Genomic DNA, 244,233 nt, shown 5'->3' with positions numbered 1-244,233 from the left:
TATTTTATATTTTTATACATACATATTTTATACATACATGTAACTTCCTTTAACGTGCAACATATGTATAAAAGAACATAAAAGTTCTTTTTCTGTTTCAAAATGGACAGCATCAGACCTTGCACTCCCAACACATCTATAGCCTGTGTGTAGAGCAGTTACCCTCTCTGAGAGCATTTTGAAAGACAAGCAGCTGGTCAACAAAAGCCCATTCTTCTAATCACTCCCCTTTCTAACTTACCTGGTTTTGCACTATCTCAACAAGAATTTCCTTCTAGCATCAGGAGACTAGCACAGTGTAAGGAGTAAAAAATGTGCTGCCATTTAACATGTCTAATCTAAACTAAAGACTGAGATTTAAAGATGCTTTGACATTCTGAACACTCCAAGACGCAAATTCAACACAGCTGGCTCAGCAGTCAACCAATAATTGCTTTACAGTGACAGACTGTCCTGTATCCCAGGACTCATGATTGGATTCTATATACAGCTTTACAAAGCAAACCACATTTGTGTATTCTTAGCATTGTATCAGCTTCATTACTCCTGATTTGAATGCCAGCCTTCTAAACAAATTTTAATGTTCACTGATCTCCACATTCAAAATACTTTAGGCCAAGGGATTTCAAAATATCCAACACTTTTAAAAGGCTTTTTTTTTTTTCCAAAGGATTTTAGAAAAAGCTAATTTAAAAATGGCCATTCTTGCTGTCCATGGGAAACGAGAATCAATAGACAGTTTTCTAGCTGAGCAACTTGTACAGCAAGATGTAGCATGAGGAAAGTGAAGAAAAATACATTTGTTTAACCCTTTGGATACGTGTTGCTCCTTGACTCTTCGCAGTAGTTCTTTTCCCAGTATCTGTTCTCTCTGTCTCCATTTCAAAGGTAACTAAGGGTTATAGGGTTTATACTTCCTTTCAAGTTGACGCCTTAGGACGTGTTGTCCAGGACATCCTTGCAGGCTTTTTGTTTAATAAGACCTTAGTAAAAATAGTATTACGTATAATATAATCTACAATGTCCACCTAAAGAGTTTTAGCAATTGATACCATATTTGGAAAAAAAAATTACAATTTTTTGAAGGCTTTCTTCAAAATGATGGACAGAGAAGAACAGGACCCCAGAAAAAAACAGAGTTATGCAGCATGCCACGGTCCTTAGATGAGCACTGTGAACATTGACTTGCATTTTGGTGTATGATGGAAAAATATGATTCTTTCAGCTTTAAAGGTCCAATTTTGCCATAGGTCAAAGCTCAGCGAGATTAATGTCCTTTCATTGCTCATAGCAAGGATTTGGTTGGGCTCTTTCAAGAGTTTTCATGTGCCCCATTTAATTTTATTAAAAATTCAAGCATTTTTTGAGAGCTTTCAAAAAGAGCTTTCAAAAGCTCTTCTTCCTTTAGGATTTTACTCTGCCTTTTCTATATGGACTCTGCCCCTGTTCCTTTCCTCAGCTGAACTCAGGCTACTAGTCCCAGAGGGGTTACCTTAATTTAGCTGATTTAATTACAAACCCCGTTCACTCCAATACTCTGAGATATATTACCTAGTACAATCTTCAAAAGATGCCACACATCATTTGCTTCATCAAGCTTGTCTTCTTCGTAGTGTCAGTTAACAAACAAAATATAAAGAAGTACTTCCAAGATGTTTACAGCCTTTGAGCTGTTTATTTTTCTTGAACAAACATCAGAACCAGACCACTTCTCTGAATGTGTATGTTCACACTCAAAAGGCATTCAGGTAATATTTTGTTCTGTTTTTTTCAGCACTACATTCATATTGCAGATTATTCTTTATTTCATGCCTGAAAATGCAAGTACTCTAGCTCAAGGATTTTGTTTTAAGGAACTTGAGATAAAGGATGAAGAGAAAAATATCAATATATTATATAGATCTATTTTTCAGATTGCCAGTCACAAATATATTTAGTTAAATTAGCTGGAGGAGAATTTACTCTGTAACTCAGAAAGGTCAATAATCAAAAGAACTTGTCTGAGCTACCCAAAACAATAAGGACAAAAAAGTGTTCTTAAGACTGTTTCCTTTCGGGGCAAATATCAAATGCCTTTGCCATGTAAGGAAAGATCACCTTTATCATCACAGCAACAAATCCATATGCATCTTTCACATATCTGGAACAAAAGGTTTTCTTCCCTTTCCAAGACTTCTAAGGGCTAGAAAGGTTTATGATATTAATCTCTATATGGATTTGTCCTGTGCATGGATCTGCCCTGTGCTGTGTCCTCCACCTAGCAATGTCTGCAGCTATCAGGAAATGCTTAAAGCAGAGAATAACATGACTGGTGGTTTATCTAAGGCTCCAGAAGTAGGGAATAATTTTTGCTGCCATTTGGTAGCCACCTGGCCCTCTAGAGCATGCTCGTCGTCTCCCAGCACAAGGGGCTGTTGTGGTGTGGTACACACCAGCCAAAGAGCCCTAAATGGAGTTAGAGATGATTCATTTTTGAGTGTTGCTGGGGACCAGCTAGGGATTAACAAAGAAAGAATTGCCATGCCAGTTTATTCGTTCCTGTCAAGAAGGCAAACTGTTATTTTGAAAGGAGCTAGCGACACGATGGCAAAAACCACATAAGCTGAACAGAAACTTCCCCTGCATCCTCCAGCCAACTGTAAAGTCAGCCAGCAGAAATCCTGGAAATGGTACAAGCCTTGCTGCATTGAGAGCACTTGGGTTTGGGTGCCAAGAATAAATCTCACTCTGAGGGAAACCTCTGAAGTAACTGCTGTTGACTGAGCTGTTACTGGCTGTGAAGGCAGAGCTGAGTGTGGCAGACAGTGTCATGCCATACCAGATGCTGCATCCCCACCCTGGCCCCATTTACACCACGTTTGGCCTTGTCAGTGTGGGAAGAGGAGGTTGTGCACCAAGTCCCCCTTCCTTTGCCTCAGACTGGCAACGCTGGGCCTCTCCTTTGGTTCATGCCAGCTACTCTGCTGTCTCAGAAAGCTGAAACAGCCATAACACTATTTAACTGGTTAATTAAGTCAGTTCACAGCTGCATTTCATCACCAGAATTTTGCAAAGCAACTATTTGGTCTAAGCCATTATTTTAAGTCCCTTCAAACAAAGCACTAAGTTGCACAAAGACATCTTCAAGACTTTGGCATCCCAAAGAAGGACATAGCACTGGTAAGGTTAATGCAATAACCAGGAAAGCTCTGATTTGTAAATAATGCTTTGTAGTGACCTCTTTCAGCTGTAAGATGGGAGAATAGTTTTTGTAATGCTTTCTGCATGCTGCACACCTGTATTTCACTAAACAAGACACTCCTTAAGGTACTTCACACCTTGAACTTGAAATTTAGCTACTGAAAAAGAGCAGGAAAGTATAATTCACAAAAGAATTAGAATTCAAGTCAAAGCTGCTCATGCTAAAATGCCCTGACTCTTGTGCAATGTCATAAGGTTCTTGGCTAACACACGCATCATCTAGCAATTCCCATCCCCAGATCCTAGGAAAGATCCAGCAAGTACTTCCTTGAAGACATATTAAAGTGCAGCCCAGTCCAATGTACTCCCTTTCTCAGTTCCTTAAGCCAGGTTCCTAGTGAAAACTCCTACTGGTGTTAGTTACTCAGCTTGGATGAATGAGGGCTGAATGAAGCCTGTGGGAATTGCCTTTCAAGGAATCATGCTCAGCCTCCTTTTCCCTCTGTCCAGGGTCTTTTGAGTTTGAAATCTTTCTCACTACCTGATCGTGAGTGCTCTATATCCCCTCTTCATAAGTTCATTCCAAGTCACTGAGAAGAGCACTTATTTTCTATGATGTTATTTATTTTAGGTTACTATGGCTATAGTAACCATATACAAACTCAGGATATTCTGAGTATACGATATTCTCATAGTAATGAGAAATTATTCAACTGATATATTTAAAAAAATAAAAAAAAAGAGAAAAATAGGCTTAGATGTGTTAAGAAAAAAATCAAAACCAAAATCAAAATTAAATAATCCCCTACAGATTCTTGTATTATGTAGTAAAAGAGAAATTAAAATGCACCCCACTGTTGATTTTATTTGCTAAATCTCTGTCACAACTGTGACAATTTTATTCATTTCCATACCCCAAAACACTCAGATCCCCAAATAACCAGTTTATTTCCTCCACACTGAGTAACAAGATAACTAAATAGTTTCTCCACTGGAGGTTCTCTCTAGTGGGAAGAACAAGGTTTTTCTTCATGAGTGGATGCAGCCCTGAACCAAGCTGGGAGGCACACACGAGTTTGCAGGGCCGGCTGTCCTGTAACCCTGCTGATTAGTCCAACAACTGTACCAACACCATTAACTGCCAGTTTGATGAATTGTGAAGTCAGGGCCTGTTTGCTGACTTGAAGTTGCCTTTGAAGTTGGCTAGGTGGTGCTAGAACATGCTCCTGCATTACGTTAACGAGCATACGGATCATATTCTCCTTACTGCTGGTCAGAGAGTACTTAAAACTTGTTGTTACAGCATGCCTCCATGCTTAAAAACTATAAAGTGAGCCAGTTCTACAATCCAGCCCTGGACCACAAATTATTCACAGTGCCCATTAACTACATATTGATTTTAAGGGCAGAAACTAAAATAATAATAATAATTAAATGCCTTCCATTACTATAGTGTACAGCTGCTTGGCAACGTACCGGTGCTTTCTATCTCTGAAGGTTATTTTGTCTTCCTCGCTAGCGGAAGTTGTACCAGTTCTGCGTTTTAATTTTCCTTGCCACTACAAATCTTGACCTTGTTCTCCCTGGCTGTCTTTGCAGGGTGGTTCTATGTTATTGTTTGCTGTTTTGTAACTCACTTGGGTCTCCCAGCTGAAGAAACATGTGATGTAATTAATATGGGAGAGCTGCAGACATGTTTGAGCACAGCCTGAATTTATATTTTCATTTGGCTGTTCAGAAAATTGGTTACGATTCAAAATGAATGTGTCATCCCAGATCGCACACTCCGTTCTGTGGACAGCTACACATGCACAGGAACAGCTAAAATGAAAATGTAAGTCTCAGAGGATATTTAACCTCCAATACATTCAACTTCTCTTATCACCACTGACTCCACACTGCATACTGGCCTTTCCACAAAGAGAATTAAAAAAAGGGTTTGAACTGCTAAAAATGAATTATAGCAAATAAACGCAATGTGTACCAATACAGTCCTGGTATTCTGCTTGTAAGCAAACAGTTGCTGGCATTTTATAACTAGTCCTGGGAAGAGGATTTGGACCTTTCCTGATACATGCTAGCTGACTGCTGTAAAGCCTGCAGGAGCAGCATGCCCACCACTGCACAGCGACTTCCAGCCACACAAGAAAGCTGATCACAGCTCACCCATTGCAGTGAACGTGGTTGCATGTTTGCAAAATAGCAGGACGTTCCCTTTTCCCTCCAATCTGAAAACTGGAGAAACAAAGAGATTTGTTTTTTTTTTTTTCTGGAGAAAATGCAGAAAAGAAGAGAACTGAAAGAGAGAAAACACTTTTAAGATAAATATTGGTGCAGCTGTTTATTGCATATTTACTGAGGAAAACAATACCTCTGAGAGATCAAAGGGCTTTCAAACAAACATTAACACACTTTCTGGAGGAGTAAGTTTCAAATTATTGCAGAAGGAGCTGTGTTGTGAATGCAGAACTTGTTGATTCATTCATGTAGGCTTTGCTGTTGTCAGTCCTCCCTCTTGAGCAAGACAGATGAGCAAGACTCAGGATTCAGCATTGGGCTGCTCCATGTAGTAGGCTCTGGGTTGGATTTTCAGTGCAATCTGTACAAAAGGGAGGTTTCAATACTCAAAGAGAGCAGTGTGCTGGTTTCTCTGCCAAGTGACCGTCCTGAGCACTGTGTTATCGAAGGTTGTAAGATTTCTTTTACCTTTCTTCTCTTTTCCTTGCAAAGCCAAACATCCTTAGTGAGAGAGATTTAGATCCCCCCCTGTCAAGATGCAGTGAGGGAGCTAGCCTCAAGTTGGTGGAGAGAAGCAGCTTAAAATCTCTTCTGGTTGGGGAGAAATTGGCATTTGAGTTAGGCCCACGACCTAACTGCAAAGGGGGGAGGAGGATAGGAGTCTGTGACTGCAAAGGGAGGAGGCGAGGAGTCCTTCTCTTGATTTGCTTAACTGGGGTTGCACATAGTCTGAGAAGAGCTACAGGCTCATGTTTTGTAATTGGAATAATATCTTCTATGGAAATCCTCAAAAATCCCAAAAGCTTAGGTAATAGGTGTGTTCACATGTGGGCAAATGAAGCTTAGCTTCAAGAAGTGCCACTTAGGTCAGTAGGAGTTTTGATTTAAGCATCCAGAACCAGATGCAACATATTGAAGAGGCAGTTCTTCTGAAGCTAGATCCCTTGGCACACATACCAAAATAAAAATCAGAACCTCCCCTGTAGTGCTGGGCAACCCTAAGCACACCAAATATTGTAAGGGGAAGCATTCATATGAGCTACTTCTTTTAATTTCTTGGTCAAAGAGTTAGAAATAAGCCTTTGTTATTTGTGGCATATCTCAAGCCTTAAGTTTTGAGGAATCATGACTCACAAGTACCTTTTTTTGCTCATTAACTATAAAGAGGGTGTAATATGCTGGTATTATAACCATACATAATCTCTGGTAATATAATGCATGTAATACTAGCTGAGATAAGCCTCAGCATATCTGGCTCCTGGGATGACTGAAGAGTCAAGCACTAGAATGGAGGAAGAGCAGTAACACCAACAACATGGACCAGCCAAAAGTCTTCATATGTACCAGCTCACTCAGGGGCATGCACTGGGACATGTGTACAGTGAGTGCCCTGGGCTCATTCCTCTTTTCCCTCAGCTTTGTGTGAAAGGCAGCATACTCTGCAGAGTATGTACCTCCTGCACATTGCACTGCAACAGTGCTTAGAGGCTCCAGGTCAGAGCAGTGGTCTTTTGCTCTTGGCCCTCTTCAGATACATTAATAGTTCAGCAAGGAAGAAAAGAGGCAAAAGGAGTCACAGGGCAGGATAGCTGAAAGGCTGTGGTGAGACTGAGTGATACTGGTGGATATACCTGGATGTTCATTGAACTCTCTGTGCTGCCAGTTGCTCCCAGGAACTGTCTCCTCCATCTTTTCCAGCTTCCAACCACCACAAGCAGATGGGAGGTACAACTTTAATGTTCTTTCTGAGAGAGCAATTCAGACTGCCCAGCACACCTCTATGACCACAGCAGCCCACCTGATCCAACTTGATTTTAAATTATCTCATTTAATTGCAGGAAATGGCCTCTGGCCTTATGCCTTTGCTTTTAAAAGGATTGCTTCAGCTCCAGTCATTATGCATGAACCACCCACTTTGATATGGAAATTGCTGCAGCCCAAGGGGATTTCATTAAGTAATTAGGGAGGAGGGCATATAATGTCATTCGCTGTAACTGGATCTGCAGAGCCAATCAATAAGTGACCATATGTGCATGAATTGGGAGCATTTTGATACCCTTAGTACCCCTGTGAAAAAAAAAAAAAACAATGCAAGAGGTATCTCCTTCATCTTTGACACAATCTTGTGGTCTCAGGCATATTTTCATTGCTTAAAAGAATCGCACAAGCCATGCTGTCATACCAAACTGCACAAAGCAGGCAGATTTATTGTCTGCCTGGAAAAGCGTGGCAACCAGAAAGCTTTGTGGTTCCAAGTCGAGGGCTTGACAAGCACTGCAAGAATAAAACCTGCTTTATATCAGAGATTTCATAATCAGGCCATGTTTTGCATTTATATTCCAAGTTTGCTACTCTTAAAGGTCAGTTTTGTTCTGAGTCTGAAAGAAATTTGTGGTATTAAGTGCTAATGCAGCTGTAAATACTGCTTTCTAGCTTTTTTCTTTTTCTTTTATTTTTTTCCTCCTGTTCTGTTGGCTAAAACCCTGAACAGCTGGTGTTTGCTAGATTGCATTCTTAGGGTGAAGAGTTTGTCCTACATACACAGAATGTGTTCATTCCTCAGGAATCAAGTGACCACACCAGAGCTAAACAATATGTATAGCATACGACTTATTTTGCACTGTTATTTCTCCAGATGCTGAAAGCTGGTACATTTATTAACTTTTGACTACAAACCACTGATTTTTCAGTAGAAAAATGTATACAATAAATAGCAAAACCTTTTTCCGGGAGGTGTTATTTGGAACTTCACTCAATGCTTGATGCTTTTACACCTTCTTTTTTGCAACACTCAATCTCTAAACATAGGAATTACATAAATGAGTTTTTATTTGCAAGAAACCTTTCATTAAGGCAGTGTCTTGAACCAACACTGACTGCAATAATGGAAAGATTTCCACCTATTTGAAGGCAGACCAGGTCACCATTTGCAATAGCTCATGCGTGGTTTGCAAACCAAACTTGTGCTATTTAAATGGCATGCATAATAGTCTAGCTTTGAGTTATATTTATCAGCTGCTCTTTTGGGTAGGTGAGTGTCAGTAGGCTCCATGATCGATCAGCCTGCAGTCAAATTTTCAGGGCTTTTTACAACCAAGGCAACATGACCTTTGGGCACAAGCTCCAGAGGTAGCTGACTGTTATTTAATGCCCACTAAAATTAATAGGAGTCATAGGTGTAAGCAGTACTCCAGTTTTGAATGCCTTATGTGTGAAAATTTAAGAGCTGTAAGACAGGACTGCTGTCTAAGGGAAGTGCAGGTCCACCTGCGACCACCAAGATCTGGGATCGTGGTATGGAAAATGAGTAAAGGACTTTTATCCTTTGATATCACAGTTACAGAATGCCTCAATCCTTGCAAGGAATATGTGACTCTTTTCAAATCTTTTTCCTAATCCTGTAAAGCTCAGAAATTGATGGCATCAGAAAACACCTGTGCCCTTTCCTAGGAGAAAGCCAGGTCCCATGAGGCTGTCAGCCATGGAGGCTGCCTGGCCTCAGGTTCTTTAACAACATGTTGCCCCATGCTCTGACCCAACTGTTCACATACACAGAGTAGATCATTAATATACCATGTGGGAAAGCTCAGGACACGCATTTTTTGCATTGAAACATAGAATTCTTCAAGCAAAGGAGCTAGATGGTATTTAGAGACATTATCAGATTGAATACATCCAAGACATATTTGCACATCTTTTTCCCTATTGCCTTCACTTTCATTTTGTTGAGCTGTGATGGTAAAGTTGGTCAAGAGGGTGGGGCTGCACCCATTTGAAGGACCATGGTATGTATAATCTTCTCCAATGAGCTTCTGTTGACTCACTGCCAGTTATCTGACTTTAGTACTCTGAATAGTTGGGGATTTCAGGTACATTTGTGAACAGAGTTGGAAAACAGTCATTATCAAAGCAATAGGTGGTTATCAAGGAAGAACTGTGTGAGGAGGGTGTGATGCAGTATACAACAATATCTTGGTATGTTTGCAGATGATGTAATGGAGAGTCCCAGCCTTATCAAGTGATACCATTTTGCTTTTTGTTCTTATCTATGTGCTTATGTTATAACCATGTCATGCAGCAACTGACTGCTTCACAATAGGGCTTTTTGCACGTTTGTTAGTTGTCCTTGCCCGCCTGGAGGAGCCACCAAAAGCCACTGCTGGGATGGGAGGAAGCAGACCGATAGGGACAGGAGCAGGGAAAAGAGTGTTTTATATGTCAGCAACTGTGTGTGCTCCCTGGTGAGTCAGCAGCTGGAGATGAATTCATGCAATGGCAGCTGGCTATGAAATCTTCTTTGGCAAAGCCAGTAATGAACAAAGTTTAATACACATTGCATATTTGTCATTTTAACATGCTTCTACCACCTACTCAGACCTGGAAATGCTCTCCCTGCCCTTCAGGCACTCAGCATGAACGCTTTATCTTGACAAGGGATACCAAGCTACCATGCACAGAGCTTCAATCCAGCCAGACGTGCTGCAAAGCTCATTTGCAGAGCTAATTCAGATAATGGATACAAGTCTCTAAATCATTTAAGACACAAGGACACGACACAAAAGCCTTCGCTATTGTACCAGCTCCCCAAAGGATCACTTCTGTGCCAAGCTCAGTTTGTATGGGTAAAGGTATTGAAAATTCGTTTTTCTTCAGCAAAAGGCAGGTGCGCCAAAAAGCAATTTCAGTCAGTAGTCAAATGTAGAAGATTTCTTGTTTAAAATATATGAAAGGACCAATTATGTAATTATACGTATAAAAAGGCTATTTGAGAAATTTTATACTAAATTACTGTAAAATTTACGATGAAATCCTCATCCTAAAATTGCTACGAGAAACTTCCATAACATAGACAACTGGACACACATTCAGTATCTCCTCATACTGGATGTAGGCCAGTCAGCTGAAACTGTATCTTCAGGACATCCACACATGCATATTGCAAATACAAACAGAGAAGGAAACCTGAAGAGGACCAGCTATTTGGCACTTTATCTGCTTAGCAACAGAGCTAATTTTTGATGTAACATCTTAGTCCTTATTTCTCTGAGAAAAACTTACAGTTTTAACTCTCTGACCATATAATGTTTGATTTTGAAAAATTAACTGACCGTCCATCATTGTGAAGGGTTTCTTGAGTGTTACAGGAAGTGCTTTCACCTAGGTATTAGGATGCCCTGGTGAGACCGCATCTGGAGTATTGTGTCCAGTTCTGGGCCCCTCAGTTCAAGAAGGACAGGGAGCTGCTGGAGAGAGTCCAGCGCAGGGCAACGAAGATGATTAAGGGAGTGGAACATCTCCCTTATGAGGAAAGACTGAGGGAGCTGGGTCTCTATAGTTTGGAGAAGAGGAGACTGAGGGGTGACCTTATCAGTGTCTATAAATATATAAAGGGGGAGTGTCACGAGGACGGAGCCAGGCTCTACTCAGTGGCAAACAATGATAGGACAAGGGGTAATGGGTACAAACTGGAACACAAGAGGTTCCACTTAAACTTGAGAAGAAACTTCTTCTCAGTGAGGGTGACGGAACACTGGAACAGGCTGCCCAGGGAGGTTGTGGAGTCTCCTTCCCTGGAGACATTCAAAACCCGCCTGGACGCATTCCTGTGTAACATTATCTAGGTGTTCCTGCTCCGGCAGGGGGATTGGACTAGATGATCTTTCGAGGTCCCTTCCAATCTCTAACATACTGTGTGTGTGTGTGTGTGTGTGTGTCATCTTACTGGGATGAGAGATCATAACCCACAGCTTCTCAGGCACAGACTTCAGCATTTCTTTTTTGGTGATTATTTTGGTGATTATTTTGATTATATATAAAAAACATACATACATATATGCTTATCATCCATCCCACACATCCACAAATAATCAGTGCTGGGAATCAAGGTGGTCGAACCCAACAAAGTATTATTGATGATATCTTCAATTTTAATGTGATTGAATTTCAGGGGGGATTCAAATATTTCTTATCTCTTCCCTGAAGTATATCAATATAAAAAAAAAAAAAATACATTCTTTTGACAAAAACCTGCTTTTGAGAAATCGTTTCAATAACCTTTTCAAAGACCTTTTATATTTTAATTGTTTTTTAGCTTTAAAAACCTGATCACATAAAGAAAAACATATAACATGGGGGTTTTTACTAAGTTTGATTTTCTAAATAAAAAAGAAGCTGCTATCCAATCTTCCTAACTCCAGGAAGCACACTTATGTTATACTTAAAGACAATAAATACATGCAGAAGAATACATACTTTATTTCCAGAAATAATAGACAAAGGTGAATAGTTATCTGCCCATAATTTCAGCTAGACCTTACCAGCTTGCTGAGGTGCTGGTTCTCAGCAGGGTTTGCATATTAGCTTATCAATGGGGATCAGAAATGGTTCATATTCTGCACACTCAGAAAACCCTACAGAACACCTTGCAGACACATTTTTGAAGGTAGGCTACAAAGTCAGATTTGCAGTTTACATGATTTATTTAGTTCCTGTCATTAGGGGCTACTATCATGGGCACCCGATTAATTGGATTTTGTTATTATTGGTGCAAATATGTTATCTCAACCTATAACTGTCTATCCAGTCAATTTCATTGCTATGTATGTGTTGTACCTGGACACAAAAAATAGAAAGATAACCTCCTTTCTCTACAACCAAAGCTCATCCTTCAGTGAAGTCAGTATATCTAATGGCTAGAGCCTGGTTTTAAAACAGAAAATCTGGGATGGATGGTGTAACCATATGTAGGCAAATATTTTAAATACAAAATTACACAAATAGATACAGAGCCATTTCTGAACATGTCAGCAGTCTAAGTAAAACTGAGCTCAAATGCTCAAGCAGGAGGTCATAGTCATATGTCCTTACATCACAGGAAGCAGAAAGAATCAGAGAAGGTAGGGTTTCTGGATGGACAATGGGGATCTTAAAGAGGATGATTCTTGAAACATGGGAGCTGTTGCTCTGACGGTATGCTAAGGGGCAGCAATTGGGTTTGCTGAGCATGAAGGTCTTGCATACTTTCTCAAGTTCTTCACCAGAGGTGGCATGCCTGGCTCTCTTGAGCAGGCACTGCAGCATCTGCCAAATGGCAAGCTGAGCACCTTTCCATAGTTCACAGGCCTAAGAGTATGTGATTTCTTCAAGTTCAAATATTTCACCATTTCTTTATAAGCTGAAATGCAGGTTATTTTAGAAAAAGAGACATCCTCTGTAACAGCTATTTCGTTGTGGAAGCCATACTCACATAAAAATGTGCATACACAGACGTATGCATATCATCCATCCCACTCACATATGTGAATGAATTAGCTAACTGTTGCAGCACCACCAAGCTGTGTGAGGCGGTGACCCAACGCTTATATTATGCTTTGGATTAATGCGAAAAAAAGGGCCTCAGCTGAAGTCTCTCCGCGCCAAGTGCATCCACCCAAACCCCGGTGAAGGGCGAGCCGCTCCTGGCAGGGCGTTTGGAGAATTTGGGACCATCAGCCTAGATATTGCATTGCCATCTAGTGCGCATCGCCGAAACTGCACGGCGAGGTTGCGAGCGCCAAACGTGAGTAAAAGCAAAGAGGATTGTCAGAAATGTTCTGTTAGAGGGTTATGAAGTAATACATACAGCAGGAAACCCTTAAGAGAAATGTCCAGCTTCCTTCTTTGTTTCCTAAAGAAGCAAAAATCAAAGTTTTGAGAGAACAGAAAGAGAGATTTTAAACTCTCAGCCCTTCCATTTTCCTTTTCTGGATGTAGAAGAACCAAGGGAAGTCCCCTGTGTGCTCCCTCCCTGTAAATACAGAAAGGACAAGCCGCAGTTAAGCCTTGCAGTGTTTCCTCTTTTAGCTCAGTATTTACTTGCAAATAAAATGTAAATATGTAACTCATTTCTCATTCAAAATTATTCACTGTTTACATCTGGGATTGCTCCATGGTTTGCACATTACTCCTACACTGTGAATGGTGACTCAGTGGGTTGTAAAGCATTGACCCTCTGCCACTTCTGGAACTGCTGCATTCCCAAGTTTTGCTGCATGGGTGCATGTGTACCAAAAGAATAGATATTGTCATAAGTGTAAGAATGCATTTTTATATCTAAACATGCAATTCAGGGATTCAGGCAGTAAGAAAGTATTTGTTCCTAAACACTGTCTGTAAAAAAACGTATAAGAGCTTAGCAAGAGAACTAAATAGCAGTATGTTCCTGAACTATTTAGCTGGGTATTCTTTTCATTCATTTCTCTCTTCTCCCTACAAAAAGGTGTAGGGAGGTTCCATAAAAAGACTCAGGTGGGAAGCAAAAATAGCAAAGGATGTAAGTTTTAAGTACCTCATCCCTTTTCTATGAATAAGGTAACTTGTCTGCTCAGCAAAGGAGGATTGAGTACCTGAGATGGGGATATGCAAACACTAGCTGTTTCAGAGGGAGTCTACCAAAGCTGGCCAGAAAGTCCTGGCAATTAGCCTCCTACAAGACTTCATGGCCTCCTGTACTCATGACCTCTCTTTTTGCCTTATTTTCAACCCAGGAACTTTGTTAAAGAGCCCAGTCCTGAAAAATGCAGCTATGGAAAGAGATTATAAAATGATATAGCAGAACTTCCCCTATGACACACTCTGGGATATTTGAGATATCTATGAGGGACGAGTAGTATGATACGAACTTTATGGGAGATCAAGGCCTTCCTAAACTAGCTGCTAATAAAAATCATAAGTATCCTGAGATAGTCTGCATTTATATAGTTAGGCAATTGAGACTTCCTACTAGGAATTGACAGCATTCCTACTGTTCCTGTTTTGCTTGCACACTTGTATGGCACAAGCCCACACTGGTGGGGTGTCAGCAGTGAACTGTTTAGGGACTGGTGGACAACAAACACCCTAGTGATACATTATTTCTCACGCCCCAACCTGTGCAATGCTGAGGAACTGCTGTGTTCAGCCATTTACTCCTTCTTGTGGAGCACTGCAGCCTGTCTTTCACTTTATAGCCATCTGCCTGCACACCACCACCTGCATCTGCAGCTCTTCTCCCTGTCCTCATCTTCCAGAGTGCTCTTATCCTCATTGTCTTGCACAGAGGTACACAAATATTGCTGTTATGGATGTTCATTGGGGTTTTGCTGAAAGTCATTATGTAAGTTGCCCTTCCTTCCTCCCTTTACATTTCGTTCCCCAGTTCATAATTCATCTTTTAAAGCCATATATTAGGGAGCAAGCACAGCATAGTAGATAAGAGCTGTTCAGATACTGTTAACATTTCCCAATTATGTACACCCAAGACCCAGCAGCCAATTAGAGCTGCAAAATCTGATCCAGATTGAAGCATGTGTCAGCCAACTCTATTAGCACAATGAGGGAGCAAAAGCAATGGGAAGATCAAGACAAAGCTGCAGTTACTTTGAAAATGGTATCTGCAGGCATTGCTTCACTGGAAAGGGTGCCCTAAAGAGGATAGTAATCAGGAAGGACCTCTGTAAGTTCTCATTTGGGTTGGCCGCTTTGAGGAGTGTTCCCTTTCTTTTTCCTTTCTCTATTTTGCCTTTCCTTCCCTCGTATATTGGTTTGGGTTTTGTTTTGCTTACTTCTGGGTTTAACTCATTAAGAACTAAAACCGACATAAGAGGTGTCCTCTGTATCTCAACCAGTATCCAAAGTAGACCCAAGATTCGCTTCATCTTTGTGGGTTTACAGTCACCTTCCTTTAGCACTTTATCTTTATTTGGAGGAATAACCTGAGTATCTTATTTCTGGTGATGTACACCCGCAGAAGAAGCAACGATGAATTTTAGCCAGTATTACTTTTTGACTGCCTCTGCTGAAATGGAGCACGAGAACTTGTGAAAATCTGTATGCCCTTTGGGTGGCGCTTGCTGCAAAGCATTTGGTTTCTCTCATTACACATTAGAACAGAGAAAAGCCACAGTCCGTTGGCTGGGGTTGGTTTTAAGTCCCTGGCTCTTTTGGGTAATGCTGGGAGAGGGTCAGAGGTATCCGGTATGCAAAGAGAAAACTGGGAATAGAAAATGAATAGCATCTATTTGTAAATGCAGTTTGCATTTGGTGAGTGTGAGCCATTTGCCTTTCTGATTTTGGGGTTAATATGGCTACTTAAAAAAATAAATCCAAAAACCAAAGGAAAAGCTGTAAACATATTTTATTCATTTACTATTTAATTTAATCATAATGTAAAATTTATACATTTAATAGTTCATAATTATTATATTTTTATAATTATTATTTATAAATGTATTCACTTTTAAAATACTGTGCACCCATGAATAAAACAAGTCCTTGCCTAGCTTCACAGTTAGAAAAATAGGGAAAACATCCATTTTCTTTCTTTTGCAGGGTGTAGTAGCGTGTTTAACAGACAGTGGAAGGATAGGTGGGAAGAACAGGTGTTAAGAAAGAATTTGAAAGCATAATCAATTAGAGATCAAGAGCTGGCACACCTGCTCTGGGGTGTACGTGGGCTATTAGATCTTGGGTCAGATCTGATTTTCAGTGGTGATTTTCACCCACTAGGAGCTGGGGAGGGTGCGGAACATGAAGTGAGAGGGTGGGGAACATAAGGTGTTAGCGTAGCCAGGCTGGCCTCCCACCCAACCTGCTGAGCCAGCAGAGCAAGTAAAGGATGTTGTAATGTGCTGCTGGATGTGCTAAAGCCATGCTACCAACACCTCCAGCTCAAGGGAGTTGAAAGCAGGTCTGTCTCTGAGCTTGGTTTCTTTGTGTTGTTTTAGAATTGCTTCAGTTTAGACATACTGGTGCTCAACTCAGCCCACATGGTCGCCTCCTTGTTGTAATTGTCGTGGTTTAACCCCAGCCAGCAATTAAGTACCACAAAGCAGCTCGCTCACACTCTCCCTCCCTGATGGGATGAGGAGTAGAATTCGAAAAAAATAAAACCTGTGGGTTGAGATAAGAACAGTTTAATAATTGAAATAAAGTAAAATATAATAATATTGAAAAAAGGAGATAAAAAGAGGGAAAGTAATGAAACCCAAGAAAGACAAGCAATATACAATACAATTGCTCACAACCTGCTGACTGCCCAGCCGGTCCCTGAGCAGTGACCAGTCCCTCCTGGCCAACTCCCCCCAGTTTATAAACTGGTCATGACATGCTGTATTATGGAATATCCCTTTAGCTAGTTTGGGTCAGGTGTCCTGTCTCTGCTTCCTTTTGGCTTCTTGCACCCATTCTCACTGGCAGAGCATGAGAAACTGAAAAGTCCCTGATCAGGGTAAGTGCTACCAAGCAACACTAAAACATCAGTGTGTTATCAGCATTGTTCTCAGACTGAAGCCAAAACACAGCACTGCAACAGTTACTAGGGAGAAAATTAACTCTATCCCAGACAAAACCAGGACAGTAATTTAGAGCATAAATGTTGTATGTCGCTGGTATTTATAAAATACTATGTGAAAGCTGATACGCACTTCAAAGCAGCTGTGATATGCCAGAGCACAATGACATAACAAGGTTAGCCATAAGCTTGCTTATTCAACAATACATAAAATCAACCCCTAGGAAAAAAAACAAAACAAACCTAAAATACCAAGAAAAGAAACAGTGACTTCGTTACTCAACACAGAAAGTTTTATTTACAATTAGACATAAAGGATCTCAGAAAGAAGAGTTTGAACTTTATTTGTATTGAGTTTATTAACATTTCTAATAAATGTTTATCCTGCACTGTTTGAACAAATGTAAATACTTAACATTAACCTTAACAACATGAATTAACAATAACTGTAGCCGATGCTTTGGACAAAATAATTATAATTCAAGTGTAGTCTAGGTGCTGACCATAGTTTAAAAGTCTAAACCTGCACTGAGATCAATGAGATTATACATATGAACAAACTTTGTACGCATGCAAATTTGAGCCTTAAGACATTTAAAATCATGGCCTGATTTCCTTGAGCACTGCTGTTGGAGCATCACATAGCACTAGACAATACAAGTAGAGCAAAATAACTTGCCAACAATGGACTTGAAGCCAAAGAAAATGAAGTTGAAATGCTAGTGTATCAATAGCAACAGGAGCATTGCTGTTCCTTTCATGGAAGCATCTCACTGTTAGATTCTGGCAGAAAAGACTAGTTCTATTATAAAATCTTAGTTTCAGATCTTGAACCACAGCAGAATTGTGCTTATTTTCGGGGAGAAGGTGACCCTGTCTTTAGCTATCCTCATAGTTTTTTGATCAGTCCATAGGACTGTAGGGATGCTTTTAGTTGTGTCAAACTCTCCCCAGACTATTATGGGAACAAAGCATCACATGTGATACCAGCAATAATGTAGAGATGAGAGAAAAGTCTCATTTTTCATTGACTAGCAAGCACCATGAGCAAGAAAATGCATGGGCTTTCTAAGGAGAGCTGAGCTTCCCTTGAGTGTCATGACATCTTCACATCTCCTGCCCAGTTTGCATTTCCAGCTCACAGCTGGAAAAGAGAGTGTAGGCATGTACCACATAGAGATTGCCTTCAAGAATAATCTCCTGGGATTTCTGTGACTCACCAGCTCTATTGATTGCTACACAACTTTGTCTACAAAGAATATCAGATTAAAACAACAGCATTTTATTCTGTTGGGTTTTCCTCTTCATTTCTAAAGGGCAAAAACACCTTCCTAAAGATGCTTGGCCAAAGATACTGTCCTTTACTAGCACAACAAAACTTTTGGTTTAAAGTTCATTGTTGCATTATTTCCAGGCTGTGAGAGGCTGGCCATGTTTGATTTTCCTTTTTCTGTGCGGCTCCTGTTTAAGGGCACAAAAGATCCAAAAAGAAACCTTAGAAAGTGCTGAACTTAGGCACTCATTCTGAGTTCACGTGAAGGGACCCCACAACACTAAGTATCTGCCCTATTGACTCCCATTTCTAAGATGTGGCATTCAGATTAAATGAAAAAGTAAACTATTTATGTGGGTGGCAGTGTTTACCACCTGTCTACAGGTTGATGCACCTCATTAAACAAACGGTTGCACAAATTATCTTGTGGCAGATGGTTTATCAGAAAGAAGTGGGGCTACCTGTTTTCATTAATGTTCTCCTACAGCACGGAAATGGAACCCTTTGATGTTTGATCCAAATCATTATCTCAGTCCTTCCTGTGTCTGGAGCATTCTGGAATATTTTGTCTTGACCTTAAAGGCGGTACATCAGATCATTCCCTGAGGGAGGCCTTGGGCAAAGTGGGTTAGAGTAGAGCAGAGGTGGGTGTTCAAGCAAAAGCCAGAAAGAAGAGCACAGAGGAGGCAACAGAAAAAACAGTGGAGCAGGTTGGGAGTTAGGGAGTGATTCAGATTACTAGACAGCTGTGGAGCCAAGTGTCTATGAGCTCCATCAACAAATGAATGACTGTGGTGTGCCTATGAGCCATGTCCATATAAAATGTATAAACCACATATTTTAGTAAGTCTTTTATTAACTTCATGTATTACAGTTAGTAACTTTACATAATAAACTTCACATTCAACGCAATTTGCGTCCCTGAATAGAGGACAGAGAGCAGTTCTATTGCAGCAGCTTCCACTCCTTGAAGGAACAGAAAGAAATATTGTAATGAGAGCATCTAGAGCACAGCATGAGCTCAAGGGTGTTGTCATTCCCAGCCTGTGCTCAGAAGATCAGCAAACAGCTTTCATTTGTCTTGCAATCCCAGAAGATAAAAAGTAGCAAATTGCATAAATGGCAAAAGGTGGACTAAAATCCAAATGCGCCTCAACTTCAGTCTACTTGAATGTCATTTAAAATGTGTAACAAGGTTCAAATAATCAAAGTTATTTGAAAGCATAGTTTCCATGGTGACCTCTTTAGTGATATCAGAAGTGTGGACCTTTGGTAACTTCAGCTCATTTGCGCTGGTGAGTTGGTCTTCTCAAAATGGAAAAGCATGTTGAATTCCGCAGCATGTAGGACTGGCTGTGCCTTGAATCATACCTTTTGTCTTTGAATTTTAACATGCTGCTTGGCTGAAATTTCAATTAAACTCTGACTATTTCTGAAGTCTTTTGTTACCTGTAGTGAAATAAAATCAGAATTCAGCATGTGATGAGGTAAATCTTCATCTTAAAAAGCATACTTTTCACCATAACATTAATGTCTTGGAACTTCTTTTTCAATTACTTCCAAAATTTGTTTTTTCCATTAATCAATCAGTGCATTAATCAACAACTTAGATATTCTACCCATAAGGGGAGTACATTCAGTCTTAGTGGACTATGCATTTGGGAGATGTTTAAACTAACATGATGGTGATGCACAACTGACAGAAAGAATTGAGAAACCCTATCCAACACTCAATAAAAAGTGTCATTTATACTGGGTTCTCTGAATCTCAAACAGGGGTATGTCATGGAAGAGCACAGGAATCTGCAGCTGTGTGGCCTGTGTCCCAGAGAAGAACTAGAGGGCACTGCTGAACAGTCAATTTTCATAAATCACAAAGAGCATGTTTTACTTTGGAATAAAAAAAGATGTTGGTCTCCTGATATAGTTCTCAATACCCTTTCCTCAGTGCATTAATTGCGTCCTGAAAGATTAAACCTAGGAAGAGAATTTGAAATTCTGGATGAACGACTGCTGAATTTACTAGTACTTAAAAAGTAAAAACAGATAAATAGGTAATGATTCTGAGCTTCTTGAAACCCTGAGAAAAACCTACTACTGAGGACTGAGCTGTTAGCACTTACTTACTTATTTTAATTTCTTTGATCTGCATATGAAGTAGGACCCCATGAATGCGACGAACAGCACAGCACCTGCAATCATTAACACCATCTGCAGCATATTCAGCATCTGGACACGACCGGTGACTTTAGTTCTGAACATTTCTGCTTTCTCATCCCCAATAACAGCAGACTGAAACAGTGCAAGAAAAATGTCAGTGAAAGATGAGTATGCAAGCCCTCACTTGCTGAATATATTCTTGGTGTGTGCAAATCACAGAGTGAGGTAAATTTCAGGACACCAAGACTGGAAAAGCTAGCTCATTTTTTTGCTTCATTTGTCTGGTTTTTTTTAAACAGTGAAAATTAACGGACAGTGAATATACTAACCTCATTTAGCCAAAGAAGAGGAAAAATATAAGGTTTTTGAACTTTTGATAAAGCTCTGAAATGAGAAAATAAGTACAGCATGTTACCTTTAGTTTGGTGCATAAGCCCAGCCTCTACTTAAACATTTTTGTTCTCCTCTAACTACGTTTCTAAATTCCAGATGTACCTTTTTAGTATAGTCTTGGACTGAAAAAGAAATAAATTAGCTTACAATTAATTACATCCGATTTATATATATCAGGCAACCATCTCTTTCTGTTTAGTCTTCCATATGTGGGTAGTCACAAAGAAGAAAGTCTGGACACAGCTAGGTGTTGGTGGGAGGGTCTTAACACCTGTGTCACGTTCACCTGCCAGAGGTGCAGGATAATGAAAAGCACATCTGTGCATGTACATTTGGGCCAGTGAAGGGAAAAGAAACAGCAAGAGACCCATCAACCCTTGTGATAAAATCCATATAGTGACAGAGCACACAAATTCTCTCACTGGATTTATTTCAGAGGATGCATTTTGCCTTCTATCCTCATGACTCCCATTTGGGTTTTGTAAGAATGTTGTTTTTAAGAACATTTTGCCTTGTAAGTTTCTGTGGGGAAAATCAGATGTGTGTTAAAATGCTTGGGCAGTCGCTTGCTCAAGAAACCTTGCTGTTTCGCTGAAATTCATGTTCTCTGAAAAGTCAGGACTAAAATATTTGCAAGAAAGACAAAAACAGTTTGGGAAAGTATTTTTATTCCTTCTTTCCCCAGCCATTTCTACCGATACTTTCCTAGACCAATTGCCTCTCTCACAAAACCACTTTAGAGTAAAATAATGAATTAGTACTTACTCGATTTTTGCTGCAGGTTTCACAAGGAGGTTTACTTGCAATCGTTTTGCAAATTGTAGTGTGAAACCGGTGATCTAAAATCAGAAAAGAAAAAACCCAACCACATTAATTTTAATTTTTGAATTGGATGCTGAAGCCTAGAACACGGACTGCGCCTAAAAGAACTTTGCTGTCATTTTATCCTTGTGCTTTGAAGGATTTAATTTTATGAAATTTTCATGTTTCTGAGGGTCTTGCATTTCTCTTAGAAGTTCAGATTTTGTGGCTTTACCACAGTTACTTTTGTAATTTGCAATTGAAACTGAAGGCAAGAAATAGATTAAAAATACTAAATCAGTCATGAACTGGTTTAGGGTGGGGCTTTTTTTCCCACCAGAAATCAGCTAAATTTCCCTTTTCAAAAAGAAGAATGTTTAACTTGCACAGAGCCAAAAAAAAATACAAATGAGATCATTACATATCAGAAAGCACATATCAAAACAAATGTAAGATTTTTCCTTCATCTCCTTCTTTTCTCCTTTATCCTCCACAGAGGTAAAACAGGGTGTAATTCTTGAAAATTTCATATCAGATTTAGGAAATTCTGGTTGATTTCTCTATTACAAATAAGGTGAAACAAAGATTTAATTTTAGATGTCTTCACTGAAGTTACACAGCTTAACTGTTAAACTATATGACTAAAATAGTTGAGTGAAAATCCTGAATTTTCTCTTGTTGTACAGATTCAAAGACAGCAAAATAAAATCTTGGAAACATAGAATTCACCAGATAGATAGTTCAGAAAACTTTGCTAAATACATTTAAACTTAAGATTTTGGATCACTGGAACAGAAGTAGCTGTAAAATTGGATGAAATCAAAATCAGAGCTGAATCATAAATTCATGCAGTTTGGAAGATCTCTTGGACAATCCAAGGCACAAAGATGATATTAGATCTCTTCTAGGCTAGTCTGTTTAGACTTCTAGCAATTTGCTTGGAAATAAACTGGTTTATATTTATGTCATTTCAATTGAGATATAATTATACAAATATGGGTAGCTGTAGAAAATAAAAAAGTGAGTATAGAGGGAACAGAAGAACTTTCTTAGGAAATACTTTTCTCTAAAGCCCTTGCAGGTCATAGAAAACATATAGCATACTTCAAAGTTTGAGGAGGCTCTTTAATCCTAAATTTTCGGTAAGAAAAAAATCAAAACTTATTTTCCAGACTTTAAAGGTCAGAATGAGGCACAGTTCTGCTCTAAATTTCCCCTGCTAAAACGTAGCACTAAAGAGATCTTGCAGAATCAAGCATGAAAATCTTGTATCTTCTGCTCATCCCTCTGGTAAAAGGCCTGTTCTTTTGCAATTAAATTTAAACATTGCAAGTTCACTCAGTTACAATTACAATTACAGTTACAATATTTGGACTTACAGGCTCTACATCTAGAAATGTCTCATGCTCCTGCTCATCTGGGTTCAGGCCTTCAACATCATGCAATATAGACTCACTTGCATGAAGAAAATGCGGGAGAGAGATAAATACTGGTCTTCCTATTTAAAAACAAAACAAACTCACTTGAATCATTAAGCCTTGTTTCAGTGTTCATCTTCTCAAGTTAAAAACACAGTGTTTTACATAGACAGATAATCCTGATTAAAATTTTAATAGTCCCACCCCCCAAAAGAAGTTTAAGCATTTCTGTTATTCTACTGCCATGAGGGAAATTTGCACAGTGAAATAAACTGTAGTTACAAATCTGCTTGTCTGTGGGATAGGTATTGCTCCCAGTTTCACATGGAGGTGAGGACCTGAGTTTCACTGTTTTCCCTCACCCTCATGATCTTGATTTAGCAGAAAGCAAGCTTGAAGGGAACTCCTGCTGTCCACTCTGCACCAAATGCAAACTCTCTGTATATTCATTACATTGCACTGATGCTAAACTAAGCCAGTAGTGTCTCTCAGTCTCTGCATGTGTGTATGCAATGCACATCTGCATGCGAGTTGTGTACACACACTCTCACACCCCATGTGTGTGAATTATCACAAAAACAAGGACTGTGACTATCCTGGCTTTTATAGTGTAGCCGGCTTTCCTTTCTATAGATGCATTACTGCAATCTCTGTATATGAGCTGTAGCATCATGATTTTGCAGAGCATTATGAAAAATACAGAAATATTATAGTCCTCATTTTGTGAAATGTGGCAGGTCTCACAGCAATCTGTAGAAGTATTCACAAACACAAATGTCCTGTATCTTAAAGTAGCATATCCGCTACAGGACACCTGCTTTCTCCCCGGTTAAATGGCTTGTTTGGCAGTACTGTATCACTACTATACCTGCTTTGCAGGCGCTGATGTCTAGGACTCCAGCTATTGTGCAGTTCTTTGATATGATTTGATCTGTACAGAAGCAATAATTATCGCTGACTTCAGCAGGCGATGCAAATGCTTCGCGAGGAACTGCAAAACGGTACAGTGAGATTCCCTTCACATTCTGCTCACCCTGGAAAACTCCATAGATCGATCTAAATATAGAAAAGGAGAAACTGGCTTCAGTCATTTGGGTTACTAGTGTGAGTGCATGACAACACTCCTTAAGGATCCTCTGTCACCTTCTTAAAAGAATTACTCCAGAGAGCCAATGTCCAGGCTCACTGCACACTATTCAGCAGTTTGCAGGGGTGTTCCTCTGTAATGGAGAGTATTCCACAACTTTAAAAAAGGATGTACAAGCTTAGAAGTGAGCACAACAGTACACAAAAAAACCAGACACAAATACTAACGCTGCTAATAAACAATATAAACAAAACTATCGTATTAACTATGAGCTCTTTTCCCTACATGCTTCTACACCCACTGTTATTATGAAAGTTTTGAAAGTTTTGGACTACAGTAGAGATACTTAGCAATATAAATCAGCTCTGGTATAGAGTTTTGCTGACCTAATAGATAATACTAATCTGAGCTTTATGAGGCAGGCAATATTCTGCGTCCATTACATGTGAATCAGAATACCACTTAAGCTTCTTTTTGCTCATACATTATCAACTGATAGGGACACGTGGTTGTTACACGGTAAAGTAACCAGGGCAGCAACGTTTCTTATTGCAGCAAAGAAAAAAAATAGAAGGGTTCTGGCATTTGCAACATGGACAGAACCCTTTTACATGACCCTATTCAGTGTAACCTTTGAGTGACCGTTACTGTCCTTCCTCATTGTTCACTAATTGTGAGATTCAATAGCAAGAGGGATCTCTTAAACTGCATGCAACCGATCCAAAGAATTTTGTCATTTCTCCTCTGCATAGAATTCCCTTTTCCATGACTTGTGAAATGTTTTCCAGTTTGGGGATAAAATTACTTCATAAAAAAGAAAAAGAACTTGAACATCATGTAAAAACACTGATCTTCAAAACCAGCCTGCACAGCAAATGACCCACTTTAAACCCTGTTAAAGGGAAGAAGCTGTTTCCAGGCAGCAAAACAAATAAGGGGGTTGAAACTCCCAAAGTAAATACACTGTGATGCACTTTAAATCTTATAACATAGCTTTCAGCAATCCCACTGGAGAACTCAGGGACACTGGATATCCACAGCAGAAAAAGCAGGCTGAAAAGCCATCAGTATGGGATGTAGTAAGCAGGTTTGTTTGTTTGTAAATACTCAAAAATAAAATATGTAAAAATATCCTGTGAGAAAACAATTTTGAGTATCTAATGTATGACAGTAAATCCTGCTCTTCATAGTGATCTGCGGAAATGCCAAAGACAGGCCGAACAAACCCAAGCTGTACCTATTGCCTTCTCAGACCAAACAAGGCAGGTTAATGGGTTCTGATTTTAAAAGAAGTTCACGGCTTTGAACGCTGTCTCAATGTCTTTCACAGAACTGTAGCAGCTCACAGCAGTGTCAGATAGCCTTAAATTATACATCTGTAACTGGCTGATATACACCATAAATACTTTACTATGTGACATAAGGTGGTAGAATCAGGTTCTGAATCATGGGCGTAGCTCATGAATTTACTTGTGTTTAGGTGAAATGCTTCTATTGAACTGCCTTGGTGACCTAGGCCCAAGCACAGCCACTGCAGCCACCCTCTGAAATGAAAAAGCATTCAGATGGGACACACAGGTATGTACACACACCAGGAAGGGACCAGCCTACCTGCAAATATCAGAGGAGAAGAAGCGCAGTACCTGATCCTTCTTAACAAAGGGTGGGAATGATGCCCCATCTGTGAATAAAGTAAAATAAGAACGTGAAATCAGTTCCACTTAGAAAACACAATTTAGTTTCTGGCTCAATACTCAGCTGTCACTTTCTATAAAGCTGTGAAAAACATAAACAAAATGAGTCACTTCTGGGGAAAATATTTATGTAAGTTATTGCTCAGTGAGAGGCACTCCACAGATAAGATTGTATTGCTTTTGAAAGTGAATTATGGCGGGTTGGTTTTTTTTTTCTCCCACTGATTTGAAACTATATGATCAAGTCCATTAAAAACAGGATACAAAAAACAACTGTGCTAAAGCTAAAGCTAAATGCTAAACCTTTTTCAACAAAGTTTGCTCAAGTGGACCTCTTCTTTGTAAGCTGAGAACCTCTCTATAGCTAAGGGAGAGAAGGGAGCACTTCTAGGGTACAGTCCATCTCACCCCATGGTAGACATGCAAAATAGGTGAGACTACTAGCACTTTAGTGGTGTCTTTCTCTCCACTCACTATAAAAAGAACACAACCAGTTCAGATGCCTATTTCTGCATTGCAAGCATCCAGGATTAAGTAAGAAGTGTCTGCCGTTTTCGCAAACAAGGTGTTGTAACAAGCCTTTAACCAACACATTTGTTAGTTCTTGCTACAATTTCTGTTTAGTTTCTTAGTCAGCAGCCATAACCCAGGGATTGAAAACATCTGTGATATCTTTGAATCTAGTTGGCAAGAGCGAGACAGCTGAATTACAAACTGCCACTTGCCCACTGTTGACAGAAACATTTTTTTTGTTAAAGAAGATCCAAGGTCATCCTAGACATACACACTCTATTTCTATTTGAAAGGTTGGCAAATACAGAATCATTCCAATCCCTATACAAGAATACTGCTTAATATTTTTATCTAGACATTTGTTTATACTATGCATGTCGTGCTTTGGTGTGAAACCTTACAAAAAGGAATTGTCATTCTTACTTACAAGACTTTGCAAACTTACAAGCCTGCTTCTCTAAACACATCGTCTCTCCTGAGCAGTTACATTTAATGCTCTTGTAAACTGTGATAACAAGGTAACCTTTGATAACAAGGAAAAGCTTCATATTTTCACTGCGCTGGAGCACTTTGTCTAGACAGCTGAGTATGTTTATTCCATCAAATGTGGAAGAACAACAGAAAACTGACCCTGGGCAAAAAGGCTTCAGGCTCCATAAGAAAAACAGAGTTCTAAACCTAAGAAAATACTGCCTCTCATAAATTTAATCCCAGAGTTTAAAAAGGAGCTAATCCCTCCAGATTCATAGACTTTTGGAAAGTCAGATTACTAATAGGTACACACATATCCACATATAATAGTAGTGGTATGTATACATTCATTATATAGACATTTTGTATACAGAATACAGATCTGTCAAAACCCAGGGTTATTAACTTAAATATTGTATTTATTATGTTGTGTTTATTGTAGCATTATTCCCTTGCAATATCAAGAAATGTATTGAAGTTTTAAAAAGCTTTAATACTCACCTGTGCCATTAACCAAATCGCAGTGACCTTCCCAGTATGAAAGATTCCTTTAAGATGAAAAAAAAATCACGCTGCATGTAGTATATCATATTGTGTAATCAATTTCATTACCTGTTTAATTGCTAAATAGTGCTGCTAAATTATATTGCTAAATAAAGCTGCTCCTGTATAAGCCTGGTTCATTAAAAAAGTCAGAAAACAGATACGTTCATTCATTTTTTCAGATCCACTTGATGATGCACTAGAACTAGATGAAAGGGATCTAGCTACTTAAGTATGAAAACCAGAAGTAGCTATTTGTACCAAAGAACCAATAACTGATATAAATTCAAGCTCTTAATGGAATTAAGAGCTAAAAGGGAAAGGTGTTTTTGCTAAGTCCAGGGCTTGATCCAGCTTCCTTTGAATTGCTGAAGATTTTCCATTTATCTATAGTTCTCAGCCAATCAAGCCTTAAGAGCCACATCTTGAAAATAAGTATGCATTTTAATTATACAAAGCTATGGTACCTTTTGTTTTTATAGCTTTCAATTATTGCTGTTTGTTTAATATCGTTTTGCCCGGTATTCACTTTGTAAAGTCCATCAAACGTCCCATTATACTGTAACAGACACAAGAAGTAGGAACAACAGTTAGAAGTACTGAACCAGATTGTAACATTGTCAGGTTTTAGTTCCTCACAGCAGTTATCATTCACAGAATGGTAACTGAAGGTTTTGCCTCCTCATTGGTTTCACTTACCGGGTAGAAGACTCCCAGAACTGGGTCCAAGGGGAAGGGGACCTTGTTTAAGAAGGGATCTTTGTACCCCCACAGTATTTCTTTCACTGTTCTGTTCTGAAGCATGGATGACTTCGAAGCTTTAATCCAAGTGTTTAATAGTAGTTGTATAAAAGTGTTTGTATACAAGGCAGGTGCAGCCTACAACAGCAATAAAAATTAATGTTTAGCATACAATTCTGCATGCACAGTTCTCTTTTCTATGCCATCTCCATATGTCACATACTTTAGATTCACTCATGCTATAAACATGTAAGCAAAGGATACAAGACTTGTTAGTTATTGGCTTAGATAAGTTGTTTAAGTTTGCTGTTAAGCTAATGGCAGTGCAGCTGTACCCTACATGCAACTGACCAAGTGCTTCATCTCCATTATTTCTTTGCTTAGAAAGAACACACATTTGTAACAAACAAGTATCTTCTGAACAGCTTTAATTCTAAATAATAGATAACTTTTCCTAATTCAACGGAGAATATTGTAAGTTTGCCAGCAGTAATTGTAATGAACATTCCCAGACGTATAAACACAAAGTCAAGCCCCTAAACACACTGAGCAGTGTTTGGAAAGCAAACAAATGATCTATGTTGGCCTGTATCAAAACAGTTTTGATAAGTAGATCTGTGTAAACTGGTCTTTTACTGGTTCTTTTAGAGTAAATTCTCTCAGCATAGGCCAATTAGTGGGCCACCTTTTTGTACGTAGTGCTGTGAGTGTAACAGTCTCCTTTGTTCTCAATTCCTACCCTTTTCATCCCCATGAATCTTTCAGTGTTGTCTGAAATTGAAACAAGTAGGCAGAAAGCATGGATATTACAAGACTATGAGATAGAGATGTGGGCTCAATCCCCTAAAGGTTAAAAAAGTATGAAAAACATCCCTCTAAAATCCTTTTAAGGACAAATTTATGATATAAAAGGTGAGCTCTACTTGATTAAAGTCAGTGCTTTCAAATGAGATAGACAGACCCTCTGTGGGAATTTAGGCTTACACCAGTTTGTTTCTGAACACCAAAATGGAGCTTGGATCCTCTGATGCTGTCTCCCTTGACAGAGATTCTTCAATGCACGAGTTTACGCCTAGAGCCATAAAGAGCTACGTGGTTCAAAGTGTGGGAGCTGAGCAGTATTAGTTAATTCTGTGGCATGAAGGAATCTGAGCATAGGAAACAAGAAAAGTTTTTCAAAAGATAAGTGCTGGCCTAAATTAGGACAGAGCCAGAATATATCCAGTCAGAATAAGGTCATTCACCTTTATTTATTAGTTTTTTTTTCTCCCTAGAGAAAAGAAAGCTCAAGGGGACCTCATCACAATATTCCAGTACTTAAAGGGCATCTACGAAGAGGATGGAAGCTCTTTCTTACACAGGAGTGACATGAAGAAGACAAGGGGCAATGGGTATGAGTTGCACAAGGAAAAATTTCATCTTGATAGAAGAAATATATTTTTTTAACAGTGAGGACAGTAAATCACTGCAATGTCATAGAGTCCCCATCACTAGAGGTTTTTGAGGTGCAATTGGACAGGGTGCTAGAAAATTCAATATAGACTCCCTTTCTCAGAACAGGTTGGGTCAAATGATCTTTTAAGGTCTCTTCCAACATGGAATTTTATATGATTCTGTGATTGTTGGTGTAAATCTATTTTGGTTTACACCAAGCACCTCTTTACTCTCCCCCTATCAGGCACCCTCTCACAGTAATCCTGAGCAATCAGACACCCCCAGAGTTAGTGCAAGACAATCAGGCAGCACAACCAGGGCTGATTATGAACATGAAAACTGCAAGCAGTAGTCAAGGGTAAAACAGTCTCAGCCTGTGATGACACAGAAACATCTGGACTTAAAAGACGCTAGCACTGCTCTAGGTGGGTACTCCTGTGTCTTTCTTTGAAGGACTAAGTAGGGCTCAGGGGATGCCATTGCAGTGGTGCTGAGGGGCACCATGGGAGGCAAGCAGCTGCACTGGTGAGGCCATGCAATACACAGAGTGTGGTATTACAGCCTCCCCTGCAAAGCAGGACTGAGGATATTACGGAAAGAATATGGGAAATCTGCCTTGTACTGTTCATGCTGTACCTCAGAGAGATAATCCACTCACAAACTCTAGATTTGTTCCCACACTAAAATTTGCTAGAAGGATATTTTTTGTTATATTCCACCCAAACACTTCTATTAACAAGTTCATTTTCATTTACTGATGAGATTACCCTGGGAATATAAGGAATCCTTTAAGTATATGCAGTATATCTTCAGTGTAGCTGACATTCATGTCACCTGAGTCATAGAGAGGAAACCTATCCAGTGGCAGTTTCAGTGTTGCTAATGCTAACTTCTCCATTTCTTCCAGTCTATTAACATCTGAATGTGGACATTATGGTTTTGTTTCTTTACTTACAACAACAGCAAGGTTGAGGCAGGTGATGGTATCATTTTCTGTCCCAACAGACATATCAGGTTCAAAACGAGCAATGTTGGGCAGCATGTAGGATATTGTGCCATCAGAGTTTTCTGTGATATTTTCTTTGGGTAAATATCTCACCCTTGAAAGACAAAATTAAAACAGAATGGTTTTAATATTTGATTTTTGAGACAATACAGCCCTGCCTGACTGAAGATTTTTGATATGTTAATGAACATTTTTGTTGACGAATGTTAAATACTTTATAACTATTGAAAGAATTCTAAACTTTTCATATGAATATGTGCAAAAATCCAATTTTCTGTAAAAAATATTGTTTTGGAAATATTTCCTTAGTGCCTAATGGACCATTTTTTTCTTGATACTAAAATGAAAACAAATATTTCCTTTTTATTTTCATTTCAATAAATGGACCTTGTATCTTTTTATATTTTGTTTTAAATTAATTGTGTTTTGCCCTGTTTTTTTTTCTAAGCTTTCTCATGGTTGAATGTAATTAGAAGGGAGTGACTCAGAATAGCTGATAAGCACTTTTAAGGACTGATCTGATAGGCTTGTGTTGCAATGAAGCAGGTTACAGGTTAAATCCATAATTGGAGTCACATTGATAACATTTCATATGCATGTGGAGATTTATAAGCAGCCTTTCAGCTCCACTGAGATTCTCATAAGCCTCTCAATCAAGCCCTGTCAGCAGATCTCTAAGGTACAAAACTCTACTGCAATTCTAGCTTTAGCTCAGCTCTACAAACCCCCATCCTCCTGCTGACCCTTCTGTGGGGGCAGCATCCAGGAGGCATCACAGGACTTGGTCTATGCCATGGGATCTTAAGGGTACTTCATCAGATCTTCCAGCATGGACCAAAAAGTTCAGAGAATTGTTTCACCATGGTGCAGATGTAGCCAGTGCATCACCTTACCCCAAAAGCAGCTGGATCCTGGCTTCTCAAGATTGGTTTGTGTGCATGTCATTTTGATTAATAGCCTAATATGTAGAGCATCTACCTGAATATTGGGAGATCTTTTTTCTTTTTCCCAACTGATGTTCCTTCTAACTGGAAATAAAAGATCTAAACCAAGATTTTCCAGCAGAATCACAAGACAGTTGGATTTTCAAAGCCACATATTGAAGGGAATATTGAGAGAGAGACTGTTACAGCGATTCAGGTAGACCCAATATCCCAGGTAAGAAATACTGCAATGGTGAGAAGAACTATAGCTATCATTTCTTACACAGTCTTCTCTAAGTTTCTGGCAGAGATTTGTCCCTGATACTAAAGGCACTATCACCACCACCAGAGTAAAACATTCCTGTTTGTTGGGAATTAACCTTCATAAGTATTTCTTAACTGGTTAGTTTCCCAGTTCCTGTGTACCCATTTCCAATGTCTTCCCAGGTACTTTCTGAACCAAGAGTTCTCTACTTCCAATGAGAAATAATCTTTTAGTCAGCAAAGTAACTCATCTGTAGATGCTTCAATGCATAACCGTCTTGCAAATGTAACATACACCCCCAAAGATCTCAGGGAAGAGGTACCCTTTTGTTTTAGGAAAGCAATCTCATAGCAAGGGTCCTGGTGACAGCTAGATATTGGGATTAATGACTCAGGAAGCATCAACTACTCCTATGCCCATATCACATTCAAAATTAAAGGAGTTTATTAAAAGTTTCCCTGAATGGGGATGGACTGCTGCCTCTAGGCCCCAGCTAGTACATTCAGAAAAAAGGAATAATTTTCAGAGGAAAAAATAAAAAAGTAAAAGCTATAGTTTAAAAATAAGTCATAAAGGAGCAAATAAGCAAAACACATTATGTAAAATAAATATGAGTGATATATGGGTGACAAGATAACCTCTTGGGTTTAGGGCATCTAATATATATTCTCCTATGTAAAAATTTGGCAAAAACTGAAAAACAACAAACACAACATCGTGTTGTTATGCCAACATCTTGATAAGGAGTAATAGTTTTTCACAAGAGCAAACAACTTTACACCTAATCACTAATTTGTATTTTCGCTGTCACAGTGCAAGGCTTTGTACAGAAAGCGTTTGTGATTGCTGTGTGGAGTTGCAGTTTACAGATTTTTGTCAAGTCTGACTAAAATACGATGCTGGAATTTCAAAAGTAAATTGTAACTCAGCAGAACTTTTTCTGACTTGAGTAAAACATGTCATATGACATGTCACACATTCAGGGGCCTTTGCTTACCTGTATGTGTAAGGTCCTCTTTGTTCAAGTTTTGGACGTGCTCCGGTCTCTAATACCTCTGAAGGATTTAGTACATGGAAAATCCAAAATTGCCTGTAAACTGAACTTCCTGGCACAAGCCAATTTTGAAAAGCAATGGTACCATTGGCAATGACAGCTTCCTAAAAGAACAAAAACAAAAGATAAAATTAACCACAAAAAGTGATTAACAAGCTGAATTTACTTTCCAGATAATCATAGAAGATTCACAAGCAAACAGGAAGAAAAGCTATCATTGATGTGAGGCATGCAGCACACGTTTCTGCCCAACATTTGAAGGTAGCCTGACATTCCTGCTGAGTGAGAGCAAAACCAAGGCCCCCTAAAATAAGTAACCACAAAGTTGATATGATTGCTACTCTAGCCTATAGAAACACTCTCCTACTGCTGTGGTTGGGCATTGCCCAAGTTCCTAAATACTTGAGAAATCCACTGATGATTTGCAATGAGAAAATTATTAAATAGAATATAAAAATAGAATGACTGAATGATACCGAGCAGTTTTTAGAATCCATAAACTACTTCTCATACATTTGGAAATAGTCCAAGGGAAGAAAGGAGAGTTATCTCTAAGCATTACTCAGTTAATAAGTAATTTTGCGCCCAGAGAAAGCAAATAGTGTTTTTGCAGGATTGTTTTTTGTCAGAAATCTTTTGTTACTAACACTGGGACTGTCTAAGAAATCTTTCTATTTTTGATAAAGATTTGTTAGAAAAGTTTCACAGTTCTAGGGAATGAGGGCAAAATATGGCTCAGGACATAGACAGGGTATCAAGAACCACTCTAGAATAGCCAGCAGATTTATGTCTGTGGCACTCAGCTATATGTTAAATGTCTATTCAGTCCTTAGGACTGTTGAGAAGGAGAGTTTATAGAGATGTTTCCTGTATTGTCAGGGGAATGCCTGCTCTCCCTGGTGTACCTCAGGCTTCTTTCTATATGATTTTCCCAAAACCCTGGGATTCTGTGTTTCTCCTTAATTGTAAAAATTCAGAATTTTTTCAGTAAGAAGAAAAATCTAGGCTGCCTGGCTCTAACACGAAATAATCTTTTATTAGAGCGGTGCAATATTGATTAGTTAATTTGCACAGCTCATAAAGTCCCATGAATTAAAAGGCTGGAATCCCTCCAGAGAACAAGAAACGACATTTTATATTGCAAGTTGCTAGATATTCTTTCTAAGGCTGCCTCTAGAGTTTGCTTAGCAGGCACCATCAAAAATACAGGATCTTACCAATTAAGAACCACTGCAGTTGGAAACAAATACCATGTTTTGGAGAGCTCATCACGTAGTCAGGGCTTTGTCTGTGGAAAGCTGTTTGTATGGTGCAGTTGCAAATGCCTTGCTCATGGTGTAAAGAACTGGGCTTGCTGTCTGAATAACTCCTATAATTAATGCACAATTGTATGAGAGGGGAAGGAAATCTTGCAGCAGAAACACGTTATCAACTTGAGGTCTTGTGCTCAGAGCAGACAGCTGAAGTTCTCTTCAGCCTTGTTTTGCAAACCTTCAGAGGTCAAAGACTATCACAGATGTGATCCAGCACAGGGCAGACCATCTCCTTGATGAAGAGAGAATAGTTTACATGACTCTGAAATCACCTTTTCAGTTTCCACAGAGAACTTCTCTAAGGATCTGAGAGAAGCAGAGTGCTAAAAAGAAAGGCTGAACTCGGTCTGCTCAGAGTCCGCCTGTGATCCGTACTCAGCAGGGTCATGGGATGGGGAGAGGCACCAGGATTTGACATCCTGCCTCTGTGTAACTGAATTAGGGAAATGGTTAAGGATTCCTGGCAGCAACACGTTCAAAAGGACAAACTAAACTCTCTAGAGGTCAACAACACACAGGCACAGAGGTGAATAGAGAAGTGTCAACCTTGTAGCAACAGATTTTAGAGTAGTGTTACTTTCTTCTTAAAAGAAGTTTCCCCCTCCTTTCATTCCTCCTTACCCTCATAATCCTTTGCTAAGGATTATAATAGCACAGAATTATATGTTAACTTCTCTTCCACTGCAGAGTTTGCTCGGGGTGCCTGAGCCATAAGACCTGTCTTTCCATCCTGTATAGACACAGAAATACTCCCCAACCTGCCTCCAGCTCTAGGCATTCTGAGCACTTTGAAAAATGTTTATTCTACAATAATGACATCCTACAACTTTATGTTGACTTGGAAGGATATAAGGAGCATGCTTCCTCACATGTAAATTATTTTTTTTTCAAAGGGTGGATCTTTGCTGTAATCTTCTTTCTGCTATTGCAAGGAAAACCAAAAGTGTGCATCACTTTATGCTGACACTTTAGTACAAACAGGACATCTTTCCATCTAAGCTGAGACTACAGGCTATGTGACAAGCCTTTTTATATACTTTCTGTACTGCCCCTTGCTGCACTTCACTATAACGCGTACTTCTTTATCAATCTAAATTAAAGAGGTGTTGTGGCCCTCCTTTATTTTTCATTCAAGAATAACTACTATGTCCATATTATACCCTTAGGAAATGCCAACAGAGAAAAATTACTTTGGGCACTGTATGAAGAGATCCCTGGGACCTGAGTACATGGGACAAGCAGGTCATAAAGAGTTACTGTGTGGCTTTACAGCTCACCATTTACTATGTGCTAATGCCACCATGGACAATGCAGGGGGATGCTTCAATGGTCCAGCTGATACAAACTGATAGTGCTGCAGTCAAAGGGGCAAGCTGGCTCCCACAGCCTCCAGTTGCTGATTCATGTGCCTCCCCATTCCCTTGTGCCAGCTCTCATTCCCCAGGAAGCTGTTTCTGCCTGCTTTACTGGGGAAAGATTATTTTATTATTTGCCTCTGGTTTGTTGTTTTTTTTTCTTCTTTCTTTGTTTTTTTGGGGGGTTACCTTTCTACCAGTGAGCAACTTGGCTCAGTGGTCTGTGTAGGGGGAAAGATCAGATGAGAACATGAGTTAAAATAAAGGAAGCAGCAGGACAATAGAGCAAGACCATTGTTTTCAGTGGCATCCAGCCATTACCGTTAGTAACATTTCTCCCACAAAGGAGGTGTGTATGTTTCTCTGTTATATGGTTCAAGAGTGCAAACCGTGGGTTAAAGCAGAAGAAAATGTAGAGCTCTGTCATTATCCATGTCTTCATTTGATAAAACTAATATCCACCACACCAGCAAGCCCTTGGGTTTTGGCTGTTTGATCACCAGTGAGGTCAGCCCTAAACATTACCCTGTCTGTGGCTGGTCACTTGTATACTCCCCTAGTGACACTGCCATGCTTTGCAATACTATGAAAGGTGGGGCAATTCGGAAAACTACTAATCTGCAATTGATAATACAAAACACTTCTCAGCTAGTCGTCAGCTCTAATACCTTATGCAATAGTTAACTATTGTTGGCAACTCTAGCTATACAGTATCTAATTGCTACACAGCCAAGTCCATTTCATGATCTAACTGCGCAACAAAGTGAAATCAATAGGAACTTTAACCCCTTTGGTTTCTGACACATTTTTTCCCCCATTTATGCTGGTTCAGCTGGCAATACATAAATTCAAGAAATGCCAAGCAGTCAGCAATTGAAGCTTGCTGTATTTTGCTGCTTTGTGCTGAATTCAGCCAGCATGATTGCTGATGAAGAAATACAAAATGCAGGACAAAGTTGCTATCTCAACAAAAGATCTGCCCACATGGAAAAAAAAAGATGCCATTTTCTGGGAATTGGGAAATGCCATGAGTACCTTAGGAGGTAATAAAATTGTTACTAGTTTATTCCTGTGTTGTATGTGTTGGGCTGTGTATGTAAGCTGTAGGAAAGAACTGATACAACTCCCTAAAAATGGATAAATTAAGTTCCAGGAAAGCAAATAAAATTTTGTAGCTGAAAGTGTGAATAGCCATTTATTACTTTTTAAGTAATGATTATAAGCTTAGTGTTAGCCTTTCTATTCAGGCTTTGTTGGACCAAAACTTTTAGTCCTTTTTCAGTCCTTTACAATAAAAAATTATGGAAGCCAATCTAGTTTATCATTGGTAATGCTGGAATACATGTGATCACATAGATCACTTATGTTCTGCTGAGAGCCAGCAGTTATTTTAGCTTCATTAATTTTGATAAAGAAGCTGCATGGGAATGTCATAAGCACTATTTTAAATTAGAAGTGTTTTCTATGCCTCCAGTAGCTGAGGAGATATAATCTGGACAATTATAGATAACATATATAGACAGACAGATGCATAAACATAATGATTGCTAAAACTGACAGCCTTATTTCTAAAAACAAAAGAGACTAACCCTGAGAACTCTACAGGAAGAGTTCAGCACTGAGGTAATGTGACAAATCGTACGCCATTCTGTGCCATCAATTCATCAGGAATTCAGCACATTAAGTACCATTTTGTGGCTTCTGTTAATCTCCTGAGCTCAGGGGCTCAGTAGAAAGTAAAAGCTACTAGAGAAATGGAGATAAAGATTTTTTGGCAAATAAACCAGCTGGGGAAAAAACAAAACAAAACAAAACAAAACAAAACAAAACAAAAAACAACCAAAACTCAAAACAACCTGGATGAGCTGAAAAAAAAAAAAAGTTTTATCATAACTGAAATGATAGGAAATTTTCCTAAATAAATGGTATTTTTTTAAGGGAGGGAAAAGCAAAAAAACAGTAATTGAACCATCTCAAAATTTTTCCTTTCCACAATATCAGATGCAAGATTTCTTGAATTTTTTTTAATTCCCCTTTCTTTTTGATTTTTTAATTTTTAAAAATGATGATGTCTAATAATAATGATAACAGACATTATAACATACAACCGAAATGTGTGGAGTTGGCTAAAGAGGAACATTCTCATAGCCTCAAAATAATCTTTTTTTGCTAAGAACATGGAAAATTTCGTGTTTCACTCCTGACTGTGCCTAGGACAGTTTTCAACCCCCCATAAACCTTCATGGAAAGGCACCTCTACACTCTGGGTAAATTCAGTCTAGGAAACTAAGCCCTTTGGTACTGAAATCAGAGACACCTCTTAAGGGGGAAGCCTCCTTTCCCTAAATAGTAACAGTGCTGAAATATCTTAGCACTAATCTCATTAAGTGGATCTCTGCCAAGATGCTGGTGGCAGTGGTGTCGTTTTGAGCGTGGTCTTCAAGTGACCATTTCTTTAAAGAGACACTAAAATGTTCAGAAAATACATATAACATTGACTTTCTTTAAAACCCTGCCCCATACTGGAGGCCGGCCTGGAAACAGCTTATTTAAAAAACAGATCTGAGGTTAGAAAACATAGCAACGCTTTTTGTGTTGAAGCACACGTCTGTTAAACTAGAACACATGAGGAAATGACATGTTCCATGCTACATGGACTTTGAATTGTCCACCCATGGACTGTTTGTGGGTAGTGAACAGTACCTGCCTTCTAGGAAATAACAGCCTATACCCTGAGAGTCTCTATCAAATTTGTGAAGGGACCTGAGATTGTCTATGAACTTGCAGTTGCTTTCTCTTTGCTGCAACAACAGTATACAACCTTCCCAGAAAACATGTCCTTCAGTGTTTATTCAACCTAATGACTGCAGTAAAGAAGAAATGACTGTGGTAGAGTCTGATAAGCTGCAAAGATGTGCTCTTAAGGGAAACATGCTCAGGCTTCCCACAGCTAGCAGAACAAGAATGGTAAGAACTATTGATTGCATTGATTTTTTGAATTACAGTTATCCCTATTTATTGGCAGATGCTAAGAAGTTCGGATGGTGAATAAATTGATTGTAATGCAATTTGAAGAAATCTTGATAACAAGTTAGTTTATGACAATTTGACTAATTATAATATGAAGTGTCTTAAAACTATTCAAGAGAAAAAAAATCAACATTTCTTTCTCTAATCCAGCAATAAGCTTTTACAACAACATTCATTTCCCCTACAAATATAGATTAGGTCTTACTGCATTGCTGCTAACTTGTGCAAAGAACTGGGATTTGCACCGAAGTAGGATAGACAGAGGAACAAATATGAGTCTTTTTGCAAGCTTTGGACTGTGCAGATTTCAAAGCATAATTTTGCTTACAGTGGTGATACCTGAAACAATTACTCCTTTTTATTAAAAATACCGCATTTTGATATTTGTTTTCACTCAGTGGGTGAGGAGCTAAGTTCAGGCTTTGCCTCGTATAAATCCAAATAGAAATAAAAATGCTTACAGGCCATCTCTAAGATAACATCTTGTTCATTATTTTTTTCCTGTCCTAGAACCTCTGTTCTTAAGAAATTCCAAACAAAATAGTCATTGGAACTGATCTATTTCTAACAAAAATTTGTTTAGAAAATAACATTTTCAAAGGTAAAAATTTCAGAAAAACATATTTTCAGTATGCTCTGCTCAGCTGACCTGTTTCTTTTGCAGTCAGCTCTACATTTATCATAACTTGAATAACAAATATTTGTTTTTATTACTAGCTGTTTCATCAACACAAAGAAATGAGAATTAGTTAGATCAAAATCCCTCTTGAGCATCTGCTGAGCTGATCACATATTTCAACTGCTGTACCTTGGCGTATATTTTCTGAAAAGGAATTGTCTAAAGAGTCTCGTGGTCTCACTAAATAGTCAGCATGCTAAACAGGAAGAAAATAACCTAGACTTGTCCTTAGGAAAAAAAACATCTGTTCACTTAAATAAATAAAGCCTCTACAAATTTACTCTTCCATGTTTCATACAAATATTGGTTCAAATTTTCCTTTTTATATACATCAAACAAGCTGCCTTGAAATAGGCACAAGAATCTGAAGCACCATCACAATGTAGAAAATTATAAAGAGGTTGAAGAAAATATTGCTCCATATAATATTTTACCACTAAGAAATCATACAGGTATAATTTAGTATGTAGACACTTGCAAACTATGCTGTATAACTGGTTCATTATTATAAGCAAACAGATGAACCCATAACATCACTAATATATGTAATTTGCTTTGGAAATATTTACTGGCATAAGGCAACACTGGATAAATTCAAAGCGAATATTTAATGTAAGGAGATGCACATTTTTAAATTCTGCGCTTCTAAAAAACTTATTTCCTCAATACATCAATCAATTGAAAAAATTTACAGAGCATGACTCTGTAAAGTGTTGCAAGGTGGGTGAGACACTCTAGTGAGAAATACTTTATTGTTCTCTATAAATTTGAAAATTTCATGAAAAAGTAGGTTTTCATTGGATTTGCTGCAAATTTTAAATGTTATATAGAGCCCTTTAGGGTTTTTTTAAGTTTTTTTAAAAAGTAGTACCAGAATCTAGGCAGGGCCTTGACAGTTTAACATCTCCTGACAATTCTTGTATCTACCTCCTCAACTGACTTCCAAAGCTGTTAGTGGCAGTATTCCAGAAGGCTCTTAGAATAAGGATGTCCAAGGTCTCCACAGTCTGTCTTCAGTGTCACAGCAGACTCCTCATTAGGAGAACCTTCAGCCAAAGACCTTAAAGTTTCTATATTTTAATCTGTAGGAGACCCCATGTTGGCTGCAGTGACCCCACAGAGACTCCATGACTCTATGTCTCCATGGTGGACACAGCTGGGCTTCCGTGGTCTTCATTCAATACTATTACATGACATAGACCATCAGTTTTACACCCTTCCCACCAGAGAGTTAACAAATTAAGTTTTCATTTTATTTTAAAGACAAAACTAGATTTTAAAGATATAAAATCATCAAAGAAGGTAATCCTGCCCCTCTCGTCTCCTCTTGTGAGACCTCACTTGGAGTACTGTGTGTAGTTCTGGTGTCCTCAACATAAAAAAGACATGGAACTGTTGGAACAAGTCCAGAGGAGGGCCATGAGGATGATCAGGGGACTGGAGCAACTCCCATATGAAGACAGACTGTTGGGGCTGTTCAGCCTGGGGAAGAGAAGGCTGCATGGAGACCTTAGAGTAGCCTTCCAGTAGCTGAGGAGGGATGCTGGGGAGGGACCCTTCATTAGGGACTGTAGTGATAGGACAAGGAGTAATGGGTTAAAACTTAAACAGGGGAAGTTTAGATTGGATAGAAGGAAGAAATTCTTCCCTGTGAGGGTGGTGAGGCACTGGAATAGGTTGCCCAGGGAAGCTGTGAATGCTCCATCCCTGGCGGTGTTCAAGGCCAGGTTGGACGAAGCCTTGGGTGAGATGGTTTAGTGTGAGGTGTCCCTGCCCATGGCAGGGGGGTTGGAACTAGATGATCTTAAGGTCCTTTCCAACCCTAACTATTCTATGATTCTATAATTCTATGATCTGAAAAAACAGGAAAAAAAAAGAGGCTACAACACTCTACATCATCTATTCTTCACATTCCTTGAATCAAGGAGATTTATATGATCAGATCCTGCAGTTTTGTGTAGCACATTGACTTGGATCATCTCATCACAGAATGTGAGTTGAATGTATTTAAGTGTAGGATTAGATTCTGCATCAGAAGTTTGCGAAGTATGTAAATATAATTGTATGGAATAAGTACCAAAATAAGACAAAAATGCAGAAAAATAAAGAAGTGGATCATCATGAAAGAAAAATAAAGAAACTACAAACAATCATAATTAAAATAAATACAAAAATGCATAATTCAAAACTACATTACTGAAAACACTTCTTGAAAACAATATTTTGACGTCTCATGTGAAGCATGAAATAGAACAAGCAAGTAAACATGGCAATATAATGAATATATTGAAAAAACATTGCTGCAGCATCTTTTCTCAGGGAAGTTTAGATTGCACATGTTGCAAAAACTGGGTTTAATATAGAAAATAGAGAAAAAAGCAGAAGCAGAACAAAAGTTTTAAAAATAATGACCTTTCAATATCCAAAAACCATCCAGGCTGAAAAAAAAAAGTGAAAAAAAGGAAAATATGTACCTTTTTTATTGCTTTGCCTATGAGGTTATCTCCAACTGGTATCAGAACGCCTCCAAAGATAGCCAACACAGCACCGAAGATAGCCCCAGTGAGGAGCCCACAGTTTCTGTTACAGCCCATTCCTCTCCTTTGTCAGGTTACAGGCAGACAATGAACAAATATCTTGCTGTAAGACTTGATGGTGTTTTTCTCACTTCTTGGTCCCAATAGACTCACTGGTCTTCCTGAGAGAAGCTGCTAATGTAAGGAGAGAGTGAACAAAAATCACATTCCAAAGATCAAAGTGCAAAGGGCATGAGGTGAAGCAGGTAGAAAGATAACATTTCAAAAACAACCGGTGGCAGCCAGTGCCAAAAAGAAAAAATAATAAAGTTGTAAGCGATTTTGGCAAGTTAGCCACTTGTTCCATAACATTATCTTTTTTTTCCAGTCCAATTCTCCCTAAAAGACTGATAAGTTCTTTTATTAGACTTTTATTAGGCTTTTGGGGGGGGCTCTGTTGCATTAGGCATTGACATTATTATTTGCTGACACTTTTCCTGACACAAGCGCCCTCTCTAAAATCTCTCTATGCCAAAGAAAGAGGCTGTAGCCCTCTGCTTTTATCGAATCCTGCAATGCCCACAGATTCAGCTTCAGGAAAACCCATGAGTTCACACCACCAGTATGAACTACCCAGGGTGTTTCTGCATTAAGGCAATAAGGAAGCCCTCAAGGTCCATCAGCACCCTGTTAGGAATGGCAGCCTGTAATGAAAGGCACATAGGAGAAGTCTGTCTTTCCAAATCTGTCACTCCACAGTCCAATATTGAAGGGATAAAACTTTGTTTCATCAACTTCATGCAAAAGCATAACTGGATTTTCCTTTTAGACCTACATTCTTACCATCACCTGGTTTCACTAATCCCAATTGCCTTGGTCAGCAGACTGATGATGTGTCCTCCAATGTCCCACCAAAGCTAAATCATGTCTAAACCTGAGCCCAGACTACTTTGTCTGCACTGGAAACCCACTTTTTGCCTGCTCTTGCACTGACAGCAGTTTATGGCTCCCTTGCCATTAACAAGGACTATTTCTGTATATTTAAGCTCACTTGGTATTTTAATAATTTCTGCTTAGATACTTGCAAGCAGCGTGGTCAAAATATTACTTGCAAGCTCTGAAAAATACCCCTCCTATAAAAGTCAACCAGCCCATCCACGTGGAGGTACACCTTAATGTAACTGCAGGTTCACTTAGTTGCTTATCTCTCTACCAGCTGTTGCCATGTGTCTTTATGCAAAACAGCAATAGAACATCAATTTATTAAAGATTCTTTGATGTAGTGGATGAATGTGTAATGCAGCTAATGGCAAACTTCAAAGCAAACTCAAGTTAGAAATATATTAGACCTGAAAAACCTTTGAGTTCTCATTGGTTAGGTGATGTGGGGATTTAAAAATCTGATTGCTGTTACACATTGTAAGAAATCTAAGGAGAAGCAGAAGTTCTCAATATAATCAAATTCTGAAAATTAAGTATTTCAAGTTGATCTTTTTCCCCAATGTTATCTATTCTAACAGAATTTTTTTTTTTAAATGTGGAAATACACATTTGAAAATTTATAATTAAAATTATCACTTCCATAATGTTTAAAGAGGTCTTTCAAATATATATATATATATATATACACATACTTTTTTTGGCTTAAAAACTGAAGCTTTTCAAATTCAACAGAAGTACACCTTCGTCAAAATACATTTCCATCTAGGTTTCTACAACCTGTTCCAATGGATTAATTTTGTCTTAGTCAGACTAGGTATCTCTCATGAGCACTAGCAATAAGCAGCTAGAAAACAACTGGCTGCTAATAACTTGTGTCTATTCCAAGCTTTTGTAAACTGTAATATATTCACCCTTCTCCCATCAAACACAATGAAATAGCAGTCTAGACATATCTCAATTTATGCAATTCAAGTTATCAATTACACAACTGCAGTGAAGAGGACTCACAACATAACACTCAATTTCACATGGAAGTCAAGCTATTCTCATTTATTACAACTCAATGTAGAATATGAAGATGAAAGTAGAAATTTCCAATAAGAATGCAGTTGTGTCTGGGAATACAAGTGGACATTATTTACCTTGAGCAGAACAGAAAGTTCCATACTAAAATTAGATATTATCTATGAGACTACGGTATCATTTAAAATTAGATTTGACTACAAGATTAATATGAATATTCACCCTATTCTAAAGTGTTTGGTATGTACTTTTAATATTGTTTTAAATGTACTTAAGAGAATATTGACAATGGGAATGGTCCATGCAAATCTCTGAAAAGAAAATTTATAAACTGAATAGGAGAAAAAGTGCAAAATGTATTAAACATTTTATTCCCTATATAACTTATACTTCTGTAATGTAAGTTTAAATCAAGACTTAATAAAAATAAAACAGCATCATCTTTATTTTCTTAATGATTTCTCCATCTTTAACAGTAATTTTAAAATGTTGCTTGACGTGGCATTCCTTCAATCTTGCAGAGAATCAGACTTATTACCCCAAAAGAGACAAACTGTATGGAGAACAAAAGTGTGTTTAGCAAAAATTAAAATGGAGTTTGAAAATACTTATTAAGAGTTTCAACCCAAACCCATGGTGTTTATTTAAACATAATTCCAGTTTCTCCAAGGTCAAATGGTGAGATTAAAAATCCTGAAATTACTGACAGATAAACTTGCAGGAAAGACAATTTTTCTGCTTTTAAAAGCATGAAAATCACCAAACCCAAAACTAATTTGACCTGTGTTGAAATTATAGTTTTGACCTTTTCATCTGCAATAGTAAATGCTACAAATACAACTTTAAGAGGATGCATTTCTTATAAACTCACATGACTTCAGAACTGTAGGTTCAAGAATATTAAATAGCAAAAGACAGAATAAATTGGGAAAGCCAGCAGTACTGAACATAAAATACCACTGCTAACAATAATGAAGCATTTTATTAGGAAATGTAAAACTTCACTGTTCCTTGGAAACAGCTTTACAAAATCCTCCACTTTTTTTTTGTTAATTGCAAATAAATATTTTCAAGATTTTTCCCCAAAATTATTTTAAAAGTATTTCTGAGGAAAACCCTCTGATTTTAAACAATGTATTATATGACTCACCTTGAAAAAAGGCAACTGACTTTTCAGCTGAGCATACAAGCACTTAACACATGACTTGCATCAAGTTACGAGTAGACAAGCAGCTAAATCTCCACACCAAGCACATAGCCTCTATACTCCGAGGGAGTGTTTATATATTCCAAGAGATGTCATTTCCCTCTTTATCTTTCTGCCAGAAGAAGTTAAGTTGTATTGGTGTTGGGGAGGGGGGGGTTATTTTTGCAGTCTGACTAAAAGCCACTACCTACATCTCGTGGTAATATACTTAGCAGCTGCAATCTTTGTCAAATTTTGATCCAAGTGAGTCAAAGGTCAAGGAGACAAAAGGGTAACTTACTTATTTGGTTCCCAGTCACTTCTCTGATAGCCATTTGGTTTAAAATTGCTCATATTAGCAAGTTATGACTAACCAGTTCCTGGCAGCTTCTTTAAGATACAGAATATTTGCAAATATTTTTTGCTATATAGCATGCTCTGCTGTGTTAATAAAGCTTTACTACTTCAGTCATTCTCTGTCAGAATAAAGGCTAAACATCTCTGCAGCTCAATCATTGTTAGAGTATAATTTCAAGCAACAAAAATCAGGAAATGTTAGAATATTTTTGAAGGGATTTTTTTTTTTCACAGGTTGGATTACATTTCCTCAGCAAGTGCTAAAGCTCTTCCTCTTTTACTGCAAGTTCAATGAAGATCCCAGAAGCTTTGTTTTCTTAATGTATCTAAAAATGTTATTATTTTCACTGATACTTCTGTAGACCAAAGTGTCTCCCAAGCACAGGGTCTACTAATAATTAACAATAACCAGTTTGGCAAGCTTTCTCACAAATAACTTTTAAATAACTCCCCATCTCCTGTGAATTAAATGAATAGATTTTTTTAAAAGATTCTTCTGGCAGCAGCAAGAGGACATGATTGATATTTGGCTTATTTCATCATAAGAGAGAAAATATTCCCAAAGAAAAGTTTTATGTCCAGACTTTCAGGGTACAACACTGAATATTTTATGTTTAGCATTTACTGCATGTTTTCACTGATAGTTTACTATTCTGTTTTTTATATTGCCATGTTTGAAAGTTAAGCTTCGGTAGCATGATTTTAATTCCCATGTTTCTATAGTCATGGCACTCACAGAGTTCTTCTTTACCTGCCTATTATGAAACGTGTAAGAATTAATCTTGACATTAATCTCTTGTCTGATGTGGAGATGTTAGCAGATGTTAGCTGAGGTTAACAAGCAAATTGGAAAACTCCAAGAAACTCCTGTCTGTACCTTTGTACACTCTGAATTTGTCAGATGACACTAACCTTAAAATAAACCAAAACAAAACAAAAATAACCTTCTGGTTGTTAAGTAAATGCCAAGCTCTTGGACAGAAGTTGAGGTTAATGTTCTCATCACTCAAAACATGATTTTCTATAATCTTTTGGGTACTCTCCCTATTTTGATATAAAGGATTTATCTGGGTTATTAGCATAATCTGATATGGCTTCTACACTCCCTATCCAAAATCCTGTTGCCACCACTCAGTGGTCATCTGGTTCCTCCAGTTATTAGGTTGCACAAAAGGGGCAGTATCTGATTGAGCAGTGCAAGATTTAAAGCATGCAGGAACTCCACAAAAACCCAGAACATGTGGCTCCTGTCCTCAGATAAGCTTTTTCTGACTCAACACACTCATATTCACTCATGGGCATTTAATTCAGGAGAAGAATGACAAAGATGAATAATCTACAGAAGAAAATATGCAATATGCCAGCAGCTGGATGAGACTTCTGCCCCTCCACATGTAGTGGAGATACTAGGAGGTCTTCTTTTATAAGGAGTGAAATACTGTGTGTAAGAAAGGTAGTTTGATTTCCTATAGAAATTAAAATCTTCTGTGCATCACATCACACAATACAGAGGAAGCAGCACATAAGCTATTCACCCCAGACCAACAAGTGCTTTATTTCTATTGCACTAGAGCATACCCAAGAGTGATCACAGACTATCTTCAAGTGCTGCCTATAAAGAACTTAAAGATATAAACCATAAATTATAAAAATAATAACATAGAACTGACATTTCTTAAATTATACATTCACTGTCTTTGTCTCAGGTAATCTTTCTGTAACTGCTGTTTTGAACCACCTCATTTTCCAATAGAATAGAACAGAGTTAAATGGCAGGAATACTCACCTCACCTTTATGAAGGAGGTATAAAGATATTTCAGTTGTTTCAGTTTTGCTTTTAATATCTTATCTCCAATGTCCTGTCAGAAAAGGGAGCCTCAGTTTTGTAGCAATAATTCTTTTTTTTTGTTTAAAGTTAATTACAAATATTTGTTAAAAATAACTTATCCAGGTAAAATTAAGCATCTGGACTAAGGAAGCTGAATTGGTTTCCTCTCAGTGGATAAGTATGAGCACATCCATGTACTCATACCATCTACCTTAAACACTTATCTTAGGCAATATGGATGTACCATATTCTTTGGAGGTCCTGATGACTCTTCTTTAACTGCAGACCATCTAAACAATCACTTAGATTAGACATCTAACTTTCAGAAGGTTAATGTTAGAACAATTCTACATGAACTTCCTAAAAAGGTGTTCCAGTTCCTCTCCTCATTGGTGCACTGTACCATCAATACCAGGACAGCTATGCAAAGTTCTCTTAAATGCAAACAAATTGTGAAGCAAGAAGAAAATGCAATAGGAAAACTTCAAACACCTGACATTAATGGAAAGTATAGCCAAAAACTGCAGACCCGGTGTAGCATTCTTTTGCCCACCTCTCATCACAGACTTTTACTGCAGATGTGTTGGCTTTCAAGACTTTCCAGTGTATGCCCTGAGGCGTATTCCAAACATTCATATCAAGCAGTCTTCAGCCCCCTCCCCCCCCCAAACATCCTCCAAAACATGTATTAATATCTGATTTGTCATCCAAAGAGCTTGAAAGACTCATTCCAAATTGCTATGTACTCCTTCAATATCCACTAAAGACTCCAAGCTGTAGTTTTCCCAGCTCTGTGAACTGTTAGGACCTAAGGTGCTGTCCCTTGTGATCCTTAGTGTGTCCTGATGATATGGAAAACCTCCTAAAATACTATTGGCCCAAGCCAACTTGGCAGCACTATAGTGGAAACAGCATGATATATTTGGCTCCTGCCAGTGATGAGCTTCTCTCTCAAACTGTAACTAGGTTCTGTAAGGGAAAAAGGGGTGATGAAAGACCCAGTAGCTGCTTCAGTTCCTTTTACCTAGAAATACTGATTCTGACTTTTCTTCACTGACTGTGGCATGCATAAACTGCTTCCTTCCTCAGACCTCAAATTCACTTTTAAAGTGTATTTTCAAGTTATTTTAGTAGGGGAATCAGGTGAAGAAAGCACGAAAGAGGCAAGGGTGGAAAGGACCTTGATTCTTCCACTCACGTGAGAGTCAGAACATAGATAGGAAGGAACTTCGTCAACTGAACCCAATACAGAAGCTGTAATATAATAAGTTAGGCTTTTGGGTAAGTCTGAAGCAACAAAGAGCTATAAAAATCTGTTACCTAAAGGGCTGGCTCAGTCTGTTACTGATAGAGATGTTTCTTACTGAAAACTAAGGAGGGCACTGAGAGGAGGCCTTAGTGGTAGAGGAGAACAATTTTAAAAGCAGACATCTTTTGAAAGTCAAGAGAAATTCGATAAGTCTTGTCCCTACCTGGGTATACTTCACTTCTTGCAAAACTCTTCGTGTTGGTTCGGAAGTCTCAGAATAATGAAGTAGTTCAGAACTCCTTCACTAGTGCAACACCTAGTTGAGAAATAGTCACCATAATGAATCATCCCAATGGCAGTGACTTACATGAGTGACTGAGTAGTCCTTATGTTAGCCTTTGCCTACCAGCTACACTGTAATTTTGTCTGCATGATAATTAAGAGCAACATATGTGCAGGGGATTTTTCTAATTAATGAAGAAGTAAATTTCAGGTTACTTTTTTGATGACTTCTCAAGAATTAAAGCCCAGTCAAATAACTTGACATCGTTTTCTTTCAGCTCACATGTCCCAGACCTGGAGGCATGTCCTTGGTCAGAGCAACATGCAGATCTTCCCTGGGATTTCAGGTCAGTCTCAAAAGGTATTAAAGCCAAACCATGAGCCTACTGCCAGAAAAAATCAAACTGCTTTTCATCAGGCCACCGCAAGAAGAAAGCTTTAACCAACCTCATGTCTTGGGACAGTTGCCTAGCCCCGCTTTGAGGATCAGAATCTGTAGTTGGGATGGTATCAGGGGATCTATGTCTCTGCTAGTAAGGTATATATATTTTCTACCAAAAGAAAGTGAGACATAGAAAATCATCTGCAGAGTAAATACAGGCCAAAGACCTTGATAAAGCTGTCTCTCTTGCGGGGGGAATCTCAGAGACAACAGCAGTGGCACCATGATGCTGGAAACACCCATAAAAGCATATTTTCCCTTCCAGCTGGCAGCAGAGGTACAGACCATGTGGGTCTTGCCTACTGGTCTAGGGAATGAAGCAACTCTCAGGAAGTTGCAAGAAAACATGAAGACATGCACTGACTGCCATGGAGTTTTTCAACTTTTATAGTCTTTCCCTGTGGATCTGTTGAGACACCTTTATTTAAATTTCTTTATTATACAGAAACTTTATTATACAAATTTTCTCATACCGTCATACTATCATTTATTCTAAGTGCTAATCATAGAATCATAGAACCGTTAGGGTTGGAAAGGACCTTAAGATTATCAAGTTCCAACCCCCCTGCTATGGCCAGGGACACCTCACACTAAACCATCTCACCCAAGGCTTTGTCCAGCCTGGCCTTGAACACTGCCAGGGATGGAACATTCACAGCTTCCCTGGGCAGCCCATTCCAGTGCCTCACCACCCTCACAGGAAAGAATTTCCTCCTTATATCCAATCTAAACTTCCCCTGTTTAAGTTTTAACCCATTACCCCTTGTCCTATCACTACAGTCCCTAATGAAGGGTCCCTCCCCAACATCCTTATAGGCCCCCTTCAGATACTGTGCTACTCTTGCATGACAAAAAAGGATTTTTTTTCCTTTTTTTTCATATTCTTTTGAGATTATATTAAATTATTGCAATGAAAATATGAAACAGACAACACACACACAGAAACCCAACTAAAACTGCAAAATAAAATCACTCTTGACGCAAGAACTACATTGGCAGCAGCTGAAGTTCTAAAGACATTAGGAAAATTTGTGTGCTATTACTGCATATTAAGAAACATTAACAACTATGAAGAACAGAGCAGTAGAAAAAGTACTAGTGGTGATTTCTGTGCACTAACAGTGAATGAAGTAGGCAACTAATAGATACCCTGAACTTCTCAGATCACGCAATTTCCTGATGTTAAGTTATGGTATTATTCTTTCATTAAATGAAACCATGATACAGAAATATTCATATAACTATCAGTTACACAAAAAGAATTTCCAAACACAATAATTTAACTGAGAAAACCCTACAATTCTGATCATTTTCCTGGTTCTGCCAATTATATAAATGCTTTCAAAGTCTCACTTGAGGATAGAAAAAAATCCCCAGAACTAGACGACTCCAGAGTTCACATTCTTTTATGAATAGAACAGTTTTTCAAGTTAAAAAAAAAAAAAAGGAAATCGCTGGGTTAATAACATAGTTATTGTACCAGTTGTCAGAGAGAATCAGGTCTCTAAAACAGCACAAGTCATTAGCATCTATATGACTATGCTATATTTATTGAGTTGATCCCAGGACTTCCATACCAATATTCATTTTAGGTGTGTTACATGAGCATTTTGCTGAACATGAATTATAACTTTAGATCTGCACAGAAATGAACTTATATACCTTTTCCTACAACTAGTAATTACTACAGTATTTTCAGATGATAATTTATAACACACTTCTAAAATATGTGCATGTTTTGATCAGCCATATGCTTTATATTTCTCTTCATATTATTTTTTATAAATGTATATAATCCTTTATATAATAGACTTTTATATATAAAAGAATAATTCACAAATTAATTACACTTGTTACACCTTACGATATGAATACATTAATTTTTAATTACAATGTAGAGTTTAATACTAGTAACATATTGAATATACTCAAGATATTCATATGCAAGTGAAATAATTTGATTATCAGTATATTTGCTTTTTATAAACTTTAGTGAATAGTGAACTTTATAAACAGTCAAGAAATAGAGACTGAATGGCATCTGTCTTTGCCTTTAATAATCCCTGGCTGTTAAGAGCATTTTGCTAGCAATAAATTGCAATAGTATGCTCACGCAAAATTAATATGATGTCCATCTACCTGTTAAGAAGCTGCATTTAGTCCAGAGGCAGGATCACATACCTGTAGGGAGGGAGAGCTGCTCTCACTACTCTCGCCACCAGGAACTGGAAAGCTTCAGAAGAGCCTGCTAAGTTGGCTCCTTATTCACAGAAAAATCAAGTTGCTGTAGCAACCCTCTAGCAACCCTGGCTGCCCAGACTCCTATGAGTCAGTTGATCTTTCACCAGCCACAAAGAGAAAGTTGCACAGACCTTTTAAATGCCTTGGTAGCTAAGCTGTCTTGAGTTATAAGGAATTATAAGACCTCTGAGCCAAAGATAACACCTTTTTGTACTTATGCTTTCAAGAAAGACCAGTTTTAAGAAATCCTTTCAGTGCCAGCCTCTTCCTCTGGTCTGTTTACCCTCTGCAATAGCCCAGCAATAGTCCCACACAGGCAATGTAACAGATCCCTACTACCAATCCAGAGCAAGCCTAATTGACTTTACTTTTTGCAATAACTCTGAAAACACAGTCTAATCCAAGTTAATCCTCACCATATACTGGAAGCCAGGTAAGGAGTTTCATACTAGAGATAACTCTTCAGATCTGGGCTTATTAACACATATTTATACAAAGCACAGACAGAGGTCAGAATGAGGGATGGCAGCTATGAATACAGCTGTTCAAATTCATGGGACTCTTTCTAATGATTTCTACAGGCTTTGGTTCAGAAGTTTGTTGTCAAAATGAACATCTGAGGCAAGTGCTAGTACTATTGCTTCCTCTGGCTGTCCTTTTGGATCTTTACGAGATCCTTTTATCATAACGATGAGCTGTTCAAAATCTTTATAAAAACTATTAATACATTAAAAGTTCTGTTTGGACAGTGGATTGAGGCACCTCCTTCCAGACAGTCGCAGCAAATAGCAACAGTGAGCAGTCTGTCTGCTAAGGTCTTTCACAATTAAGATAAAAGCTGTCCCAGAGGGTTAACATGACCCCAAGGTGAGTCAGTATAACAGGAGCTGTAAAGCTGTGTCCCACTGACTTAAGAGGCATCCTGCACCTGGCTTTATATGAAGTTTCTTCTTCTCTAACATTACTGAGAGAAAGAAAATGAAGGGGAGGAAGCAAAAATACTCTTAAAATTTCCATTAATCTGGATATTTTCTGACCTATCTTCTTATGTAAATGCTGTTGTTCTACCTTTGTTCTTCTTGGAGTCCTGTTGATTTCTTCCTGTGTAGCTTTTGCAGCTGCAGCATCCAGTTTGTTGCCAGACTTCCCTTCTGCCTTCTTTTCTACATGTGCTTACTTTTACTCCTGTTTTCTTCCTCAAGAATCTCCTCCCTCCTCCAGCTCTCAGTCTATCTTTCCCACTTCCCACCCTATCATCTCAGCAGTCACTCCTCCGCCAAGCTCTCCTCTAGTCTGTCTCCTCCCCCACTGGATTACCCCCTAGTTTATTTCCCCACATCCAGAATTCACAGCTTTCTCTCAATTCTGTCTTTCTACCCTGCCATTAATATTTATGTTTCCCAAAATCTCCTGTGATCCCTTTTTCTTTATTCTCCTACTTCCCTTATTCTCCTTCTGCCTGAAGTCCTGGCAGAGATTTCTTCTTCTCATACTATCAGTTAATCAAAAAGCTGATTGCAACTGAAAGTCAGATTTATCAGTGCCCTTTGGTAAACAAATGAATCTTACTGGAAAAGGTTAATTATAAATAATAATTTAAATTTGGTAACTTAATCCTGTAATGTGTTATTGTTTGTGTTCCTTCCTTAAGCCTCACAACAGTAAAGCCCATGGCATTCCTGCCCATTACCTCTTCCTTGCCCAGCTGTCATTCAGCTATTTGAAGTCCTCCAACTCCTAAGAAAATGGATATTAAACAGGTTCATCCACACACAAAGAAACAGATGTGCCAGATGAGGAAAAGTAAACTTCATCCAGAATGGAGAGAGGACCTGAGATGAGGCTGGGAACAGCTCACACTTCTCTGAATGCCTGGTCAGATAGGTCCAGTGGTGAAGCAGGCATATTGGGCTACCAAAACCAGGGCTATGCCTATCCTTCCAACCCACAACAGCTAGAAAGTAAATGGGATGTATCACAGAATCAGAAGCACAGGATTAAGAAATCACAGAATGGTTTGGGTTGGAAGGGACCTTAAAGGTCATCTAGTTCCAACCCCCCTGCCATGGGGAGGAACACCTTTGATACTCAACTTTCTTGGACCATAAACGTTAATGGACTTTATGGACTGGGCTAAGCCAGGCAGAAAATTAATTGAGCTGTCTTCTATACATTCTGTGGTGAGCAATTTAGGTAACAGGAAATGTTTAACTAGGAGTATACTAGGTGTCTGTGAAAACAAGATAGAACTAAGGGCATTGGCCTAGGCCCTGTTGAAGCAAACTCTGGTAAAACACTGATAAAAGAGAAACTTTATTCATGACTTTCAGTATATATAGCTTTTCTGGGAAATGTCTTAAATATCATAGAATCATAGAATGGTTTGGGTTGGAAAGGCCTTAGGATCACCAAGTTCCAACCCCCCTGCCATGGCCAGGAACTCCTTACACTAAACCATTCCACCCAAGGCTCTGTCCAACCTGGCCTTGAACACCGACAGGGATGGAGCATTCACAACTTCCCTGGGCAACCCATTCCAGTGCCTCACCACCCTCACAGTAAAGAACTTCTTCCTTATATCCAATCTAAACTTCCCCTGTTGAAGTTTTAACCCATTACCCCTTGTCCTATCACTACAGTCCCTAATGAAGGGTCCCTCCCCAACATCCTTATAGGCCCCCTTCAGATACTGGAAGGCTGCTATGAGGTCTCCACGCAGCCTTCTCTTCTCCAGGATGAACAGCCCCAACTTTCTCAGCCTGTCTTCATACAGGAGGTGCTCCAGTCCCCTGATCATCCTCGTGGCCCTCCTCTGGACTTGTTCCAACAGTTCCATGTCCTTTTTATGTTGAGGACACCAGAACTGTACACAACACTCAAAGTGAGGTCTCACGAGAGCAGAGTAGAAGGGCAGGATCACCTCTTTCGACCTGCTGGTCACGCTCCTTTTGATGCAGCCCAGGATACGGTTGGCTTTCTGGGCTGCAAGCACACACTAAAGCCAGCTCATGTTCATTTTCTCATCAACCAACACCCCCAAGTCCTTCTCCGCAGGGCTGCTCTGAATCTCTTCTCTGCACAACCTGTAGCTGTTCCTGGGATTGCTGACACAAATGTTGAACAGGATCAGTCCCTGAGGAACACCACTCGTTACTGGTCTCCTGCTGGACATTGAGCCATTTACCGTAACACTGCATGCAGCTGTCCAGCTAATTCCTTATCCACCAAGTGGTCCATCCATCAAATTTATGTCCCTTCAATTTAGACAAGGATGCCGTGCAGAACAGTGTTGAACACTTCACACAAGTCCAAGTAGATGACATCAGCTGCTCTGCCCCTGTCCATCAGTTCTATAGCCCCATCACAGAAGGACACCAAATTCATCAGGTGTGATTTGTCTTTCACCTTCTTCTTATGCTTTGAGAAGTCAAGGTACTAGTTAGTGTTTAGCTTTTAAAAACAATCCTTAAAATTACATAGGATGAAGATTACAGAATCGCAAACATGCCGTCACAACATGAAACACCCCAGGCCTGTTTGTGGCAAAGTGCACACCCTCTGTATAATTATACTCAGGCTTCTCTGTTCCAGGCAAAAAGAAACAATAGTCACTTATCAGATTCCCAAAATGGTATTGGAGAGGATTCAGCAGGACACTCCCTATACTTTCTGGGTATTAAGAGCCACAGAATTACAGTCATATGAATGCTCAGTCTCTCCAATTTTTGGCAACCATTTATTCTATGTTGCACTCTGCTCTGTTAGTGGTTTTCTAGTTAGTATTTTTCCAGTCTTTCTTTCACAATTCCTTTTCTCAGGTGCCAAATTTTAACACAGTCTTCTCATCCTTTCCCTAAGCCTTGTTATAAGACTGTCTGCCCAGCTCCTCTCAGAGGATAGATCTTAACCATACCAGAACAGTACCTCTAAAAGTCTTTGATGTGCAGACTGAAATGCTCATCTCAGCACTGTGCCATGCCTCTGCCTATAGTTTCAATGTGCCTGTGATTCTAACGTATATACACCTAGGTCGTGTCTAGGTGCACATTCAAGTAATGGGTATGAATCTCCTCATGACAGGAAGAGCCCCAGCGGTCAAGATTTGACAGCTTTCACTCATTGCGCTTATATAAAAACCTAGTAAAAGACAACTTCTTTGCCATTTGGAGACTGCAGATCTCAGTATTCTGATATTCATCTGCATATAATGAGAAGAATCTGCATCTTGGCATGACCTGCATATGCTGCTTCATGAGCTGGTGAGGCTTGTGAGAGTGTTTCACTTTTTCTTGGGTATTAAACATGAGAATGTATTTTTCTGTCCCCAAGTCAAATGAAAAAACCCTCTTCTCTAAGGGCAATTATATTCCATTTTTGACACAAGAAATTCTTAGGCATTTATAAATTCTTGCATGTACACATGAACATGCATGCAAGTGACTTGCTTCAATTTACAGACTATCTCCCGAAACTTAGGGTATAGCTGAGCTCTTTTGCCTCTTGCGATCTTGCTTATTGCCATTTTACACTTTGCAAAGACCCTGAATTCCACCTTTCCTTCAGTGTCCCTCACTGAAATGTATGTAGCTGAGAGGATTTGTGCCTACATAGGCCTTTGAAATTGTTATGAATCCCCACACAGCTTTAACCAAGCCATATTTTTCATACCATTCAGGTTCCTCACCTGAGCAATGGGGCAGTAATACAGACCTATTTCTTTGGCATGTTGCCACACTTACTTAGTGTATTGCTTAAACTGAGGAGCTTTCTGAGGTGCTACAGCCCTCTTTAATGTGGCTACTGCATTTATACATAGCCTTCCTTTCCTTATGATGAAATTAATCCATAAATACATTCCCACCTTTAGAACTACGCCTCATCTAAATACCATTTTGATACTTCATGTTAATTTATATTATGCATCGGCATGTACCCAGTGCACATTCTATAGATGGGTCAAGACCAACTTCCGAAGTATAGACCCAATGCAAATGTGTTGACTCAACACATCACCTGATTTCACTTCCAGATCTCTCTAGGTCACCTGAAAACATATCTTGTTTGGATTTTGCAACTTTAAGGATCAAAATCCAAAGTAAATCTGTCTTTAAAATTGTCTTTAACCAAAACACTTTAAACTTGTCTTTAAACTGTGACATCTTCCACGTTACTGCAGGAAACTTTCACGCTATTGTTGGTCCCTGCTGTGAGTCCTTGAGTCCTCTCAACCTTACTATATGATAAATTAAAAGTAGCTCTCATGAGCTACCCACCATGCATATCTATTGCTCTGCAAAAATTTAGTTCAGAATATTTCCCTCTATGAGATGAAATATTTCCTTTTTCTGTAATCAAAAAAAGCGTATTATTCAATATAGTATGCACAAGAAGGCATGAAAAAATATACTCCAAGGATCTTGAAGGATTTTCAGGATTTAGAAATAACCTTTATTCAACTTCATGAAGCATTAAAAGGGAGCAGAAACAAAATTGCTTTATAAGTTTGATCTGACCTGGTTTCATCCTCATTTTGTAATTTGGACTTATTTAATGCTGGGCACAGTTTTGTCGTGAAAAAGTGGCTGTAGTTAGCGAGACCTGATAAATTCACATAACCTGAATTTAAACAGCCTATGGGCATTATTTCTGCATTTTGCTCAGAGTGAATTTCATCACAGTTCAAAGAGCTCATATGACTATTAAATGATCACAACATGAAATTGGCTCATACTATCTGATTCATTAAGGTTTTTATTCTCATTTGCTCCTGTATTCTTCATTCCACCATATTGTAATTAGTCAAATTAATTTAATACACAGTTAAGTAACAATTAAAACTCGTCAGACACTCTGTCCTTGCAATGCATGAAGCCTAAGCTTCATGAAATGATGGAATCGCAACCAGTCGTTTTCTTCAAGCAGTTTTAGAGGCACATAAAGAAGCCATCATATGAATTATATAATTATGGCTCTTAATTAATTAGATATTAAGAAATAAATTATTTCAAAAGTAAGATTTGGCAAGGAGCATGCTAATATAGACACACCATGCAGTGGTGAGAGACAGTAATGAAAAATTATTACATTGACAGATATTTGACACCTATGTCTTTCTGTACAGCATCGCTAATAACATGAAAAGATGGGAGATATTGCAGTATGTTCAGAAAGTACAACAGCACTGAGGCTGTTTTTGTTGTACATTGCACTTCAAGTAAAACAACAGGATAGCAAGATTGTATTTTTAAAATAAAAAAACAGCTTCTGAAGTGTTCAGTGGCTCAGTGTGGCATGAGAAATGGACTTAGAGAGTTTGTGAAGATTCAAAGCCCCTGAAAGTAGCGTTCTACCTGCTTTTTTTGCTACTAGAGAGAATAATAGTCTCTCAAGTCATGAATAAAAATGTGACGGAAATTTATACAGTGTTAGGACTTTCTATGCATGCTCAAGAGTTAAAAGTTAGTCTGAATTTAGAAAAGACAAAGCAGTGTAGCTCCTTGTTTAATGACAACCCGTCCTGCCAGACTTACTCAGGTAATAGCAGGTAATGGCAGAATTCCCACAGGGGATTCCCCCGTAAGGGGAAGCTGGAACAGCTGGCATCAGTAGCGAGTCTAGGCGGTGAAACTGGAAAATCCCATGTCTCAAAGCAAAATGTTAGAGTAGAAATTTTTCCTAGGCCAGTTGCCTAGGCCTGCTGCCTACATGCCCAGACCTGGTGGTAGCAATTGTCCTCTTCTCCAACTAAGCCTGGATGTATTCAGAGCCATCCAGAATTAGAAACCAGATCAAGTGACAGATCACAGGAATTTACATCAGCAAAGTAATGAAGCTACGTAAATATAAGGCAATGGAAAATCAGAAGTTCAGTGGCATTATTCAGTTTTTCAGAAATGAATCTTATTTATTTATCTGTATTTTCTTAAAGTCTCCACATGGCTAAAACCAGCATGTCTGCTTTATTTCTGTAAACCAAGCACTGCGATATCCTAATGTACAGAATCCTAAGATTGTTATTCTCCCAAATCAGACATTACACAGAAATTCAAATTTATGTAGCTGATTTATGAAAACTGATATTTGCTCTTTGAAAAATCAGATCTCTTTTAGCTGAAATTGCAGTTTCCTAAAACATTAGAGATCAGCATTGCCAAAATTTTTTTAAATAAAAAAAAATCCTTTTTACTTAAAAAATGAAAGTGGTGTTTGTACAGTGTTCACTGTGAAAAATAAAGCTGCTGGTTTAGATTATTCCAATCTTGCTAAATAGCAATTGGTTTTAATAATCAAAAAATACAAATCTCAGATCTAGATTGCTCAGGTGAATAGTTCTCTGCTATCTCTTAAAACAGAAGTGAAAAAACTTTCTGTAGTCTTTTACACAGATAGATAACCCAGAATTTTGCCCACCAGAGTCAGCTCTCCCAGCAGGTCACTCAGAGTACTTTGCTCCTCTCTTACTGAAAAGATCCTTATCATTTATTTTTCATCTCAGCAGACTCTAATTATTTTCAATTTCTTTGGCCTCTCAGTTGCCTTTTCCTAATACAAGTACCATATCTGTAAAACACCTTCTGATGAAAATCTAAGGTTGAGCTTGCCTTATGTCTTTTGAACAAGCACTGACTTCCCATATAACCCTTGTGTAACATGGGTTCCTTCTTGGAACATCTTTGTCTGAAAGTTTTTGATTTACATAATATATGTTCAAAGGCATAAAAAGGTGCAGCAAGCAAAGCCATAGGCTTTAGAAAGAACTAACAAACAGTTCCTTCCTACTTTACCAAGCACAAATCATGTACTACCTTACCTTTCTGTCAAATTCAAGAACAGTGAATTTTTCATAGTAATCTTATGGAAGTGCCTGTGCCCAGTTACCCAGCTTTTGTATCAGAAGCTAAACTCAGTAGAAGACATACTTTAAGCAAATAAAGCCACTCAAAATACGTTCTTTTAAAAATCAGCCCACCTGAGGATACCATGAACATTTACATCTTAATATGTGAATTTATTATTTACAAGTTTTATCTTTTAAACTTTTATATACAAGCTGTAAGCTTCACCAATCTGGCCATTACCTTTCTGAAATAAAGGCTAATTTACCAAGGCACATGAATGCCTGGAGTGTTCTTGCTTCCTTGAGGCAGCATTTCCCTATGAATCTACCAGCATTAAGAATTTGATCTATTTATACCTTAAGTAAACCTTCTAAAAGAAGCATTTGCAAACTTTCACAGTTAAGTGAAATTTTCCTTTATGAAATGTACAGACTTTTTACTTAATGAGAAACCCAAATCACAACTTGTTTTCAAAACTCTGTGATATTCATGTTATTATCAGGGTCAGAATGCAGAAGAATGGAAAAGCCTGTGTCTTGTGCTCAAAGCCTATCTGCCCTACTGGGCAGCTGTAATGAATGCTGATCCTTGTTAATTTAGGAAGATACTGAACAAAATGTTACAAGAATGTTTCTTGCACTTTGTGAGGACTTGGAATCACACATGCACTTTGGGTCTCTAATGGCTCTGGCAGGAATTGTGGGAAGCATAGCAGTGATGCTGGAAAGTAAAAAGTCAAGAGTAAGAAACATACTGGGATTGAGACAGATCTTGACATTGCGCAAGTCATACTTAAGTAAGTGCCAAGAATGACTATTCAGAGCCCAAAGATCCTTGGCTTCTCTTGTGATTTTTAATCATTTTGTTCCAGACACGTATAAACAATACCTTATCGTAGGAAAGCTGAGAGGCAGTTTTCAACTCCAAAGAGTATGTGAAAGGGTAAAGGAAACTGATGCTAATAACAGAGAACCAGACTTAAGGAGCACTATGTGAACAGCCTCAAGGGACTTGACAGAGAATAGACTGAGTCTTCAAGCACAACTATGTTGTAGGAGGAAATTAGGAGAAAAGTAAAGATTCAAAAGAGATACTAAAAATAACAAAGAAAATAAAAAAGTAATCAAGCATGGGGAGTTAACCTTGGCTGGCTGCCAGGTGCCCACCAAGCTGCTCTATCACTTCCTTCCCTCAACTGAACAAGAGAAGAAAATACAGGTAAATGCTCATGGGTTAACATAAGGAATGGAAATCAATTACTTTTCATTTATTGTCATGGGCAAAGCAGATTCATCTTAGGGGAAATAAGTTAACATTGTCAATTAGGCAGAGTAGAATAATAAGAAAAAAAGAACAAATCTAAAACATACTCCCCCCTCTTCTTCCCAGGCTCAAATTCATTTCCAAATATTCTACATCCTCCTTCTGAGCGGTGCAGGGGGATCAGGAATGGGGGTGGTGGTGCATTCATAGCACTTCACCTCTACCACTCCTTCCTTCTCACACTCTTCTCTGCTTCACTGCATGGTCCCTCCTCACAGTCCCTTGTGAACTTTTCCAACATGAGTCCTTACCATGGGCTTCAGTTCTTCATGAGCTGCCTGAGCATGGGTCCTTTCTATGGGGCGCAGTTCTTCAGGAAGAGATTTCCCCAGTGTGGGTCCCCCACAGGACCAGAGGCCCTGCTACAAAATCTGCTCCAACATGGGCTCCTGTCCCTGGGGCTGTTACCATAAAAGTCAGTTGGAGACTGTCTAAGACTCGAAGTTCCAGAAAGCAGGCATTCTTCATTGCAGCATTGGGAGCAAACTCAGTTTCACAAAGGTGAGCACACCTGTTACTTGCTGTTTTCAGCTATATATTTAGCATACTCATATATTTACAGCTTTTCCAGGAAATTGTTTACATATTCATGAGATTTCCAGGAACTAATTATAATATCTTCATTCTAATTACACAAGTGTTTTCTTGCTGAGTGGAGTTCTGATGGTTGCTGATAGTCTTCCTCACTGTGTTTGCTGACTGGCCTCAGTGCTTGCACATGCTTGCAAGGTCCTAATGCTGAGTTAGCACAGGTATGTCCTTGCTTCTGTTCTGTTCCAGTCTCTGTTATCTTGAACGTAAACATCCTTGGTTATCAGTTCCATGATGTTCCTTCCCCTGTCAGCCTGACATTCCTTACTTCCTACATGCCAGCAAGTTAGAACAGCTGTTAAAGTCATACATATTATTGTTAGTTTAAACCTATAATTTAAGACTACAGGGCCATGGATCCCGACATGACCCTGCATGGGCTGCCCACAGGGTCAAACCCCCTTGGACATTCCCCTGCTCCAGCCCCCCTGGGCTGCAAGAGGAATCTGCTCCACCATGGACCTCCATGGGCTGCAGGAGTACAGCCTGCCTCAACATGGGCTGCATCATGGGCTGCAGGGGAATCTCTGTTCCAGTGCCAGAAGCACCTTCTGTCCTCCTTTTGCACTGACCTCGGGATCTGCAGGGCTGTTTCTCTCACATATTCTCATTCCTCTTTCTCACAGCTGTTGCACCACCTTTTTTTCACCTTTTCCTTTTCTTATATTATCCTAGATATGCTACCAGTGTCATTGATGGGCTCAGATTTGGCCAGTGACTGGTCCACCTTGGAGCCATCTGCAACTGTGCCTGTTGGACATGGAGACAGCTTCTGGCATCTTCTCCCAGAAACCACCCTTGCTGCCTCCACTCCATAGCTACAAAAATCTTGCCACCTAAACCAAAGAAAAAAAAAAAGGAAAAAAAAAATGATGTTGTGGGCATGTGAAACTGTAAACAAGCAGAAATACTTCAGGTAACTTTGACTTCTATGAAATCAGCTTATTGCAACCAGCTCATAATTTTACTGTAGATCTTACAATGTTTGGTGTGGTTAGGCCCCTAGTTGTAGAGTCAAGCACTAGTATGATTATCTTGGCTTTCACATCTGAAAAAAGTTTCTAGCTATTAGAGCTATAGTAAAAAAAAATGAAGGAAAAAAAATTGCAGTGAAACCGATTTCCTAATTCTAGAGATGTTAACTCTTACTGTTCCTTCTGTGTGGTGGGCTTGTGTGTGTTGAAAATTTCCAATCTATCTTTCACAAAATTTTATTATAACTATGTTTTAAATCTTGGGATATAATATTAATGAGTAATTCATGAGAGCAAATAAAAATTTTAAACTACATGTTCTCTTTTCTGCATCTCTAGCTGCAACCTAGACAGTGCATTTGTAAAGAAATCTGAAAGAAATTACTGTAAAGAAATCAATGCTGTTTTAGGAGTTCTTAAATAAGGCATATATATTACTTAAAATACATTATTACAGACTACCATAAAGTGCCTGAAGAGACAACTTCCCCCCTTTGTTTTCACAGCAGATCTGTTACATTTCAGTGGGAGGTTCTGTGTTTCAAGTTGTTTTTTTTCTTTTTATTCAGAACATATTTGGACACCACTTCTAAATGTCCTTGAAAATGAACTCCTTTTCCTATGGATTTCTAATCACATAAATGCAGAAAATTGTTATAATTAATGGTCTATAAACATCCTTGTTTTCATGGATTAGCATTTTGATTCTTCTAATCCTGCACTGATTTTCTGGCAATAATCTACCTGAAAATGTAAGAAGTGGCTCTGGAATTTGAAGCTTTTTCAATATCATTTCAGGAACCAGTTAGTCTTTTTAAATGTTCTGATTAAAAGAAAGTGAATCAAACGAAATTTAAAACCATTGCTTAGGAAATTGTCCTGTTGGTGATTCCCCAGTGTCACATGGTTTCTCTGCACAGAGAAGTACATGAACAAAATGAGGAAGACAGCACTTAATCGTGAATCAGACAGGCCTGACCTTGTCTCAGGCTTTAAGATTAGCGCAAGTGTGAGGGAAGATTTCCCAACTGTTTTTTTGTGCATTGCCTATTTCTAGCGTATTGTCATCCATTTAGTGATTAGAAATTTTGTCACTTACCATTGCTACCTAAATAAGTAATTACTTCAGACCAAGCAAGTGATTTAACATAGTCTTGTTTCAAAAGAAGAGTTCAACAACAGCTGAAGCCTTGATGGAAAAACAAACCTATAAACACAGTAGCTGAATTCCAACATCTTCAGTGTAGGCTGGGCTTGTATGTGGAAAAAGCCCTTCTAATAGCAATAAAAATCCTTTCAAGAAGTATTTACTTACACTTTAATTAAGCAAGTGTATTCATAGATGTACTATCACAAGGCAGTTCATACTAATTTTGATAATAATACAACTGTTTGCAACTGTCTTGAAAAGTTAGTTTGCATCCATATGTGTTAAATAGATAGGTGCACGTTTTCATTGTAAATCCTGGTGCTTTGCTAAGGGACAAGGGAACCAACAGGATCTTGAAGTTAAATTCATTTTGTCATGTCATGAGATCTTCCAGGAGTATCTGTTTTTCTTGATATGCCACTGTCATCACTACTTTTTCTCGAAATATCCTATTCTGATTGTTTAATTAGCATAAGGGTTATCCAAATGGCTCAACGGCACTAAAGATGTTATTATGCTCCAAGGTTTTCATATTGTGTAAACTATTTCTCCTCATATCCCAAGTCATCCTTCAACTAAACAGAAGAGTTGGGCTAAACTGACAGCTCTGACTGCAAATCCCATCCTTCCTTCCTTCTCTCCCACTTTAACACACCTGTTTTAAATGATTGCTTTCCCAATAACTGTGAAGAAGAAACCACTGGAATAAGTGAGGCTGAGCAGATATGAACAAAACTTGACTTCATAGATCCTTTCCCTCTCATAGTGTGAAGAGTTAATGCTAATCAGGAGTTCCAGCATAGTCTGAACACCGGATGTGTTTTGTTTGCCTGCAGCTAGGGTCACCTCTGAATACACGAGTCAGGGAGATCAGAGATGAAGGTGAAAAGTGGTATTTTGCTGTTCTCTGTACTTTATTGTTTGAAGAAAGCTGACAGCTCAATTACATGACCTATAGTGGAAGAGTTTCTTCTGTATTCAGGTGTGATCGGTAAAGAGAAGCTAGGTGCTTTTTTAATTCAGTGAGAGCTGGGGGCAATTGCTGAAATTAAAACTTTTATTTGGGGTGTCCATGTTGCAATTTCTATTCTAAATTATACAAGCCAAAATCCAAGTAAGTCCATAAACCCTGTTTGTATAGACCAACATTGGTGCAATAAATGCCATCACCTTTGGAGGTATATGTCAATATGCCCCTTGGCTGCAGGGAAATAATTTGTTTTTGTTAGAGCAGAATCTTCAATCCACAATAGTAAGTCCAGAACCTAGTGTAGTTAGAAATGGATTGGGATTTCTCCAATTCAGTTAGCATATCAAATTAATATGCTTAAATAAATTCTCACTTTATTTATTTAAAAGATCAATTGTAAGGAAAACCCTGAAATTCTTTCTGATAACAGGAGTTCATCTGGAAAAAGATACAATAAAAGGTGTCCCAAAGTCTCCTAGAATTGAAATGTAGTCTGGAAAAACACATTCACAAATGATTAACAGAAAAATTCCCTATCTGAATCTAGGTGTTCTCCTACAGTATTCCATGCCATTTTATAGAGCTTTTAGCTTTTTCTGCTTTACATGGAGTGGAAGGTGTTAAAAATGCAGTATAGAAAAGCTCTGGAACATTCATTTTTTATAGCTCCAGTCTTAGAAATAAATCGAAACAGTAGAGGATTAATCCGTTGTTAATAATTCGGTGTTAATTATATAGGCAGAGGATTAAGATGATATTGTTCTATTTTAAATCATTGAGATCTGATGATTATAGTAATTTAACTAACTGCTGAAAGCACGCAGAAGAAACAAATCATAGCTTTAGAGCTGCAGTTAGACTTGCTAAGCAGAATTGTTCTGGTTTGTGGTGTCTGCCACCAGACACAACATCTTCCTGCTGAGGATGAGTAATATTCTGGGGAAGCATACCACCACCACTGGCAATCCATGGCACCTTTCAACCGTAGCAAGTGCTGCTGCCACCAGTCCAGGCAGGCATGTAGAAGGGAGAAAAGAAAGAGGAAAAGGTGCAAAGGAGAGGCCCAGATACAAAGGAAGGTACAACTAACACAACTGTGGTTTACCACTATTAGAGTAACACAGACACACCAGCATGGACCTTAATAAAACTTTCACTGAGAAAATACAAAAATCCTCAGCCTTTGCATGTACGCACAGTAGGTTTACAGCCAAAGAAGACAGCTGCTATGAACTGAAATCTGAAAGGGAAGAGCTGCACAGAAAACTTAAGAAGGAAGGAAACTCACAGCAATGCGAAACTGAGCAGGTTTGATAAGGCGGTAAAAATAGGCAGTCATCTCCTGTTAGTAGATATGTGTTCTTCTGCCAAGGTGAGCTTCTTCACAGCTATTCTAAAGTCTTGGATTCTTCTCTTCAGAGTATTTTTACTTTGCAGTATGACAGTTAAGTCCTGGTGTTTTAGACAGCAAAGCAGTGAAATGGGACAGGCTGAGAAAGAATCTGGACTTTGATCCCCAGTCTCTAACATTACACCCTTAACCACCAGGTTCCTACACAAAAGGAAAGGATTTTTGCCAAGAGCACAACAACCTGGCACTGGAGCTTAGGCTCATCCCATGCACTAAGGAGTGTATGCTAGTGTAATGAATCAAGCTATACAGGCTGTTCTGGAGCCTGAAATCTCAAAATATAATTTATAATCTGGGTGTATGTCAGAATATGAAGAACTGTCTCTAGGACTATTTATGTTTCTTGTTCTTAGCTTCTTACCTAAAATTTAAGTAGCTGAAGTTGAGAGGACCTTTATTTCAGTTGTTAAATTGCTTGAATTTATTTTAGAAGGCTGACCATGTTTTTTAATTCCAGTCTTCCAGGTCCATACGCAAATATCTAACCTAGTAGTCTGATACCAAACTCACTTAGTACTCAGAAAATTTGCTGCTTTGAAGCTGTGAAATCAACATTGGAGTGCCAAGCAGCAAGCCACAATTGGAACATCTGCATGCAAGATATATCCTGCCAAATATTTGTATCTCATAATTTTCTTAGTCAAACTACTCTTCAGACTGCCCCAAAGTGAAACGAGTTGAAATGACAGGAAGATATCTGCAGAAGAATTTTTGTTTTATTTTGGACACAACAGGCACTTCTATGAGAATGTCCTCTGAATAACAGTAAACATAATGTTTGGAACTGTATTGAATTCTTAATCCTGCAAGAGAGGCTGCTGAGGTAAGATATGACAGTGTTCTGTAAGCAACAGATAAAAGTGAATTGCTCTTTCTTCCAATAGAGAAATGAAATCTATTATCCCTTAGAGTGGAATAAAAAAAATCCAAAATAAAACAAAAATTCTTCTGCAGATATCTCACGGTCACTACTGTACAAACTGTTATCTACAACCACATTTATCACTGGGGTTTTGTGAACAGAAATTCAAATAGACATCACAAAAAATTTTACAACTGGCCCATGACAACTGAGGAGAATCAGGACACAAAGTACAGAATTACAAGAGTAATTCTTTATTCCTGTGCATGAGGTGTCCCATTCAAATTGAGGCACACCAAGTGCAGTTTTAGACATGGTTCTCACCCTTTTCAAGGGTTCAGTTACAACATGATTTGACCATTTACTTCTTAACACATATATATTATATTTTAAAGCTCAAGAAAGCTAATACAATTTCATATTATTAATAAAGTTCATAACATTTCAAACTATAAAGACTAATTGGTACAATTGTTAGCGAATGAGATTTTCCTGACATAGACCTGTCAGGCTTCTATAACTTTTATACTAGAAAATTTTCACCAACAGGATCTGAAGGCTTCTTGGACTGTTTGCACAGAATTATCTTACCCTCTCACCAACAACCTCACACAGGGACGTAAGTTTGCAGTCAGGACTTCTTTACTAATTTTGATGACATCTGCTCATATTTCAATTCAGACTTTTTTCACACCAGTTTTGTCCAGAGAGACTCTTAACATGGTCTGAATCACTACAGAGAGAGGGAGGAACAAAACTACTTATACAATCACATATAGGAGGAAATTTAGCAACCTACTGCACCGCTGAAATACATTGGAATTCCAGAATCTAAATTTCCTTATTTGCTTAAAAGCACAGATGCCTTGCCCATGATGAATATGCACCTGTCTGTCGTACACTGAGATCCTGAAAAGTCTTGGATTTGTGTGAACCTCTGTAGATCATCCAAAGTTAATACATCACTAATCTGTTATAAGTACTTTTCCTCATAAATATGCATGTAGGTTTCTCTATATAAGCAACCTGAGTATGCATGCAGGATGTGGTGATTGTAGATTTAATTATCTCCTCAAGAAGAGTATAAATTCTTCTCACCAAGAAAGCCTTAACTATCGGCTTGAAACCAAAGTCTCAAGCATGATCATGCTTATGTCACTGTTTGCTCTAGCCCCGTTATTTAAGAGGTCCCAGTGTAGGTATACTGCTCTTTTACTGTGATTCTTATCTCTTTTTAAGTGGTGTGTTATCATGCCTTTAAGACTGTAATTTGGTAATTAATAGTTCTTCTATTATGCTATGCTGTAAGATTAAATCCAGCCGTTTCCTGAGTTGGTAGAAAATAGAGTTTTACAGTCTTCAATTTATATTCTGCTATTCCAAATTCTTTCACAAGTCAGGGATCTAAATTGTCTTGCCTATTGTTTTTAAGCTCTTGAAGCAACAAAATAACAATAAGGCAATGACCTTGCTGAGTAAGCAGTAAACTGTTTTGAGAAGTTGTTATGGTAATAAAATTTTATCTCTGTTCCCAGGGAGAACAGATTTCAACAGAAGTAAATGATACTGTCACTTGCTCATCTATTTGAAAGAAAAACATTCCTAACACACTCCAGCAACTTGCTGAGCTATGTCATGGTCTGTTATTTTCAGTTTTGTGACTAATTAAGTTTCCCTCCGGTTCTACCCTTGAAGAAGGCCATTATAGATATAGATATATAGTGTCATTCCAGCAATGACTAGAGAGAGTCTAGAGAGAAAATAATGTGTTAGTATGGAAAGATGTATCTTTCTATGCAGATATTCTAGCTTTGTGTTTTTTTTTTTAATGAAGTATCTTAATGCTTCAGTGAAATCATAAATTTGACATTCAAACTTTAATTCCTTCCCACCTTTCTACATGGTCTTGGTACGTGAAACTAACTAGACATCTTAGATTCTCAGCATGAGTAGGTTCTAGTCAGCCTAATAAATAGATGTAAACTTAGGCATACGGTCCCTTTTGGGTCACCTTCACTTCTCACGGGCACCTGTAAAGGACTGTTATCAGCAGCTGCTTAAAAGCAGGTGCAGTGCAAGTGCTGAAGCTGAGATTAGACTACACGTTTTGCAACTCTCTTAACTTGTTGCCACTTCCAAGGCCGTGGCTGAGATTAGACTACACCTTTTGTGACCTTGTTAACTTGTTGCCGCTTCCAAGGCTGTGCTCTGTCTTCCAGATTTCATGCCAATTTTGTTCTTTGGGATCAGTCCAAACTCAGTGTAAATTCTCCTCATTTTCTGACAAGTTGTTATTGTTTGATGCTCTTCCTCATCATGCTCAGGACAGCAGCCCATGACTGCACAATACAAATTCTTCTTAACAGTATTTTCTACTCCATCATCAATATCCCTCCTGTATTCAGTTCTTCCTTCCTGTTTTTTTTTTATGTTTGCTAAGGACTAATAAAGAATCATTCCTGTTCTGTGGAAACCTTAGTTTTTTTTCCTTAGTGTCTTGCAAAACCAATGAATTATAGTAGCCTGACATGCTCTTTTTTCTTGCGTGTACTTTTTATTATTTACAAGTAAAGGGTTTTTTAAAAGATAACAATTTGTAAACTAGCATGAATACTAATTTTTTTTCCACTTCTATCTTCATTTTTCTATGCATTTTCTGTATATCAGTTACATTTTTATTGGAAATTGCCATTTTTTTAAACAGAAATGCATCATCAGATGTTATGGCAAAATCTACCCTGAATCTCCTTTGCTAATAATTAGATTCATTTGTTTTTCTCTCCTCCAGTTGACATGGAGAAAAACTGATCATCATCCTTTTACTACATTACACAGTAACATCCTTTTACATCTTTCTTAGTTTTCTTGACCAAATAAAGTGCATTCAACCATTCCATAGTGATCATGCATTCTTGTATTTGTCTTGGTCTCTCCTCTGGACTTTCTCCAGTTTGTCTGCATTCTTCTTATCCTGCTTACAGTGTTCCTGTAAAAAGGAAGACTGTAACAGCTTCCTGTAACAGCTTCATTAATACCACATAAAAAGTATATAACTTTCATTGCAATACAACCTTGTTCTTAAAATATCCCAGATGAAGGGTGGTTTGGGGTTTGTTTAGTTGTGGAGGTTTTTACTTCTGTACAAAAGTCTTAGATTATTGAGCCATATTGAGATACTTAAATTTTTCATAAATATTACACTTTGCTGACTTTAAAATTTCAAATAATTTCTGTAGTTTAGTAGGATTTTGCACTGCAATCTTCTTTTCTATAGTCCTCTAGAAGGTGAAGTGCAGTTATTCTGTTGGATAAGATAGATAAAATTTTGATATTTGTTTGCTGTCATCTGAAGTTTACAACCCTTCTTTATCTAGTGAACTGATCAAACATACTCCACTACTTATTTCTCCTTTACTGCTCCTTCCAGATCTTAAAATACACACATATCACTGCCCACCGTATTGAACTTAGCACCATGGTCTTTCATATCTGAGCCTTGGCTGGGTGAAATAGTGGTTAAGTAGAGGGCAACAGGGCCCCATCACCTTACCTTAATGTCTCCTCTTTTCCTCAGTTGTTCAGACTGCTCAGGGTTCTTTCTTAACCAAACACTTGCTCTGCTCAATGTTCTTGTTCAACCAGAGAAAAGTCTTCTCTCTTCAGGAGTCATTAAACTGTTTGCAAGTCTGGAGAGGTTGTTGTACAGTACATTCCTGACTGTAGACAGCAGAAGTCAAACCTTTCTAAATCCTTAAACTCGTAAGTGCAGGTCACCTTACAGTCAATATCTCCTCATGAGGAACATGTTCCTTCCGCCTCTACTGTTACAAACTCACTTAAAACTCACCTGGATTCAGTTTGGTGGAACAACCACCCCAAGAAAAGATTATCTTTGCTGCTGCTTCCTTTACACAATCCTACAACTTTGTGCATTACACAATTCTACAGCTATCTGTACCAAGACTATAGCCCACAGAGAAAGACTTGAATGTATTTTCCCAGTCTAGAGTTCTAGGTTTTCTATGCTATGGTCAAATTATGAAGTCAGAAAAATATTTTTCTATTGATGCATACACCTAATGTTTAAACTCAGTGTTTCTGATGGAGCTTCAAGTCTGTACTCAGAGTTTTTTTCTGGACCTAGGACAAGGGATTTATTTTATAAATCTAATACTTTTAATCAATTAAAAAAAAAAAAAAGTAATGCCTTCCTCCAAACCATGTTGATGTTCTAAGGACAAATTTCATAAAAGCTTTTGTAACCTTCTGTGAGATCTTTAGAAAGAGCATGTTTAATTAATTAATTAATATCATCATATATTTACCTGAAGGTTGAGTGAAGAAATAAGTGTTTTTAAAAACCAGTTTCTTTGAAGGGAATAAATTGAGAATGGTGTCTTCTAAATACAAAGTCTAAGCAATCATAGATGTAAAGAGCTCACAGCACAAAGGATTTGTCTCTAAGAAGCAAGTTGTTAAATGCGTTGCAGCTGTGTGTTACAAGCATTTAGATTATGATGGCTGCACATTGCTTAATTAAATGGTAAGACAACTTACATCAGATGGTGAGCCTGAACACCATTTCTGGGTGATGAAAGTGTCCCACTGGCGGATGGACAGCTTAATGACTGCTGCAGTTCAAAACTGAAAAATGAGCTTCTCCTGGGCAGCAAAGGGTTTCTGAACAGGGAGAAGGATACTGAAGTTTCTGTTCTGTGACAGAAGATCTCCTAGAAAACTAGTTCAGCACATACATAACAGAAAAAAGACTTGAGTGTTCATTTCTTCATTGGCTGTGTTATTTTAAGCATTCCTCATCTGTCACCGGATAGTTGCTCTCAACCCTTGATCTGTCCCTTCCTCTTGGTCATTACAACCAAAACCTTTTTATCCTGGGTTAGTTTCCAGCTAGATATGTTCTCTAATGCAGTGCACTCAAAGCAGTGCAAATACAGAGAACACATCGAATGGTAAGCATGTAAGAGCTGCTTAATTAGTTTAAATGCATATCTAATATTTATGCCTAATATCTAACCATGGCCTCCAACAGCTGGTTAGGCAAGTTAACCCCATTCTCATAGTTAGGTTTGTAACATAATATAAAATAATTGTAGAGCTTCTTCAGAGTCAAACAGAATCAATAAGGAACTACTAAGCATCTCCTGGAAGGATACCCATGTTCTGACAATCGGTTTCAAATATGACTTCATCATTCACTATTGATTAAACTGCAGTTTTATCACAGCTCAGATAAATAGCAACATTTTTTGTAGAGCTAAGGATCAGATCTAGAAAGAGATCTGGATCCAGAGTATCACCATCTGTTTCCTATCTCTACCCAGGGAACAAAAAAAAGCCATACCTGTAAATGTAGGAGATTGTCTAAAGGATCATTTTCACACGGCCATACTGCTGCTTATGCTGATATGCTGCATCTACCAGCTCAGATTGCTCATCCCAAGTATGTTGGAATTCAGGATTGAACTGATTTAGCAATAATTTCTGTCAGCTGGAATACAGCTGCATGACCCAGAGTCTGTTTCAAATAGTAAAAATTAAAGTCCCCAAAACTGTTATCTGCACAGCAAAAGTATTAATAGTTATATATAAATAAACAAATTAAATCAAATTAATTAAATATAAGTATAAATCAGAGGAATTTACAAGAGTGCTCAAAATAACAAAGACTAGAAGATAAGATTGAGTTGCTAATAGTATATTAGCAGGTCGAGAAAGCTAATTCTCCCCCTTTATTCTACCCTCCTCTCATGAGACCCCACTAGTAGTACTGCATTTAGTTCCGGAGTCTTCAGCACAAGAATGTGATCTGCTCAAGCACATCTAGAGAAGGGCTACAGAGATTACCAGAAGGCTGGAGCATCTCTCTCACAGGCTGCGAGAGATGGGATTGTTCAGCCTGGAGAAGGCTCAGGGGAGACCTTATAACAGTCTTCCAATACCTAAAGAAGGGACTACAAGAAATCTGGAGAGTGACTTTTTACAAGGACATGTAGATGTCCATGGAGTTGTTTTTTTCTTCTTTCACTCATCCATGACACCAATAATGGGAGGGTTTCACAGAGGCATTGAAGGGGCTGGTGTTATTTAGACTGGTTTTAAGATTCCAGGAAATACAGGTCCTTATCTTCAGCATGAAGGCTGCTCTCCTCCTTGCAATGAGCTGGGGCCCTTTAGTTATGCTGACTTAATCATAACTACACAGTATTCAGTGTAAATAATATATCTCTCAAGAAAAATAATACAATTTCATATTGTTAAGAAAGTTCATAAAATTTCAAACTAGAAAGACTAATTGGTACAATTATTAGGGAATGAGATTTTCCTGACGTAGATCTGTCTGGCTTCTATAACTTTTATACACCAATGGAATCTAAAGATTTCTTGTATTGTTTGCACAGAGCTATCTTCCTCTCCCACGGAGGGCCTCCCATGGGGACATGAGTTTGTGATGAGGACTTCTGTACTAATTTTCATGACATTTTACCCACATTTCAATTCAGACTTTGAAGCCTATGGGGACTTTCAGTTTAGGTACATCTGATTCTGTCAGGACTGTGTTAGGAATTATGCTGACAGGCTAAAAAATTGCAACCTGATGTTTCCCCAACAGAGGCTCTTGATGGCAAGCACCCAGTGTACCCAGTCAGTGCTACTGTCCATGACAAAAGTCATGAAAACAGTCAGAGGTCTGTGGAATCAGATTTCCTGTTTCTAATACTCTTCCTTTTTCTCAGGGATTCAAGAAGAGTGCCACTGTTTTACAACATATTCTCCACTCCGTGGGTAGTGCAGTACAGCACAGCTGCACATTTAGTTCATCTGAGTGGCATATAGTTGCTAGCTAAATTTGCCTCCATATGTTTTCATAATTTCACTGTCAATCATTCCTCTCTGCTTAATGTGCATGCCTTGTATAATGTATCACCTCAGTCTTTAGCTGTAAACCAAGCCCTATCTCAAAGCCAATCCTCAGCTAAAAAGCTGGCTATCCTTCACTGGTGCCCTTGCACTGGATCGCTTCAAAGTTGGCTTCTAGCCAAAAACATGTCTATTCCACATACCACTGGATTTTCACTTCTGCTCTAATCTGGCAACCCGCATTTAAAGATATATACATAGAATCACAGAATCATAGAATCGTTAGGGTTGGAAAGGACCTTAAGATCATCTAGTTCCAACCCCTCTACCACGGGCAGGGACACCTCACACTAAACCATATCACCCAAGGCCTCGTCCAACCTGGTCTTGAACACTGCCAGGGATGGAGCATTCACAATCTCCCAGGGCAACCTAATCCAGTGCCTCACCACCCTAACAGGAAAGAATTTCCTCCTTATATCCAACCTAAACTTCCCCTGTTTAAGTTTTAACCCATTACCCCTTGTCCTGTCACTACAGTCTCTAATGAAGAGTCCCTCTCCAGCATCCCTATAGGCCCCCTTCAGATACTGGAATTTTAGTGAAAACCAAATATGTTCTAGTGAAGCCCAAATTACTCTGCTGACTTCAAGAGTAATCACATTAAATTCTGCAGCTTGCAATGAGAAAGGGGTCCGTTGGTTGGCTAATCACACCTCAGGCTCACCAGATTCAGCCAGGACCTCTTTCTTGGTCCAAAGACCAAACAGCTGCTACCAGAATTGAAAGCAAATCTGCAAACGCCTTCCCTTTGCCATGACACTGGTGCACCCCCATCTTTTTGACTGATTAAATGTATTGCTACATAAGGAAAAACAGGTAGCTTTAAATCTTACAGTGGCACAGAGAACACGACAGTTGTCCCTGTGTTTTATCTCATTTCAGAAAAAATAATCTAGCAAGGAGAGTTTCAAGTGAAACTTTTTTAATATTTAACTAAACTTATCAGAAATAGGGGAACTGACAAACAATAAGGTGCACTTTGAATATTGCTTGTTATTTTTACATGACCTTTGTTACTTAATCATATAAATGACATTTCAGTCTTGGGTAAGAAAAGATATGTGAGACCTTTTATGTGGAAAATGGTTATTACATTCTATTATTAATTATTTTATGGCAGTCTTATATATATATGTGTGTGTATCTCTTATGTAACAGATGTGAATTATGGTTTATGTTCTCCAAGAACAAAAAAGAAATATAATTGGTTTATTATTGTTTGTCAACAACTGCATATATGATACGGAATTCTGAGATTTGTTTGACAAGATACTCTAAAGAGTGTGTATGCAATACTTCTGAGCAAAATCATATATTTAGAAGTACAAACTTATAAGACATTTTCATTATTGAAGTTAACGATTAAATATATGCATAATTCAACCATATGTATAGTAAATTTCTGACAAATATACTGTGGAAGAAATTGTGCTGCAAGAAAAAGTTGGGCTGAGAACAAGGCAGCCAGCAAGCCAGGCAGTCTGAAAGCAATCCCAGATGCTCACCTACTTGATAGGTAACTGGAGAGCATTTCATTCTATAACAGCAGCATTTTCCCAGCATTCTGTTACAGGAGAAAATTATCAGCTGCTATGAACAGTTCCTTTAAATTATTAATCCAGTGCACTGTTTGCTTTGCAAAGTGACATGTATAGATTACTCAAAAGTTACCTTTAGATATTGTTTGTGGTAGCAGAACATGGCCAGAAAGATCCCTTTGCATTGAAAAAGACAGAGTTGATTATGTGCTACTACATGGACTGAAGTACTCTAAATCAAAGTTTCCTAAGTGAATTATTTAATACCCAATGTGTGAGGATAAAGAACTCTTTTTTTTTTTTTCAGTTCCCCAAGCATGGTAATCTTCTTCTGTGACTTTCTGCAATTAGCAAAGACTGTTCACAGACCCAGTGATTTGCTCATGAATTGCCCACTGGCTGTGGTAGTTCATAGCCAGTAAGAACTATTTGCATGAGGAACTGCAGAGAATGTAACATGAACTTACTGTGATCGAGAGGTTTCAAAATGTGTAATCCAGCAGTTGCATAAGTGGCCTTTATTATATAGTAGGAACTATTTCAAAGAAACTCTGGACTGAAATTCTGTTCACAAAATGGGACTATTCTTACTACCTTTAAAGAAAACATGATAGGTGGCTGCTGTGGCCATTAAAGCAGCTTGCTTTCTCTAATGCTTGGTAGAATCAGGTTGTCATTGTTAAGCCTCCAGCTGTGCCTCTGGGAGCAGCACGGAACTGCCAGCTGCATTTCATGTAGTGCTGTCCAGAGCAGTGTGCCAATATCTGGGTAAACAGTTTGTCCCTGTTGTTTTGCTGGGGGAAAAAGAAGAAAAAGTCATGCTGTTTCCAACTGTATCTAAATTTGAGCTTTCCTGCATCTTGAAGGATAATCACATTTTTGAGTTAAGTAAGCAGGAAGTAGAATCTAATCACAGAGCAATCAGGGGGGAAGGAACTGTGCTCTACTAACATGCCTGAGTTTTGCTGAGCTATAGTTGTGGGAAATGCAGGGATACCAGAATAACTGCTGCTCTGAAACACTATCTGTGAGACCACGTGACAGCAAGAATTTTCTACAAAAAACTATCTGCTCACCATGCTGTAGTAAAGTAATTACTACCCAAGCTTACACCCTCTTGTACCCACCTATAGGATATTAAATTTCTTGGATTCACTCTTACAGTTTCAAAGCATGAGGGAGAAAATAGAAACAACCAAGTATTCTATGACTGTGTTCATTACATACAAGTAGACATGTTAAGGTTAATTAAACAACCTATGTTGCTCTTGCAGCTTTGATACCGCAGACCCCTGACAACCCCACTGATGTTCTTGTTCCATAACAGTTAACTACACAGAAGGATATCCTACACTGATGCAGAGCAGATTTAGAATAAATTCCCTAGAGCCAGTAGAATAACACCATTATAACAGTAATTCAGGGGTCAGGACCAGGGTCCCATTTTTCACATTTATGAAAGCACTGCTAAGTTTTCCTTATGTATCTTTTCTGAATTTGCTTTCCTGACTTCACAGATACAGCAATGAATATTCATTCAGTTAAGCTTGGCAAATTGATGGATAAAAATCATAGCCTTACACCCTCCAGTATCTGTTACTGCAGTAAGGGAGGTTTCAGAACTTCAGCCTAGGAAGCATTAAAAGATTAAATTCAGGAATTGTGACATGATACAGCAAAATGAAAATGTTCCTAAACAATTTGTTCAGAAGAAGACATTATAACGACTCTGGTTTTGCCTGACATCAAAGTTTCGAAATTGTTTTGTAGACAAGCACCCATCTACATTGTTTATTTAAAAAAGCTCCTAAAGTCAGATTGCTAAGAAATGAGATTCTTACACAAAGTATGTAAGGTCTACAAGAAGAAATTACTTCACTGTTTTTTACAGTACAAATCTATTCAAATAAATCAAAGATGAACAAACACTAATTACCCTTTACTAGTTTATATCCAGTTGCTATACAACTAGAACATTAAAGGTTACTAAAAATCATACATATATGTCATTTCAGCATAGTTAATGATATATTTTTTTGTAATTTTTATACTCTTTATACGAAATATAAAACAGATGTAAAATAAGAAATTTATTTATATGAAAAATGAAGTAACAAAATATAGAACTTACTCAAACTAAAAGCACCAGAGAAATGGTGTTTGTCTAAGTAAAATCCCTTTGCCTTCTTTCAAAAGAGGTTAAATATGCCACCATGAAATTGCACTACTAATAAACACAGCCACTGCTCAGGTGAAAGAGTTGAATGGTGGCTTCAGACAAGCAGCATTTCAAATTACTACTTTCACAAAGCATGTCAGGAAATACCTAAAGTTATTCATTATGTCAACAAGAAAATCCTAACGAGAAGGAGCAGCCAGAGAGATTCAGTCCATTACAGGGAATTCCCCATACACTTTCCTTCGAGAAAGCAATATCCAGCAGTTGTTCAGAACATGCAAGAAAATTTCAGAAGCAGCATTCACTGTTTGAGAGGATAACAAGAAAGGCAACAGAAAATCATCGCTGAGAAGTGGAAGCCCTTGACCCTGTTTACAGCCTCCAAGAACCAAGGCACAGTATGTAAAGCGTATTCAATATGAGGAAATGTACTATTAAAAGAGGTTGCTAAGCATTCCTGGATGAATGCCAGCCATGAATGGGTGCCTATGGATGCCAGCTGTGCCTATGACAATAGCCATGACTACATTACCCAGTCTTACTAAAATCCATTTAAGTTTTAAAAGAGCAGGGGAAAGGTACATTCTGGTTTTAAAAAATGTGCAGTGGTGTGTTATCTCAGTGACAGCAATGAGCTGTCAACACAGGACATAAATTTATCTACTTCTACTAGGAAAGGGAAAGAGGGACCTTCTGACCATTCCAGGGTAACAGCTACTCCCGTTAGTGGCATGTCCCTATGCTGATGAGCAAATTTCAATAAACCTTATATGTTAACTCTGTGAACCCTTAGAGCCCTTTCTTATAATACACTCAAATCTCAAACTCCTGAGCTTGAACCTGAAGGCCAGAAGAAGAGCACTTGTGAATCCAAACAAGGAAGAAAGGTATCTTGGCATTTTGGGAGACAGTTGTTGAAAAGAGGTGTAGCAGGAACAGGTTCTAGACATGGACTCCACAGTACTAAATGTTCCAAATGAAGCAGCACAATGGTTTGCAGTTTTTATGGAAATACATGATGAATTTCCCAAAAGGAAACTCTCATCAGATTGGACTAATACCAATAAACATGTTACTGAATTAAAGAAAGGTAAATTGGGTCATGATGATCTTTGCCTTTCCAGAAATAGATTGTGCTTAAGATGTATCAGTGATAGCTTGAGTAGCTGCCCACAGCCATTTCTGTCAACACTGCTCTGAGAAACTAGATTGACATATTGCTCCCTCCAACAGAAAGACTTAGCAATCACAGTTGAGGAGCAAAGCAATATTAACTCGTTCCTATAGATGGTTGATTTAGTCATAGACAGTTACTTTGGAAAGCAGATATAGAATAGAAAACAGCTTTCCTTCTCTCCTACCCTGGTTTTATGATGCTAGAGCCTTACAAAGATGGTCTGTTTTTCTATGGTGTGTGGGCTGGTGTGTAGTGCTGCAGAAAGGAGGAAGAGGAGCTCCTCCCAGGCACCAGGCACCATCCTCTTTTTCCCCTGGGAGGTAGCAGAATCAGCAAGCCCAGCTCCACACGTTTTCCCGCCAGCTTCCTCTTCCCTCCTTGTAGTGGGAGTTTCTAAGCTCCAGCAAACCTCCACAATCCCCACTCTTACCCCAGTCTATTTCTTGGATTAGCAAAAGTCAGTGTTAGCTCCAAGGTTTGACCTGTCCCTGTTGCCTATATGCACAGTGGCAAACCACTGTAGTAGGTAAGACCGGGGTCCAGGAAGTCACTGTGAGAAAACCCTAAGGAAAAATATACAATAAGGAAAGATGGATCTTGTGATTCAAAGTTTAATGCCAGAACTCTTCCTATGAAATGCTTTGCATAACATGTAAAAGGGAAGATACAGCATAGCATGAAGTGAAGGACAATGTAACCTGCCCTTCTCTGAAATCTCCCCTAGGTTACATTACCCTTATCTATCTAAGAGTAACTTTAGGCTTTTCATTTAATTTCATGTTTCCATTACAGGACATAGCTCTTCTCTTCCTTAGAACATTAGTTCTAAAACTGACCCTAACAGAAAACTTTCTTTATAAATATATTCAATATAGATGTGCTTGTATGGCTGGTCCAGTATTTTTCCAAACAAATGAAGCAACTAGGTTTGGGCATTTCAAAGCAGCCTTCTCAGTCTGCATACAGAAATTTCTTTCCCATCTCTTTCTTACTGTGAAGTGTGTGGTTTTATTTGAACAGTGTTTTTACTTTCTAACAATGATGTATTTGTTTTTTCCTTTTAAAAAAAAAAATGATTTCAGGTTTAAAACAAAAAAAAAGTTTTTGTTTCTAAACTCATGTCTAAGCAAAACCTTCAGAGGCAAAATGAGAGAATAAAAAGGTTTTTCAGAGGAGAGGAAAAGAGACGGAACACATTTATCAGTTTGGGCCTCGGGGTATGGTGGTGGCCTGTGGCTTGAGGTATGGGCATAGATGCTCTTCATGTTATTCAAACATAAAACTGGAAGGTCTTTGGAGGACCTGCACAGTGTATCTTGCTAAGAGTTTTGTCATATATAACCTTTGTCTTCTTCACTGTCCCTGACTGAGAGGGCCCCATACTGAGTTCACTTGAACAAGCTACTAAGGAGCATGTGGAGAGCTCATAACCAAGGTGACAGTAGCATCCCAAATTCTGCTGCTGCATTGGAGCTCTCTAGTGGAATACTTGATGCAGGGCAGCTTAGTCCTATTTTGGCTGCCTGAAAAACTACACCAAAATATTGGGCTTGATTGTTATTCTGAGCTCTTGTGAACATATGTGATGTACAAAGAAAGCTGGCATGTTCTACAGCACTCTCTTTTCAATCCCTATTATTAGTTTAACCTAACTGTCCTGAAACACTCAACGGCATAATCTGGCAGAAGAGCAAGGGGAAAGTTTTCTGTTGGGATTGAAGGTAGGGCTTCTAGAAGACCAGCACATCATGTAATGTGACTTACACTTTTAGAATTTGGTCCAGCTGGGCACAGACAACCCATAGGATCAGTCTGAACTTGAAGAAGATTCAGAATTTTCTGTTTATCACATATTTTTGCTGGTTACTTCAGTGTTAAAATCACTTAAATGGGCACCACTAACAGTCCAGACAGAAATGAGATGGTGCTGCTGTGTTTTGGAGATAAACTGTAGGTGGTTAATACTCTGTCAGACATGGAAGGGTACTGTAGGCTGAAACTCTTCTACCTTTCCTGCTGTACCTTCTTCATAATAAGAGAAACACATTTTAAAGGGATTAGTGGCAGAAGGATTCAAAGGGTAGACTGTCGCATTTTCCATCTTACTCCCTTTTTCTACTTTCTACTTTTTTTTCATCCAGTGTTACCTGGATGCTCATAAGCACCAAGTCCCCATTTCAGACACAGCACCAGTACAGGGCTTCAGGAAGCCCCCTGTCCAGTGGGGGTGGTTTAGCTTTGGACCCCTCCACTTCCTGGGTAATGCCATGAAATGAAGGAAGAGAAGCTGAGGAAAAGATACAGGAAAAGAAGGAAAACATTAAAAATTAGAACAAAATGGTATGTGCATTTCTACTGCATGTATATGCTTGAGAAGAAACAAGACGGCAAAAGTTCTGTTAAAAAAGTTCAAAATTTCAAAAAAATTCTGATTCATGAGATCATGCGAGGCTGGATATATGAGATGTACAGCAATATGCTTCATAAGCACTCTCAACAGCACTTCTGAAAGCTTTTTTGGAAGCAAAGCATGTATTTAATGCTTATAGTTTTTCCTGGTTAGTTAGTTGCCATCAATATAAGAAACCAGCTTCTACTTTCCATGAGCTGCTAGGAATCTTGACATACATCACTAACGCTGCTTTTGGACCTGCTGCTACCATACGTAGCTCTTAAATGCACCAAGTGGGCATCAGGTCATTTTCTGTTTAGAGCTGAGCAGAAATGCAATAAAACCAGCCCAAAACTGACAAAGTTAGTGCTATTCTGTGATTATGTTTTCTGACTCTCTGCATAACACGAGACATAAAACTTCCCTGAAATCTCATTTGAACAGCTCCACTCATGCAAAACTCTCTCCAAGCTCTTAGAAATTGTCATCAGTTAATGAAACAATTGGAGATGGGATGGAAGGAAGAACAGGAACAATAGAGTGGATACAATGCCATAAATACAAGGAGGTTTAAGCCCAATCAACCTTCATTTTTTTATTAAAGGCTCAACAAAAGAAGGAAGCAGGCAGAAAGCAGCTAAACAATTTCCTTACCTTAATAACTGTTTTGCAGCTTGGAGACATAATTAAAAAGCAAAACAGCCTGGGAATTTCTGAAGTAAAGCTGCATTCATAGGTAATAAGGCTCACCCAAATTTATTTGCTCTTTTTGTGAAAAACACACAGGATAAGATTCAGATTCACCTACTTTGGTGAACCTGAACAGCAATTAAGAAGCTTGAGGTGAGTAAAGAGAATTTTAACATTCACTCCCCAGCATGATACAAACCTGAATGCAGTCAGGTTTAAATGATATTTGTATTTTATGCCATAACGTCTTTTAATTATCTTGACCAGAGCAGCCATGGAAGTTCCCATGTAACTCTCATCCCAATTCAGACCTGAAAAGGCAAGCATAACTTTCAAAAAGGAAGGGGAAAAATCCTTCTTCTGCTGTTTTTACTAGGTGGTAAGTACTAGATATAAAGAAAAATATATATAAATTCTTGAGTGCCTATTCACTACTGAGTACTGAACCTTACAGTGCTTACAGAGCCATCTTACTTTATGATCTCCTTGTTACCATCTTCTGGTGGAAAATTCTAAGCTAGATTTCACACTGCGCACCTCTTTGGAAAGTTCAGCATCTCTCACGGAGGTGATGGCCTCCTACCATTGATTGTACCATGAAAATTGAAGCCCAGCTTCAGAGCTCTGACTCATCTCACAGGTCCAGGCAAGCCCTTCTACACACTAAGGTGGCTAATTCAGATGGCTGGAGTCTACATTTTGAATCTGGATCAGATCGACTACTGCATACTGAGGTAACTGGGCACTCCTCTGCTGTTCTGGATTAATTTCATACACATCTTTCTATTTCTTCGATACTGTTCTGTTCACCCTGAACTCTCCTTTGAGCCCTGGAGTCCTGTTTAAAGCAATGCATGACCACATGATTGGAGGCTGTAGGAAAAACCCTCAACCTAAAATAAGTTTCTGAAATCCTTGTAATTTTCTTTAAAGGCGGTAAAGAGCTATGTTTTTAGTTTGGCATACATCATTATGGCGTGTGGTATATTTCAGTGTAACATTCAGAAAGAAAATGGAAACTATCGTTAGCATGCTTGCAAGTAGCCAAAAAGACTTTGAGGAAAGAGGTCACTGAGCAAGCTAAATATGCGTAAAGGCACACTAGGAGTCACTTGAATAAGGAGCGAAATCATGATGTTGAAACAAAATCTTCAGATTTCCCCTTGTTCTTCTAAAGACACTAAAAGTCATGAAATGCAGGAGTACAGGGGTCATCAAAATCAGTTCCACTCTTTCTCCCTGGGTTAAATATGGCTGTATTTAGCGTGCCATAACAGTCCTAATTGAAGATAATCCCATTTGTTACTATAAAACAAAGGGATTTCCATAATCTTGCCCCAGTATTTAACCACCAGTACACTTAAAAGGCTTTCATAAGATCTGATAGAAAAATTCTTTGTTATAAATTATGGTGATCATTTTTTTACTGACTTGAGCATCTGATCTCCATTCTTCTCAAAATGCGTATTTGTTATTCTTAGGCTACCATGACCCCTTCCATACTTCATTTGCTTAGTGGTCTATTTTCCAAATTTAAAAAGAAATCTGACTTTTTTTCCCCTGTGACCACTTATTTCCATAACCTCATTGTTTTCTCTAATGCTTAATACAACTTATCCTTGCTTTGTTAGTTAAACACCGTAAGTCCCTTATATATTACCTATTAATTAATAGTGGAAAAATGCATGCAAGCTGTCAGAACTATTATAAAGAAAATAATTTTCACATTTGATATTAGATAAATACATCAAAACAATTTTGCTGTGTATTTCTTGTAAAACTTGGAGCATAGTAAAGTTTTGTTGCCCATTACGTATACATGGTATTTACTTGCAAAGTGGGAAGGGGAATGCATACAACATTTTTCTCTAGAATGCCCCTGACATTTTCAATGAGAAAATGTGCAACAAGGAGAAAAAAAGCTATTTCTAGAATTTTGGTTTCCCAATGATCTTCTGTACTTGGCTCTAAGAGGCTTCTCTAAGGAGACAATGGAACTGAGCAGTCTCATGTAAAACTCCTCTTGTATTTCAACAGTGTAAAGTTATCTTCAGGAAAAACTCTCCTTGATTATGTTGACTTAGATATTATCAGCTACAATTCATTTTGGGTAGGCCTGTTATGACAAATCTGCAACTCTAAGACAGGCATCATATTCATAAGACTGCATATATCCACTTTCTTCTTTCCCTTACTATTTATTCAGAACTGAGGCTTTCAGAACTTTCCTGCCCCTAGAACTATGCTTTTATTTTTTTTTCCCATATGATTTCCATCTAAACTCACACAGACTAAAAACAATTCAAAACTTGGCCTGTAGAAAAATGTTTTTCTATAGTAGACTCTAAGTCACTGTAGAAATCAGTCACACAGTAGCCTATTTTGTTTGCCTGTAAAGTTCATTTCTGTTTCTTCCTCTGCTCGAGAATACAGTTCTGTATTATTTATGGTAGCTTTGTTTGAGTTTTTTCCATTTTGAACGTTGTGAGTTCTGAAAAAATATTTTAATATTCAGACTACAGCCAGTGAAGCATGCAGAAATTACTCCAGAGATGGATTTCATTCTTAGCTATTAATTAGATTTAACCTCTGACATTAAAATGTTCTTTCAAAAGTGAGACTTAGATGGATGTTTAGACTATACAATTAACCTGGTAAAGTAAAATGAAATGTGGTATATTGCATGCAGAACAGGAAAAAAAACCCAAACATCCTACCCCCTCCCTCCCCCCCCTCCCCCCCAAGAGCTCTTATCAACACAAAGATGCATGTTGATCTCATCACAAAGACACTGTCTCCCGTTGTTCTTGATCACTATTTCTTCATTTTGTGTTCATAAACCACTGGACTATACCAATGAAATAAGTGTTTCTACCAGCAGAATTGTTTCATCTTGTCACTCCTATTCCAGTGTGTTGGAAATTATCACTAGTTTTGGCCATTTTCCAAATTTCTGTCAGTTTTCCAAATGTTTTTGGAGCCACTCAGGAGATCTACATGGACTTTTCGCTCAGCAGGTCTTGGAGTCTCTCAGGATTTCTCCAAAGTTATTGCCACTAACCTCTGCAAGTAAACTCCAGTAACAAGTCAAACATGTTCATGCACTGAAGTCTAGAAGGGGTCTTTACACAGTGTTTTCCAAAATGAGAAACTGAACTTGGAGACTCTCTGGATAGTGATGACATTGTGATTAGTCCAATGACTGAGAAAAACAGTTCATCCTTAGATTCTGTAGTTAAGAAAGAAATCTGTCACCAGATACATGCATGGGAGAAGAACATGGTTCAAATTCTCCCTGGAGAATTGCTGAATTTGGAGCAATGAAAAAATGCATGACAGTTATGAGTAAAGTTATGTACTTCTAACGAGAGCCATGCTTGGAAGAACTTTTGTGAGAATAAAAGTGAGAGCACTGCAGATGGAGATGAAAAAGATTTTAGCATTCTTGCTGAACATTTTTAACAGCAAAAGATAAGACCTATATACTATATACTGCAAGTGTGAGAGGAAACTGAAGTCTGGAAATGCTTATTATTTTTCATTGTCAATAAAAAAGACAGAAGGTGACTAGTCCAGATATACACCTATACCTTGTAGGCATCAGCAGGCAGTTGCAACTAATGTCAACAAATACGTATCAACATTGTAACAGCAGTAACAGATTGTAGTTTGACTAAACTTTAATGATTCTATTCAATTATCAATAAAGAATACACAACATAAAAGTGAACAATAAATTATTACTTGTATATAATCATATTTATTTTTGTTGCCTGTAGGCAAATGTGCACTCTGAAAAGAACATTGTTTTGCTTTCATAGATACAAACTTGTGCAAACAGGATGCTCAGAATGGCATCTTGGGCTATCAAATAGTGATAAAGTAAAGGGAACTTTTAGTTCTTTTTCACATAGTGTCACATAATTATAAATGCCCCTGGAGAACATGATGAGCATTTCCCAAAGTACACAAATGTCAGGGAAATTGTCTTTTCTGTCTTTGGGTATGTCTTTGGGGAATCTTTCAAAATCATAGAACCATACAATCATTTATGTTGGAAAATACTTTTAAGATCAACCATGGTTTGAGTTCAACCATTAACCCAGCACTGTACAATCCACCACTGAAACAAGTCCTTAAGTGCCACATCTACATGTCTTTTAAACACCCCCAGAGGTAGTGACTCAACCAGTGACTTCCTTGGGCAGTCTGTTCCAGTGCTTGACAACCCTTGCAGTGAAGAAATTTTTCCCGATACTCAACCTAAACCTTCCCTGGTGCAGCTGGAGGCCAGTTTCTCTTGTCCTATCACTTGTTACTTGGGAGAAGAGACCAATCCCCCCCTCACTACAACCTCCTTTCAGGTAGTTTTAGACCCTCATGTCCCTCAGCCATTCCTCATCACACTTGTGCTGCAGACCATTCATCACTTTGCTGCCCTTCTTAGGACAAATGAGAAGTTACATCCCTTCCTCCTACTCTTGCAGTTCTCATAGAACTCATGACATTTTTAGCTTTGAGCACTGTAACAATTCTCATACCAAAAAAAAAAAAAAAGGGAAAGGACAGTATTGGCCACACTGTAGGTGTCTTCACAACTATTTATCATCTCTTTTCCCTTAGTGTTCTTTTCCCAGAAACTCTCTATAGGATGTGGAAGTGTCAAGACATTTTCACAGTTTTACCCTTTCCATATAGGATTGTATGTTCCAAGAGGATGATACAGGGAGGATGTCGGCCGTGATCAGCTGATTGCTGATCAGCACCTTGACCAGAAAATGCTAGTTGTTGATTCTGATGCAATCACAGACCAGAGGCAGACTAATAATTTCAACAGAGTAGCAGGGACCTTGTCACTGCTTGCTCACTTCTGAAGGCAGCACTTTTCCAGATGTTAAACTTGAGTATTCCCCAAAAATCAGAGAAGAATATAGTGAAATAAACTGGTGGTCAAATTGGAAAATAGGATGCTCTGCTTCTCACTTAATAGTGCTTAGGGTTGCAGTAGGAGTGTAAGGGAGCTGCAAGGTACCTGGACAGCACTGAAAGGATTGCTTTATTCAATAGTCTCTGTGTTCCTATGGGACACAGACACTGGCAGCTTCATGCACACAAATCAGCATAGATTGTGCTGTACAATAAGTAGGGTGCTGCAGCCATCTGAAAAGAAGTGCATTCTTGAAAGTGCTTGTCTGCCGTTGATTGATTTCCTCTAACAGTTGAAGGTATTAATGAAGCCACAAGACAAATAATAGAATCAATCACAGAATACTGAGGGTTGGAAAGGACCTTAAGATCATCTAGTTCCAACCACCTGCCATGGGCAGGGACACCTCATGGTAAACCATACCACCCAAGGCTTCGTCCAACCCTGCCTTGAACACTGCCAGGGATGGAACGTTCACAACTTCCTTGGGCAACACTTTTTCCAGTCTTTGGGAACTTCACCTGACTGCTGTGATTTTTCAAATATGATGGATAGTGGCTTAGCAACTTCATTCACCAGCTCCTTCAGGACCTGCAGATGGATTTCATCAGGTCCCATGCACTTGGGTACATTCAGGCTCTTAAGACGGTCTCAAACCAGATCCTCTCCTACAGGGGGCCCAAGGTCTTCATTCTCACAGTCCCTGTGTCTGTCTTCCAAGACTTGGGTGGTGTGGTCAGAGCATTTCCCAGAAGACCCAGAAAGTCTTATCATGGGACAGCTTGACTTTGTCCTTTACATCATGTCAGCTTCAGAATGTATGGCTTATACCTACAGTAACCGAGACCAATTACCACAGTCTGCCTCAAGTCTATGAATAAACTTTCACAGCCTTCAAACCAAACAGGTTGTAAGTAATCTGTCTTTAGCTGTGCCAGTATCCTTTGGCAAGCCATGTCATAAACACACCAGATTCTTTACCAGGACTGTCCTAAGCACAGACAATCCAATTCCAGGATAATTGCCAGGCATTCTTGAATTTACTAACACAGATGCTGCCTATAAATTCAACAGATAACTGAGGTTAGGGAGCAAATATTGAGTTAGAACACCTTTTTCTTTCTGTCACATGCCACGAGGTAATTCAGGAGAGCTGGTCATCTGGAAAAGTAGCCTGCATTGCTAAGCCTCAAGGGTTTAAATATGAAATGGAAATCAGAACAAATTATGTGTGTATATATATATATATATAAGGAGTTTGATCACAGATGCTGGAGTCCAGCCGTGCAGTGTCTGTGGTTCAGAGGAACTTAAAAACTGAGCAAGCACAAATGAAATGTAAGACTTCAGCAGAGTACTACTCTGAAGCATGAGGGCTGACTGCTCAGCCAGCAGGACCATGTCAGGTATGTGAGCCCTGCTCCACGCAGCTGGAATCACATGGAGTGATGGCATCCAGCCAACACTTCAACCCAGACACGACTTTCCATCAGGGGGACTCTGGAGCAGCAGAGGGCACACAGATAAATAAAGAAGAGCCTGACAGAGTTGTGTGATATATCAGTAACACAGCTTGCCGGTTACACAACGTTTACAAATAAGGGATGGGCACTACAGTGACTTCTGGAGGAAATCTCACCCTGAACCTCACAAATGTACTGCCACAGGAGGTTTAATTATAAATATAAAACAACAAAATCAATTACCAGAACAAACAAATCATTTTTGACACAGGACACTATAATGTGGGATAACTCAAGATATCTCACAGAGTATCTCAAATAGCTACAGCCCTGCCTTGCAAAATCAATAACGAGAAAAATACTCAATTAGCAAATGGGAAAATTCAGTCACTGTTTAAAAAACTGTTCTGCGCTTCACTTAGTGGCAGACTAAGATAAAGGCAACCTTAAGACATGACAAATGCTGGAAAGAGAAGAAACAAATCATCTGTAGATGCCGAGAGAACAAGACCTCAGGAGACTAGAAAGTAATACTACACAATGTTACAGCTTTGAGACTAAAACTGGAAGGATATTTAATTCTGGAAATTATCATGTGGTTTTGAAGAACAAACACAACACTCTTAAAGGCATAAAATAATGTGCTGAAGGTACAGAGGAGTTCCCCATCTCAACATGCTGTTCTATAGTTACCAAATGAGGTTCATGCTTCTTTTTAGGAGTTGAAGTTAAACACCTTCGAAGATGGAGACACACTCCCAGCTGTGATCTGTTATAGAACAATACTTGACACTCTTGGCATTCAGAAAATGTCTGGCTAGTCTTGTAGGCTCTTCCATTTCCTTTGCACCTAAGTCCTGACTTCATTTCTTATGAGATCTGAAGTTTCAGAGGTTTACTTTTTTTCCCATCAACTTATTGTATGTGGGCGGAGTTCTTAACATATGTGCTTAGGATCTCCTCTCCCAAATACCCAGGGAGTCTGATCTATGGTCACTGCATTCAGGAGTAGTAAAAACACTTTGTTTTTGGTTTTCCTTCCCTTTCTAAGAACAGAACACTTTTGGGGTGGGGGTCAGCCTAGCTCAGGAAGAAATGCTCAGCTTCTAAGTTCCTCTTTATAGAGAATGGGAGCTGAGAAGAATGAGATAATTTCCATTTTCCAAAATACCCAGGGAGCCTGATCTATGCTCACTGCATTCAGGAGTAGTAAAAACATTTTTTTTTGGTTTTCCTTCCCTTTCTAAGAACAGAACATCTTGGGGGTGAAGGCTAACTTAGTTCAGGAAGAAATGCTCATCTTTTCAGTTCCTCTTTATGTAGTATGGGAGCTGAGAAGAATGAGAGAATTTCAATTTTCCCTTGAATTCTTGCAAGGACAATGTATATTTTTCTAATGGAAGTGTCAGCTAGAGTTGTATTAATCAGAACACTATAAGCAGCATGGAAGAATCCTAAAAAAATCGTTAATTCATACAATCCCAGAAGAGTGAAAATCCAGTATCTTCCCCACATGCTGCATGAATCAGGGTTAGACATGTCATGATGCTATCTCACAGTATTTCAGGATACCATCAAGCCTGAAAGCTCTTAGGTAACTTGGTTGAAGACATTTGAATATTAAGCAGATCTAACAGCAGAAGAAGACAATGTATAAGGCTCAATCAGAAGCTAAAATAATTACCTCAATCAGAAGCTAAAAAAATTACAAGACACAAATATAATGAAAGACTATTTTGCTCCTCTGGAAAAATAGCTTGCCTTCCAGAAGTTATATTGAGCAGAAGACAAATTTCTCCCAGATTAATGTCAGTATCATTGTCGTGGTTTAAACCCAGCCAGACAGCTCATTCATTCACTTCCCCCCCTCTTCTTTCCCTCCCCCTACTCCCAGAGGGATGGAGAGGAGAATCGAAAAGAATGCAACTCCCATGGGTTGAGATAAGAACAGTTTAGTAACTAAAGTATAACACAAATCACTGCTGCTACCACCAACAATAATAATGATAAAGGAAATAACAAGGGAAGAGAATACAACACCTCACCACCTGCTGACCAATAACTCGCCCCCCCCCCCCCCCCAGCCTCACCAAGCACCCACCAATACCTCCTCCAACCACACAGTCTACCAGCCCTTCCGGGTAACTCTCAATTACATCCTGGGCACGATGTGCTGTGGTATGGAATACCTCTTTGGCTAGATTGGGTCAGGTGTCCTGTCTCTGCTTCCTCCCGGCTCCCCCTCCTCCCTGGCAGAGCATGAGGCTCACAAAGTCCTTGGCCAAACCAAAACATCAGTGTTATCAGCTCTGTTCCCAGGCCGAAAGTCAAAACACATCACTGCACCAGCTACCAAGAAGGAGAAAAATGACTGCTACTGCTGAACCCAGGACAATCATAGACATATTTCTCAAGGAAAGTTCTCTTTTGCCTTGACATTTTTTACTGCCAAGCTTTGTTCAAATCCATCATATTTGAAAAATCATGGCAGTCAGGTGAAGTTCCCAACAACTGGAAAAAGGGAAATATAAGCCCCATTTCAAGAAGGGGAAAGTAGAAGACCCAGGGAACTACAGACCAGTCAGTCTCACCTCTGTGTCTTGCAAAATCTTGGAGCAGATTCTCCTGGAAGGCATGCTAAGGCACATGAAAATCAACAAGGTGTTTGGTGACAGCCAGCATGGCTTCACTAAGGGGAAGTCCTGCCTCACCAATTTGGTGGCCTTCTATGATGGGGCTACAGAACTGATGGACAGGGGTAGAGCAGTTGATGTCATCTACCTGGACTTGTGCAAAGCGTTTGACACTGTCCCACACGACATCCTTGTCTCTAAATTGGAGAGACATCAATTTGATGGATGGACCACTCGGTGGATAAAGAACTGTCTGGATGGCCGCACACAAAGAGTTGTGGTCAATGGCTCAATGTCCGACTGGAGACCAGTAACGAGTGGTGTCCCTCAGGGATTGGTGTTGGGACCGGTCTTGTTCAATATCTTTGTCACTGACATGGACAGTGGGATTGAGTGTGCCCTCAGCAAGTTTGCTGATGACACCAAGCTGCGTGGTTCGGTTGATACGCTGAAGGGAAGGAATGCCATCCAGAGGGACCTTGACACACTTGTGAGGTGGGCTGATGCCAACCTCATGAAGTTTAACCATGCCAAGTGCAAGGTCCTACAGCTGGGTGGGAGCAATCCCAGGCACAGCTACAGATTGGGTAGAGAAAAGATTCAGAGCAGCCCTGGGGACAAAGACTTGGGGGTGTTGGTTGATGAGAAAATGAACATGAGCTGGCTTCAGTGTGGGCTCACAAACCAGAAAGCCAACTGTATCCTGGGCTGCATCAAAAGGAGCATGACCAGCAGGTCGAAGGAGGTGATCCTGCCCCTCTACTCTGCTCTCGTGAGACCTCACTCTGAGTATTGTGTGCAGTTCTGGTGTCCTCAACATAAAAAGGACATGGAACTGTTGGAACAAGTCCAGAAAAGGGCCATGAGGATGATCAGGGGACTGGAGCACCTCCTGTATGAAGACAGGCTGAGAAAGTTGGGGCTGTTGAGCCTGGAGAACAGAAGGCTGTGTGGAGACCTCATAGCAGCCCTTCAGTATCTGAAGGGGGCTTATAAGGATGCTGAGGAGGGACTTTTTATTAGGGACTGTAGTGAAAGGACAAGGGGTAACGGGTTAAAACTTAAACAGGGGAAGCTTAGATTGGATATAAGAAAGAAGTTCTCTACTGTGAGGGTGGTGAGACACTGGAATGGGTTGCCCAAGGGAGATGTGAATGTTCCATCCCTGTCGGTGTTAAAGGCCAGGTTGGACAGAGCCTTAGGTGACATGGTTTAGTGTGAGGAGTCCCTGTGCAAGGCAGGGGGGGTGGAATTTGATGATCTTAAGGTCCTTTCCAACACTAAATATTCTTTGATTTTATGATTCTGTGATTATTGTAATTAACCAGGTATAACAGAGTTACAGTGAAACATATCACTAAAAAACTAGCCCCACCATCCTATTTAAAAACCTACCAAAATAAGGATTGTGTTTAGTTATTATTATGGCCTGGAGTGTGAATGAAAGAAGAAATATCATGCAGCAGATGTTAGCCAGCTTCCTTTAGAAGCTTTCTTTAGATATGGTGTATTATCTCAGCAGCGCAACAATCTCTTCTACAGTCTTTTCTATAGGGATTATTACAATACAGCAACAGCTCTTATGGAAAATAAATTTTGTGGACACACTCCACTTGGAAATCGCTCCAAGCTCTGAAGCTACCTACTTACACCCTCTTCAGCATTCAGAAATCAGATTTTACCCAGCCACTGCACAGCTGTGCTACTCTTCAGAGTTGCTCATATTCCCATGCTGGCTTAGCTGGAACAAGTCTGCCAGATAAAAGGGGAGGAAAGTTGGTCTGCTGGGAAAAACATCTTTTTGTCCTTCACATATTTTTCCCTGCATTTTAGTTTCAGACCAAAATGAATGTTTAAAATACTTGTTATTCAAGGAGTTCTACAAGTCAAATTAGAATTGTGTTTGCTTTTACTCTATGTTCATTTCTGGCTTTGCAAGGCTCTATGGGACTCAGCAACTATAAATGCATGGGTCTACTGGGAATTGGAAATAGGATGTTGACAAAATATTTCCCCATTGTTTTAAGCTTTTTTTTTAAGCTTTTTTTTTATGTACTACGTTGACTGTTCTCCTTGTACTAGAAGCTAAATCCTTTTAGCAGAGATAGCAGGTATCGCTCATTTTCTTGCTAAGATACCCTTTTTCTTTCCTCCCCCCTCAAAAAAAAAAACCCACACGATGCACCTTTTGCAGGAGTCAACAGGAGAGAATGTCAGGCACTTCAATGAGAAACAGATGCAAATCAGTTCAAAGACCTCAAAACATTTACTCATTACAGTGCACTGCATTCTGACTGTTCTTTAATGAGCAACAAACTAAAAGAAAATTTAAACCCACAACGGCAGAGAGAGCATTTTTTAATCTTTGTGGAAAGGTCAGACCCTGATATATTTGCTGTCTGCATGTGAGAAATCAGTGGAAACCAGCAGTGCTCAGTGCAGTTCATATATATATTACAGATGTCCCATAAACATGGAGTCAGTGTTGGTTCAGGAGAGACTCAGGGGTTTGGGCTTCTTCTATAGTTTTGCACTAGATGTTGCTTTTTTCACTGGTAAATTTCAGACTTTTGGAGTGACCAGTTCTTAATCTGAACATAGTAGCTCAGCCACACATCTACTGTCACAACATTGGCACAGGATCACTGAGAACACAGCCTGTGTTCAGCTGCAGTACTGGTAAACTTGCCAGAATTATGTGAGTCTTATCTGGACCTATACTCAGCCAGCAAGCCCCCACCCAAAGCTGAGTGTCACATATTCCATTGCATCAGCATGTGTTGTAATTATAGAACCAAGGATAATGAGTGTACTCAAGTTAGGACAGTTCACATATCTCATAGCAGGTCTAAGATTTTCACAAAAAGGGAAACAAATTATTGCATATGTCAGTATTTTTAAGGGGAAAAAAAATCTGTTTGACAGGATTAAAAATGTAACAACTCTTTATTATTTTTAAAATATTCCCTCTTGACATTCGTAGCATTGTTTCTTCCCTTCTATTTCCTTTTAACCTCTGTTAGCAGGAGAAATTAATGACTACACCATACCTTTTCTCTTATATAACTACATGGCTTTGCAAATGTTACAGTATCATCACAGAGATACTACTATAGAGCTAAAAGACAAGAGTTCCTTTTTATTTCTACTATCTAGCAATGTTTCCTGAGAGGAGATGACAAACGGAGGAGGGGAGACACACCCTAAAAATCTTAGATTTCACTCACTTGTTTATATCCAGTGAAGAAAAAGGAAACAGAAAGATTAGGAAGGAGAAAAGCAAATAAAAAGAATCCAAATTTTATATTTTTTCATTATTTCGGAAAAAAAAAAAGGAAAAAAGCTATCAGTGTATTCTTTGCTTTTGAATGTTTGTCATAGAAACAGTATTTTCTTCCCCATGAAAAACTTGAATGCATTTTTTTGTTTTCAGTTTCAGGAACTTGATGTTTAGGAATAATACTACTCGTAAAGGAAGACACAGAGATGAAGACCCCACAATCATACAGATTTTTCACAAGAATACAGATATTAAATCTGCAAAACACTCTTCTTCTGTCAAAATGTGGTGGTACTATCAAAAAAGCAGAAAAATGTAAAGTATTGATAAACAGGCATAGAAGTGTCTCAGCTGATACTAACCACATTTTTTTTTCTTACCAGTTATCAGCATACTAGTTATTCTTACTTTAATATGGCTTTTTTTCCATAGCATGGAAAATACAGATGAGAGTTCACCACACAAGCATCCAGGGCAATATCTAGAACACTAAGTTCAGTTATGTGACCTTTCTGAACCAGCTATGTTGGAGTTATTTTCATTTCTGAAAAATCATGAGGATAAACAGCAGGGTTCATCAGTAAATGGGATTTGAAGTAAACACAGATGATTACAGGCACCAGAACTACAAGAAGCTTACATTTCATATAACATAATATTTAAATCACTATGGAAACATGCAGTGCATTCAGAAAAGTCTTCACAATGGGTGCATAAGAGGAATAATAGTAAGGAATTACTAGGTCACATAGTTGAGGTGCTCTGAGTTAAATCCATGTCTTTAAATGAGGATATGCTTTCAACAGTGCTTGGAAAGCCTAAAGCAACTTAACTTTTTCCAGTAGCAAATAGTGCTATTGCCCAAACACAGAATATCAAGTCTGCTTGCATACTGCTCTTGAGTCATTTTTTTACAATTAACTTTGAACAGTGCTTATTAATGATTGGTAAGCTACAGGGCAGGGCAGTCTTTCACAGTGATCTTGGTAAGCTAGAGGAATGGGCCAACCTGAACCTCATGAAGCTCAAGGGCAAATGCAAACTCATGCATCAGGAACAAGTAACTCCATGAAACAGTATGGGCTGGGAGCTGCCTAGAGAGAAAAGTGGCTTTGCAGAAAAGGATCTGAATTGTGGACAGTAAGTTGAGTATGAATAGCAAAATGTCTTCACACAAGGCCAGCCACATACTAGGCTGCCTTAAGAATACAGCCATCATGTCAAGCGAATGCCTCCACTGAGCTCTTGAGAGCACATCCACAGAAATATTTCTAGGCTTTTGACCACTAATAAAAAAAAAAGAACCAACAGATGGTAATGTATCAATGAAGAAGATTTGAAGGCTGAATCATATGGGAAATATGGTGCTGGGTTTGCTCAGCCTAGCTAAGGAGGGGATCTAACTGTAGTCTTCCATTAAGAAAAATGGGAGTTGACAGAGCCAAACCCTCCTGAGAGAAGAGGCAACAGGCATGTGCTCCAGCAAAGGAGATTTCAGCCAGAGAAATTCTCCACACTGAGCGTTTAAGTGCTGGAACAGACTACCTGAGAGGCTAGGAAATTTTTGTGTTTGGATACTTCATAATTTAACAAGGCAAAGCCCTGAGAACCTTTCTCTTTGAACTAGCCTCTGCTCTGAGCTGAGGTTTGGACTGGAGACCTCTGGAGATCCCTTTCAACATGAATTGTTCTATTAATTTATTAGAGAAATCTCAACCCATTTTACCATAACTTTAAGTTAAGAAACTGGTCTATGAGCTTCTAAGGCTTTAAGGAGTTTGACATAAATTCTGCAATGCCTCTTTCTTAAGGAACCTCTTTATTTTAATATAAAATAATTTCAGCAAAAGGCCACTTACCTGTGTGTCTGGAGAAAGAGGGATTAGGAAAAGATGAGACATCCTTGCTGGTGAATGATATCTCAGGTATCACCTGGCTTTCATGTCAGTGTATTCTGTTTTGACTCCTCCAGCACAGGTATCTGAAGTATAAAAGGATGTCTATCCATAACATATCAACCTTCTCTGCCAATAAACTCAACAAACCCCACTTTTTAATTGTGCACATTCACAAATAGACATGCTCATCCAGAACAGAACACAGAGAACCAACCCGTGAACTTGATCTATAACCATGAATTTCAATGTATTCCCCTGAAGAGGGGACAGACAGTCCAGAGAAGATTTTCTGGTTATGTCACCTTATCTCTTATACATGTAAGATAACTCAACAGAGGGTAGTAGCATAATAAGATCTAAACACTCATCTCTCCACTGGATCTTGTGGCCAAATTCTTAAAGGTAGTATGCCAAAGAAGTGTCTGTATTCCCCAGAAGCAAATGGTAGAAGCTCAAGCTCTGACTACCCTTGAGTCAAAAAGGTTGAGAATGTCATATATGTGCACTGGCAGAAAGGTACTACAGGCAACCTCAGAACAGAGAACCTGGAGAACCTCTCACCCGAAATGCTGGAACATCTGCTTCTATGATGGAGTCAGAATTATGAAACCAGAAGTAATTCAGTCTCCTATTGTCATTTCTATAAACATTTACGTTTACAGTAGTATGAAGCTGGCTGATAACACCAGTTTGATGATTGTCACGTTTTCTTGGTCTATGTCAGATATCTCGGTGCAGTAGTACAGTTGGTGTTGAGATTCATACGTTTTCTTTTTGGCTTGAGATGTCCAGATATGATTCTTGAGAGGAGATACATACTTATGTAGACATTCTTTTCTGGGTTTCAAGTCACATTCAAGCTTCAACAGTTTCAGTTTTGTGACAGAGTCACAATATCTTGGAAGATCATCAGAGCGGCAAGAGGAGATGATAGGTTGAGAAGCCTTCCATTGCCAATCTACTACCCAAAGATTCTCCACCTATTATACTTCACTGCTAGGCTAGCTGGCAAATTCTGAAGTCAACCCTACCAGCTTCTTCCAGATCCGTCTTACATACTTGCAAGTTTAAGACATGAAAAACTCACAGAAGGATTAACATCCATCTGGTATATGACTTCTAGCAGTCAAACAATATTGGTAGGTTTACACTGTATGAGGCAGATGGCAATCCAAACAGTAAACATCGCATAGTGAAACATAGGCCTATGTGAAGGTACTACCTCAGATTCACAAACATTTCAGCCCCATGATTGTGGCTGAGTGCCAGAGGTCATAAACCTTGAATCTTAACAGATTTCAAAAGCTCTGTCTCTGTCCCATGTTAATGCAACTTGCCATGGATCCAAGCTAATACCAGTGCTGACTGGGAGCCTATAAGAGGTCTCTGTACCTGCTTTGTTATGTGTTTAGGATATTTGCCATTCAGTAGTTATCTCCGCACATCAGTAGTTACAGAAGTCTAGATGGGCTTGTCAATGTTCAGGGTGCAAGGGAAACTTTCCCCACTAAAATGTTGCCAATGCCCAACAGAGTAATTCCAAGAAGTTTTGTTTCTTCCTGTGTATTGGAAGAAATTCAATAGCCAACTGATAAAGCTGAAGGGTTTCCTTTGGTTTTAACAGTCATTGTATTGAAGATATTTCACACTTCCTTTATTTAGGAGCTTACTGAAGGAATTGAATTGAAAGTTCCTAAATTTAGAGAATTCTATTCTTACTAAAACTTCCTCCATTTTCATCAATGTCATTCCTCCAGATTTTATCAGGGAAAGAGGAAAACATTACTTACGATGAAACACGGAGAAGATTAATAGACTCCAGTCTGATTAGTTTGTAAATGCAAAGGTCTAGAAAGAAAATAAGGGAAAAAAACTCAGAAGGTGTGAATTTCCTAAGCTATCCCTCTGATGGGGAAGAGCGCAGTACTTTCAGAAGAAACTGAAGCGGAAAACCTAAATTAATCGGAAGACTCTATTAACAGAACAATCTATGTAATTTGCCAAAAAAATACCCCAGACCAGTACACTTTCAAGTTCCAAAATAAAAATTTGTAGTTGGAATCCAGGATCCCAAATCCGTGACTTCTGAACAGACCACTGGAAACAGCCTGTCAGAAAGTCTCTTGGAACTGAAGTACAGAATGCCTTCAGTGCACACTCTACATTATCAGCGCCACCTTGAGTGCATCACTAGAAACAACTCCAGCAGCGTAAAACTAATCCTCTCTACAGCACGATTGCATTTCAGAGAAGCATTTTCCAGACTTATTCTCTTTCAAAGATTTCCATCTCAAATACACATGGATGATGCAACAGAAGAGAGGCAGGGAGAGACCTGCCTTTCACTTGTATTGCACCTAGAAGAGGTGGAGAAAAGGTATCACAAAACAATTTAGATTCAGCTGAATCCTGCAAGGCAGTGCCTACCACTTCTGGCTTAATCATAAGCAGAAATTTCCTCAATCAAAATATAGTTAGGGGTGATGATGATGATGATGTCCAAAGCAAAACAGAATCCTGTTCAGTCTCCAGAGAAATAGAAGCAGGTTGCTATGCTTTTTCCATAAACTCTTTAGTTAAGAATTTGAAGGCAGAAGTGAGCAAATCAAATGTATAAGATGTCATAGATATTGCATGTTGATTAAATAATTGGTTTTATCTCTATTTCTATACACATTCTGTTTACAGCCTGCTTGTATCAGACCCCTACACATTTAAAGCAAATTCCTGTATGTAGTCTTAATAGCAACAGATAATGTCAGGAAATTTGTTATGGGATTTGCTCCTGATTTTCCATTGCTTTCCATCTAGGAAGAATTGATTTATTTACTCTAATTTTCTTCTGGTAGAGCTGAATAGGACCTAACTTACCATTACACTGTTTCAGTTCAATACTGTAAAAATTAAATGCAAACCAATAGAGTTATACTAGTATATGCCTGGAAAAAAAAATCAGTAGTGAATTAGGCCTTTAATCTGGAGATGATGCTCCTCGTCATGATTTGTGTCTGTATCAGTAAATTTGTAAATGCTGTTAGTGTTCAGAGCTGCTCAGACGTACTTTTCAAACCCACTGACATCCATAGGAACACTGACTTGTCTATGGTTCTGATAAAGAGACACCTGGCATTGATACCACACTTCTAAAGCTGCTTATTTCCATTTTTTAAACAAACCAGTTGTCACTGTTGTTGCATGTTTTTTTTATTATGACCTATTTTAAAGAATAAACAAAGTAGGAATATAGGCTTAACAAAACAGCATTTTCTTGCATTGTAAATGTATATGCAAAAATTCAGCTGTTAACAAGCACTGGTTACTCCTTTCTGGCAAAGCAGTGCAAAGAGGCTGAAAACAGGGCATCCTGCTCTGCTGACTGAGAAGCATAAGCTGAAAAAGCAAAGCTTGAGATCCTTATTACTGTATGTGGTCTTAATTTTAAGTCTGAGAAGACACTCACTATTGAATGGGACAATCACAGCACCTGTCTTTTATCAGAAGACAGCTCTCTCCACCTCTAATGGCACAGAACTCGTTACCACCACTGGTGATCTTTGTTCCTTTCACTCCCATCTTCCACATCCAGTACCATCTGCCTTTCTGTTACATCTGGGGTCCACCTGCTTCTGCTGTGGGAAAGTTTCTTTTCAGTAGCACATAATAAATTGAATGCTTTGCCTCTGGGCCTCTTCCTTATTTATCTTCTGTCTTAAATATGTGTCTAATGTTACCCAAACTGACCTGCATGCTTATATATCCCTTAAACATTGAACACTATTTCCAGGCTAAGCATTGTAAGCTTCTAGACTGTAAAGTCAGAGTGTCATTGACTACTGTTAGTCAGTAATTGTAGAATTGTAGAATAATTTCATATTTGTATGTTTTATATAATTGAAATACTTTATTAGGTGAATAAGTATAATATTAAAATAAATATAGTGTTGCACACTAGTGAGATTTACAAATGGCAGTAAAGTATCCATTACCATTACAAGAAAATAAACGTACTTGTCATAATGTGAAAATGTAGCAAACATTCTGCATGTTAACTCAAAATGTGCCTTAGCTATACAAATACAAATTCTGTCATTTTAAAACAAAGATTGTACATATTTAGAGCCATGACCACTAAGAATGATAAAAAATAATTTATGCAAATTCTTCAAAGATAATTTTCTTTCCTTGAGCAGTTATTCCCAATTTTATTGCTTCAAGACATTCTGCACAGTTCTTTGATGCATGTGAAGCTGGAACCCGTCCAGACAAGGACAGAGATCTATCCATACCTTGGTTTTGCTATTGAATGGATCATTTTAATTATATGACGTCATAACAATACGTTTCTATGTCCTTATATAAAGCCTTGAGTATAGCATCTCCAGATGATGAGAGAGATGAAAACGGACCGTTTTATTTGAAGGCTGAACACAGAGTTTGAACGGGATATTTAGATTTCTTTAAACATAGACTGTTGTTCTTCTTCTGAATTAAAGCAACGCGCCTGACAAGAAGTAAATCAGCTGGACAAACAGAGGACCTTTAACGTCTGAAGATGGGCAGTGGAGCCAGTTCTGAGAGCAAGGAGCTGGCCAGGAGATCCAGAGAACTAGAAAAGAAACTCCAGGCAGATGCAGAGAGGGAAGCCAGGACTGTCAAACTGCTACTGCTGGGTAAATAGAATAAGAATTGCTTATAATGCTTTTCCATTGGTTATTTTGCTCTGGAATTACATTTCAATACAGTGAATTTCTCACCTCTCACTGTTTTATTTGAAGATAGCCCTGTAATGCACAAAATGTCTTCTCTGTTTTTTCCTGCATTGTAACTGCAATGCTTACAAGGGTTTTTAAACTGATGTTTATTCAGACTCAGTGACATCCTTTAGATAAAGCAAATCAGTTTAACTCTGTTAGCTGCATCTTATGCAAAAGGTCTATTTATACCTGTTGAGAATCTAACTACTATTATTAATGAAGAAATAAGAGAAAAACAAAACCATGTTGACCTCTCAAATAATAATGGGAAAGCAGCAGTTTGATTCACTTTATGTACCATCAACATTCAGATTGCGGTTTACAAAGCTTTTCATTCCAGTGGAGAATATAAAGATCTTCTCTGCCACATTAAAACAAAATATTTCTCCTACTGAGGCAAGCTTGGGTTGGTCAAACAACAGAATCATACTTGCATTTAAACTTTCATAAAGTTTTGATATTTTCAACCTATTCTTATGAAAAGGAATTGGCATACCAAATCAGAACCAGGGTCCATCTACCTCAGCATCTTTTCTCTGGCCTTATCGAACACTGATCCATGAGGAAGATGTAAGAATTCCTTTAAGAGGAATTTATAGGATAAAGAGAACTTTATAAGATGAATATATTTATAAGGAAGAATTTTAATGATATATTTTTGTCTTCAAGATTTCATGCCTTGGCAATAACACTGGAGGTTGTCTTCCACCAGGACACAGACTAAATTACCCCTCCTAGAACTTGTGTATGTATTTAGTATTAAGGATTTTAATTTTAAATGTTTCCTAATGTATATAACTAGTCTGCTTCTGACACTATTCATATCAGTCTCAACATACCTTTAGTAAAATACTGGGAGATAAATAGCAAGGTATGTGAAAAACACTTCTACTTCATTCATTTCAAATCTGAACATATTCCAGTTTCATCACCTATACAAGCACTTTTCATGAGACAAGATGACTATTAGAATCTGAAATACCTTCACTGAAGTTTTCTTCATAGAATGTATTTCTGCAGTATCTTCTTTTACTTATGTCACACATGACAAAAATTCAAATTTCTCAGTAGTTAACAGTTCAAAAAGGTTTTTCTCCTGGAAAAATGTTACAACAGATCATAAGGATTTAGTAAAAAATATGTTGAACAGAGAGAGAAAAAAAGATTACATACTTGACAGCTTGAATTTTCTTGTTCTTAAAAATTAAAAGGGTGGATAAAATGTGAGTGTTTTGAGCCAATTGAACATCTAGAGTGAAAGTGTCTCTTGAACCTGGAATCACAGCTGCTGAAGCAATGTGTATAAAGGGCACCATATAACCTCTTACAGCCAACCAGTGAAGAGGCCAGTTAGGAGAGGATTAAATCTGCTGTGTTCAGATCTGTACCTTTCCAAACCTCTGAGGTGATTTCAGAAATAATTAAAATTTTACACTTCTTAAATCAAGGTCAGCTCTATTCTGAGCCAATCAGTCTTCTCTTAGATTACTGATCATTCAGACTATATGTCAACTCTGTATTTCAGGCGAGATGTCACCAGTATTTCTCTTGCAGTAGGCAGATATTGGTAGAAAATACTCAGAAGAAAAATCAGTGTGATCATTATGCTCTTACCTTTTTGAATATAAAAAACACGTATTCTGACCTGAGAGGTTTATTTAATATATAGTCTGGTCTCTCTGCATTCTTCAATAGGTCATTTTGCAAAGAAGAAATTTTATGCAGAAAAATAAGACACCGTGTTTATTTACGTTAAGTCCCGTGACCTGGGCAAACACATTGAACTTATATCTGTTTTGAGGAGGTAATTTACAGTTTATATGGCATGCAATAAAAGCTCTCATGTAAACTGGGGAGGGGTAAAATTATGCCACTTTCTGAGGTTCCTTACAAGTTGCCCAAGAGCCAGGAGAGTTAAGAAGTCCTCTGAGGTAGGTGTTCTATGCTGTCGAGGCCATCCCCATGCCCACACCTTGTCCACAAATCTGGCCTTAGACTTAAAAAAAAATGAGATTGCTTTATGAGTCTGGAAAAAGCTTCAGGGTGAAAGTTTAATTTCCTCTGAATCAGGGCCATATCTTGCTTACCACATCACCCGCAATTTACGTTCTTCATAGGAGGGCAGCTTGTGATTTGTTTGTGTGCAAAGTACAGCACACATTCCAGACATGGCCAGAACAGCCTGATGCTCACAGTGATGTCTCACAGAAACAGGAACATAGCTTCATCTTACATAATCATTAATACTTTGAACTTATTTATTTTCAAAGCATTACTCCATGGCCTCATTTTCTACAGTTTTCAGTGGCAGGACAAAACTCACCCTCATTTAAGCTGTCCATCTTCAGCTCACTTTACGGAGAAATACTCATTTTTGGGGCACAACTTACCCATTTTAATTTAAATATCTGCTTCAGGGTGAGAAAAAAAATGAAGCTGTTTTTTCATTTGTTTTAGTAGCAAATATTCTTCTCCACTGACTATAAGAGGTCTCTGATAAGTCGTCTGGATGTAGAAGTTTATAGTATAGGTATTTAAAATCAGTTAAATGAATCAGTTACTGAAGTCAGGTTAAGTTCCTGTTATTAATACCTGCACTGGAAACAAAGACTGAGCACTAAGATGGTCCAATAGTCCTATTGATTGGAATACATATTTTCCTTTTTTGGGGGGAGTATGAGGCAGCATTTAAGGAACTTATTCCCTCAAGAGAGCTAGACCTTAGATCTTTTATCTAGTGCTTTTCTCTCGTGGGGAAAATTTGTTGAGTTTGGTAAGAGGACCAGGAAGATACAATTTCCAGTCTAGTTCAGTTTCCAGAACTTTGAATGGCATAGACAAAGCTCAGCAGGTGGTTTGGAACCTTTTCTTATTTCAGCTTGAAGATTTTATTTTCCTGCCTTTTGCTGTTTTATGTCATTGACAGCACCTTTTGTGACAGGTTTCAAACAAAATATTCAGGCAGTAGGTTTTGGGGTTTTTTCTTACCTTTACTTCTGGAAACATTTCTAAACCAAAGCTATACTTCCACATAAATAACAACTGTAAGAAGACAATAGCTTTTGATCTGAGACACAAAAGCAGCTTAATATAAAAGAAAACCCTACTTCAATGGCTCAACAGATGCTAATCTTGAAACGGGCTTAAACCCTCCCCAGTTTCCACAACTATTCAAACAAATTCTTAGAAAAACTGTAACATCAAGTTACAGCTGAGGCCCTGGGCTCTGTTCTTTGAATTTGAGAGAGTCTCAGCAGCTTTCAGGCACCTCCAGCTTTTTGTCTATTTCTGCTCTGTCTATATATCTTGGTGGCCTGCAGGAAAGAGGTTAGGCACTCCCAGAGCAACGAGGCAATTAATGTTAGACTGTTGGGTAAGGTTCCCTTGCAGCTCGGTTCCTGCTGCCACACTTCATGGTTCTTCTTGAGTCTCCTCTGGAGCTCCAGTTTACCCTGAGATATAGCGGGCTTGGGACATGATGAGGTGAAGTCTGAAATATCCAAAGCAAGAAGAGAGACAAGTTATAGCTTGCTGGAGCACTGCCTGTGCAGAACCTCACTGAAGATGGATGTGACATGTCCTGGGGCACGGTGAATGTGATCTCTGGGAGAAAGTGTGGGAGCAAACACCCATTGACCTTACTGGAGTCGGGACATCTTTCAATTCCCAGGAGTGGTGCCAGAGTTTCAGGCATTGACTGAGATTTCTATGCCTTCATTTTCTGTGCTTTTATCCTGGCATCCACACAGAGACAGAGAAATCAGAAGTAAATTAGAAAAAGCTAGAAGATCTTAAATATGTGAAATGCAAAATATTGGCTGTGGCATTTTATTGCTGGTTTCTATCAGGCTGAGCTATAAATCTTCACAGCAATAGAGTTTTTCAAAAGCCAGTTAAATTTTCCAAGCTCCAGGACAGGATGGAATTTGGCCTAAGTTCTTGTTTTTTCTTCAGAAAATCTGGACTTGATTATAATTGCCCTTTTTACTGCCTACCAAAGAGAAGCTGCCTTCAGTTCTCCACACAGTCATGTAAGAGCTGTCATGATGCACTTTTGCCACTGTTTCTGCAAGAGGATGGCTACCGTGGGGGGTGGAAACACCCTTGTCCCTGCTGTCTCACCATGAAGGCCTGTCTCGAAGAGCAGGATGCACAGGATGGGGAAGGAAGAAAGGAAGCAGGTGCAAAGTAAATTGTTTCTGACCTATTTCCTGGCATGCAAATGCTGCTGCAACTAACACGACACTCCGGAGTGATGCCAGTGTGTAGATAAAGACATTACTGGATCATAAATTAAAGAAGATCAGAGGTAGAGAACTGTAGCCAAAACATATAAATTATGCCTCCTGCTCTATTTTAATTTTTCCTTTCAGATCTGGAAGAGAACTTTATTTCTATATTAGGTTTCCTGGCATCTTCCTGTGGGGTGAATGCATTCATTCTCAGCACAGCCTGCTCTCTTTCCTACAAAAACTGTAGCAAATGCCACCTTGCTGACAGGGCTGTACAAAGTTCTTCAGATGGGCATTGAAGGGATAATAAATGATCTACATCAAATTTGCATTTTTTCCAAACTGTGGCAGATGGCAGCATCATCCCATTTTACATAGGCTCGTTTTTCTCTCGTACTTTCTGCTGCTCACATCAGAAAATGCTTTGCTTATGGTTTGCTCTCTGCTGTGATTCATTTGGGTAAATTAATCCCTGTCATATAAATTATATTAGTTTTTCAAAATCTGTTTATGACGTCTGTAATCAGTTTGTTCCATTCACTGAGAAGCCCTCAGTTAAAATACCTATGCTTCAGATTTCCTTTTTTTGTCAAAAGTATCTGACACCATCCAGAGAGGTAAATCATAGAATGCAAAGAAAAAAGCAGAGCAGTGATGAATGTTGTCCAATGGTTTCATAGCTAAAACTAAATCCTCTCTTCAGGTGCTTTCAAAATCCAGTTCTTCTCTGGCTGCTTTTGCTAAGACTCAACTCTGACTGACATATGATGATAGTCACTCGCACTGATTTCCAATGAAGGCTTTTGTTATGATTATTCACATTCCATGAGATAAGAAGGACAAATAAACCATACATAACCTGACCAGACTTACGCACTAGTTTTGCAACTGGCTGATAAAGCAAATGCCTGTGCCTCCCTGCCCATTCTGGAGACTTCCTGTAGAACCATTCCCAAGCAGGATCTACTGCACTGTTCTATAGGTTTCCCACTTCCAGCCACATTACTTCCTACCATACCAGTGTCAAGACATTTGCTCATTTGCTGCATCTGCATCATGAGATAGTCCACACGCAAGTCTCCATACTCTTGTTTTTCCAGTTGCTCATAAAGGCTGGATAGAGAGCTTGGACCTGTTTGGTTTGGCTTCCAAAAGGTCATGATACATATTAAATGAGCAGCTACAAATCACCTAATGTCAGAAGCTGTAGTTTATTCATGCTTTTATGATGCCTATCTGGCAGAGATGAAATCAAAATATGACCCATATTTTATTTCCTTGCTAATTAAAGAATCTGTATTTTTACCTTATTGACTGAAGTTCCTTTCTTTTCAGACATCTCTTTCCTTTTTAGAATTAACATTTTTACCAAGATTTCAGTAAGTCTGAGTAGACACTAACAAGGGTTCTAATTAGTACAATGGGGATCTAAAACATCCACGTTTCTTCCTAGATACAAAATCTGTTTCAGAGAGTTATTTTTAATACTTGCTACTTAACTATCAATCACATCTTCTCAACATTCCCCTCCTGCAGGTGCTGGAGAGTCAGGAAAGAGCACTATTGTAAAGCAAATGAAGTAAGTACATGAATATTCATGACAGTTTTCGAATTTCGCATTTGTAGTATAAGCTATGTAGCTAATGTTTATTACAATATTTATGATCATTTGAATAAAATGCAAAGAAACATCATTCAAATCAAGTTCTCATTCAACCACATAAAGAAAAACACAAAGTGACTATGAGACGTGGCAGGACTGGCAATCAGATCTGTCTGACCAAATCATGCACTGGTCCAACTTCTTGCTGAAGATCAGGGAAGCTTCCTTCTTGGCTTTGGTATGAGTTACAGTACCGTAGTGAGAACATGAATGCATGAGACAACCAGGCGCAGCAGATCCACCTTAGCCTAGTGTCCTGTCTCTTGCAGTAGCTAATGAAGGGTGCTTACAGAAGATCATCAGACCAGACAAGCAAACACACAGTAATACTTGCATTGGATAATCTGATAGTATCTGCTGATCTGTGGCTCAGGTACCACCCTGAACCAGACAGCATCATTGTGCTCTGTAGCCCTCAGCCTCAGCACTCATGACTACATTTCTCCTGAATCTTTTCTGAACTAGTGTAAACTAATAACATCCACAATATTCTACGGCAGGTAGCTCCACAATTTAATTACATATGATGTGATTCATCTTTCTTTGTTAAATTTTAATTTGTTCCTTATTAATTTCATTTGATTTCACTGTATTGCAAGAGAAAATACTGAATCATTCACATTTTATTATAGGGCAAATTCTGTTTGTTGAGGGTTTTTTTTTCAAACTGGTCTCTGTAGATCATTCTTGGTCACAACAGTCTTATTCCAGCTCCTGCCAGAGGTTACAAAGATTATTCTCAGGTCTCCCATAGGCAACGTGTGAACATATTTAGCTACCAGCCTACACAGTGAGCAGCTGTTACCCACCATCTAGCATGAGAAGCGACAGTCATGAGAACTGCTTTTAGCAAGGAAAGCACCACCCTGAAAACTTTTCATGCAATCATCAATCAGGGGAAAACCAGGTTGTACAAGCTGAAATGCAGAAATCCCTGTTCAAATTCGGACTGAGTACCTGGTTACAAAGAGCTTTTGACTGCACCATAAACCTACTGCAAGAATACTTGTAGATGTTCGCCCAAAGTGCACACAGTGCCACACAGATTGAAGCTAGTAGCTTTATTTGCCTGGCTTCTAAGGGAGGTCAAATATGCCTTTTTACAATTGTCTTTTTACAATTTACTATCACAACATTTTCACATATAGTCAAACAGGCTAAAACTAAATTAATTCATGTTATTCTTTCAAGGGTAGACGAAATACTACTCATGTACCTGGTTTAAGCAGGTAATCCACCTGAGTTCAAGAGATTATACTTAGGCAGCAAAGATCCTCTCCTCCTTTACTGTGTAACCTGCTGAAATATTGCTGTTGTATCTAGCCCTGTTTTCATATACAGTGTCCAGGTCTGTTTCCTATACCTGTCCAAGTAGACTGTTTTATGAAATCAGTAATACTATTCCAAATTTAAGCTCTCTTAACTTTCTTATGTCTTCACCAATGCATTTTAAAGAGTAAAGTAAAAGATGTTATAAGACCAATTTTTTATATAAGCAGTTCAATTTGTAATAAGACAGATTCAGAAACATCCATCAAATTCTTTACTAACATCTGTTCCAGTTCAATGGTGTGTTATTTTGTCTCTGATTGTGTTCCAATCAGGAGACATTCCCTATTCAGACAACCATTGAAATGCATTGTGTTCAAAGCTTCCTCACGCGGGAGAAGATTAAAGATGTTCCTCTGAATTATACACTCTAAGAAGGCTTATAATGTTAACAGCAGTGAGGGAGGGGCAGAAAACTGCAAAGCTGAGTGTTCTTTAAATCTCTGTACATTTAAGAGCTGTCAACCTGATCACAAATATGAATTATTTTACTGGAAAACTCTTAAAGAAAATTAAAGTTTTTCATATAAAATGTCATCTGTCACAACCAGGGACTTTTTTTCAAAAAAAAAAAAGGAGATTTTCAATTAAAAAAACAATTTCAGTTATTAATTTTTCATTAAAATATAACATTTTCTAGAGAAGACTGATAGCTGCTTACAGAAGCAATAATTTTGCTGAAAATAAACTTAACTTTCTGCCAAAATCAGGATAATTTTACTCCTATTAATATAATTTTCTAATTCATAAACCTCATTCTTTCCACACTGAAGACTTCAATCAAAGTTAAATCCTTCCACTTAGCTTTGCACACTATTTTCTGATGCTCAAAATATAGACATGCTGAAAGGCCCTAAAAAAGTTTGGATGGCTACGAGACATACCTGAAAGGGAAAAAAAGAAAAGCTTCTCTGGAGCTTTGTGCCTCTGACTAGATAATTTCCAGTGTGCTATCTAACTGTTTTGAAGCCAAGTTGAGTATTTCTATGCTATGCTCTAAGATAGCACCTCAAACCTACCACAAATAATTCAGCTAATGAAGAGTAGGACCCAAAATATATGACAACTCATCATGCCTGTTGTGACTGAATCATCTCTACCTATCTGGTGAGAAGTCCTCCCTTCATGAAAGACAAGACAAAACAAAATAGGAGGTTACTGTCCAGTAGAAACACAATTTAGCTATTATGACCTGTAGCCTATCACCTCATGCCTTCAGCATCCTGCATTAACTTTTTTAAGTTGTTCATTTTTTCAAGGAGCATCCAGGAACAAAATTTTCCATCTGCTAAAATGCTCCTTCTGGCCTTAAAAGGTGTCAGCCTGCTTTACAATCCTTCCTTAAGAATGACAGATCTTTAATAAAAGCAGTAAAATTCTTAAAAGGCTGGTGAGCATATCTTCCTCCAGAAGACGTAAATACAATATTTAAAAGAAATACTTAAAAGCAAAAAGCCCCTACCATACAAAACAAAAACAACATGAAAATACTCAAGCAAAACCAAGTTTTCTGTCTGCAATTACCAAATCTAGCTTTATTTCGGGATCTTATATTTTCTTCCTTTGTTCTTCACAGGGAAAGCATGAAGATATAAAACAGCCATTTGTGTACTCTTTCAGGGCCTTTCCTTCTCTTGCATTCCAGATTTTTGCAGCCAAAGGCAAAAAACCCGTCTTCCCCAGAAATCATTTTATGGCCACCAGCGTGAGACACACAAAGTAGTTAAAACAAGTTCAAATAATTCCTGGGGTTTGAGTTTCTATATATTTCATTCCATTATTTATAGAAAAACTGCTTCATTTACAGGTAGTAAGGGGAAGAGTGACAGAATATGCTGAAGTACCAGTGCAAAGGTACCAGACTGCATAACATGGGTCCCCTTTTTCTTTCTGTCAAGTTCAATCGAATTCCTTTGAATCTTGCCATTTCATTTGAAATTGTGCTGAAAACAACATTCAAAGAATCAAAGCTTCAAAGCAGAGTTTATAGATATGCCTGGTCTAAAAGTGAATGGGGAAACATGAAGGGAACCCTTTTTTCCTACAGATGCTATTCCTACAGACACAAGAATGAAACTTTTGGGTTTTCTGACATTCATAAGTTATAAAGATGTTAAGACACACTGAGTTTGATCGGGGTTTTAGATATGTGCGTGGGAACAACTTCTTTTCTGACAGGACTGACTTCTCCCCCTGAAGGGAAAGTCTCCCCAAGAGACACACCTATACTTATTCTGGGCTAACCTGTTAGATCCTTTCACATCAACCTTTTATGCTTGTATAGCTCTGTCCAGACTCTATCCCTGGCAAGAGACAGGGAAAAAACCCAAACTCCAAACCCCAGAAATTATTTATGCAATTACCTGGCCTTCATCTCTGAATAACTGAAGTGAGGAAGAACAGACCCATGGTTCCAGCAGCAGCCAAAGCACTTCAAGTGTATGTTCATTCATAGAATCATAGGATGGTTTGGGTTGGAAAGGACCTTAAGATCATCTGTTTCAACCCCCCCCTGCCATGGGCAGGGACACCACACACACAAAACATGTAACCAATTTGTCACTGAGAGTATGCTTCTCCAAAATGGGTAAAGTTTTCACCCTTTTTCACAAGTTAAGGAAAAAGATATCTTTCAGTCATGGTATATTCTGCACACAGACCTTGGAGAACTTTAACCACATACCCTTTTCCAGTCAAGGAGGATTATGAAATTATAATTCCTCTGTCAGATGAATTTGCTATGACTGCTAAGGCTCTTTGTCCTCTGGAATACAGGCTATACCCTCTGAGTAACATGCATGTCCCCAAAGCCTGTAGATAACAGTAACACCTTTCAGTAACTAGAAATAGTAGCCCATATACAAAGAAATATTAAAGATTTTTTTGTTTGTTTTCTTGAGGAACTACCTCACAGTTCTTTGTAATAAGATTTTACTCTATGTAAGATTCTGGATAAAAAGGACTAAATAAGCAATGTGACAGCCCATGACTAATATTGTAGATTCCAATAACAACCTCATGAATTTAACCTGACATAACTGCAGAAACTGCTGTTTACCTGTTCCAGCAAAATAGGCAGATCAGCCATTGATAAAAGCTTTTTCAAAGGCCAGACAGATTCAGTTCTTTCTCATGCTGACCACAAAAGCAATTGAACCAAGTTTTCATTATTGTTTTTAATACATCTCTTAAACCTCATGTTTTCTATTTTGCACCAGGATCATCCATAAACATGGTTTCACCCATGAGGAACGCATGGAGTTCAGACCTGTCGTTTACAGTAACACAGTGCAGTCTATCCTGACTATTGTGAAAGCAATGACCAAGTTAGGAATCAGTTATGAAAACCCAGCTAGACTTGTGAGTATGACACCCTTTCTCTTGAAATTGGCATTAGAATGCAGTTTCTGTAATATAATAGTAGAGACTATAGAGCAAAGAGGGTTCATATTTGCTTTATGACAGCAGAAACTAAGTATTGTTTGAATTATATGTGACAAGAGGCCCTAACTGATTTTTATTCTCTCAAGGCTGATGCCTGAGGTCAAACCTTTGCATGAACTGCCATTTTGTTTGCTATAAAAGAAATATTCAACTTGCAAAGACATAAGAAAGAAAAAAAAAGAACCTTTTCTTAGCTCCTTAGTCACTTATTTATTGCTATTGGGAAATATAATAAATATTTCCCTTTTATGAACAAGCCTTGGGGCTCAGCCATGTAAGGAAGGGTCATCCAGACATGTTGGGAATATTTCAGTTTGGCATTGCTCCTGGAGCAGATACCTCCCTGTTATATGGATGCAGCACTAGCCCATTGCAATAATGTGGAGTCTGACCTTCCTAATAGAGTTAGCAAGTCTATGCACAAGCACATAGAGGAAAAGCCATAGTCAGAAGACCTGCTATTCTCTGACAATCACACTGAATTTTCAGGGACAGAAGTAAAGGAAAAGCACATATTTCTCAGTGTAACGGTTTAATCTATTACTTGTAATTCAAACCTTGCTGAGAATTTCTCAGAATATCAGCCGGTTCCAGTTTTGGTAAATTCTGCCTGTTCCCTAGAGGTTTACCTTAGAGGGAATTATATCTGCTTAACCGAAAGAGATTTTTCTGTTCCAGAAATCTACATTTCATTACAATGACATGTGGTACTTTGACCTAAACAATTATAAAGGAATGTTTCAGACGTTACTAAAGCTCTTACAGTCATTCCACAAAATAGAAACTGAGTATTTTCTCCCTGTATTCTCTTAAGTGTCCATGAATGCAAGTCATTCAAACAAGTGTAACAGTGGTCAAAAGCAGCATACAGAAAATATGCCCATGTGAATGTACTGCACCTTGGCCCCTCTCCTCAATTGTGGTAGACTGATATATTGCACAAGGTCCCATCCGCCAGTCTACACGGCCTAAGGCAGCTGAACCTTGAAGCACCTAGCTGCAGCTCTTGGCTCATCCTCTAATATCCACTGTGTAGTCTAGACTGTTTGCCATCTGTAACTGAGATATTCTGCCTGTGCTCCAGTACTTCAGCCTCTTTTCTCAGCCCTGCTAAACTTTCTAAGAGGCTTATACATGTTCACACACTATCCTCTACACCTGTTTCATAGACATTATTTTCAAGGGATTTCACAGCCTGAGGAACTGGGAATTGGAATTGTTTGGGTTTTTTTTTGTTAAATAGCTCAGTTCATTTCTTAGCATAAGAAATACATAAGCACCGAAATTACATAAGCACCAGAATCCACGCTTGTTGCCTTTTGCACAGCGATCAATGAACATTTTCTGTGTACCTGGAGGCTCTGAGCTCAAGGTTTCTTGTTGTAGGCTATTCAACCAACAAATCTAACATTGTAGGACAATAGCTATAATCATTAAGTGATATGCGATATCTAGAAGGAGAGAATGTTCCAACCCTTATCTTCAAGAAGCATGTGCCATTGCGAGCAGCCCTTGAGACAGATGTGGGGTGCACAGGAGAAACCATGACTCAGTTCTGCTGATCTTGCCTCTCAGTGAGCTGATAGGGCGTAAACACAGCCAGTGTTGTTTAATGTAGAAGGGCAACTGTATGCTTGATCGCCTTCCTTTTTCAAGTAAAGGCAACGCCTTAGTGATTATTGCCCTCCCCCTTTTTCTTTTTATCCATGACGACTCAATTTCCCCAATATTTTAGAAAACCTGAAGCATTTCAGTTTTGATCAGTCTCTGGGTTTTACAAAGTTTCCATAAACTGCAATTTCCACTGAAAGATACAGAACATTCCCAAAATAAATTCGTTACAAATTATTTTGAAGATGTTGCCTATTTTTGTATAAAACATACTCTGTGCCAAAACAGTGCCTGTCAGAATCCATTTATACTTTTGCAGCTATTGACTGCAAGTCACTTCAGTTGTCTACTTATACGGCTAGGAAGGAATTACATTCTATAATTATCCACTGCTGTGACAGTGTATCAAATGACCTTATTTTAATAGTGCTTTTAATTTACAGTACATTCTTAAACTATTAACCACCGAAAGACGTATTTTAATGTAATAGGTTGCTTGAAGTCTTTTTGGATTACTGCAAAAGGAAAAAAAATACAGAAAAAAAAAACATTAATATTATTTGGGATTTTATACAGTTAGGTGTTTCTTCAATCCCAAATAAAAGAACATATGGAAAATGCATTCATTATTTATAGTCACTTTGCAACATTTTTCACTGTGGCCAGAAGCTATAAATTTTATCTTCTAAATATATTAATTAGCTATATTTAATTATATATTTCTGCTTTGATGTACTTATAACAGGTTTAACTTTTAAATATCCTTTTTAATTTAGTTTTTGATATCCATCTGCTTTCTCTCACAACAAATGCATTCCATCCAAGTTGGACTTTCTGTGAGCTCATGGGAAGGTAAAACTAATCCCTTGTATGAACAAAAACAAGAGCTAAACTCTGTGTATCACAATTTAAGTGTAATCCTGACACTAACTAAAAGGAAGTGAGCTTGTAAAAGGATGTTTATACTCACAGGCAAGTACAGGTACCTAGAAGAATTAGCGAAAACAAGAAATTTTGCCCCTGCAACTCATTGTAAACCATGCACATCTTCAAGGAGGTGGAGGAGCACAGTCTGCTTACATGATACTTACTGAAATTTCCCTTTAGGAAGATGAAAGGAAGCTGTGTACCATGGCAACAACTCTGGAGGATGGTGACATGTCTTCTGAGTTGGTTGAACTCATCAGACAACTGTGGAGTGATGGTGGGATCCAGGCCTGCTTCGCAAGGGCAGCGGAGTACCAGCTCAATGACTCGGCAGCCTAGTAGGTGACAACAGCTGAGGTGGCCACTACCGTGACAACATAGGAAGCTTGTGATGTTCCTCACATGCAGAATAGCCTACGGAAATTATCGTTCATTAACCTGAAAAAGAATGAGTTTTTTTTTGGCTAATGTTTATAATAGAAATGTTTAACTGAAGGAAACCAGTTGAAAAAAGGAATTTTTTTTTCAGTGAGTTTGCTTAAACTGTAAAAAAGAAAAAAAACCAACCCAAAACCCTGTTATTATAAGTTTGACAAAAGGAGGCAAAAAAGTGAATTAAAACAGCTTAGGTTTTACCTAGAGTTGTCCTGTGAATGTATGAATTTCAAGCTGCTAAACATGCATCTGGAGAAAACTAAAAACTTTCTTCTAAACTAATTTGGTTGCATGGGTGGGTATCCCCTGGGCTGTTACCATCTCAGTATTCAGCTGGTGTTGGCCAGCCATGCTGCAGCCTCTCTCCAACCTGACAGCCTTCTTTCTGCAGCCTGGGAGGTGGCAGGCAGACAAACAAGGGGACTAAGGCTGCTCAGCTTTGGCTTCACTAAAGGTCACCATTCAGCTGGGGTACATATCCTAGTTTACGTGGAGTCAGTTAGACTTTTCAGGATTTCCTGGTTTGGTTTCTTCTACAGCTGTTCTTGCAGGCTACAGCAGTCCTGCTCTGGTGTTCTCTCCCTCAGCTCATACAGGACAGAACAGGGAGGTGTCACCTACATCAGAGTTTTCCTTGAGTACCCAACAGTGAGTCAACCTGGGGCAGAAGTTGTTCCAGCCCAGGACCATATTTCAAGGTCTGCAGTTGGAGTTTTCCCTGCTCCTGCAGCTCCTCCTACAGGCTGAGGGCACCACACCAGATGCTGGGTGTCCTGTTCAGCAGTGAAAGGCATAGTCGAAGGCTGGGCCAGGAGCCCCGGGTGCTGAAGGCAGCAATAGGTCACTAACAGCAGATACTAGAAGAGCTTCCATTAAAAAATGGGCTATATTATTATTATATGGGCTATTATATTAATATTATATATTAATATTATACAGGCTATATGAAAATATGAGCTACATAGCTAGAAGGGCTATACCATGAAAATATTAAAAATTTGACATCTCTTTATATCTTCAAACCAAGAATGGAGACCTTTACGCAAGATAGCTGAACAAAGGAAATTGACTGTGTTGACTTGTGCCTGACTTGGCTGTATTTCTATAGGAATGGCACAGAGCAATCTTTTGTTTCCATTCTGACAGGCCACACTGCTGCTCCCAGCACTAAAATCCTCCAACAAGACAATCATCATAACTAAAAGGAAAAATACTTATTGAAATAAAAAAAAAAACCTAACACAAACAACAACAAAAAACCCTAATATAGCAAAAAAAATATATTACCTGCATATATATACATCTCTATATACATATGTGAATATATATATACATTCTAGTACACTATGCCTTGCAGATTAGGTTTTGTTGCCTAAGAAAGAAAATAAGATAGTTTAAGGTAATTCCTTCTCAGTGTTATGGGCCATGTCTTTTAACCTGCAGTGGTTTTCAGAACTTAAGGGAGCTCATATAGACTGCAAAGTTGACAATAATCATTATTTTTTGCTGGTCACATTAGAAACAACAGTGATATGTTTTTCATCTGCCTGAACTCTTCCAAAAATCCTGCTAATCCTTTGTCTTCATTTCATAGCCAATGCTTCTGAAAATCTTGCCTTGGGTTCTGAACCATTAAAATCAACTTAATTTATGCTCTTGCTGCTACGCTTCTAATGATCAGTGCAAAACCAGCTACAGTCAGTCAAGAATCCAGTGCTATGTTTCCATTTCTTTTAAAACCAGACTCCTGTTTCTCAGTCCTGTGAATCAGCTCCTACACAGAGTACTGAATTATACTGTATAAACTCTGATTTTCTGAGATTATCTTCTCTGAGTCTTTTCATTATTAATTCATGCTAATGAAGTTGTATCATTGCCTTTCGTCTGGGTGTTTTAATTGAAAATAATGAGATCTTCTGAATAGAAAATCCCCTTTATGTCAACTTTAGTTGGGATTTCTTCCTTAGACTCACATAGAATTAATCATCTTCTAAAATGGAGTGATGGGTAAGGAAGGGGAAAAATCAGGATTATAAACCATGTCATTGTATAGTTACCAGTAGTACTTCTGCTGTCTTGCTTTCTGTCTTCTTGCTTGCTCAGCCATTTGCCTCTCTCAGAGCAAGAGTCTTATCACCTGAATCAAACCAAGGAAACCATTTAAAGTAACCCACTAGTTTGTGTTCCCTCTTTTGTCAGTGGAGAGCCAGATTGCAGATCATTCCCTTAGAGCTGCCCACAGCTCTAAGAGGAATCTGAAGACAACTCTCTTGCTCCATCAACTAGAAAATTAACTTGGTCTAATTTTTTTTATACTATTACAATTGGCTGCGTTGAACTGAGCTCAGGTATTTGTGACTAAGAACTATCAGATCTTTATGGTGAATTTTATATTCCAGTGTTTATTTTAGTGCTTACATGTTTTATAACTTGCAAAATTACTTTTGTGACTTCCCACAAAGGTGACATGAGTTTGCCTTAGACCCCATTCTCAGAATCAGAGATATATTGCATTTTTAAAATAAACCAGATTGTTTCCTGGCCTTAAATAATGGGCAAACATTGGATTACTCAGATCAGCTGCAGCACTCCTTGCTCCAGTCTATTCAAATTAAAATGGAAGAAAATCCCATTTCCAGGTATTACTCAGAAATCTCCATATGGAAGAGTCTATTTTAAAAAAGAAAAAAAAAATTATTCTACTCTTTTTTTTTTTTTTAACCTAAAATCTATTAAATATTACAGACAAAGATGATGAGCTCTGAGGCTTGTTTTGGTAGTTGTCTGGTTAAACTGAACAGCAGAAACTTCATGCTGGGCAGACATTGTGTTAGAGAATTAAGAAAAAAAGGTGTGAAGCCTAATAAACATTAGCAAGACTGTGTTTTGCTTGTCAAATGGGAAGGTGTCAACTGGGACACCAAAAGCTTGTAAATGCTTCAGCCATTGTATGTGGATTCTTGCTTTTGGCTTTGTTCTTTGTTTGAATATTAATAGTTAAAAGGTAGGAAGCCACCCAGACAACACCTCTTCTTTTCCTTTTATCAATTCATAACCTCTTGATGCTGATTCCTAGACCAGTTAGTAGGATTCGTAGGCTCTCTCCAGCCATTTTGAGAGAGCTGAATGGCCCTGGAAGAGACAGGAGAAATGTCTCTTGACAGGACGATAGGTTTTAAAGATCTGGTCTGGATTCTCATTTCAGGCAGACTTTATCTCTGTATGCCAGACAAGGAAACCTCATAATCTACTCTTTTCCAGGGTGTTGTGAGAGTGCTAAGGGGGTCCTCAGCTTCATTGAAGCTTCTGGTTTTGATTGAAAAATATACATTTTTTAACTATCACTTACCTTCCTCTTGTAAACTGATAGATCTGCAGAGAAAACATCCCTCTAATGTGAATTCCTTCAAAATATTATGCCCTCCCTTTCACTTAGGAAGGAAGATACTGTTACAACAGGTCTGATAGCAGGCTGTGACTGCTTCTGGTCAATCTACTTCTGAAAAGTGTTTGTGGTTCTTCCCCTATGATGGCAGTTCCTGCTTGCTGAAAGCAAATGGACAAAAGCTCATTCTGACAAGGTAGTTTTTCAGCATCCCTGGGAAAATAAGGATTTTCCTGAACTGAAATTCTCAGAAAGATGTTTATTATAAACAACTAAATTACACTTCTATATAAAAGGAAAAAAAAAAAAAAAAGCAAAGAAAGGCTCTGAATTGTGGATCTCGGTTGTATAAAAAACAATATACTGTATTTAAATGTGTAATTTACATAAATACTTAAAAGCAGCTCAATATTAAGTGATTTTTCTGATCTTCATTTCACCTTTTGAATTCAGCAATCACAATTTCTTTTCTCCTTAGTTACCTCAACGACTTGGACAGGTTAGCAATGCCAGACTATGTGCCTAGTGAGCAAGATGTTTTGCACTCCCGAGTGAAAACAACTGGGATTATAGAGACTCAGTTTTCTTTCAAGGATTTGAACTTCAGGTATGAAAGCCATATTTGACAGTTTTCTGTGATTTTATCTTTCTTGTGTATTTGCAAATGTATTGACCTATATTGGTAATCCCATTGTGACAGCTTTGAATCCACTCTGAATATCTTGCAATAGCCAAAAAAGCAAGCTATTTTAGTACCAGTACCAGTACTCCGAACTTAATTATATAATGGACTGTTATAAAATATCTCAGAATATCAGGTCCTAAGAGGACATTTTTGCATATGTATGTGTCTAAAAAGCATTATTTGTATCCTGCCATTTGAATAATTGTTTGTGACATTTAGGAAATTTGCCTACCTAAATGCCCTTGCCAGCATGCAAAACATTTGATGACTACTAATTTGCATGCACTCTCCACCTTTCACTCTCTTCTTTTGAGAGGGAAATAACTGCTCTTAACACCGGAATGCATTACATTTGGCAAAAAAATTAACAATTTCTGTCCCATGGGAAATTTCAGTATTAGCATTAGAAAAAAAATCTTTAAAGTGATGTCTATGAGAAATCTGACTGAAAGTAATTGACACTTTGAGATACTCAAGATTTTGTTATGCTTGGTGAACCAATTAAAAACATCTAATTCCACATGAAAATGTATTTGAATAAATTATGACGGTTTAGCGTTCTGTAATGGTTTTCTTTACGGACTGAGTTCTTAATTTAAAGTCTTAGGTACATGTTACTGGAATGCTGTCTAGACAAGATAACTGTAGCGATAGACACATGTATAAAGCACCAGGATTATAACTTTTACATTTTTCATTTAGCTTGTTTTTTTTTCCCTCATGTGGCAATTAAACATTTCCTAAACCATCTACGGTACCACACAAATGTTTGACACAATGCAGTTTACATATACAAAATAAGAAATGAATTCGTGTCACCTCAAGACACCGATCACTCTGAAAATTCAGCACTTACCCACAAGCACTACTGTGCAATGTCATAGACATCATCTTCTTACTCTCTGATTAACGTATTTCCAGACAGCTTTGTGCAATGGAAATCTGAGCACCTTCAGTTACAATCATAGTTTATGTAAGAACTAAAATCAGGATGCAGAAAGAAATCATTGGAGTCATGTCAGGCCTCTGACATGAACACTGTGAGTCCTGAGGTTAGATCAGTATTAGAGTCTAGGTCCAACTGAAACACAGCACAACTGAGACTTGAGTTACCCAGGTGTCTTTAAACAAGAGGAAAGCTCTTAATGCCACCACAAACACAAAAAACCCTAGTGTGTTTAGACCCTCTGCTATGTGTCACAGTAGTGTTATATGAGTAAATCCATTGGTGGTTTTAGGCACTTTAGTAATATGAGGTAGAATCACTACAAAAGTCTGAGGGGTTTTAGCTGCTGTAGAAATGTAGAGTGGCTATAAATCCATCCTAACCAGACAGTTACTGCTACTTTGCTTTGCCAGAGCAATACAAAACAGCTGGCAGTCCTGATGACTCTGCACTTAGTTTGATAAGTACCATAGAAACATTCATAAAGAGAGGAACACTTCCACATTCAGAGTGAGTTTTGGTTGATGTGCTCAACTGAGGCTTTGGGTCACAAGCTGTCCATGGATAAAAGGAAAACATGAACAGATGCCTCATTCACTAAACACTTGTCCTCTTCTGAACTGAATGAGGCAGAAAACGTTTTGTATCTGTGCAATAAAAGTCTAAATCCCAATACTGTAATTCAGGGAACTGAATTACTGTTGCACAGATAACGTCTCTTGTTATTTGCTGTCTTCTTAGTGGTTACTTTGCTGGTTTAGTGTAATTTAGCTTTCATGTGCTCTTTAATTTATTTCACTAATGTTGGCTTTGATTTACAGATCTCAAAACATACTTAGATAATTTTAAAAGAAAATCTGATCTTCATAGGTCATCTCCTGCTGTCATTTCCGTTTACGTGCTAGGAACAGTTTGAAATCTGGCAAGCTTTATTTTAGTCTTTAGGTCTCACTACATGTACCATTAGGACAAATGAATATACAGCTATTCCCAGGTCTGTAGCTAAGTTTTCCAAGAACAGTGCTAGGAAAATATAGAGACTGTTTTAGTTAAAGAAGAAGATCATCTCAGATAAACATCTTCTACTACTCACAGAGGCACTTCAACTTTACAAGCGCTTATGTTAAACTCTGAGCTGACAGGAGCAAACTAAGGTTAGTATAACAGAAAATGCCCATCAACATTGCCTCTGGACTTGACTTGATCTTCTCCTATTTTAACTGACTTATCATGAATATTCACAGGGCCATATGCTAAAAGCTTGCAGGAATGAATACAGATTCATACAATTCTGTATGCTTGTGAAACTGTACTGCAGACTAACTTTTGAAGGTTTTTTCCCCCATAATCTGTATTTCAGAGTTACATGCCACAAATCAAGGACAGCTCCACTTCAGTTGAGCCGTAACTAACTAGGTCCCAGCTAGGTGCACTCAGTTGGCTTTGGACCCCATAGAAAGAGTCCATAAAAAGCTCATATGACTCTACACGAAGATAGTAATTTCTGGCAGATACTGAAGGAATAATGCAGAGGAGGACAGACATATATTTTCCTCTCTATACACAAAGGGATTCACTCCTGTGAATTGCTGCTTAAACAGCAACTAATGAGATTGACAGAACAGAGATCCCCACACTGCAGGTTATACAGCTAGCTAAGTGACTATGCTAGGGCAATGAGTAGGTGACTTAATATTGATCTAGACCAGGGGCAACCTGTGACCAGCTTCCAGATATATGTTTTATTGATCAATGTGCCAGTTCACTGCAAGTAAAAGAATGAACAAATAACTGAGGATTTCAGGGTTTTTTGTCAATGTTTGATGCATGAATTCTGTCCTGAATAAATCCTTGCTTGAATGGCTAGGTCTTTCACCGAGCTCTTATGCAGAGCCCCACTTCCTCAGCGTGGAGTGTTACCTGAAAGTATTTCTTATATGCAGGTATTTAAGCCATTATGTTTCATTTTATGTCCACTACAAAGCTGTACATTTTATATAGTACTGCTTGACCTTTTGGAATAGAAACGGACAATAAACTGGGTGTTTGGTTGCAGTTCATCTCTAGTTGCACTCTGCATATTAACAGCATGACTATGTCCTTACAAGTTAGTGCTTTACATTGTACACATGCTATTTTTCTGCAAAGGATGTTTGATGTGGGTGGACAACGATCGGAGAGAAAAAAGTGGATTCATTGCTTTGAGGGAGTTACTTGCATCATATTCTGCGCTGCACTCAGTGCCTATGACATGGTTCTGGTGGAAGATAAAGAAGTGGTGAGTCAGAAGATACAAGTAACCATTTTTGCTGCTAAGTTTTAATGTACTCTCTGATGGCATATCAGAACTATTCCTGTTCCCTCATAACCATTTAAAGGCTATTATGCTATATTGGTTCTTATCTGTAAAGAACATTACAGTAAAACCTGACATATGGGGATGAGATTCGTCAGTCTCTCATGTTTACCTTTTACATCTCAACAGAACAGAATGCATGAGAGTCTTCAGCTGTTCAACAGCATCTGCAACCACAAGTGCTTTGCAGCCACTTCCATTGTGCTGTTTCTAAACAAAAAAGACCTCTTTCAAGAGAAAATAGCGAAAGTTCATCTGAGTATCTGCTTTCCTGAGTATGATGGTAAGTTTGGAATTTTCAGAAGAAAATACATTCAGATGATGAGTGTAGGCCACTCATTAAAGGTTTAGACTTCGATTCAGGTCACCTATATTAAACCATTTAAATACTAAGCATCTTACCTAAGCACCTGGCCTTTCTCTCAAAAGAATGGTAGGTGTCACATGCAGAGAATCCAATTCATCTCACCCACCCATCATGCTTATCCTAGGAAGGGGTCATCTGTCTCTTTGGAGATGCTTATTTCTCTCCATTGGCAGTAGAGAAAACTGAAAGAACTAGAAGTTTCAGATAACTGAAGCTAGCCCACATTTCAGCACAAGTCGGTGCTTATGACTCTCAAACCATAACTGAATCCAAGTTTTTTGCTCCTTTTCTGAAAACCTATTCCATAAAGGAAGTCTGCCTCTTTCTGTATATCACAGTAGTGTCTACTGGAAACAAAATCCAGCAGCTGTTCCCAGATTATGTAAGAGAATATATGAAGCCATGTCAATAAGTGCCAGAGAAAATCCAAAACCTGTCAGTATTTTAGTACTGACCTAATGTGTTTGGGACAGGGAGTGTCCAGAATGAAGCATACTTAAAGCAATATTATTAGAAGATGGATTCTGCTCACTTCCCAGAAACCAGCTCCCTCACTCCCTTTCTCAGGACGTATCAGCACAGCAGCCTAAATTCCTCAGTGCTTCACTGAGGCATTCAAACATTACGTCCTAAACTCAGTGGAGCTCACCATTTTGCACTGCCTGAGGCTTCAGGCAGGATGGGATCCAACAAGGGCTTTCAGCAGCAGCCTGCCACCAGGAGTAAAAGCCTGCTCCAGCCCTGCAGTGATACCAGTGTCCATACCTGCTACTGTTGTAAAGCAGGGCTACCAACAAGCAGAAAAACTGCATGAGGGAATTGGGACTGAATATACAAACATGATTTTTTTCCCTCTCTCCTTCATTTATCTCTTCATTTTTGTACCTCCACCAATTTTGTCTGCTATCTGATTCCCTTTGAATTTATGCTCTTTCCTTTTTATTTCTTTTTCTCTCACTTTCTCTTCTCTCTCTAAGGTCTTCAACTGTTTCACACTGAATGACTCAGGAGCATTTCACTTCAGAAATAAGGACTTCTGGTTAGGCATTGATATTTAAATTTAGGTGGCCAGTTTAAATACTAAATTTTTATAGTTACTGTATGAAGTTAATTCTCTTTAGGAAAAAATAATAAAGAAAAGAGAGGGAAAGAAAAAAGAAAAACATCAGAAAAAAGAATTCTTGTTTCCTAGCAGCTGTGAGGAAATTCCAATGAAAATGTGTTTTCTCTTTCTTTTACTATTCTCTCCACTAGGACTAAATACATTTGAAGATGCTGGAAATTACATCAAGAAACAATTTCTAGACCTGAACATAAGGAAAGAAGATAAAGAGATATATTCTCACATGACATGTGCCACGGACACCCAAAATGTCAAGTTTGTGTTTGATGCAGTCACAGACATAATAATCAAAGAAAATCTGAAAGACTGTGGGCTTTACTAGCCATTAATTCCCTTGCTTATAGCCTACCTTCATCTCAGTCCACTTTCCTTTCTTCATCCTGTGTGCTGACTGAAATAAAACATTCTAGGGAGGAAACAATATCAATTAAGCTTTTGTTAGCTGTCAGTTGAAGCCTTGGGTATAGCCTGATCATTGCAATCAACACTGACTTTCTGTATCTCAGAAAATTGAAAAAATGTTTCTGCTCCACAGAGGTCCCAGCCACTGATAAATCCTGCCGGCATCAAAGGGAAATTTGTATGTTAACCAATATGATCTTTAAGTAATCAGCACTTCTCAGGAAATGGTAGACACTTCAGTATCCTGTATTTTCTAGTGATGGGAGAAGAAAGATAATATATAAAAGAAACATTACTAGAAACATTACTTTTATTTACGTTTGAAACCTTAAGAGAGCTATAGCATTAAACAGTATCAATGCATCATTTCCATTCAGTACTCTTTTGTTTTCACGTTACATACACAACTAAAAATTAAATACCATTAATTCAACAAAGGCATCCCCCCCCCGACTTAACTGGTGTACAACAAAAAGCAGTGCAAATCTGAATGTTTAATCATACTGTTTTGTTAGAAGAGCTGAGGAACATGTACATAAAATCTGCGCATGGGTAAAGCTGTCAAAGGGTGTTACCCAGTTTGGAGAAAACACAGTAAGATGTAGGCAAGTTACCTTGAATCCCTAAGGGAAAAACATGTCATAATAACTGTCATTTCCTGCACAGGCCATAAAGGCAAGTTGAAACATTATTTTTTAACAAATAAATATAATACTTTTTTTTTATTTTGGCAATAATTAGCAGCCTTCTTACTGGACAGCTTCTCCAGTGCCCTATGACTGCAACAGTGATTTCTACCAGGCAGAGCAGGTATAAACCCACCAGTCCTCATGGCAAAAACACTTTGTTGGGCCCAAATGGCTCCTAGAGAAAGGGGGAAGCAGCCATCAACAGCAACATCATGATCCTCCCAGCAAAGAGGAGACTAAAACCCTACCATGAATGTTATATTTCTCCCACCAAGTATCTCAGGAGGACAACTTGCTGTCACATCTCTCTCTAAGACAAAAACCATCAGCATTAACAGCTGGAGGAGCAGTGGAGAGGTAAAAGTAGCACCAGAGAAAATGCATTAGAGACTTGGAGGGAGGTTTTATTACAACTTTTAATTATAATATTGTTGATTATATATATTTTTTTTATCTGGTATTTAAACTGCATTTAAACTAACTAACATCAACTGTTTTCTGTATTTTGGTTATACAGTCAAATCTTTAAATTACATAAACAGTAAAATTTTGGCTTCTTGTACAAGAAGTGGTCCCTCTTTTACCTGTAACAAGATGCTTAAGAACAGTATGTGTGGCATATATAAATACTCTGGTGTAGTAGTGGTATCAAAATGGCAATCTCATTGCTGCCCTTCTACTCCAGAAATGTACACATTCCAGTGGGATAAGATGACAAAAGATTTGCTATGTTTGATATCACACCTCTTTGTAACTCTCTGAGCTTCTCATTTCAAGAACTACAATTCCGATTCTGTAAATTGCATTTCACAAGGTTTTTTCTGGCATTTATTGTGGGTATGGATTCTTCCAGGAAGCACAAGAGAAAGGAACAGATTTATCACAAAGACCACTATTGCTTTTGCTTACTTTGCAAACTCTTCAACAGGAAGGAATGTTCAAAAGCTGGCAGCTGCCAACTGCAATTAAGTTGGTTTTAGTTTGCACATCGTTACAACATTGTACATGTGGTTTTGATAGTCCATGAATGTTTGAATGACCCATCTTTATTTTGAAACTGGCATCCAAAACCTTGCAGAGTGCTGGCTTTACTTCCTATAGCACTGCAAATCCAGTTCAATGGGCTGTGTGAGATCATTCTGTTCATGCGTTGAGCTTGTACTGATGGTGTGTCCCTCTGTTAGATAGAGGGCATGAAACACTGTGTATCAACCTGAAACACTGCTAAGAGGGCTTCTATATAGGCAAGAACACTAAGGCTTTTTTTTTTTATGTCTGATTGATTACTAATATTATGATACCTGCAATTTCAAGAAATAGGGTAGACCTTGACTACTTTCACCTTTCCTGAAATTCAGATGTTACAAGTGAAAGATTCATGAGGTCTTATATGGGATGGAATGCTTCAGCATTTAGATATCTCTATAAGCATTCTAGAGTTCCCTTTTCTAGATTTCTTTCAGCTACTTCCTCTTCTCTTTTCACTAAATGTTTTCTTTTAATGCATTCCTATACGTTTTCCTGCATCTATACCAGGAAGCATTCAGAGACATTAAGGATCATAGAGTCATAGAATGGTTTGGGTTGGAAGGGACCTTTAAAGATCAGCTAATTCAACCCTTCCTGATATGGGCAGGGACACCTTCCACTTGGTCAGATTGTTCAGAGCTCCATCCAACCTGGCCTTGAATCCTGGTCTCAGAGTTCGGGTATCCACAACTTCTCTGAGCAACTTGCTTCAGCATTTGATTCCTTTTATCATAAGAGGGGCAAAACATGCCTTAACTCTACCCTCGAGAACTGACGATAAGCAAAGTCTTAGGGAAGGAAACAAGTAATCCTGCAACGTACTTACTTTTGCGCTGCTTTATCTTTGAAGATGAAACATTTCCCAAGGGCCTGATTTAGAAAAACATCATGCATTGGAAAGAACCATTTAAGCAACTGAAACTGCTTAAACTGTGCTGTAAAGCCTCTGCACTGGGGCCAAAATGGCTAGAAAGGCCACTCAAGAAACACCCAAGGAATATTTCTCTCCCTGGTGAGTACAAGGAGTTTTTCTACATTGGTGCTCAGAGCAAACGACTGATGTGGAAGGGTCATGCTCCTTCTCAACTCTGAGTCAGCCACTCATTCTAATAAATTAAATTAAAGACTCTGCAGTCCATTATTTCACCCACTGGGACATGTAAATCTTATTAGTGTCAATGAAGGTCACAAGACACTCAGAAAAGGTAATATACCCTCCTTATGATGTCTACCTGTAAGATACATTGCATGTCCTAAACCCACTTTCTATAACATTGTAGAAAACCTGCCATAAATATAGCCCCTTTCTGTAACATTTTAAAAACATAGGATGACATATAAATCACAGCATGATGAGCATTGTGAAAGCCTCTTATCTTTGGTACAGTCCATTAAAAACAAAATATAAATCCTGAAGAAGCACATAGGAGGATCCCCTGAGACCTAAGATTCAAGGGCATTTATGTGCTGAACATGCATTGACCAAATCCACTAACTGCGTTTATCCATGGGTGTAAATCCTGTCTGTGTAGGAGCAAGCAGCTGTGAAATGACATTATATAGCCAGGAGATGCATTCCTATGGGATCTTGCTCAAAAGACACAAAACTACAAATTGCTACCTAGCAGCACTGTTCAGTGGCTGGTTTTGTGATAGCAGGCTGTCACAGAGAGGAATGAGATGGACTGATAACTCTGTTCGATTTATGAGGGAAAGAACATAGTAGAGCTGATGATACTTTTACAAGTTCTGTGCATTGATTGAAGCTGTGCTAAAGAGCTGCAGCTTAAAGGGACATGATGCTCATTCACATTACAAATAAAGATTTATAGAAAGGAAACCTTAATGTCTCCCTTAAGCGTTTCTTTTCCCCTGTAAAATAGATTGTTACGTAGTTTGTGAGCTATACTGTCTGTACGTACAGGTGTATCGCGTCATGCCACTGAGTTTTGATCAGAGCTCACCATGAATTAGAAGCTACTGGATTGTTCTGCTTAACATCAATAACATGATGTACTACAGGAGATATTTCTTCCCTGTGTTTACTTTGATATGACAACTTTTTTTTTCCCTTATTGTGCTATTACCAAAAAGCCAATACAAACCTTGTTTAGGAGTTCTGCTTAAAATTGATGCTCACTTTATTTTGTATTGGCGATAGAACAGCAATTAGCAATTAGCTTGTAGATTGGCTTGGTGAGAATTTCCACTAAATTTTTATGCATTTGTGAGTGTCACATTTTCTTCTCTCTTTTTTTGTCTTTATTTTACGTGGGATCAATAATGATGCTTTTGGATAATGTCTTGTTTAGTCTAAGGTGCTTTAATTCAGTGCTTAGAATAAAGAAGCTAGAAAAAAACAGGGTTTCTTCCATTAAGAAAAAAAAAAGAAAACATTAGTTAAAGACCATAAGTAGATCTCACATGAAACTAAAATGACAGGTAGGTCTTAATAAACTACCATTGCACCTCTTCTTTGGAATAAACAATCATTTACTTTAAAGCTCATTTACAGCCAGTGTTTTTCAAATTAGAATTAATCTGACATTCTAAATAAGTCTCTCTCTGAAAAGCCGGATGGGGCACAGAAAACACTTGTTTAACAATTTTGGAGCTTCACAGAAAAGGAGTTAGAGAAACAAGGTGAAGGTGTCCATGCCCAAAGAAAAGGGAATTAAATGAAGGACAGGAGCATTTTCAGACAAAATAACACCCATTTTTACATGTTATAAATGAAAATCTTCAAGGCTGAGCCTAAACAGTTTTGTTGAAATAAAATATTTTGATAGGTCCCAACTATTTCTCTCTTCTTGTGTGAAGAACGACCAGTATCTGTTAAAAACAAAACGACAGACAAATGTTGAAATTCTCAGATTCTTCCCTGATGGTGAATGCCCATTCTCTGAGTAGCTCTAGTCAGCAATATTCATTTTCCCATAGTTGACGTGCTTTCAAGCAACGTCTGACTGCACCAGCAGAGAGCAGTAGTCCCCCCATCATGAAGGGTTAGACCCTGCAGGGGCTTTGTGGCTTTAGATTATGTATGCGATAGGGCCTATGGTCAGGGTCTGCGCAGGTGATAGTGCTCAGTATTTCACTGTTCTTGTCTATATATTTCTTAGGTTGACAGGAACAGTGAGGAATTCTGCCCACAATATTAGTTTAGGCTTATCATCTCTGAGCTCATGAGTATAAAAGGGCTGCTGCTTTCCCCTTTCAGTATTTTATATGTTGCTTTTAACTTCTGTTTACTGAATTTAAGTAAGTTTATTAAATTTGCTTCCATAAAACGATGTTTATATACATATACCTCAATGTTTATATTGTAACAAGGTTTTTACCTCTCAAAAAGTTCATGCAAGCAGAAACCTTCTGCTTCCACCAGGCCCTAGCAAATGCTTGTTTACATTATCCCTATCTGTAACAACCAAGCACCCAACTGAGCCCCTGCAGATTTACAAGTCCAATGAATCCCTGATGTTGAGATATCAAACATCCACTTGCTAATTGTGACATTAATCTCACACTGTCTGCTGCTGAGATGTTAATGCTGTACTAGTGCCACGTTGCCATTTAAAGTCATTTCATCCTGTAGTGCAAGTCATGTGGTTCTGACTGCTGGTACAGATCCAACAGATGGATGGTGAAGCAGTAGGAGGCAGAAAGCAAAATGCAAACAGACTTGCTGCTTTTAAAGTACAGCATATTCAAAGGTTGCCTTTGCTTTTAGATTTCTCTGTTCTTAAGCACCTGAAATAAGGTGGCAGCTCTCACTGCAGCATAGTCAGGTAACTCAGACACACACCCAGACCTGGGTGCTGAGGAAATGCTTCTGCCCTGCAGTTTACACAGGGCAAAGGGATTTAGACACAAACAAGCAGCTCTTGAAGCAAAATTAACTCCCCTGAGTACAGTGGTGAAGTTCCTTACAAAGTGAGATGGGAGCGTTCAGCAAGTCAGGGTGAGGTAGCAAGAGCCAGCATGCTGCAGGAGCTCAGTGTGGTCAATAGGAAATCCTGCAGAGGAGGTTTTGCTGCAGGGACATTGACTTTTCTAAACATAAGTAAGTGGGAACACAGACACCTCTTTGAAGGAGAATCTAAGGCCAAATTCAACCTTGCTACCTAGGTGACTTTGTGAAGGGACTTGAGCACTTTGCTAGAAGTACTCAGAACTTGGTAGAATAGGGCCCTGATAGGATACTTGCTTCATAAATGGGTTCTGCAATGAGAACAGTGTATAGGATTTGTGAAAATAAGCAAAATTGCCAAAAGTTTAAACGTGCCTCAGTATTTCCATTTACTTTATGTTAATTGGATGCTAAAACCAAATAACAGTCATCTAATGACAAAGAATAGCAACATATCATGGAATTTACTTATACAATCAAAATTAGTTAAAAAGCCACACACTGAGTAGCTACAAACCTGAATAAAGGTATTATAGAGAACACATTTCTGAGGCAATGGAACATGCGGTAGCTTTAAAGATTATTGCAAGAATATTTTCATAACCAAAAAGAAAAAAAATGGCTCACATATACTTTTTAGTGAGAGTTTGTATAGCAAATTCTGACAGACATGATGGCAAGAGGGAGAAGTCAGGAAAGCTGCAGCCCATACTAGGGAAAGAGCTGCTTTCATCTGGAATTGACTGAGAGCTGTCATGACTCAAAAAAGGCTAGCCAAGAAAACACTTGCTCTTCGCATCTTGTAAAAGGTTCAGACTGTTCTGCCTTTCTTTCTCCCTGTCTCTGAATAGTTTATTAGGAGGTGGATCTTTCCTGCTCAAGTTGCAGGCAGCCACAGGTCAGACTTTTTTGGCTTGTGGAGTAATGGATTCTTCTTGTTAGCCTCACTCTTCAGCTTCTGTCTCCTCGAGGTTTCAGCATTATATAGTATTTTACAATACAAAAGAATAATGTTAATGTAATCAGTGCTGTGAGATGAGATTAATAATGACTGTTCCATCTGGCAGGCTGAAACTGAGAGTTTCTCGTGCATAGGAGGGACTCTGTATTGCTAACATTGGCTTTTCCTTTCCCAGGTTCATTAGCTTTGCTTTCTTCCTTTGAGGAAAGGGATTTGCAGTGAAACATTCTGCACTTCGGCAACACTGTTTGATGAAAGGAAAAACATGCAGCGTAACAAAGGCAGATCTTGCCTTCAGTTTCTCCCAGGCAAGCCTGCAGCCTTCAGCAGGACTGTATGAAATCTCCATTTCATGTTTCCAAAGCCCTGTACAAGCATTTGCCAGGTAACTTTGTGTTGTCTGAGGAGTGCTCCAGGTCAGCAGCACCAGTTGACCACCAACAAAAAGAAGCTCAAGCAGAGCATTAAAATAGTGTTTTCCTGCAAGCCTTGTAACAAGCAATCCAAAGGCTTTTGAACCTTCTGGAAAGGATGGGTTTTAGTTTGTTTGGGTTTTTTTTTTGCCTTTTCCAAATTTCCTGGGTGCAAGATGACCTGGAAAATTTTGCTGAAGGTAACTATACTTTGGCACTGATTATACAGACAGTCTCTGCAAACTATACTTCTAACTTTGACCTCTCCACAGGCTATCTGAATACAAGAGAGGTGAAGATGTTAGGCCAGCTCTGTCTGGAAAAGAAATGGCTAAAGCCAACTTGGCCCCCCAAGATGAAGTGCTGTCACTAGGCATAAGTCAGAGCAAAGCAGTGTGCCAAAATGTGCATGTGTGCATACATGCAAGCATCTTTATGAGAATATGAAAATTTTATGGGTTGCTTTTGATATATTCCATTTCACAGAGCCCTCCTGGGGGTAAAAAATCCTAACCCCTCCATCTGTATGCAATAGATATTTTCTCCCAAATAGTTCTGAATTGTAACGTGCCATTTTCTGCAGCTACAGAAATTACAGCACAGTCAGGAGGCTGCTAACCCAGCAGTGTGCGCAACACGAAGCTTTAAACTCATAATGATTTGAAGGCTTTTCTTAGCTGTAGCAAGGTGTTTCTTGTGCCTCTAGTAACCTATAATAAAGACTCAAAGTTTATCCCCTAGAATTGTGGGACAGGCATTTAAAGAGACAAAGCCATCATTTGCTGTAGAACTTTCTATTTAAGGCTCTGCCCTTCAGCATTTGCAAAGAACTGCACAGATTAACGTTTATCCTCCAGCTCCCTGAAGACCAGGGTTTTGTATGAACTTGGGCTGTTATGAGAGGTATTGTTTATGAGTTTCTCTAGCAGCCATTATAAACACAGACCTGCCTTTGTGCACATCACATCTTTATGCAAAGACTATGAAGAATGTGGGGCTCTCCTTTCCACAGCATCTCCCTCATGGTAGATGGGTCTGGGAAGGTGAGACATGATGGTGGATGTGGAAAGAGGAAGAGTAATCTTTATTCCTTGAAATCAATAGGCTTTTGAGACATCAAGATGACATTGTCTTCCCTCCCTCCTCCCTTCTAGGCCCATCAAAGTTTTCCTGTCATTACACTGGCTGTCCACAGAAACTTCCACTGTGATACTTGGGCAACATGGTCTAGTGTGAGGCATCCCTGCCCATGAGAACTAGATAGAGAACTAGATGATCTTAAGGTCTTTTCCAACCCAAACCATTCTATGATTCTATGATTCAGCTTCCTTTTGGCTTCCAAGAAACAGCTCATGGCTCAGGAGCATGGGGGAGTTGTAAAGGTGGTGATTGAAGAAATAGCTCCCTTCAAAAGAAAAGGCAAAGAGCTAGGAAAGACGTTTCTCCTCCCTACCAGTTCTCCTGAGCACACACACGTGCTGTAAGAGACAGTGGAAGCAGCACAGTGCCTCAGGGCCACTGTTACATACTGTCTCTTAAAAAATCCATCAAAGAAGGGGTGCCAGGAATTGAGCCTGTGGGGGTCACAGAAGCCATCAGAGGATGGCCGCTCGTGGGAGCTATGGATTGCAGAACAGTCCCTTAACTGATCTTTACAGCGTGGCCCAGAAGAAGGCTTCTGTCCTGAGTTCAGCAGTAGCAGTCATTTTTCTCCTTCTTAGTAGCTGGTGCAGTGCTGTGTTTTTGACTTTCGTCCTGGGAACAGCGCTGATAATACCGATGTTTTCAGTTGTTGCTAAGTCATGTTTACTCTGACCAAGGACTTTGTGAGTCTCATGCTCTGCCAGGGAGGAGGGGAAGCTGGGAGGAAGCAGAGACAGGACACCTGACCCAAACTGACCAAAGAGGTATTCCATACCACAGCACGTCATGCCCGGGTTGTAGAACTGGGGGCACTTATTCAGAAGGGCTAGATCACTGCTTGGGTCTGGGTGGGTATCGGTCGGTGGGTGGTAAGCAGTTCTATTCTCTTCCCTTGTTATTTCCCTTATCATTATTATCATTGGTGGTAGCAGCAGTGGTTTGTGTTATACCTTAGTTACTGGACTGTTCTTATCTCAACACCTTGGGAGTTACATTCTTTTGATTCTCCCCCCCATCCCTCTGGGAGCTGGGGGGGGAGGAAGGGGGGGAGTGAGCGAGCAGGCCATGGCTGAATTACCAGCTGGGCTTAAACCACAACAGCTTCCCACAGAATGGCTCCTCCACATCAGCCTCTGGCCGCTAACTTTAAATGACTGATTCAGGTATGTTTATTCTTATCAGGGTTCCATAAAGCAACAGCAGTAGATAGAAGTTTTTACAGGGCTCCCCTTAGGTCTAGCACTGGGAAAAGGTTAGCCATGTTGAGAAATCCTTAGGAAATTTCCGTGACATAGAGTAGACTGTTGACAAAAGAAGAGAGAGGCATCCCCTGCTCACTCTCTCTCTGTGAAGCCCCGTAACTTTTACCATCGCTACATTGAAGAACGGGAGACTGAGTTCACTGAGGTGTCTTTCTTTTAGTGACTGCTTTTTAGCCTGCAGTGCTGGACTCAATGCCTCTCAGTGACACAAGGTTTTATTTTTAGACTTCAAGAACTACATTGGAGTTATGTCTTGGGTAACCTTCGTTCTGCCAGTTGGTGTGACCCCTTATCACAGAGCACTGGCCAGTGTCTGTACTTCTGCTGCAATAACCATCACCGCTGAATCTCATCTCTTCAATACAAGCAGAATTAACACTTCACATGTGGTTTTAGAGAAAGCACAGCACCTTTCATCTTCCCTGACAGTTGAGTCCAAAAATATTTGGTGCTCTGTGTGTGAGTCCAGATGGAAAAGAATCAACAGCAGTACATCTATGACACTGCTCTGTAGCTCTGTGGAGCTGAGAGAAAATTATTTTTACAGCAAAACACTGGTACATCATTTGTCCAAAGGCAAGATTAAGTAATTCTGTGTTTTCACTTGAGCCTGGGGGGTTAAGATGCAGTGGATGAAGTTTTAACAGTGCACAATGATCCTGCCTGCTCATGGGAGGCTGGTGATAAACAACTCCTTCTGAAAAATAGCTTCCCTGAACCTACTTACAATTCCCTTAAGATCAGCATCCGATATGAGGAAGAAGTGAAAGTCCAGGTTAGTACATATGCCAGTAACCACGAACCCTGCTACAGATCCCAGCAGTTCTGGAGGCACTACATAAAATATCAAGGGTATATAAGCTGGCTCTGAATGATAGACAGTCTGAGCTGGAAGTGCTTTTCACTGATACCAGTAAATCAGTGCTATTCGTGTCAGTGATTATAGCCAGTGCTGCCATTACCAAATGCAGCATCTATAAAAAATATTTTTAAATTCCTGATTTAGACTATTGCAGCTGGAAACATTTTAAGCAACCAATGCATTCCCTCTACAGATGACCTGTGAGAATGGAAGTTGCATTTCAAAAGAATTTCAAGATTTCAGTGTTTGGCTTCATCCTGATAGGGATCAGTATTCCAGATTTTTCCTTGAAGATAAGTCTCAAAAGACACAAGCAAAAAAAGTTGGAGCTATTCTTGATGTTTACTTTTGTCAAAACTGAAATATTTTCACACTGACTTTTAAGAGATGATATTTGGGTAGTTAGAAGTATAAAAAGAAAATCCTTAGGAACCAAGCAGGAATCAGTGTCTTGCTCAGAATCTGTCCAAATAAAGTGTCTAAACACTACTGGAATCTTTCATTGGAGAACCTCTGGAGAGATCAATCTGATTTTACAATGTACTTTACATCCAATTGAAAGCATATTCAAATGCAAAATCAGTCCATCAAAATTGCTCTCAGCAGTTCTACTTGAGATACAAAAGTTCATCTAATTGGCATCCCCCAGAATGGTTATTTCCTCATTCAAGATGAGAGACCAGTTTTCAAAGCAAAATTACATCCTCTTAATGGAATAGGAACCCTGACATGAGACTCAGCTTTTCAATAAGTATTTTCAATGCAAATAAGGTTTCAAAGGACTGTTCTGAGGAAAAAGAAAAAAAAGGAGAAATAAAGCCCCAACAACACACAAAGAAGTGAACGAGCTCCTTCCTGTCTCATTCTTGGAGTATACTGTATGATACTTTGAATTATTTATATGAAGGTAAAATAAATGTTCATATAAGGACCTTTGCACATTACTTCCTTGTCTATCCTCTATACAATGAACACGCAAACAAAGCACTGTCAGTAGGTTCATTCATTTTGAAATGTGAATGGACATAAGAGGCCTCTACTCTGTTTCCTGGTCAGCAGCAGAACAGGAGCTGAGTGAATTGAAACTTTAATTAAAGCCTTATCAAGACAGCATAACTTACTGTAAGCATCTTTTTATGAGTTTTGCATCATATAAACCACAACTAACACATCTGTTACACAGTGACTTGTGATTGCTTTGTGACTTATAGTAGGTCTCTGTCTACAGACTGTGTGAAACAAAACCACGTAGAAGGCAGACCTAGTACAGCAAGTGAAATGGCTAAGTATCTCACATTTAAGTGCCCTTTGTAATATAAATAAAGCAGATGATACCCTTCTGGGAGGAGTTACTCAGTTTATCAAAAGTACTTCTTGAGTAACTACATCACACTTAATCTTGTAGCTATAAGAACTATTCCTTACATAAATATCATATAAATACCGCAGACATCAGCTTGTTTTCATTGTCACAGAGAGACCCAATGCAATGAATAAACAGAACAGAAAGCAGACTGGAGAATGAGGTGTTGCATCTATGATAAATCTCCATGCTCTCCATCTTGGCACACTGACATTTTTAGAAGACTCCATGCTAGCTGAGATAAAGTCCATATTTTGCTGATGGGGAGAAAAAAGAGGTAGTATTTCTTCTTGCTTGGAAGGCATTCAGATGCTGTGCTGACAGACATAATAGAAATGCCCACACAGATTAGAGCAAGAGAAAGAGAAAAAGACTGCAGAGCCAGAGCTCTGCAGATAATCACAGCATAATAGGAATATTAGATCACTGCAAATTTTTCCCTCTGTTACTGTCTGCTGGACTCTTTCTCAGAGCAGAATATTTTAGGATGTGATCCTGGTTTTCTTTTCTTCGATCACAGAATGTGGTCTGAATCACTGGGATGATGACTTGGACAGGAAGATACCTGTCGTACCCTGGGGATCTTGTTTGTACCACACATACTGCACTGCCTTAGGGGAGTGCTCTGGACATGGTGACAAATGTACAGCTATACAGGCTGACCTGATTGCTGATGTCATTTCATAGCCAAACAGTAGAAAAAATAATGTGAAAACAGCCTTGCACCAAAATATTTCAAGTCTCTCCATGGTAGGATTTTCATGCAGTTTAGAGGGGGATTTTGCTGTTATTTTCCTTAATCAGAAGATGCTGTGTGCAGAGCCTGCTGCCTTTTCTCATCATGAGCAACCTGTGGGGTTGTGCTGAAGGCACAAAACTCATCCCAGGGACTTGCCACCTGGCTGACTGCCCATGCTTGCTCCTGTCTTTTCCCTGTGCTCATCGCAGTGCTGCATGTAGGCTCCTCCTGCCATAGCTGCTAGTGAAGTGCTGCCATTCCCTGTACCCTCTGGTGTAAATCCTCTATGATTCCTGTGGATTTAGGAGATTTGTTTTCTATTGACACTAAATTTGCTGGCAGCAGGGTGCTTTCCTTAGCCTCTAGCATAAAAGAAGTGGTAAAGCAGGTAGATTTCTGAAGTTCAAACAGGTGACAAACTTGACATATTCAGGAACTTTGCCATTGATTTTAATGTGATGACCCCCATATACAAACACGGATGAATATGAATTTAAAGGCATAAACCATGATGTCTTAGCAACATAGCAGCATAGAGGTTATACTGCATAACTTTACGTTTGCAAGTTAGAAAGCAGCTGAGAATTTCATTTCCAATCAATAAAAGCAGGGCATGTAATAAAAAATATGTGTGTAAATGAAGAAAATATTTCATCTTAAATTCCATGAAACTCTTGCATATTATTTTTATATATTGAATTTAAAAATATATGGCTTCCTAGCAACCAAATTCCTCCCAAGCTTCTGCAGATCTCAAGGTCTGGCCTTTGTCTTTCCACTTCAATTATCATAGTTTCAGTCATCTGCAGTCCCAAAGGCCTCTATGTTTTTGGAGGAATCAAGGACTTTTTATAAATTATTTCCCACTTTCCTCAAGAAATTCAAAATCTTTTTTGGTGATAGAAGGAACTTTTCCTGTGTTCCTCTGTTTTGTTTAAATGTATTTGATATGTGAGAAAATAACAGTGAAAACAGAAAAAGTGACCCAACTTTACTTTTGTTCAGTGCACTTAAAAAGATACATCCTCTGTTAGGTGATTATTGCTGTCCTTAACACGTAAAAGTGTCAGAATTCGGGGAAAGTATTATTTCCAAAATAACTTGTGTATAAAGGGTGGTATATTGGCTACTGAAGGAACACAATGAATAAGAGAAAGTACATCATAACAGAATTTTTTCAGATTCAATTTTCCATGACCTCCAATCTGCACACACAAAATATGCACACAGAAAAGTACAGGTTGTTGAGAGTAAAGAACAAACTTCTGCTCTGCCTATTTTATAAGGGGAAAGCAATCAGTTCTCAGAAGCACCCTTCAAACTAACAAGACATTAATCATACATAAAAGGCGGAACATTGAGTACTGTGCTCAGTACTCCAACATAAGAAGGACGTGGACCTGTTGGAGCAAGTTCAGAGGAGGCCACAAAGATAATCCAAGAGCTAGAGCTCCTCTGCTATGAAAAGAAGCTGAGAGAGCTGGGCTTGTTTAGCCTGGATTAAAAAAAAAGGCTCAGGGGAGACTTTAGAGCAGTTTCTGGTGCCTAAAGGGGACAAAAAGAAATCTGGAGAGGGGCTTTTTACAAGTCATGTAGTGGCAGCATAAGGGATAATGGCCTTACACTGAAAGGGGAAATTTAGATTAGATATCAGCAAGAAGTTCTTCACTATGAGGACAGTGAGACACTGACACATTGCCCAAAGAAGCTGCTGCTGCCCCATCCCTGTCAGTGGACCTGTCACCTGGCCAGTGTTCAAGGCCAGGTTGGACAGGGCTTGGAACAACCTAGTGTAGTGGAAGGTGTTGAAACTGGATGATCTTTAAGGTCCTTTCCAACATAAACCATTCTACAGTTCTCTGATTCAAATGATGTAAATGAAGTAAAGACATACAGGGTGTTTCAGAGATCAGAAGTCACATAGCAGATATCTCTGTGGTTGGGTGCAGACAGGTGCAGCAAGAGAGAAGTGGGTCATCTGTATTCTGGTCTGTCATAATAAACACCATTCCTCAACTGGTAAAATTGCCCTTTAGCACAGCTAATTAGGTCACGCTCTTCAGCAAATGAACTGCATTCACACAGCCTCCAGATCTCAAATTGCCTTTTGCTTGTTGTACGGATGTGGGGAGGACAGACAACTCAACTACATATAAGAATGCACCTAACAAGTCAAAACATTTATATGATTTTGTGAAAAACAATATCCTTAGATACAATTTTAAAAACACTTCAAAACAATCTCAGAGAAGATCCAGTCTGTTAGGTGAGCTGCTTCAGTAGAAGAGCACTCCACCTCCAAGTATGAAATATTGGAAAAAATCATGCTGTGGGCTATATCAATCCTTCTTTGTCTTCTGTAGCTCTTCTTTGAGCTTGTCTCAAGGTTAAAATCACAATATTGGAGAAAAGATTCTAGTTTAGATACAGGCTCCTCTGACCCAGAATAGCCATTCTGCTTCCCAATGTGAAGCCTGGTAAAAATTGAACCAATCTTAAGTTCAGCCCTTCTCAGAGCAGATGCTCCACAGGAATCCGTGTCTACTGCCCTATCTACCAGCCAAAAATCAATGAATGGGACTTTGGCTGTTAATTTCAAGCACTGAAATGTTCAATGCCCGAGGATCTTCTGCTGTGCTGGTGGAGCCTCTGCTGCTTGATGTTGGTGCTGTTCTGTCATTCCCCTCCTTACCAGTATGAGACATGATGTTTCTGGACAAGGAACTGACCTAACGGCAAGTCAAAAAAGTCTTAGGAAAGGAGTCTAATGCAAAGTGATATCTGCCATATTTTCCAGTTGGTTCTATTATGCTTTTCATTAACTTTTGCACCTATATGCACACATTAAACTTTTCATATGTATCAATGTATATACATTAAACACTAATTACTTTATCTGAAAAGATATAAAATATGTTTTCAGACCTAGGCATCTGCTTGTCACATAGTTTTATAAGATAAACAACAGCTTTATGGAGTCTGTTTTCTGTTGTGACGCATTTCCTAGAATCCAGTGCTCTTTTCTGACTCATTTGTGGAGTGCATCATAATGAATTTTTTTTATCTTTTCCATGACCTCCAAACTACAAAAATAAAAATAGCAAAAATAAAAACACTAACAAGGGGTAGTGTGAATATTCAGTTAATTTCCAAACTGGTTTCTGATGGCAAAGAAAAAGGCAAGAAAGCTTTCTTTCTTTTATGACCAGTTTTCATTTGGAAAGTCTTCTATAACTTTTCACAGAGTGATTATTAGACTCCAATTGAAAACAAAGCTACTACTGCATATTAAAATAAATCATGACCTCAGTTAACATTTAAGTTGGGTTTCCAAAGGTGAATTCATTTTGTAGTCTGATACATTTGGATGTCAGAGTGCAAAAGCCTTATTTCTCATTGACCAAACTGAGATTTTTAGTCAGTGGGGTTGGTTTTCTTTCCCCTTGTAGATTGAAAAAAAGAAAAAAATGAGGTGAAGCACAGACTTCACTTGAATATCGACAATGACATGAATGATGCTACAGGAGACAGAGATCATAGTTCTAGTGACATTTCAGTTAACCTCTGTATCAATATCATATTCTCTTATTGAAAAAATACTTTCATGAGTGTGACTTACTGATGTCTTCCTACCAGGTGTGGTTTTAACCAATGTATCTAACATTTAATCATTGAAGAGCTACTGCCATTAAATAGTTCCTGGCTTGTTATTTTGGCTCTTTCATACATCAATAGCAGGGCCTGTGTGAGCATTTTTATCAAAGGCTCATTAACATGGTCTTCAGTCTCTTCCAGAATTTCAAGCTGTGGTATATGCACAATTAGAAGCAAGGTATACTAAAGCAGTATTTAAAGGCCATATGGAAAGCTGAATTCCTCTTCCAGGACCGGAATACAGTTTTTTTGTCATTCTTCATCTGTTTCAGCTGGGGAATAAAATGGCATATAATGCGTATTATTTCATTTTGTTCTAGTCCAGATGCAAAGTGACCCACTAGAAAAATCCTGCAAGAGCAGGATTTAAATTGTTTGTTACTTCCCATCTCCCTGAAGAGGTATGGAGACTTGTTATTCTTATCAGAAGATTAAAGTGAAGAAAACACCACCAAATTGTCTAAAAGGTCAGTCTAAATGTTTTCATTGCTTAAGCAAAATCATCTGGAGCAAAGCAATACGAAATCAGCAGGTATCCTGTAACATTTCCTGGTTTTGAAAGATAACCTGTTTCAGCGCAATTCCTCATTGGAAAAGGCAAATCAGACACAACTGTATTTTTCACTCTGCCAGGAGCTATCAGCACAGCCACAGTTGCAAGGCAGCCATCCTAAAGATTCCTAAGCAAAACACATAAAAGAAGATGGAAGGCAGCAGTGTAATATCCATCACAGGAGTTCCACGTTTTGTGCTAGTGGAAAATATTGCTCGGTCTACAGATGCCTCCACATTCCACTGCATTTCTCAATAATATCATATACTTTATGGATAGAGATGCTAATTCTCAATTCTTTCTCAGATACACTTAAATGTTTAAAAATTGAAGAAGTTAATCCTTCGGGTGAGTTGCACTTTATGCTTTCTTAGGAATGAAAGTGCAAAAGATGCATATTAGATTTGAAAAAAGCAAGATAATCAGTTCTCAGTCTTCATGTGCTCAGCTATCCCTTCTAACACAAGAAAAGATGACAGTCCACTTAGTTTTTGTCTGTCAGCTTTCCAGCAGTAACTCTGTAAGTAGGTGCCTCCTTAATGCAACCCTAAGTGAGCAGTTTTTCACACATTCATGCTCCATGATTACAGTTCTGAGGAGAAAGGTGCTTACTTCCTAACAAGATCTCTAGTATGGTCTAATTTTAGCAGGCAGCAATCTAGAGTATACCTACACCTTCATCAGCCTACTATCATGGAAAAGCCTTGTCCTGCATGTCTTTCTGACCTTCCTGACCATCCATTCAGTTATCACATACCTTTTCTGGCTCTCTTTACTCTTGTCTTTCATCTAAACAAAAACAGAACCTCTTTCATAAACACCTCAATAAAAGAAGATGTCACTCTGGTTGTGCCATTAGGCCATAAAAAAAATAGCTACTCACAATCAGCATAGTGTGCATCTGGTCCATCAAATGCACTGATTTGTTTTTATTTTGAATTGAAAAGGATTGGGTCACAGCTTGTGGATTATTCATACACATTCTAATTGTGCCTGGAGGGGAAGCAACAGCTTTCCTGAAGGGGCTTAGTGTTATTACATGCATGCTGCAGGTAAGGAAACAGAAAAAGGTGACTAGGAAAACAAGGAGAGTGAGATTAATGAGAAGGTGAACTGTTACATGCAGAGCAACTGAACTCACGGTGAGTAGCTCTCCCCTTGGAGCAGCTCACTGAAGTAAAATTGTGTTGCTTTTACCTGCCTTATCAAAACAATGCATCTTGAAAGCTGTACAGAAATAGGTGAAACACTGATCATAGAAGTTTTAAAATCCCCTTTGATTTTTGCTCCATTTCTTTTATTTCTCTATGAGAACTTGACAGTAACACAGAGGCAAAATAGGCCTTTAAAAGAACTTTTGTTTATAGGCCTGCTAATCAGCATGACTCATCCACAAATTCATCCCCCAGCTAACCTTTCTCCTTGGTGGCAAGCATGCTTACATTTCACAATAGCATCCCATTTTAATGCAGAGGGGTAGTGCTTCATTACATTTCCTGACAGTGGTAATAACAGGCTTTTCTCCTCCATCTCCTCTAGGATTACCCTTGATTGCTGCTAGGGCTTCCAGTCTGCACTTAAAGAGGAATGTTCACACCTATAGGTCAACACAGACTTGTAGATTTTTAATTCGTTGAGGACAGGATGTTTCACTTTACAGCTTTCCCATACTCGCCTACCTTCCTTCTTTAACAAACCAGCTATATGCAACTCTTTCTGCACCATGCTTTATGAAATTACATATCTGCAGGCAGATCTGCCACATTTTTTTTGGTATATCAGAAAACTGGAGAAGAGCAATCTATTTTCCATCAGCAGCTCAGATATATCTTTTATTCCTGTAGGCACATACAGAGTTTGTGAAGAATTTCAGATTTGATCACACCAAGTAAAAAATATCAATAATTCAGATTTCTATCAAGCACCATGCACATTCCAAATAAAGCTCTTTTTCCTTTCACATCCTTTTATTCAATACAGCCAATATTGCTAAAGTTTTCAGAAAGGAAAAAACACAGCATGAAAACACCTCTTTACATAACCCACTTCAAGTAGGTTTATTGTTGATGAAAACATAGATTTGAATACAACACAGAGTAGAGCTCAAAGCTCAGATCTGAAGGACTGCCTGATTTGATAGAAATTATAGAAGTCGGTGACAATGCTGGCCTTCACGCAGGTGCATTTCAGGCCTCCAAAATTAAGGAGATAAACCTGAAAGCTCCAGTTTACTGATTGCTTGTATTGAACACTCTGGTTTATACCTACTTTGCAAGACAGGGGAAGGCACATGAAGCTTTCTCTCCCTGTTACCCACAGAATCAGGCTCCTAATTATTTATACTACAAAATTGTTAATGTATCTGAATCAATAAAGTACTCCATAAAAAAGACTGAGAGTCTCTTACTCTAGGAAACTTACAAGTAAGCCTGTAACACACATTTTCACTTATGCTTATAACAAGCTACTTTTCTCCTCTCCCTCCTACCTCGTCTAATGGCATGGTCACTGTCAGGCACAAGGAGAGGCAGAGAGGAAATGTGATTAGAGAACTGGGCACATAGCTAATCCACAGCTCTAGATTTCCTACTGGGGACTCTGGCCAACAGCTGCAGTGTCTAGGGTGCCCTAGCCAGCTCGCAAGTCAATGCTGGCCAAAGGACCAGGAAGCCATAACTTGCTGCTTATAGCTCTTGCTGATGATGTAGAAATTTGGCCTGTTATATTAAAAGATGAACTGTGTATAATTTTGGTATCATTATTGATTGGAAAAGTGACTGATGAAGCAAAAAATGTCTTCAATAGCACCCTCCATTCCATCTATCTGTGCTGTTTTCCTGTGGGTTTCATCCTATGAAATATTTTCTTGATTGCTAGTATTTTCTTTCCTGAACTAATACCAGTAACGCTCAGGTGCCTACCCAAAGTACATGCCCTTTTCCATAATTTCAGATAGACAAGGGAAAAATACAGTAAGGTTTATTACAGGTTTTACATGTGCACCCTGATATTTGCACACCTAAATTAGCTGCTACATTGAGTACTGAACTTCCACACTCTTCACATCTTCCCGCATAAATAGAGATGACAGCAAATGGTGGACGACTGAAATCTCCTGTCTTCATGTTGCCCTCCTAGGCTGGAGCTTTCAGCTGGGTTACAATAACATTCTGGGTTCCCTTTGCACTTCAGGCAAACGAAGAGTGCCATGACCTGGTCCTTAAATTAGAGACAGCTATTACACAGCTAGCAGCAATGATGTAATCACCTTAGTTCCACAAAACGGTATTCTAAATATAGCTCTCAAGGTCTTGGACTACACAGAATCATTCAATTAACACACAGAATACACCTTCATACTGCTTTGAAGGCTTTTTCATTGTGACAGTGGCATCTCCACATTTGTTTGGAAATCTCTGATACAGATTATATGAATGCGACAGAAGGTCTTCAGACAGAACATAGCAACTGAAATTGCCAAACTTATTAAAATGGTCAGCATCTTTGCTACAAACTGTTACAGTCTTTTAAATGCACCTCAGCAAGGCAACAGTCTGGTAATAGTCCAACCAAGTGTGATTTTAGCCTAGTGAGAAAGAATTAGGATCTGAAATTAATATAATAGAAAATGCTGTTATTTTTACTAGTATCTGATTCAGGCATCGCTGATTGAACTGTTTATGGCAGATGATTTCCACATGCAGCAGTTGTTGCTGTAGGAACTGTTTGTTTGGAATTTGTACTGTATTATAGTCCGAAGCATTTTCAAATTTACAGGTAGTTTGGAGAACCAGTTCAAATCTCTTGAGCATATCCCATATGAATGGACATTTGAACAGAAGGATGAAGTTATTTGATCACAGCTTGAATGTCACTGCTACATTAAAAAGAGGGGAAATTAATAGGTTTTTCATATCAGAAGTGTGGTATTCATGAACTGAAAAGAAATACAAATTGTGATAAATCTCAGCTACAGGTTGCATGACAATCTTTTTTATTTATCTTGTACATCATTTCACATAGGTCAGCAATATCTACTTTCCTGACACTGAGAAAAGTACCCAGTGGGTTCACTTCTGATGATGAGTCCCAGGGGATTGGCCAGGAAGAGGGAGAGGATGCACGTTTGCTTGGGATCCCTCATGATAAAGTTTTCCAGCTGTGTTCTCTTCCACAGGTTATGGTGAGACTTAAGGGAAACATAACTGGGGATTTACCTGAAATTATATCATCCTTTTTTAAACTTTCACATGCAACTATCAAAATAATCTCTACAGATCTTTTAATCCAATGTTTTAAATCCCTTATTAGTCACTTGAGTTCCCTGAACAAAGTGCTAGGATTAGCACTCGTATGTCCTAAGGTGCAACAGCAACTCTCTTCCACTAAAAGCTTAATCCAAATACCACAGGGGTCAATCACAACATTAACATCACTTTTAGGGGCTTTATTTTCATCCACCAGTGTCCTGCCAAGTCGCTCGTCATCTCACTTTGCTCTCCTGGTTTGGGGAAGCTCATCTTGACAGTTCCTTGAGGACAGCATAAGACTCCAGCTGAATGTGGCAATGTTTTATTCCCCTCTGGTGAATTAGAAAAAATGAAGAACAAGAGTCAAAACACTTCTGTAAGGGGGGGGACTACCTCTGAGATTCAGAAATGCCACTGTTTTATCCTGACTGTCTACCTATGGCTGGTCTACACACAGAGTTACTTGAAGAGCTAACTTGCTTCAGCTAGTGTTTTCCCATGATCAAGAGAAATAGACACCATTCTAGTTAGATTTTGGTTTTAGTGGTCTGGTTTATTTGATCTGAGAAACTTTCTGACTTGGGTAGTTCATCCTGCCTGTCTCCATCACTGAACATGTCTTGGGTTTGAGTGTCTGCAGTCCCTCATTGCTCCTATAGCCAGGCTCTTGCCTTCACGCATAAGCCACCCCAGCCCTGAGCAAGAGGTGCTGTCAGAGCAGAACTCAGCATCTCTGAGAGACTGCTGGAGGATCCTCCCCTTTTGCATTGCCTGCTGAAGGATCAGGAATAACCAAATACAACCACTTCCTTTTTCAGTTGCTTCTCCCTGAATATTTATTCTTCCTTTGGTAGCAGTCCAGGAATTCCTACATGTGAAACAGGACAATAATCCTGCTGTCACTAATTTACTGTCACAACTTATATTAAATTAAGCTCAGTGCTTCTAGTTTTGGCACACGGCTGTTCACTCCACAGACTGTTTTGCATTCTATCTGCTGTGTATAAGCACTGTTATCTGCATAAAAGAGATGTACCACACCAGTATTCAGATATGGCATAGGCAATTACAGCAAGTACAAGACAAATTTTAATTAGATCATTTGAATGTGACTAACATTGAAGATTTATCCATCCAATTTACCTCCTGGAAACTTTTGCAGTGTTTAAGAATTCCCTGAAGAATCTGTCTGGATGAATTAACTTCGGAAAAAGCTATCTTCAGGCTATCAATCAATCAGCCAGTCATGTATTTCTCCATCAGGTTAGGTTTTGGATGCAATTTTCAGGACACTACAGAGAAAGGTCATTGTGAAATGTAATCTTTTTCAAGCTGCTGTTTCAACTTCTTATTTTTGAATCCCTCACTTGAAACCCAGGAGGCATTCTTCACTGAATGAAAAATACACTTCAGCCACAATAGCCTATTATTGGAATCCGAATATGGAGCTGGTTGAAAACATTTGGAAAGAAAATTAACTGAAAATTGGAATTTTATTGAAACATACTGATTTCAGTATGTTAAAGGTATTCCCTTTGGCTACAGCAACCTAGGGTCAGAGCCTGATGGGAATAAAGAGCACTACTGTTAGGGACAAGCAAACTATGGGAGTGATTCTTAATCTTTCATGAGTAATACTCCACTTCACATTGATTATTAAATACTAATTATGTAATGGACCAGTACTCTGAAGTCTCTAGGGCACTTTTTACACAACAAACCTAGAGTTAATTCTTAACAGACTTCCTAAACCACAGGAAAATCCCTGTGACAGGGGGCAGGGTCTCTCATATCTGGCTTCCAAAACAAATTACAAATCCTCCCACAAAAAGCCATGGATGTGTTGTGCCCAGCCAGGAGGTAATGATTCACATGCAGCTGGAACCAGCTTGTGAGCTGCATAATAAAAACTCGAGGAAACAGGTTTTTTTTTTTTCCTTTGTTTCTTGCAGTAAGAAGCTGGATTTTGTTGATAAGTAACTAAAAAATATGAGAGAAAACCTACTGAGAAACTGTGTACTTCAGAAACAGCATCAGTTATAGATGAGAATAGGTAGCACCAGGCATCTTAGCTCTGGAAACAATGTTTCTGACAAATTCCCATAACCATTTAGGTTCTAAATTTTCTGTGCTTTTTGACTTCTCTGCATGTCTGTGTTTTTTTGGTGACCACAGGAGAAGGTGAGAGGTGTCAGACTGATGCTGACAAGGATACAAATCCTTTGTTTAGCCATAGCTGGCTGACTCTCCAATCTCCCTACCCATCCTTACTCAGATAAAAATCCCACTGATGTTTTCCAAGTAAGGAAAGTATTTTTAGGCCAGAAAGAGCATCAGGACTGATCACTTCCTTCCATCACCCCCTCAAAATGCTTCACAGCAGTGTGGGTGACAAACAGGTACTGGTGCTCTGCTCCATCAGGAGATTCTTCATTACATGTCAAAAACATGTCAGAGGCAATGAAATCCATCTCATTAAATGCTGGCATCCTCAGTGTAGATCCAGTCATTTGGGCTGATGAGCTTATGGAGAGAAAGAGGCACTGTTGGAGCAGCCTAATACAGATAAAATAGGTCAGGTTTTTTGCTATAAAGGTGCTTATTTTTCTCCTTTGGTTTTAACAGGAGCTCTAAGGGTGACCAGCTCTGATGGAAGTAGTCTTACTGAAGACTATTAGAGTAAGCTGGTACTAATCATAGAATCATAGAATCATGTAATAGTTAGGGTTGGAAAGGACCTTAAGATCATCCAGTTCCAACCCCCCTGCCATGGGCAGGGACACCTCACACTAAACCATGCCACCTAAGGCTCTGTCCAACCTGGCCTTGAACACTGCCAGGAAGGGAGCTTTCACAACTTCCCTGGGCAACCCATTCCAGTGCCTCACCACCCTCACAGTAAAGAACTTAGTCCTTATATCCAATCTAAACTTCCCCTGTTTAAGTTTTAACCTGTTACCCCTTGTCCTGTCCCTACAGTCCCTAATGAAGAGTCCCTCTCCAGCATCCCTATAGGCCCCCTTCAGATACTGGAAGGCTGCTATGAGGTCTCCACGCAGCCTTCTCTTCTCCAGGCTGAACAGCCCCAACTTTCTCAGCCTGTCTTCATACAGGAGGTGCTCCAGTCCCCTGATCATCCTCATGGCCTCCTCTGGACATGTTCCAACAGTTCCATCATATTCCTCTTCATGATAATTTGAGGTGAGGTGACTCATTATTGTCTCCTCTCTGATTTAATACCTATGACTCACCTGAGCTCAGTTTGAGCGTGGTTTAGAAAAGGGTTGGTGTTTAAATTTAAGCCACCTTTGTTGTGGGAACATTTTGAGGAAAGGATGTGAAAAAATAATGTGGAAGCTTTCATTTCTCTGTACTGAATACTTCATCCCTCAAATGGGGAGCTGGGGAAAGTCACTGTGGACAGTGGCTTGAGTAACAGCAGTTATCAACACACAAGTGCCCTGGAGGCCTGAAGTCAGGCAGCTCCCTGGAAAAGGCTTTGGGAGTAAAGTAAGAACCTGTCAGAACCACATATGGTTCTGCTGTGTGTGACTGTTGGCACATGGCCCTTTGCAGACCTCTAACAACAGCCAAAGTAGGACAGCAAGGAGGTCTGGACTTCTGCAGTATCAGCAACTTGGTACTCTCGTTCTGATGTTTTAAGGCTGCTGCTCGTGTTTTGTCACACAGCCATAGCACATCAGAGAGAAACTGAGATTTGAGATTTGGTTCTTAACCCATCATGCTATAGTAGAAATCAGTATCAGGTCAAACAAAATGAGGAAGAAAACATTATGAAACAGAGAGGATCATGAAATATTTGGGCAGCTTTTCTTTATAGCTGGTACTCTGCCGGTTCTTTTAATGTCCACAGTGTCTTTCAGGAGCAATAAATTTCAAGACATTAATTTGGATTTGAAATCATGGTGCAGCACATTACTAAAGCAGATTTTCTCCCTTCTGACAGTTAATCTTATTTAAGTCAAAAGGCTTAGAAATTTGCTTTACTTCCATTTTGTGAATCTGCTGCTAATCTGGTGCCATAGTTAGTCTAGCTATTTGAGTCCTTTCTCAAAGCATGACAAGAATGTCAGTTTTATCTCTAAAAATGATTTAATAATCAAAATGAGTCTGTGTAGCTCTGCCAATATCTCAAAATCTGAAAGCAACATTTCCATGGCAAAGGTTCCCAGTTGCCACAGCAACAAAACAGTAACAACTGAATTCTGAATAACTTTCAGAGCCTCTGTGCAGCACAACAGAATTCGCAAGTGAGACTGAAAAAGTGTGTAAAGAATCAGGTATTTTGTTTGTACAACCATCCATATGTGTACTGGTACATTGCAACAGGCTCAGCATCACTCACAGGCATTAGTAAATGAAAGTCTGAATCCCAAGTAAGCTGCAAGAGTCTACCATTGACACCTGTGACAATGATTTTACTCTTAGGTGTTTCATATAAATGTGTAGCTGAAGGCTTCAATACAGACACATGTATCACATCTGGTGTTATAAACATGCCACAGCTGTATTGCAAGTGAGCTTGTAAAGTGCCTTCTTCTGTCAGAGGCCAGATGTGTGTGTGTGAGGTATGTGTTATCCATACTTCTTTACAAATCAGGATAAGGCTTAATCTTTAACCTGCAGTCTGGAAACCACTGAGAATATCTTAACCTTTAAGAATCTAGACTCCGTTAAATTTGAAAATGGCCATAGGTGCCTTTGAAATACTGTAGTGATATAAGTCTTGGTTAACCTTGTTCCTTCAATTGTCTCTTGACTCCCATTGCATCCACAAACACCAACCCAATTCCCACGAGAGTCTTTCCCAAAAAATGAAGTCTTTCTACTGACTTTGTCAGGGGTTTGAAGAGCCCTAGCAATTTAAATGGCTACTGTTACATGTATGTGTGTAAAATAATCCTCTCCCCTATCCTTTTCTCCCCAGACCCCTTTCAATAGATTTAGGCCAAAGCAAGGACAGCTTAGGATAGTGCTGGGGATGGAGCTGATCTCTGTGTTGTGGCTGTCTTCTATGACACTGTGAAAGAAACGCGTTTCCCTGAGACGTGATACAGCGGTTTTCATCTCAGTGTGCTATACAAGAGGTCAAAGTAATTTTAGTAACCTACTTCACAGAGCTGCCATCGTGGGTGTTGTGTCATCACCTTCCCTGGAGTGCTACTGCTGTATGGTCTCAGTACTGAATTGGTCACTAGCTGCCATATACTTAAAACACTAATAAAATCAAAGCAGTAAGATCATAGAATCATAGAATCATAGAATCATAGAATAGTTAGGGTTGGAAAGGACCTTAAGATCAGCTAGTTCCAACCCCCACTGCCATGGGCAGGGACACCTCGCACTAAACCATGCCACCTAAGGCTCTGTCCAACCTGGTCTTGAACACTGCCAGGGATGGAGCATTCACTGGGCATTCCAGTGCCTCACCACCCTTACAAGACCTTCTTCCTTCTATCCAATCTAAACTTTCCCTGTTTAAGTTTGAACCCGTTACCCCTTGTCCTATCACTACAGTCCCTAATGAAGAGTCCCTCTCCAGCATCCCTATAGGCCCCCTTCAGATACTGGAAGGCTGCTATGAGGTCTCCACGCAGCCTTCTCTTCTCCAGGATGAACAGCCCCAACTTTCTCAGCCTGTCTTTATACAAGAGGTGCTCCAGTCCCCTGATCATCCTCGTGGCCCTCCTCTGGACTTGTTCCAACAATTTCATGTCCTTTTTATGTTGAGGACACCAGAACTGCACACAATACTCCAGGTGAGGTCTCACGAGAGCAGAGTAGAGGAGCAGGTTCACCTCCTTTGACCTGCTGGTCACGCTCCTTTTGATGCAGCCCAGGATACGGTTGGCTTTCTGGGGTTTGCTGTTTGGGAAGCGTCTTTCTGCAAAAGACAAGAGCCCACTTGCACACTGATTCATGCCCACCTTCACATTTGTGTTTACATTCTTGAGGCAATCATCAGAAAACATGCTGAAAAATGGGTACTGTGGAAACGGACAAAGATCTCGCTGTAAAACCTTATAGGTTAAAATTACCAGCCTCAAATCTTCATGTTTTATTTCCAACCTACAGTGCCAGCTCACAGCCTGGAGACATAAATATTTTATACTTTTAATTGAATCACTTCCCTTGCGCTGCATTGACATAATATTCCATCCCTTTGTAGGCTCAGTATTAGAACCAGTAGCACTATCATTAATTAATACTTCCTAATAAGATTCAATTTATACTTTTGCACCTTTGGAATAAATATATATTAGCTTCTCATTATCCTTATTACTAGTAATCTTGTCTCAATATAATTTGCTACCTAATTAACAATGTCATACCTTCTTAAAGGCATTCATCTGTTAAAATAATCATCTTTGAGACAAAAATTGGGAAAAAATAAAACATTAAAAAGAGCTATTGTAGAACAAGTAAAAATTATATAAGTGAAAGAAGCATTTCAGCTTCTGGAAGGGCTCTTGAAATGTAGTAAATTCTTTGTATCACTAACAAGTTCACAGCTGGTGGTACCTGAAAATGGAGATTTTGGGAACTGTGAGACCCACAGAACGAAATTGTGATGCAAAACATGTGCCAGTAGGAAACATTCTGGTTCCCCTTCTGGTTATTTTTTTCATCTCAAAGAAATAATTTCATCACCTGAGATGTTTTCCTAAATGCTCTTATACAGATAGTCTCATCACTTACTTTCTTCTTTCCTTTAACAGAATTAATGGCTAGAAGAAATGCAAAAGGCAACAAAGCCAAGCTTCAAAAAAAAGGCCCTATGTTCTACTGAGCTTCACGTGGAAGAATCTTGAAGATTGATCATCAATGCAGTAATAAACACGCATCCGTTCCTTCCTTGTTCCATTGTGTAAACGCGGATTGTGGCTCACGGAAAGCTTGTGTTTTAGCTTGTAAATATGTCTTACATGATGGATGGGCATTAGGAGACCAGAAATAAAAAGTCAGACAGTGAAAGCAGAAAATTGACTACAATGAAAGCATGTATTAAGTGGCAACAGCTTCAGTAAGTGGCTGCAGAATGAGTTGCTGCAAAAGAAAATATGTAGGCAATATTCCATGAATCACACACTGTTTTTCTGAAAACAGTGCATGGAAAGACTGAATTAGATTTGAGGTCATGCAGTTCATTCTTCTTCCCAGATCTGTAAATTAGTCTGCACTAGATTAGGGTGTGCTGAGGAGCTGCCTTAGACCAGTCAGGAAAAGCTGGAATATATAGCCAGCATTTTGCACTAGAATAGTTGTAGGGTTCAAGGATACAGCACACCTAGAGAAACCCAGAGTTGACTAGTGGGATTTCTACAAAGCCTACCTTTTCATTTTGCCCAGCCCCAGTAATTTCTAAGAGAAGAGTGTCCTGGCATGAGGAGACTCAGAAGAATTAAGCTGTATGTCATCAGAGCTATTTTGAAGTAAGCAATTTCTTTGGCAGTTACATCTGTATTTGAGTGCTCCCCACTTGCCTATCCCTTTGTGCAGGTTCCCTTCCAAACACCCACACTGTTGAGCACCTTTTTCATGTAACCACTCTCTGACCAGATGGGTTCAATGCATTCCTTCAAGGAATTTGCAAGTCCCATAGCTGACCTCCTGCACTTCAGTGAGCAACAGACCTCTGCCATGTCTATATTTAGACTCATAGCCTTCAGGAAAACATTGTGTCTGTGCCGTTCCTGCACATTTGCTGCTTTAAAACCTCATTTCTTTAGTTTATAAGCAAGGAAACCAAAAGTTAAGAACATGAATATTTGTAGCTAACATATGTGTTTTCTTTTCATGCTCTTGTAAAAGGCTGCCTGCTTGTTGTTCCAGTCCAGTACAATGCTTTCTGGTACTATCTATGTACCAAACAATAGCTGCAGGGACACAAGCCCTTTTTCAAAAGGACCTATTTATTCAATAGATTAAACGTATGAAGCAAAAGCAACTTCTTTAAAACTAAATCTCTTCTGCTTCAGGCACTGGCTTCTTGAGAGGTGAACGAGGTCAAGGAGATGATGTGGTGTGTGTGAATTTAGCAAGGCAGAACCTGGCACAATAATTCATAAGCCTGAATCACTGAGTGCTGCTGTATCCTTAGCCTGGATGCAAACTTTACATGAAAAAAATCAAGGGATTTGTCTAAAAAATAAATAGAATGTATTTTAAAATAGGTCAGCATGTGGTGTGCAATTCATAATGCATATTAGCTTAAGTATTCCTCAGGGCTTGACCCTTAAATGTGAAATGAAGACAAAAGCTCCATCAGGAAAGAAAAGAACCTATACCTGCTTCATTCTCCTAAGATGAAAGCCTTCATTTCAGTCTTATCCCTGAGTCACATCAGTGCATAATGCTGAAAACTAGAGGGATATATTGAAAGGCCAGACTTTAAGAATTAAAGGGGCTATCAAATCAGGTTAAAAAAATAAAATTTTATTGTGATGAGCACATAGAAATATTTGTTTGTCTTTTATCAGTGTTGTGAAAAACAGGGAACTGTGTTTTCTATGATTTAGTAGGTATTTAGACAGGCTTAAGTTTCACAAATAAGAAGTTGAAGATAGAATGAATGAGCTTCTGAAAGGTGAGATAAAGTGTAGTTTCTTCACTTCATACCATTGCAGTTCCTTTCCTGTGAGTACTCAGATGACTGATTTTTTACACATTGATGTTTGAGAAGGGGCTTTTGCTCGTACAACTATGAATAACTGTGTTTTAAATCTGTTCATTCAGAGAACATATGCTGTCCAGATACTTTACATATGACTCATGAGGAGTACTGAGGACACAACTGAAGATGCCAACTTAAATAAGGAAAATTTGGAATTGATAGAAACAAGGTAAAGGCCCCAAAAAGTTTAATTAAACTTCTTTATGTGAGTGCAATATTAGACAATCTTAGTGATATAATCCTATGCTATTTTTAACACAGATGTTCCAGATAGCCATGTTTAAAGAGCTCAAAATGCTCTTGTTTCGTTTCATCGTAAAACCATTACTGCTCAGAGGCAGTGTTTTTGATTTGGAGATCAGATTCTCAGTATTCCTTAAATACACTTGAAGGAAGAAGGTTACAACTCTCACAATATGGAGCAACAGAGAATAACCTCCTGCAGAAGCCATGTCTTTATTTTACAAGTGAAAATGTCCACTTCCCACCACAGACCCCAGCTAACCCATGTGTCTGCAGAGGAGGACCCACCATGTCTGTACAGCATTCATGACTGAAGGCACAAAGCCTCCCTCCCCAGCCACATCGGGACAGAGCCAGGTCAGTGCTCAGCTCTTCAGGAGCCCACAGAGCCCACATGAGGGACCATATCCTGCCTGCTCTCTGTAAAGAGTGGCCAAGCTTTTCCTTCGCTCACAGGAAGGAGTGGTTTAAACATTTATTCACAGTATGTAAACAGTGGAACAGAAACAGCTCTTCACAGAACAACATGTGATTTCAGTTCAGCATGAAACTAAATAACTGATTTCCAAACTAACGCATCCACTACGGCTTTTTGATACCAACTAGGGCAATTTTTTTACTTGCATGCAGTTAGGATATAAAAACTAGGCCACATAAAAAGTGCTGTCAGCACAAGGGAGGGCTAGCAAAAGTCTGCTTGGTGACAAGAGATATTCCTTAATCTTCTCAATTTGTTTTATAGCTGCTGTTGAAACGTAAGACTTTGTTCAGATCCAATAAACAGAAAGCTACGATGCAGGCTTCTGCCACAGTTTCTGAAGATTTACAATAAACAAATCTTTTGCCAAAGGTAATTCTTCTAGGAAAAAAAACCAGGCAATTTAGTGGAGGAAAAAATGAGTAGAATGCACAGTTTTTATGGTTCAAGAAGTCAAATGTCTGCTGACATTTGTGTGCGTGGGTTGGCGAGGTGTAGGCAGTTTTCAGTACATCTTATTCAGATATGGACGTATGATAAAAAGAGGGAACATTTAAGCACTGTATATTGAGCAGTTCAGGAAGAACATATATTATAAATTACATTCTTGAATGAAATGCATTTATATATTTCCATTGTCCACATGAGACGATCTCTGTGCCGAAGGAAGGTCAACACCAGACTCATTTGTAGAATCTCAGAATCATAGAATATTTAGGGTTGGAAAGGACCTTAAGATCAGCTAGTTCCAACCCCCCTTGACTTGCACAGGGGCACCTCACACTAAACCATCTCGCCCAAGGCTCTGTCCAACCTGGCCTTGAACACCACCAGGGATGCAGCATTCACAGCTTCCCTGAGCAACCCATTCCAGCGCCTCAGCACCCTTACAGTAAATAACTTCTTCCTTCCATCCAATCTAAACTTGCCCTGTTTAAGTTTGAACCTGTTACCCCTTGTCCTATCACTACAGTCCCTAATGAAGAGTCCCTCCTCAGCATCCTTATAGCCCCAACTTTCTCAGCCTGATTTCATACGGGAGGTGCTCCAGTCCCCTGATCATCCTCGTGGCCCTCCTCTGGACTTGTTCCAACAGTTCCATGTCCTTTTTATGTTGAGGACACCAGAACTGCACACAATACTCCAAGTGGGGTCTCACGAGAGCAGAGCAGAGGGGCAGGATCACCTCCTTCAACCTGCTGGTCACACTCCTTTTGATGCAGCCCAGGATACGGTTGGCTTTCTGGGCTGTGAGCACACATCTAAGCCAGCTCATGTCCATTTTCTCATCAACCAACACCCCCAAGTCCTTCTCCACAGGGCAGCTCTGAATCTCTTCTCTGCCCAACCTGTAGCTGTGCCTGGGATTCCTCTGACCCAGGTGTAGGACCTTGCACTTGCCATGGTTAAACCTCATGAGGTTGGCATCAGCCCACCTCACAAGCATGTCAAGGTCCCTCTGGATGGCATTCCTTCCCTCCAGCGTATCAACCGAACCACACAGCTTGGTGTCATCGGCAAACTTGCTGAGGGCGCACTCAGTCCCACTGTCCATGTCACCAACAAAGATGTTGAACAAGACCGGTCCCAACACCGATCCCACAAACCACTTGTTACTGGTCTCCAGCTGGACATTGAGCCATTGACCACAACTCTTTGCGTGCGTCCATTCAGCCAGTTCTTTATCCACCGAGTGGTCCACCCATCAAATTGATGTCTCTCCAATTTAGAGACAAGGATGTCGTGTGGGACAGTGTCGAATGCTTTGCACAAGTCCAGGTAGATGACATCAACTGCTCTACCCCTGTCCATCAGTTCCACAGCCCCATCATAGAAGGCCACCAAAGTGGTCAGGCAGGATTTCCCCTTAGTGAAGCCATGCTGGCTGTCACCAAGCACCTTGTTGATTTTCATGTGCCTTAGCATGCCTTCCAGGAGAATCTGCTCCAAGATTTTGCCAGGCACAGAGGTGAGACTGACTGGTCTGTAATTCCCCGGGTCATCCATTTTTCTCTTCTTGAAAATGGGGGTTATATTTCCCTTTTTCCAGTCGTCAGGAACTTCACCTGACTGCCATGATTTTTCAAATATGATGGCCAGTGGCTTAGCAACTTCATTCGCCAGCTCCTTCAGGACCCGCAGATGGATTTCATCAGGTTCCACAGACTTGTGCACGTTCAGATTTTTAAGATGGTCTCGAACCAGTTCCTCTCCTACAGTGGGCCCAAGGTCTTCATTCTCACGGTCCCTGCATCTGCCTTCCAAGACTTGGGTGGTGTGGTCAGAGCCTTTGCCAGTGAAGACTGAGGCAAAGAAGTCATTCAGAACCTCAGCCTTCTCCAAATCCTGTGTAGCCAGTTCTTGCAACAGCTTCCAGAGAGGGTCCTCATTGTCCCTAGTCTGTCTTCTGTTTGCAATGTACCTATAGAATCCCTTCCTGTTATCTTTCACATCCGTAGCCAAGTTTAATTCTAACTGGGCCTTAGCTTTCCTAACCTGGTCCCTGGCTTCCCAGACAGCATCCCTGTATTCTTCCCAGGCTGCCTGTCCTTGCTTTCACCTTTCATAAGCCTGTTTTTTTCCCTTGAAGTTTCCTCAGGAGCTCCTTATCCATCCAAGGAGGTCTCCTGGCCCTCCTGCTGCACTTCCTTCTACTTGGGATGAAACACTCCTGAGCTTGTTGTAGGTGATCTTTGAATATCAAAAAACAGTCTTGGGCCCCCCTCTCCTCTAGGGCTATATCCCATGGGGTATATTCCCTTCCTTTCATCAAATGACTGTCAGTTTTACAGAAAAGAAGATGGAGAGAGAAAAGTTAAATGGTTTGTCCAAGGTCACATAAAAAAAGCTGAGCTTGGGATCAGAAATTGAACCTACATTATCTGATTCCCTGACATCTTTAAGTAAAAATGTGTCAATTTTTCCTATATTTTACTTTTTCCTTCTCTTTTGTGTTTGACATTTCAGGCAGCATATTTCTATAGCCTTTCTTTTTTAATGCTCAGAAGTTTCACAGGGTCACAATAACGGGACACACACCATATCAGATACCTGCCATAAATGAAATAATTGCTGTGTTCACACAGAGCACAGAGTTAGGCAAGAATTAATGAGCACCATGCCAATGATTAGCTATTTTCTGCTGCTTGATGTAATGTTTGGTTCAGCTTTATGTCTAATGGCTAATCAAGCCTCAAAAATTTAAAGAAAAAGAATGACAACATAACTTTTCTGTTTGGTTGGTTGGGTTCTTTTTTAAATTGTTAGTATTTATTAGGGTGTTTTTTTCCCCTTTTGAGGCTTTTCAGCAGACAATCAGCTAACTGGATTTGTTAGTAGCAGACAGTCTCAAACTGCCAAGTATAAAAGAACTGAAAAAGCTCCCAGCTACAGGAGACAAGAAAAAAGGGTCTCATTTTTAATCTTCTCTTTCTAACCCAACACGACAGGCAGCCTGACAGTCTCATTGACCTGGGTGTGCAAATGAACACGACAGCGGAACTCGCTTGCAATTCAGCATGGCAATTAAGCATGCACTTGGCAGCTTTGCTGAATTAGGACTGTTTAGCTCAGGTGTTTGAAGTCCTTTGCAGCTGGACTGCCCAGATTGTCCTGCCTGCTGACAGTGAGTACCATGACCTGGAAAGGGTGAGGTGCAGGCAGGTGCCCCATGTTGCACAGTCCAGTGTGGGATGATCTTCAGCAAGATACCCTGTCTGAGGACTTGCTGCACCCAGCAGAGAGCATCTGGCTTCCCAAACTCTGTGACACACAGCAGGAGTTAAGACCCTGATCAGAAGCTCAGCCAAAGCAGAACTCCTGTCAGCTCTTGTAGGATTCATAACCTCCACAGCTTTCCTCAGCCAAAGAGGATCTGGGAACCATATATCGAGTTGGTCTTACCTAAAAATAAAAAAAAAAAGCCTCAAAAAAATCATGTGCTATAAGACCAATTCTGGAGATATTTTCCGTGCTTTTGATTTGCTCCTTAAAATTAAAAATCCATAATACCAACTAAAAGAACCATTACTTCAGACATTTGTAAGTGTATCACTTTCAACATGCTTAATAAAACAAGGCCTGCTGTGAAGACCAAACATCTTTTACGCTTGTTTCAGCATATTATATTGGCTGAAACCTTGGCATAGCAGGTTTCCCTTAACACAGAGATTGGTTTTGGTACTTCATCTCCACAGGGCAGTGCTACTTCAACTTGTTATTTATGTATAATTGCAGTTTGCCTGAATTAGACTGTAATTACAGCCTAGAACCCAGAACTCTGCATCCATTTCAACTTTCAGAGATTTTCTTATTGTTAAGATTTAGACTCTGAGTTTTCAGATTCTTTTGCTCCGAGTAGAAAACCAGATGAAGCTTTTTGAGGCTATGAGTATGATTTATGTTGCAATGGAAAAATGTGTCAGCTTTATCAGAAGTTCTTCTCAGATCTTACTACAAAACATAACAATCTGATTTCTTTGCTGAATTCTTTCCCTCACTTTTCAAAACATAAATTGTGTTGGCTTATTTTAATACAGATAGATGAAGGCCTTGTACTTTATATGGGGTGCTTCATCCTTGCAGTCTCAGAGCACTTTATAAATAGATGAAACATCAAAGAAGGAAAAGAGTACTCAAGGGCAGAAGCATTGCACCATGGCTCTTTTTAAGATAGTAAACCACCATCTACTTGAAGGGACCATCTTCTGTATCTTGCATTAGTTAATGGGTTTATTGCCTCCTCCAATTTACTTCATATGTCATGGGAGTAAGGGGAGGGCTGAATCAGTCAGTAAATCTTTTGCACAGCAAAAGAAAACGATTTGACTTTTTTAATCTGCTTTTAGCTGTAGAATTCCACCTTGAGAGTCTTTTAGCAACAAAATAGCCAGAAACTTCACTTTCCCCACTTAAAGAGCCCACCATCTCTCAGCCAGTCTACTCCGAAATGCAGCTTCATGACTGAGGCTTCGCAAAGCTGTAGGTCCAAAGAGGATTCAGTACCTGATATTTTATGTTTAACTACCAGGTTGTGCCTAAACAGATAACTATATCCCAGACCAAGAAAAAACTAATGTTGCACAATAATAAAGTGATATGCGGTTATTATGCAAGTGTTTCACATTCAAATCATGCTTTACAGAATAACTTCTCTGCCAAAATCAAGCTCCGTTCGCAAAGAGCCATGATACTGTGCTGTTCACCAGCACACACCCACTACAACAGCTGCAAAGAAATCTCTGAAGATAAGATAGCAGAGGAGTGTTGATATGTGCTTTGTCATTACCCTCACTGGATCATGATCTTAATTGCAGCATCAGCGTCTTCACTCCTACAAATCTTCACTGGCTGTTCAGTATCCATGAGTAACTAAGGCTGCTGTCTATCAAGAATCTACCTACCAAAATCAGTATAAAATCTGCTCTTTAAATAAACCAAGCTCTTTCTATTTAAAAAGTGACTGCTTTCCACAAAGCTTAAAATGAAATAACAGACTTTACTCTTGTAATTCAGAAATGCTGACGTGGTGCTTTGTGGGAATGGCAGTTTGGATCACCAGCATTTATGGTGCCAGCAGGGTCAGACCTCTCCTGGTGCAGAAGAGCAGGATGCCAGGAGCTGGAAGCATAGTGGGGAGGGCTTCGTCCCTTATACAAAGCATGGTCATGGGCTGCCTTTCAGAGTACCACGTAGCATTTTCTAATCAAAATGTTCCACTTTTTGATCAAAATGTGTTGTTATGGCTGCAAGGTCAGTATTCTGTAGGCTTTCCTTTCCAGTCACACTTTTTACACTCAAAAGAAAAGGAAGTGGTGAATGGAACTAACCCAAATGTGCTGCTGCTTATCTTCTGTGACGGATAATTTTGTCAGGACCAGCAAATTTCCATGGAACCTGTGTTTATCCTTGCTGTGCAGATGTTAATGAAAACACCACCCACAAATGGATGTGTGGGTACAGAAAAGAGGATTCTGACGTGCACGCAGAACTTGCTTAGCTCAGAGCAGTGACGCTGTTATTGAGCACTGATCCCAACATTTGACATACATGCCATGAGTGAGGGGGCCTGTCATGGCCTTTTCTGGGGTGCTCTGGAGGATGGATGCTCTGGCAAAAGAGAGATTTCCATCTCCATTTCTGGGAGCTTTGTGTTCAGCAGCTCCTTTCTAAAGCAGGGGTCACAGAGACCTGTATGTCTAAGGATGGTCATCCTTACTCAACCAGATTTACTGTGCTTGCTCAGCCATGGGACACTTCAAACCACTTTTCCTTATGTAATTTCCTTGAAAGTCATCTAACCACACAAGTCCAGAAAAGAGATTTTTAAGAAGTCTGAGCAAATTTACCCTCAAGGTACTGCCCTAGCAAGAAAACAAATACTTGTGGCCATGTCTGAAAAATGCATGATGGTCCCATCATCTGATTGCCAAGCCCGAATGGCAGCTTTTCAGTGCCTGGCCTCTTTGCTGCCTGTACTAGCAGCTGATGAGGGCTGTCTCAGAGCAAATATTTGAGGCTTGGCAAGAATACGCTTCTCTCCCTTTGCTTCCTGAATGTCATGTTTGCTCTGAATGAGCTCTTGGAGCATCAGGGTAGTACACAAACATCTCGGGATAATATCTCACCCAGGGTCTACGCAGGATTCAGCAAGTACTTTGCTGGGTCTTTAATAAAGTGGGAGTGTTTTTTCTGCTACACAAGTTTATCTAGGTGATATATCAGGTTACTAATTCTATAATGAATATAAACATAACTGTTCACACTGCAGGCTATTCTTTCAACTATTGGAAGTGCGGAACTCAAATGTATGAGATAAGAGAACAAAGTAGAGGAAAGACCAGGTAATAAATTTTATCAAGGACACAATACTGGTTTTTATTAATCTCAGCAATTTCAGTTTAAAGAAAAACAACCAAACCATGTGTGGTCCTGAACTCTGAACAGAGGCCGTTATCAAAGGCTTTGCAAGGAATCTTGAGTTTATGTCAGAGTACTTCAGTAACAGTCATCACTGAAATCTAATCAATAGCTGCTTTCTAAGCGATGCACGTTAATGACCCAGTCCATCACTCATGCAGGCTCTCACGTAGCACTACATGGGCTTGCAAGGGCTGTTTGTGTGTTGGTGTTTCTTTAATAACCCCTCTAATTTCTATATTATGTATGTAATTAGCTACTGCATCAAAAGATGTGTCATGATTTACACTGACAAGTTAAATGGAATGAGATTTGTCAATGGAAATCCTGAATGATCTCTTTAGCACAGTGGAATGAATAACTATTTCACAATGAAACTTACTATAGCCTGCAGGTAGTTTGTTCACAACACACTTCAGCAGGAGTAGTGCTAAAAATCAGTAGGCAGAATTAAAACATTTGAAAGATAAATAATTTCAGACCTGGGTGGAGGCACTGTCTTGCAAAGATCACATTTACTTTCAAGCATTTTTACAGACCTCACCCAGGGGTGGCATGGAGCAGCTTAGACCCATGGACAGAAACAGCGCTGCACAAATGGGCTTAGAGAAGAAAGAAGAGGTATTGTTCTTTCAAAAAGTAGGAAAAATCATGACTAAACCCATCAGATCAAGCTTTTGAATTGCACTAGCGTTTTAAATAAGGGCATGTTTGTTCTGTCTGGGGAGCCTGGGATATTCCCAGGAGACTGGGGGGGTCTGTGCAGCCACAGAAGCAGTTTGGTTACGTTAATGAAGAAGTGCGCTGGAACTATTGAGTCCAGCCTTGCAGCAGGGCTGAGGACTCACAAAGCTGATGTCTAGCACCAGAGCCAGCTGAAGCACAAGAAGCCTGGGGATGCTTTCAGAAACCACTGTGTGATATAGACAGACCCTGAGTGCTAAAACTGCTGCTGTTTTCAGTTGTCTTGGCTAACCTATCCTTACAAGACTGTTGCATGTGTTAATAACTTTAGCAGATATTACCCACACCAACGGAGGTTTTATGACGATGGCCCATTTTCTCATTGCAGAATATATTAAATTTAGCACACAAGACTTACTGGCCACAGTTCTGCATCTTTAATCTAAATGAGAAGTACCAATGAAGCCATCAGGTTGATTAAGATGAGACTGAAAGGGCTAGCCTTCAACTCCATCCTGCTCACCTAATCCAACCAACAAATCCGCTCAAATGAGTGGTTCAGAGTAGGAAAAGGAGAAGAAAAGAGCTGTGTCTCTACCCTACAGTGATTGATGAGTGTGGGGTTGCAAGTATTGGAGATTCGTTTCTAGGGTCTTACTGGAGCAATTGGTTTTCAGTGCTATATTTCATAGCCAGCTTCAACTGAGATTTGAGGTCTGAACTCAGATACTGAACACTTCTATTTTATTCAGCAGAATTAAACTTAACAGGGAGAATTCTAGCTGGCCAATTAAAAGTAGGGGTAAAAAAGCAGAACTTGCAGTCTTGTGACCTTAAACCAGATAATCTTGTGACTCAATGTGCATAGAAAAATAGTTTGCAGAAACATGTGATTAGGGGTAGACAAAACAAGTGAGAGTGGAAAGGAAGAAAGAGGGAGACAGGCGAGCAGAGAGACAGAAATTAATTCAGGCACAGTGGGAAGCCCAGCCATCAGGATACCTGGGCTGGGATGTGGAGCCCACATGTCCTGTCTGCATCATTTAGAAGCAAAAACACCCAAAACATAATACCTCTCCCACCAAGCACTAATGAGAAGACATCCTCAGATTTCATTTAAATTTGGACTTTATTTTCTACAAAGTGAGCTCAGTATCAGTAAACTTAAAAAGGAGGAAAAAGAACAGGTTTTTGCTTGTAAAACTCTCATGATCTTAATCCAGCCAATATTACCTTTTTGACACTTTTGTTAACTAAAAGAGCTGAGTTAACTCTACTGAGATGTAAGGACAACGCTCATGTCGAACCATCACATGTGCTACCTTATGCAAACCATCAGATTTTGCATAATGTCAGTGAAATTTCATCTGGTAATTGCAAGGATTCACCTTCCTCAGACAAATTTATCTCGGAACATTGCCCAACTTCCAAGCTCTAATTAAGAGCAGGAGCAGCAGGTCTGTGATTTCTAGTTTCATTATAAACAATTTGAGCAATTCCCTTTTGAAACAGAAGACAAGGCTACAAAATGTTCTTAATGTGTCATTGCTGGTTTTACTGCTTAAATTTCAGTTGCTCTCATTCATTGTGGTCTGTTCAGGAAATAATGAAATTATACTTCTTTGTATATATTTCTTCATAAACACATACATTATCTAACACCTAGTGCCTAATTTTATATTTACTTCTTGTGTTCACTGTAAGTTGAAGACCCCTCCCCCTTCTTTCATAAATGAAATAATGTTTTTTTGCACATAAATCTCTGTATGATGCTGATATTGGTTCTTACCCAGCTAACATCTTCCAAGTTTTATATAACCCTTCCATTTGTGATGTCAGTAAGGTGAAAGATCTTTCATGTGGGGAATTTATGCCTGCTCTATCTGAGGGACTGGTTTAGAGAAACAAATCTTCCGGGCTCAGCACTGACCTTTGGGCTTGCAGATGGAGCCTTGAATCTATATACCTGCAGATTAGGAAAGGAAAGAGTTTGGAAGCAAGCCTTTTATTTTTGTGGTAGGGATTCTCAAAAAAATTGAAGCACTGAGTCTGTTCCTTCTAAACTCGTAGAGCCTTCCCTGCAACAAGCACAATTTGAACTTGACTCAATGTAGGCTTGATTTGCTGTTATGTTTTTAATACTCCGCTAAGTTGCTAGTGGGCAAAGAGAATAAACCTAATCATACTGATCTAGCAAGCTCATAAACTAGCCTAAGGTAGATGCTGAAGGCAGATAAAGAGCTGGGAGCTCTGGAGCTGCCATCCAGCCACTGCGGGCAGCTGAAGAGCAGTGAGTGCCTGAGGCTCCAGGACCACCATCTTGATGCCTTAAAGAGTATGCTGGCCAAAACACCACCAGGCTTTGCTCTGGAAAGTGTCAGAATATAATTGCTTGAAGAATATATACTGTACATTCAGTTTCTAAGCACACAGTATGTGAAGCTTTAAGTGAAGCACTTATTACTCATAATTCCCACGCACATCAAAGGAAACGCAGGGCCTCTGTCTCCAGTACTACCCATTTAATCATGACTATCTTTCCCATTTGGCCCATCACACAGCCCTTATTCTTTAGCTGAATAAACTAGTAGAAATTTGTTTTCAAAAAGACCTTTTTTCTAAAAATAGGTTTGAAGCTTTTTGCAGTTTGTCAGCCTATGATTTTGCTTGTGCTTAAAATCTGACAAGTAGCTTTCCTTTCTGCATTATTATTTACCTTTATTCTTGAGCAGACTGACAAGTATATACTGGTGGCAGACCTAGTTTTAAAAAGCTAAATTCTTCCTTTCTTTCCTGTTACATTTTTTGAATTTTCTGGAAATCATCTGTCATTCAGTCTGTAGAAATGAAACATATTCAATCTGAAGCTATTTTAGCCTGCAGGTTTAAGAAGCAAACCAAGAAATTAACTGCTATGAACAAAGGATATGACTAAAGTCCATTAGAATTGAGTCAAGGTCAAGTCTCTGTCAAAGTGACTTGCAGATAAGGCTTGGGATTTAAGTCCCCAGTTTTTAAGACAGTCTATTCAGTTTACTCAATGAAAAATCAGTGAAATATATTGGAGTAGTGTCAGATGTGACAGTGTAAAGTGTGGCCCATGACTTCTAGATACATAATTAAAATTAAGAACTAGTGGCCAAGAGTAAGGGTTCTGTATGACTGTCAACACTGCGGAATCTTCTTTGAATGACAACAGGTAACAAGGTAAAAGAAACAAGGAAAAAGAGAAGATGGTGGGAGGAGGAAGGCAGAGGTACAAAGCAGGATAATCAGATGTTGCAGAACATTGTTTAGTCATGAGCTCATAGCAATGACCTTTTTCCTGACAGAGAGGAGTAAAGGTTAAGCATCAGCCATGCCTCAGCCAGCATGGGCTTTTCAGTGTGATGCAGTTGCTAAGCTCTCCACGATAGGTGTCCTAGCATATGCATTTGGAAAGCAACATGAATCATCCTGAAGTAATGATAACTGAAAAGACATGAGGAATAAAACAAAGAGTCAAAACTCAGTGAGGCAGTCTTAAACTTCATTTGGAAAAAGAAAAAAAGTCCACCCTCAGGTCTCTAAAAATAGTCACAGAAAAATACTGCTTCAGATACAGAGAAATGCTCTGCTGCTTTAGTCCTGCACAAGAGGATGCCTGCTGACAAAAACCACTCAGGCTGTGAGAGGACAGATACACTGGACTTTGCACATGAGGAATTTTATGGCTGCATTTGTACAGATGGAAATACTCATAGCTACCACAAGCTCTGAAGCCATACTTTCATTCAATGGGGGTAGGTGGAATCATTTACAGTCGAGGGGGAAAGAGACAGACAAAACATCTCACTTTTCATAATGCCTTTCATGCTTAAGCCCAACATGTGGCTTGAGCTAAATCTGCTGTGAATATTTAGAGTGTTTTTTCCTGGTAAAACAAGCTGGTCTGTGAGAGACCTTGCTGATCAAGAAAACAATACACAGCTATCTCCCAGCAAGAGTTCAATCAGCTTGGGAAATCACAGCTGGTTTAAAAGGAGGGACATAGAAGAAGGAGGTAAAGTTCAGTGCAGCAAAGCATATTAAGAGGTGAATAGGACGGGATGAAACATCAGAGATGAATGAATGACACGGATTTGGAAGCTGTTCTGCTAATCACAGCCAAAGCAGGACACCCTGAATGAGCTGGAAAAGCTCATTGTTGGGTTGTACATTTGTTGTGTGGTGTAGAATTCAATCCCTGGAAACAATGAAGTTCAGGATATTCTTCAGTCAAAAGGCCTTGGGATTAATGGGTTTCGCCAAGTTTCTCCAGAGTAACTGAGATATATAAAAAGAGGATGCAAATTGCAAGCATTAAAAGTGATGCTTGCTACATTTCCCCCTCTTACCTTTTTTTTTTATGCTTAATAGGAGCTATTAGAAGTTATGTAAGTCTTATATGAAAGCTGAGAAAAAGCAATATCCTGTGGCAGAAAGGAAGATGCATTTACAGGTATTGCCACCTTTCTCTCCACAGAAGTTGGATGGAACAAAGTAGAGGTATGGAAAAAAGACCTTTAAAAAGTACTTTTAAGTAATACAATTAAAAATACATCTGTTGAAACCAGTGTGCAACACCAGTGGTGAATGTTTGCCCAGTCAGATAATCTTAGTCAAGATAAAACTTCTGAGACAAGAGCATCTTTTGGAACCAGAGAATATTCTCTTTTTTTCTCCCATGGAAAAAGAATAATGGAGTCTTGTAAACCTGTGCCAAACTTACTTTATCACCAGCTCATCAGGAAAGGACTAGAGCAGTGAAAAACAATGTGATAGAAGATGTTAGGCTTATAGCTCAGATGACCTGGTATTCCTATTAAGTAGTTTCAGTACTGCTCTCAAGTAATGCTATCCAAAGAGGAATTACCACTTTCTTGGTTAAATAAGACACTATAATAAGAGGTTTACAGATTAAAGAAGAAGGATCAGAATAAGACATGTCAGACATGATTTTAGGGCTGTGCAGTGGCATTTTGCAGTATTCTCTGAGGATGTAGACCTCAGAGAAAACAAGTGCATTGCAATGAGTTGAAGGATGCTAACACTGTTTGTTTGCATACCAAAGACTGAGGATTTCATCTAACAGTTCCTGCAGGTGGTTTGGAGATTCTGAAGGCATGAGAAAGGACATAAGAGCTGTGACTCTAAATAAAAACAACACATTCAGATTGAGCTTTCCTGATCATTCCTGTAAGAAATGTCTAACAGCTCAGTAACTCCACCAGGAAAACTCGAACTTGAAAAAGGTAGAAAAATATGTTGGTAGGAAATACAAGGTTAAAGAAATTAAGTTCCAAAACAATTCTGGCATTTTGGTCAGATTCTGAACCTTTTGGAGAATTAATACATTTTTATAAGCAGTAGTATCTATCTTATTAAGTTAAGGGTTTCATCCAGAATTTGACCTATTTGGCTGGCTCAGTTTGGCAGAGCCAGCTGGTAATGCAACTTCAGCAGAGAATACAAAATCATTAGGAACTGAGGCACTTAGGACTGAATTCAGCTGTATTTACACATTTTACACCTTGCTTGCACAGTGGAGGCTAGCAATTTTGCAGGGGAACATAGACAATTCTCTGATTTATTTTTTGTATATTTAAATAGTGAAATGTATACATGCAAAAATAGTTGAATCCTACTCCAGCTTCCAACTGCAGACATTAAACTCATTGAATTGTTTCTTTTGACTCAGAATTTGGTTTGTATGCACTGCCACGATAAAAACTCGGAAATCTGTTGGCATTGAGAGCTACTGTTTACTGGGAAGAATAACAACTATGGGCCTCATGGGACTTCAAAACCAGTCAGCTACATTACAGAAAGGAAGGTCCCATGTATTTCCCATATAAGAATCCGTACAGAAGCAAATAAGAACCAGCCCAAAGCTTTGCGAGTTCATCCTGTTTCAACTGTGGGATCGGAGGTTGTCATGAAGCATTAACACTAGGCCCGGTTCCTGCAGGGTCAGGAAGTGTTTATCCCAGTCAGAGGTTTCAGCTGGTGACACTTCCCATCCAGAGGAAGAAGGAGCTGCCTGTGAAGACAGTCACTTCAGCAAAATAAGTGCACTAAATGCAGGAGTCAGTTCCTGGTACATACACCAAGTGCCTCGCCATATGTAGCATGAGCAGTGTGATGATCTAGCTACTGTGTCATTTATTCCTTTCAATTCACATGCTTGTATTCTTTAGCAGCATGGGAGGAAGAAAAGAGGGAGGAAAGGGCAGAAATCTAGCAATGGCACCTTCAGTTTTATTTGCCAGCATCTTCCCAATTCAGTTTGTTGGCTTTGGCTCCATGACATGTGTCGGCCAACTGTCAGGGCTTTGGACATGCATGAAAACAGAAATTTAGACAATAATTATGACGAATGTGAAAATGTATCCAGCTAACACAGTGATAGAAGGCCAGACCCTGCAGCCATGCCTTTTGTGTAAAAATCACATGTAATGCTGGCAGAAATCCTAAATAAAGAGTCAGGTTTTAACATCCTGAAATCAACGGGACAGAAGTAAGTGATGCATTTGGGAAAAATAGAATATGAAAATGTGTGGGGAAGGGGAACACAATAACAAACAATACCCTAATACCTTTGCCATCATTAAGGAATGATTGATAGCAGATGTGCTGATACTCACATGATTAAATAGGTTCCAGAATTTAATGAGAACAAAAATTACTTCAGTGAGTGACTAATTGCTGATCTGCGGTGCATTGTATTTCCTCCCTTTAGCTTCTACTCATTTCAAGTACCTTACTTTAAAATCAATATACAGCAATCTGGTTTATGTTTCGCTGTGCTTGTGATACTCGTTTGCTGCTGGCAAGTTACTTAAGTGCTCCTAATTCTGTCCTTGATGCCATCATGTAAATGATCCCTGCTTAGCAACCCTGAAAATACAACATAAAACCATAAAAACAAGGAAACCTGGATGACTGGAGTTAATTATTAGAGGATGGATGTTTGCTTGGAGGGGTTACCTTCCTTATGCAAGAAACACAAGTGGAGTTTAAAAGCAGCAGATCCTGCAGTGTGACATCTGCTCTGAAGTGCGTCAGGTGAGCTCCATCTTAGCATCATGTCAGTGCTTCTGCGAATGCCCCACACCGCCTTCAGCTTGTAAAAGACCTTGTGAGTCAAGCTACAGGAACTCAGTGTGCTCTCTGCTGAGTGGCATTTACAGTATTTTAAGGGAAAAAGAACCAGAAATATCTTTCCTGCTTGCTGCAGTCAATGGCTTGAGGGCAGCGCTGCTAGCTCATTGTACATGCTGGGGATTGACAGTCTTTTCTGGAGGCACACATATTTTGAGGGCGCTTAGGATTGAATTCATCTCCAAATTCAGGATAAAAAAAAAGAGGACTGGTGAAGTGCTTAAGTATTTAAGTGGATTATATATAAAATTTCTCATCAGGTTATTTTTGAACAGAAATATAACAGGGTTTTTAAGTCTGATTTACAAAAATGGATTGGATAGCATCTAGTCCCAGAATCTTAACTTGTTTTGAATTTATACTAGAAGCAAAATTCAGATACTGAACACAGTAATTTCGTCTATATTCCACTTACAAGCGTTTTACCATGAAAAATACATTATCTATTTCCATTGTACTCCCCAAAAACCCTCTGAAGACAGCACATAGGGTGAAAGGAACTTCTCAATAATTACCATATAATTTACGACCAAATAAATTTGTAGACAGCACCAATTTAATAACCAGCCAAGAGGTGACAGTACAAAAAGATTTGTGGAGGTAACCTCCTATGTGAGAGTGGCCAACGACATTAAAGATCTCTCTCTTGTGGAAGACGACTAAAAGCCTGAGGAAAGGATTTATTAACTCATTTGTCATTAAACCCAGCATTTCCTTAATATACTAGAATTACTGCAAAGTTCATATAGCCAAACATGAAAGGGAGCAAACTATTCCAGTCTTGTAAGCCAGGTTACAACCATCTTCCTTGTCTTGTAGACAGGTGCCCTAAGAATTACATTCCCTGTGATCCCTTCTGCTGTCTCAGCCTTAGAAACACTTATAAATTACAGCCAAAATACATTGAAATAACTGCAGAATTTATCACCAGCACAATAGCAGTATTTGTCATTATAAGAAGGCAGACATATACATTCCCAAATTGTGGGTAACTTGGGAATACAAGCAGTCTGACACAGCTTCCATTACAGTGACTGGCATCAGCTTTCATAACTAACTACACAGGTAGAAGGGGAATAAGCTGTCTGATATGCTGATATAGGTTGTGACAAACCATAAAGCTGTCAGTAAAGTTCAAGGATAAAGTGATCTTGCTTATAGAAGACCATAACCCTTACTGACCTCAGTAGGAGTTGTATCAGCTTATACTAAACCTCACACTAGTGCAAACTGTGCATTTCCAGATCTCTCCTTTGTAAAATTATTGCATGTTTCATTATCTCAGCATGTTCATTGTTGCTGTAATTTTTATTGAAACCTACAACAGACCTTTATTGTGAAAACTGGACAATTGTTTTGAGTAAGTGTGTTTGTACCTCTGATGGGTTTCATGTCTACCCACGGAACAAATAAAAGCACCTTCTGGAAATGCCTTAACAGATACATGGCATGGGGGTTTTAGGCATTTCCCGAAACAAGTAAGATCAGCTTGTAACATCAGTTTCAATAAGATCAGCTTGTGCACATACCTACTTTCTTTCTCTCATGTAATTTAGGAAGGTTGGATGGCCACAAGGTCACAGATGTGGGAATGTGAAGTACAAAATGTAGTTGGAGGCCCCAAACAGGGCACAGTTCAAGTAGAGGAATTGCTGCTGTGCTGCCTCTGGATGATGCAGTTACAGTCTGACACCTCAGAGGATGAGCTCCAGTGAAAGTATGTTCAGTTCCTTGCCAGTCTGAAATTCATGCCTTGTAGCATGACCTAAAGGCAGCTGAAAAGAGAGACTTCAAAGTGGCTCCTGTTTGGAAATGTAAGGGCATATCAGACAAATTTAACCAGTTTTCCTTTGTTTCACATATAAACGACAGCTGCTAAACAAACAGTCTTCTAAGAGTTGTTTGTTTCCAAGTCTCTCAGTTTAGAATTAATTTTTCTGGGAAATAGTAATAATGTCACAGCCAATACATTTTTGCCCCATGATACTTATTTTGCAAAATGAAAACCAACAGTTACAGCTTTAAGAAGCAATAAGCACAGCAACTACTTAACAATTTGTTCTTGGCAGGATCTGACCATGTCCCAATACCCTACAGATTAATGTTTTTATAAAAGAAAAATGCAGTATTCAGCAGGGAAAGAGATTATTGCTGGCTGGAGTGCAAAGCAGAACATTGCTTCCTCTGTTCACTTCTAGCACAGTATCTTTCCTCAAAACACTGCTAACCCATGTCTTCAAGGAACCGGCATCACAGGCACCCCTTCAAAAAACAGATATCCCAACCGTTACCTTGGAAAACACTTTGTGGAAGGGATTTTGCACAGTTTTACTTGCAAACTCTATTGCAGGCTCCCTGTGCAGGACAAAGGAGAACACGCATCTTTGCTTTCTATCAGCTCACTCGACCATTACTTAAGGACTTTGACCCTTTCCACGTGCTGGATATCAGGGCCAAAGCAAGCATGTATGAGTAAGGTTTTCATGCTCTGCCAAGTTTGACAATGTGTCTTTTCTCCATGGGAAGAATGATAGCAATTCACAGAACAGACAGATGAAGGGACTTAATAAGGCAACCCCTGGATCTGGTCCCATGTGTCTGGACTGCCGGACAGTCCGTGCCTCTGGCTTTCCAACATCCTTCCTTCCCATCTGGGTCCCCATTCCAGGAGCAAGGCCCAATGCAAATCCCATTACATGTCAGGAGGATGTATAAAGGGTGAGATACTCTGTCTCTGCACTGAGGTGCCAGACAGAAATTCATCAGGTCTCCTCTGCCACAGTGCAGTGCAGGCTGAGGACCATAGGCAGTCCTCTTATAACTTTGCAGACAGCCTTGATCCATGGTCATGGTGTAAGAACCATTATTCAAGACAGTAAACAATAAAATATTAGGTTGAAGGAATAAAATATCTCATTCCACATATGTATACTACCACACAGCATTACCTTCTGCTGCAGAGCTGCCCCAGCAGTTAATGTCAAGCCTATGGCTCCCTATGGAGAAATAAAATCAATTTATTCATCAATACACAGTAGGCATTTTGTCAAAGGCTAAGAATTTGTTACAAATTTTTTGTTAGTTTACATTTATACAGAAAGAAAGAGGAAAAGATCCTTTTCTATCTGTACTTCAACTACACAGAAAGGAAAGCAAAGACATTTTAATATATTTCTGGATTTATTTACATTTTACATATCACCCAGAGTGGTGTTTCCATGACCCTGCTACTTCAGGCCTTCATAGACTAATGCACCACAGGCCACTAACCCCTGTGTTGGAAACGCTAGCTTCATGGGGGTGAATCAAAGCAGTGTTAGCTGTTTGCTAACCAAAGGGAAGTATTGTGAAGCAGAGCTATTGTAGAAGATAAAGTGTCAAGTAGGGAATGCACAGAAAGATCTGGAAGAGTTTAGATTAGGACAGATTGACTATTTACCAGATTAGGTAAAGTAATTACAGCCAAGGGTTTAAATATCTTCACAGCAAGTAGGGTATTTGCTATTGGTTACAGGGAAGTCAAATTGGACCTCGGACACATTGATGGCAAGAGTGAGAAGGGACAGGTATTTCTGTGAGCTGCCCATTTAACTTACAGAGACTTGTAACATCAGTACCAAAACTGGCTTGTTTTTTCAGCCTATGGGGTTGTCTCTGCTTAATATCGATAAAAAACTTACTGTTTATACACACTTGCAGTACCTACAGGGGTGGTGTCAGGAATAAAACCCACCAAGAGTACAGATAAGGTTAGTTAACCTTGAAGGCTATTGCCCTCTCAGAGTGAGAAATATCTGACAGTGTCTTCAAAAGATACGTTTCTTTTTTAACATTAAACATGAACACAGCAGTACCTGAACTGCATCAAATGGAAATGAGCCACTCTTTGAAAACAGCAGCACTATCATATTTTTAAACAGAGATTTATGCAATCTCTGCCTATGCTGTGCAAGAAAGGACTGTTAGGATGACAGGGCTGGATTTTCAACAGCCTTCAGGCTACAGTCTATGCTGCAGTTTGTGTCCATCATTCAGCAGCAAGAAATATCAAGAGGAATTAATGATGAAGTAGAGGGCTGTGGTTGCCCTTAAGCCTTCCAGGAAATGTTCTCAGGAGCAGAATTTGCATTGAAGCTCTCAATATATTTTGGATGTGTTTGATGAAAGATCTGTTGGTCCATGCCAGAGCTATAGCAATGCCTCTTCTAACTTCAGTTTGGGGCAGTCATTCCCTATGAAAGATGTCAGCAAGGCATAATTCTGCATTGCAGAATGGTGTCTTTTCTAGGGACACCTAGATCATACCTGATTTCTAATGTTTTCCACTTCCAAGAATGCCAGAATTCCCTAAAAGACTTAGTTAAAGGGGGTTTATTTTTTCTGGTTCTACAGAGATCTTAAGATCCCCATAGTCCTTACAAAGAATAAGGGAAGAGCTGTGCATATTTGTGGCAATACCCCCAAAATCAGTGAAGTTGACCTGTGTGTTAGACCATGTGTTCCTTTTGTTTTATAGTATCTCAAATTAAAACCCCTTGGCTAAACTTACTATCTTTCTTGATTCTAGAAATACAAGACTTAACTGACTCAGGGAAAAAATATCAGGAAGAATACTATTTTACAACAGAATCTTTAATGCTTCTATAATAAGCATATTTATTGCAGTTTGTGGTTTTCATTTCCTTACAAGAACCCCAGCAGCACAGATCTTCTCAATCAAATGCATTATTGGCCCTGCTCCACCTTCCTATTAACTGTAAAACAAAAGCTAGCACTAAAAAATAAACCTGATTTTTACGACTCTAAGTAGAAAGAGAAGAGAAAATAAAAGTAGCTCAAATACTTCAGGTGCTGAGAAAAAAGGCTGCAAAGTTGAATTTTAATCTTGAGTGAGTGATCTGGAGCACAGCTAGTGCATGTTCCTAAATACTACGGTGCTTGCTGTGCAAAGGCTTTCTGCTCTCAGCTTAATGCATGTGACAGCTTTACTGATGGGCCCTCCTAGGTCTTTAATGCTGTGCTTTGGATTTAATGCTCCAAACAGTTTGAAGGAAAATGCCTTTCCCTAAGAGCGTTAATTATAAGGCTCTAAGAAGTTAATTGATTACAATCTCCCATTATTCATTATCTAAAGCATTGCACCTGTAGCTCCAACTGAAGTATTTATCACTCTATCCAACAGATAGTTGTCTGTGCCGTACTCCAGGCAAGATCTGCCTGTACCAAAAGGTACTAATGTAATGCGCTATAAACCTAGCAGGAGCAGACAGCTAGCTTCTCATTGAGCTGAGGACAAACAGAGCCTGAAGGACAGCAAAGTCCAGGTTGTGCAGAGGGATGAGGAGATAATTTCAAGGGTGCAGACCTGGAAAGGCTATGGCAAACCAGGCACACTCACTTCCCTACCAATGGGTTAAAGCTCTGTGGAAACAACCAGGGTGTAAGGAAAAGAGGAAAACAAGTTTACGCAACATATTATTCTAGGTGGACACAGCATGCATGCTACATGCTGAAAAACAGCCTTATGTTTTTGCATATTGAAGAGATACATCTAAGAAACCCCTCTGAGATGCTGGGTGTATCAGGTTGGCCATGACAGGGGCATGAAATTTAGTCGTGTTTTTTTCCATGACTGACTGCAGACAATGAACTGCCCCTTTATAAAGTGTACACGTATCTTAAAAGATAACCTCTCCTCTTTGCTCTTCTGACACTGCTACAGGCATTGGAGGTGCCAGATTAGTAACCACAAGGAAAGAGGAGATAAATGAATTTTCCTGAGCCACTTATAGAACATATGCTTAGACTTTATTTAGGGCTTTGAAGTCCTAAAATGAACATCCAAATCAAAGACAGCGAGTACAGGCAGAGGAGCAGAAGGTTACTGACTCAGACAATTCATACTTGACAAGTAGGAGGCTGAATGATGCAGCAGCTGCTGTTTAAAATGGGTTTTATCAGAACTTTACCAGATCAGATTCACCCTGGGCAGGCAGTAAGGGTGTACAGGAGAGAGACGCACGCTTTTGGGATAAGATATTTGAGTTAACATGGCATTTTCCACTTTTGAGGAGAGCTGATATAAACAGGAAGCAGAAGCGATAACACCTCTTCCATCCTGATGAGTCTTAGTGAAGCCCACTGAAGTCAACAGAAAATAGAGGGGAGCAAGGCATCTCCATGGTCTTTGCTATCCCACAGACTTCAGCTTTCCTCAGCTCTGGCACTACAGCTAGCAAAACATGGGCAATAGCAACACAGTCTGAACCACTGGGAATTTCTGTGGTTTTCTGGCTCTTATTATTTTTGTTACCCTGTGGCTGTTTTCATGTATCCTTAAAGACAACATGGAGGTTTGCCCAATTACTAATAGCCAAAATTTCATTGACTCAAAAAGGGGCAAGTTCCAACCTGAGACAGAAAAACAACCAAAATATGAGGGGAGAAGATATAAATGTGGCAGATAAAAGTCCTAATTTTAAGCTGCAGCTTTTACCATGTCCACTACTCCTCCTTCCTCCCAGTGCTTGTTGATCAATGCAACTAAATCTTTCAAGCTTATAGAAGTCCCTTCCTACAGTAAATAGAGTGGTAACTATGCAAGTTAAGAGTGAACAATTTAAAAGATACTTCAGATGATATTTGTAATAGGAATGTTCATAGGAAAAATTAACACCATTTTAAAGGAAAAATCTGTGGTAGCCTGAGGGCAGGAAGAACTGACACAATGTTATTGCACACTTTATGCCCATGCAATATTAATGCAATTGCCATGCCAACTGTGACATCCTCTGAAATTATATACCTTTACAATCGCAGAATGTCTTCTGGAATAAAAACAAGTCTGCAGCTTGCAGGGAGGCTGCTGTAATTTAAAAACTACCTCCTCTTTTTATGAGCATTCCAACACTTCTCCAACAACTCTTTCTTCTAAAGGCTGTTATGATAAATTAGTTTCTAATTTGTTTCAGACCTAAGCTTAGCCATGTCTGTCTTTTTTTACTACATACTGAAAAACAAATGTATACTTTAAATTTACAGGATTATTGTTCAAATGCAATAAATCATATGAGAAAAAGCACAGATTTGCACAAAGCAGCTAACCAAAGACTTACGGAAACTGAAAGGTTCAACATGTCAAAACCAGCCATGGCTACATTCACCAGCCCCCTTGCTCAATCAGGAGCTATGGCAGGATGAATCATTTACATTTCTATAGTGTTAATACAGTGTTTTCTGAATCATATTAAGAATAATATGGGAAAGTGTATAATCCGGGGGCCTGAATAGCAGGATAAAGTAATTGCTCAGTAAAGTAATACAAAGGCACCAGACACTGTGTCATGGTAATGTTATCCCTTTTATAATGTATTCAGAAAAATAAAAATGACATAAGCAGGTTTTAGTAACGATGTCTCACTTCTAGCAAAATGCCTCATGTGGATTACATACACTGCAGTCCTTTTTATAGTCTCATTACAATTCCTTTCAAATTGAAACCAGGCTGTGATTCAAATTCCATTCTTCTACTCATTTCAATACAAAGTGAAAGCACCCAGTACCTCAGGGTTATCAGAAAGAAAACAAAGTCTTAAGAAACAAGAAATAGTGAAAACAAAGTGCTAAGTAAGTGTCCTGCCCCCAGCAGAAACTGGAGTGGAGGTTCAAGGTAGCAGCTACTTAACTTTCATCGTCCTGTTACCAAGGGGGGATGCACTGGATGGTGTCAGAGGGATTTCAGACTCACCTTCTGACTGGTTGAAAGTTCTCATCCAACAAAAATACCTAAAAAGCATTTAAGAGTTTCAATGTCTCTGTTTATCTTCATGAAAAGGTGCAGATACAGATGGAATTAGAACAAAGAGGGGACCCTCTGATCCACTAAAATCAAGTTCAAAAGTCCAACTCCTACCACTGGGTGAGAGACTGGTTTTAGACTTTTCTCTAGTATTTAGCTATCATTACCATGTCCTGGTTGGACACACTCATGGATCTTCAACTTTATTCCCACCTGTTTAGCCTTATAAACTACTCCAGCATAAACACAGAGTACTCAGAACTTACACTGAAACATGCTGATGTCAGTCATACAATATCCAACCTAATACATTGGCAGAATAATCCTGCCCTGGTTTCTCTTCCTTACAGTCCAAGCAGGCAGTGAGCAGGAGCTTGGCTACTGCAGTCAGGGGATGCTCTGCCTCCAGAGCCATTTCCAGGCCAAGGAGCAGAAAGATGCTCTGGTGCCAGAAAGAAGAAGGGTGTCTGGTCCTGACCAAGGCATTCAGCAATTAGAAAGCTAGGACACTGATCCCAGCCATGGACACAGCTCGAATATAAACTACCCAGCATCCTCACTGCTCTACCCAACTGAAATACTGGCTCCATCACGTGCCTGTCTTGTGAACAAAGTTAAAACCATGTGCAATGGGCTCTGTGCAACTATGTGACCCAAGTTAGGGGAGTACAGAAAACACTGCTTTTCAGTTAATTCCTACTGTCATCAGGTTTATAGCAAATGTGAAACTGGCTCAGTGACACAAATTCTTGAACATAACTTTGGTCTTCTCCTCACAGTGGCTGAGTAATGCAATATGGGGTGAGAGATGCTGAGGAGAGAGTCTTAGTGAGAGATGCTTGCTGTATTGCCCAAATCTCTGTATGCTTTGCCACAGCAAGAATAACACCATGGTATGGGTGATAAAATATGGTCTGAGTATAAAGATAGACAACAGTCTTACACTTCATGATATAAAATTATAAAGCTAGCGTAGCTAACCAAGAAATGTAGAACAGACCAAACCAAATGCTTCTCACTACAACTCTCCCCACCAAAGATGAGAAAAAAATCCAACCATCCAACTAAATTAAACTTGAAAATCCCTAGAACATATTTTATCCTACATTTGGTTAAACTATGATATATGTGTATATGTTAAAAGGACCTGGAGATGTTTTTAACAGCTTTCTTTGGAAAACACTAGTCAGTCAAACATCAGACTTGCGCAAAGCGCAGTTCCAGTGACACTATGGTTTTATTTATGACACTAATTTCTGTGGTTATGCTGGCAGGAATCATCGAACCACCCACTTTAGTAAGTATTGGACCATTTTGTTTCATAGCTATTTCTTGGATATGCATTTATGTACTTTTCACTAAAATGAAACCACTTCTGAAACAGAGAAGCAGCACAAGGTACTTCTAGGTCAAACTTCAGCAAAACCTGATCAAACTGGTGGGAACATTTAAGGCAAACACTGATAAATCTTTACCTTGGTATGGAGCAAATCAGGTTACAGCTCATCTGAAGGACTGAGAGATCTCAGCAGGAGACTCCCTAACTCACAGCTCCCCGGCAGAGCTCAAATCCCCTTCCTGGAAGCCTGACAAACCCCAGGCTTCAATCACCACAACATGCCTCTCCGACTTGCCATTTACTTTGGAACTTTTATTATTATTATTTTTATTATTTAGATTATCATAACACCAAGAAACACCATGAAGAACACTGCCTTGAAAACATACAACAAGATGCACCATAACCTTCAATAAATTCTATAGCCTCAGCACAAAGCAAGAATCAAGAGATTACACACATGCTGGTGTAAAAGAGCAGTGAAACAAAATTGGTCAGCATGACTAGGAAGGATCCCAGCACACCAGTGGGCTAACTGTTATAAATTAAGCCAATGGAATTGCGTTGATTTACTGAGAAAACATCCTGTCGAGTTTGTATTATACTTAACTGCTGCTTCATATTTAATTATAAGAATGTTAAAGCAACACAAAAGCCTACAGCAACAAAGTCGGCGCCTGCTGTGCACCAGCTGTCTGCAGTGACAGTGCATGATGGATAGCCCCAGCCTTTGGGGGGTCTATGGACTAAAGCAGTCCCTCAGCAACCAAAACCACTGGTTTCTTCATGCATTACAATCTTTGTTGCAAGAGTACTTTCCCACTGTGCCCATTTCCATCGCTGGAAAATAATTATTGTTGTCAGAGCTGATCCTGTTTTCATTTACTTCAGTGGGAGGGAAAAAAAAGAAATCCATGAGACAGAAATTACAGGGCTGGAATTTTAATCCTAATGCATCTTTTGGGAAGAATGAAGCACAAACTCCCCTGAGCTTCCAAGTGATGCCCATCGGATGGGTAGAGCTCAGTACCACAGCCCAGAGGTTTGCTCCAGGATGTTGCCATGGCTCAAACAGCAGCATGCACCAGTGCCAGGACCATGCACAGCCAAGCTCCGTGGGGCCCAGGCAGCACTGCAACATGCACATCGTGTCCTTGCAACACAGATAATGAGGAAGCAGACACAAACAGCAGGCAGAAATCCATCCTTTTGAGGGAAAGCAAAGTGTGATGACAACCTGATGTACAAGCAAGAGCCCATGGTTGGTTGGGGAGGGAAGGTGGATGCTTTCTTCAAGGAATGAGATTCACCCCTGGATTTGTGTTGTGGAAGCATAGAAAAAGAATCTAGAATGCTATTTTTGTCTCCTAAACAAATTCAGTGAGTCTATTTCAGGAAATTACTGTCATTAAACACATCAGAAAGCAGCTGTAAGTAGGGGAAAAAAAAACGATAGTCATACAGAGACTCACACTGCCAGGACTGCAGCAAGAATAATTAATATTTTAGAGAAGGTTGGAAGAAACTTATAATAATGTTAAATTATGAAACAACCAAGTCAAAAGAGATTTTTATTTCTGTTTTCCACTGCTGAAGATGAATTCCTGGTAAGTCCCAAAGGGTGTTCCCTCCCCTCTTCAGTCCCCACCTCCTCCCAGAAAGGAAAAGGGAAAAAAGGCTTCAAGTTTTCTGTGCAGAAAGAATCTGAGATCAAAGGAGCTAATAGAAGGGTCCAACATAGAATATCGCTCATAACTTATCCATTTTATTTCCAGCCCCCTTTTCAGGTGTTTATTGCTTTTCCCATCTGTTTCAGGAGATGCTTTCTATGATTTTTGACAATCAGATGTACTAAAATCATGCTAAAAATATTCCAGTTGCAAAATATGATGCTCCATAGAATACCAGAAAGCCAGAAATAATTCATAGGGAAGCTTTCAAAATGCTTCAAGAACGATATAAAATTGCATTCCTAATTATAAAAACCCTATGAGAGAGAGGGCTCCCTAAAGACATTTAAAGCTAACTGAAACTTTTTGTACATTAACATTTAGAAATTTGGAGGAAAAGGAGGAAAACGTCAAAGACATTTTAAAATATGCTTTGCCAATACACAGAGGTCCCTGAGTGGATGTTCACAGATCCAGCTCATATCTTTTATTTATAAATTGTCAGATGAAAGTGAGAAATTTCAGGTAGGTTTCTAAGGAACTTGTAGCACCTGCTACAGGAGCAAACACTTTAATAACAGGGTGCTAATGTGTCACCACTTGCTTGCAGAGCCAGGTAAGATGACTGTGGTATTCCAATGCCATTTGAAAGTAAAGCATATTAATTGAAAACACCCTGACAGTTGACTTTACATTTACTCTTGACTGGGAGCACACAGATAGTTAATCGCACAGCTTAGCTGACAGCGGTAACGTGTTAGTTAAGCTGCTCCACTGACTACATGTGGATGTGTGAAAGGGCAGCTTCTATTCTGACTCATTGTTATTTTGCACCCAGTAGTTCTGTTTCTGACTAATTCAGTAAATCATAATCTCTCTATATGCTTTAACGTGTTAATTCCTCTGTGCTTTTAGAGTGGGCTGCATTTTTCACCTGAGACAAAGACTGGAATGCAGAAGTAGATTTTCAGCTATCAGCAGTCATGCATATTTTGCAGCATCATTTGACAAAGCCATGCAGAGGTCTAGTGTTCCTCCTCCTGAAGCAGGGCAGTAAGGTGACACTACAAATGATCTTGTAAAACACACTTCAGTGTGTAATGTTTAAACTGCTCCAGAGACAGCTCTGGTAGATACAGCAAATCCAAGAAAATCATATGTCAAGAAAGATTTCTAACAGGCAAGAAACTAAAAGCCATTAAGCCCTCTATGGATTGCATCATTTTCAGCCATTTATTCATGTCTTAGTGACAATACCCTCTCCACTGCCTTTTCTTCACTACGTGTTACTTTAAGTGACAACACATGGACTCAACATGATAACTGCAGGACTCAACGTGATAACAGATTTTTTAGCTAAATTCTCAGTTTACAGGACCCAATAGATGTACAATTATTTAATGTAATCAAACCAAATTATCTGGCTGAGCAACTTGGCTCTCCATGCTTTTGAAAGACCCAGAATGATGAGCATAAAGTTTAAATTTGTAACTTCAATCCCTTGATACAATATACACCATCAATTCTGCACAGTTGTATATACCTCCCAAGGAAGCAAGCTGTCAGCATCGTGACCCCATTTAAATAGTGTTTCTGAGATCAGATTGGTTTAAGCCAAATTAAAATATAATGACTCCCTGCACTTCACTACCTGCTACTTGTGCTTTAGCACTGTGGTATAACTTCATTTAAGCCTTCCTAAACTCCAAATTTCCCCCTCCAAACTTTCTATGTGCAGCCTGTAACAGGTATTACAATGCCAAGCAGGTGTGCAACACCAGGAAACTTCTCAGTACTTGCTTCTGGTAACTACTACCGTCCATGCTGTTATTCAGCTAAAGTAGCCATGCTAAGCTTCTGTAATTCATAACAAATCATAACAATAACAGGATTATCTGTGGATAACCATCTGTGAGAACTGCTGACAGAGTGGCAGGAGAAAATTAAATATTAAATCCAGCTTGGAGGAGCCCAAAGGAAGGGGAAGTGCAGACCCATGGCCCTGGGGTGCTTTCAAAGCAGCCTACTATGCTCCAGGCAACATCCTCCCTCAGCTTTCTAAACCTCTGATTTGGCCAGGTAGGGCTAACCAGTAGGGCTAAGGGCAGCCTGTTGTCCACTAACAGCAGGCATGTTTGTTGGAGACTCAACATAGTAAAAAGCCTAAAAAGTCAGAGAAGGCTGGATTCCACTCCATGGTCCACCAGACTCTCCTTTCCACAACACAAAGGATGAGGGCAAAAACTGTTTCCATCTCCCACATTACAGAGATAGCTTAGTTTATCACAAGAGCCCGTGTTGTCCCAAGGACATGAGTAGGAACAGCATGGTTAGATTTGCAGAACAACCTTTGTTGCTTGTAACTCGCTTATCTTCAGTGCCATTTCTCTAACCTCCAGTAAAGCAAGCAGCTCCATATTCCACACTGTTACTTCTAAGAAGTTTTAAAACAGATGTTCTACAGATTCATGGAGTACTCAGAGCAGAAAGCAAGTCTGCCATGAAGAAAAAAGAGGTCAGTTTCCTTTGTTGCATTCATTGGTGCAGTTGTGCTATTTTGCTTCTGCCACACATTTGTTGTTGTGAAATAGAACATTGACTGGAGAAAGTAGAAGGGGGGCAGTCACAAAAGCCTGAAACATCAAAACTGGTAAGTATGCCCATTTTAGGGAAATGTCTGATCTAGAATGCACCAAATAGCATTTGATTTTTGTGTTCCCCCCCCAACCCACAGATATAAGCAGCTGCAAATCTAGATTTGAAAAAACAAATGATCAGTTGCACAAAGAAAAGATGTTATCTCTAGAAGTTGGCTTATGTCTCTTATTGCTGATTGCCAGGCATGGTAAATATTTGCCTAGAGTATTTACTTTTACTTTGTTAAAGTAAAGGTCCAGATTCATAAACATACCCTACCTGCTTTATACTATCCCAAAGATGAAAAGCAGCCATAAACTCTGCTGAAAAAACCTGATTACACTCACTTTGTATGGACAGAATGAAATAAGCCAGCAAGAATATACCATCAGTGTGGACACAAAATCTGTCTCCACTGCTAATAGACAATTTACCTTCCTAAAATGTTATGCTTTAAATGGAAAATGTGTCTCTTTCTTTGCTACTGGCACAGTTTTCACCTTTCCTATAACATTGAGATATGTCTTTAAAATTGCATGTTCTGATATTAGTTCATGTTTTTCAAAGGTCACTTGTATTTCCAAATCTGTTGATGATAAAGCTTAGACACCAGGGAAATGATTCTTGTAATGGCTTTGTCTGTTCAGTGTCTATTTCTATTTCCTGAAAGAAATCAAATCATGAGAAATATTAAAGTCCCTGGTCACATATGTGAAAGTTTCATAAGTGACTTCTGTATTTATTTTCCTAAAAGGGATTCATGACCTCTGAATTACTCTGCTTATAAAGTGTTACATCCAAAGCATACAAAAGTCAATTCAAGTCTTCTGAATAACATTTAGTAGGCTTAACACCAAGCTTTAAAGTTGAAGAACAAATGTATCCCTGTATGCCTGGGTTTTTAGATTGAAAGCCATTGAACTTGGCCATTAAGAATAATTCAATGATATGAACATTATTTGTTGTACTTTTAATTCCAGATACATGTCAAAGTCTTGGGAGGCCATTTCCTCATTTTATCCTCACCCCCCTTACCGTTACACACTGCAGCCTAAAGAGGCTGTCAAGTACATACGCAGCAAACCCAGTTAATGCACACAAAACCTGTATGTTATTCAGCTCTTTTCTTTATAGCTTGCAGCACCTTGCTTGAGCTGTGAATGGAACTGTCTGTGCATGAACTCAGCCAGATCGAAACACATCAGCAGATACAAGAGCCGTCTACTGGTTGTCTTTCCCCCTCTGCTAGACTATCTCTATTTTCTCAGGAAATAAAAGATGAAAAGTTCTCAAAACTCTGTGATTTCATATACTCATCTTCAAAACCATGTAACACCTCACAGATCTCAGTCGTAATTAGCAACACAATTTTGAGGTTGTTTAGCAAGAATCCCTCTCTACTGAAAGTCCTGCAACATATTACAAGGGTTTGGAGGTTTTTATTACTCCTGAGATGAAAAAAAAAAAAAAAAAAAAAAAAGAGATTTATTCCTCTCCCAATGGATTAAATGGTTTCACATTGCTTTCAACACAGTGTTGTCTTTAGCTTGAGTCAGAGCACTCCACAAGAAAGCTTCCATCTGCTAAAACCATTATCATTGTTTTCTACAAAACAGGAGAGTACTCAGATGAACAGACCCTGCACTTCCTTTATTGGGACAATAGAGTAATTGTTTTTGTTGTTTGTTTTAGCCATTTTTAAGCAACAAATAAGAATTCTGGCAGCCCGAATTAAGTGCTGTCATTCACATTATCAAGTGATTTCATTAACTGGAGAAAAGAAAGGAATAAGGATCTGCAAGAACACAATTTTATTAACTGTAGTGGCATAAGTAACAAAATATTAAATACATGAGTATTATCACTGGCTTTTTCACTTTAGGAAAAAGCATATATGAATATATATGTTTTTTTCCCCAAGACAACAATAGGTGCCCCAGAAGCAAGCTCAAATAACCCTGTGTTCCTACTCTGAACTGCACATTGGCTCAGCTAGACAGCTAACCAGAGATCATTTCATTCAAGCATAGGGTTCTGGAACAAAGACAATTACTACTTTTGTTCTCAAGAACTAACCCTTCTTTTAGAAAGGTGACATCATTACCAAGCATTAGTCAACTGAAAGAAGACTAAGCTGATTCCCTGCTACTTTGCTTACTCCCCTTAAAGATGCATTTTACAGCCTGTGCTCACAGGAAGACAATGCTTATTTTTAGCAACATCCTTGAACGTTTCTACCAGTGAGCAGATCTATAAGCAAACAGTACAATTGCTAAATCTCATTGATCCAAGCGGGTTTTGTTACTGAAGAACAAAGTTAAACAGACTACAGTGGTGGGTTTATATAATGAAATCAAGCACCAAAGACTGGAAAGAACACCACAATCATCTTATGTTTGCTTTTTATTAACATTTTAATTACAAGAAAAATAAGTAAGAGAACAAGTGAAGGTCACAGCTTATGTTTCCAAGCAGAATAATTCACATCTACAGTTCTGAAAACATTACAAAATTCAGACCATGCAATCGAGTCCTGTGATAGAGATACAAACCTGCTCCAGATGATTTGACTTCAGAAGCCTTCAGCAGCAGACCTCCTTTTACCTTCTCTTCCCATGCCAACAGCACCTGTTCTGTCATATTATACACTATAAAATTCCTGACAGGAATCCTGTGCTACTTCACAGGATTTTAATTCACCCCAGACAGTTCTAAAGCAATATTTCTTGAATCAAGACAAGGACAGAAATTGCAGATCCTCAGGTTTGCCGTTTTGGCATTGCAGAGTACCAGAATCTACATCTCCATGGTAGCTTTCATTATTCCATATTCTATGACTGCATGGACTTAACACCCTTGAGGGCACTAAGGCCACAGAAGGCCTTAAATATGTCTTCATCACCCATCCTTCTGCTTCAGTCATAAACAGTGTACCCCCAGATCATTTATGGAAAGGTAAAATGCAGATGAAGCACTGCTGCAGTACTTTGCTTTGGCTGTGCTTGCTTGGGACATGAGGAAGTGCCAAAAGTAGGTGCACCCTGGGGACACATGGGATGGTTTGAAAGCAAGTAGCTGTTAGCACCTAGGAGATAGACATCACAAAATATATATCATCTGGTACAGAAGAAGTACCAATTACTATCCCATTCCAATCTTCCTGCCCTCCACACTCCACCTTCTCCCACAGAAGACTACTCCAAGCTCCTAAGGCTTCATATCTTTTTTCAGGACAGCCTGTCCATAGTACAGATCTCAAATGTTGAGCTCCTTAGTAGAGGGAACATCAGATTTTCCTGCAGTGCCCACCCCAGGTATTTTACCACCAGAAAGAGCAGCAAATCACATAGCCTCAGTCCCAGATCTGGCTGAGAAGCAGCAAGACTAAGGGCAATGCCTAGCAGAAGATGTCTCCCCAAAGGATGATGTAGCTATTGCGGTTAATGATGGAGCACTACTTGCAACAGCACAAAGGAATCAATCCAATCCTTCCAGAGCAGGCAATAAACTAAAACCAGGGATGGACCATTAGCATCAAATCCTTCCTCCAGCAGACTCAGACCATCTCAACTACTGTTTCCCACAGTTGCAGGAAAGCTCATTCCAGGTTCTCATCTCTGAGTCACTACCAAAACAGAGAGATCATCCAGAGTGAACACAGAGCACTGCCATCCACACCCTCTCCACACTGAAGGATGTTTAGAAGTACTTAGTAAGTCAACTCAGTAAAAGCTCTTCTCCAAGAAATCTTTTTTTGGTATGATCATCAAACTGAAGATTCTTACTAAAAACTCTGGTGTTGAGGTTCCACTAAGATAGGTGCAGATATGGGCAACAGTGTGTGTCTTCAGACTAAAGCATTTCCTCACCACAAACACATCTGAGAATTTAGCCACACCAGGCTGGCACATGAGATTCAGTGTGGGTCATCCAGCAGCAGGCTGAATAACAAAATATTGCATATAAAAGAAGGAACAACAGAAAACCAGGTTGTCTCATTGGCTGCATTTGAAAGATGGTCATGGGGTAGCAAGAAGAGAGCAGCTCCTTGGCTGTGTTTTCTAATCTATGTCTCCCACCCCAGAAGACCCCATGGCAGGACACTTGTCTGGCCTCAGCAGAGCAGCAGGGGCCCTGGCAGAGGCTGACTAGGCTGCCATCAAAGCTGCTGGCAATCTCTTCACAGTGTCCTCCCCACACACACAGGCTGGCTGGATCCTTACCAAAACTGTAAAAATAAACCTTAAAAGATTATTTGCTTCAATGTTTTGTTGGGAATCTTTTTTGCTCCTACTCCTCTCCCAAACAGTGAGCTTATTGCCAAGAAGGCAGCCCACATAGAAGGGTTGATACAGGCTGCTAGACAGGAGAGATATTATGGAAGAACACTTTATCTCCACAGATAAAAGGCTGGCAGCAGTAAGGAGGAAAGCCCAGAAGCCTGTAAAGATTTGGTGGAGGCTAAAGAGGAGCCTTCATGCACAGAGTTTTTCACAAAGATTTTCCTGGTACTGTAGAACAGGGATGACCTTTACGAGGATTAAATGGTCTGAATATAAAGCAACATACTGCTTATGCCTTGTACTATACAAGGGTCCTTCTAAGTGCCATTGTATGGTATAGGGTATTTTGTGCATATAGCATGCTTCTGCTGTGGAGAAAAGAGCACTGCTTTAGGCAGGGAAACAGAAACAATACAGGTGAGCGCAATGCCTAGTTGTGCTAGAAGGGAAGTAGGCAGGTTTGGAGAAAGGCAGCCTGGAACAGGGCTGAGCCTGTTAACCCCTGTCCTGTGAACAATTCACTGCAGCTCACAGCTCTCTGTTCCCTGCACTAAGCACTTTGCCCTGTTGGCAGAACGGCTGTCCCAGTGGCATCCTCCTCCTTAGTGAGAGGACAGAAAACATTCCGTGTGTCAACACTGAGGAGTTAGGACCCTCTCAGGGCAAGTGCATGAGCCTCTTGGTCTCCTGGTACAGCTGAATGGTGACAAAGAGTGCGGACTAATATACTGGTACCGTGGAGGATGAGGTTTTCTTGGAGGATAAGAAATGCATCCTCAGTGGAAGAGGGCTGAGGTATAAAAGACAATTTGCTGCAGAGACTCACAGAAACCACTTGTCTTCCATGATGGTTCACAGGGCCTGTAAAATGACAGTAAATGAGAGTTATTAGTTAACACAGCCATAAGCTGCACACAGGGATGTGTGCTCCTTTTCAGCTGAGAGATCCCTGATAACACCACCAGTATGATTAACCTTGGGTACACAACCATTATGGGCCAAACTACACGGAAAGTGATACACAGTGGCTGAGCATCCATGCATAGACTCTTACATAGAGTGAATAGTATAAGGTGTGTCCACATTAGATTTAACTTTCATCAGGAATGGGCTTCCAAAGCAAATTTCCTAGTCATCCTTACTGGCTCCCACTGTGGCCAAGTTCTGCAATATCTGAACCGAGAGTGCACTTACCAAGTTCCAGCTGCTAAGGGCACTTGGCCTTGCAGCAGTAAGCACTGCATCCTTAGTGATAGGCATTGTACTTGAACAGATCTGCCCCACTTGGCCTCCACTGCTTGCTGACAGGTATAGACAAGGTGAGCATGAGACAAGCGATCCATAAGCATAGGCAACACTAGACACACATTGAAGAAGCAGCAAGTTTGTGCTGCAGGTGAACCATAGCACAGCCCAGGCAATCCACTGTAGAGCACAGCAAGACAGAACAGTATGGTCACAAGACAGACTGCAACACTTGGAAGAAAGACTTACATGTACCCCTGATAATGCCTATTAAAGTTAGCAAAAACACGACTTTCTTCAGCTTCTTTCTATACTCAAGGTGTATTTTCAGCGTTCTGTTTTTCTCTAATGGATATAAAAAGCACACCAGGCTGGAACAGGCCTGGCAATTTCAGTTTCAGCTACAAACTGGTTTTAGTATCAGTTTTTATGAATCCTTGAAAAGAGGCTCAGTTTTACTTTAACAGGACTGCTGACAGATCATATTGTAAACAGTGATAGTACATAACATTTACAACCTTACAACTGGATTTAGCAGCTGGCAAAATGTGAAGAGAAGCTATGGAATATGTTTCCGAGAAGTTAATCCCACTCTGAAGTCAGCTCTTTTTTATGGCAGAGAAAACACGATAAAACAGACTAAGATAAGGTTCAGCTAAACATGCTTTCTGAAAGGACATAAATATACATTTTCCAAGAAAAAGGTTGTACACCTAATTTTTAAAGTAGTGGTTTACTGTGTCTCTGTGGAAAACTGTGGAAAAGACTACTTTTTAACCTATGGCTTTAAAGAGAAGCTCAGTGCTTTTCCAGGCCAGATGGATAATTACATAGTAAATAAATTGTCTGTTTTACATCACTGCAGCCCAGAGAACCAGATCTCAGAAATGGCTGAGGGATAATGGCGCAGTTTGAGAGACATCCTGAAGAGTAAAGCTGAATATGATTATCTCATATTCACTTGCTCTGCACAGACTTCACATTCAACTTAAGAGCAAGAAATTTAGTGTAATGAATTAGGTATGCCAGGAAATGGGTTTTGAGAGATTCTACTGAAGTCACTTTTGGCCTTTGTTTTCAGTAAGAGTAATACCCCATGTAATTTCCATCAGTGAAAAAGAACTTCCAGTTTATTCTTACAGAAAATATCTTAAACACAAGACAGCACATTACAATGTGCAGAGTGTTTTACAGGTACAAGAACCATCCTAGCCTGTACTGTACATCATATTGTTTATATACTCACATATAAGTAAAAAGCAACTGAATTCAGAATAAAAGTATATTTAAAGTGGGAGCATTTAGACTCATTAAAACACAGTAGTAATACAGTAAGTCTTGCTGCTAAGTATTGTATGATGCTACTGTTTCTGAAAACATTTGGGTCCAATTCATTGATCAAACAGAGGCCATCTTAAATGCCCACTGGACACCACTAAACCACTGTGCATCAGACCACTGATGTGAAAGTGAAAGTACTGCCATGTTAGGAGGTGATCGTTCACCTCACTTGCTAGCCTGCATGGGGCTTTGTGGCCATCTCAGGTAAGCCTGCATTGCTAGCTGATCATCCTCTAACCTTAGCGGGAGCAGAATTCAGTTGTATGAGACAGACAATGCTGAACACAAAACTCCCATCTGTGTTGGCAGCAATGAGCAGCACTGCCTGGTACATTTTACTGTTGCACTCTAGAACCAGTGGGTTTTGTTAGTGTCTTGAGAGAAACTCCCTACCTCTGATGGTGTTTTCTCATGGATGAAGTGTGGCAACGTGTTCTGATGGTTGCAGATTTTTTTCTAAAGAGGATTCGTATCCCTCTCAAGACCAGGCTAATCTCTCAATCTTATTTACTGCAGTACAATCCTATCCAACTGGTAAATCATGATGTCATCTGCACATGCTGCAGACTCCTTCAGCTGCAATTCACTTTGTGGAACAACTTCTTATGTATCTTATCTCAGTTAACTGTGGGGAACTGAACCCTACTCATGTCTTATTTCCATGAAATGTTATTCCAGCTAGTTCACTTCAAATAGTCATCTATGGAAACAAATCCAAAAGGATTTTGCATTCTTGGTTACAGTGGGCAATTTGTCTAAGAAATGAGGCAACTTTCAGTTCAGAAGGAGTTTGCTCACTGTAAATGGGAAATATTTAGGAAGTCTGGTTTAGAGTCCTCCAAATCCTCTTGTACCATCACTGCTTCATCTCTAATTCAGCACGGTTTCATACTTGGCACTCCACTGCCTTGGATCAGACAGACCAGCTGTGACTACCACCATTAAAACAGCAGCATCGGGAGCCCTCTTTTTTTCATAAGCAGGGTAACAGTGACTGAGACCTGCACTTTAAGAAGTACCAACCCCAATAAAGACACATGATATAGTTGATAGTTGTAAACAAAGCACTTAAAGCTACAACACAGCAAGTGCTCAGAAACACATGTCAAAACTTCCTTTGATCATACACAAAGCGCAGAGTTCAGAGGCCATATGGAAAACAGCCAGAGGCTGCATGTATGTCCATATGGAGACCGTTACAGAAGAGAGATCCACCCATAAAGATTAGGTATTGCTTTAAATGGGCTTATTCTTTATCTTTCCATGTTGTGCAGATCTGAGTCTCTTTCCATCTGCTTCCTCTCCAGAACATTAAAAATAGCATTCACAACAGAGACGTTAAAAGTCTTATTTTTGAGCTCTAACAAATCCTGCAGCCACCGGCAACCCCAGCTGCTTCCTCTTCCCCAGGATCACTGCCTTTCCTGCTACCTCCCTCTGCTAATAAAATTCCTCTTAAATCAACACATTACTTGGAAAGTGCATTTATTGCAGCCATAGATAAATAACTAGAGGGAAAAAAAACCCTGTAAGTAAGTAGAAAGGCACAGGGGCTCACAGCTTCATTAAAAACTACTCAACTTTTACCAAAGTCTGTTTCATGAGCTAATGGCCCAAGTTAGCCTACATGCAGATTTCAGGCAGCATACACTAAAAAATAATTTGAAAAACACACTCAAACCTTCACGTGGAGTCTCAGAACAGAAAAAGAAAACATGCACAACATTTCTAAACTGTCAGAGACATTTAATCATTGTGGTCCACAATGATCATTGTACCAGCAAGACTGTAGTACCTGTGTTGTTTCATTCTCAGTATCTTCAGCACAGCTGTAGTGCTACAGAAAACAGAAAAAGAAAGCAACAATAGAGAATAATAATTAAAACCCCAAACCCTCTAAATTCAATCAATGTAATATTTAAGCTCACAACAGGGCAATGAAAACAGAACTGTAGAAGGATGGTTGAGGCATTTTCCATATACTGCAAAAGACAGCTCTTGAAGAGGCAGTTATGATGGGACATTTTGCAACGAAGAGAGTATGAAATTTTTTCAAAGCATTCCAAACTCCCACAAAACTAACCACCTGCCTCTTGAGCTGAAGAGCCTCCAACGAGTAGCAGCCAGCTGAGATCTAAAGCCAAGATCATTGAGCAAAACTATTCACATACCCCACAAAAGTATTAAGTTCTGTCATTTGGCTCTTACTCCTCCATTATCTACAGTCTTAGACATTAGAAGCCAATTCATCTTTCTGACTCAAAATACATTTTGATTACACTGCTTCATGATTATCATGCTCCATGGCATGCCCTCTGTGTTGTTTGACAGCAATAAAAACAACAGATTTTAAAGATATAGGAAGGTAAGTGATGGTAGCTTCTCACCATACTTCTTTTGCGATCTCTAACAGAATCAAGCGCAGAGGCAGAATGCAGCACCATTGGGCGCCTACTTCGAATACAAGTGAAGTGCTGTGCTGATACAACGGCTAACAAAGTACCTTATTTTGGTATAATGGAATGCTATAAACTTCAATTTGCTGTGTTTAAAGCATAGAAGCTTGTATAGATACTTTAACTCCACTATTTTGCCTTCCAGAATACATCTTATAAGAAAGATATGCATTAAAAGTGCAGCTTGTACCTCTTGGGCCATTGCCTACCTAGGAACATGAAAGTCCTCTGAGGAGAATTAAGGCAAAGACAACAACTGACTTCTTAAGAATCTCTTTCTGAATCAAAAACTAACGGCTCTAGAGCAGAATTCTGGTTGGCAATGAGGCTTAGAAATGCTTTAGTAGCAGTCTTTGGTCAAAATCAGATCAGAAAAGGGACCAACACCTCACAAGAAAGCTGCATGCATTCACTCAGAAATGTAAAGTGTTCTGCTGTCCAGTTAAACCCCGACAGTCCTGTTTCATTGAAGGCATTTCCTCAGTATGCTACCCGAATTCTTCCAGAATGAATACAATATTATATGCCTGTCTTTCCATTGTCTAATAACATCACGACTTAATGGAAGTCATCAATTACTTATTCTAGTTTGACCACAGGCAGCATGCAGACAGAAAGAGGGCTTGGTATTTCAGCCTATGATAATACATTTTTCTGCCTTTCAATCTGCATTTTTATTTTAAAACTGTATTGTTTACTAATCTGCAAATCTCCCAAGTAACAGTTAAGCTTTGAGAATGGAAAATTTTGAAGCTTGTTGAGATTATTCAAACTGATATTTTTTAGTAAAACACTCATTTTGTATTCCTTCCCCATTCATCCTACCAAAAGGAAAACAATACAAAAAAAAGCTTTCCACTTTTAAACCCTTTTCACTTATAAATAGCTTTGCAAATCAAGATTCACAAGGAGAAATGGAAACTGATGGTGAAAAGAACTGCAAGAATGAATGGACAGACTAAGAAATCCCACGCATTGTACCTAAAAGTCTCACCAGGCCGCATCCATCCAGCTCAAACAGCTAAAAGCTGGCTAGATCAGGCTTAAGTGAGCTGCAAGCTTTTCCTGTTTGCTGGCAGCTCAGAAAATAATTGACAAGTTAATTTCAAATTGAATTGGACATTGTAACTGTTGTAAATAAGATGGTATCTGGAAGAGATCTGAAAAGATGAATTTGTTACCATTCAAAGGTAAAGAGGAGGGACACAGCTATAGTCTCACAGAACACAATAGGGGTACTCCCTCAGGATACAGGCAAATGAGTTCAGCACCTGCTTTGGTTCAGAGCAAGGACCTAAGTGAAGGTTTAACTGAGATTATAGCATGGTTTGGGTTGGAAGGAATCTTAAAGATCATCTAGTTCCCCCTGCCCATGTGCAGGGACACCTTCTGCTAGACCAGGTAGCTTCAAGCCCCCTCCAACCTGGCCTTGAACACTGCTAGGGATGGGGCAGCCACGACTTCTCTAGGCAACATGTGCCAGTGTCTCACCATCTTCACAGTGAAGATTTTTTTCCTAATAGCTAATTGAAATCTCCATCAGTTTAAAGCCATTCCCCCTTGTCTGTCACTACATGTCCTTGTCAAAAAGTCGCTCTCCAGATTTCTTGTAGATCTTCTACTGAACTTCATACAAAATACAAACATGCAAAAGAATGAATTATTAGGATTGGAAACTGTGATAGAAAGATTCTAGCCCTTGCAGAAATGAGCATTATGTAAAATGAAGTCAGCGTAACAAGCCGAGGTAGAAATAACCATTTCAGAGTGTTTACTAACTGATTCGTCAGGGCACTTCCCTCAGATTTGCGCAGGCCACATCTATTTAAAAAAGCAGATGAAGTTTGAACCTTTATGTCCCAGGTGCCAGCTAAATAGCCTTTCAACTGGACTATGGAAAACATGGGTGGTCACCAACCCCTCAGTTCTGTCCATAGTATGACAATGAGAAGTGTTACCTCCAAAACCTGGCTTAGATCTGCTTCATAAACAAGTTCCTGAAATACTGGCATACCATGATTATGTGTGTGTTATCAAGAGAATACAAGCCTGGGCTACCTAACATGCAATTTTATTTCCTCATTGGCCCCGTGATCCTTACTTCTAAATGTACAAGTTTCATTGTGTTTTAAATGAACTGAACTACACTACACTTGTCAAAGGCTAAGAAAACATACCCATTACCACATGCCAGCTGATAGGTGATCACTTCACAAACTGTTTTAACTTAAAATGCTGAACATTAAAGTGAGGAAAATTACCCCATTTCTAAGAGAACTGCTCACTGCTTTCTGAAATCCTTTTGAAAGTGACGAAACAGCTAACTCCTTTTAAAGCTGTCAATGAAAGTCAGTTTATCTAAAGAGCCCTTCTACAGCAGTCACCACAGGCTGGCCTCAAAGGACCTTGACACTTGTACTCCGGTAGTTTAGGGCTCTGTATCATTGATACGATTTTAATATTTCTTTTCTCTCTGTCAAGGATGTCAACTGTTAATGTACCACATTAAAACACTAGAGCTATCAGGAAGTGCTATCAGTTCTTTGCTGCAATTCCACAGAATATAGAAATGCTTCATTCTGCCTCTCTTACAGCACTGCACACAGCCCCTGCAGTGCTGTCTCAGGAAGGCTCACAAAGAGCAGTCTGCTCTATTAATCTTCCTTTCACAGATCTACCAGGGAGAAAAAAAATTAAGTGAAATGAAATAGCTTGTCCATATTTCTGCTCTTTTAATATTTAAAGCACTATAAAACTTATTTAACAGCCTCAGGATTTAAATTTTAGATCATCTTTGAGACACTACAATACTAAAAATTCTAGTTTTGAAGAGAAAGCTCATTCAAGACAAGGAAACTATTACTCTGCAGCTGCATCAGCATTTTAGTCTTTCAGGCACAGCAACTAGAGGAATACAGATCTTCAAAGGCTGAGAATCTGGAAAGGACAAGAGGTTTCGAGGTTAAGTGAACAATATACCAACAACTTTCTCCCAGAAGCATCCAAATACATAATCTCTCCTTGTAAAACTGTATTAAGCCCTCAGAGCATTCAAACACAAAGTTAACAGACATCAGAAAAGCAGCCACCTCTCTCCCTCTCCATCTCTCTGGGGAGTCTCACTCTCTCTGGAAGCTGGAGGCATTTTGCATGTTTCTTTTTGCTGAATAGCTCACAACCCTTTGCCTTAAGCATTTGTAAGTTCAGGCTGCCTGGGCCTATAATACACTGACACCTAACAGCCTCACCTGGGAAAGAAAGGGGTAAAGGGCTAAGCAACTGCACGTACCTCACTGTATCTCCTCACAGTCAGAGCTCCAAAACACAGAAACATACAAGAATCTGCCAAAACACAACTCTATGTCATGTGACTCTCCTAAAGCTGCTTCTTCAAATGTTGGACACAGCTGTGAAGTTCAGAGTATTTTCTTTAAAGCCTTCCCAGAACATCAGTCTCGTATGCCTGAGTGACTACAAATGTCTTGAAAATGTTCTTTTTGCCTCAGTAGGTGATACAGTTTATGACTTCTTTCCATCCCTTACATAGAAGGACAAAGACCAAGAACTGTATAAGGAATTAATTTACAAGCAGAAAACCAAGGCAAACTAACAACTTGTAAGCCAAGCCAACATAACTTGGCTATGAAAGATACTGGCAGAATCTATAAGCAACTTCAGAATTTGATCACATGCACTCATCTCCATGTGCAGCACCTAATAAATTACCTTTTCTACAATAACATTTCCGGAAGTATGAAGGATTAAACCTGTATTTTTTGTTAACAATTAAAAATAGCAAAAAGATCATCAACAAAAACTAGATGTGATGAACTATCCTTGCTGACTTACAGGTATCTTAAAGTGTAATACACAGGAAAAAAAAACAACACATCCTGGACATGTGTTCAAGTAACACTGCTACAATAAGCCACTGACTGTAATTTGGATATGCTTTTTCTGTTTCTTGGTGTCCAGCTTTACAGTCTAAATTATGGAACTGATGACTTCTGATTTTTATTTAATAAATACACCAATAATTCTTATTAAGAAAATGTAAGTTTTAGCAATTGACACTAAGTGAAGGTTAATATTGTTCTCATTGAAAAATTGTCTAACTTTTATTACTAGAACAAAGACAAAGTATTTTAAGTTTCTAATTTACATAATCAAAACAGGAATAGCTGCATCATTGTTTTAAACTAAGAAAAAAAAGTCATGACCAACAGGACAAATGCATCTCCAAATACTGGACAAGCATTTTCAATCAAAACTATACAATTCTCAAGATGCCTTAGTTTCACAGGGTTTTTAGAAGAGATTGCATGGGGGGGTTATCACACTATTTATTGGAAGAGGAGTTAAGAATTTGTGACTATACCTCAGCATATTTTTGTCACACTAAGACATCTGGGTTCCTGAGGTAAATTATTACACCGTTGAGTTTTTGTGCAAACTGATAAATTATTAATTTGGTTTAGTTGAGATAACCACTACTTTAACAAGTGCCCAAATCCTCCTGCAAGTATTCTGATACCTATTTGAAATGCGTTTCCCTCTCAGCCATTTGTACTGTACGGTGCCAAAGTATTTTGTAGAAATGAGGACACTTATTTGCAAGAGGTATTTGAGATGTTCTCTGTGTCATACTGTAAGGACTTCTGATACGACTGAATCGCTTGAACTATAAGCTACGTAACTGAAAAGCTTTACCTGCTCAAGTTCCTGGTTTCCTAGATTTTTCTTCATGCTTGTCAATATAAACACATGAAGTTTTAAGTACACTTATTTATTATAAGCCTGCATATTCTTACATTACTATAATAACATTATATAGACACATCTGTATGCTCTTTATTTGCAAAACTAATTAAAGATCAGCATATTCCACAGGATTCAAAGCACCCATTCCTTGGATGCCTATACAACAATATAACCTGAGAGTGAGAAAGCTCAATGACAACACCACTTCCCAAACTTCTCTATCAGTGGACAGACAGAAAAGGAGGGAGAATAAAGAAGGGTAGCTGGTAACAGCTAATTCTGTGAAGCTGCCAACGCATTTGGTCTTACACTCTTGTTCCATTGCAATTAAAAACAAAGTCAAACAGCACATTCAGCTCAGTACATTCTTGCATATATACATCTTTCTTTTGTAACAGCTGCTCTGAAATTACTTTCAGAAGTGAGGCACTGCACTACAGAAACACAGTTCTACTACAGGCCTCTATTTCCACACTGCAGGCTCAACTCTTTCACTTCCTAAAATCCAGAAGGGAATGAGACCAAGAATGGTATAGCATTATACTATCCCATTTGGAGCTCAGCCCATTGACTGCACTTTAAAAAATAATCTAAATTATGCCTTAGTCCAAGCAAATTATTACCAAAATAGAACTGCTCAATAACCCCAATCTCTGCATCTATAAAGAAACGTATCTGCTGTCTGCTCAAGTCAAAAAACACAAGCTTATTTATTTGCCTGGACTAGCAAGCTAAAGTATTTCACAATTTTGTTCTGTGTTAAGAGGTAAATACTTCAGAAAACACCATGTATGAAATTTAAAATATTCTCCAGTTGAAGGTGTGAGGAACAATGCTCAAGGGAAAATATTTAGGAATTAATCAAAAATTTATGCTCATTTTCACTGTTTCCTGCATAGTTTTTGAATTTACTCTGGACTTATCTTCTCTTTTTTCCTACCTAGTTACCTCCACAGGATGGATGAAAAAAGATTTCCATCAGCATATTTAATGAAAAACATTTCTTTCAAGCAAGGCACAAAATTTAGATTTATTTGATTAATCCCAATTCTAGTTTTACATTTAGTACAAAAACCAACTTGAACGTAGGTGTAAATACAATTTCCACAAAGTAGTTCAATGAGATTTAAAATCAGTTATGTATCCAGAATCGTAAAGCACAACTAAAAGCAGCTCAGGATATACAGATTGTTTACCATAACTGGTGAAAGAGCTCATAATGCATGAATATATTTAACAAACTCCAGTAATAAGTTATCTCCTTTCTAATCTTTCATTTGAAACATATTTAGCAATTCTGTACCTAACAAAGAAAGCATTAAAGAATGAGAAGTGCAGATAAGTTTTACTCAAGCTGAGGCCTAAATGAAACACACAATCAAAAATTAAATAACAGAACAATGACTTAAATAGTTTGGCTGAACATTAAGAACATAAATGTTAAATATAGAAAAATAGCAAGAAGTTGAAAGACTTAATTTACTTCTCAAAGAGCCTATGGTGTACTGTAGCTGCCTGAAATATTTTAACAATTATAGAAAACCATATTTCCAAGTTTGGTACATTTGTACTGTCTAGATGACATACATTTAAGACAACCATCCATGAACTTATTTACAAACAGGAGCTTATTCATTTTAAAACTTGTATAAAAAAAATCAGTTTTGGCACTACCCATAAGGCAATGGATGATATGTACCTAAGATAGCAGAACACATAATGAAAGCAAAATCAGAAGAAAATCATACATTTTAGCTTATTAAAGAAACTGTGAGACTTTAATTATAATTAAAGAAATTAAACAGCACTTGCAAGTCAATAAAACACCCTATTCAAAATACTGATGATTCTTTCTATACGGAACAGGATATAGCTTTAATCTGTGATGCCACTGTGCCATGTCTTGTAGGAGAATCTGATATTTCTATGGTTATTAAATTATCAAACTAGTTTATTACCAGAAAATAGCAAAATGTTTAAGGAGAACATGATGTGACTTTTAAGCTAAGCATAAAAAAAGCATTACTCTGAAGTCCAGCCTTTGTTAACTATGTAAAAAAGTAATTTTGCCATTCATGTCACTGAGTAAAGACCACAGTTTCAAACTTTATTGATATGAATGGTTTTAACAACTTTCTTTTTGCATTTCCAACAGCTTCAATGACAGTGGAACCTTAAAATTCAATTTCAGTGTTGCCATATTTGTACTGCAAAGACTGAAAATGTCCAGATTTCATAAACTATGGATTTCATTTAAATTTAAAAAATAATCCTTGCATTTATCTTAAATTTATAAAAAGATTTTTTTCCCCCTGAAACTTAAGGCAAACATAAGTTTTATTGGTTATGTTTCTTTAAGTCTGAGCAGGTGTATGAGGCTGTTTAAATATCAAAAAAGCTAACGCCATATACAGTATTACCAACAAAAGTAAAGAATAAGGCAGCATGCACCCTTAAGATGAAAAGAAAATTTAATTTTACAAGATGTTTAAATAATCCAAAGGCAAAAAGGTCTGTCTCCCCTAAGAGTATCTTCATAAAACATGGAAAGTTTAGAGGACATCAAGTTACTAAAATATTCCATTCAATGTTTATACAAATACATTACTACAATTATAAGTATACATACAATCAACTGACATCTCAGTGTTAACTAATTACTTAAATTTACAAGACAAACATAAATAAAGCTGTTAAAACAGGCAAGTACAGTACTGATCTATCATTCAGCACAATGCATTTTTCATTTCTTTCGCCTTGAAAAGAATCAGATTAGAATTGTGCGAAGTCGTTCTCCAAACCTAGAAATAAAATGAAAGAGAATTAAGTATATCTATGCAGGTATTACAACAGCATGGGCATATTCCAAATGCTTAAGTCCTGCTTCCAGAAATGTAATTTACCATTTAGCAATCTTCTGTCTGCTCTCAGAAGAGGCCACAGTCTTTAAGGTTATTTTTAATAATGACATCGGTTACAGCATCGAAAACAAACTGCACATTTTTTGTGTCTGTGGCACATGTGAAGTGAGTGTAGATTTCCTTCGTGTCTTTTCTCTTGTTAAGATCTTCAAACTGACACTGAATGTAAGCAGCTGCTTCTTCGTAAGTGTTTGACCCTAGAAGGATAAAAATTGCTCAGTAAGCAAACTGAGAAAGAACAAGATGCACAGTGTATCTTTGAAGGAAATGGTTCTTTGGAAATAGTTAACCTAAACCTGAAAGGGAATAGTTCCACAGCCATTGCTTTAAGATACCACAAATAAATTATGAAGGAAACCTTTCGGAAACATTTTTAAGAATAAAAACTAAGGAGACAATTCCAGCTGCAGAAAGAGCCTTTCCATTTACTTCAGCAGAAGACAAACAAATCATTAATGACCCATCACTGCTCCCTAGATTAGGATATTTTGTTTCCTTCATTCAAGTTACTTGCTATTTGATTTTTATGTTTTTAAAAGCTTTGGGTTTTTTTGCAAAAATGCATATGCATTCCCCCTAATTTTTACCTCCAATCTGCTATTTTCAGTACCATGGAATAGTCTGAAGTTACAAGGAAATGATACATAAAAAACCTAAGACTTGTTGCATGAAATAATCCTCTTTTCTTTTGCTATGTATTTCCTGAACAAGCTACCTCCTTCTAACATACATGTACACTCCCTGTTGAAATACACTCTCATGTATCCTAAGGGATTCCTGCTAGCAAAAAAAAAATTACATCCAAGTACATAAATAGGAGGACATCAGAAAAAAGAATGGACTAAATAAATTAAGCTGAAGAGTTGCAGCAGTTTCATGTAAGTGCTTTCAGTGGACCAGCATTATTTCACTCAGTTGAAAATATGCCTCTGACTTAGCACCATTTTATTTGTGATCATAAAAACAACCTCCCCCTTCTTAATTAAAGTATTTTTGATACCTAAAGTTTAGAGTTATCAAGCTCCCCCTGATTTGTGCATCAAAACAGAGGCATTTTAGCCAAAATTACTTGACTCCTGCACCCCCCCTCTAATACCTGCATATTCAGGGTAGCAAATAGTGAGAGGACTCCTTTTGATTTTTTCTTCAAAAAGATCTTTCTTGTTCAGGAAGAGAATAATAGAAGTGTCTGTGAACCACTTATTGTTGCAGATACTGTCAAACAATTTCATGCTTTCGTGCATCCGATTCTGTAATTGGAAAAAACACCTCGCTGTATTTCAGACTTCAGTAGTAAGATCAGGATACACATTACTGAATAGATACAAATGAGCCAAGTAAGTTACAGAACTACGTTTCTAGCCTACAGAATCACATTTTACCACAGGGAAACACCAAGAAGCCAAGATCACTACAAAGAACACTTCCACAGGCAGGGTTTAGTCAATCTTCTTTCTTTCTTCTCTTTTCCAGGTTTAAGCTGTTCAATATCTTAGGAATTTTTGGTGTGTTTTGACATTTTCCAGTATAGATATTCTACAAGAGTTGCTGAGTTACCTGAATTGTCCTGCACCGATTAGATGTTCTGGATACTGAAAATTAAATTCTGCACCTAGCAGAGATTCCAGCATAAGAAAAAAAAAGAAAAAAAATGGTTCTACAGGACTAGAGAATCAAGTGAGCATGTTTTTTATCTCTTAGCATAATTTTTTAACTGCACAAAAACAGACCAACGTGTAAGTTCTTTGGCCAAGATCCAGTTATTAAGTAGCAAGGTCCTAGCTATGACTTTCTTTGACTACATTTGACTTGAAGGGTTTTTTCCTTCCTCTTTCCTCCCCAAAATATATTCCGTAAGAAGTTTCAGAACTTGAGGATGAGCACAGAAATCTGTCAATGATTCACACACTACGATTAAGCATCACTTTAGACCACTCTGTGCATACTGATATGGAGGAGTCACACCTTGAAAGAGGGTAAAGGAACAGAGGGAGTTAAAAGGGAGAAGGTAAAGAAAAATTTCTGCAACTAAGGAAATAAATCAGAGAAACACATTTAGAAAGAAACAAAACCTTCAGGTTTTGAAGACTGAGCAAAGGAAAACAAAACACAAAGTACAAACACAGAAGTTGAGCAATTTCTTATTAGATACTTCCAACATCCATAAAGAGACTAAAACATATACTACTGATAACCTATCCTCCTGAATTTATGCATCCTTTAAAACAAGAAAGAGTGTGACTGGAAAGAATATTGTCTCAGTATTCCTTCTGAGAATATGAAGAAAGACTTTGAAACCTGAAAGCATGAATTTTATCACCATTTCTCTGAGACCTTTCACACAAACCCCATACATCTTACACAGCAGTAAAACTCTAGAAGATTTCTAGCTTTCCTTTCAAAAACTTATTTAGTTTGAAAGAACTAAGGTTTATCCAAGAACATTCTTCAACATTACAGTACTTGCCATTTCCTCGTCTTCAGCCAAGACCAAGTCGTAATCACTTAATGCCACACAAAAAATAATTGCTGTAACACCCTCAAAACAATGAATCCACTTCTTCCGCTCTGATCTCTGGCCTCCAACATCAAACATTCTGCAAAACAGAAGTGCAAAGCAGAGAATGGACTTCAGAATTTCTAACTTTCTGAATGTTAACCAATAAAATCTGAAATTATCAGCTGTACACGTGATCACAATTTCTAAAAAGGCATTAAAACACTTGCAACGTTTATCACCATTTAATGTCTCAGTATGAAAAAAAAAATCTATATAAAGCCTTAAAAAGCATTCCTGTACAACATTTTATAAAATATGAGAAAGGGTGAGATGAAAGCTAAACAAAACTACTTATTTACGATATTGTATTTAATAATTGATTGTAATCTATAAAAAGTAAAAACGCAGTTAGCTTTACTAAACATAAACTAGATGAAAGTGTTATTCAGCCTTTAGCCCGAATGAGTTAAAAACTTTAAAATATTGAGTTAAAAGGTACTGACCAACAGTGTAAGATTCTTTACAAGCAGCATGGTGTCCGACAGTTGGAAATAGTGCAATACTAAGGAAGCTCGATACAATTAACATTGTTATTCTAGTATTCTGAATGTAAATATATGAAATCTAATTTTAATTTTTTCAATCGTCCATTTTATATAGGACTTTTTTAAGAGACACATATTTTCAAAGTTCTCTTAAAAGACAAAACAAGCATCACATAATAAGAATAATTATTTTCCCTCTAAAATGCAGTTAAGGGGGTGGGGAAACTGAGCTCTGTGTGTGAAACTTGTTTCTTTTAAATTCTTAGCTTAGCAGGAAAGAAAACCTTTCTGAATGGTTTATCTGTAATTGAGCAAACTGAAAGCCTTATGCAAGGTCTTTTCATTAGCACCATGTATTTTCAAAAGCAAGTGTTGCCACAACCGCTGAGTTATGCTTCTTTAAACCTATTTAAGCAACAAACATCGTTCCAGTACCCATACAAAATGGGATACAGGCCAAAAGCACACCAGATATTTCTTATGGTTGCTTTCAATTCTTTTCTTAAGATCATACAAGTTGTTTGTTCCAATCCTCATCCTAGCGAAAGACTTTGACATATATTTTTTTGAATCAGGGTGTTTACAAAAATATTATATATATCTGGAAAGCATCACAGATCACACAGTTGTTAAATCTGACCTGTATTTTTGTTACCCCCCTTTCCTGTTTACCCTGGACTGTAAGACTGTGTGGGGGCAGGCAGATAAAAAAAAAACAACTCCCAATGTTAAGTTAGTGTTCAACATGACTAGGTAAATTGCACTTGAAGAGGTTCAATTACAGTTGTTATTTTTAGAAATCTTCAAGTGTTCTGAGGTGCAACACTTATTTCAAAAAAAACACAGTAAAGACCCTTTGCCTTCCTATAAAAAATTATCAGAAACATCATAACCTCAAACGAGGTCTTCTACTTGTGTATGCTATTGTGCAAGTGACAATATCATTGTCCAATTAATGTTCTACAATGGAATAATGCCACCTTAAAAACACTTTGAAGATGACTCCTGTTAGAATTCAGAAATGAAAAAAGGATTCCTCAGAAGTGTCCCTTACCTTCAGAGACATCTTTGAAGGGAAATCTCTGTCTGGATATCAGCCTATATACACGCAAGTCAGCCACCTACTCCTAATTAGTTCTCAAATATTAGTGATGGCTGTATCCATAGGAAGGCATTTTGTACTCGTATACCTTAATAATACCTTAAATCTTAGTTGTTACTTCGAGCAATTCTAACCCTAATGTTTTATAATTTTGTATTAAGACCTGAATTCATTAGGTTATCAGAAGAACATTTCTACAAAATAAGGTGTTCTTTGAAGGCAAAAGAAGTAAATAATCAGACTCAACTTCTGAAATAGTCTATATAAAACATAATGAAGATGACTTGCAATTTGCATTTGAGATTGAATCAATAATCAAAGCTGGGCTAAGTGCTTCACAGAGAAGGTAGAAATGAGGCTCAACGTCAAAGAATCTAAATGCACACAGCAAAACAGGAAAGAAAAGATAATGAAAAACAACTCAAGTACACAATATTGCACAGCTAGTCGCTTATGTGCCCTCATATTGGTATAATCAAGCCTTTTATGCCTTTAGTTCATCTTAAAAGTTCTTTTCAATGTTATGCAAGAATATACGTCAAGCCCTTCCAATAACTCTACGTTATCACTATCTCCTAAAGCACCTAAAATTTAAGCACCTACTGTTCAGGTGTTTTACATGAGAGCCAAATACTTCCAAAGACCTGTCTTTAGTTTACACATTTTATAGAAGTGTAATCATGTGGTCCTTGTAATAGACTTTATAGGACTCTAATGATATGATCTTTTTAAGAGCCAAAAAAAAAAAATCAGTACGGGCTGGAAGTAGCCACCTGCATACAATCACTGAGTGTAAAAGAATTTAAACTCATCTACAATAGGGTCTGAACAAGAAATGTTAGTTAAGTTAGTGAGAAAATTGATAGCTCCTCAGAATCCTGAAGACCTCCCTTGAGGGTTGGCCAAGAACTACTCTCAGGTTTGCAAGAGGTTCATTCCCATTTAACAGCTATTATTTTAAGGATTAATATGAATTTTGTATACTTAAACCCTAAAACAAGGAAGCAAAATATATTTCTACAGTCCAGATGACCCTGAAGCATCCACGTTACAGTACTCGCTATGCATTTACATAAAAAAAATACTTTCCATTAAGATACCAAACAAATATACTGACTAGACATGACAACAGTCTCTGCACAATTTAAACGCAGACGCAATGTGAGTTTTACTGAATTTTCTTCCATACTTCCTGATCAGGAAGAGGTAGGGTATTATTGCATTTAAACTATCCTATGCTTTTATCATGAATGTCTTTGGGCATAAAATGTTCAGATTTTTAACATTATTTTGTCGATCCCACAAAACAGGAGACATAAGTCATACTGAATTACTAAATAAGGTACTAAAGTACAACACATTTTAATTAAGTTCTCCAGGAAAATGTGTTTGCTCTTTCATACAACACCAGCAAATATTCATAAGCCTCCAACTCTCCAACTGAATTTAAAGGGACCAATCTGATAAATGAACAACTATTTAACATGGCAGAAAATTGAGCATTTTGAGATTTATTTACATATAAAATATCTTTACAAAAAGCTTCCAATACACCCAAAGCATTCATTATTTAATATCTGCATAGTTATTTCTGAGTTATTACAAGAGTTCCAATAATTCTGCACATCCCTTCAGAAAATTCAGCCAAGCATGTAGAATTTTTTCATAGGGAAAAAAAGGATGGGGGGTGTCCAAGTTGTAATTTAATAAATTTGTCTAACAACATCATTGTACTTTACAGAAAACCATAACAGACAGATGAACATGCAGCATGATTTACATACTTAAAATGAAGATCTTTGAATGTAAAGTGAGTTTCCACTATTCCTGTAGTTTTCACTCTAGTCCTGAGAACATCCTGTTGGGTTGGAATGTAGCTGGTTTGTGCTATCCTGTCCAAGTCATTCAAGTAACTGAAGGTAAAAATAAATACTGCTTTCAGTCATTCATAAAATAGCAACATAATTACAAAGAAGATCTAGGTCCATTCATTATATTGTGCTTGACTTACTTTATAAAATAGCTTTCTCTGAGATAAGGCAAAAAACACGACACATACTTGCCCTGAATTTTCCAAGGTTTTTTGAAATTAGCTTTAGAGACAAAAAAGATATTTCATTCCAGAAGAAAACATATCCAACTGACTCCACTACAAAGAATTCTTCTTTTGAAATCCTAAAATGGTTCCTTTTGAAATCCTAACACAGTTCCACTTGCACCAATGTTATTTGCACTCACTGGAAGAACACCTTCATTTTTGCAACATACTGATCTACAAGTTATTTTGAGTAACCAAAGCTCAAAATTACCCTGGACTTGATAATAGGTATGAAAATAGTAACTCTGTATTTTAGCCAGAATTAATGTGTTTAAGAAAATGCTTAATACTTTAACTTTCTATGAATAATTTATAATTGCACACTTTTTATTTCATTTTAATTTCATTACCAAAATTCCTGCAAAGCAGCCCAACATTTCTAAAAGCCATACAAATCTTATTGTGCTTTTTCCATAGTAAATCAGGGAAGGCATTATGATGTTCTCAGACTGTAACCAGAAGTTTGCAATTTTAAGAATACAATTGTATGGCTGGAAGAACAGTCTTATGAAATTGGAGGCAGAGTTATCTAAAACAACAAAACAGAACCAAGGAGGTTACTAAGACAAAAGTGATACATATTAAAGAAAGTTTGTGCAAGTGGTATCTCCTAAGAGATCTGTCATCATGAGCTCAGCTTGTTGACATCTACCCTCTGTACCCTTAGAAGCACTTCAGCAAACAAGTAACAATCATGCTGAAAGTATCAGTATTATTTCAATACAATTTGATAACATTCCTATTCATCCAGCGTGTTTATTATGTTATAGTCTTCTCAGTTACCTACACATTGGTTGTTTACATTATTCTAAAGAACCTTACTTTAAGGAAAGTGAAAATCAATTTCAAACACTACAAATTAATTTAGAATGCTAAGGCTTTGAAAAATTGCCCTATGAGACCAGTATCACTGCTACACTGTTATTTACCCTGTTACCACTCTTCCACTGGACTCTTTTCCTTCACTGACTTACCATTACTTGCTGCCATCACATCCTATTTCTCACACCACTGATTCCTTAATATTTTACTTTTTCAGTGAAGTACCCTAGCATAGAAGATATCCTGATTGTTGCTTCTGCTCAACACGCTTCTAACAGACTGTTAATTAATAAAGAAAATGCAGCAATGTTGAACCACAGAAGAAACTACTATGAACATGACAGTAGTATCCTCACTAATACAGAATCACATCATGCAATCTAGTTTCCTGGACATGTTCAGATACCAAACAAGTATTTGAGTCATGTTTTTGTAATAAAAATGCTCTGAAAGTTATTTCTGTCTTCCTCAAGAAGATGAAACTGATCAGGTCATGACTCATTGATAATTATACCGCATCTCTTCCTTTCCAATCTTGAAGCTTACTTGGAACATTTTGACCTAAGCAGACAGTATACTTCTGCAGATACTTCTAAGCTTTCTATTTATATGGGAGCAGAACTCCTCAAAAGATGACACTTCCTTTAGCTACTACTTACAAGATGAGGAGAATTTTGTCTGTCACACAGTACTTACTAAGCAGCAGAGTCATTAAGCTGGTATTCTCTAGACCTGTTAAAGCAAGCTTGAACTCCACTATCTTTCCACAGTCTCTTGATGACTCCAGCAAGCTCTGAAGTCATAAATCCTTCTTCTGCTGCTCCAGCTAACACAAAGAGTTGACGAGCATCATCCTTTAGGATGTAAACAGAAAGTGGAGACACAAACACTGAGAAATATAACAAGTATTATCACTTAAGAAATACATTCAGCACATTAATTATTCTCTTAACCTGGTAAATGTGAATGTAACCAAACAAAAAAAACTTGAAGGAAAACAATTGGGTTTAGTGCTCTACATAGGGTATTAATTCCCACATTTTTCAACAGAAAGACAATAAATTTAATTTCTCATTAGCTGATAAAGCTTCTGATCTGTTTATAACTGGAATTAAGCTTTTATAAACAGAAGTAGTAACATTTTGTGCTTAAGTCTAAAGTAACCTTATTTGCTTACCAAATATCACAAACTGAACAGAACGGTTACAATGCACACTAGAACATTCAGTAATGCAGATGTATACTGATTGACTGAAGAAAACACATTATTCACTTAAGTTTCAAAAACCGACTTTGTCTAAAAGTAACAAATGACCATTTTTTTTAACAAATCTTGCATCAGGAAACAGAAAATTACTTTTTAAAACCTTTCTAGATAAATCAGTTACAAATATCCATTACTGTAATTGTTCTACAAAGATGCAGTTTTCTCAGTAATGCAATACCAAGGAAACGTTAAGATTTTTGAAAGAGCAAATGCTGGATTTGAAGACTACATATAAGGGCTGCCTTTGAGAGTGAGGCTAATGGAGTACAGGATGTCAATTAATCAGTTTCCTTTAACAGAATTTGACCGGTTGGCTACCTTCATCCAATTCTGAGTGAGGAAGGAAACTTTAAAATGTTAGCTCTGTAAGGCACTGGAAAAAAGAAGATAGCACATGGTAGGGGAAAGTGAGCCATACACATTAGCACTCTATTGTGGATAGCTACCTGACCTTGGTTATTAGTTCTACATGACCTAATGTCAAGGTATGTCAGCCAGAAAAATCAGCGTATCTGTGGCTTGTAACTACTCCCACAGCACATACTGTTTGTCCAATGATTACGAGAACACATGACACTGGAAAGCGGTAAGGAGAAAAGAGACTTGGGCACATCAGCCAGGAACTGAAAGTATTTCAGTAAAGAGGAGGATTTTAGAAAGCAACATGTCAGGTTATTCTCATAAACAGTAAGTGAAAAATACAGAGGCAAATTTGTAGAAAAATCCAGTTCTGTCACCTTTGCTGTTCAAACAATAGTCTGGTGGGGAAAACCAAACCAAATATTTCAGGCTAAGCACAGGAAGTAGTGATTGTTCTAAAGATACCATCTGCTGTAAACTTAAATAATCAAAGATCAGGAGAGCGAAATTGTTTACAAATGGATTCAGTAACACTGATATTCACAGCCTGAAAACAAAAAGCTTACATACAGTCAGTCAACTCAAGGCAAACTTGAAGAGATTTTTATATATACACATACATATGTAGTTATACATATGATATACATATACATATATCAGATATCTGATATATATCATTCTATGATATAGCTGAAAGTCTTTTGAAAGCTAGAGTAGTTACAAATCTAAAACCAAGCATTTGTCAAACAAATTAACAGAATACTAGTTACTGTACATGCACAGGACAAATTGTGGACAACTGAAAATTCAATGGGTTGCACTAATAATTATATAAAAAAAGCCCAGAGCAGTAAAGATCAAAGGGCTGGATAGTCAGATCTCACAGAATGTCACGTGAGCAATATGCCTGCACAAAAGAAACCTGAATGACAATTCTGCTTCTGAGTACTGTTTGTGGATACAAATACCAAGGACCTAAAACTCACAGAAGGCAGCAGATCTTGAAGAAGAGCCAATATATTAAGATACATGATGGAAACAGCTTAGTTTTCTAAGTCAATTTTGTCATGAATGATTACACCATTTTATACCTAACATGGTCTGACTTTTCAAACACTCCAAATTTACTCTGTTTCAAACAGCTCTCAAATGGGACAAGGTGAGGGAGGTGAAGGGTGGTGGTGGATCAAGAAAACCAATTTCAGCCCAAATATTAACATACAAAGTGGTCTCTATTACCCCTAAGTATGAACAGTACTACAAGACACAAGTTCATATGCACTGATCCAAGTCCTATTTTCATTATTAATGAATGCTAGATACTTTCTTTTAATTATACTGGAATGGGGTAGCTTTCTCCCTGCATATCATCATTTTTATACCAGATTTCATAAATAAGATTACATAAAGAAACTAATTTAACCATCTCTAGCTCATTACAGCAAATTTCACATTCAGAAAATAGTCTTTATTCCTTTCAAGTACATTCACTAATTGTCTCTCAAAACAGAGTTTCTACTTCAGTACTGAAACATCCTGTAGGACAAAAGAAAATGTACCAATCTTGAGATGGACCATTACTGAAGCTGCTGGTGTAATCTGTGCTCTCTTGATTCAAGAGCTTTAAAAAAGAAAACGTTAAACTCACTGCTTTACCTTCAGTCTTATGACAGAATTAAGAGTGTATGACTTTCCAAACAAACTCAGCCCATTTAGAATAAAACCCTCAGAAATGTACGGAAAGAAGTCTGAATGTAATGGTTTTCATCAGGAATTGCAATTCTGAGTTTGTTTTTCTGGTTCGTTTCTTTTTCCTCAAAATAAAAAGGATAAAATTGTAACAAAATAACATTTAAACAGCTACATTATAATAATCAAGGAGTATACATACTTTTTTTTTTTAAGCAAGACTGATGTGTAACTCATGCTCTGAATTCCTTTTTCCATTTCTGACACTACAATTGATGCTCCACAGCAGTGTTGCTCTGAAAAAAGAATTTGGACCACCAAGCCCTGCCTAAGTGCAAACGGATGGACAGCTATTTTAAGATTAGCCCTGACAAGTTTGCCTCATCATTTACATAGCTCTCTGAAGTTGAGAAACTCAAGATGACTTCAAATTGATATCATGCATAAAATAGCCCTCAAAATCTTCTTGTTCGTCATTTTATCTGCTAACACCGTTTTCTCTTTCTATGTATTTAGCAACGTAAGTCTACCATCTGCCTCTTTCCAACATTAACTGCCAGACTCCCGAGAGGACTTCATTGCACAAATACTGACGTAACATGCAATAAGATACTGCTGCTGCCCTAGAAAACTTTAGTCTTAAGGAACGACACCAGCAAACACGAGAATAATGTACAGACGGATAGCCAATGAAAACAAAGCTTCTATTAGTTGTGTTTACAACTGAAGAGGTGTCACGTAGAATTAGATTAAATTTAGACTTCATATACAATTTTATGACCCACTTTACGTAAACTTACGAATGTTTGTCTTCTTTTAACAACCATACATAATGCATTTCACAAAGTCACTGAAGATATACACTAGTATTATAGTGCTAGGCTAGTTCCCACTTCAGAAAGTGAGCATTCCATATTCCAACATTAATTTCTATGCAGAGAAAATGAAAATACACATCCTGAACTAAGTTTCAGTGCAATGCAGACTAATAGCTTTGATGATGAATTTCAGCACTGTGGCACAGAGTGTATTCCTGCAACCAGAGGATATGCAAAACCACTTAAGCTCAGCATTTTAAAGAGATTCAGAGCATCTAACCTCCCCACCAGACATGGACGTAATCAGGGTCACCACAAGTAAAATTATAGGGTTAGGACTGGAGAAAGAGTAAGCCTTAAAAGAATCAATTATACAGACTGCCTTAATAGCTGGAATGGCAAACAGACTCAGAGGCTTGTGCGTGGAACATTAGATGAAATAAGATGGAGAAGGAGCAGAAAAGCTTAGAAAAGGTCTATTCCTTGGGGGAAAGCATCAATCCTTAACATGATATAAAAAACTGGGATACCAGCAGCAGAGTTATGCCCGTGTAAAATACAGTCCTCCACACCGGAGATTAGTATGAAACAGGATTAAGCTCAGAGGCTGAAAATGTTTCAGGCATTGCTGTGCCTATCACCTAATAGAGAAATGCAGACAGCAGGTAGATACCTACCTATTTAAGCTGTTTTAAAGCAACATGAAGATGTCTAACTGAAATACTTACAGAACATAATAGGCCACAAGTCCATACAAGTAAAGAGACCTAAGCGCATAGTTTAATGTTTTTCAAAACCTCCCTAAGACTCAGTTCTCCAAATTTAGGTAGAATTTGGAGAATTGTATCTAAACAAACAGCTGTTGTGAATGAGCCCAGTGTTGACTGCTGTGTAGGTCACCTTGACATGTAAAGGCCAATGACATTTAGTTTTCAATGAAACTTTTTAGCCTATAAAGATTTTTGGATATCTTGAGATTTTTTTTGGGAAACACTAAGAGACAAAAATTGAAAATGAATGCATATTTCAGCTGTGTATCTGTGTGCGTACTTCAATACTTACAGCCCTGCCTGGATCACCAAAGTCTATCTTCAACCTCCCCATTGCTCTAATGATAGCAATAATGGACTGAATGGTGTTACTGTAGACAACAGCTTTGTACTGTTTACATTCTTCTTCTGAATAACCAGCTTCATGGATAATCCTATGAAGGGAGAAAAAAACATAAATTCTCTATTCAAATAAACAAAATATTTCTCTAGAATAGTATTTCACCATACTTACTTCATTTGTTTGACAATTGTGCTTTTTCCTGATTCACCAGCTCCTGAAAAGTAAATGTGTGAAAATTGACTAGACTTTTAGTGATCTTTGAAAATACATTTAGTCTCTATACTTAAAATACATAACCAATATAAAAAACGTCAATAATTAAAAGTACATTTGCTAAAAATGAATTTTTAATATCAAAATGTGTCGAGTCAAAATTAAGACACTCTAAGAACAAATCATTCAGTTCTAAAAAGTTTTTGCTTGCCTTTTTACAGACATGAACATATTCTTTACACAGTCTGCCAGGTGTTTCTAATGCAAACAGATATCAACTGTTCAACTTCAAAGGAGTTTAAAGCTCAATTCCTCAAAGAACCTTTTAAATCAACACCTCACCAAAAAACCTCCTTTATAAGTACTTCAAATTGCATTAATGGTCTTCAGTATTGCAAATGAGCAGCTTCAAACTCTCCACGGTTCTAGTCCTTGTGACAATCTTTTGGTCCTTGCAAGAATAAACCAGCTCCTTTTTGTTGGAACAGATTGCAAGGGGTTTGCCAAATGTGCTAATACCATCTTCAATGCTTTAGAAAAGTGATAAAAAAGGCAAACTACGTTAAAATATGAAGCTTACAAAAAAAATTAGCATGTATAAGAGCACATATGACAAAACTGCCATTTTTGCTGCCTCAACCACCTTAGTTTACTTTACCTAGACTTACCTCTGCTTCTTTCTCTGAAAGAACCTTTCAACTCTTAAGAGGTATGATCTAATCCCTTTAAACAGCACACTCCCAGTTTGTGTGTGACTTGTGCTGTATCCTCCCTCCTACATTTCCTCGTTCTCAACATGGTTTTGCAGAAGTGAGAAGTCTATGGTGTTTCCAATGTAAAAGTATCACCAATCGCAATAAAATCAAATAAAAATCTCTTATTCAGAGGCCACTGTGACCACAGGAACCCGCTGATAAAGGCCATATTTATTCATCTTCAAAAACGGGGCAAGAAGGGGAATCTGAAGCATTACGAGAGAGTCAGCCTCACCCCAATCCTCAGACTAAGTATTCAGCAAATACTCTTGGAAGCAATTTCCAGGTACACGATTGAGAATTGCCAGGATGGCTTTATGAAGTGCAAATTGCACCTAACTTGGTAACTTTTTGTGAGGAAACAGCTGGTTTGGGGGATGGAGGACACCAGTGGATGTGATTTACTTTGACTCTAATAAGGCTTTCAATGCCACCTCCCACAGCATTCTAGCACCAAATTTGATAAATATCAACTTCAGGGTGTCTGAAAATCTGCCAGATTTAAAGGCTTGTGGTCAACAGTTTAAAACTTACCTGGAAGCAACTCAAATGAGGCAACCTTCAGGAGACTACACTGGGATATTAGAGCTTAAGACAGAATAGTTAGGGTTGGAAAGGACCTTAAGATCATCTAGTTCCAACCCCCCTGCCATGGGCAGGGACACCTCACACTAAACCATGTCACCCAAGGCTCGGTCCAACCTGGCCTTGAACACAGCCAGGAATGGAGCATTCACAACCTCCCTGGGCAACCCATTCCAGTGCCTCACCACCCATACAGTAAAGAACTTCCTCCTTATATCCAATCTAAACTTCCCCCATTTAAGTTTGAACCTGCTACCCCTTGTCGTATCACTACAGTCCCTAATGAAAAGTCCCTCCCCAGCACTCTTAGAGGCCCCTTCAGATACTGGAAGGCTGCTACGAGGTCTCCAACGCAGCCTTCTCTTTCTCTTCTCCAGGATGAACAGCCCCAACTTTCTCAGCCTATCTTTATACAAGAGGTGCTCCAGTCCCCTGATCATCCTCGTGGCCTCCTCTGGACTTGTTCCAACAGTTCCATGTCCTTTTTATGTTGAGGACACCAGAACTGCACACAATACTCCAAGTGAGGTCTCACGAGAGCAGAGTAGAAGGGCAGGATCACCTCCTTCGACCTGCTGGTCACGCTCCTTTTGATGCAGCCCAGGATACGGTTGGCTTTCTGGGCTGTGAGTGCACACTGAAGCCAGCTCATGTTAAGTTTCTCATCAACCAACACCCCCAAGTGCTTCTCCACAGTGCAGCTCTGAATCTCTTCTCTGCCCAACCTGTAGCTGTGCCTGAGATTGCTCCCACCCAGGTGTCAGACCTTGCACTTGGCATGGTTAAACCTCATGAGGTTCACATCAGCCCACCTCACAAGCGTGTCAAGGTCCCTCTGGATGGCATTCCTTCCCTCCAGCGTATCAACCGAACCACACAGCTTGGTGTCATCGGCAAACTTGCTGAGGGCGCACTCAATCCCACTGTCCATGTCACCAACAAAGATGTTGAACAAGACCGGTCCCAACACCGATCCCTGAGGGACACCACTCGTTACTGGTCTCCAGCTGGACATTGAGCCATTGACCACAACTCAGTGGTCCATATATCAAATTGATGTCTCTCCAATTTAGAGATGAGGATGTCATGCGGGACAGTGTTGAATGCTCTGCCCAATCTTCATCAATGTTCTGAAAGCCAGGATGGCATGCACCCACTTCAGGTCTGAAGGTGACATCAGCCTGAGAGGCCAGGAAGTGGTCTCCAACACTGGTCTCCAATGTTGGAGAATAAAGGTGCTATCGAGAGAGTCCTCAAGAACCTAGAGGCCTGAACTGACAGAAATCTGATGACAGTGAACAGAAACAAATGTGAGTTTGTTGTGCAAGTGGCACAGAATAACCCATGCAACAATACACACTTGGGGTTAAGTTAGGAAACAACTTTGCAGAAAACAGCTGTGGGGATCAACAACCTGAACAGTGAGTAGTTAGCCCTTGTGGCAATGAAGGTCAACCACATACAGGGCTGGTGCACTAGGACGAAGTTAACTTTCTTCACAGCAACCCATATGGTTCAGTACTTTGGATCTGCGGCTAAACCAGTGTTAGCAAGATACTAGCGCTGTTACTACTGCTGAAAAGTGCATGCACATTATCAAGGCTTTATCTCTTTTCCACCCTGTCCCCACCCCTAGTGAGAAGGCTGCAGGTTGACAAGAGGATAAGACAACTGACCCAAGCTGACCGAAGTGAAATTCCATACCATATCATGCCATGGTCCGCAGTAAAAGTTCATGGAAAGGAGGAAAGGGGACATTTCTGGTTTTGATATTTGGTATAACTTTTGGAAGGGCGATTATGAAGAGTCTAAAGCACTAGAGCACCCAAGTCTTATGGGGAGTGGCTGAGGGAACTGGAGAAAAGGAGGCTGAGGGAAGACCTTATCACTCTCTACAACTACCTGAAAGGAGGCTGTAGTGAGGTGGGTGTCTCTTCTCCCAAGTAACAAGTGACAGGACAAGAGGAAATGGCCTCAAGTTGTGCCATGGAAGGTTTAGATTGAACATTAGGAAAAATTTCTTCACTGCAAGCACTTGAACATGCTTCTCAGGGAAGCAATTAAGTCACCATCCCTGGATGTATTTAAAGGCATGTAAATGTCATGCTCCCAGACATGGTTTAGCAGTGGACTTGGCAGTCCTGGGCTAACAACTGGACTTTATGATCTTAAAGGTCTTTTCTAACTTAAATGATTCTGTGATGCATTGCATACATGTCAAGGCCCTGCTTTTCAGGAGGTGGCCAAACATGTGCCTCCCATCAAGAAGGAAGGAATTAATTCTTCTCTTTGCTTGCCTGTGTGAGCTTTTGCTTTTCCTATTATAGAATCATAGAATAGTTAGGGTTGGAAAGGACCTTAAGATCATCTAGTTCCAACCCCCTGACATGGGCAGGGACACCTCACACTAGACCATGTCACCCAAGGCTCTATCCAACCTGGCCTTGAACACTGCCAGAGATGGAGCATTCACAACCTCCCTGGGCAACCTATTCCAGTGCCTCACCACCCCAACAGGAAAGAAGTTCCTCCTTATATCCAATCTAAACTTCCCCCATTTAAGTTTGAACCCGTTACCCCTTGTCCTATCACTACAGTCCCTAATGAAGAGTCCCTCCCCAGCATCCCTATAGGCCCCCTTCAGATACTGGAAGGCTGCTACGAGGTCTCCACACAGCCTTCTCTTCTCCAGGCTGAACAGTCATTATCTTGATTCATAGGTCTTTTTGCTTCCTTCTGTTTTCTCCTTATCCTTAGGGAAAGGAGAGTAACCAAGTAGCTCTATGGGTTGTTGGGTTGTTTAGTCTGAATAAACCCTGGCCAACTGCAATGCTGCAGTCAGCAAGTCAAAAGAAGCTGCTATTCCCCAGCAGTTAGCATTCATGATGCTGTATCCGAGTTCCGGGTACTGTTTCCCCCTCCTCAAGCATCCAGTAAATGAGGAATTGATAAAACTATACAAAAACCAGTAGAAGATGTCTTAGTTGATTAGGGAGCTGGTGCACAAGGCATACATAGAAAAACTACACAGAACTGGGCTATGTAATCCTGGAAAGACTACTGGTGCGTGGGGTGGGGCTGTGTGCTGGTGAGGTGGGGTATGTGTCCAATTGCTGTCCTCCCCATAAAACCCACTTAAAACAGCTGAAGACAGAAGCAAAATCTCAGAGGTACACAACAAAAAGAAGCAAGGCGATCAAGAAGCTGCAGCACAAGCAGTTTCACAAAGATATAAGAGGGGACCTATCTGCATGGAAGAGGCTAAGCACTAGAACCAACTGCACACAGAGGAAGCAGAAATACAGCCTTGGAGATCTTCAAGATTTAATTGCACAAGGCTCTGAGCAACCTTATCTATTCTGATGTTAGCCTGGCTTTGAGCCAAGGGTCGAGCTAGATTCCCTCTAAAGGTTCCTTCCAACTTAAAATACTATTTCATACCAGTATAGCAGATTATTTCTATAATTTGTCTATTGTAAAGCAATGTCTTTGGGATAGTCTTCAAACCAAACATGTATCTTCATGACAGGCTCAAGCAAATTCGAAACCAGCTGCCAATAGTTGTCTCACCTCCTCCCCAATACTGCTACTGTGATGTGATGACACTTCTAATGATGACTACTTTCCTTACTCCAACACACAGCAGAATGAGTGTCAGCAGCAACAGGAGCTAGCATGCTGCAGAGTTAACTAGCTAAGAAATAAAGCAGGCCTGTCAACAAAGATTGCTTTATGCCATCTTTAGCTAATGTCCAAGTAAAAGACTTTTTATAAACCTGCAAGTTTCTTCAAAAAGTAGCAATAGTTCTCAGACTCTGAGCTGCCATCAGAGCTCAGTATCAATATATTATTATAAATAGAAAACAAAGACATCAGTACAAAAGTCATTTGTTATTGTGACACCAGAAGCATCTGTAAACCCAGCTAAGACATAATCTGTAAAAACGTAATTATGGACTTAAGCATAAACAGGTGGCAAAAGTTCAAAGATTAGCTTTATTAATGAAATTACTGTAATTTGCTTTGGGTTAATATTTTTATTCAAACAATTTGCAGAAAGTATATACCCCTGCATTTGACAGAAATCTTTAAGAAATATTACATCATTTGATTCATATAACCTCATGAAGTGCTCTTTCTGCTAAAAATTTGCCGTATTTGGCTAACCAAGCATGTCAGCATCAGGGCTAGTCACAGTATCAAAATTTAATTATTTGTAATAATCTTTCTGCTGTTTTTCTGGAGTCAGGTGTGTTTCTCTATGTCATTAGAATTCACATGTAACAAATACCTAGAACTCTCACGAAAGCCATTTCAGTAATATAACCACAAACACATAATAAGTAAGAAAAAAACCTAAGTAATTTATTACGGAGTACCTAACATCAACAGTGAGTTCCTGGAAGGTGCACTCCCCTATTTTATTTAATGGAAAATAGAAACAACATGCTCAGGTTGGTTTTTTTCTTCAACTGCATGATAAAAAGCCTGCAGCTTGCCCAACAATCTTTGCTTTAGTAAGAAAATTACACCTTACTGTCCCATTCTAAAAGGAGATTCACCCTTTTTGCACTCCTAAATGCAGAACACAGCCAGGTTATCTGATGGATGCACTTGTAAAACTTCCTCCTTTATCTCAGCATGAGTAAGTTGTCCATGGAGCAAAATGAGAACTAATTCTGTTTTAGAAAGTTTTAAACAGGAACACCAGTATCAAGATTTCATGTGACAGCTGCATATAAAATGCCAGAGCTATCTGTACTGTCACAACCAAACCCCACCCAAATTTAGACAGACTTGATTATATATTCCTCAATCATCTAGTAAAGGATGCTATTTATTGCCTACTACTCAAGTGTGATACTTTATTTCAGCTTCACTACTGCCAGTCATTTGAACAGTCTTATTGGCTCAGTTACTATTTATGTCTAGCATAAATATTAATAAAAAGACTACAGTTCTGCTCAGACTAGAAAAATAGCAGTGTGTCAGATCTGAATTTTAAAGAATGGTGGTTATTTTTTGTTTGCTTAGTTTTAAACGACAGGCTAAGCTAACTGTCTGGGGATCACTGACAAAAGAAAGTTTTAATAAGTGATGGGTGTTTTCATTTCTTGCACATTTTGTGCCCTTTTCACACTCCTCAAAGGAAAAAAAAAAAAAGAAGCAACGCATCCTATGAAAATCCAATTTAAAACTTTTATTCACACAGTTCAGTAGTAACGTAACTTCGGCTAAGTCTCACACTCTTATTACATCTCCTTGCCAGAAAGCAGGTAGATTCTTATGCTTCATTAGGCAGACTGGTGAAGTGTGGAAGCAAAGCATGTGCAACTTCAGACAATTTAACACAGCAAGCAGCAGAACCGTGTTTTCCCCAAAAATTCTACTATAATCTGAAGGTCTTCTGCCTCAAAGTTTAGTAATCAAGATCTGCCCTCACCTGTCAATAGTTCCACAGCTAGTACTGGTGCTTTTATACCTAGCATATAAACCCAGGCCTATGACTAACCCTGCTGCACCATCCATGGCACAGTTGATTCGAAGCTCAGCTAAATAGTAGGACTACATCTGTATTATAACTTTTAATTTCAAAGCCAACTTTCACCTTTGGAAATAGAAAAATCTAAGCATCTTCATGTTCAAATAACCAAAAGACCATTTAACAGATCAATTTCACATATAGTACTCTGAAGGAACTGAGTTGAGCTAGCAAAGCTCCAATAAATTTTAAGAAACAGGTAAAGCAGTATTTGATTTTCAAAGCTGCTATTTAGCCAGTTACACAAGATCTTACTAAAAAGTACTAAAAAGATAGACTCAGTTGGACTCCATCTTAAGGGTCTGTTCCAACCTAAACGATTCTATGATCCTATGACTCACTACTGTGAAATTGTAACAAACATCATTTTGGACAGAGTCTATATCCTTCTACTTTCCAAATAGAGAGGTCTGTGTTTACAAAGAATAAGTATTTTGCAATTTAATTAAACAGGTCAGCAAAAAAGTTACTTTAACCTCCTCATAGCATCTCATGATTTTTATCCCACACACTGCCTACATAGCAAGCATTCCAGAACTACAAATTTCTAGAACAAATGTTTTCCGCACCCAAGCACAGAAGCTGGTGTTTGTAAACGCTGAGATCCTAATAGCAATATTTCTAACTTGTGAAGGATTTACTACCTACTTGCTGAAGAAGCTAATCAAATACCAACATAAAATGCAATGCACACTTCCAAGTTCACAGGATTCCCCCTTTAGGTGAAACCAACTGTCAAGTACTGCAATTCCCAATAGCACAAATACACTCCATGAAACACAACAAAAAAATTGTAGACTAAATTTCTGGGAAGAAAAAAAAAACAACCACCACAAACAAAACCAACAAAAACAAACCCCTCGAACAGGCTCTGACTTTGAATGACCAACTCAGACAAAGGACAGAACCCACTAAGAGTAGTCTTGTATGCTGTCAGCAGAGAGTTCAAGTGTGGACAAGAGTAACTAATATAAAACTTTCAATGGATGTTTGTCAGCTTTTCAGACTGTTAAACAGGAGACTTACACCAAATTAACATACAAAGACACATGCAAAACTTAAAACACAGATTTGTAAATTGTTGGCTTCATCTACTGTAAAGGCCTTTCCTCACAACAGTCCTATCCAGTCTTCTGTCAGATGTTAGTATTTCCCAGTTGAAGGCAAGGGATGAATGGTGCCCGTTCCTTCAGCTGCTGCTGGTCACAGCACAAGCTAAATATCCCATGATTTTTACTGTTTCTGCCATGGGGCCAGTAACCTTTTACAAAAGCACATGGCAAGCATACAGTTTGGAAGTATAATCTCTTAAATTTAACACCTCATGACACATTAGCAGACATGAGACAAATCAGAATTCAAGCTGCTAATCGTTGTTACTATACTCAAAATACATCAATACTAGTACAAGAAACCCACATTGAAAACTTGTTGCTACACATCCACTAGACAGGCTGGCCACTAAACAAAACATTCCCTGACACCAGCACCTACACTGCTCTACCCTGCAAATTAGTTTTTGTCTTGTGTTCCCACTCTCCCTTTTTGAAGCCACCCAGAAGTTACAGTACTTGTCAACCATCATCCTGTATTCTAATTCTAGGGCAGCTGCTGCCACTGACAAAGTTCATGTTCCTTTTCCCCCTCCCAACCGTTTTCATACAGTTAACCAAAGGTTGACAGTACTCAATTCTTAGAAGGTGTCATTAGTCTTGGACATTAGTCCATAACTACTGGAATTAGAATAGACCTGGAAACTTTGAATGAGTTAAAAAGAAAGCTGTCTGAACACTAAGGTGGAAGAAAATATCTCATGCAGTAACAAAGTGTGAATCCCAGATTACATCACTGGTTGAAACCATAGGAGTGACAGATTCTAAAATTATGACAATGACACAGATAAAAGATCTGGGCTAATTCTCAAGATTTCAGTTGCTGCACACTGACTTAGTTCTCCAGGAGAAGCACCATTTAAACTTGTAAGCTGCTGTCCCTTTTGAAAGTTCCCTATCAAATCAAGAATTAATTACAAAAAGTTATTTATTTCCTAGGTCTTCAGTATTGCTCTTAGTACATGTTTGAAATCAATAGCACATAACAAAATAATTATATATAAATCATTAAATAAAATTGTTAACATTAAACATTACCTCACAGGAGCAATTGCTTATTAACTAATGTTAGTGTCCTGTGTATTTGTTCAGGTCTACACATCCAACAAACTGCTTTGAGTTTTTTAGATATCCAAGTCATTACTATATTAAACACATAAGCAAGGGATAACAACTGTATTAATTAGTTTAGTACTGAAACAAAGTGTCGGTTTATATTCAGTATAAGCTCTGAATTCAATGAATTCTAAAAACAAAGTTTATGGTGAAACAAGCAGAGCACATGCTCTACTTTGCAGAACTTAAGGTAACTTAGGTTTAAGGTAACTTTTATTCACTTCTTTTTAAGTATGAATTAAGTTTCCAGCTATTTTAAATATCCTATTAGTGCCTAGTATCTTTTTATGACAAAAGTCATAAACTTTTTTTTTTAAATCTTTTTGCTTAGAATTTGATGCATGTGATAAGCAGACACCTAATTTTGCCATGTGCAATTTTATGTGCAAAACACTTCACTGCCTGCAGCTTTTGAATACAAATTACAACTCATCAAAACTGTTCTTCTCTATATATTCTGCAATTGTTTGAAATTACTGTTTGTACAACTACTGCTATGTAGTAGGACCTTTTTATCATTACGTGAACCACTTACACCATAACCATGCTATGGACTCAGTATCTCACTATGAAGAGCAAAAGTACAATCCCCCAGAAACTGTGAAACATTCAGAATGAAATTTGGTACCTTGGAATTCAATCTACTTTAAAAACATTTATCTGTTGAAAAAGAAGACCTCTCAAAAAAACCAGTATCATTCCCTTACAATGGGACAGTGCCACTATACTTTAAAACCTGAAGCATTTCCTTAAATTAAGATGCAGACATAGTTTCATTTATGCAAAGTGCCAAACCCAGCAAGACCATGACAAGCTGAGACTTGAAACTTTGGATATAAATTTATTTCTTATGCCATAAATTAAGTAAGGGAATGGATGTGTATTTAGAAATGAAAACCACATAGTAGTCATGCTGGCTGCCTGGTAACTATATGCTATACCAGCAGTAGCTAAAATATTTGTGGCTCTAGATTTACCAAACATGTCAATGCTGACAGCAGCTTGTAAGATTAGCAGCTGATTACTTAAATGTCTCAAAGACCAGCCTCCACACTACCATACTCTAAAAGATATGTGAATCTCCTCAAAATTCCAAGTCCAGAAACTTGTCAGTGTCATTAAAAGCAACTAACTGATGTTTTCTTCAAAATTAAAATAAGATTTAAATTTGCTACTTAAAAAAAGAGTGGTTATCTTCTTTCATACATGAGTTTGAGTGGATATTTTATGTGACCACACTACACAACATAAATGCCAAGCGCTCCAACAGTAAGAAGCATCTCCTTTGCTCTTGCAAAGTTTACCAAGACAAGTTACTGTCAATTTCTGCCAACAGGGTACAGCATGCCTCATCCAGATCTCTAAATACACATCCAGTAAACCTCAAGAAATTTACAGTGCCCTGACATTTTTCTTGACAGTGTTGTTAGCCTTCATGAGCTTTTACTGTTCACTGAGCTATAAATATGATGTGCAAAGATGGCAGGTTCAGGGACTGAGAAGCCAGAAAGAACTTCTATTACTAAGCAGACAATCACAAAGATACTTCACTAAAAACTCAAACAATGCTCAAGAGGCATACTTCATGCAGGTGGGGAGATGCAACAAAAGAACGGAGAATTCACAGCATATTTTCATCTCAGGCTCCACTTGTAATTCAGAACAACAGTACTGTTGTATCATCTACTATTATGACAGATCTGACTGCCCCTGCTACCTCATATTACTATGTAACTGTCCAAAAAGTTGGTAAAATCAGACAGTAAAGTGCACACATCCTGTCAAAGCAGGAAAAAGATCTCGTGTGGATCCCAAATAATTTTATTCAAAGCTCTACTTGCCATGTAACACCAAGGCATTATTCACAAATAAGACGAATGGGTACCATCAACGTTTAAATGAAGGCAAATGCAGTTATACTAAAGGTGAGCCCATTACTGCAAAAGTAAGGCAATAAGCTTTGGTTCACAAATTCTCAGTCTTCACCCACAACTAACTCAGTGTATTTCATCTTGTAGCTTGAGGACTAAAATCCACAAAAATAAGGAGAATAAGCATACTGGTTTTAACTTAAATTCACTACAGAAGTCTCCACCTCCACCAAAAAATTGTAAGGGCTTACAAAGTGACATAGACTAATACGTGAAATAAAAACCTAGCTAACAAAACTGATCCTTTCAAAAGCAAACATTTTCAGAACTCTTAACTCATGAATCTGCTTTCCTGGTTCAGATACGTATATACTCAATCATATCATTTTGTTAGATACATTTTCCACACAAGGCTACCCACAAGTAGAGTATTATTTATAGTTAACAGCACTAAAACAGAAATCTGCCTTTTCTTTGTTGCTGTTGTTTAAACAGACTTTATATTTAATTGTTCTCAAACCGAGAAAGCTTTGACATATATAAAAACTTCAACACATCCAACCAGGCAGTTTCACTAAAAAAAGCCCAAAAGCAAGTAATAAGAGAGAAACCTACATAAACACCTGTTTGCTTGGCCTCAGACAAGTTTGTTGTCAAACCCCAATTCAATCTAACCCTAAAAGGTCCTATGTTCCAAGACGGCAGGCAGAGAAAATAACCTAAGTAGGCTCTCATCTAGGAATTAAACAACAGCTTTTGCTAGCAAACACCAAGGCAGTAAAGCGTATTGGAAGGAATCCCTGCCAATGTCTTTAAGAGCTTTAGAAAGCACATAATGGTTTTGCACAGAGTTTACCAGATTTATTAAGGATCAGTAACTGAATCTGCACACAGCTGAAATCCACTTTCGAAGCATTTCAAGAAATATTTAATCCATCAAGAATACATGCAACACTAATGAGACTTAGCAGCTTATCTTCAGTTCACATTTCTACAGTACATCATTGGTAGATTCAGAAAACATAAAGCATTCAAAATAGCACTTCATTAAATAAAATCTATACTCTTGTTTACTCCCAATTTTGTTATTGCAAGACATTTCTCTCCAGTCATAGCAATTTCTAAAAATTGCATTCCAATACTACATTCATACTGTGTTCTGTTTGCAGTATTAGTACAACTTTACTGTTTCAACTGGAGCCTAGTATCTCCATTCTCCTCTGTCTGGACACCAGGCTGGCAGTTATGCTTCTTGTCCACTATCACCTCTCATTCACAAAAGGACTAGGTAAAAAAGGATTCTTCCTAGTCTTACAACCTGTAAATTACACTAGCATAAGGAAACACAGGTCTGAGACTCCCTGGGTCTTGGAACAAAACCGAATTCCTACCTCCATTTGCTGATGCCCTAATCAACACACTCCTTGAGAAAGATTGGCACTATCTTCTATTCAAGCAATCATATTTTTAAATAAATGGGTTTTGAACAGAGTTTGACATGTCTACCAACTGGACCTTGCAAGTAAACAATTTCACATTAAGAGTAATCTAATTCAGCAGTAAACTGTGACACTGAAATGCAGAAACAAAGACTCATAATCTGCAGCCATTGCTATTCACTTCCAGTATTCCATTTGCATAAGGCAAACGTATTTCTGCTCCTCCTCATGCTTTCATTCAGGTCCTTAACAAACTTTTATGACATACCAGTTAAAATTACTACTCTAGCAGCAAATTACTCCAAACAGGACAGCCAATTTAACTATTCAACCAGCAGAAAACTGAATTAGGCATTTAGAAGTGCCAGAAAGAGGGCAAAACCATTCAGCCAACACAAGGCTTCTAGAATGGCTTAGCTGCTCATTAGACATGTACTGCTTATTTCCAGCATTCCAATGTGGATTTAGAAAGGAGGCAAGACCCTTTTGAGTTTTACTGGAAACTATTAAAAAAAGCCCAGAGACTCAGAACCCCCACAATTGTGATGGGTAACAATTTGTATTATAAGCCAAACAACTACAACAGCTTCATCCATGCAAAAAAACCCAACACATACTGCATGCAGGAAATTATTTTCCCAACTTCGCAAAGAAAGATGGGATACAGGTAGCCATTTGATTCCCACAGTACTTTAATTCCAAGGAATAGAACATATTACATTCTAGATGATCATAGAATTACAAACGTACTTCACAGCTTCAACAGAAATTTTCATTACAGTACATCGATTTCTTCTTTAAAAGCAATCTGCTTAGAGCAATGATTGTAAAAGACTTCCTGTCCACTCTGGTTGCCTAGATACTGTTATATTTCACTAAAGATTTAATCAGGTACCTTTGCTAAGTATATTACACACTTCAAAGGCAGTACTCCATTTCTAAAAAGCATGCATGGAAAAGTAATGAGGTAAGAATTTATATACTGAAGCACCAGTTATATATGGTGTTGATTCCTTTAAATAAGTAGCTTTATGGAAAGCATTTTTAATTTCAATATTTACATAGTTACACGTAATACTACCGTTTACATGCATCTCTAAATACAAAGACATAGCTCCCATATATAGAGCTATGTTCAGCATTGCTACTTGATTAAGTTCATACTGAAACATACAGGAAATAAGTCTTATTCAGAGCTTCAATTATGAAAGCCAGAAGAGGAAAGCAATTTATTTTAGCAAATTGATTCTTAAATGTTCTATGCCAGCTACCCCCATCAGCTGAGATCCTGAAAGAATTCTATCAAAAGAAAATTTTAACAGTTACGCAAAAATATGTCTTTTCAAGAAAGGGGCTAGCCATCATTTAAACCAAAGTGAAACAGAAAGTCAAAAGCTGACCTGAACAGGTAACATACTCCCAAATCACAGAATAATGAATATGGGTATCTGTGAAATTAGGTGATTTTTAGGCCATTTTGCTGGGATACCATGAAGAGATAAATGATACTTTACCTCCTGTTTCATACACAATCTCTAGACAATTCCAGAGATTTTGAAGCTGGCTCCACAGCTTTACAAATTCCAGTGGCAAAGCCAGGATGATGGGAAGCACCTTCCAAATCCCCAACTCTAACACTTCTTACAGCTATAATGTCAAAGGGTTATGAGCAGTCACAATCATGGATAATTAGACTATAACATCATAATCATTCCTTCATTTTCCACTCTGAATTTTTGTTAAAAAACTAATTTTGCCTTGTCTGTTCCTACTTAATGGGCAAGAAGAGCAAAATTTTAGTGTAAGAAGAAATGAGTTAAAAACTTTTCTTACATTCCAAATTGTCTCAGCAACAAGAGATTATTTTTGTCTTAATCATCTAACATTTCAATATCTTAATTATTCTCCCACTCAGAAACATCACTAAGTTGAGCCATTTCAAAACCTGCATTTTCCTGAAAATTTTCCACTCAAAACTTCTAGCTCTCAAAAGTTCAAAGTTCTGATTCTTTCAACTGCTCTGTATATTACCAACTTAAAAACTTTTTGGATACAGGATCTCTCAGGTGAAGCCAACTAACTTTTCCACTTACAGAATAACAAAACAGTAATTTACACAAAGCCGGAGGTAACAGCAGGACACTGCACAGACAAAGGCAATAAATAGAATAGCTGACCTCAGGTAAAGCTGGACAATGACTAAGATTCAACCTTAAAATAGCAAGCTTTTCATCAATACAAGTTGTCCTATATATACACATCTGGGGAGAAGAAAAAATAATCTTTTACCAGCTAATCATCAAATCATTTTAGATCTTTATTTCAGCATTTCCATGGCAGAAAAACTTCACACAGAACACCTTAAATACCTCTTTTCTACTTCCAGTTTTCTATTTTCACATTTGCCAGGATAGCATATTACAGGAAACACTGTAGATGCACACCAAGCTCAGTAGCAAAACTGACTTCAGAATTTCATGCCCTCTGAAGTTGGATCATGGCTTGGTTTCAAAATATTTAGCGAGGCTGTAGCATGTGCTGACTATTCCCAGAGGGCCAAAACAACTAAAATGTAAAATGTGGCAGCAAAAGAACAATTCACTTTGGTGATGTGGTATGATACCAGCAGAGTCGTAACTCTTTCTAGCACAAAGCCCAAGTTCAAGTTGTGCCAAAAGAGACACACAAGGAACTGCTTCTGATATGAGCTAAAAGTAATTTCTCAAAAGTAGGCTAGCTTAAATACGCAGTCATTGCGGAATCTATAGGACTGAAGTAAACTGACTTATCAGAACAATGATGACAACAAATTGTACCACCAGAAAAAAAGTAGGAAGAAACTAATTGAGTCAGTGTATTATAGAACCTACATGTAGTCTTGAGCACCACTGATACTGGGAGCGAATGGCTTACCAAAAGTATCTTACCAGAACATTTTTGGTCTCTTATATGGGGGCCAATGGAAATACTACATGGTTTTTAAACGACAACTTGAAGGAAAATATTTTTTTTAGAACTTAAAATGTTTTCTAACTCTTAAAATGTATTTTAAAAAACCTTAATGCCTGATGCAAAAGGTAATTTTTATACATCTGTAACTACACCTTTTAATCAAGAGACAAAAAAAGCAATCACCACTACTGATATCACAACATAGTACAAAACATACAGTTTTTCCTTAACCCTTTCTAAAACAACGATCACTTCAGTGAATTTTTCCCTAAGGATGTTTAAGAATTAAAAACATTATACAATCATAAACGATGTTTTTATGAAAAATTCTTCCAAAATTAAGATTTAAAATAATGCAACAGATGACCTGAAATCACTAAAGATAATTTATATTGTAGTGAAAAAAATCTATGCACACATTACAAACCACTATTATGATGTTGTAAATTATACCAACATTGAAATGGAAAAAGACAAGCATAAAGAACCTAAACTGCAATTATACAAACAGCCATAGCTGAATCGCTGTGTTTTCTGTACATCCATAAGTTTCCTTTCACAAAAGCAAGGGGGATTATTACACTATGGGAATCTAACGATTTTGACTTTGAAATTATTGTTATACTTAGTACAAAGACTTGAGGATTTCATTGCCTTAACTACAAAGTCAGACATAAAAGTCCACATAAATAACATCCTGATTGTCAGAGACCAATTGTACCATATTAAAATGCAAGAGAGCTCCTAGTGCAGAATTCCTGCTAAATCTAAGCAACAGACAAACAAGGAAAAAAAAAAAAACTGAAACAAAACAAAACCAACAGACAAAACTATTAGACACTTCTTTTAGGTACCACAAAACAGCTTTTAAAGAAGAGGTGAACTTGGTAAACATCTGTAGATAGTTGCCTGTGAAGGTGAGAGGAAATTCTGCCAGAAATGTTTTAGACTAGGCAGGTCTAAAGATGAGGTCAACAGCTCTGAAAATGTGCAATGTTTGTTTGTGAAAATAAGGCTTTTTTTTGAGAGCTTTGATAAGTTTAGACTTCGAAAGTCTTTTTTTTTTTTTGTCTGCAAGTATGAAGAGAATACTCTGGAGGAAAGGTAAGACGAGAAATGGTACAAACAGCGTATCTGATGTGTGGTCAGGTCTGGAGCAAGACGGGTACTGCCAAGGACTGCAAGGATCACACTGTTGAAAAGATGAATATCCAGTGGGAGTCAGTTGATTGAGCAGACAAAGATGCAGGTCTGTAACAAAAGAAAAGCAGCCAGAAAAAGACTCCTGCAACGTGAAGATTTAGAGGAACAGCGGAATAGAACTGTTTTAGTTACAGACTTAAGGAATAGAAAGAACTGCAATGAAAAAGACAAAGAGCAGTACTATGTCTTAAGTTAAAAAACAGGTATCTTTAAGATCAACAAGACGTTTCAGTATGAATCACAAGGATCTACTCAGGAAGTGAAAAATGGCTCTGTTGCTCCTAAGTACAAAGGTATCCATTGAACTTCAATCTACAAACATGATTATTCAGAAAGAAGACAGATAACTAACGGCTGACAAATATACAGTCTGTGACCTGCTGGATCCCAGGATCCACTTTAGAACATTTAAGACACATCTATTGCCTTTTTGATTCAAGATACAGGAAATTCAGTGTTCAGGTTCTTGGTATTAGGTGAAGAATGTGATAATCCACAAGACAAAGTGCTAAGCCTATAAACTCATGCTGCCAGTTTGAATGTATTCAGAAAGCCTGATGAGCTAACCTCATACCAGAGGGCTTTCTACTAAATGAGGTACTGCCTGTTTTCCTGCAATTGGCATAAATTCCATCTTATGTGCTTTAGCTAATTTAATAGAAACGTACTTGTAAATCCACACCTGATCTGGGTCACATGTATATTAATGCAGCACACAGATCAGTCGCACAGAACCACCATCTCCCAACATGAATAGAATTACATTCCTTCTGCAAGCATCACTGGAATTCTTATTTGTTCTACACTAAAATTAAGATGAGGAACCACGGAAGAGAAAAACAACTTAGGTCTACTCTTTCTCTACTTGGAAGCCAGCCAAAATAACACTGCTTTTCTAAAAATCACACTAAGTATACGAGTATACCTATAAGAAACTGCAATGGCAAAACCACTATAAAACAAAATAATACTTCAACCAGGAAACAGAAGTTTAAGAACTGTCAACTTGACAAAAACGTTAAAGCGCTAAGGAAAAGTACTTTTGTATGTTACATTTTTAATGCTGTATGTGTTTTTTGAGTTCCCATGACATTTAAGTATTTCTTTGTCACACAGTGATATAATTTTGAATGACAGAAGCGTATCTATTTAATGATTTTAAAAAAACAATTTCTATGTATAAACAAACATTTTGAATTTGCCTTACAAACTACATGCTCAAATTCAGTCTACTTCTAACAATGAGGACGGTGCTCAGAAATTTTCCAGTAAAGGTTTCTCCTGCTACTGGGATAGCACATTGAAGTGCGTAGGATTACAAGTTTAAAATACTGCTGTACATGGATCTCGTTCAGAATCCAGTATTTTTATTCCATGGCCTGCAAATTTGTGCAAAATGATACACCAATTCACAAATACGTTGAAAGTTAGATATTCCAGGCCAATACTACTTTGCTCAGCTTAAATATGTCTGCTTCTTTCTAGGAGGAGAACAACAAAATATATATCTAACATGGATCAGTGATATTGCTCACAAAGTCGTAGTGTAGGTACAGTAATGTCACATCTATCTCTTAATTAAATCAGTGCAATTTCCTGTTTTAGAAAAACCTTCAGGAAAACATATAATGCAAGAAATTACATTTTAAGGCTAGAAATAGGCTGATTTTATAAAAACATATTCCCTTAATTGAGCATTCTAGCTCAAGCTTCAGCAGGATTCTCTAATTACTACATAAAGATATAATTTTTATGGAAGCTGGAATAAATCCATCCTATTGGGTTAATAGGTACACAGCGATATGCTCTTTATCTACATAGTAAGGTATTTTAGATGTCTCTCACACACTGTATTTTCCTGGCAGCAGCCCACAGTTTGCACTTTTCCTTTCATTTCAGTATCTTTTTGACAGAACAAGCCCATACATAGATGTAAGAGTACAACCAAGTAAATGATAAACTATGACATATGGGCTGAACAAGCAATTGGGAAAGTGAACAGTGAGAAGACAGTGACTCTAGTGGAAGTAACTTTAAATAGTTTTGCCATAAGATAAGGCATTCACATAACATTTAAGACATCTGACACAGTTACAAGGAAAAGTAACTGAAAAACTTTCACTCCAAGACATGCGAAATACACAAATACATCCATAGGTGTATATACAAAACCTCGAAGATCAGTAAACATGTAGGTAATTTTTGTTTAAATGATGATTCAAACACTCATCCTAAAGAAGTTAGCCTGCTAGTTTTCAAACCTCCTTTTACTGGGGGAAAGGGAAATACTAAACCAACTGAACTACTGCTTAGATCACTATGAGAAAACACATATATCTGAGCATTTGTTCCATATACTAAGATTTTATGAAATTCCAGCAGAAAAACATACGTTTCTCAAAAGCTGTTCTGCATTATAAACAATTTATAAAACTTAAAAATAGAAGCTCATAACACAGGGCTTTAGATGTAACAGCATTAAACAGCTGAAAATGGTGACAAAATTAATTCTAAAATTTAAAGTATCTTTCTACAGATGGCAACTTTATCCATATCCCCAGAACATGATTAAGAGATACGAAGATGACTACCAAACTACATGTACTAGAACTTCCACAGCAAAAAACAGACTGAAAAATCATTTTAAATGCCTTGTCAAAAGACATATAAAGCATTACTCTGACACCTTTGAAAAAGTCAATAACATCTTCTGCAGTACTATTATTGAACCCACACAGGATAATCTTTCCATCCAGCAATCTGAGGATTCCAGAGGCATAAAGGACTAGGCACAGCATCAACCAGAAGCCTATCACTTTCTGGAAAACAAACCAATTAAAAAAAGCTCTAATCGTTCCCCTCACAAGCAAATTTTACAATCCATAAACACATTTTAAAACATTCCTTTTTCCCATAGTAGTTTGTTTCATCTCTTCATCTACACATGAAAAAGCTTCACTTTCCTGTTCCTTTTTGGAGCTATTTTAGAATTTCACAACAGAAAGAAGTTATTTAAGAGGTCTATTACAACGTCTGCAGTGAACAAAGCACACCAGATGAGTAATCTAGCATAATTACCGTCGAGGTTTGACTGAAACTGTAGCTCTGGGAGAGGAAGGGCTGCACGAGGAAAGCTGCAACTCAAAAGCTCCTTAACTCAGGATTAAGAGGATCCAGTCTGGTTTAGCTATATGGGATATACTGCAAAATTCCCTACATCATCAATACAATACAAATCTTTCAGCATTCAGCTGTCTGAAAGTTGTACAGTATTTTTAGTTCTGCACAAACGTATTTATAATTAAACCTCTTTTCTCTTGTATAGGCATTTTTAAAATCATCTAATTTTACTTATCTTTAAAACCAAGCATATCCCTTAAAATATACAAGAGAGTCAGCTTCAAGTACTTGTTAGCAAAACTCGGCAATACATGACAGCATATTATGTAGGTCATGTAATTTGTGGGTCACAGATCTGGAACCCCATCTAGGTTATACTCCCCAAACAACTTCCACAAAAATAAAACACCACCAGAAGTTAAACGGTGCTTTGCTGTGTGCTCCTTTGATTCTTTCCGCACTTTATTCTTGCAGCAACAGTTTAGACGTTCAGGTCTACAAGAAACATTAACAGCGAACATCCTCCTAGTTATCTCCTTCCTCTGAGCCGAGGCACGCAGAACCCACGTCACAAGTTTCAGATGTTATCCCCTTCAGATGGAAGCCAGGGCCCGCTTTCAACAAGGGCCCCGGGGCAAACGACACCGCCCCGTTTCCCCAGCGGGCCCTGTCTCTAACCCGGGAAGAAGCCGAGGCGCCCATCTTCGTCTACGGCCGCTGTGTCCCCCTCCTTACCCCGGGAACGAACCTCTGAGGGGCCACGAGCACAAAGCCCACTGAGGCGTTACCAGGGGCGACCATCCCACCGCCCGCCCAGCCGCCCTGCAGCCCCCCGCTGTGCCGCCTCAACGGCGCCCCAGTTCGGCGGGCACCTGCCCGGCGTCACCTCAGGCAGGGCGGCGCACGGAGGAGGGAACACCTCACCTCAGGGCTATGGGGTTACTTCATGGGACCATCGGCTCCCGCCAGCCCTTACCTAAGAGGAGCAGCTTGACCTCCCTGGCCGCCTTCTCGCCATCCTCTCGCAGGTTCCTGTCGATCATCTTGCTCCTCTCCACCGCCGCCTTGTCCTCGGCGCTCAACGTGCAGCCCATGCTGGCGAGAGGGCTGGCTTTATTTAGCTGGGAAAAGAGAAACGACGAAGCGGTGGGGCTTCGCGCGCGGAACCGCCGGAGAGGCGCTGAAGGGAGGAGGTGGGGAGTGAGTGCCTACGAGCTCTTTCTGCTTCCCTCCCTCCCTCACCTGAAACGCAACGGCGGCGGAAACACCAGACACCGAGTTTACCGCACTCACAAGCGAGCGCAGGGGAGCGGGAGGCTTAGCCTGAAACCCGCCCCGGGATAAGCGGAGCGGGAGCAACAGCGGAACCGACGCACAGACCGGGGCCGCCGCGGGCCGAGAGGAGGCTGCAGCTCCCGCGGCACCGCCCCCGCCCCGACGGAGGCGATCGGCGGCGCGCACCGCCCACACGGCGGCGCGGAGCGGGGTTGAGGCGGGGCGGGCGGGGGCGAGAGCGCGCACAGCGGGAAGGGCGGGGCGGCGCGGACCGCGCGTGCGCACGGCATGGGTGGGCGGTTCCATTGGCCGGTGGGGCGGGGGAGCGCCGGGCAGGGCTGTACCACCGCCCGCAGGGGCGGTTCCAGGGGGTGAGGCCGCCTGAGGCGTGGCGGGGAGCGGGAGGTGGCTGAGAAAGCGTTCTGCTCGGCCGTAGTCCCTGCTGTGTGGTCTCGGCGTGGGGCCCTTCTACCCTGCGAGAGGGGCTGAGAGTCCGGCCCCCACCGGCGTTGGGTGCCTTGTAAGGGAATCGTCCCCTTAGGAGCGGGACGGGGCTAGGGCAGCGCAGGGTTTGCTGCTGTTGATGCTCGCCGGTCAACTGCGTGTTCCCCCATGGAAAGAGAGCCAAGGGAAACGATCCCAACCCCGGCCCAGAACTATTCCATTAACTTCCTTTTCATGTGCCTCTTTACTTGCACAGAGCTCGAGTGTAGTCCTGCACGTCCACATCAGATCCAGGGCTTGTTTTGTTGCTTCACTGTAGTGTTCTTTAGTATCAAGCCCCTAAGAACATGCAGTGCTCCCAGCTCTTTCCCCAGCATGCATATACTGAGGTGTTTGGAGTAGAAAAGAAAGATCTTGTTGCCTTGTACCTGAGATCATCCAGTCCAACCTCCTGCCCAAGGCCAGGTCAGCTGAGCTACTGCATGACCCCTGGCTCGACTTGTGAGCGCAGCCAGCTTGAAACAAAGTACATTTCACAGAATATCATAGATAAAACAGCCTGTACATGAGATAAAGTGAGATAAAATGCCATGAATCTCAGCAAAGTCTCAGTCAAAACATCTCAAAGACACAACGGTCTACACAAGGCAGACCTGTTAAACTGAGGTTAATCTTCCCCAGTGAGTCCTTCGGATGTTTTGATTCTGTAGGGTATCAAGGGTTTCTGCCCCCAGAATGTGCTCAAAAAAAAGCAGAATTTTATAGTACAGGAGATGATTTAGCATTAGAGTACAAAGACTTTAGGTCAGACTCAGATATTGCTACAGTTGGTAAATAAAAAGTTTTCTTGTATAATACTTGATGGAAAAGTGTATCAAATTCATTTTTTTATTGGATGTGTTGGATTTTCTTCTTCACAGGGATCTTTGCTAATGGTGAATAAACCATAAGAAATGATGTAAAATGAAGTAGATAACGCTCAATTAAACTGACTTCAACAGTTTTTTAACATTTTCTGGTTGGTAATCATGTACTCTAGCAAAGTATGGTATAAAATTCTTTCTTAAAGAAACCCTGAACAACATTAACTTTTAGAACTTAATCAGACCTCTGAGACATCTTTAGTGTGAGGGTGGTGAGGCACTGGTACAGAGAAGCTGTGGCTGCCCCATCCCTGGCAGTGTTCAAGGCTAGGTTGGACGGGGCTTGCGGTAACCTGGTCTAGTGGAAGGTATCCCTGCCTCCCATGGCAGGGGTTGGAACTGGATGAGCTTTAAGCTCCGTTGCATTCCAAACCATTCTGTGATTCTGTGATTTTATTTGGCCATCTTCATTGTGCTGCTGCTTTGGAGAATGGCTGGGCATCTGAGACTTACTTCTCTGCCACCAGCCGTTTGCCTACCTGGGTGGTTCATGTACACGCTCCACTTTCTGTTCTCTTGTGCAGACTGGTACCATAGGATAAGAGTTTTTAAAAAACAGTTTAGCTCACATATGGGAGCTTAGTCTTGTTTTAGGGCTCCTGGCATCTTCTGTGACAATGTGAGAGGTAGTAATTTTGACTGCTGCTGAATGGAGTTAAGCAAGAGGAAAATAAATAAGCTTAGGGATAGTTTTCTGGCTTGGAAATAAAGGATAAAAATAACATTTGAATATTGGCAAGTGAAAGGGTGCCGATTAAGGGATAAGAAAGCAGTAAGCAGAGATTGTAGTCGACAGAAATGTGATAATGAGAGACGTAGATGTTATGAAGATGAAGACACTAGGATACCCCAACTTTGCATGGATTTTGTTTCACTTAATCACGCGCCTGGCACACACGTTTTCATACCTCTGACTAGGAGTGTCTGCTACGGTTCTATCTCTGCCCTCTTACCCTTTTAACACTGTCACTATGCCTGAAGTGTAAAGGGTGAAGTAGGCTGGAGCTCCTTTTATCTGTCTACTGTCTGCTTTTTGACACATTTAGCTAGTCTGAAATACAGATTTCATTCTGGTTTTAGTCCTTTTTTTTTTTTCTTTCCTTAATTAGGGACTTTTCTGCTACCTTTTTGCTATTACAAACACATGGATAAGGTGTATCTGTTTGTACATGGATGACATTACCAAAACCAGGGTTACTCCTGAAGATCTGCTTGCATATATTTTTTCTGACATGCACGTTCCTTGTGTTGAAATTTGCAGCCAATTTCTGTTGATATCTTAATTTTAAAGGTGTAGAAGAAATAGTTATTTCAGGTTACATGGGCTTTTCCAATATTCTTTCCTTATTCTGTCTTCTTTGAAATAATAAAAGGTATTTTCAACCATATTCAGTGATGTGAGTTGTTTCGTTCTACTTCTAGAATAACAGCCCAGGGGATAAATTATTGTATTCTAGAGTCACTTCATAACAATGGAAGCTCTCAGGAACATGGAAAACAGTGCCCGATATGGTTGAAGAATGATTGCACTAACTAGTGTAGCCAGGAAGCTTTTAATACTCAGAAGAAACATTGTCTGAGCTTTTAATACTCAGAAGAAACATTGTCTGTGCTGTGCTTTACAGGTACTCTCTTATATGATGTTTAGTTGTAGAGCAGGGGAGACCTGAATCTCTATCCGGAGCTAGTAAAGATCTTTACATGATGCCTTAATGTATTTTCTTACAAATTAAAATATTCTACTACATAGAAAAGAAGCTGTAGTTAAATATAATCTGCATTTAGGCAGTACACCATCTATTAGTTTTATTCCAAAATGTCAGAAATGTGTTTGCTCTAACCCATTGATTAGACTTGCTTCACAGCAGTGTGGTTATATGAAATTGCGTATTTCATCCCTATAGTTAGAACTGTATAATTTTCACTTATCCAACAAGTTGGGAGATTGCTCAGAAGCTGTGCGAGTTTTTTGCCTCTTCAGTCCTGAGAGAGGATTGTTTTAAGAGATTTTGTTTGCTTGTTTTAACAAAAAATAGCTGTTGTTTGGTATGACCTCCTTTTGGCTCCCCATCACCTGCTCTTGGGCTCAATTTTCTCTTAGGTTATGTTTAGTTATTACTGCATGTGCTTAATAGATAGAATTCTCATGTTTGATGTGGAACATATAGTGGTTTGTGGGCATAATAGCCACCCTCCAGCCTTCTATTTTGCTGGTTTTCAGATATTAATTTAAATTATCTGATTCAGCCACTTTTTTGCTCTCATTTTTAACGAGACACAGTATGCAAAATCATGTATGAGAAATTGAGTGTAATCGTTATGAAAGAAAGGAAAGTGGGCAGGAATTTTAATTTCTATGTATCTTTGGAAAAGTAAATAGACCAAGGTAAAGTACTTTCTGAATAAAGCACATAACTATATACATAATTATAGCTCAATGCCTAAACTAAGGTAAAATTTTATCTAATTCATTTATTGTGCTAAGAAAACAAAATGCTCCCAGGATTCAATGCAAGGTACCTTCTTCCATACCACTGCTTCACTTTTTAAATTATTTATATATTGCTGTTCCGCCTTTAGCCAGCTTCTTGACTTTTTTACAGTTCTAGCAACCCCCATTTCTTTTCCAGATAGACTAGGGGCTTCCCATCTGTGTTGTGGTCCCATGGGCACCATATGTAGATTATTACCAACCGCAGGAATCTCTGTTACACTATCTGAAATTTAAACAAATGAAAAAACCAGTAAGTAGACATCAAAGCAAATAGAAATTCACCACACCAGCACCTATAGTGCTTGTTAACATGGATTTAAGTAACTATTGTCAGTGCTTTGGGGGATTCTGAGGTGTATATTGTGCGAGGATGGGGCTGTTGGGAGGGAGACACATGCCGTATAAGCCAGTGAGTGCCATGCATGACCTAGTGCCCAGTGCTGCCCTGAAATACACAGTGAGGATTCTGTTAATGTTAATGAAGGCAGTGCTAATTACACTAATATGGGAGGAGAATCAGCTTTGTGTACCCATACAGTGTAATTCAGAGGTCCTTGAAAGTGGACTGCGTGTATTTTGCTAGGAGAAGGCTCAGCAAGGGGGCAGAGGGGAATTTGACATTTAATTCATATTGTATTAACCTTTCCAAAAGATCAGGTTTCTAACAAGTTGTGTGAGTCTGTTGATGATTTCAGTGTTCTAAACACTGTAGATAAGTCATCTCCTAAAATATGATAGAGCAAATGTTCTTGAAGGCAGATTTCTTTTTGTGAGGTCTGCATGTTTTTGAAAATTATCTTGTTAAATTTAATTCTCAATAGTTACAGCAAAGAAAATACATAATCTACTGTCTGTTCTAACCCTGAGCTGCAAATGAATTAGAATACCTATAGCAGAAATGAATTATACATAAAATAAACCACGAAAAAACAGGCAAATGTAATATTATGAAATACGCACCTCTTTGGTATGTTGTCTGTGCAGTTATATTGTTCTTTGTTCCTTTGTAAGTATGGAGAAGTTGAAATTATTTCACAGTAAGTACAAAACAGCACTGTAAACCACTAAGTGTGTTTGTAGGTGTTATTGCATATGAGTAATAATTAGATATACATAAATATATATATTCATGTGCAGCTGTTAAATCAGCAAAACTTACAAATTGAGGTATCATTCTACTTGTGTAAAGCTTTATTAAATCTTTATGTAGTGACTGTTTCAATTTCAAATTATAGGAAGTAAACATCAGTGTATATGCAAAAATGCCCGTCAGTATAATGTTTAATCTTATGATGCTTGGTCATCATAAGTTGGTGTCTTTTTAAAAATGCATTTAAGCTAGACATCTTTATTCAAGATCTGTAGAAGTACAGTGATTTAAACAGCTACCAATGATGTTATATTGAGACATTCATGAAAATTACTGCGGGAATGTACCATTTCCTCTCACATGAACACAAAGTAACTGTAATGAAATACTACAACTTTTAGATGTCTCACACATACTCTGAAAGGCACCTTTTATGAATAGGTACCTCAAATAGTCTGTTTTCTTTTACTGCGTTTAAAAATCACATATGAACATTACTTACTGTGATAGATTCTATAATGTATTAATACAAGTGGTTTTTCATTCCTAGTTATAAATATACTACAAATACAGTAACCATTTTGCTGACAAAGCTTATCAACAAAGAATAGGACTGATTGCTTATGGAGAGTTGGAGATTTTTTCAGTAATTGCAAATTTAAAATAAATTGCTGTCAAAGTCTATTGGTTTTATGGATCAGATTATGACCATGTTATCCAATAAACAGGTTTTTTTCTTGCAAATGAAAAGTACATGATATTTACATGTAAATGAAAAATATTTTTTTAATACATGATCCTTTTATTCTTGCAAACAGTTTATGGTCATGGCAGTAGTCTTTCCCTTTTAGAATGTTGAATAACTGTGAGTACTCATCAATAAATACCAAGTAAAATAACTTTGAAATACATATCAAAGTGGGTTTTTCCTTCTCTTCACCAGGCATGATGGCAAAAAGTCTTAATACCAGACCTTGGGACTCTTATTGCTATGACTCTGTAGGATTTTCTTGATTACAAAAGACAGAGAAGAAACAAAGTCTTGAAGCTGCCTGTATAAAGCTGCCTAAATCCTGTCAGTGATTGCTATGGAGCAGCAACATGAAGCAGGTTTGAAGGAAGGCCTTTGCCATGATTTTATGTTTACATGTATGCTGAATCTTCAGTGTTCCTGTTCATTCTCAGCTACACAAGGTCCAGATTCAGTCCAGAGTTACACTAAACATCTGTGCTTGCTTTTACTCTTAGCTTGTCCTTAGCTTCAAATTCTGTTGCTTCTGAGGAAGGGCTTGTGTGCCCTGAAGATTGTGGGTTTTTTTCTTATCTACACCAGCTGACCTAAATAGACCAACAAACCTTAGATTTAAGCAGCTTATTAGAAGCCACATAGTTCATGGTTCAAATTCTGGATAGACCAAAGTCACTGGAAATGCTACAATTGCTATTACTTTGCCCTTACTGTACCTCAGTACAGCCAGAATTTCTCTTTTGGAACTGCTGAAGTGCTTCAAGTTATACATGTGTTTAAGTGCATTCCTGATCTACAGCCAGCGTGCTCAGCATCTGTCAAAATTCTTACAAAGTTAGACAGATCATGGTGACACACTGGGGTGCAAAAACTTTGATTTTATTGGGTAAGTTAGAAAAGTCATTATAACCTTTTTGTCTAAAGCCTGATACTAAATTACTTGGGAGGAAGGTAAAAATACTCGTAGTTTAAGCCTTGAAATAGTAACATCTAAGTTAATTTCTGTTTCCAAATTTTGTGTGTCTATTGACTAATTTTCTCACTACTTTCCCCTTCAATCGACTAGAAAAAGCAGAACACTTCCTGGCATCACAGAGATGTGGATAAATATGCAGGATATTCGCTGAATGCAGCGGCAACATGGGTTGTATTTTGTTGGTTTATATGAAATGAATAATTACTCAGAGAAAAACAGATAGTTTTACTTCAGGAAACAGCAGTTTATAATTCTTCACCTTCCAAATAGGAACAAGTGAACCCAGCACATATCTGGTTATATTCCAATGCGCTTTTGTTTGCCTTGGCATTTGCTTCACTTTTACTTAAATTAGTCCAAGTTGCTTGGGTGGTGTTAATCATTCTGTTGTTTGTCTACATGTTCAGTATCCTTAAAGCTTGTAGTAGTAATGGGCTGATGTTTTTTTTTTCAAGTAGACTGGTTCACTTTCCTCAGTATCGGTGCAAACTACAGAAAATCAATGGTGGCAAGTTATTAATTTTCAGTTTTCATTGTGAATTGAATAACATTATGGTGTTTAGATGAATAATACACTATGTCTAATGGTGCCTGGTATTATAAATTATACTTTGAATATAATCTTCCCTTTGAAAGCTAAGAAATTTTGCCCTGGCGTATGCTCTTGATCTGTTTAAGTCTCACACATAAAAAAAGAAATCACATGTACCTGAGGAGGATTCTGACATTATTTTTCTCTGAATAAAGTTTGTAGAATCAATTGTGTAACAGAATAAAATATTTTTTTTTCTAAAAAATGCAGTGTTAAAATAGGCATAAAATCTATTTGTAAAACAACACAAAAATATTTTTAGTACTATTTTGTCTTTAAAATGTTCTAGTTAGCAATAGAAATAATATGTATTAGATAAATACTGTCAACATTATTAATGCCAAATCCTAGATCCATTGTAAGGAAAGAAGAATGCTGTCATCACTATCTGCAAGACTCAGTTGTAACTTTGGATTACACAGTGTTGAAGAAGGGGGTAAAAGATCTAGAAATAAAAGCCTTGCTGAACAGTATAATTTGTTCTTCTCTCCAATATGCCAAAATAATTCTTCCTTGCTGTCACAAGATCACCTGCTTGAATAATCTGGCAAAGTACTCTACGCAGTTTATTCCGTCATGTTGAGTTTTGGCTAGTATACCTAGGCTTTATTCCCAAGAAAGTAGATGCTGTTTTCAGCTTTTCTCATGAGAGGCATTTGGAAGATGCAGGCGTTTCCTTAACTGAGGCAGAACTATAAAACTGAGTTGTGAACCTTTGCTGCCAAATTTTGAGGAACTGAGATTAAGGAAACTATGTATGGATAAAGCTGTCTAAGGGAACAAAAACAGGAAATGTGTTTAGATGAGAAAAAGCTATCAGGAATTTAAACAGGAAAGGCTGAGTACAGTCTGTTACTGCAGAATGCTAATGCTCTGTAAGGAAGGACCATTGCCTTAATGATTAGACCTTTAACAGAAACTCACTCCAAGGTCAGGGCCTCCTGACCTGCCTCAGCAGTACTAAGTGGTCCACAAGGTACTTCGCTGGTTAAAAAAGCTGAAAATGCAGTTACATACAGGGGAGGCAGAGATCCAGCTATGCCCTAAATTAGCAGGACCAAGTTGCAAACAAGAATTATCATCAGAAAAAGATGTAGGACACTCCAGAGAAAGCAAAGTACTCCAGCTAGGGTCAGAGATACCAGAGGCAAGCTGTGATGTCCAGCCAAGCACCTTGCTCTAGCTGGAGCACAGCAATGCAGTACAGTTGCAGTTGTCAGGAGCTGATCACAGATAGAGGTACAAGAGGGTATGGTGCACACACACAGAATGTGTCATTATCTGCAAGACAGAAAGCCTTGAAGAAAAAGGGAAATATAACCCCCATTTTCAAGAAGGGGAAAATGGATGACCTGGGGAATTACAGACCAGTCAGTCTCACCTCTGTGCCTGGCAAAATCTTGGAGCAGATTCTCCTGGAAGGCATGCTAAGGCACGTGAAAAACAAGGTGCTTGGTGACAACCAGCACGGCTTCACTAAGGGGAAGTCCTGCCTGACCAATTTGGTGGCCTTCTATGATGGGGCTACAGAACTGATGGACAGGGGTAGAGCAGTGGATGTCATCTACCTGGACTTGTGTAAAATGTTCAACATTGTGACACAACATCCTTGTCTCTAAACTGGAGTGACATCAATTTGATGGATGGACCACTCGGTGGATAAAGAACTGGCTGGATGGCCGCACACAAAGAGTTGTGGTCAATGGCTCAATGTCTGGCTGGAGACCAGTAATGAGTGGTGTCCCTCAGGGATCGGAGTTGGGACTGGTCTTGTTCCACATGTTTGTGGGTGACGTGGACAGCGAGATTGAGTGCGCCCTCAGCAAGTTTGCCGATGACACCAAGCTGTGTGGTTCGGTTGATACACTGGAGGGAAGGAATGCCATCCAGAGGGACCTTGACACGCTTGTGAGGTGGGCTGATGCCAACCTCATGAGGTTTAACCATGGCAAGTGCAAGGTCTGACACCTGGGTGGGAGCAATCCCAGGCACAGCTACAGGTTGGGCAGAGAAGAGATTCAGAGCATCCCTGCGAAGAAGGACTTGGGGGTGTTGGTTGATGAGAAAATGAACATGAGCTGGCTTCAGTGTGTGCTCACAGCCCAGAAAGCCAACCGTATCCTGGGCTGCATCAAAAGGAGCGTGACCAGCAGGTCGAAGGAGGTGATCCTGCCCTTCTACTCTGCTCTCGTGAGACCTCACCTGGAGTATTGTGTGCAGTTCTGGTGTCCTCAACATAAAAAGGACATGGAACTGTTGGAACAAGTCCAGAAGAGGGCCACGAGGATGATCAGGGGACTGGAGCACCTCCCATATGAAGACAGGCTGAGAAAGTTGGGGCTGTTCATCCTGGAGAAGAGAAGGCTGTGTGGAGGCCTCATAGCAGCCTTCCAGTATCTGAAGGGGGCCTATAGGGATGCTGGGGATGGACTCTTCACTAGGGACTGTAGTGACAGGACAAGGGGTAACGGGTTAAAACTTAAACAGGGGAAGTTTAGATTGGATATAAGGAGGAACTTCTTTCCTGTGAGGGTGGTGAGGCACTGGAATAGGTTGCCCAGGGAGGTTGTGAATGCTCCATTCCTGGCAGTGTTCATGACCAGGTTGGACGAGGCCTTGGGTGACATGGTTTAGTGTGAGGTGTCCCTGCCCATGTCAGGGGGTTGGAACTAGATGATCTTAAGGTCCTTTCCAACCCTAACAATTCTATGATTCTATGATAGTGTGGTTTATGGTGTGGCTAAAGAGCTGCACTCCCCGTGGGCATGCCAATGAAGGTGGAATGTGGTCAGGTACCTGCTCACCATTCTGATTACTACTAGGAAGCTCAGAGGCTTCAGGGTGCACTGAAACTTGCCAGTAGAGTTATCAGCTACTTTGCAGATGGGTAAGAATTACTGTGCCAATGAAGAGCTGCATTTCACGGATTTCCACTTCCTGAGGGTCACAGCAGTTATCCAGGGAGGCAACTAGGCTGGGCTGCAGCCTGAGGCTCTGGTTTCAGGGCAGACCTGCAAGCAGTGGGCAGTTAGCCTCTTAGGCTGAACTGTTAGACAGAAACCTAATTGATAGTGAGCAAAACAAGACTGCTTTTTTACAAAAATGAAACAACAACCAAAAATACCCAACCAAAACACAAGCAAGAAATCCCCCCAAAACCTTACAACATTCTCCCAAGTTCTAAACTGACCCATCTGGTAGGTTTCTTTCATCTTAAGTAAGACCTCTCTCACATTGATCTACGCTTCCTTTATGCGTTATAGCAAAGTAGGAGTAAGTCGCATGACAGCCCTTGGTTTTGCTAGGCAAAGTTGTTGTAAGTCTGGGCTATATTGTGCTTTTTAATTTCCGGAGATATTTAGATGTATATTTAATTCATGTATAAACAGGAGGTTTCTACAGTGAGTTTCTTCCTACAAAAACAGATCTGGTGTTACTGCATTATCTATTAAACAGTAACAGTAAGATGATATTTAAAAAATATTTTTTAAAAAGTTTTGTGATAATAACACTGTAATACTGCTGCCAAGATATACCCTGTTGTAGCCTGGTCATGCTGCATCAGAATAACAGAAAACAGATACACAATTAACTTCCTTATGAATTTCAAGGTAAGAATAAAATAAATTAAAATCAATATTTTACTGAATTTTATTTTCCAAAAATGAATTTTTTTTTTTTTTTTATGTAAACCTGTAAGATTTTTAATTAAGTATTCCATGAGGTTCAGATTGAAAATGTGGCAATATGCTTTATCCATGATTCAGACCTTAGGGGGATTTAAGAGAAGTGAGCTGGCAGATTTTAAAAATATATATAAAATTCTGTATCTTTATATAGATATGTATATGTCATTTGTGACATTTATGTAAATATTATGTCCAGATTTTCCACCAATGGATGTGATTTGTGGAAGGGTTCTGCAGAAAATAGGGCTCACTTCTGTTCTGTTCAACAATGTGCTTGATCACATTGAATTAATTATCCTATCATATCTGATAAATCTTGCACATGACTCACAGGCCAACAAAACATTAAGTAATGGTGAGGCGGTGAGGCTAGATAGTTATACAGAGTAACCTAGAATCATCGTAATGCTGGGCCCTTAGGGGGAAAAAGAAAAAAAGATGTTTATATAGCTAAACAAAGAATAAGTGTATGAAAAGGCAATTTTATCTCTTCTTGAAGTTTTAATGAGACCAATATTGAAATGCTACTTACAGAGCTAGTGTAGATGCACCAATAAAGAGAAGTTGAAAATCCACAGTCAATGTATAACTCATCATAAAAATGCCCAGGGAGATTTCTCTAATAAAAAGGAGCAGGAACATGAGCGGCAACAGAAGAACCTGGCTGCACTGCATCTTGCAGCAGCTTGGACAGTCTCTTCAGAAGGTGCTGCATATCTGTCTTTTACCAAGATGAAGGCATGGATTCAGAGCAGTCACCTTATGCCAGGCAAAGCACTGAGGAGACAGCTGACTATCTCCAATGACAAGTACATAATTAAAAGGTCAGTGATAGATGGAGAATCAAACTTGACAATCCTTTTTTACATTTCATTAATGTTAGTATACCAATGATAAAATAATTTAGGAATGAATTATAGCAAATCTCTTCTAATTAGAGATTACAGATTGCCTCAATGTGATCTTGCGGAAGATCAACAACCAAAGCTGATTCTCTAAACGGTGTGATTGTCCCTTAGTTAAACTAAAGCTGTGTGACTTGACATGGGTAACTTTGACACAGAATTACATAATTTGAATAAAAGTAACCTTTTAGTTCATTATGAAACCTGATGGAGATACTTGGCATCTTTCATGTTCCTTTGAACTCCTTTTTAGTTCCTTGCTATCCTAATGGCTGCTAGACTTTACAGTTAACAGTTCAAAGCCTGATTTATGTTACCAATTAAAAAATACCTAAAAGCCATTGAAAACAAGAATTGTGGGCACAAAAGTATGCAGTCCAGGTCTGTCCACCAGGTTTACCAAGCCTTTTACTGGATCTGGGTGCTGAATTTTGACTCACAAAGGTTTCAGATCTTGGTGACTGACAGAAAAGAGAAGATCAAAAAATCACTGGTGTAGTTTTATTATTGTGCAGAGTAGTTTGACTCTTCAGTCTCTCGTCTGATATCTAAA

At 38.9% G+C, this 244,233-nt stretch overlaps 3 protein-coding genes and 2 long non-coding RNA genes across 7 annotated transcripts; 2 read left to right on the top strand and 3 right to left on the bottom strand.

Moving 5' to 3' along the window:
- Positions 1 to 17,007: 17,007 nt before the first annotated feature.
- On the bottom strand, positions 17,008 to 44,664 carry CD36 (CD36 molecule). 2 transcript variants are annotated; one of them, XM_057422531.1, is made up of 14 exons: positions 44,511 to 44,664; positions 41,354 to 41,590; positions 32,446 to 32,606; positions 30,210 to 30,354; positions 27,779 to 27,958; positions 27,547 to 27,638; positions 27,038 to 27,084; positions 25,470 to 25,539; positions 23,640 to 23,827; positions 22,733 to 22,851; positions 21,318 to 21,391; positions 20,489 to 20,543; positions 20,127 to 20,291; positions 17,008 to 19,448 (listed from the first exon to the last, which is right to left on the bottom strand). In XM_057422531.1, exons 2-13 carry the CDS (start codon positions 41,471 to 41,473, stop codon positions 20,127 to 20,129), a joined length of 1,416 nt encoding a protein of 471 aa, XP_057278514.1. In that variant the 5' UTR covers positions 41,474 to 41,590; positions 44,511 to 44,664; the 3' UTR covers positions 17,008 to 19,448. The 2 variants fall into 2 exon arrangements, with proteins under 2 accessions (XP_057278514.1, XP_057278515.1); XM_057422532.1 differs by having other exon boundaries at positions 41,354 to 41,587; positions 44,511 to 44,658.
- A 2,769-nt stretch (positions 44,665 to 47,433) lies between these two features.
- Positions 47,434 to 51,060, bottom strand: LOC130606305 (uncharacterized). The gene is made up of 3 exons (XR_008973941.1): positions 50,845 to 51,060; positions 48,205 to 48,297; positions 47,434 to 47,574 (listed from the first exon to the last, which is right to left on the bottom strand). It is a non-coding gene; the product is annotated as an uncharacterized LOC130606305 (long non-coding RNA).
- A 23,649-nt stretch (positions 51,061 to 74,709) lies between these two features.
- LOC130606304 (guanine nucleotide-binding protein G(t) subunit alpha-3-like) lies at positions 74,710 to 123,028 on the top strand. Of its 2 annotated transcripts, none has more exons than XM_057422534.1 (8): positions 74,710 to 74,963; positions 105,707 to 105,749; positions 110,381 to 110,522; positions 113,325 to 113,482; positions 117,443 to 117,571; positions 120,744 to 120,873; positions 121,081 to 121,234; positions 122,573 to 123,028. In XM_057422534.1, the coding sequence occupies exons 2-8, from the start codon at positions 105,745 to 105,747 to the stop codon at positions 122,761 to 122,763; spliced, it is 909 nt and encodes a 302-aa protein (XP_057278517.1). In that variant the 5' UTR covers positions 74,710 to 74,963; positions 105,707 to 105,744; the 3' UTR covers positions 122,764 to 123,028. The 2 variants fall into 2 exon arrangements, with proteins under 2 accessions (XP_057278517.1, XP_057278518.1); XM_057422535.1 differs by lacking the exon at positions 74,710 to 74,963 and adding an exon at positions 99,614 to 99,854.
- Positions 123,029 to 197,487: 74,459 nt separating this feature from the next.
- On the bottom strand, positions 197,488 to 231,702 carry LOC130606303 (guanine nucleotide-binding protein G(i) subunit alpha-1). Its single transcript, XM_057422533.1, has 9 exons — positions 231,521 to 231,702; positions 210,808 to 210,850; positions 210,586 to 210,727; positions 206,086 to 206,243; positions 204,254 to 204,382; positions 200,790 to 200,919; positions 199,419 to 199,572; positions 198,305 to 198,519; positions 197,488 to 198,202 (listed from the first exon to the last, which is right to left on the bottom strand). The coding sequence occupies exons 1-8, from the start codon at positions 231,636 to 231,638 to the stop codon at positions 198,329 to 198,331; spliced, it is 1,065 nt and encodes a 354-aa protein (XP_057278516.1). The 5' UTR covers positions 231,639 to 231,702; the 3' UTR covers positions 197,488 to 198,202; positions 198,305 to 198,328.
- Positions 231,703 to 236,687: 4,985 nt separating this feature from the next.
- Positions 236,688 to 238,745, top strand: LOC130606306 (uncharacterized). The gene is made up of 3 exons (XR_008973942.1): positions 236,688 to 236,717; positions 237,714 to 237,880; positions 238,585 to 238,745. It is a non-coding gene; the product is annotated as an uncharacterized LOC130606306 (long non-coding RNA).
- The last annotated feature ends 5,488 nt before the right edge of the window (positions 238,746 to 244,233 follow it).

Source organism: Pezoporus wallicus, unplaced genomic scaffold (assembly GCF_028554395.1).
Source record: "Pezoporus wallicus isolate ANWC-B61680 ecotype Strahan unplaced genomic scaffold, APGP_CSIRO_Pwel_v1 contig_3058, whole genome shotgun sequence".
Classification (NCBI taxonomy): domain Eukaryota; kingdom Metazoa; phylum Chordata; class Aves; order Psittaciformes; family Psittacidae; genus Pezoporus; species Pezoporus wallicus.
Note: the sequence above shows the minus strand (reverse complement) of the source record. Positions and strands in the feature narration are given on the sequence as shown.

Bases quoted from the DNA above. Each gene is read 5' to 3' on its own strand.
- CD36 (XM_057422531.1), bottom strand. From the start codon at position 41,473: ATGGGCTGTAACAGAAACTGTGGGCTCCTCACTGGGGCTATCTTCGGT. The intron at 27,085-27,546 runs GTACCATAGCTT...TTCATCTTAAAG, and splicing joins GAAAGCTATAAAAACAAAAG to GAATCTTTCATACTGGGAAG. The intron at 21,392-22,732 runs GTAAGTCCAAAT...TTCTGATTTTAG, and splicing joins CATTTCTAGATGTAGAGCCT to ATCACCGGTTTCACACTACA.
- LOC130606304 (XM_057422535.1), top strand. From the start codon at position 99,737: ATGGGCAGTGGAGCCAGTTCTGAGAGCAAGGAGCTGGCCAGGAGATCC. The intron at 105,750-110,380 runs GTAAGTACATGA...ATTTTGCACCAG, and splicing joins ACTATTGTAAAGCAAATGAA to GATCATCCATAAACATGGTT. The intron at 121,235-122,572 runs GTAAGTTTGGAA...TCTCTCCACTAG, and splicing joins CTGCTTTCCTGAGTATGATG to GACTAAATACATTTGAAGAT.
- LOC130606303 (XM_057422533.1), bottom strand. From the start codon at position 231,638: ATGGGCTGCACGTTGAGCGCCGAGGACAAGGCGGCGGTGGAGAGGAGC. The intron at 206,244-210,585 runs GTAAGTATTGAA...TACATCCTAAAG, and splicing joins TTGGTGATCCAGGCAGGGCT to GATGATGCTCGTCAACTCTT. The intron at 204,383-206,085 runs GTAAGTACTGTG...TTTTACCTTCAG, and splicing joins CTTAATGACTCTGCTGCTTA to TTACTTGAATGACTTGGACA.